Genomic DNA, 263,192 nt, shown 5'->3' with positions numbered 1-263,192 from the left:
CAAACTTTCAGTGGGGTATATATCTCAGACAGAGGCAGCTAATTAGTTTCCAGGCTGATACAATAGTCCGTGGACTGAGTGATTCATGCTGCGTGAAGATAAGTGCCTGAAAAGTCTACATTGACTGTAATAATCAGTTTGTACTTGGCAGCTAACTTGTCAAAGTTAAGTGTGACGAACCCTCCCTACCTTTCATGTTTCATAATTACGAACAGTGGGACTCTTCTGAGTGCTGGAAGAGATGTGTGTGTGCCCCATATAAGCGATTACAGGAAGTTGCATGCTGTCTACTAAGCAGATTAGAGACTGTTGGCCATGTCCTGAAGTTTTTTAAACATCTTACTCAGTTCTTAATCGGCAGTGCTCTCTGTGAAACATTTCCACTTAGTCACTGACTATTCAGCACGAATGATTGATCAGAAACATTCCTGTAATATAAATCAGTCTTATCATGTTTAAACACAAATACAAGTTCTGCCAGCCAGGATGTTATGCATACTGGGAGGTGGAGGGATACAAACAGCTGGAAGCATTCCCTGTTTACTGAATCCATATTGCCACAGTGCTTCTTTGCACAGATGGAGAATTGCTGTGCAGAAGGAACAGTTCACAGAGTTTCAAATTGTTTGGCCTTAAGAGCACATGATTTGCCTTTCATCTTATGCCTTGGTTTTAGTCCCCTGTTTGAGCTAAAAATAAAAAGACAGAAATGTTAAGTATGCTGGCATTTTATTTATTCCACTAGTTTCATTGCCAGCTTATAGTAGAGAATGCCTTCCCACCAAATACTTGTTCCATATTTCAGAGACCTCTTTTGTGCCACTGAGAGTTGTATTTTCTGACTGTGATAGCACCATAAAAGTACACTGAACTGGCTGAAGCTGACTCATGGTTGGGGCAGATGATGCCTACAGCTCAGCTGATTCTGGATAGCATCACAAGTTATTTAAGGCTTTCAAATGACTTGTTTATTCTCCCTTAATATTTAATTTTATACCAGGCAGGCCTTGGGTATTTTTGTAACTATTTCATTTGTTCCCTCTTGTCCTTTTAGTGGAGGTAAACCAAATACAAATGGTGTATTTTTTGTGTGTGATTTTTAAGTTTTTGTAGGGAAAGGACAGGACTGAAGTGAAAACAAAGGTTGTCATGCTTGTTATATGGGCATCTTCATTTCAGTCAGACTCTTAGGAGCATGACTTGACTTTCAAGTGCAAACAGGAACTTGATTCACCTGTGGGAAAAGGTCCAGACTTGCTTGTGATACTTTACCTGCAACAGAAGATTTGTCCTTTGCTCTGATTCACTTGTTGCAGTAAAATCAAATAATACAGCACTGATAAATCCATATACCTGAGCTTGTTGTACCACTTTACTCTCTTTTTCTTACTGGACTTACTACCATAAAAACACTGTGGTGTTTCTGGAAATATTTTTTTTTTTTCCTGGAATACAGAAAAATGAGAAAATTTAACAGATTTCTATTTTTTTTTTCACTAGGTCTTCTGTATTTTGTCTTTTTGCAGAAATTACTGAATTGCCTGCTACAAGAAATGCTCAGTTATGAGATCATTGCCTTTTTTCTGGCACTCAAAAATAGTTATCTGTTACAGTTTGCTGTACTCTGAAATTTGATTTAGTCTTTTGATCTCTAGAGGAGTAAGTATGATGGATAGACTGGTGCAAAGAAGCAAAATAGCTCTTAGGCAGCTATTTAGGCATAACTTATGTCTAAAAGGAAATCTCAGGATGGTTCTATTAAGTGATCTGCTGTGTGACAGAGAAGGTCTCATCCACCACTACACAATATGCACTTAATTTCATGTAGGAGCCTACCAACTGGCTTCTCACAGCATGTGGTATTTAAAATGTAATATTCCAAGCTTACATCCAGTGATAGACTGTAGCCACATTGGCACAGAACACTTTCCTTGCTGAGGATGGAATGTGAATTCCTGCATCTGACTCCTTATATTTGTCATGCCACACTGTCAGCACCTTTCTTTCCAGTACTGGTAATTAAAAGACAAAATTTTCTGATTTTACATTCCTTGGAGTGAGGTGGATTGATTATTGTGTGAATGGAACCTAAATCTTAACCCTTAACATGCTTATAGAAGCATATATATGTATATGTGTATGTATACCATTTATAAAGATCTTCTGCTGTCATCCTCTTCCAGGAAGCAACCAGCTTTTCTTCTGCATTAGATTTATATTTTTTTTAAACTGCTTCAGAGTAGTAACTGTTTTTATTATCTGGTTTAACTATTGATTCAGAACATTTAAATAGCTCATCTAAATGAAGTAGCTGTTTAATGATTACTTAAAACTTTATAGGTTAATCTCATGCGCTAAAGTCAGGACAAAATTTGTTGTCCTTTTAAGTTCTCTAGCAGTGTTGTTGCAACATTCTCCAAGAAGAGTGATAGGTCTTACATCAGCATTTTGCCCAGGGAGGTTGTGAATGCTCCATCCCTGGCAGTGTTGAAGACCAGGTTGGATGAAGCCTTGGGTGATATGGTTTAGTGTGAGGCGTCCTTTCCCATGGCAGGGGGGTTGGAGCTTGATGATCTTAAGGTCTTTTCCAACCCTAACTATTCTATGATTTTATAATTCTATTTAAGTTCCTGTGTTTCATAGGCCACTGGTTTTCTGTAAGTAAGATTTTTAATACTAGATTTTGGATAGGTAATTGCTGTAACTGATGCTGCTGTATGGTCCTTGGATGCCACCACTACTCATGATTTTTCTAGAGAAAACTTGAAGCTTAGTAAGCACGTGAGTTCATGAGAAACTGAAACTGTTCTACTCAGTGTTTGTATCCTTATGGCTTCCTTCCTTTTTAAATGAGCTATAGTAACATTTCATTATGATATCAACATATATCACAGAACTAAACAGTTCTTCTCTTCTCCCATGGGGTGTTTTGGGCAGTAGCACACAAACTGCTGTATTTATGGTTGATGCATCCTATTTCTGACAGCATGATGGTTGATGCTGTACTGCTGGCATAACATGGCAGTCCTGTGCTTATGCCATTTTCCTCATGTTAGCCCCCTGGTTTGAGTTATCTCTGTGAGGAAGCATCACTTGATGATTGCCAAAGCATTTTTTTTCACAACTCTTTTTCTACTCCTAGTGCCCTATGTCCCCACTCCAGGTCGGCCTCCACACAAACCCTCATTCCAGGCTGCTCAAGCACTTTGCCAGCTGCTCAGCTACTGTGGTCTTTTTGGCTACTGGTGCTGCTGGCCATATCTCGTGCCTCCTTGATGTCTCCTTTCATGCTGCCCATCTCCTGTTCAGTCTCTGACTTTGGACAAGGCTTTCAGAGTGCTGGACAGAAGCATCTGGAACTAAAGCTGCTATCTGAGTAGATCTGAGGGCAGAGAAGGAAGAAAGGCATCCCTTGAAAAGCAAAACCAAAAAAATGGCTATTTAGTAGTTCAAGATACATTCCTCTGTAAAAAGTATTCCTCAGACAACCAAAACTATTAATGTCTCGTCTCTTCCTGCATTTCTGGAAATCCACTAAAGGGTCCAAACAATGTGGGGCACACATACATGCACCTGTTTCTATTGACAGGATGAAAAACTTTCATGTTTCCGTATTAAACTGGGCTGAAAAAATTGAGACAATAATGTAGGAGTATAATTTGGCCATACAAAGTAGAAATGTTGCATATATACTACCTTTTAGCAGACTGCCACAAGCTTGAAATTATGATTCAGACATGCAAACTGGGTAACCAAAAAGAAAAACCTGGCCACCTGATGTCTGTGGACTGCTGTTGTTTCACCATCCTTTCAAAGTTATTTTCTTGAAAACACTTCTGCAGGCTGGCTGGCTTTTTCCCTGGAAAATAGCTTCTGAATAAATAATAGGGCTTGGTGGAAACTCCATGGAAATTGGGGGCTGTCAGTTCTGTTTCCAGCTGTTGTTCTCATCCACATCTCTATTGTAACTACTGGATATATTAAAGTGGAAATACAGCAGTTTCCTCCCTGACAGCCTTCCAAGTCTTTCCCTTCCTATTTCTACTGTGCAGAAGATTTTGTTTAGGTCATTTACAAGTCTGCAAACTACCCAGAAGGGTTGACTATCAGAAGTTACCAGTTTGGTTGTAATAGTTTGGTAAACCGTTTAGTCTGGAGTGCTTTGGCCTCATAGACTGAATTAAATTCCAATACTGAAAAGGGAAATAAGTTGAAACAAACATGGTTTTGGTTTGCAAGATATCCTGAGCAGCTTTTCTGGGGAATGTTTGGCTCATTTTTTATTTAGCTCCAAGATATAGAATTCCCTGTGAGGTTTAGTATCTCAGCCAGAGTATATTTTTACTATAATAGCAGTTTGAAGAACAAAATTGGAAAATGTAGAGTCTATAGAACAATTATATTCCATATGACAAAACTGTATTTTTTTTTCGCCTAATACCTTAAATAACTATTTTGTCTTTATTTTGTTTTAAGTTTCTATTTTAACCATACAGAACTAGTTCCTTATTTTTTAAGTTACTCACTCGTATAGACAGAGAAATAAACCAGCACCCTCAAAGTCCTGGCAGAGACTTCTGAAGATAGAAACTGTACAATAGGTGTGGTGTGCTTTTCCTCTGGATAATAATTCTTCAATGCAGGGCAGCATTGCTTCGTGTGGGATTGTCTCATTTTAACACTGTTAAGTGAGTGGTTATGCTATTTTTTTTTTTTTCCACTGAATGTTGCCAAAATAGTTTTAAAATTTGGATTTTGTTAAAACAGTTCAGAATTCTTCACACACATATAATTAGGAAAAAAAAGAGGTAGCAACTTTTAAAAGATAATTAAAAATACATGAATTTAGTATACGGAGACACTAATCCTCTACTGGAGAGTAGGGAAAAGGCATGGCTGGCACTAGGCTGTCCTCACATCTTTTGTTTTCTTGGGCAGGAAGAAAGGAAAAATGTTTCTCCCATAGCTTTCTGAAAATTGAAAGACTGCCAACAGACCTAAAACTCTAGTATTCTTCTTCATCACTGCACTAAATTGAGTCCAGTAGTGGAGAGATGTACATCAGTACTGCGATAGCATCAACTGAGTTTACTGCTTTTGCAGTTTTTCTCATTTGTAGCATCTATATAGGAAAACCCAGAAAACAACCAACCCAACATTTTTGTCCCCAGCTTAGTCTGAAATAGTTTTGGTGAGCTAGAAGTTGCTGGAGCTGCCTGCCTCCCAGCTCAGAGCTGTACCTGACCACAGGGCTGTAAGGCTCTGCTGCCTCCAGTCTTATCCAGCCCACATCTGCCAGGCGTCCTCAGAAACTCTGGCTTTGGCAAAAGCCTGCCAGGCCAAAACTGTTCCAGAGCATTTCACATACAACAATGCAGATTCATTCATTTATTTATTTATTTATTTGTTTGTTTGTTTGTTTGTTTTACTAAACTTGGTTTCAGAAGTAATTTTCTAATCAGGTTTAGCTTAAATTCCTTTGCTTTTCTATGGCACCAAACACAGAGATAGGAAATGCTATCTTTTGATGTGACCTAATTTTACCTTAAATAACAATTTTAATAGAGCTTGTAAGCATAGTTTTGCTTTTCTGTCCCTTCATAAAAATTGGGATGCAGTTACCAGCTCACTGGAGCTTGCCAGTATCGTTTCCCTGGTATCAGTAGGAGGAACTCTCACCCTGGACACATGGCTCTGAAGTGAGACTTCTGGGGAAGTGGCAGTGTCTGCCACTTGCTATTGATCGTTGCTGTAGGCACAGAAATAGATTAAGTGGCTGAGTGTTATCATTCTTACATTTTTTAGTTTACAAAGCCAAAGCCTTGTTGAGGCCTCTTCTGCTACAGAGCAATAATATGTTCCCTCTTCCTGCAGATTTGTTTCCAAATACATTTCCTGCTGCCTACCAGCACATCAGCTGATTTTGCAGCCTTTGCCTCTGTGGGGGGATTAGATAGATATCTCTCCTCTGCTCATTTTTGTAAAATCTGTGGGCACTTAATTTTCTGAAGAGATTTCTCTCTGCTGAGTTTTTGTTACAATATATGTCAGAAAATGAAACAATTTAAATATGCAGAATTTGGTTGGAAAATGGAGGGAGGAGAATTAATACCTACAAGTATTCAAAGGGCAGTTGTGTCGACAATGGAGAGGAATTTTCTAGGAGTATCCAAGAGCTTATACTAGAATCAAGAATAACTAAAATAGAGCAAAAGTGTGTATTTGGACAAGTAGGAGGAAAAAATTCTCAGATTTACTGCTTTGTAGAAGAGACTCCAGAAACGCAATCCTTCTGCCTCATCATTTACAGAGCCCTCTGGAATACAATGGATGGAAGCATGCAGTAGAAGGATGGATGGAAAATGGATGGAAAAGATGACCCAAGAGTTATGACTGAAATTCTCTAGGAAAAGGCAAATTTGCTATTGGTCATTTATAGGACAGGAGTCTGCAGACAGAAAATAAGACTAAAAGGAAGGCGTCATCCATGCCCTGAGGGAATTACAGCCTAGAGCCCTGATCCTGCAGCTTTTTCTGTAGAGGTGGGCCCTGGAAGCACAGCCCAACGGAAATCTAGAGCCTGGAGCTCTGCAGAGCTACATATCTGGCTGCAGAATAAGGCGTGTGTGATGAAAGCTAGCTTCAGCTTGCATCTACTTAGTGAGCATATAGGTAGTAGTACAGCCCTGGGTGTTCCGATGGTTTATCTGGAGCTCTGGGAGACTTAACTGCTGATGGAAAACATCCATCAGCTTCAACTGACCCATTCAGTGCCTTTGTCCTGTTCTAAAAAAGCGGGAGAGATATTACGTTGCAGGTTTAAGTAATGGTGAAAGATAGAGTCATGTCACAGTTTTGAAGAGTGCTTAGCAGCCCAGGATTTGTTACACAGGTTGCTAGTGCATGTTCAGACATCCTTATATGCTACCAGAATGGACTTGTCTGCCTGCCTAACCTGATCTGTTAATAGAGAAGAAACTGCCCTTCCCCTTATTTTTCTTGAATAACTTGCCTGAAAAAGGTTGGCTCCTGAAAATGTTTGTGGCTTGGCCTTCTAGTCCCTTTCTAGGAAAATAAGAAGCTTTCTCAAACTGAATGATTGCAGGACAGTGCAAAAAAAGCCCCAGACATATGTTTTCTGCCTTGTAAAGGGAGTTTCTCACATATAGAAAGACTTAAGTTCAACCTCATAACTTATTCAGGGAACCTAGTTAAAGCTATATGAAGTCTGTGCTGTTGAGATGCAGATGTGAGATCAGTAGTGATCTCAGTTGTGCTTTATAAGACAGTCTTAAATGAATTGTGGTATGGGTAACCAGTCAATTTTTTTTTACTGGGGGATCAGAAATGCACACAGTGTTGGAGAGGCAGCCTATCTATTATCTATTTTTGAGACATTTAATGGTGTAGTCTAAGGCTTTCTTAAGACCTGTGCTCACAGCTGTACTCCTTCAATACTAAATCCACCTTAGAACGTCTGCATTCAGAAGGGCAGATTTTCTTATTTTTAGCTGGCAGTGTGACATCAGGTTTTGGAAGATTTGTCTGCATCATATGATGCTACCAGATTGGCTAGATTTTGGAGAAATTGCCTGTTTTAATTTTCTTACTAATAATGGATATTGGACTGTTTTAGTTATTTTCCATTCCATGGATCATTATTCAGGAACGATGGGAAGCACTAGAGCCTCCTTTTTGCTTCTACTTTGCTGTTCATCACTCTGCTTATTCTTTCATTTATGCATGTCCTTTCTCCCATTTTCTTAATTTCATTTATACTTGCCCTTTCCATTTCCATACCTTCTCATCTCTTTCTCATTTACTTCCTTTTCTATTTTTTCTACATAGGTTCCTCCACCATCTGTTCAGTTCAATACATTCTCCCAGCCCGAGTAGCAAAATACTTTGAAAATCCTGAAGGAGTTTTACAGGATGGAAGCAGTAGGAAATGAGGAAGCTCTTACTCATGAAATAGTGTGGCACTGTTGGCAAGAGGGGGAAAAACACAGTGAAGACAGCTTGTGCATGCTTAAAATCTGTCGTGAACTGGGACCATTCCTCTTCTGCTTCTCCCCAGTTTTTGCCTCACTGAACTGAGGACTTTGGCCTTTATCCCTAATATTAATAAATAGAAAAAACATAAACACCCATAAACCTATCCTAGACCAAGAAGGACATATCTAATATGCTTATTTTTGAAGGACTTCAAGAAGTAACCTTTGAACTGAAGTTTACACCAGTAAACAAAACAAGAATTAGGGTTTTGAGAATGGACTGTGAGAGCAAATATTTTTGCTCGCGATATTTTTTACTTTCCAGAAATAACTGGTTAGTTATGTGAGCTGTAGATATGCAGCCATTCTAAATTAAGATGATTTTCATTTAAAAATGTACGGTTTATCCCTCTTCTAAATCTTTAATAAATATTTTAAATAAGATTTATAACAGTTTTCTGTTGGACATGTACAGCTCTCTTCCACCACAGAACTGTTTCATATTTCATTGCCAGCTACCCTGAGTATGCCTGTGTTTCAGTAACTGCTGTAACTAGTGTTAAATGAAAAATAATCTGAGCTGGCTTCCAGATGAAATTAGCTTGGTTACTGATAGCTTTATAGAAATTGCCAAATGAAACATAGTATGATTTGCAGTATATGCCTAGGAAGGCTCTGTGGTTAACTGAAGTTGAGTTCTGTGGTGTCATGGTTACGCTCTTTGTAATATCTGAAGCAGATGGGGAAGAGGTAGTTTATGTGCATCTGCATATTAGCCGAAAACACTGCAGAAGCTGAGTCAAGACATACCTGGGATTTCTTCATGCCAAGTTATATCCACAGTTTAAAATATCACGGTTACTGTTAAAAGTGCTTCCTAAAATCAAGTTGTTGCAGATCACATCTGTGAAATTGTGCAGAGCTTATGTAGGACAGACAGATTTAGGTTACATATAAGGAAGTTCTTCTCTGCTAGGGTGGTAAGGCACTGGAATGGGTTGCCCAGGGGGGTTGTGGATGCTCCACCCCTGCCAGTGTTTGAGGCCAGGGTGGGAGGGGGCTTCGAGCAACCTGGTGTAGTGGAAGGTGTCCCTGCTCGTGGCAGGGGGTTGGAACTGAAAGATCTTAAGGTCCCTTCCAACCCAAACCATTCTGTGATCTGTTTTCATATTTATAATATGAAATAAAGTGTCAGACATGATATTTTTTTATAACCCAGCTCTTCTATTGTTTAGACACTAATACCTGCCAGCTTGTATTAACAGAGGAAGTTCAACTTTGTTCTGAATGCCCTTCTTCCACTCAAACAGTAATGATTGCATGAAATGGCAAAACAAAAGACCTATATACCTCACACTAATCACTGACGAGTTCATGTTTGTGCAGCCATAATATCACATTTAATGGGTCCATATGTCAGTGAAAGGGATTCATAATGTGAAAACAGAACAAAGATACTATAATTCTTTACTCAGCACTGCTTTGTGCTCTAACAACTGACCTGATGGGGCACTGAAAGAATTTCTTTCACACATTTGTCCCCCATTGTGTTCTGCAGGGGCCTTCATGGCATGAGAAGTGTCTGACACAATTCCTGCTTTGTGCAGTCTCTAACACCATGAGGAGTCCGAAGTAGCTGAAATACTGAGTCTGTTACAGAGAAAGAGGCTCTTTATTCATAGACTCTAAACCCATAAGGGATCCTTGAGATCATCTAGTTTATCTCTTGCATAACATAAGCCTTGCATAGATGCCTGTTTGAATAAAGCATATCTTCCAGAGAGCTTTTCACCCTTCACTTGAAAGCCTCAACTGATGAGGAAGCCACCACAGCCTTTGCGTGTTCTTTTAATGTTTGCAATTTACAGTGTCAAGCCTGTTGCTAGTTTACAGCCTAGACTGCACTTCTGTTTCCAATCTGCTCGTTTCCTCTGGACTGTGACCAAGTCACGTTTTTTACTTTTTCTTGTACAGTAGATAGAACAAAATACAGACTAAAATAACAGGGTATGTTTAGAGAAAATGTTAGTAAAAATATTAACGTTTAATGTCTGGGTAGTTTTATTAGAACATATATTACTAAAGCCCTAAGACCAATTTTCAAGAATTACCATGGAATGTTAGTGAAAGCTATTTAGCTGTGTATATGTTAGAGATGCAGGTAGACCCCAAGTGTATTTTCTAACAGGCTGGTATGCATCTGATTCAGAGACCTCACTGCCTTTGTAAAAGAATGACTATTAGTTCACTTATTTCCCATCAGTCCAGTACAATGGGAACAGGTCAATATCACGTGGAGGTACTAGTGTAGCTCTGAAAGTGGTAGAGCTGGGTTGGCATTCAACTAGTCCCAAACATAGGATACTGGCCCCTGAAGTTGCTTATCACTGTCTATCCTTGTGCTTGGGACGGGTGTGTTCAATTGGTCCCATACTGCTAGGAAGCTGCAATCACTCTTCATTAATTTGCTGATACTAAGTTCCCATGTGATGCCATTAAAAATCTGTTTCTGAAGAAATGAGGATTTTATGAGATGGATTTGTATCATGGCATGGAGGTGAAATAAATACAGAAGAAGTAGGTTTGGAGATGGCCTAACTAGCCAGTATCCTGCACTAAATCTTTTGAATAATAACAGACCCAATAAAAACGCCATTCATTTCAAGCAACAAACATAGAATTAGCAACCATGGTCCCAAGTAACATAAAAAATTATGATTCTTTACAAAAGATGGGAGAACTGTTTAGAAATATTTATATCCTTTCCACCCCTTAATTATATGCAGCTGTTACAGCAAATTGTTAACACACACAACTTTGCTGTAGTATTTTTTGAAGTGTAATTCCTGTGAACCAGAATATGGATTTGCATAGCACTAAAAACTTTTCATTACCATGGGATCCTTGAAACAGAAATTACTTAGCTCAAGCTGGCAGCTACATTTAGGAGGAAATGAGTTTAATTTTAAATTGAAAAATACAACATTAATAATTGTTATTACATGTCTCAAAAATCTCATGAATTTATCTGTGTTCTCTCCCCTCTTCTACCTAATGCTGGTGAACTTTCTAGGTTAATGATACTTGCAGGCATGAATTCTTCTCCCAAGGCAGCTGCTTTTCAATCTCAGACTGGTCACTGCAACTATGTGGAAACATGCCTTAATATATGAGGTAAAGAGAAGCAGAGGAGAGATGCCCAGGACCTTGTTTTTTTAGGACTGCTGTCCTGGAGGACTTGAATACCGTAAGGTTCAGCCAGTTACTCAGGAGTTATTCTTGACACAAGCCAGAGTAAGTTAAAAACAAATGAAACTACTTATTTACACAGATGAAAACAGGTAACATGAAATGCAAAGCATGCAAAAATACACAAAGGGAAAAAAAAGCAAAAAAAAAAAACAACCCCAAACCAACACTCCTCTCTGCCAGGAACTCTGGTAAACACTGAAGGTCCTTTCTCCCTGGATGAGTCAATTCTCAACCTGGCAGGTGCTTTGTACTGTTCTTGCCTCTACAGCTTGAGGTTGCTTTTGCAGAAGAGTCACTGCTCCTAGGGGCCACTAGGCCTCTTTCTAGCCCACTTCTGAGGAGGAGAAGGGAAATCATTGAGAGTCCAGTCTCTCTTCCTGATCCTACATCAGCTAGTTTTTAGTAATACAAGCAAGGAAGAATTTACACCCTTCTGCCAGTAAACTCATGTTTAGAGTTTCCTGCTTAGGTGAGTTTAGGATTGGATCTCTATCAGTAGTCACGGACATGGCTTTGTTTTGCAAAGAAGCCGTGCCAATTACTAGCAGTTCTCAGGAAGCTGAAAGTTCACATCTTTTCAGTTAAATCATAACCTCACCCATGTGCAGAAGTTGCACCACTTCACGCTGATGTGATGAATCTGTGAAGTGGCACCAGGAACTGATGGCTTCAAAGTTTTGGAGCTGAAGTGTGAAGAGTCCTGTAAATGCTTTCCTTTATGATATGCTGTGTTTTTATGGAATCAAAACAGACCCATGCACTGATACAATAAAGCATAAAAGGTTGGAATTTGCTATTCCAACTATTTTGATAATATACCTGTTTCCTGGGTTTTTAGATCTCTTAGGACAAGAGAGAATGGTTATGGGTATATAAAGAGTAGGGAGTACTTGATTTTACTTACAAACTGAAACACAGATCCTTTTACAGAATCCACGTGATGGATTATTATATCACTTGAATCTTGTCCCAGCAGTTGTATTTTGAATTGCAGAGGTTACTGAGCCAAGTGGGCTTTACTTTGTGTGTCACTCTGTTATTTTATATTGTACTGAAATGGCAGTATTCCCTTGCTTCTCAACAAGCCACTAAATAAAATCTGTGTTTACTTTCTGAAGCTGCCAAGTTAGGCAGAGTTATAAATAGAAAAATAATTCTGACAGAGGAAGCGGGGTGAAGTTTTATTGGAAAGGTTATCTTCCCAGTGGGTTTTTATAGCGTACTTAGACTCATGTTTTGCACTCAGTCCTTTAGTTACATTCCAGGCTGTTGCTTTGAAACCGGTTTTTGGTTTCTGCACTAAAAAAGAAGTAATACAGCGGTTGTTGTGTGCCATCTAGTGTTTCTCATATGAAGCCGGCTTTCTGAGGAGGATCGCATAAGTTCCCACAGAACGGATGTCCCACGTCCTGTGCTTGCAGGACCATTGTGGTCTTGCCTCCTGTGCAAAACGCTTGCAAAGTGTGAAGCTGTGAAGCCTCTGTGTTCTCCCTTTGCTGCTGGCACCAGGTTTGGGAAAGAGCAGGAAGAAATGGAAGTGTGGGAAGGGAGAGCGCTAAAGTAACTCTTTCACATTATGGATAGGTAGCATGGTTTAAATATCACCTGTGGGTTGCACTACAATATAACAGTGATCACATCAATGCTGTGACAGTCTTGGAACTTGAAGAACAGAAATTTGGCTTAAAGCAAATGAACTGAATACCCCTGTGCTGCAGCTGGCTAGAGTGTAAACCTGAATATAGATTCAGTATAGCTCAGATCCTGTTTCGGTACTGCACGGGCCTCATGTACCAGGGACCCTGGAGGATGTACCATCCTCACAGTGAGGAGAGTGGCCTACATACTTCGTCTTTATAAACTGTTCTGATTTAGTGTGTCTCACTTCCAGTACTTCTGTTTTTACTGATCCAAAAATAACTAAACTGAATACCTTGAGATGGGTGTCACAGTTAGTAAGAGACTAATTTTAAATGGTGTAAACAAAAGATGGCTGGAGAGCTGTGAAACTTGCAGGGATTGCAGTAACACCGAAGAGGTTTGAACATTGCCAAGGTTGTAATAGAAGTATCTGAAAGTTCAGAAAATTGAATCCACATGGTCCAGTCTCAGACAGCTAAGCCTCAGAGATCAACATTTAGCTCTGGCATTGCTTATGTGACTTTTGTGGATGACCACAGGGCAAACATTTGAAACCATATGTTGTTCTGTACATTAATGAGGAAGAGAAGTATTGAGAAACGAACATTAAACGGAACTGAGAATATTTGAATGAGAGAAAGAAAACACTGTGTGTGTGTAAGCAGACCTGAGCAGCAAGTCTAAGTTCAAGCTGAATTTTGACAGGCTGTATTTTTGTCAGGCTCCTTTGTTCCAGTTTAGGTAAATACAAATTATTTTGGAGAGATAATTCTTTCCAAAGGAAGGTCAGCATAAGAAAATGTAGATAAGCAATGTAGAAAGAAAGACTGAATTGGTAAACTCATTTTCTGGGTGTTCTGTGGTTGTAGGTAAAGTTCAGATGAAAATGCTTATTAGTAGAATACTTACTGTTATTAAAGGAGATGTGGTTCAAGAACAGCAATTGGTGGAATCACTAAGAACTAATTGAACTGCTTGACATTAAGAGGGTATGATAACCATATTTTTGGGATCCTTCAGAAATCCAGGGCAATCCACTGTGTGCATGCTGTGAATCCATAAGACTTGATACAGCAGTAACTGAAAATAATTGCAGTGACTACCACATGTGATAATGTTTCAGATTTAATAGCTATGATCGTGGGCAGCACACAGCCCAAATCAGGCAATTTTATGCCTTCACAACTATGATATCTTTTAATTCAGTTGCTTTTGGCCTCTACAACCTCTGCTGGGCCAGTTTGTAGTACTGTAGTACCTTTTATCTCCCTGTACTTCTTTCAGTAGCTAAAGCAGAAAGTTCAACAGGCTCTGCAAAAAGTGATTAAAAAAAAATCAATTCACTTGGCCTAGTCCAAGAGATATCTCTTGTAGAAAAAAAATAAATATCTGCCTACTTTTGCTAACCACTTGTGCATTCTTTGGATTTAAATCAAAATTCTATTGGAAATTCAGGATTCTTTTTCTCTCAAACGCCATAGCTTCTCTAAATCATGTACTATGTCTCTGGTTTTTCCAATTTGTTTGTCATTGACCAGAATAGCTAGCCAAATATTCATATGTAAGCCCTGGTCCCCTTTGTTGCTTTCATGATCCACTGGGTGAGTCGCTGCTTAGTAATATCTCCCCTCGAATTCAAACCTGGAGGAAAACCTGGAGAGGAGTCATTTCTTTCTAAGAGGACTCCAGATGAATAGATGATCACCATATAAGTCTGTGCAAAGGGTAGGAGTCTTTCTTGTCACATCCTGTGGATTTTGGTAGAGAAGAGGAAGTAAAAGACAGCAGAGAATACCAGCAAAATCTGTACTAAAGGTAGTGTGTGAAGCACATACATAGCTAAAAATTGACAGTTACCCAAAGGCTGTCTTCAATATCAAAGGGAATTTGTGAACTGTGTCTGTAGATTTGCCCAAACTATAACACTATGTATTATTCTTCTTTTTCTTTTGGTGTGTGTGTGTGTGTATGGCATGCACAATACAACTAACAGCTGATAGGGCTTGGCACATCCTGTGCTGCACAGAGCAGCATAAAATGATAAAGCACTTGGTTTCCTAAATGAAAGATGAGATAAAGCTTGGGTCTGTAACTCAGGAAACACATCAGCATTTTCATCACATGCAGCCTGGAATGCTGGCTATAAACAATAGGCTGACAACACAAGGGGAGGAAAGGAGAGAATTACTTAGTCTAAACAATTTATCTAAGAAAAGTTTAACGAGCTACTTGTGTGTTTCAGTACAAACACAGGGTTTTAGCTCAAATGAGCACGTTCTTTAAAGCAGCATTTAGAGGATTGCTAGCAGTGGTGGAAAAGAGAATGCCAAGAAGGTTTTGTAGAGGAGTTGTGCTGTCACTTTGAAGAGAGGGGCTGCATCATCCTGGGACAGGAAGGAAGGGTAAATGTCTGTGAGGTTATTTACCTTTTCTTCTAACCTCCCACATTGCTCAGTCTCAGCTACCCTTTGTTTTCTATTTTGTTCTGTCTGGCTCTGAAGATGCTTCCATAGAAGAGAATGTAGGGTGTTAAAATGAAGAACATATCCAAAGAAAAGATTACTAAACCTCTTAGGACGAGCTATCATGGCCAGTCACATTTGTGTGAGAAGTAAGTTTCTGTCTTGAACAAACATACATAGAAGAAACCAGATGATAAAGATTATCTGAGCTCTATAATGTGAGGCAGAACAAAGGCTGTCCAGAGTCTTATTTATTTCTTTTTATTATTTTAAAGCTTAGCAGCCCCTGTCTTGGAGCAGGACTCCATCACAGTGCTGCTATGACAGGCCCTGCCCCAAAGTCTGCAGAAGCAGTGGTGGGATACAGCAAAGGGGTATACAACTGACCAGCAAGTAGAGCCCATCAGCCGAGATGAGACCTGGTGCCCTTTGCCCATTAAGTAGGATTCATTCTGGTGAGAGGCAACAAGCCTGGAGTAGACAGATAATCTAGGAAGTGATAGTAAAGATGAATTGGGGCTTGTAGGTGAATAGTTCAAGTATTTCTCACAGCTTCCTGCTCTTCCATCTTTGTTCACATTGAGCCTTCTCAGTGAGGACCAGAAGGCAGAAGTCCACAGTAAACACAATATAATTACTATGGCAACCGCGCAGGCGTATCAGGAAGATTCTGACAAACCTCCTTATTATAAAAGATGGGTCAGTAATGCTCCTGTCCATCTGATTCAGTAGGAACTTCCTCCTCCAGGTAGTGGAGAGTGGAAGAAGACACTTATTCCCCAGTGCAAAGTGAGGGCATCCACATGCCCAAACCAAGATCAGGTACAGCTCTTTGCTTTGAAAGCATTTTGGGATATATAAATGGAGCTGTCTTGAATCCAGTTCTCTCTTCCTTGGAAGGCCAGTCTCACTTCTGAGAGGAAGCTGAAGAAAAATCAGAACTATGACAATATTTGAATAGCTAGCAACCTTCCCATGTTTTCAAACAGCTTTTAAAACAATGCTTTTGATGCACATATTGCTAGGTAACACTGAGGCTGATTTCAAGGTAATTAAATTATCTGTTCCTTACTCTCAGGATCTCACTAACAAGGGCTAAGGGACCCTGAGAACCAGAGATCATGACAGAAAATTGAATAGCAATTCTGGAAATTTCTGGAGCTGTGTGCATATCTATATAGTCACTAAATACCAACTATTTGTTTTAAGGAAGTGGGGTCTGGAATGGAAACAATGGGTCTGAAGTCCTCACTTAATTGCCAGAAAGTTAGTGATTTCATGCCAATTCACAAGACCAAGCCAGGTGGTTTGACAAATATCAGGAAGCTGTAAGGAAGCTGAAGAAGTAAAGAGCTTTCCATGCAGCCTGCCTTTCATGGACCCCAGCAAAGCTGCCCTACACCTCCATGGGGAGCAGCCTCTTGCCCGTAGGAAAACTGAGTGTGGATGTCCCCGGTCCCACCTAGAAATGTCCTGCAGACTCTGCTGGCTTCTGGGGGAACACAAGTTGTACATATGCCCTTAATGACTTCCTGGAGGATTCAAGCTTTTTCTTTAAGTATGCTTAGGGAAGACAGGAGGGAAAAAAATTAGTTCTTTGGAGATGAAGTAATGGCAAGTATCTTGGGGGTGGAAAAGGGAGGCCAACATTTAGACCTCAGCAGCCTTGCCAGTGGAATAATGTGGGATGTGAATAAAGATCCTCTCGATGCATAACACTATTTTATGACACCTTGAAAGGTGGAAACTGTCTTGGCAGCACAAGAATTCTCATATCAACAACGTTGAATGTTTCAACAGAAAAACCTTGATGAAGTGAAAGCCAAGAGCACAAACAATGCTGAGGCTTATTTTTCCCTGATTTTAGAAGTAGCATGAGTTGGTAAAAAGAGACATTTTGTTCCAAAACTTTTCTGTCTCTAAATATCTTCAGAAACATTTTCTAGCTTGTAAGGAGAATTCATATTTTCGGACAACAGCTTTGCCAGGGAAACAAACCAAGAAAGTATAGAATTGTGTTCTAATTTGGAAGGTTGCAATTGTTCTGCCAGATGGCAGGACTTTTTACTGTGCCACAAGATAGGCTAAACAGCAAATACAAGAACAGCATAATATGGCTTACAAATTAGTGTTATGGAAATCTATCAGCTCAAAACTGCTTAAAAGTTTTAATAGAAGCATGATTAAAATCTCAAGAAATAACTAATGACCTGATTGAGATTTTAGTGTGTGCTGGATGTATAATTCTGACCAGTTGACATTAAAAATGGAAGTGCTTTTAGTGTATGTGGTGTACAGAAATATTTCATTAAGATTCTTCTCTTTATAAAAACCCCAAAGAACGCTTCTGCCTTCTTCTGCCTCTCCATCAGCCTTCCCCAGACCCCATTCCCACCACACACTCCTGTGTAGGAATTTGTAGCGCAATGTCACAACTACTCTGTTACTCTGCTGCAGTGTGAGCGTTTTCTATGAAAAAATAATTAAAGCCACATATTGTCAGTGTGGTCTAATGGAGGTTGTGATTGTTCTCAGTTGAGCTTAATGAGTTAGATGGCAAACAATACTTTTCGCTAAATGTAAAGGGAGGAAAGCAATAGAAAGACTTAAAAATTTAAGATAAAACAGAGAAGAAACAAGTAAAATGCGTCCACTTCACAAAGATCAGCATCATGAGTGAAGTTGTTTTTCCCACCAGATCATTAAGCTGAATATATTTTTAGGGATGATACAGCTCCAAGGACTTTTACATGGTATTGAGCCGCATAAAATTCTGATCACCTGCTATCATTATTTAGGCAGTGAAAAACCTTTTGAGTGTTTAGTCTTTGTAGGGGGAATTCAAACTGCTGAAATTAGGTGTAAAGGCTTCTGCAATAACTGCAGAGAGAATACCCCTAAAGACCTGTGTTAGGGTATGTGAATGAATTGCCTTTTCCACTGTTTAAACAGGGAGCTTAGTATCTTATGTAGGTTGATGTAAGGCTACTGCATGTGGGACAAAGTGCTCAAAGACTAGCCAACATCAAAGACTATGTCTATGGGTGTTTCCTATCGTGAAAAGGTGCCTGACATTTGGCTCCATTTGGAGTTGGTTGTCCTGATAATGCGGAACTAAGTTTGTGTTGTTTTTTGGGTGTTTTTTTGTGAGGGTAGGTGGCCAACTGCTGAGGATGTGATGGCATTTGCTCACCCTGGAGCTGCTCAGGACACTGCTCAGAAGTGGAGCATTTGCTAAGAAACATCTTCCACTTTCCAGGCTAGTGCTTTTACAATAGGCCTGTAGGACACCATGAGTGAGGCAGTGCTCAACCTTGCTCCTATGTATGCAGAGCCACAATGGAAAGCACAAGACACAAGGTGGGGAAGGAGCAAAAGAAAGGCTTTGGGTAGGCCATTTACTGTATGTTGAGCCCAGTGACTCTTGGGGGGAGTCAGAAGTGGTTTCTGGATCTGAACATAATGTGGCCCAAAGAAGTTGTTCTCCAGGTGTGTTTTGAGTGGAAGGAACTTCTGGGCCAGGCAGTTCCAGCAAGAAACACCAGGGCTGTGGTGCTCTTTCTCATGGCTGAGCCCTGTTATGCAGGTTTGGGGCAGGTCTCATAGATGCTGGAGGCGCTTGTTTGCCCCATGTACTCCAAAGCAGAAGTGGGCCTCATTTACATGACACAGCTGTGAAGAATATATTTTCGGACCAAATCAAAGAGTCTCTGATCTTGATGTAGACATCTGGGGCCAAGGGGTTGCAAAATGGCCCTTTTCTCTTCCATGTGGAAGGGAAGCAAGAACTGAAGGTGCTGAAGAAACAGTGCATTTTTAAAAAAATGAAAACACAGCTGATAGCAGTTCCTTTGTAATTGTGTTTTAAGTGGCTTTAAGATGGTCTTTCTAGTCATCTAAGATCTTATTGCCATAGTGTCTGAATATCTAATGTGAATTTGTTGCAATGGTTGTATATTTGTGGTTGAGTTTATTATTTAATGGCTCATTTTGAAAGGCCTTAAACTGTCATTAAGATGAGACGTGTGAATAATGGCAGAAGGATTTATCTAGTAACTTTGTGTGGTAGAAAAGGCTGAGAAAAATAACTGTAATGATTTGTTTTCTGTGTGCTAACTTTAACAGAGAAAAGTTGGAATGATTTGGGAGAGAGGACAAAGGAAATGACAGTTAAAGCCGGTTTTCAACAGATTAAATTTACATTGACTGTTTTAGAGATTCTTGTAATTTGTATTATGAGGAAAAGGCAACTGTTTCTGTGGCAGACTACTCCTACAACTCCATGGTCTCTGCTCCAGTCTGCCTGCCTGTGGATAATTAATTATATGTGAATATTTGAACAGGAAGACACTGTGTATGGCTAAACCAGGTCAAAGAAGATTTATGCAGCTCTCCTATATAACACGCAGGAAAGGCCTGCGAAAAGAAATCTTTTCTTTCTTTTCCTGCTTTTAAGTGGCTGAAATGCCTGTCTTTCTTGCCACTGGTTTGTTCAGAATATTTATGGATATGTTTACTTACTAATGAAATTTCTTATCCATAAGAACTACTTCAATTCTTCAAACCACTTACAGTAACTATATCAACTTGCTGGATCTGTTGCTTACTTAGAGACCACGAGTTCTAGGGAAAGATGTGTGGGTGTTAGCAGGCAGTGGGCAGGGACGAGTATTTATTTGATTTGCTTAAGGCAATGCTTTGTCCAAAAAGTTCTGGGCTTGAAAGATGGATACCGCAGCTCTCTGTGTACTCCCGAGCCTCTCCAGGACCTTTTTCTGTAGTATCTGTAGTGGTGTGTCAGATTCTGTGACATGGGACACTCGTGACTCATGGAGCCACAAGGCTTAGGCAGCTCTGTGTCACCAGCAGGGATCCTTGTGTGGGGCCTTCTTGATCGCACAAATCCATAGCCATCACATGTAGCACACGTGGTCATGTGGCTAGGGAGGGAATATAAGATTATCCTGAATGAACTGTGAAAAACATGTCTAAATGTAACGTTTCTGATTTGCTCTGGCAGAACAAGTGAGTGTGCTGTGAAACTGAGGATGTCATGAGTGCTGGCCCGCAACCTACTGTGTATGTGATGCAGTGCAATCATACAGACCTTCGTACCTGTGAATTAATGCTGCCATTTTCAGAATGTTCCAGGGAATTTGAATAACTAGCCCCAAAGCACTCATGGGAGAGTTTTCTATGCTTTTCACCCCAGAATGAACAGAAAATTTTCTTATTTTCTATGCTCTCATTATACACAGAAGTAAACCTTTTTAGAGCTGGTAAGTGTGGTGATGAACTTTCCTTCCAGAGAAATCATAAACTACAAATGAGTTCAACTACAAATGGGGCATTAGATAACTGAAACATATAAACAGTACACAGGCATATGTTGAGTGAAAAATGAACTTCATAGCTCAAATAATTTTCACAGCAATGAGCATAAGGGCTAGAGCTTCAGTGGGGAAGAAAACATCATGGAAACATGCAGAGGGGTAAAAGCCACAGAGGAAAAATAAATTATGGTGTAGGAAGAAAAGCTGATGGAGAGCTTTCCAAGCAGAGGGGTGGCTGAAAGGAGATTTGGAGCCGTGACAGAAGAACATAATTCCTCTTTGACTCTTGTTCTGCTCAGAAAGACATGCAGTGATATATTATTTCTAAATGAGGAGGTTTACATCATAGGTATACTCTATTTTTCAGCAGAAAATAAAAAAAAAAATCCATGTAAGATTCCAGTTTGGCTCAACTCATTTAGGTCAAAGAGATAAAAAGTATTTATCAAGACTTTAATACTTTCATCTTTACAGTGTGCCCTTGCTGAGGTTTATCAATGCCAAGAGCATGTTATAATTCTTGAAGAAGGGAGGCAAGAGAGCCCTAATAAATAAGTTACAGGAAAATTTATGCTTCCAGCCACCTGCTACCCAGTCAACTGTGTTAATGCCTGGCAAAATCGAAGTCCCTGTGAGATTTCCTATCTCCTGAATATTAGTTTCCCCTGTAGTAGGTAGATACCTCTCTAATAGGTTTCTGGCCACCTGCAGACCTGTCCAGCTGGGTAAATTGCATTGCATTGTAATGAACCTGCTTAAGCAACAAGGAGGAAAGCTGCTTCAAAATTATTTCTGTAATGGGAAAAAAACTCCTTAATTAAAATATTGTGCTCTTAAGTATCAACTATAACAGTTAGAAAACTGAAACCACTTAATAGTAGCTTGCCTTTTTGTCCTGTCTAATCTTAAATGGTAATGAATGTAGCTAATACCTATTTCAGGTCATATTAGCAGGCCATACTAAGCTGTGTGATCTGTGTAGTGAGGCATATGGGGACATTGCAGATATTATCTGGACATGCTGTTTGGGTATGTTATTAAAATATGTTTTCTAGACAGTTTGCTAAGCAACTGGAACCTAATGTATTCATAGTTAATAAATTCTAATGGATATATAAATGTGCAAAGGAGGCAAGGTCAGTAAGAAGATAGATGGGTCCCATAAATAGCACACTCCAGAGACTTTTGTCTGTGAGATGAAAAATTTCACCCTCCTTTCCTTTTCACCCCTCCTCCTCCAAAAGTATTCCTTATGGGAAAAGTAGCAGAGAGATCCAATGGATATGTGACTCATGGAAACATCAAGAAAGAATGGAAAGGATAATAACCTAGTTTTTCACATTGCCATGTGACTTGGCACAGAAAATGAAGTGGGAAACCCTGATAGAAAAGAAGACTTTTCCATCATCACAAAGGTGGCAGGCAGGGGTCTCTAACCACAACAGCTGAGAAGGTGTTCTCCTTTATGGAAAATCCCTGCCCTCAAGGAGAGGAGGTGAATAGCTCTGCCTCACAAGCAATCTCTTGCTCACAAGCAACTGGGTAAATCTTGACTGATAAGTATAACCTAGAAGGATATATTCCTGCTTTGTATTTTCCTGTTACCATTTTATTATTGCAGATCTCTGTTTTAATCTGTGTGTTACAAAATGAAATGGTCCTTACCTTTTATCCATATTTTGTATAGTAACAAACTGATTTGTTACTACCAGGTAGACACTGCGTAGTGTAGTTGACATCATTACAGCTGCTGGATTTCTCACAGAGTACCACACACTGTAGGCATGGTTACAGGTCCCTCCAGAGTTTGCAAGGTAGCGTCCATTTGTTTGCAAATGTTTGCTGTAAATTGGTAGGTTTGACTGCCTGAACTGGAGAGGAGGGGAGTTTTCCAGGATCTGGATCTGGACATAACTTCATTTGCAGTGGGGCTGGGATGCTCACCTGCTCCGGTGGGTCTCCTAGAAGTCAAGATTCTGGAGTGACTCTGGGTGGCAGAGATGCCCTGTGAGATAGAAAGTTATATAGCTGTTTTGCTGTTTTTTTCATAATGGTAAGAAAGTGAGAAGAAAGTGAGAACTATGAGTTGTTGGAACCCTCCTGACCCTTTCATATGGCAAAATTACCTTATGGCCATGGTAAATACCTGCCTTTTCTGTGTATTATGTCACTGCATTGGAGCTTTTGCTTTTGCTTTTGGCTCTGGTTGAGTAAATATTGTGATTCTGTTTAGGCTTGCTGTCCTGGCTTCTCTTGAGTTTTTAAATGAACTTCCGTGTTGAGGCATTGCTCACTGGGCACATGCTCCCAAATGCCAGAATGAAACATTCAGCACTTAGTGACAGCAACTACAAACAAGATACATGCCAATTCTGGCTTTGAAAGTTAAAATATAACAGCTTTTACTACCATTTCTGAGTCTCTGCTCCTTTTGTGATCTACAGCTACGTGAAACATGGTTAATTAACCTGCCATCACCTTCTCTTCTGTGAATCTGTAGTCACACAATCTACTTGGTATGCTGAAGTTTTTCAGTGATGTATGTTCCTCGCTGTGCTGACATTTTATTTAACCTCTTCATAATCTACTAAGTTAATTCAGTTTTACGTGTTTTTATCTTGTATGCTGATATTTCTAGTTCTCCTGGTCTTTCGATTAATTTTGAAGCAGAAAACCCACATTACTGAAGGTGACCTGGTTGGTCATTCTTTCAATTTGATTATTAACCATGGTTTGGACTTGGCCATGCTTTTGTGGAAGGTAAAGCTTCTCTGTCTTTGCAGAATATATCTTACAATGTGAGCTCACTAACTAACAATATTTTCTGATTTTTTTTGTCTATTATCCTAAGTTTTCAACAAAAAGGAAAACTACAAAAGGAAAACATTTTCATTTAATAAAGAATCTAGGAAAAAATAAGCTTTTAAATGTCCTCCAGTTTGAGGCATCCTTAGAATAGTGAAATTAATACGTAAAATTCAGCTAAAATGGAGAAAGATAGCTACCACTGCAATGCAGTGAAATAGAATTAAGGAGCCTGAGTGATTCTTCTTTGTAAAGGTCAACACCATTGACTGAATTTTTGTGAACCTAATAAATTCGAAGATATGCTATAAATAGGACCATCTCAAGGGCAATACTTAAGTCACTCAATTGAAAAATGGGACAAAATAAATAGTAAAATGATAATGAGAAATGGCAAATCAAGTTAAAATGGTATGTTTAGACCTGACTTTCGTGATAATACAATTTTAAAATGTTACAAAATCAATTCTTATTTATAACGCGTTCTGGAAAGAGATAACAGACTTTGGATACAAAACAGGTTCCTACAGAGGTTTTCAATAACGCCAACACTATTTGTATTTAAAGGCTGTCACAAAAATGAAAATCTCTATTTACATATTTGATTTGAATTTTAACCTGTAAGTTCAATCTTTTAGGAGAAAAAGAACCACTGATTTACTGTGCTATGTTCACTTCAGAACTTCCATTTGATCTCAATTTTCACTGATAAAAGTACAATTTATTAGTAAGGGGGATAATTACTCACAGGCTTGTAATAAATTTTGTCAAACTATGTTTTTTTTTAAATCAAGAGTTCATGGAATTCCAATAGTTAATGCCCTGTAGGAGATCAGAGCAGTCCATTCCAGCTTTAAACTTTATTCATAGCTTTATAGCAAATACCCGCCAGTTGTACATTTGTGTATGATTTTTATTTTTATAGAATAGATCAGACTTCATACTGGTCTTTTCTCCTGGAGAAAAATATCTGTAGTCAATGCTCAGTGTCCAAAAATGTTCTGTTCCTAGCTCTGTCCTGACTGTAAAAGCTCCCGTTGTGTGCTTTATCTTGGCTGTAAAAATTTCACTGTCCCAAGAGCATGTCATGGTTCAGAGATCATTTTGTCTTTGATGTAGTTGGGTCTTGATCAAGTAATTCTATTATCAGGAGATGAGCAGGAGATGGAGAAGGGATCTGAGCTGGTGACTGGTCTCTGTATCTTTGCATCTCTGTAAGTGAGACAGCTGCAGCCTGGCCTTCTGCTTCCCTTTGAGGATGCATTAACTTCTCCAACCAGCCAGGCACACACTACCCTGCAGCAAAACAAAGGCTTTGAGCTAGTGAGATGTAGAGTGAAAATTCAAACAAATGGAGGCAGCCCTAGGTCTGTAGATGAATATTTTCCAAGTTGTCTCTAATAACAACAGTTTACGTAATGTTCAGTCACTTTCCTGAGCTAATGCTCACTGAACAGAGTGAAGAACAGCACCCGAATCATCTCTGTAAGCTTAACTGTCACATTAAACTACATCAGAAATGTGAAAAATGAAAATGTGAAAAATGATAATGTTAAAAATGTAAAAAATGGGAACTGGTGGATATTCTCTCATATACTCTCTTTTTTGGTTTTGAGGTATCTTCCATTCCACTGTTCCTCAGATAGATATATTATACTTCCAAATTAATGCATTTTTGAAGACAGCTTCAGCCTTCTCTCACTTGTATTTTGTCTGCTGGGAGCACATACAACAGATCAAGGTAAAGCAGCAACAGGAAAGCATCTGAGCATAGATGCACAATAACCAGAGGCACTCACACAGAGCAAGTGGTAAGGTCATGGAGAAGTCACAAGGAGGGCAGAACTTTAAAGAAAAAGGGACCAAAACAGGATATGTGCACATAAATAATGCTGATAACATCTTCATCTTGTGTTCAAGGCACTCTGCCCCCTAACAAACAGAAGCAGTGTGACTTGATGGGTAGGAACTAAAGGATGGAAGAGCAGCAGGTAATGCAGCACAGTGGTCCTGGTCCTCTGTAGCAGAAGTCAGTGTGGTGATGAATAGCTGCTCACCCAGATCAAAAGGATGCAGGACCCCAGCAGATGTGTAAGGTGTAGCAAAGTGCCTCGGAACACTCTGAGGAACAGCTGGAGCAACTGTAGGTGTTGAAGGGGCAGAGGACCAGGATGAACACCTGGCAAACAGCAAGCCAGGTGAAGAGGCATCCCTATAGCAAATCATACCAGTTAAACTGGCCCTTTTTCATCATGCTGGAAACTTTTAGTTAAGAAAATATCTTTGACCTAATGCTGTGAGTGAATTGTATTTTCTTTCTGCGTACAGAAGGTCATAAGAGGTGAACCAACAGCCCTTTGGGATCTTAAACTCTGTAAAATGAAGTCAAAGCTGACTAGGACAGCAAAACAAGTGGAATTGATTGTTACAAGTTAATGCTGGTAGGCATGGTAGGCAGCTCAGCTCCAAACAGGCGGTCATTCACTCCCCAGCAGCAGCATGGGGAGAGCATCAGAAGGACAAAAGCAAGAGCACTTCTGCACTGCTACATCAGTACAACAGACCCCAGAGAACTCCAGATCCCAGTGGAGTTTGGCTGTTATATAGATCTTGCATAACAAAAAAAAAAAAAAACCCTAAGAAATGGGCCTTTTCACTTTTGTAAACCACCAGGAAAACTTGTGTATTTCTTTGAACATCTTTATGGCAGTTTGCAATGAAACACTTTGAAGGAGAAAATAAATACTCAGACCACTAGCTTTCAGCATGTATCAAGGAATCTAAGAGCCAGAGTTGTGCTCTATAATTATGGTATCCAAGATAGATGACCCTAAATAGTTTTTGTATAGATTTCTAAAAGATCAATATTGTTGCTTCTTTTTTAAGCCTGTCCTATGACATAGACAGATACATTGCTAGAAAATTTGTGTATTTGGCTGCTACAGATATGACAGAATTTCTGACAGGTTCTCTGAAGATATGGAAAGAAACAATTAGAGCTTTCATTATATTCTCTGACATTCAGGAGCTTAAGATGTTACTTATAAATGTACCATGCTTTTCTTATGAGAGTGATCTATGTTCTGGAGGAAAAGTAATCCTTTAAGCCTTAAGTCTTTCGATACCAAAACTTGCAACAAATAATTGGTACTGGTAACGGCAAATGATTTCTTTTCTCTCTCACAAATCCCAGGAATAATAGAAGTCAAGGTCATCATGGCTATGATGAAGACCCATTCTCATTTCTAAGTCCTGCTATTACTCACATGATTTCTTGGGTTCTGAATTTTAATAACAAACTAAAATGCAGCTTGAATCTCACTGTTCTTTTTTCCTCATAAGGGGAATACAGAAGACCAGAAAACAATGTCAGGAAACCCTTGCATTTATTTTTAGACCTATTCGTTAGTGGTTTTCCCTCCTCCCCTGCAGGCAAACTCCTGTTGAAGTGGACGACTAAGGATTGCCAGACCTGTCTGTTTCTTGTTCTGTTTTGCTTTTGGCTGAACTGAAGGCCTAGAGAAGTTCAACAGTTCAGCGAGGCAAACAGCAGCCACCTCCCCAAAAGGGTTATGCACTGCCCATATAAAACTGTGATCGTGATTAAAACAGAAAAGCGGTAGCTGGGAAGAATCTAAATGCACATTTCTTCCTGTCACTGTGCATTTTTTGCACTTACCAGCCAGCAGTTTCCTGCATGCTGTAAATCCATCTGTGTGCCCTGAAGCCAAAAGTGGCAGTCCTGCTTTTCTCTCTCTGCTTGTAGCCCTGCTGCCTCTCTTGGGCAGGCATTAATTGCTCTGCAAGAAAATCTACCATACCAAAAAAAGCACAAAGAACTGAAAGAACAGTTGTGGTCTGGCTGACCATGTGGTTACACAAGTAGTAATGTCAATGCCAGCACTGGGGTCAGAACATGCACCTAGGGATGCTGGGACAGCAGGATAACTCTTGGTGGTCACATAGTTTTCAGGTGGTTTAGACCATTTGTGAAAGCACATCCTGAAATAATCAGGTAAGAAGACTTAGGATTTGGTGATCTGAATTTCTGGGGAAGTGGGTAGTGAGAGAGTATAGCCCCACAGGAATTGTAATAGATGGTAGTAGATGCCAATGAAAGGATCAAAGAGCAGAGATGCGAGTGACAAAATCAGGTGATGATACTTGTAACAGAGATCAGTTAGAATAGTGATGTGTTAAGCAGTGTTGGTGGGTAAGGGAAGTCCAATTGATGTCATTTACCTGGACTTATCAAAAGTATTTGACACTGTCCCACACGACATCCTTGTCACTAAATTGGAGAGATACAAATTGAACAGATGGACCACTTGGTGAACACGGAATTGTCTGGATGGTCACACTCAAAAATTTATGATCAAATGGCTTAAATGGAGACCAGTGATGAGTGATGTCCCTCAGGGATCAGTGTTGGGACCAGCACAATTTAACATCTTTGTTGGTGACACGGACAGTGGGATTGATGTACCCTCAGCAAGCTTGCCGATGGCACCAAGCTATGTGGTCTGGTTGACAGTCTGGAGGGTAGATATGCCATACAAAGGGATCTTGAGAGGTGGGCCCATGTGAATCTCATGAAGTTCAACAAGGTCAAGTGCAAAGTCCTGCACCCGTGTCAAGGCAATCCCAAGTACATATACAGGCTGGGCAGAAAACGGATTGGGGGCAGTCCTGAGAAGGACTTGGAGGTGCTGGTTGACAGTAAGTTCAACATCATCTGGCAATGTGTGCTTGAAGACCAGAAAGCCAGCCTTATACTGGGCTACATCAAAAAGAACATGGCCAGCAGGTAGAGGGAGGTGATTCTCCCCCTCTACTGTGCTCTCATGAGACCACATCTGCAATATTGTGCTCAGCTCTGGGTCTCCCAACACAAGAGGGATATGAGCTTGCTCACATGAGTCAACAGAAGATACATGAAGATGATCAGAGGGCTGGAGCACCTCTCCTGTGAAGACAGTCTGAGAAAGTTGGGCTTGTTCAGCCTGGAGAAGGCTCCAGGGAGACCTTACAGCAGCCTTCCAGTACCTAAAGGAGGCCTACAAGGAATCTAGAGAGCGAGTTTTTACAAGGGCATGTAGTGATAGGATAAGGGAGAATGACTAAACTGAAAGAGGGTAGGTTTAGATCAGATATGAGGAAGAAATATTTCACTATGGGAGTGGTGTGGCGCTAGAACAAGTTGCCAAGGAAGCTGTGGATGCCCCATCCCTGGCAGTACTCAAGGACAGGTTGGACAGGGCTTTGAGTCTAGTGGAAGGTGTACCTGCCCATGGGAGGGGGTTGGAACTGTGTAATCTTTAACATCTCTTCCAACCCAAAACATTCTATGATTCTATGATATGTATCTGGAAGAGAACTTTAGAGAACTAATGGGTAAGGGTGAAGTAAAAATAATCGAAGTTATATTTAATGAAGGAAGCAGGAAAGCAGGTTAACACTGTTTGCTCTATGAGGAAATTAGAAGAAAGACAAATGAGAGTAAATAAAGAAGGTAAAAAAATAGCTAATGAAGGAAAAATGAAAATCACGAATTTGTTTCCTTTGTCTAATGGTGTTATAAAAAGAAATAAGAAAAATGCAATTGTGACATTAGGGAAGTTTCATATTTATTGATGATACATCAGTCTCAATTCCGGCAGTATTTGATCATCTGAATAGTTATCAGTAAGTAAATCTTCTGTCAAAATTAATCAGCTTTAAGAAAGCAGGATTTAAAAAGCTGCTCTGTAAAGGCCCATCTGTAATGGAGGTAAAGTTTGCTTTCTCTGGCTATATAGCACCATATTTCTGCCAATATGTCCTGGAAAGGCATCTGGCTTATTCTTGCTCGCAGAAAAGGACACAACAGTGCATTGTATTGTATGGTGAAACTACTGACTTGAGCATCTGTTGCAGCTAGGGAGGAATTTATTGATATATTAATATCAATGCCATATGGCATATTGAGAGTTCCTTGCTCTTTAAAATTCCTGGTGTTTATACGGAGCTGGTCAAATGTAACCAGAAAGTTCCTCCAGTTGTGCAAGTGTTATCATCTTACATATGCATGTGCTGATGCTGATGTCATGGAGGGAGGCAGTGCCAGAACTGGGAACAGAAAGAATAGCTCTCTTGGTTTCCTGGCTATGGAGTTTTGTATTAACCAACTACCTTTCTTGGGGAAAAAAATGACACAGAGATAACTGGGAGTGTCAAATAGCAAAATCAGTGGACTTTAATAAATTTTAAACTAATAGCATGAGAAGCCAGTGTGAGAAATATTGGGGGGAGTGAGTGCCCAGCCGCCTGCACAGAATTTCAGAGGGGGATAAAATTCTTCTCTTCAGACACACAAATATAGCTCACGTGGCTACAGACACTCTTCCATAGCTCATCCCTGTGCTCCCAATAGCTCCTCACACCCTGAAGTCTCATCTCCAAATACCAACTGAAGAAATTGTCTTACTCATCAGAGGAGATCATGAGTTACAAGTAGTGTCTTGCAATATGCTTGACTACAGATAGTGTAGTACAGTTGATGCATGTACATTATTATTCAGTATAAATCCTTGGAATATGAATCTTTTTTTTTTTCCAAAGGCTCAGTAGCTGTACTTATCTCCTAAGCACAAGAAGGCTCTGCAGCTCTTAATTCCAGCAACACAGGCTGCCAGTTCTGCCTGCCAGCTGGGGAGAAAAGCTGGAGCATGGCAGTCTTTACAAGGACTTTTTCCTGTTTTATTCTACAAGTTTTTTGGAGGTGGCCTGTTGTCTTTTCCACATTCTTTTTGGCAGCTGGCCCCAGTGCTGAAGCCTCTCTTAGGGCAAGTCTGATGTCTTCAGAGTTGATCTGTGGTGCTTCTAGGCAAACAACATACATGTACCTGAAATATGGTCATCCACATTGATCTGTTTGCCTGCTAAGAACCATTGTGCAGGAGGTGAGACAATAATTAGCATAAAACTCATGAGGCACTTTCCGTGAGCTCTGTGTATATATTTACCTGGTGGTTTCCTGTCAGTGTGCTATCTCATATCTCTTAGGGAGGACAGAGACCAGTGCAATGTACTGTTAGCCCTCAATAGAGTTATATAGAATTTATAGTTTCCATGTTTAAAAACACAATTAAAGATCCAGCTTGGTCTGTCTATGGTCTGTCTAGAACCACTATGATTGCCGCAGAATATAGAATCATAGAGTGGTTTAAATTGGAAAAGGATTTTAAGATCATCTCTTCTTATTAATATATAATTAATATTAATTAAGGTAGGTCAGCAAAGAACCAGGAAGGCTTTAATGGTGTTTAGGTGACTCTGAAGAAGCAGAATATTTGCAAAGAGAAATTTATTATTGTCTTTCCTGCTAAAGAGGCTTATCAGGTGTGAACACATCTTCTCACACAGGAAAACAAGTTAGCAGCAACCGTATACACACGTGCATATATATATGCATATGTACATGTAAGTGTGAAACTTATCAGTGATCTTAGAAGAAAAATCTACAGTGTAATTTCCTGTTTAGAAGTAAGAAAACTAGGGCTATCAGTCAGGTATGGTATCTATACACACAAATACTTTCAATTAAAACAAATCAAACATTATCAAACCAGAAAAAAGCTTTTGGTAATTTCAGACAAAAATTGTAGGAAACGTTAAAGCATATTAGTAATGTGAGTTGGGCTGTGTAGAATTACATTAGCATGTTGGCACATTAATGATGACACCAAGCTGTGTGGTTCGGTTGATACACTGGAGGGAAGGAATGCCATCCAGAGGGACCTTGATACCTGTGAGGTGGGCTGATGCCAACCTCATGAAGTTTAACCATGACAAGTGCAAGTTCCTACACCTGGGTCAGAGCAATCCCAGGCACAGCTACAGGCTGGGCAGAGAAGAGATTCAGAGCAGCCCTGCGGAGAAGGACTTTGGGGTGCTGGTCGATGAGAAAATGAACATGAGCCGGCAGTGTGCGCCTGCAGCCCAGAAAGCCAACCGTATCCTGGGCTGCATCAAAAGGAGCATGACCAGCAGGTCGAAGGAGGTGATCCTGCCCCTCTACTCTGCTCTCGTGAGACCTCACTTGGAGTATTGTGTGCAGTTCTGGTGTCTTCAACATAAAAAGGACATGGAACTGTTGGAACAAGTCCAGAGAAGGGCCACGAGAATGATCAGGGGACTGGAGCACCTCCCATATGAGACAGGCTGAGAAATTTGGGGCTGTTCAGCCTGGAGAAGAGAAGGCTGCGTGGAGACCTCATAGCAGCCTTTCAGTATCTGAAGGGGGCCTATAGGGGTGCTGGGGAGGGACTCTTCATTAGGGACTGTAAAACTTAAACAGGGGAAGTTTAGATTGGATATGAGAAGGAAATTCTTTCCTGTAAGGGTGGTGAGGCACTGGAATAGGTTGCCCAGGGAGGTTGTGAATGCTCCATCCCTGGCAGTGTTCGATGCCAGGTTGGATGAGGCCTTGGGTGATATGCTTTAGCGCAAGGTGTCTCTGCTTATGGCAGGGGGGTTGGAACTTGATGATCTTAAGGTCCTTTCCAATCCTAGCTATTCTATGGTTCTATGATTTTCTATAAGTTCAGCTGAGATCTTAAATTTGTATCTCCTTGATTTTAACCCTACAGGAGCATTTCCTACTTCTTATAGCTCACAACTGAATTTACTTTGCTAGGTTACATAACTCAACCTTTTCTGTGTTCAGAAAAAGTTAGTGAGAGAGAGCTGACATCTTGTGGATATGACAGTTGTCTCTGTGTTCAGTTCTATGGATGGAAGTGCATGATGCTGCTCATGATAAAGATTTTTTGATTTTTGATGCATATCAGCTGTAAAGAGCATGCTATTCTTGCATATTTGTCACAGAACTGAACTAGTTTGTCTTCACTAATCATTCTTTTGCTGTTACAGCTCTGTATAATATTTTTATACTGTAGAGTGTGCCACCAGATTGCGAGAGGTTTTGTCTCTTGTCCTCTGATGCTGATGCTATTAGCATTTCTCAGAGAAAGGATGCTAGGCTAGATAGAAACACAGGAACTGCCAGGTCAGATGAGTCTATAAACTAAAAAATATGGTAGGAATGTCATTAGTGAGCATAACTCTCACAACTGCACCCATAACACTGTGTGACAAAAGTTAGGCTTGAATGCAGTTTCTGTTCGCCATGATACAGTTTTTCATCTGCAATAATAATTTCTTCTTTCTTTTTTCAAATGTGGAGCATGATGAACATAGAACATTGTTCACTGCAATATAGATTTGCCACTTAGAGAAAGGGAGGTAACTTCTAGCTCTGCACCCTTATGAAGCATGACTTCGCTCATGCTCCACTCAGTACTGCTAAATTAATCCTATGAGCACTCACCAAATCTCTGCCTTTCCCATATCTGTTTCCATGCTCCAGCTGGTTCTCATAAAGGCGCAGCAGACCTATGAAATCATCTTCTTATTGAGTCTGGCCTCCATGCACACTTCTTGCATGCTCCTATTAATGCATTTATTTGCCTTCAGAGGTTAAATGAGGCACAAGTAGCACATACAGCTTTTGGAGATTAGTTTCTATATTTTGTCTCTGTCTAGACCAGGGTTTAAATGTTTGAGCTCTCACTGAATCAACTTAGTATTACTGGTATTAAAAGAAGTCAAACAGGACTTCTAATGTCACTGTACTGATTTGATTGGTTTAAAAAATCAAGAGGCTTTTTTTTTAACTAGTACTTTTTTTGTGCTCTTCTGAGTCTTCAGGAGAAAAAGCTTCAGCTTTCCCAGGGTTTCTTCTCTGTGGAAATTGCTGAAAGTGTCCCCATGCAGTGTCCTTAGTCCGACAGCTGAGATCCTGGGAGAAATGCCAAATGTACGAGCCATGGTAAAGTCGTGAATTGAAAATGCTGCTAACTAGGCCAATCTAATTAATACCTTCTAAACACAAGAATTTACAAAATTAAGTATGTAATTAGAAGCAAAAGCAGTCCTTTGAAATCCTGGCCTTGAGAGGGCATGGATGTTATGTGGTATAACTAGAAAACAGGATTGGGATCATTAATAATATTCCTAAAAGAAAAGGCCAGGCAATGAATGGAAAGGACCAGGCACAGTAGTCTTTGGTGTCTGTGGGTAGAAGTGCCTAATGATCAGGACTCCTTGTTCACTGGGTTGTGCAGATGGAGTGTGGGAGCCAGTATGAGGCAGCGGTTTTCTTGTGTATTGTACCTCACTTTTACTATTTAAGCTATGAACCTTCAGCCTGAAAAATGTATGTCCCAGTTCATAAGAATCCTGTTGGCTTTATCATCTGGAAGCACAGTAGGTATTGCTGGCAGAAAGCTGTCGCATCCTTTATAGCTTCAGTATGATTCAGAGCCCTGGGAGAGGTGGTTAGGGGCTCTGGAGCTCAGATTGTCTTTTTGTCAATTCTCCAGGATACAGGGGAGGACTCTGAAAAGGCTAGGAGGATTGGCCAGGTTAATAAATGGTTAGAAGGGTGATGCCACAGTCAGGGGTTTGAGTGTCTTGAACATGGGGCTCAAGTTAGTAGGCCAGGTCTACTGAGGGCTGGTGGAGCTGGCCTGACAAAAGGGGATAAGCAGTTTTGGTAGGAGGCTTGCCAGACTGGTCAAGGATGCTTTAAACTAGATGTGTTGGGGGAGGGAAGCATCATTCCGTCCCAACACTCCCAGTCAGTTGCCAGCACCTATAATAAATGCTTGGAGCAATGTAGAGATATTCCAGCTGCTCCAGCCAATGAGTCAGCTTCATTTGGAGCTCGGCTCAGATGCCTCTATACACACTCCCGTAGCATGGGGAACAAACAAGAGGAATTAGAGATGTGTGCATGTCTACTGGGGTATGATATAACAGGCATCACAGAAACATGGTGGGATGGCTCCTATGACTGGAGTGTTGGAATGAAAGGCTACAGACTATTTAAAAAAGGCAAGCCTGGCAGGCAGGGAGGGGGAGTTGCCCTTTATGTTAGGGATAGGCTGGAGAGTATGGTACTCCATCTGGGGACAGGTGAGCAGTCAACAGAGAGTTTGTGGGTCAGGGTTAAAGGGAGAACAGCGATGGGGGACATTATTGTGGGGATCTGTTACAGACCACCTGATCAAGAGGAATCTGCGGATGAAGCACTCTATAGACAGATAGGAACAGCTTCGCACTTAGAGGCCCTTGTTCTCATGGGGGACTTCAACCGCCCTGACATCTGTTGGAGGGACGGTACGGCCTGGCACAAGCAGTCCAGGAGGTTCATCAGTTGTGTGGAAGACAATTCCCTTCTGCAAGTAATAGAGGAGTCGACAAAGAGAGGTGCTGTGCTTGACCTCGTGCTCACCAACAGGGAAGGGCTCGTTGGAAATGTGACACTCCAGGTCAGCCTTGGTTGCAGCGATCACGAGATGGTTGAATTTGAGATCCTCAGGACAGTGAGAAGAGCGTGCAGCAGGTTCACTGCCCTGGACTTCAAGAGAGCAGAATTTGGCCTCTTCAGGAACCTGCTTAGTAAGGTTCCATGGGATATAGCCCTAGAGGGCAGGGGGGCCCAAGACTGATGGTTGATATTCAAGGATTGCCTACTACAAGCTCAGGAGTGTTTCATCCTAACTAGAAGGAAGTGCAGCAGGAGGACCAGGAGACCTCCTTGGATGGATAAGGAGCTGCTGAGGGAAATTCAAAGGAAAAAAGAGGCTTGTAAAAGGTAGAAGCAAGGACAGGTGGCCTGGGAAGAGTACAGGGATGTTTGGGAAGCTAAGGACCAGGTTAGGAAAGCTCAGGCCCAGTTGGAATTAAACTTGGCTAGGGATGTTAAGGATAACAGGAAGGGATTCTATAGATGCGTAGCAAATGAAAGACAGACTAGGGACAGCATAGGCCCCCTCTGGAAGCTATCAGGAGAACTGACTACCCTGGATTTGGAGAAGGCTGAGGTTCTTAATGACTTCTTTGCCTCAGTCTTCACTGGCAAAGGATCTGACCACACCACGCAAATCTTGGATGGCAGATGCAGGAACTGTGAGAATGAAGACCCTAGGCCCACTGTAGGAGAGGATTTGGTTCAAGACCATCTTAAGAACATGAACATACACAAGTCCATGGGACCTAATGAAATCCATCTGTGGGTCCTGAAGGAGCTGGTGAATGAAGTAGCTAATCCACTGTCCATCATATATGAAAAACTGTGACAGTCAGGTGAGGTTCCCGACAACTGGAAAAAGGGTAATATAGCCCCCATTTTCAAGAAGGGGAAAATGGATGACCCGGGGAATTAGAGACCAGTCAGTCTCACCTCTGTACCTGACAAAATCTTGGAGCAGATTCTCCTGGAAGGCATGCTAAGGCATATGAAAAACAACAAGGTGCTTGGTGACAGCCAGCATGGCTTCACTAAGGGGAAATCCTGCCTGACCAATTTGATAGCCTTCTATGATGGGGGTTCAAAACCGATGGACAGGGGTAGAGCCATTGATGTCATCTGCCTGGACTTGGACAAAGCATTCAACACTGTCCCACATTACATCCTTGTCTCTAAATTGGAGAGACATCAGTTTGATGGATGGACCACTCGGTGGATAAAGAACTGGCTGGATGGCCAGAGTTGTGGTCAATGGCTCAATGTCCAGCTGGAGACCAGTAACGAATGTTGTCCCTCAGGGATCAGTGTTGGGATCAGTCTTGTTCAACATCTTTGTCAGTGAAACGGATAGTGGAATTGAGTGCGCCTTCAGCAAGTTTGCCGATGACACCAAGCTGTGTGGTTCAGTTGATACGCTGGAAGGAAGGAATGCCATCCAGAGGGACCTTGATACTTGTGAGGTGGGCTGATGCCAACCTCATGAAGTTTAACCATGACAAGTGCAAGGTCCTACACCTGGGTCAGAGCAATCCCAGGCACAGCTACAGGCTGGGCAGAGAAGAGATTCAGAGCAGCCCTGCGGAGAAGGACTTCGGGGTGTTGGTTGATGAGAAAATGAACATGAGCCGTCAGTGTGCGCTTGTAGCCCAGAAAGCCAACCGTATCCTGGGCTGCATCAAAAGGAGTGTGACCAGCAGGTCGAAGGAGGTGATCTTGCCCCTCTACTCTGCTCTCGTGAGACCTCACTTGGAGTATTGTGTACAGTTCTGGTGTCTTCAACATAAAAAGAACATGGAACTGTTGGAACAAGTCCAGAGAAGGGCCACGAGAATGATCAGGGGACTGGAGCACCTCCCATATGAAGATAGGCTGAGAAATTTGGGGCTGTTCAGCCTGGAGAAGAGAAGGCTGCGTGGAGACCTCATAGCAGCCTTCCAGTATCTGAAGGGGGCCTATAGGGGTGCTGGGAATGGACTCTTCATTAGGGACTGTAGTGATAGGACAAGGGGTAACAGGTTCAAACGTAAACAGGGGAAGTTTAGATTGGATATAAGGAAGAAATTCTTTCCTGTTAGGGTGGTGAGGCACTGGAATAGGTTGCCCAGGGAAGTTGTGAATGCTCCATCCCTGGCAGTGTTCAAGGCCAGGTTGGACAGAGCCTTAGGTGAGATGGTTTAGTGTGAGGTGTCCCTGCCCATGGCAGGGGGCTGGAACTTGATGATCTTAAGGTCCTTTCCAACCCTAACTATTCTATGATTCTATGATTCCATGATTTAATGGAGGAAGAGATTTCTTCTTGGGCTACAAAGGCTCAGGTTATGAGTGTTTAAGTGGAAGTGAATTGGGTCGAGATTTTCCTTTTGAGGGAAAAAAACTGTTGGTAGGATAATTCAGAGTGGAAACCACTGGTGCAAAGAATTTTCTTTTTAACATCTTTCAGCACATAGCTTGCACTTGTGTTTAGTTTCCTTGAACTGAGATGGTAATAAACTATGCACACAAAAGACTTGTCTTTGGCTATTTCTGCTTCAGTATCCTCAGTTTCTAGGATGCATGGAAAATACAAAAGGAATCAAATGACGGTGGGCTTTTTCTCCTCTCTGAGTTCTTGTTTTTTCCTCAGTCCAAGACCTCCTACCTGCCTGGTCTAATGCATTGCCATTAACTTTCCCCATGCAGTTGCTTGGCAACACAAGGTAAAGATCTAAACAAAAGGACAAAGAAAAATTATTTAATCCACAAGACAGCCTGAACAGCTTTGGAGGTAGTTGCTTGGTAATAGTCTTTCTGTGGTTTGGCTCGCACTACAAAATTTTGCTCACAGAACAGTGTGATACCCCCTGTTATCACCGGTACACTGAAAAGATCCCTTGTTGCAGACACACATATGGCTACAGAAAAGAGTGTTTCCTGGCTGGCTTGGCTCTTGCTGTCTGGGGAGGAGGTGTAAATAGATCAACAGAAAAATGCAGCTTGGTGGCATATGTTACCCCATCCTGGGGGCTCTGGCAGCAGAGCCTTCAGCTACTCTGTGCAGAGTCGCACCCTGAGCATGTGTCTGCTCTGACCCTTCGTGTCCCCTCTCCTCTCATCTCTGGCCAGGAGACATTGGGACAAATTCATTCATGTCTCCCTGCTGTCCCCAATGCAGGTGACACGTCTCATTATGTGCCACAGTGGCAACTGGCTCTTCCACTAAGTGCTGGAATGAGATGCAGGTCCTTGCAAGGCACGTAATGTATGCGCTACTGGTGCCAAAGTGGAGCCTATCTCTTGTAAAATGGGTTTGATACATCGATAAATGGAGCTAGCTGACAAAAATTCCTTAACAATGAAGTATCGTTTCAAAGCCAATATTTTTTTAGAGTGCTGAAGGTACAAGGAGCCCTAATGACTAACAGAGGATCGTTATGTATGCAGGTGAAAAAGAAAGATGACAAGGATTTTAAATCAATCTATCACATTATGCATTTACCTGCCATCAGTGAGTTTCTCACCCCTTTCATTTTCCACTGCCAAATACCACAGATTCAGGCTGGTAAGCAGAGCATTTGGGGGCAGAATTTACATTAAAAATGAACCTTTTACATAAATTATGACCTCTTTTGTTTCCCTGCTGACTGATGCACTTTAGCTGTCACATGCCCATTGTAGAGGGACTATTCTTTCCCTGATGTGTGCATGTAATTCTCATTAACATCAAGGCGAGTTACAAGTACTCATTTAGGAAAGACAGAACCCGAAGTGCCTCTAAATGCTTATGACAGGGTTGCCCAGATTGCCAGGTCCTACAAGCCACAGTCTAAAATTTTCTTCTGGCTGAGAGCCTCTCTCTCTGCAGTGTTTCCCTCAGCCACCCTGTGAGTCCCACTGCCCTAAATCCTATGTCCCCCCAGACCCTACGGCAGCATCCCTCTGTCTCCCCTCTATCTCCCTCCAGGCAAGCCAAACCCCTCCCTGCTCTCCCAGACCTCTCCAAACTTCTCCAAACAGCCTGTGAGATCACACCTTGCAGCTGCCAGCACACTGTCTCTGCTGTAGATCCCTGCTGATGGCTGCTTGGTCCACCAGTGGCTTTGGCTTCGGCAATGGCAGCACCTCCAGCACCTGCAGTGCCAGATGCTGCCTCCCTCCGGGTGCTGCACAGAACAGGCACGGTTTGCATTCTGCTGGCTCCTTACATGTCTCATGTAGCTTCTCAAGCTGGAGAGAGGCAGACATGGGTGAATCATCCCTCCTACAGTCAGCAGGCCTCCATAAGCAGGCGGGCTTCCTTACCAGACTTGGCTTTACCCATCCTGTGTTTTGACCTGCTGTTCTACCCCTGGCTCTGGCACATCCAGAGTAAGAAAATGAGAGTGGTCTGGGTTGCTGTCAAGCTGCATGTGAATCACAGAGCTGCTTGGCCACCCTGTGTTGTGGTCCCAAAGTGTTGGGACTGCAAAGTGATGGCACCACTGTGGGAGGTTAGCTCTGAAAGAGAGGAGGATATTTTCACTTTGCAAAGTGTTTTCATGTGCAGCTAGCACAATCTCTGTGTTAGGCACAGGCAGGGAACCTGGGTGTTGGCAGCTTCTCTCATTCCCAGTCCTCTTGTGGCCTTAGTAATGCCACAGAAGGCGTGGGACAAAACCTGAGTCTCCTGTAGACATGGCTGGATTGGTAGGCAGGGAAGGAGTGGAAAAACTGCATAGTTATTCAAAGAGCAAGGGAAAAACAACTGATGAAATTTTGATGGGACTCATGTTTAGTGTCTGTAACTTATTCCTTGGTCTTGGTGGATGAAACATCACAGACACTTCTTAGATGTCCATTTGATTAGGGCTAGCACTTTCTCTTTTGTGATACCTTCCCATATCAGTGTAAAATGAAAAATAGCCAACTAATAGTGTAACTAATCTTAAACAAGGTTAGGACATAAAAATACTTTTCAATCATTTATCCTTAAGAGCAGTCAGACCCTATTCCAGCCTTTCAAGAGGCTGAAGACTAATCACAACAATAAAGTAACTCACACAGTAACAAGATGTCTACAACATGATGTAGAGGAGGGAGCTGCCTCACTGAGGAAAACAAAATTGCCTGATAGTGGCAGAGGTGTTTATTAAAGCTAAAAGTCATGAAAGAGAGAAGTATGGCAAAAACACAGACATAGTTCATTGCTTCAGCTTTAGAAAGATGCCTCTGCTGGCTCTATGCAGAAGGGAGCAGCGAGCTAACACCTCTGGGCCACCTGGTTGAACAGTGAAATCAGGGTGTTTCCTAGCAGCATGGAGTTGTTATTCACTTGAGGCTTAGGTGAGTTTACAAAGTGATTTTTAATCTCCAGGATTTGCTCAGTATGAAGCCTTGTGGATCTATCAGCTTTTGAGAATCCTAAATTAGAACAACAGAACAAAATATGCCTGTGGCTATTTTATAATTTTCCACAAAGATGAAGCTGGGCACACGCAACTTGGAGTTAGATATTTGCCTCCTGCCAGGTACCTGAATGCATTTAGTTTCATAATATGCTGGAGTCACATGCATTCAACAAGCCTAACAATGCACTTTATGGTATGGTGTGCTCCTCAATTATGCAGTTCTTTTCAGTAAGAAATGTCTTCTCCACCACCCTTCTGCCTCCGTTTCCCCCCCTTAATAACTCCTTATTGGGTGCTTCTGCTGGCAAAAAGTCTTCTTTTAACAGCGGAATGAGTAGGCAAACTGAGAGTGGCAAAATGCTCTCTTCAGAGAGTGAAACTGGCAAGTGCCTACAGGTCATAACGGTACTATGTGGCACGACTTTCAGGCTGGCTAACATGTGCACTACTTAGTATTCGCTTTCATGTGGGAAAGAGATGTAGTCTCAGTATTTCACATGTTATCTAAGGGGAAACAGTCATCATACTGGTAGAGACTGGTATCTGTGCTAAGACTAGTCTGTTTTCCAGTAGTTCTAAAATATAATGAATCATATGCTCTGTGCTTTCTCCCTGCCAGCAGTATTCTCTCTAAAAGTTCAAATATCTTCCAGCAGTTGTTTCCTGTGCCTGAAGAAGGGAGAAAAAGATGAGCAGTAACATTTAGATGTGAGAGAGGATTAAGGCTGTGGGAGTGGTGAGTGATGTGTATGTTGACATTTCAGCTCTAATTACCTAAGAAGCCTTGAGTCAGTGGTGGCATGTAGCTACATGACTGTTGGAGCACACCAGGGATTCATCTTTTCTTAAGGTTACATCCAAGAATTGTGAGCTGAATTGCCATCTGGAGGTGCCTGTCTCTACTCACAGATGTAAACTGGATGGCTGGCTTAGACCTTACTTTTGGATGACTTAGAGAGGATGAAGCTGGATCACATTGCTGTGACTCAGCACTTGATCTTTCTTTGGTGTTTTGCAGGAGGATGTTAACTCACTCAAGTTCCCTACTTCCAAGCTTGTTTCCTTCCTTCCTTCCACCCTTGTCCTCTCCTCTTCCCCTTCATATGCCTGAGCAACTCTTTGGCAAGAAACAGCAAATGGCCAAAGTTTTTGTTTCGAGAATCATGTTAAAGTTTAAAATTTGTTGCATGCAGTGGAAAAAGATGAGGCCTCAATTTTGTGTTGCTTTGTTTTCACTTTGGTGAAAGAATGATAGCTTGTGTCTATACTTATCTGCATGATTCAGAGTCCTTTCCACCATAAGATCAATTGAACTGTGATCTTAGATCATACTCAGTTCCTCTCTACTACTAGAAGGTTTACCACCTGCAGGCTACTGACACAAGTTTTAATAACAGAAGTTTTGTAACTTCCTTGTTACAGTCCTGCCCCCATGAAATCTGCTTCTCTGAAAGCTTTTGTATATAAGTAGTTAGGCTTTTCAAAGATGAGTAAAATGAAGCTGCAAAATACTGCCCACCTTCAATACGTTCATTGTTTTGACTTCACACTCTCTGACTGGGAAATATTTGTGTTCTCTCTAATTCATAATGAGGTCACTCCACCTTATATAAATTTGTCCAGTACAATTTTGGAGTGATAACTTGGCTCTTGCTTGCAGTACAGATGATGCCTTTCCAAACTAATTTTGGTACTCTGTGCTAAGCTCTATGCATGGCTAGACCATCACACTCAGTATGGGATCAGAGTGTGAACACAACTGCCTGCCTCAGGCAATTTAAACATGTAAATGGTGCACCACTTTAGTCTTAAATAGTACCTTTGATGTTACATTCCTTTTATAAAATAGGTTTTCTGTATTTTAGGACTGCCTTTATTTGCACTCACAGGCAGTGGGAGAATCACTGCAGCAGTTCAGTGGAAGCAGGCAATGGTAATGTCTGGAGCAAGAAGGAAAGAGAGCTATATCCAACTGAATCCAGACAGGTGGACTTTTGCCAGGCTAGAATTTAATTAAAACACTGGGATTAAAGCCACTTTTCTAGTAGCACACTCTTTAATTAAGCGCTGAAGGCAGTAATATGACTAAGGTGTGTATCTTCTTGTTATGCCTTCAGTGCAAAATCTTTAGAAAAGAGACAGCTGAACCTATACATTGAATAGTTAGAAAAACTGGACAATTTAATACAGCCAAATGATCTGTTTCACTGAAAAGGCAACAGCGTTGGTGACAAATGGTTATATTTCACAAGCTAAAGAAAACAATAGAAACCTTTGTCTGTACAGAGATGAAGACATATGTTAAGAAACTGCAGTCACACTCTACTTAATGAACTACTTCTCTTTTATTTAATTATTCTGTCCATGTAGAATCTAGGGTTACATATTAAATACATAGTATATTAAATACTCTTCAGCAACTCTTTCAATAGACCCGAATTTGTATTCAAGCAGGTTTCAAAACAAGATTTAAATAAGTTCTCGCAATGCCAAACCCCTGCTTCAGGGGATAATTTCATCTTGATTGGCTGAAAATACATGTTTTTAATCAGTCCACAGGCATAGTTTGTTTTAAAGGTCTAAAAATATCTGTGATCTTTGTAATATTAATTCTCAGAGTTGGACTTGTGTTGCTTTTCAATGTTTGAAATACGATGAAGTTTTTACAATCAGATGATAATGATGGATTGAAAGGTGGAACTTGAGCTTCCAGCAGCTGCACCAGAGTTCAGTTACTCTAGAGATGAGATGGAATTTAAAAAGACAATTGCTGTCACTACCAGTGACCATCAAATACATTTTACAGTCATATAATTTTGTTGTATGTGGAACATTGAGATAATGCCAAATCTCACAGATGGATTTTAAAGTATTACTTGTTTATGCTGCTGCACATGATGGCCACCAGGTTCTTGGGTCAAAAATATTGGACAGAGCCTATGTGCCTGTTAATCAGTTGCCTCTGTTTTCATTCTTCCTAGTAAAACTAAGAGCGGAAGAATTAGCAAAAAGCAAAAAGCTGAAGAGCTGCTGAATGATCACAACATGTTTGCCAATAGCAAACAAGCCAGCAAGTTCTTGAGACTTTGGCTTACACCAAATAGTAATTTAGAGCAGACATTGAGCTTTGGAACTGATCTGGGTGAGAGGAGAAAAGGAGACTTGTCTTCTAATATTTATTTTCTATTGAGAGAAATAAGCTCCCACAGACAGTAATTCAGAAGAACTAAACTGGACGTTTAATGAATTCGGTGAGTTAGGTGCCTAAAGTGAGCCAGTGTCTGCATGCTATTATGCACCAAAAGTGCAGGGATCAGAAGTTATTTCAACTGCTTGAGGAATGAGGAGCTACTAAGTTTAGGAAATGATGTAAAAAGTGGCTTTATAAATTTGTTAGCAACAGTAGTTGTTTGAAACTTGTCATTTGGGGGTTTCTTACATTCTAAATATACGTTATGAACTTACAGGTCCTGGGTTTCATATGATAACACCAGCTACTATACTGCATTTAATGTAAAAAATAGTTTCAGTGCTAGGAGCTATATCTAAGCCGTAATGATAAAAGCTAAAATTGTGTTCTGTGCAAAAGATGATAATGATTATTTCATGTTTGAAAATCTGTGTGAATTAATAATGTCCAGTTTTCTCTGCTTCTGCAATTGGTTAACATTAATTTTGCATTTTTTCAAGGTTTTCTACAATTTTTTGCTATGGCACTTATTACTTGTCTACTAATAGTTGTCTAAGACATTGGCATTGTTTTTCAGCTGACAACAGTGAACCATGGCCCTAAACATGGAAGAGATGAAAATCAAAACATCTGAAACATGGAGATTCTCAAATATATTGAAGGGTGACATGAAGTTAATATGGATGCCTCTGTCTCTTTGGTGAAGCAAACACTAAAAAATCAGAACAAACTTCACCAAGATGGTGATTTACAAGGCATATACTGGGACCTGTGTTGTTTGCCCACATAGATGCAAAAGAAGGAAGAAAAGAACATGAGCCATCAGCGTGTGCTTGCAGCCCAGACAGCCAACTGTATCCTGGGCTGCATCAAAAGGAGTGTGACCAGCAGGTCGAAGGAGGTGATCCTGCCCCTTTATTCTGCTCTCGTGAGACCCCACTTGGAGTATTGTGTGCAGTTCTGGTGTCTTCAACATAAAAAGGACATGGAACTGTTGGAACAAGTCCAGAGGATGATCAGGGGACTGGGGCACCTCCTGTATGAAGACAGGTTGAGAAAGTTGGGGCTGTTCAGCCTGAAGAAGAGAAGGCTGCGTGGAGACCTCATAGCAGCCTTCCAGTATCTGAAGGGGGCCTATAGGGATGCTGGGGATGGACTCTTCATTAGGGACTGTAGTGACAGGACAAGGGGTAATGGGTTAAAACCTAAACAGGGGAAGTTTAGATTAGATATAAGGAAGAAATTCTTTCCTGTTAGGGTGGTGAGGCACTGGAATGGGTTGCCCAATGAAGTTGTGAATGCTCCATCCCTGGCAGTGTTCAAGGCCAGGTTGGACGAGGCCTTGGGTGATATGGTTTAGAGCGAGGTGTCCCTGCCCACGGCAGGGGGATTGGAACTTGATGATCTTAAGGTCCTTTCCAACCCTAACTATTCTATGATTCTACGATTCTATGATTATATGTCATAACTCTTGTTAAAATGAATATTCAGATAAGATATAACGAGTTTTCCTAATAAAAGGTAATCAGAAAAGATCTTGATGTTCACTGCAAAGCACAATGGTGTCAATAACAGTATCTGCAATAATGCTTACTAACACTTCTGATAATGTCTTCCAGGTCACTTCAAGGCTCTGTCAGGTTTCATTAATACACTCCCTAGGACTCCTGTATCAAAAGCAGACAGTGATTTTTGGGTCATCCTTCCTGCTGCCTGTCATGAATGTGTGTTTCTTGCTAAGAAAAATAGTTAACAAACCACCTAAAATAATGATTTGAAATGCATGGGAAGTTATGAAATATGGCTATAAGTTGCAGAAGTTTGAGACTTCTGAGAAAGAACAGAGACCTGCACTGCTGAATTATAAGCTTTTTATTCATGGAGTCACAAGGAGTACCATGGAATAAAACTGTAAATAGATCAAAGCTCTAAGAAAAAAAAACCCAAACCCCAGTTTTGTGTGAAGTTATTCCTGTAGATTAGACTGAAACCAAATCACAAGATAAAGAAATGAGAAAATGAATGGATGACTGTGAAGTCGACAATGATCAGTCCAAACTGCAGCACTGCAGGAATACAGTATAATTAGCTTGTAGCAGCCAGAGCAAAACCAATTTAAGAAGCAAATTTAAAGAACCTATAAAAATCCAGGTTTAATTCTTAGCTCTAGACTGAATAAAGTCACATCTGGACCCAAGTCTGACTAAGTGTAAGGGTAGGATAAGGCTTCTTCAAGGCATATCACAATTCTATAGGTAGCAGCAGACAACCCAGTAATAAAGGAGCCAGTGCTCTTCCTACCTTCACACTACATATCTGCCTCCATTACTGAAACAGAACCAGTGGGTTTGAGAGTCCTACTGTAGTCTAAATGGTTAAGTTTTGCTTCTGCTACCCGGTTAGCAGGTGGACCAATACTTTCAGATGTCAAAACTAACTATGAAAAAAAATCAGTAAAAGCAGTTCAGATCTATGTCCTTGGAAAAACCAAACAAAACTACCACTAGCTTTTCATAATTAGAAATAAATAGGGAATTCTATTCATTTAATTTTACCCATCTAAAATCTTTAAATATGAACTATTAATTGAAACTATTCTATAGACAAATGAAATGGGTACCATAAGAGGAAAATTCTCCCCATTCTCAGGTAGGTGTTTGAAACAGTGCATATAACTTGCACTTTGGAAATGATGTACAACTTAGGCAGTGGCAGGTAAGCTGAATGGTAGCCTTGAGGGCTAACTGACCACATCTGTAGTAGCATTCCATACTTTTGATGTATTGATCATAAAAAACAACACAAGCTTTGGAAAATATGGAAAACAGAGTTGTCAATAAGGGCACTTGACAAAGACACTGAGTTCAGAACCACCTGCACTCATGCCAGTCACATTACAGCTCCAGACTATGAAGTAAGAATGTACATTTTCTGTATCTTTTCATGTTGTTTTGCACTAGAGGACCACACTTTGCAATCCAGTTTGTTATACACAGGTTTGTATATCACAATATAAACATTAAATATGAATTCCTTTAGTTCAAAGAATATTATATGCGTAAAGTAGTAGGGGAAAATATTTGCTGAATATTAAAGACTTTCTTTAGCCTGAACAATCTGAGCTAGGAAGAGAGCTAGAAGAGAAACATGAGAGAGAGCAGCCTGAAAATACTTCTGCCTGTAAAGATGCTCTTTGCATTTCTAAGTGCATTACACTGTGACAAGGAATCCCCAAACCTGACTAAAACCTTCAGATGTTTAATAATCACACAGACCTTTACGTTTAGGCAAACCCTCTATTCTAGCACTTCTAGTGCTTCTTCACCTTCTGTTGTAGAACTGTGGTTGCATCTCAGGAGATATGTGTATAGATGTGCTTACTATATTTAGTATACACACAATATGTTGTTGGTTAAAATGTATATATTGTTAATCATCAACAGCTCCAAAGAAAGCTAGTAAAAAGGCTGAAAGCTCTGTCACCATTGGTGTCTAATTAAGTGCCTTTAGCAAGTATGTACCAATATGAAACCACAAAGGTCAGACTTGTGCTGAGCTGTGCATTATATCTGAAGCCCAAAAGAAATGGCAATCTGTATTAAGGTTCACAACCTGTGTGAAACAAGACTTGATTAAAATAATACAAGGTGTTCGCTCTGGGGTGGTTCTTTATATGAAAAGAACAAAACTCACCACATGTAACTGTGCAGTGAAAAAAGAACTGAAATCTTCTCATGTGCATTTAAAGTAGTGCTTGCTTAACATTGTAATAAAACACATGGTTCAGTTATAATGTGGGGTCAAGTAATGCAAGGAGCAAGAAGAACAGCATTAAATTAAAGAAAATGGGAGATCTGACTGACTATCAATTTAACACTATTAGTCATGATGAGAAGTGAAATAAGTTCATGACCCCATCTACTCTGATTCTACTCTTTGCTCCTTTGTGTCCTTCATCAGAAGGCACTTCCTCAAGGAGATTCATAAATCCATAGTTTTCTCCAATGAACTGGCACACACTTATTGTAGCTGTTCTATCTACCATACTTTTATAAACAGACAAGGAAAACCTGCTACTCTGAGATAAGTTTCTACATCCTCTGCTTGTGACTGACAAATGTTTGGTATTTTTCTCTTAAACTGGTTGGTGACATCCTCACAGCATTTCTTAAGTCTGTCTGTATAATGTGCACATTTACATTATTGTATGCAGTGCATAGCAAAGAAGAACCAAATATAACGCATATAACCTATTTATTACCTATAGTAATAAGCTGGTACCAGTTTATTTCAGCTTGGAGAGTAACATGATCTTTTCCAAAAAAGCAGCTACCACTTAACTTTTCATAAGCAAGAGTACTAACAGCATCTTCGGTAAGACCCTTCTGCTATAGGGAAATCCATCTTTTGCAATAATAGCTATTAAGAGCCATAAACTAATTGTAGATAATGGCCTACCATTCAGCGGCAGTAATTCAGCCACTTTTTCAAGATATATGGATTTAAGTTGACCATTTTAAGACCTCGGTGTGCATGAAAAAAGGGAATAGATTGTGAAAAGACTTGTTGAAAGTATCTAGGATGATCCTTTGTTAGTCACCTACAGATTATGTCACTGAAATAAGAGTCTGGATTTAAAGTGAACTTTCAATGACCTTGTGTTGCAGACAAGATAGTGATGCAAAACAACCAGCAGGCCATGAGTAGCTGAGCAGGCCAAGAGTAGCATCAGCTGAGTGAAAGGAGGTTCTGTGCTTCCCAAGCTGATAGTGGGAACTGGAGTGCCCTGCATCATGAAAGACAGAGAATCTGAAGAAATGTGGCTTATTTGTCAGGCCTTACATGATGAAGAAGAAAGGCCAGAGAAATGCCTTCCTTCCAGAAAAGGAAGATAATATGGCCTACAGCAAGAAAAAATACATTCGAATATGTGGGTAATGGGTACAGAGTGGTATTGCTTCTTGCATGTAACTGTTCAGAGTTGGTGTTTAGGGTCAGAGATCTTTCACATGAAGTGGTAACAACCAACTTCTCTTTGCCTCAGTCTCAGAACCGTATGATAGTTGTGGGCTGGGAATCAGTCAAAATGAGCTGTAGGTGGGACTGAACTGTAGTTCATTCCTTCCTTTTGACTGCCATCTTCTGAGGACTGATTAAAAGAGAAACTAGTAGAACATATATAATAAGGAGGTCCTTTCTAATCTACTTAACACTAAGTATTTTCCTGCTTTTTTTTCTGTTTTGTGAACCATGCTTCAGGTAAACTAATACCTTTACAGTCCGCCTACTTTGATAATCCTGTGCTCCCATCGCTTCATGGAGTTGTTAAGAGTTTCCAGATGTTGAAGGATAGCTTTCAGAAGGCTCCAGTGGCTGTCTCCTTACAGCTTCCCAGACATATCGATTATCATCTTCACCCAGTTTGCCTTTCCTCTTTACTCCTCAATCATCACAGTAAAAAATAAAAAGAAAATTATCATTATTTTTTATTACATATTAAATGGATTTTTTTTTCAGTCACATAGATAGAAAGTGGGCACAGCTATGCCTTCATTTTAGGTTTTTTATTTTTTTCCTTGCTGATATAACTATGGGAAACAGAGTCACATTAGAAAGTTAAAAGCAGAGAAAGGTAAGACACTGAAGTCTACTTAGTAGTCTCAAAAGGCAAAATAGGATTGGGATCATTAATAATATTCCTAAAAACAAAGGTAAGACAATGAATAGAAATGGTATGCTAACAGTTATGAAGCTGGTAAATAAATATTTAATAGGAAGATTGGTATGAATATTTAATTAATGAATTCATGTAAAGGTATCAGGCCTGATATAGAAAACATTGACACTCCCTGAAAGGTAGATTAATTATTAAAGGCATAGTGTCTGGGTCCCTGACATGGAGAACACTGCCTTGGCAGGGATGTGGAAGAGAAGGGGTGTAACAAGGTGTGCTTTTCTGTCTTCTGACATGGGATATGTGTGGCATGGGGTGGGGCTTCTTCATGCTAAGCATGCCTTAGTAAAGCATAGAGAGATTTTTATAATAGTATTTGAGCAGTGAGAGAAGCATAAACTGAAAATATAGAAAATATATTTACTATAGAAAATATATTAACAGTATATTATATATGCTGTTATATATATAGAAAAATATATTAACAGTAAGAAATCATAAAAACCAGTATGTCAGCCCAGGCAATTTACTTCTGAACAAACAGCATAAACCAACATGCTACAGAACACAGGGAATAAAGGTGTTCAAGATGAAAATGATGCATGAAGAATATTAATCTTATAGTGTGAAATGTTGACAGGGTCTCCAAAGACACATCCATACCTGTTGCCTCCTTGAGTGTAGAAATTCACCATTTAGGTTCAGCTAACAGATGGGTTGGTACCCCCACTCCCTTCTTCCAAGCCTGAGGATTTAAAAGTGCATGGCAACTGTCAGAGATACTTCTGTAATGCAGACATTTATTGAGAATTGTGAAGGTTGGCCATTTCCCCCCCCCCTGATTTTTCTGATAATTCTCTTTGCAGCTCATGTCATGTGAAATACTTGTTTCCTCAGGCAAGCTCTTTGTCCTCAAGCGTCTCATTGTTAAATCCCTCAGTCTTTGTCATGGCAACACCTGCCAAATCTTCTGCTTACCTTGCCCCTTTGAGAGCACCACCTGACCTCTCTCTGGTACCAAAGCTGCCCCAGTAAGACTGCAATTCCTGTTTCAATTGGATCTCACCCATTATTGAAACAACTGTAATAAAACAAATGCACGGTGCACAGTGATGCTGTACAATGACAGGGACATGAATCAAATCTTTGAGAGATGAATAAAGACAATGTAAATTGAAATAGGACAATATGATTACTGAAGGTGGAATTAGGTTTGGACACATGATAAGACTCCATTCACCTGTGAAAAATGCCAGAAGACTTTTTAATGAGATTTTCAGTTATAAATGTTGAGAAAACATCAGTCCTGAGATGATAAGATTAGAATTTGATTGTGTGTAGTTATGAGAGTAGAAGTGTGTATAGAGAGCTGACCTACTGTGGAAAAGCAATTAGGGTCTACAGGGGGACTAATCAGCAAATAAAACTGCTATACAAAGTATCCTAGAGCAAAAAAAATTAGACACAGTCTATTATAATTTAACAAACACTTGTAGATAAAATTGTGGTTATGGGTGACTTGAGGCATAAAATGGTATAAAAGAAGAAATTAAAGCTCTAATAAATTAATGTTGCTTGAGCCAATGTGCTGTTAGGTATAATGCATTACAAAGGACAGGACAATTAAGGAATGAGAAGGGAATTATTCCTGGGATCTAACATCAAGGTGTCATGATCTGAAAATCAAAACCAACTTTGACATTTGACGTTGGCAAAACAGGTTAGGAGAATTGACTTAGAAATGGGCTAATTGTACATAAGAAAACACCTATGGGGGCAAGTTTAGTACTATATTATTATATACCTGTTAAGTCTTTGTATGCCTCATAAAAGGTAGTTTATGAGGTCTGAGGAGGCTTCATCTCTACTGGGACTGTCAGGTTCATCCCAGCAGGCAATGGCACCATGAGCCAGCAGCAATACAGCCTCAGTGTACATTTCCTTGCCTTTTGGCAGGATGTAAAATTACACAGCAAAATCCAGATGTGAAGGAGAGGCAGGGGCAGCACAGCTGACATATGGTTGGGTAAGGTCCATTGGCACCATGTAAATGGCAGCAGTGCCTACCTGTGTCTACCTGCCCCTGCCTCTCCTTCACATCTGCATTTTGCTGTGTAATTGTACATCCTGCCAAAAGGCAAGGAAATGTACACTGAGGCTGTATTGCTCCTGGCTCAGGGCTGGTATGTTTGACTGGTGAAATAATAATAGGGTTTGCTTGTCATTATCTGCCAAAGACCCTTTTTACAGACTGCGGCCTTAGTGCACACCAGAGCTATGCACTACTGGCACTGGTTCTCTGTCTCTGACTCATCTGTTATTTCTGTCTACTCTTTTTCTTTTACAAGAAAGGTTTACAAGTTATGTTCTGAAATATAATTCAGATCCCAGAGCACCAGTTTTGTCTTTATGCAGCCTATGTAGCGTGGAAAACTGAGTTTAGTGCTAAGTAGTTGTTAGCTTCTAGGCTAATTAATTTCCCCTAAATGAAAGAAGGAGAATTTTCTCAACTTAAAATGCTTGTCTCTCCTTTCTGAACTTTGTACTCAATGGATTCACTTTACAGATCTCTTTTTGCACTAATTAATTCCATTGATATTTATTTTCCCTCAAAGAGCCCTGTGGTTGGTTATCACAGAAGCAGAATGCAATACAGTACGCTTCTAAAGAATTTAGATTTAGTGATTATATGGACATCAACCTTCATAACTGTCTTTTGAAAGTAATTCTTACCCTGACCACAAAGCAAAGTTTTGCTCAGGTGCCTTCCCGTAGTTCTATTTCATATTTTAAACATGTAACCACAATATATCTCTATCGAGGAGACAAGATTTGACACTTTCTCTTCAAGTGAGAAATATCAAGTATGTGGTAAAAGTGTTTTATCCTCTGGGGTACTAAAGTTCCTGAAACAATTTGTCCATGAGTACTCATCTGAATGACATACTTACAGTATGTGCATTGTTCATGTGTGCAATGTAAAGACAGGATTTGACAAACTTGAATATGCAGAGTGCTCAGTATTAGAAAGAGACAACTAGGTAAGTATTGCATAAACCAAGAAATGTGCAATCTAAAGCTTCTGATTTGGATGCAAGTCAGAAGACTTTCTTGAAGGTCTCCCTACATGTTCATTATGTTCCACAGCTGAGTTCAGCATCCAATTGAATGATGAATTAGGCCCAATCAGCTGCCTTTGGCAACATTTGCTCACATCAGCAGCTTGTGCTCTGCCCTGGGAGATTTGGCCATGGTTGGGTAAGTCCTGATGATTTCAGTGGAAATTTGCAGGGAGCTTATCTGTTCAAACCTTACTACTGGAGCAGACAGAGACTTAGTGGAGCAACTTGTCAAAACTGGACATTACTTCATGGTAAATCTCACTGTAACAGCAAGCCACAAGGGGCTTCTATGACTGACATAGGATGTGCGGCTTGGGCTTCCCATGGCAGTGAAGCGAATTACAACTTAAAACAGCAATGGCAGATTTGTCCTCTTAAATCCCTGCTGTTTGGCTAAAAGTTAGGCATGTAGTGGGAGTATCTCCAGCAGTGAGACAGAATTGTGCAGGGTGAATTCCTCCATCCTAAACCATTAGCCTTAACTTCCATCCTAACCTTAATGGTCTCACCGAGGTGTCTGCTTGTTGGAATTTCCTACTGACAAATGTAACCATGACTGAAACATTGTGCTTGTTGGAAGACGCTAAATAGAAGCAGTCATTTAAAAAAAACAGTCCATTCTAGTATAATAAAATACACCAGGTATGGGATATTTTATGAAAATGTTTAATTCAACTGTTTCTTTGGAATGTAGTAGTCATAGTTTGGAAATTTAAGTTACAGTTCAGTTCTACGTGTTTTTTTTATGCTATTCAGTGTCTGACAATACAAATGTCATTTAAAATTAAGGCTTCGCTGTTCATTTTGAAACAACAATTTACAAGTGTCATATTGTCATAGAAAATAAAAATTTCTGTAAAAAAAATTTGCACAAAGTTTTATGATGGTACAAACCATGAAGCAATAATATACCAGTAAAATGAAATCATTTTACTACAGAAGATTTTTATAGTTTTTCAATAAAGAAAAAAATATGTTATTTTACACTTTAAAAATTATGAAACAATCTAAAACAATATAAACTGAACATTTTGTAACACTGCCTTTACAAATTAATAACTTTATAAACATATAATTTTTTTAAATATATTTATCAGTGCAAGATACTTTTCAATGTAAAGTTGCAGTATCATTTTTCCTTTATTGAAGGCCAACTTTTATTCTATTACGTTCAGAAAAATCAGATCTTCAGTGCTAGATCCTCATTATCATGGTAAGGTCTGAAGACCACAAAGGAGATATGTTTCTTTTTATGTTCACTATTCTCAGTATGTTGAAAGAAGAAAAAACCCCACCAACTACCAGTTTTCTGTTCAAATAAATCAAGACCAAGAACTGGTCCAGAATTGATTGAAATCTGTGGGAATAGTTCAAAACATTTTGGGCTTGGCTCCCCAGTGGGATTTTCTCTTCAAGGCAATAGATGCTTGTAACTCAGTTAAGTTAGTGGGCTAGAAGTTTTTTCAGCTAAGGAGAACAGACCCTAACACCTGAATCAGATAGTGGTGGTGTGCTGAAAATAGGTTTGAAAATTCCTTTATTTCTTTGGGTTAATTAACTAGCTGTTGCAATGCCATTATGGTCAAATTGCAGTATTAGATACAAATGAATGTTTCTGCCAAAGTGAGTTTGTCCCTTGGATCATTTCATGGACTTTTAGGCAAAACTTTCAGGCCTTAGGTGCTCTTCTGACCTTCTGGAGGGCCCAAGGTGTAGAGCCTAGGGAAGTAGTTTTTCCAGTTTAGGCATCTAAGGTTTGATGACCTGAAGTGAGTGGTTTAATTTTCACTATAGTCCTTGCCTTTGCCTTTAGGACTCTTTTGAAGTTGCTGCTGCGCACTGTTTTTTCTACTGGGTCTTCCTTTAAAATATCTTCAACTTCAAAACTCATATTTTTGCATCCAGTCTCTCTCCTTTTTCTTCAATTTCCAGGTTACTGGTGGATTTTCAACAGATTTTTCGTTTTGTAGTTCATATTGGTGAAATTATATGCTTCAAAACTTTTAATTAATAAACAGAGATGGATCCTTTTGCTTCATGTAATTGAAGGCTGAATTAGCCCTTCTTTAGTCCTAATCTTGGACAGAATACTTCATTGCTCTACCACGAAAGCAATTTTGGAAAAGACTAACTCAGAAAGTCAAAAATCACTTCCCTGATGCTACTGGCGGAGTTCAGTTAGGAAAAGCATGAGTCCAGTGCTTTGCAGGACATTCCTTTCCCCATTTTTGCACTGTTTTTTTTTCTGCTGGCTGATAGATATCCAGGGGAAGGTTAAAGCTGCCTTGTTCCACTGCTTCCTCAGTTATGGCTGTACTGTGTGCTGTGCTGTTTTCACTGCAGAAAACCACGGGGCTCCCTTGCACCTGCAGGAGGGGAGGATTCCCTCTGGCCCATCACCTCCTGATACACACCCCCATGGGAAACATATTGTTGTTTCTTTTTACCTTGCTGGACCAGCTGCATAGGCTGCTGAATATTATTTGTCCAATAATATTTGTCCAAAATATAAAAAAATGGCCACATAATTGTCAAACATTTTCCCAACAGGTTACATTACTCAGCTCACTGAATCTGTCACTATCTGCACTTCTGGTCAGACAAAACCTTCCTGGTATGAAATGCCAATTGGATATAACAGGATGGTAAGAACATACCCTACATACACTGTGGGATTTTATTCTGCCCTCAGTACCCATGTGTAAGCCCAATTAGCATTGATTAGCATGAAAATACATGCTTACTGAGAGAACAGAACTTTGGGTTTAGGTAGGGGCAGGAGGAGGAAAGTTTCTCATTGTAAAGGCAATCTTTTCAGTAAGGGAGTCGTTTTCCCCAGTGTAATTAACAGGCAAGCTGTTCAGGATAAAAGACATGTTTCATGACTTCAGGAAAAAAGATACTGTCACTTTATGCTGTTAAGAAGAAACCCAAAGTTCGACTTTGGAGGGTAAAGTTAAGAATTTTCCCTTATTTTTTAACACAAGCTCTAATAAAATCCTTTGCCATTACCATCATGTTAAAGCTGCAGTTTTCTTTCCTTGGCAATGGCAAATGCTTATGCAATCTACTCAGAGAGAGAAGAAGAGAGAGAAAGAGAAGAGACAGGTAGAGAGATTTTACATTTGAAAATACATTCTATATGAAAGAACAATAAAAGGGGATATTGCAGCTTTATGCAAAAGGGTCAAGAGACATGAAGTTGAAATACAGAAAGCAGAACAATTGAGCCAGGTTGTCAAATCTGGTTTGCCCTTGCTTTGCTGACGCTACTTTCTTACACTAGAATATACTTCTTTTTTTAGTTGGTGAGCCATCAGAATACGACTAAAGACAAGGGCACAACTGCAGAGAAGCACAGCTGTAGTTAATGTTAACACAATGAGAAGCAGTACAAACAAAAAGGCACTTGAGAGGACATACACTAGCCAGTGCCAAGGACTTTTTTGTTTAGTTTTTAGGCAGTACACTTGGTTACCAGTTGTGTCTGATGATGGCACATACTTTTTTATGGAGTTCACAAGCACAAAATTTAGTACAACACTGAAAAACATCAATAAAATTTGACTGTATTGCTTCATAAACAGAGCTGACACACTATATCAGTACTGATGCAGCAGTACGTTCAAAAACATCCTAACCCTTCTTTGCCTATGCACAACACGAGCAATTATACACAGATACAGGTGCAGGAGTTCACTAAATTGCTGTTACTCCAATATTTTCTGGGCACTGAGCTACAGACAGCATGTCCATCCAAAGGACCCCACTGAATACATTTTGTGACAGCATCTTGGATTTTGCACAGTAAAACCAAAATTAGCCATTAACGGAAAACAAAAGAGAGGGAGAGAAAGAAAGACAAAATGAACTATAAGTCAATCATACTTGGTCTCAACACCAGCATTTGATTATTTCAAATAAAACCAACAGAAAAAGCAGACTGTACATGATTCAGATTGTTAACACAGATTGTTGTCCATGTTTATCGGTTACACACTCATTGAAGCTCCTGAGAAAAGCTTGGCTCAGTGTCATCAATGCACTTTTCAGCCTGTACAGTAAAAGATCATCAGTTCCCCAGCATGACCGAGTTATGTCCTTCCATCCCAATTCTCTGAAACTTCTCCAGTTGCTTTATACCTTCATGCTTCCGAGTATGAATTCTGTGTGTTTAGTTTATCTTTTTTCAGTTTTACACCATCAACCAGTTCAAAATTGTAATTCTCCAGTGCAGACAAGTTCCTCTCTGACATCCCATTGTGCCAACAGGCACAGTACAGGACAACTCCACAGATGGCTCCTAAAAGCACCCCAAGTGCACTCATGGCTATGATGGTGATCAGGATTGGATCTAGGGTCTTCAGAACATTGCCTGGTTTCCTGGAGATGTTATCATCGTAGTCTTCGCCTGTGTGGTATGGAGGTGTAATCCCTGAAACGGAGTAAAGAATTGCAAAATTTTCAGAATCGATTCCAGTTAGAACTTTGTTTGATGAGTTGGAAATTTGGAGAAAGGACATTAAGTTTTTGACATAAATTGCTACGTAATCTGAAAGCCTCGCTTCTTGGGGGCAGTCACAAATAGCTCAACAATGTAATTCGGCCCAATTAGTTGCTGATTTTTTTCAGACTGTTCTCCAAAACGTGAATCTGCTGCATGATAGTACGGGTGTGATTCTACCCTAAATTAAGTGGGAGTCATGGGAATGAATAACCAGACCTTTTAATTATATTTTGCAGCTTGCGGTATTTAGCTCAAAAATGTTAATTAAAACACATTCAGCTCAGTTTGAATCTTCATAGCCTTAGACATAGGTTGGGAATCTGCAGACATTTTGTACATATCTCCACTTCCCTGACTTCAGGGAAATGGAAATAGTGACCTTGAAATGGAAATAGTGACAGAACTAACACAGAAAAGCACTCTGCCCCTTGTGTAAGATATCCACTGGGTATTGTATTGTTTTCCCTCAGCCCTTTCAGCTTATGAAAAACTTCCAATAAGCTTACAAACCCTGCCAGTTTTTGCAGGAAAAGCCAAAGAATCTTTTTGGGCAAACCCTGCTTTCACTGAAATCAATGATAGTAATGCTGTTGACTGTAACAGAAAAAAAAAATTAAGCTCATCACTTTAAAAATGCAAGTATATTTTATTGTTGGGACAATGTAACAATTATGATCCATTTAATGATCCATTTATGGCTATCATCAGTGAAAATGAAAATTCTGTGGTAGGGTGGTCATAAAATGACTTTTTCAGCCAGGTCTGTCAAGTAATTAGCCTGAAGAGTTTTGAACCTAATTACATAGGCACTGCACGAATCATGAATTGTAAGGTAAAATAATAGCTGTTTCTTCAGCTGTGGATAAGCCTTCTATATAACAAAATATTAAGGAGTTCTAAGTGTGAATGCTTATATACCTATACAAAGTAACAAATTATGTATACCAAATTTGGCGATAGGTATGAATAATACAAAGTCCATAAAATTATATGACATAGAAGAATGAAACTACTACATCCTTCAAATAAATGTAAGCTTCCTTAGTATCTGATCTAGATAAATAAAACCCCCTTAATATAATACACAGGAAACTAATCTATAAATAGATTAATAGAATACACAAATTCATATGAAAATACGCTTTAAAAATTCATTCAGTTTTAACAATAACACAATTTTTACCTATTTGATTACTTTCTAGGTCATCTTCTTCATCTATTTCATTCTCCACATCGGTTGATTCTAATGAAGCAAAGAGAATTGACACTGATTATTAGGGTTACAAACATTGATTGACTATCATGCTGGCAATAATGGTATAGCAGATTTTCCTGTGTCAGAGCATCATTATGTCAGCTTGACAGAACTGTTCATTATGATGGACTCTGAAAATTAAAGGAGAAAAAAGAAAGATATAAAACTCCTCTCTGCCCAGTCTTGACACAGTTTTAGTTAGCAGGGATTTTTCATGACTGGGAAAGAAGAATCAGTGTGATGAATTAGCATCTCTTTCATGTATTTCCAATTCTGGAGCCCAGTTCCGTAACACTTCATCAGCATAGGCATAGTTAATCACAAGAATAGTTTCACTGTATACAGTGAGACCACTTGTGTTTGGGCTTCAGATCAAGCTTCTGGCTTCAGCTCACACAGGCCAAAATCTTCGTGCAGCACTTGGTGCGAACAACCAAAACATGTGGAAATAAGAAAGAAGTTATTTCCCTCTCTCATTTTAGAGTCAGGTAAACACAATTACTGAGGTCCCACCACCCTTCTTGGCACTGAGGACATTGCAGGATGTCCTTCCTCTCTTTCCTGGCAGCTCTCACTCTGGTGGCATATGATGAACCACAGAGGATGGAATGTGCGATAAAAAAGATATTGTAGTTTTCTCACCCTGAAGTGAAATTACAATGTAGCTGAAGTCTGTCATGTTACCCTCAAAAGGGTATTAGCTACAAAAGGTGAGGAACACCCTCTATTACCTCTCTCAGTTGTGTTGACAACTTGCATGGCATAAGTTTATCTTCCTAATGCTGAGGGCTCTCAGTTCTATTCCCTCTCCTACATAAAAGTCATTGCTTCATCTCCATCATGAAGGATAGGGTTCAGTTGCTTTTGTTTATCTGGGGTTGCTGCTGCCAAATTATGTGCAGTATGCAATGTACCTATGATCAGCAGTGACTGGAATAACTCAAGACTGGCCAGAAATAAAAGGACTCAAATAGCATCCGAGGAATAGCCTGGCTCAGATGTAGAAAAGGCCATGTTCTAATGTTAGTTTGGGTCCCACATGTCTGGGGAGCTAGTAAACACAGCAAATGAGTCATAGCAAACTCAGAATTGCAGGACATCAGAGGACAGTGTAGGGACCTTTTCACCCTATCTGTGTATCCTGTAAGGGTTTGATATGGTCCATTAAAATAGAATTCAAGTAAGCTTGGTACTAAGTATTCTAAAAAAGGCAAAGAATTGAAATTGGATTCTGAACATTAGTTAAATCAGGGAAGAGCATTAGGAAAAGCAGAGAAATTTAAAGAAGAGAGCAATATAAAATACAGGGAGAGATGTAAGAACATGAATGTGCTGTAACCCATGTCAGTAGGATGCTCGTTCTGATCCAAAATACTGTAGTTGGTGGCTTGCTAAGATGATACCAGTGGCACTTACTGTGAATAAAGTTATGGGTCACATCAGGGTGTTTTCAGTGCAAAACCTCTTATATACCCAATAATCATCTATCACTTTCTCACAGATAAAACCAGCAACCAAAACAAAATAAAAAATGTTTTGGATGAGATATTCTTGCTATCCATACTTACTTCGGCAGTCCTCTTGTGCTACGTGATTGTCAATTTTAATATCATCCACAGCAATTCCTCCAGTTCCTTTTCCAATTTCTCCCTCAATAACCACCTGGCAAAATAAGACAATGTTCACATTTTCATGTTAACACACAATTGCAGCATTCAGGAAATCTTAATTAGTTGCTAACACACATCTTCACTTGTCATGATGCCACATCTACATGTACCTTGATTGTGACCTGCCAATCTGCACTGCGTGCCTTTATGAATTTATATATGCAAATGTGAATTTATATAACGTCAGGCTTTATTAAAGAATTTTACATCAGGAGAAAAACTGTGGCAAGAATGCAGTTTTGTGAGAGATGAGAAATAATTTCTAAAGTATTTACTTGGTCTTCAATAACAAATTGCTTGTATCACTGTCAGCTGAGACCATGAAATATGACACTATTATTACTGTCACAAGAACAGTATCTCATCTGTAGGTATAATACTGTCTCCATAAATCCTTCACTGACATCTTCCTTTACAGTGTGCAAAACATGGCCAGCAAGGCCCTACTGGCCTCAGTCTGGTAGCTCAGTGAGGAGCAGCCAAGCTTACCTGGTAGTGTTTCACAGACTTGTGAAGAAGAACGCGTCCTTCCTTCCAGAAGTTTGCCTGATGCCCACTCAGAGTCCACAGCACCTGGTCGTATTCATCTGGCTTTTGATACCGCAGCTTGATCTTCAGGGTGCCAACATGTGCACCGGACATGTGGTACCAGAAAGTCATGCAGTGGGCAGAGTTCTGTGAGTAAATCACGGGACTGAGCAGTCGAGCGACTTTGCCTTTCTGGCTTTCGTCAGCTTGCGAGTAAATGAAATTGCCATCTCCTACTGTGACAGAAGGACTGTGTTAGGAACAGCCACTGGTTTTCATTTAGTTTGCCTAAGAAGCCCCAACCACCCCCAATCATTTTGCTTTCTTTCCATGCTGATGGGTCAAGCCTCAAAACCAAGAATTGGAGTATGCTGGTTTGGAAGGTCAGGAAAGCCGATGTGCTATAAGGAGAGGGCCAAAAAAGAAAAAAATGATCAAGGGATAGAACACCTCTCCTGTGAGGAAAGGCTGACAGAGTTGGGGTTGCTTCAGCCTGGAGAAGGGAAGACCTTATTGCAATCCTTCAGAACTTAAGGAAGTCTCATAAGAAAAGTGGGGACAAACTTTTTAGCAGGGCCTGTAGCAACAGAACAAGGGGCAATGGTTTTAAACTAGAAGAGGGGAGATTGAAGAAATTTATTACAATGAGGGTGCTGAAGCACTGCAACAGGATGCCCAGGGAGGTGGTGGATACCCCATCCCTGGAAACATTCAAGGTCAGGTTTAAAGGGGCTCTGAGTAACCTGATCTATTTGAAGATGTCTCTGCTCACTGCAGGGGGGTTGGACTAGATGACCTTTAGTTTAAAAGTCCCTTCCAATACAAACCATTTTATGATTCTATGATTTTATTATTTCTTCTGGCAGTCTCCATTGCTGTTCACTGGGATGATTTGTGCAGAGAGTGAACTGTAACATGTTCACTATGTGGCACACACAAAGCATCTGCTTTTGCTCAGGGAAGAAGGCAAAAGCATATTTGATGCAACAGCATATGCTCCATTAGTCAGCATGCACCTCCTAAAGACAGCCAACCCTAGTTCAGAAGGCTAGACAGAACTCCCCGGGGCCTACTGTATACTAATTTTGCAAAGAGCTATTTTTAATCGCTGTTTAAAGTAATCTGTGTTTGAGAAGGTGAGATTAGAATGGGAAAAACACTGGAGGATAAAATAGCTTTGGACTCTCATTGTCAGTGATCAGGAACTGAGTTCTAAACAGTGTTTTTATATAGAGTCACGAATGATGGCATGGTTATTCCCTTGATTTTTGTAATAATATATTAGGGTCTGTTTATTTATGAGCCATTTCTTGAAAGAGTGAGATTATGGCTCATATTTCCTGAAGAGTATAATGGATTTATACAGGTTGAAATCTGAACACCTAATACACAACTTGGAAAATGACTTGCTTCATCATGCAGGAACAGAAGCACATGGGAGTGTGATTAGTTTGGTAACAGAAAATTTCTAGGTAAAGTAAGGTACTGACTACAGGGAAGTGCTTCTGATTTTCACCAGCCAGGCATCCATTCCAGTCAGCTTTTGAACAGCTTCTTTGCAGACAATTATGGTGGAAAAATATGAAGTTCATCCCAGTATGTGTAAGAATAGATTGCATGTGGAATGCACTCACACAAAAGGATGGAGACAGCATTTACTGGCATTGGTATAAAGTTATTTTGAAAGCAGGAAGGAGAATAAGAAATTCAGTTCCTCAACTGGTGAAATAAGTGTACATATATCTGCTTATACCAATGCTTAAATAACAGTACAAAGAGGCAAAAGAAGATATTTTGGAAGGTGTATTTTCACCACTGATCTTTGCTTATACAGGGTATTCTTGAATTGAGTCTTGCTGGATTGCAATGCACCAATGAAGAAGGGAAGATGAGCACTTCTACTCTGCAAAGCATAACAAGGACAGGGTAGTAAGGTGAACCAAGAACAAAGAGGAGTGGGTTAAACACAGGAACTGGAAAGAATGAACCTAATAAATGAGAAAGACAAATATTTCTTCTAACATGACACAAGGACTTTTTCTTTTGTTTTGATTTTTCTGTGGGCTGTCAGAGGTATAACAGAGGTATCCTGGCCAATATGCATGTAGAAGTATCTGTTCTTTGATAAAAATTTGATAGGGGAAAATGATGTTAAACTGCCAAAAAAATAGGCTTGCTTTGTTTTTTTTTTTTTTCTTTCCCTTTTTCTATCTTACTGAAGTAATATCTTGTCCAGATTCCTCAGCAGGAGTGCTTGTGCTTGAGTGAGTGTGCTTGGGCAGGAGTGTGTTGTTTCCAGCTTTATGACTATGCAGAGCGCAGAGCAACGCCTGCAAATACCCTCAGAGAATGGTGATAGGGAAATCCAAAGGGAGTTAAAAATGAAGATAATCACAGCACTAGGATGGCTGTCTCAGTTGGAAGACCTAACTCTGGTCAGATTTAATCATAACATGTATAATTTGAAGTGACATACAGCGTATCCTGCTGCCTTAAAGCAATTGCTGTTGAAGATCAGTTCTGTGGCACTTCTTCAGCTTTATACATGTACAGCTGAGAGAAAGATGTGCCTGGGAGTTGCTCATTGCTCTTCTCTCAATATATAGGGTAGCCTTGCTGCATAGCAATGACATTGAGGGGCTTGTCTGAGACATCAGTGCCATTCAAACTGCTCATGGTCTGCATTCACACTCACCTCCATTCATTCTGTACCTGCTGGCAGATGAATGGCAAACCTGGCAGGTGAACGTGCCATTAGAGTTGAAGGAAAATTTTGGGAAATATTGAAAGTTAGTGCAGTAAGGAGAAAAAGAGGCTGCCTGTAAGATTTACTGAAGCTATAGCTAATGGAACAAGTAAGTCTCCTGCACTAGCAGGGCCCAGTGGAAACAACAAAAAGTCATTTGAAGAATATAATTTCTTCATCTCTTGATTGAAGACAGGTTCAGCCTTTCTCTAATCCTTCATGGCAAAGTGCAGATAGCTCTCATTTCCAGAATATTATTGCAGTGCTGGGTCAGGAACTCTGTCTTCATTTCTTAATTAGGGCTTTACTTATGCATGCCTTTTAGATTTTGTCAGTCTCTGGCTAACACAGCTTTTAACCTCCTTTCAATGTCAGATCCTACTGAGCCATTTCACTTTACATCAATTTTTCCACCATTACAGCCTTCACTTCAACTAACTGCATTTAGTTAATTTGATGCCATTTATTTGTACAATGCCATTTATAGTCAAAGTATTATAAGTGTTTTTTTTTTTTTCCCTGAAACTACTGTACTTGTCTTAAGATTCAATTGAAAGTGTCTCAGAATTTAAGAAGTCCAATTTTGTCTAATTTCCTTGTCATTCTCATTAAGCAAAAGGATCGCAGAAGTGGGATGGGAGATTCAGCTCAACACATTTGATTAATCTGCACATATGCAAGTGAGAACACTAAAGCAAGAAGCTGTGCAGGTCACATAATGCCCTTCCTTCTCCACTAGCCAGCAGTGTATTTATTGCCTAATTATGCAGAGCCATGAGTTAGATACCACAAAACCAACCAATCAATTTCCCAGGGTGATATTTCTGGAAAAACTGTAAGTGAAGGGGTAGCAGGCTATAGTCCTGCAAGCTATAACTCCTGCTGGAGAGGAGGAGGGCATGGAAATTTGTCCATCTGGGAAGTTTCACTTACAGTACCTTTCTGTGGTGGGCAGTCCCTGTAACCACAAACAGGAATAATGTGAGGTCTGTTCATGACTGTATCACTTGGCAAGTGATGTTGGCAGAATATTGGTCATTCAGATTTTTTTCTGCCCCAGACTGATAGTTATCCAAAGGCAAGGGAATATCTTCAATTCCTGATAATAAACAATCTCTATTTCACAACAGAAAGAACAATTATGGTCAGTTGTGACTACATATAACAGATGAGGTTGCCTAGAGAATCATCCTCATGACTCTACATGTCTTAGGTATAATTCAAACGCCTGTGGTTTTGGAGGGCATGTTGGTATTAAACAGAACAACTTCTTCCCATGTAAACCAGCTAAATCATAAACTCATGATTACCTGTGTGGTCTTGAATTGGCCCAGTTTTGCTGGTCAGGATTGCCCACTTTAAATCCACCTGGTTGTCATGCTCCCAGTGGCACAGTGTCTTTTGGGATCCCCAGCCAAAGGCACAGTTGAAGTTGTATAGTGGCAGCTCTACAAGGAAAGAGGTAAAGGAGGGATGAAATGCAGTTATTAATTTCATAATTCAGATTTTGTACTTCAAAACTAAACACATGCATTTGACCATTAACAGAACCGTTCCTCTTTGAAACTGAGAAGCCACAGTAAGACTAGCTGTGCTGGGAAACAGATGAAGAATGACTATTTCTAGTAAATTATATGCTTGTTTCTTGTTTCTTTATGACCCATATTTGGGGATTTTTTTGTGGCTAGATTAGTTCTTCTGATTTGGCCACATTAGCTGATAACTGTACTATAACATAAATGACTCAAAAAGAAAGCTCTGGCTTTCTTATCACATGAATTTTCTTATCACATTAATTTTCTGAATTGTTAGTATTTATTTGTACCATAACAATACAACGTTTTGCAGCAACTCAATATAAGATCTGGACAATAATAAGAAAGGGAAGAAACACTAATGGAACGTCCTTGGCAGGAAACGATTTCTGGTTAAATATATATAGTATGTGGCTTCAGCAAGGAACTTCAGCGTCGTCTTAGGCAGTTAAGTAAGCCCACAAGATGGCAGCATTGAAATGAACAAATTGAGACAGAAAAGGGACAAATGTGGCTGATTGCCAAATGAACTCAAAATAAGCTTCAAAACAATCTCCACGTAAAACAAGGGAAGTCTGGTATTATGGTCAGAATGAGATCATATCTTGTTTTCAGCTTCTCTTAAATTCTGCCCAAAGGTTTAATACATAGTAGCTTATTTTCTTCAGTAGAACTTGGAATTTGAATGGAAAGATTATACAAAGATATCACATAAATCCCTTGCATTTCTTGTTTTCAGAAGCAGTTTGAAATCTTTTGGGCTTTTGGTTCCTACCCTGTTGGCATGAACTTTTACCTCACCTTGATCAAGGACAATTCCCAGTAGAGCAATACCCTTACCACAGCAATGTGACCAAATCCTTAAGTCTTTTCTCAGGCATTAATCATGCCTTATTAAAGGAATAACTTAGGTTTACTTTAATGAGATACTTTGTGCAAGTATGGGCTAAGAACAAAGGACTTTGTGCTCCCAACAGTATCAGCTCTGAGGGAAGAATTGTGTTTCTTGCCCATTACTAAAATAAAAAAAAACAAAACAAACCACACACACAAAAAGCCAGGAAAGATAATGCAACCTTAGAATGTGTTTTGTTTATTGTTTAAAAAATACAGAGAAATATGGGAATGTGTTGGGACCTGTGGCTTTGAGGTGGAGCTCTTACGGTCTGAAGAGGCAAAGACCTCCTCTATATAGTGAGCTCTGCAAGGAAAACTGGAAAGGCTTTTGAACTCACAACCCAGATTTTAATGAAAGTAAACTAGAATGATCATTTTATCAACACAGACAAAAGCTCAAGTGAGGAGGTTGAGACAGAATGGGCATAAAAAGAGTTCATCTATCCTTTTCTCCTTGCCTATTGTGTCCTTGTTTGGTGAGTTCTTGCTCCTGGACACTGTTTTAGCTCAACTCACTGGATTTGTGCATTGCATCTGCTATGACCTCTCCCCTCTGGCCCCTACAAAATGTCTTTCTGTCATCAGAGAGGTCTGAGCATACAGCAGCTCCTACCCTTCTCCTCTGCCTGTTAGTATCTCGGCTATGCTGTGGCATTTCTCCTCACTAAGCCCTCATTCTTTGCTCCTTCCTTTCATCTGTCCCATCCTGCTTGCCTCCCCCCCTCCCTCCTGCTGGCCTCCAGAGGGGTCTGCTCCACATTGTCACGAATATGGCATGCTAGCTGGAAACAAATGAATTAAACAGATAATGTCTGGAAAGGGGATTCAATATGGAGAAAACATGTTTCCTGGAGGACCTGGCCCTCTCTAGGAAAGGAGCAGATCATGGTGAATAATCTCTCTTTGGCCTCAGAACGCTGAAGAGGCAGAACTTGGCCTGTGCACACGTGAGTGCAGAAAAGCAATCCATTATGTTTCTTTCTTCAGTATATTTTTCTTTTCAAGACAATGGGGCCATGATCAAAGGCAGCTTGCCCGAAAGGGGACATCTGAAAATCAAGGGGATCTTTTAAAGAACCAGAGTGACATTGAAAAGAGTTAAAGGTTTTTAAGTTTGTGAAAAATAGCCTTTCATTGTCAAAGAGGCCTAGGAGAGCTATATTGCATGGCTTTGACATCAGAGCCATGAAACAGAACTTTAGAAAAGGTCTTAGAAAGCATAAAACAAAATTAATCTTATTAATCCCAAAGGATTATATCATGCAAAGCTAGTGATAACCTTTGTGGTATTCAAACCACAAGAAAGGAGAACAGTGGTAGACAGATCACATCAATCTGAAGATATCACACAGCATAAATGAGCACATAGCACAAAGAGATTGAAAGGACTGGTATTGTTCAACTCTGAATAAAAATAAATAGCAGAAGACACAGCAGAAGTATGTAAATGGGTGAAGAATCCAGAGAAGGAGGATTATACTATTCTGTTTTCTCCATTTCATAGAACTGTGAGACATCCAGTGAAGTTCAATGTGGATCAACAGAAAAAAAAATCTCATATGATGTGAGTGATACTTCCTTTCCTCAAGTGCTGCTAAGACTGAACACAATTCAAAGAGAACTGGACACTGAAATGGATAAGGAAAAAATCCAGAATTAAATTGCTAATTCTGAAATGGAGGGAATGACAAAAGTCATTCCAGCTCTGAACATTGGGATTAGAAGGATGGTTTTAAAACAGAGATAAATTTCACAGCACCATCTAATAAGGAATTTCTTACACTTCCATCTGAAATATATCTAGTCCAGGAAATCAGCAAAGAGCCTAGGTCTGGTATGCTTTGTCCATGCCAGTGTTCTTTGGCTTTGGACTCAGAGATAGCATGCTGTAGCATAAAAGTGAACTTCTTTTCCATGCAGAAGTTAATGAGAATCCCCTGAAACTGAGCAGAATTTGAGCACTCACCTGCTCTCAGTTAGCTATTTCTTGCTTGGTTTCTATTGTTTTCTTAAAAGTGATTGCATCAACATATTTCTTAAACAATCACAGCCATGGGATTGAAGGTCGAAGGCAAGGAGTTTCAGAGTGCTATTATTTTATGGGCTCCTTAAACATGCCATCTCTTATTGTCTATTCTTATGTCTCCTCCAATGCTTCACCCAGGGACCCATAAAAAGAAAAAATAGGCCCGCTAGCTAATTAATAACAGACACCTGTAGCATCAGGGTAGGTTCATTAGTTGTCTGGACAATGGATCTGCTCCAGCAAAAGACAAAGAGTTCAAAATTTCTATTAAAAATCCCAGGGGGCTGATACAGTAGCTCACAGTAAGCTACAAGCAATCTGTCCTCTTCTTTGTCCTTGAACTATAGCTTGGCAGCCCTGGTGGAAGGAAGAAAAGTAGGGAGACTAGCATTTGGTGGGCTCTCTCTGCAGCGGTCGCTCATTACCCTGCTAGGATAGTTCCCCTGCCCGTAGGTGATGGATCTCTGTATTTGTGTGTATTGAGAGATGAAGAAAACCAGCCATTATGTAATCAAATAGCAGCAGTTCAGATGAGAATTTGAGACAGAGGTGTGATGAAAACCCATATGCCTTTTCTAAATGTAGGGTACGTGATACTGAATTAAAACAGATTTATCCTCTCAAACAATAACCAACAGCTGTATTTCTTGACCACATCTTGCTCACATCTGGAACCATTACTGCACATGAACAAGAAAGTAATTTGAAAATCTAGTTGAGTGAGTTTCTTCCAAGTCCATTAATCTTTCGTGGCCCACAGACTTTGACATATTTTTATAACTCCTCCAACATGAGGCAAGAAGGAGCATGATAGCATTAAAGATGCTATGAAAATTCTCTATAGGATGCTCTTGCCAAAGGGTAAATCAACATTAAAATGGGAAATTACAAACATAATTTGGACCACTTCAAAGTAGTATATTGGGTCTGATACATATTTGCATTTCACCTTCCTATGTGACTTACGCTGGCAGCACAGAATTGCCTTAAATGATAGTAAGTGATAACTGCTTTAATATCCCTTTATTGATGCAAAGTTGTCCTGCCATAAATAAGAATCATACTTATACCTTTAAATGATTTCTTAGCATACATTTTAACCTCAGGATGTCTTAGCTATATTTTTCTGCAATAGCTATTACATGTGTGAAAAACAAGATACTTTTCGAACAGTCTGCTTTACAAAAGGACTGAGCTTACATGCTGAGAGCACATAATGTAAATGAACAGCTTACTCTGTATGTAAACAGCTAAGAGTCAAGCATTACAAATAGTCCTTTGGAATTGAAAAAGATGCATTCATAAAGATTAGATGTTGGTGAGTCTTAGGATTGAGGCCTGAAAGTTATTTACCATGACAGATTTGTTAAAGGCATCTTTTTAGCTGTGAGGAGGAAAGTAGATCCTATCTTGAAAAAAACCCAAAACCTCTAAACATTTTTAACAGTTTGAAATCATGATTCTTTTTTATTTTCTTACAATTCAGTCCCTTGAAATGAACTGTAAAAGTCTCCTTGACGGAAAGCTTGCTTATACATCAAGGCTTTCCAGCTATTTGCTTTTAACTGTTTCTATAGCGTACGAAAGCTGGTTGGAATAGGATAATCTCAGGCTTTGACACACACAAGCATGTTAGTCTGGGATAACAAGATTAGGGGTGTTTGCAGGCTTAAATGCAGGAAGAAAGGCAGTGATACATGGTGTTAGTAACTCTTGTAGAAGTACCTGTGCAGGTGCTTTACTGAAAGGGCTGGTAAATCTCTGTCCCCAGTCACTGTGGGACAAGCTGTTGTGGCCAGCACTGGCATGCTGTAGTTTGTGCAGTGCTCCCTGCTGAAGCCTACAATTGTCAAGTGATCTGGAATAGCTCTTTAGCTTGGAGTTTGTCATTTACCTTGAGGTGTACTAGCATCTTAAGATAAACCAGCCCTTAGAAGGAATTAAGGATGAAGCTGAAGGCTTAGTGCTTGGCATATTAAATTTGTACTTTATTCAGCTTGAGAATAGCTGAAAGAGCTGGAGTGCACTTACCCTCAGAAAGCTGAGGGCCAGGGGTGCCCTGATCAGCTGTGTAACTTCAAGACCAGTTTAAACTATGCTATCCATGGTTGCCATAGCAGACCCTTGCTCCCAGCTGCATGCCCCCTTGCTCTGATGTGCTTCATCATGCCAGCCAGGTCCAGCCATGCCCCTTTAGCAGAAGGAAATGCTTACACCACTTTCATGCTGGGAGGGGTTTCCCATGTTGAGGGCAATTTCTGTCTTGTCCCTTTTTGGGAGTATTCTGGCTGGTTTTCATTGAGGGATTATGAAGCAGCTGGAAACCTTTATGTCTTAAACTGGGGATTCTGGAAACCTTATTCCTATTTATTAGCATCTGACTGATCTCTATCTATGATCTTTGTAATGTGCTGCCATGTGGGAACCTGGAGTCTGGGATGTGAACTTGTTCCTTATTCCCTTGAAGGAAACAGTTCCTACCAACACAATGCAGGGAAGTAACATTGGCATGCTCTGAAGGGAACCTTGAAGACTCCTTTAGTAGAGAAAAAAACTTGGCTCGTCACAGGCAAAGGTGGTGCAGGAGGGAAGTAAGGAGAGAAAATGAGGATATCTTAATCTCTGGCAGAAACAGTTGATCTGTTACTGGAGAGTCCCACCCATGCCAAGGGGATTAAACAAAACCTTCAAATGCAACTGGCACTAGAGAGGAGGGATGAAAACTGCATTGCACGGAGGCACTTTATGAATGTGCAACTTGTTTAAATGCACAAAGATAGTACAAAAAGCCTGTGAAAAGTCCTTCATTGAAGCAAATAGAAAGCTAAAAGATCATTTCAGACATAAACCTAAAATGTTTTACTCTAAAACTACTGCACAGAACCCTTTCTTCCTTTGCATCTACCACACCTTTCCAAACTGTGGCCCACCGGCAGCCCTCCAGCCCTTCAGCAATGTTGGCTATGGAAGAGCAATGTGGAGGAGAGGTGTCCCACAAGGGTGGGCCAGTCTGCCGTTGCGTTTCTCACTGCACCAGTACTGCATGATCTCCCTCTGCTCATAAAGCAGGGCAGAGCTAGATATAGTGTGTGCTGACTAAGCCAACTGGACGACCCTGGAGACAAATTTTGAGGGAAGTAAAAGCATTCACCTCTGCAATACCAGAACGCAGAAGCTGAGAACAGCCCTTGAGATAAGTCAGATCTATCTCTTAATCAAGTCAACGCCATCAGTGTCCTTTAGGAAACTTTTGCATTATTAGTGCCTTTTTTTTCACTTGAAGTGAGAGTGGATTGTGTCATATGGTTGAGGAAACAATGATAAACACTTAGCCACCCTGTTAATAAATCACTTGCAAGACTCTGCCTGCCTGTGCTTTAATGGAGGAAATGGGAGTAACTGAAAACTGACCTCCTTATTGCTCCACAATTACGAATGCAAAGCATTTTAAACTGGTGCTCACAGTTTTTGGAGTTTGGGTTTTCTGCCCAAATCTATCCTTTCCCCCAGTTACAGTAAATTGCACAGGATATTAAAAAAGTGGTATGAAATCTGTGGAAGCAGCAAACTAAGGATTTTAAAAGCTGTTAGTTATTGTATTGATTAAATAAAAAGCACTTGCTGCCAGTGCCAACTTCTTTTTCCCCTTTCAAGTTCATGGTAGCAGTTTATGTAACCCCATTTTGAGGAAACTTGCTAGAAAACAATATTGTAAAACTGGCAGCTCCCTGGTGAAGGAAACTGGTAAACTTTACTTGCCTCAGTTTTGTAAAACCAGGAACATTAATAGTGAGGGGGCCTGTGTGGCTCTGTTTTTGTTTTCCTGGCGTTTGCAAACATACTTTGTGTCACTGACAAGCCACATTTAAACATGGCATGTTAAGAGCTGTGTGATTAAGTTAGTTTAATTTTGTCAGCATTTGGCATTTGCTGATGCAGAAGGAAATCTTGTTCTCTGCTGTTTCTACATGTGGATGAAAGGAATAAAATATTTACTGTACAGAGCTGAGAGACCAGATGCTTCTTTACTTCAGAGACTTCTATGGAATGGGAAGTCAGGAAGTGCTGCAATTCATTATTTTTTCTCTGGCATGAAATTTGGGTATGGAATTTATTATGTTTTTAATAAGAAAATATATTTTTTTACCTGGTTGTAATGTATTGTCTATTACTGTTGGCTTTTCTGTATTCAGCAATGTAGTACCACCTGGAAAAGAAATTATGTGTATCATGATACATGTGACACAACAAGGACACAGCAGTCATTGGGAATATCCTATATATAAATCTGAAATATTACTGTCTGTGTTAGACATGCAGGTAACTGAGTGTGTGAGCTTAAGCATGAAAATATGACATTAAAGATCTGGTTTCCTTTACAAAAAAAGAAAACAAGAACTCATCATTAATAAAGCTGTATATCTTTGGTGTCCTTGCAAACACCAACTAATCAATCCTCGTCATGTCCCAGTGGCCATCCTTGTTTTATAGACACTGATTTGCTCCAGATCACATGGGAAGTCAGCTACTGACCTCCATAGCAATCCTAACAGTCACCAGTTTGTGCATTCACCCTTGACATGTTGTTTCTTGTATCAGAGACATGAGGTCCTCTAGCTCCTGCTATGTTGGGTCCTCCCTGTGTTGTTTCATAGCTCCGTTGTGAGACCAGCTCACAAGAGAGAAGCTTGGGAATTGCCCAACTTTAGGCTATAGTCGAAGGCAGGTTTCACTTCTGTCTCAAAAACCAGGAGGAATTGAGGACTTCTGCTTTGTCTTCTTCAGGCAAATGAGCAGGAGGTGAGTGGGGTCATAAACCTCTCCTAAGCTCACTAACTGATATTTTAAAAATACTTGACTTTTTAAAGCAAGCCTCATATTGATAAAGGAAACAAAAAGTAAATTAGCACAATTATAACCACACAGCGGGGTGCTGATTACCAGTCAATGGCTTTTCTTTTCTACAGGAAGCAAATGCTTAAAGCATTATAGAAAGGATGACTATGATGGCTTCCAATGAAAATGAATGCCCAAGCTATATCAGCCTTATGTTGGTGAGAATGATCTGATGGGAAATGCTATAAGCTTCACAAATAGAGTAGCTCTGTATGGGGTCCAAATAGAGCAGGAAGGAATCCGGCCTACAGCACAATTACAGTTAATTGCAAGGGAGTCTTCACTGTGATACTCACATATGTGCAAGTGCTAGCAGGGAAGCGACTCTTAACTGTCTAACCCATGAGAATGAGTCTGCCACACTTGCACCAGGAGAGGATTAAAGAGGGTAAGGTACTGATAAAATCCTCTCTGCACTGCCCTGCTATACTTAATGGGCCCCGAGATTTACATACTTCCCTTCCAAGCATTTTGGAGGAATAAAAGAATATTTACATAGAAATTATTGGTAAAATCACTTCTGTGCATTTTAGTGTTACAAGTAACATCATAAGCAATGCAGTGTTTCGGCAGTGTCTGGAACAACTGAGCATGCACTGCTCAGGGTTTCTAAATGGTACAGTAATAAATTATATGAACATGTGTGCACATTTGTAGAAAGGCAATGTAGTAATTTTCAATTTTAGTACTAAAATAGGTTCAGTTCCCCAGAAGAACTGGTGCTCAGAAAGGCAGGTGGTTGTTCCATTGTCTTAGAGATTATAAACTAAGCACAACCTAAGCACAACCTGCAAAATTGCCAGGAGTTTCATCTGCTTCAAGCTTTCCCTAAGAGGCATGTTGGATGCAGTCATGAGCTTCTTGAAGTGCAGAGACTACGACTGAACAGGCAAGGTGCTTATATAGATCTGTCTCCTTCCCCTGACACAGCCTCCATCTATGTGAAATACTTCTCTACTTGGCTTTGCAAGCCAGCCCTCTCAGTGCAGGGCTTTGCAAGAAGCCCCAGTGTTTCCTGACCTGGCTCTTGCCTTTCAGAAAAATAAATAAATTACAATGCTTAGTAACACTGAAAGCTTTCTGAGCTGCCTTAACACAATACTGACTATTTTATCAGACTCCCTGCATGGATGTTTTCAAAAAGAATAAGACTCACGTGGAACACTGATTTGAAAAGCAGTGACAGTGACCTTGCCGTGCCTTTTCCACTCAAGAACTGTTTTTCAGTTTATAAATTGCAATATGAATTTACAGAAGACATTGGCAAAGCCCAGAAAGGGTTTGATACTGAAACAGCACTTTCATTTACATCTGCTGTTGGATGGTCTACTTGGCACATTCCGAAAAGCCTCTTACCTAAAGTTTCCCAATGTCCTCTTGGGCAGCTATTGCCAAATTTTAATGCTATTTTATATCATGGATATAAGAAGCAATAAACATTTATTAGATAAGCATACTAAGGTGCAGTGATGAAATAACTTGTGTCACTGTGTCCAAAAATAAGCTCAATTACTGTAGATGTACAGATCTGCTACAGGAAGATCTCATCAAACACGCCCAGAGCTTTGTGGAGCAAGTGACCTCCAAGAAGAGATCAAAAATTTAGTGCTGCAGTGTCAGGTCTCTCAGAAGGACAGCGATTCTGTGCAAAAGTGGAAAAATACGAACACTAGCAAGCTTCCTCTGCTCCAGATGCAGACTATGCTATGTCTCTCTCTCCTTTCTGCTACTGATGGCAGCTTGGAGAACATCACTCTCTCTGTTGGCTGCAATGCAGTGTTAGTGGGGAAGCTCATGGAAATACATCTGGCAGTCTATGTGTGAGTATGTTTTGATGAAATAATTCTTTTTCATTTTTTTTTTTTTTCTGTCTGGGAAAGGTTTGGGGCTGAGATTTGAGCCCTATACTAAATTTTAGGTTTGGAAGCATATACATATCTTGAACCTAAACAATATTTCATTTTGAGTTATTTAGTCTCAGACTCAGAAATCTAAAAAGGTTTGTCCAGCTTTTTTCTTAATAAGAGAAAGTTTGATTAGGACATTTGATTAGAAACAATTCCTGCTTTAAAAATTGCCCTCTCTTCCAGCTAGGCACTATTATTTGCTTCAAAAAATTACATAGCTGAGAAAACAATCAAAAGTATTGTCATATGTAAAAGGCAGATGCCTATGTTTTGACAGCGCTGACAATACGAACTGCATACCAATGTCCATTTATGTTGAGTGATTAAATCAGTGCAAACATTTAACTGGTAACTGGTGATGGATATGAGCTACAGTGAAGCTGCAATGAAATGAGGATGGTTTCTGCACCTGTCAGTTGGTAGTCATCACCTGTGCCACTGTGACAGTTTGCCTGGTCATCATCACATTCATCCATGGGTTTGCCTTCAGATACGGTAGGGACAGCTGTAGGAGCTGAAAAAAATCGAGTCATTCAGTTAAAACATATGCTAGAGAATCACCACGCAAGTGGCAAGAAAATTCTGATAAGCACCATGTGCTGTCTTCACACGTATCTCAGGAGTGAAGCAACTTTACTTTGCTGGTTAGTTAGTATTTCTTTGCAATGGGATATGTCTGTTCTGCCTCCTTGCACTCAGGCACTCTGCAATGTCTGAGCTCAAGGGCTGAGCAGAGTTGGGCAGCAAAAGCCCCTGATGGCCTGTCCATTGGCTGGTGAGTATTTGTTGTTCCTACCAACAAAAGAACCAACAACAAGTGAAAGCCTGGCAAGGCAGAACATGAGTTTTTGGAGGTGTGGTGAGGTAGAAAACCCATCATTTTGTTCCAGACCAAAATCTCTGTGATTAGGCCTGTACAGAGAAGCCAGGGGGGTGTGTGCCTAATGTGGCAATTTTCCATCATTCACCACATTGCTGAAGACCTCTCTGCAATGCATATGTGAGAGAGGAAATGTCTGAGCAGAGTCCCTGTAACAGTGGCAGGAAGGCAGTGTGATGTAGAATCACTTTGTGCTCAATAAGGAGATCTGGAAGGAGTGTCCTTTGTTTTCATTGAAGTTATAAATAAGACATCAGTGATATCAGTCATCCCTCCCGGCCACCTTCCTGCTTCTCACTGATGATGACTTTCCGGTAGCTGCTGTATAACCAATAAAAGCCTGACCTTTGTTATTAGAGTTAAAAGCTTGAGAAAATATATCTATACCTCAGTATCTGAAAAATATACCACATCTGGAAAGTCTGAATAAACATACTTGGTGTTATGTTTAGGTTTATGTTTCATGCTGCACGTATAGTTCCTTGGCTTATTATAACCACTCTGGGATTGTGATCCAGGCTTTTGTCTATCCTAATCTACTGTTGTTTTCATTAACAATCTTTTCCTCTCATTATAAGCTATGAAATAATGCATCCCTTTCTCAGATTCTTCTTTGTCCTTTACCAAGGCCCCCAGGGCCTGCTGGCCACATAAAATCACATGCAATGACTTTTTGGCCTGAAAATGTCAGGAGGGACTGTAGTTTCTTTAGTAGCTATATTCTGGAATGAAACATGGCTCTTTAGGACCTGGACCTATGCTTTACAGGTGCAATCTATCCCTAGTTACCGAAACAGTCTGTACGTATTATGAATTATGCAGAGACCATTTGTTCCCCACATTGCTTTGAAAACCCCTCTGGGACCTTCTTCTAGCTTTCCACATCCAGTTAAGTTTCTTATTTTGATCTTCATGCCCCTGCATAGCCTGAAGCTTGCCTACATCTCTGCCATCATTTCATATAAGCCCCATGGGATGCTTCAAGCACACAAAACTTCCCCTTGCTCATTAGTGCTGGAGAGCTGATTTCTGCTCCTGTCTGTGCCTACTTCCATGCTTTTCTCATCTCAACTCCTTTCTTGCTCAATAAATCTCAAGTGACCTATCTTCATTCAACCCCCTCCTTAAGATACAGTTATACAGCAAAGTTTTCTTATTATGGTTCTCCCACAGGTAAATGGTAATTGACCGCACCTGTCTATGGGTGACCTACAGGTGAGCAGCTCTAAAAGTATACCATAGGAGAAAGACAACTGCAGGAAGATGTGTCCCACTGAAAATCTGTACGTGCTGTTGCAGTGTGCCTAAAAGCAAAGATGTTTTCCCTGGTCAGTCTCCTTTTTGGTTCCTCCATCTCATTGAGCAGCATGTTTTTGTAAGGTGGTCGATGGACTCACTTGTAATATCTAGGTGGCTACAGAAACTCTGTGGACGAAGGACTTTTTCGGCAGGTTGTGATTTTACATAAGGCAGGTGATGGGTTTTCTTTTTTCTGAGCAAGTAGCATAACAGGCTGCAGGAACTAAATATTCCCACAGGAAATGAGGGCTTCCTGCAGGAGTTAAGAAGTATTTCCAACCTCTCCACTTTCTGGGCCAAGTAAAAAGCATAATTATCCAATCTGGCCTTCACTAAAAAATCAACACAGAACTCATCAATCCTCATAGCAAATGCCTCCCACTTTGCCGCCTTGAGAGAGAAACGGTGAGAAAGAAATGGAGGCAGAGCAATCAGTTCCATTCATCTTGGGAGCCTGTTCAACTACTTCTATGCAAGCTATCATATGAAACCCTGCATAACATGGTTTGTTGTTCTGTGTATTGTTAAGCTGTGTGGTTTATAAGCCATGCCACTATACCATCATCCACCAGATAAAATTGTGAAACTCAGTGTTATGTGTAGTTATCTATGAAGTTAAATAATTATTGTTTATAGAACAAGAATTAAAACTTGACTTCATGTCACAGTCCAAAGATAAATGTCTAAACTTTGCTTTTCCTGATCTTTCATCTCCTACACTGTTGCAAAAGTAACTCTCTGTAAGGAATAAGGAGGTCCCCATTACACCCCTAAAGGAACAGCACAGACACTTGACCAGCCAAGTAATCATTGTTCACCATAGTGTCTGGTATGATTTTCACAACCTTTGAAGGAGCAACGGACATGATTGCTATATTTAGTGCAAAGCTCTGCAGTCTCAGAAAACATCTCTTCCAGGGTTTATCATGGTAACATAAAATTTAACTTCCTGTCTTTATTCTTTCCTAATAGCTCTATGCTTCTTGAAAGTATAATCATAAAGCTGCTTAAGGGAACAGAAAACCATGTGGAGAATATCACTGTGATTCAAGCAAGGAATGGGAGAAAGAATAACATTTGTGCCTTGGCATATTCAAATGTCTGAAGAGAAGAAACTGATTAGGCCAAGAAACTGCACTAATGGCAGTCACAGAAGTGAAAGTCCGATATGCTGAGTGTGCAGACACCGCACTGTTCAGCAGTAGTCCAAGTAGAGAACATATTTATGAAAATAATGTGTGCATTCATCTCTAGCAGAGCAATTACCTTCGAGTTCACAGCCCAGCAGCTCCATTCGCAGCCCCAGTCCTCCGTGTGTGGCTCTCTCAGGGTAGACGCGGATGAATCTTGTTGTTACAGGTTCAAAAGTCCGCAGTTCAGGCGTGTCATAGTTAGTGTTGCCTTCAAAAGTCTACAAAGCACAAGAAATGCTACTTGTTAGGAAAAAAAAAATAGAAAAAGCTGCTTTCAACAATCGTCTTTTTTCCTTCATTCTCTAGTCTTTGAATTAGGTGAGCAGTAGGCTAGATTCTAACCGCTTAATAAGTGTCAGGCATTCCTGTCCTAAATGAGAATGGAAAATACATAGTTAGAGCTTCTCAGAAAAGTAACGTATTTCATTTTTCATAAACTCAGTAGCAACCAATCCATCAGGGTCATAACAAGAGCTGACTGTTTAATGAGACATGTTTTTAAATGACACTCTGATCTGGGGTTTAACTAGGTGACATTTTCAACACTTCTCAGGGAAAAAAAAAAGGCTGAGGTGAAGATCCTGTCGCTTTTTAAGTGGTTACAATAATAATCCAGCTATTTAAGAGAAAATTTCAATCTGATTTCCCCCAGTGAAGAGTTTCACAAGTTGTAGTTATTTCAAAAGGCATAAATTAAACTCCAAGAGTTCTTCCAGTGAGCCTGCTATTGAATAAGAATAAAAAGAAAGAAAGAAAGAAGAAAGCTGCCTCCTGACAAAACTGCAGTATAATCCAACAGGCAAGGCAGGGTCAGCAAATGTGTATTTCAGAGAAAAATCTCTTCTCTGAGTTGCACTCTGGGTTTTTTATCTATGATGCAGCTCTCAATGGCATTTGTTTGATACCTTAGGCTTCTCCTGTCAGTGATCTTTTTGCATATGGAGCAAGTTATAGTTTGTACTTATAGCAACACCTCAGGTGCCTCCATGGAGACTATCGGTCCTTAGAATGAATTAACTGTACAAAGAAACAGTCCTTGCCATGAAGAATGTATAACCCCAGACAGGCAAAAGGAGTTATTTTTGCCTTATTTTATGGTAAAAAATGACTTGGATTAAGTACAACATACGGAAATGTATATAACAGAGAAGTAAAAGTAAAGTATTTTCATTTTTCCTATAAATTAGTTAAAATGGCAAAGCATGAAAAAAATCTGTCTTTGAACTACAGTTCAAATTCAAGATCAGAAGTGCTATTATAACTAATATAACTAATAATATTATTCCAACTCATAGCTGTGAAGCATAAAGCCTTATTCAGGAAGAAACCACTAGATCCTCTTTGTTTTGAAGAAGAAAACCCAAGATGCAATTAACTCCTCCTGTTGATTTGGGGCAGAGGAAACAGAGGCCAAGGCACAAAACCAGCATAGGTAAACCTGATTGCTGGTTGTATTTTCAAAGCAGTCCTAAAAGCCTGGCTTAGTTTTACTGTACACCTCTGTATTATGGACCAATGGTCCACAGGCCTTTCTGGCTGTTGGTTACATTGCCAGTCTCAAAAGCCAATGATGATGGGAGATTATAAACAGCTAAATTAAAAAAATAATTTCAACATTAATACTTCTGCTCCTACTTTCTAGAGGAGATTGTACTCCCAAGGTGTCTTCAAGGGACACTGGTTGACCTGGTGTTCTGCCAGTGCTTGACAGACATATGTCAAGAATTCACACGGAGATGGCCTGTCAGATCTAATTAACATGGAGTTACATATTGTTATATTTGAATAGCAATATAGTGCAAATGATCAGAAAAGCTACCTAACATATGAGAAAGAATGAATGCTACTTCATGTGTAAAAAGTAGACAGACATCTATCTGAGGAATCCTTGCTTCTTTTCTAATAGTAGTCTTAATAGCAACATATAATAATGAAAACTGTTTTATAAAAGACATCAGTACTGGAGTAGTGACACATAGACATTAGAATTCAATAGGCAGCTAGAATTATTTTGAATCATTGTCCTCTGTAGTGCAGAGCTGCTTGTGATTCAATTTTGACTGTTCATTTAAAACACATACTGATATTTTTCATGGGGGAGAAGAGAGGAGTATACAGTAAAACTTCCCGTTGCGAGTGTCTTTTATATAGGCTATGTCACAAATTGCTTTACTTCACTACAAAGATACGTTCTAATAAATAATAGCTAAACAACAGAGAAGCAAAACAGGTGAGAGGAAAAAAAAATCTTCCTAACATCTTTTAAAATGAAAATAAACATTGCATAAAGATCTAACAAGGTTGTTCCAAATGGCATGATATTCAGAAGTTTCTTTTACCAGAAATTATGAGACAAAATGTAAAGAAACTCAGAAAAAGTGGAAGGAGGAAAGAAGTATGAAAGAAAAAGATGACATTATGGAGTAAGCTTGAGTAAGTCTATAGACAAAAAATACTAATTGGATCTTGAAATGAAAATGGGGTTCTGTATGTATGTTTGAGGGTTTGTAATGTTCACTCCTTTGAGTGCTAAAGGGGGAAACATTCTGCGCATTCAAAACCAGCAGAAATCAGGTCAGTCAAAGAGGAAGGAGTTACGGTAGTCCTAGTGAAAGGAGCTGCAGGCATGGATGACAAGATCGCTGTTGAGAAACATGGTAATGTTTCAGCCTTTGGACATATTCTGTTGTTATTTTAGCTTGTCGCTGCTCTTTCTTGCTTAAAATGCAGTTGTTTTTTTATTGAAAGTCAAGATTTCAAGCAAGTGAAATGATGTGTTTCATTTCATATAACAGGGCTGTTTCTAATCCACATTCCTGCTGTGACTCATTACAGCATGCTGTCCCATACAGCTCCACTTACTTAAAAATACTACATTCCAGTATTAACATTTTAAATCCCTCAGACTCTCAAATTGTGGGTTTTATCTGATACTCTTTAAAGAAAACTTGTGCTTTGGAAGAAAGTTTATCAAATGTCTTGAATTTTTGGGCAGGATTATAATTTTGCCACAAGAGATTTGAATTCCAACCCTCCCCGGTCTTGAAAGTTCCTTTCCGGTACTGATGAAAGCCGAGGATGGGGTTGGTGCACTAGTTAGCACACTAGTTTTCTTGTCAAACTGCTAACTCCTGACAACGATGGCAAGCGCTTGTATTAGATAACAGAAAGCCATGCAGCAGACGGCGCACTGCTTTGAAAGCATATGGCATTATTTTTTTCCCTCGTTGAGCCACAGTGTAGAAGTACATGTCAAAACAACATCTATTTTAGAAAGAAAATGGTTAGATCCCATTGTTGATTTACACTCTCTTCACACTTTATGATGAAGTCAAAACTCATGGTAACAAGAGAAAGGAGCTGACTGCAAGGGCTGAATTCGTTTAGTTTTAATCCCCAAAACAAATGATGAAAAGTGAGAAAATGCAGACATATTCAGTGAGATTAAAACAAAAGAGAATGAAGTCCAATATTTACTAAATGTGCCTGGAAAAGCTGCATCCATGGGCCCACTCAGCTTTTCCTTTCAGGAAAGACAGGTCTGTCCAATGGATGAGTCTATATAGCAAAACAGCTTTTACATCTAATTTTCAGGCTTACGCAGATGAGATACAGAGCAACTCTCGATTCTCATCTGCCAAGCACCACACCAATTTGCCTTTTGAAGGCACAATGTGGTATATGATTCCTTGATCATCCCAGTATTGCAGCAGCAGTTGTTGAAGAGGACTGTGTGCCCACTGGTTTCCTCAAGCAATAGGGTAGGAAGACTGAAAAAGGATTGTGCCCTTTGAGGCAACAATGCACTTTGTGCGAATGACAACAAAATGTGATGGGAGACCTGATGAATGGGATTTAGGGTAAATAAGATAAACTCTTGGTGCAACTTATGTCCTGAAAAGCATACATTTGAAACCAAACCAAAATAGGTACATTCCCAGAAACTTTTCTGGGCCACACTAATTTTCTTCTCCTTTGAATCTAACTCAGCAAGCCTTCCTCTGTAAATGTCATGAAGTTTCTACCTGAACCTAAGAACCAGCTACCCTTTATACCCAAGCAACCTTGAAGATGTTTCACTTGTGACAGTACAATTGTACTTTTCACTTGGGATGGAATAAAAAATCAAAAACTCCAGTACTTTTTGCAGGACTTGGATCAGACCATTACAGAGAGCCTGTGAAGCTCTCAAAGTAGTCTATAGGCAGTTCAGAAATCCAACACATACCCCACAGAGTTAAATAACACTGTTCTCATTCTACTGCACAGACAAAAAAGAAGCAGAAGAAAAGTAATTCAGTGTTTCAAATAAGTTTGCTGACTGTCAGTGGAAAAACTTCAGAGGAAACTATTTTTCTGGCAGTGTTACTTATTACCATCACATGGTATATTTCAAGTAACCTAGGGGCCACAGAGTCACACCACCCATGTCAGACCTAAAGTTTGAGCTAGCTGTGAATAAACAAAAACTTTGCCTCAGAGAGAGGCAAATATCCTAAGGCTAGCTCCTGCCCTCTGGCATGGGACTGCTCCCACAGCATCCCTTCAGGGTTGCTGCCTTAGGAGACCTTGTGCTTGGCTTCATCCCAGCTGTCTGCCTTTTCTAAGGTCAGAGATAGATGTGTACAAATTTAATGAAAACTTTTTTCTTTTTTCTTTTAAATCCAACTTTTTTTTTTTTAGTGTGGAGCTTTTCTCCTTACCTTTATCTTTTTCTTGCTGGAATCCATGATCATTTTCCAATCTGACCCATTGTTGCTGTAGCCAATTTTGAATTTTTTCATGAATACTTTGTTTTCTCGGTGCTTGCCTCCTTGGACAATTATTCCCCTCACTTTCTTTTCTTCTCCAAGGTCTATCTGAAGCCATTCGTTTGTATATGGATGAGTAGTTGGTGGCAGCGCCCAACCTGAACGGCTTGTTATGAGGCGAGCATTTTCTGGGATCCAGTTTCGATCAACTTGAGTAGATGCAGTAATCTGAGAGTCAGGAATGAGCCCAGACACCATACCCAGCATCCCAGAGCAAGGATAATCTACAGAAAAACAAGCAAAAAACTAGTTAATTTGAACAAGCACCAAAACAGAAACAGGACACATCAGTCAATTTATCTATCATGAGCAATTACTTATTTCTTTCTTACATCCAAAATAATCTTTCTGGATTTGTGTATAATTTTCATTTGTTCAAACTTGCACATCCTAGTTTTGGCAGGAAGTACCAAAATACCACAAGTATTTCTGGCTTGGTGGGAACCAAAAGGATCAGAAAATCGTATTCTATTCTTGTTTTCTATTCTTCTTGTTAAGGCAAAGAGTGCAGGGTCACGTCTGAATTTGTGAATATTCCCATAGAGAAAACTTCCCAAATCAGCCAAAACCTGGTTGCAGAATCCTTAATTTTGGTGACACTGGAAATGGAAATCTTTTATACATTCTGTAACTTATAATTTATTGCTGTACTTGAAATTTTCATGTCGTGTTTCTTTGGTCTTTCAGGCTTTTTCAAATGACACAGAAACTAAATAGTTGCTTCTTTTGTGGTCCCAGATAAATGTAAGTTCAAAGTTTCTGCTAACAAGAAATAGAGATTTCCAATATACAATGCAACAGCAGTTCTGCTGATATTACCTTCATCTAATCTGAAAAGATTTCATAGAATGACTTGGTATTCTATAACATAGTAATCAGTGATATTGTTTTCCTGCTTTATGGAAACCAGTCATAAGAAACATTTTCAAGACTAAAGAAACACTTTAACTGAAAAACAAAAAGGATAATCTCTAGAACTATTTTAAATCAGTGCCAATGAACTGTATTAAGTGCTGTAAATTGATGGTCTGTATTTTTTAGAAAAATCAACTTTGTAAATCTATTAAATCATTAATATTTTCTTTAAATATAAGTTGTATTTTTACATATAAAAATGCTTTTATTTTGTAGAAGTCATAGAAATACTAAAACTAGGTGGAAAAAAGACTTCAGAAAACATTAATGCTTGTGACTGGTTTGTTTTTTGGTTTTTGGTTTTGTTTTTTTTTTTTTTTTTTTAATCCAAGATAGTATTTTGATGATAACGCTTGAATAGACTTCAGAACTAAGTGTTTGTACCTTGCGATGCAAGCTATGTATGTTTGTTTCTTGGGAAACCTGCTGAGAACTATCTATAAATAGCAGGCATGAGAAAGAGACACTGGAGGTTTAGGAAGGAAAAACAAGATAGGAATTTGCAAAGTGTCCCTGTATTTCAGGTATTCTGCATAAATCTATAAAATAATTAAACTGAACACGTAAAAGGCAATGCCAGAACAACATTCAGATAACCCTGTATGTTTGGGTTGTAGTGTTTTATTGTGTTTGGTTTGTTGTTTTTTTTTTTCCATTTATCCACTCACACCACAGTGGAAATAGTGAAAATGCATTTCACTCATAAAAATAAAACAGCAGAGGCAAAATAAGTTCCCTTGGTTTTAAAATCCTTACCAAGACATACCTGTTATCTTGCAGCCATAAACTTCAAATCTTAGTGATACTCCATTTTCCCAAGACACAGGTCTAATTCTCACAAACCGTGTTAAAACTGGTTTGGCAAAAGGTCTGTAAACAACATCAGTGGGATTGCTATTCCCTTGAAACACCTTTGTGTGGAAAGAAAAAGTATATATTTGTTAGTCTTTCTCTTAAATAGTGTTTATAATTCTGTGTTTTACAGATAGTTATGATTCAAGGTCTAACCACGGTTATCTAGGGAAGGGAGGTTTGAGACGAAAGACTTGTGTAGGGAATTATTTCATTAAACTCTAAGCCAATTTTTGGAGACAGATAAACTTTCCTTGGAGAGTTAAAAAAGAAGATTCAACATGTTCAATAATATTAAAAAATACTTGCCAGCTGCAGAGTCCCATAACACACCATAACACTGCAGAGCAGATCAGGAGAGGTCAGGACCATTTTAAGAGCAAGAGCTCAATTGAGTGCAACAAGGGTCTGTCCACTCCCAGTCTATTTTGAAGTGTTCCTGATGTCCAGATCTATATGCAGGAATGACATATGATGGTCTTTCTCACCCAAGGACTGCCATGTCCTGGAAGAATCCCTCAACGTCCCATTAGGCAGATTTATTCCTCGTACATTTATAAAATGATGCAAAAAGCTTCAGAACCTCTGGGTCAGACCATAAATATCCCATACAGAGTTAGGATAAAAACACACATTATTTTGTTATCCTTAGACTTAAAAGAGTTTTGCGGAGCGTATTGTGCAAAGCTTGCTTTGTTAACCTGCTGTTTTAAAATAATTTTTAAGAAGGATAAACATACTCAGTTTTTCTTGCATACTGAGATGGAAGTCTATTTAAAATGTACATGTCAGGCTCTAAGATTTTGTCTGTGTCTCCTGAGGCTAGCAGTCAAATTATATGAACAATGAGACTTCCACAAGAAGGGACAGGATTGTGTTGTGCTTTCACGTTGAGGATCCTGCAGACACGCTCTTTCCTAGCAAAGCTGAAACCTTGCAATGTTCTAGCCCAAAGAAGGTGATTCAGCTTCCTGTTTCTTCCTCACGTAGAGAGGAGCAATTTCCTGTTTTCCATAGATATAAACCTCTCTCCTTTTATGGGAGATACATACACTGTCCACTTTCCTGTTTGTTACTTGCAGTAACTGCACTCATGGAGCAGAGACCAGCAGCGCACAGCTGTCAACTCATCAGTCTCAGTTATATCTCAAGTAATTTAACATAGGAGTTTCATAGTTAGCAAAAGATTTTAAATGGAGCTACTTTTCAGCAACTTTTATTTTCTCTGGGAGAACCTACTGTAGTTTTGTCAAGGTCTGACTGATAGAGAAAATCAGTCTTTTCTCAAAAGTACATAGCTTCTCATATGCAATTAGTGAGCTCTTCTGTCCCAGTTCTCATGTGAGGCTGCCTTGAAGGGATTTGCAGCTGCCTGCTTTTGCTGTTTCTTCAGTAGCCAAGACTACTTAACTTTTCATTTGTTTAAAAATATCAGAGGAAGAATGGTGCATAGTTTTTCTTGACCTGATTAACAGTAAAATATAGCCATTTTAGAAACCTGATTCTTTTATAAACCCTTTGAACAAATAACACAGGTTTAGTAAGTGTTCTCACTAAGGACATCATGTACAAGACAAACTCATGTAAACTACACTCTTGAAGAGTTTACAAATAGAAGCTGGTATTGAAGATCAAGAAAGGTCTGATTCTGAAAGAGGCATTTGTTCAGATCATGGAAACCAGAGCTAGGAGACCCTGTGTTTCAGGAGACTGGCCACATTTGCTTCTCTTGTGACTTTAGGCAAGCCAGTTATTGTACCTCTATACATCATTATACAGTACCCACACTGTAGCATTTGACCATCTAAAGTTCCTTCTCTGTAAAAACAGGATAATACCTGTCAAAGAGAAGCTGTCAGGATTCATTTTTTGTTGTTTTACCAAGTGTTTCAAAGAAGAAAGATGTATATGTTAAACACTGCTATCATTTTGCTTAGATAAATACAGCAGACTTGGTGTAGCACTTACAGATGAATCAGGGACAAATATCAGTAACCAAATATTTAGAGCTAGATATGGTTACATTGATAGAGTTTAATATTGTACAGATCTTCTCGGTCTTCACAGAAGGGTCAAAAAAAGCTATTTTGAAGGGAGGTACCACAAAATCTTTCCAGTTGCATCAGCCGCTGGCAGCCTCTAGGGATGCTGCTCTGGGGCACATCCTGAGCGAGGTGGGAAGGGAAGCACAGCCTCACTGGGACTATTCATGTGAGAGTTGGAGCAGAACTGACTTCTCAGTAATGAGCTCTATGCTCATGGTAGCACATAATGAAGATTTTTCTTAGGAGTGCCTAAAGCTGTTTCATTGGGAGGTCACAGAGAGCAAATCTGCTGATAAATGGAAAGGTGCTAAAAATCTATAAGGATGGAAAGATGTGCCTAATTATCTGTCTGCATGACCCCCATCACTGAGGAGCTTGGAAGTCTAACGAACTACTAATCACTTGCTAGCCCTCCTGCAAGACAGCATGGCTATGCACAGGGATCTGAGGCACTGACACACTGCATATCCACAGCTTCATTGCAGATAAGGGAGCTACATATCTTTAAAAAAGTTCCCCACAGTGTTTTTCTTAAGGTCACATACAAAGTCTCTGGCAAACTAGGAAGCAGCAGCACACTCCAGGGAAAAGAGTCGAACCACTCACATTATTTTGGGTACAACAGACAGGACAGCACCTTGCACCATTTTCAGTTGCTTTGTGCTTTGGATAAACAATTTTTGTAGTTCATTACTACTGAGACAATAGCTATGTTTTGGATTTGGGATATTATTAACCCTGAGCAATCTGATGAAAACTGTGATACCTTAATCCTGTTTATTTTTTTAAACAATTGATAGTAATTAACAGTTCTTGGCCAAAGAGAGGTACGGGAGAAAAGACTTACGACAGGCTTGTTTCCCTCCTTCAGTGTAATCCAGTCCTCTCCATTGGAGCTGACATCTACGCGGTATGTTTTCAGATAATATTCTTTCTTTGTTTCTTTTGAGATGGCTCCTTGAGTCCCAATTCCAGAAACAAAGCGGAGAAGGCCTAGATCTACCTGTGGTAACAAATGAATTGAGACAGAAGGACAATCAGTTCAGAGCATAACAGCACTGCAGAAGTGACACCCACTCTGCCCCCTCCCCCCTCCCCCATGTTTTACAAATATAATAAGGATTTCATATAAAGGAAATTGCAACATATTGTTGATAATAATATAGCCATAATGTCCTTTTTTGGTAAATAGTGTCAACACAAGAGATGGGAACATTTGCCTAATTACCCAGAAGTGTTATTCACATGCCAGAGAATTAAATTTCCTCTGTGGAGGAGGAACAAGAGACCCCATCAGTGCAATGGAAAACACCAGGCTGTAGAGAAGTTAATAGAGATGCTCCTCAAGGATCAGTCTCGTGTACAATCTTACTTCATACTTTAACTACCTTGAATAGATGCTAATGAAATTTGCTAAGGACACAAAGCTGCAAGGCATTATCAATACAGGGGAGACTCATGCAGTGAGAACTGAACGACCGTAAGGACTGCAGTATTAGAAATGGGATGAAATTTAATAGTTCAATATCAAAGTTGTGCACTTAGGGAATGATAACTAGAATTCTTCTAAAACCCAGGAGATCATCATTTGCAAACAGAAGAGAAGAAAAGAAACCTCTGGTGTATTAGTGAGTCACAAGATACTTATGAATCACTGTGTGATTTTGCTGGGGAAAAAGCAAATGAGTTTCTTGTACTGTATGATGTATTTGAAGAAAACAGAAAGAAGCATTAGCAGAGGTGCAATAATTTTGCTCTGTCAAATGACATTAGAACATTAGAAAATAATGACATTTTGAAATTGCAGGAGAAATGAATGCTATAGTGTGCACATGAATGCGTGTTAGAGGCCCTCTCTCTTCTTCACTCATTCTTTCTCCTTCTCTCGTGAAGTTACATTGCAGCCAAATGGACAAGTGATCTAGGTTAAGTTTCCCTTCCCCCACTTGTTTATTTGTTTGTCAACCAAATCTGTTTACTTATCTAGTTCATCATGTGGTATGACAGAAGATGTATTGACATTGCTGGGAGGATGGTGTGGGGTGCAGGAGTGCAGCTACTCAAAGTCAGTTCTGCTGGCAAACAAAACCTTTGTCCCAGTATACAACTCCAGCTGCCAAATGGATGAAACTAAGCACAAAACTTTCTCACAGCCAGGTTGGTGACACAGCTTTGAAATGCCTTACAGCCTTTCTTTAACCATAATAACAAACCAATGAAAAGCAAAGTCATCGTTCTTTTTCTCTGCAGCTAGAATCTTCTCTTTGTTTCCTAAAGCAACCCACTTAATTTCAATATAAAATGAGACTACTCATATGATATTAATTGGAATAATTTATTCCCCTAAACTTCAGTTGTCCAGACCTTAGTAGGATAATAATAGGTTAATTAACTCTTCCCAAGTGAATGGCCCATGAATGTCTTAGGCTTTTTATTATTTCCCAAGTTCCAGGACGCAGAATATATGACCCTTCTGTCCCACAGGCATCCTTTTTCCTGGATGTGTGTCATATATCCAAAGGCGCTGGAGCAGTTAAATCAACATGCTCTCTCAAAAGGTTGAAGGAAGTGCTTGAGGACAGACTGGTTGCTCTTTCAATGCCCATGTCATATGTGAGGCATTTTGAAGTCTTCCAGCACAAGAATAGGAGCCTTGTGTGTGACAGATAGAACAATCTCTCAGGGCAAAGCCCCTGCCCCCGTTTTTAAGGCTGGTAAATTCTATATGTAACATTTTAGCCCTTGTCTTTAGGGGTGAAATGCTGAAACATATTTTTCTGTCATGACACAAAAGTTCAGTCTTAAAAAAAAAAAAAAAAAAAAAGAATCCCAGCACCACCTTACAAAAACAATCAAGTGATTTAAAGTAACTGGAGAGTCTCAGATGTTAGATTGTTGCAATCTGAAAGTTAATGGGGGAATGTGGGCATCACTGCACTGAGCAATCTCAGCTTAACTTGAAATGCTCTCCAAACTGTACTCTGCTGATTGTAAAGTGTGCTGCACTGAGTTATGTCCAATACCACATTCACTTCCAGGCTGAAGTGCACTTGAAAATCTGGAAGTCTGAGGGAGTGCAGAGCTAAGTTATTTAAATGATCTGCTTCTCTTACAATTTGAAACAGCTCTTCAGTTTTGAAATGATTAGGGTCCCAACCCTGTACTGTTCCAGCTGATTTGAAATGATTCTAGTAGGGGCTTTTTAATATACAGTAAGTACTTCATTGTGAATAAAGTCAAGAAATGGCCTATTACAAGAGTTCTAGGTATTTGAAGGCAAGCTAAAATTTAACATTGGGCATTTAGGGGAAGGTTTGATTAGTTGATGCCTGAACTAACAATTACAGCTACCAGTCACTGTTAAAGCAACTCAGGCTTGTTTCATCAAAGAATTTCAGTTCCCCAGATTATGCTTGGTCCCAAATGCTGGTATTCAATGTACCTCTCTAACTCCCAGGGCACTGAATATCCCACAGCATCTATCCCACTGCCTAGGTCTAAGTCCTAGACACTCAATGAATATAGCCTGAAATCTGGCAGAATTTAAAAGGCAGGCAGGAATTCTCCTGCCAGAAGTTAGCAGCTCAGCTCACCGGGAGAGAAAGACTCTGAGAAGACCTCTAATTTATTGCCTCTAGATAGGGAAGGGGAAACCTCATTAGTGCTCATGGCTCCAATAACTGTGTAATATGGTACAGGAATAGGAAGGCATCTCTTGTTAGTGAGAACATCCCTTCCTATAGATGCGCTCTATCCAGATCAGCAAATCTAGTGGGCTTCTTAAAAACTGGAACTATAGTCCTCTCCTGGAGCACCTGGAGGTTGATGGGTTGAGTGTTTAGCTATGTGCAACAGTTTTAAACCTCTTGGAAAAGCAAGCTGCAGCTCCAGGCCTGCCACATACCAGGGGGTGTTTGCTCACAAGCTGATAGAAGAAAAAAGAATAACCTTTCTCCATTAGTGTTTTGTGGAAAAGGAGAAGTGCAAATAAGAAAGGTGGGGCTAAGCAGAAGAGAAGCAGAAGGATTGGAGTTTTTAGTACTAACTCTGTGTCAATGCAGGGGTTCAGGAAAGAGGCAGAGCTTAAGGCATTTTCTTCCCTTTGACAGTTCTTTGCTGTAGCCTCCAGAAAGGAACCGCTTCTCTCCAGGTGCGTGCAAACAGAATTGCAACACTGAGCACCCCTCTGTGGTGCCTAAGTATGTTTGTAAATCAAGCTCTCTAAATGTACCAGGCTTCTCCTCCAAGTAAGGTGAGAGAAATAAATTATGCAGAGAACTCCCCTCAGAAACTGCATGACATTTTAATGAGCTATTGAGCTCAATTTCATTAACCACTTTGTGATGTATTTTGTTTTCTTTCCAATGATTTTTAAAACTTTACTTTCTGTAAAATGCAAAATTGTGTGTAAAATGCACATTCTAAATGTTGCAGAGTTGAAGTTCAACCATATGAACTGCTATTAACAGTTGGCACTTAAGGGTACCAAAATGTAGCTGTGGTAAGACACAGTTCTGAACAACTTTAGGCGGAGGAATTATTGCAGAGGGTAGTATCTCTAGTACAGCTGTGTTACCAAACAGATAGGAGTTCTTAGGCTTTTTGGAGGCTTATGCTTATAGAGTACACTGTGTGATTTCCAATCTACTTTTATGTCATCTCCACAGAGGTCTCGAAGTGTTAACATGACCAGAAGTAACCTATTTTTCTCAGATTCTGTCTCCTCCAGCTGAGGTAGCAATACAAATCTTTAACAATTATTTTTCTTGTGGCCTTTTTGTTTCAAGAACTTGTGTTTCACATTAAAATGAACTGTGAAGAGAGGTGGTGATGAAATACAGTACTTTTGAAGATGAACATCAAATGCATTTCCCTGCAATTATTTGACATTTAACTTTCTGCACATATGATAAACAAACATCTGGTATTTATTTTAGAGGATGCAAGCAATTTTAGAAGTTATTGCATGCTGTATGGCTGTGATCCGAGATAGGCAGCTGTCTCCAAACCTGGAATCTTGACATTTCATTTCCATGACCAGAGTTTCAGCTTTGACTAACTGCAGTATGTTGCTAATTGGGTTTTTTTCAAAATTTGTTCACTTTCATTCAGATAAAAAAGCATATCTCTCTTGGAAAATGATGCCTTAGGGCCTTATGCAAAGCCACAGCCTTTGATAATTGCCAGTGCAGCAACGTGACTGCCTTCATTAGCAAGTACAAGACTGGGAGTGGACTTGCCTGTAGGAATGGGCCCCTAACTTACAAGAAATACAGAACATCTAAAGTGTGTGTGGTTTGTTTTTTTTTTTACAGGAGAGAAATGTTCATGTAAAAAAAGCCCTAGCTGTTCCTCCTTCTAAAATCAACTTTTTTTCCTGCCAGAGCATATTGCAAGACACTAGCTCTTTCTACATATGAATTACTTCCTCACTATTTATTCTGCAATATCTTTCAGCATCCAGGAAAAATATTTTTATTGCTGTCTTACTGTTTCCAAAGACAGTGGGTGGGTGACGCATTTTTAAGGCATACATGTAGAAGGGGTGGCATGCACATACTCATTTTATTAGACACCAGTTAAAGAGAAGGAAAACCAATAACAGTTAGCTCTGTACAATGAATGATGTAGCAAGTCTTAGTGAACTGCTGGATAAAGAACACACAACATACAAGACTTGAAATTAATACTGCTGCTTCCTTTCATCATGCATAACCATGTCATAGTATGGAAGACCATATTTTCAGAATGAAAGTCTGCCTCGTAAAATAAAATACAGTCATCGAGGGAGCTGTAGCAAGGGAGCAGTTTTACCAGCTTTTAACACTCCTACTGTAGGTCTGTCTGTTTAACAGCCTGAGAAAATAAAGGACAAAGTGCTGGAGTTTGATTAACAACAGGAAGCTTTTTGTTGTGGGCATCTCTTGTGGCTTGAAAAGCTGTATAATCCATCACTTGACACAACATACCAAAGTAAATATTTTCAGAGAACTCTGTCATTTCCCTAGATAGCAGACAGTGCTCTGAGTCAGATTAACTGTTGTGATGCTTCACTGTTCTGTCAAATATTTAATTAAGCAATAGTTCATCTTTTTTATTAGTTGTTGCTGTTGATTTGACCAATCATGCTCTCCTATGATGTATATACAATTACCAGTCAATTCCTTTATTTACTGAGCTTTAAGTAAAGAAGATTATAATGCTAAGCAGAAATGGCACAAGCTTTAGTAGAAATTCTGAAAACAGTCTAATTAATTTGGCTGGAAAATTACTTTCAAAAGTCTTTGTCCTTGAAATGAGTTACAAAAGCACAAGTCCTTGCTTAATGACAGGGTGTAAATATTCATCCTGCGTTTAGTGACAGTAGTTAAGGCTGTAAAGTGTTCTAGATCTTTGTGCAAAATTCTCAGTGATACTGTGGCAGCTCCGTAAAAAGAAAAAAGAGGAGACATTGATGTTAGTAAGATCTCTCCTGAATCACTGAAGTCTTTCTTATTGACCTTGACAGCAACATCCTGAAAGCCCCAGAAGAGAAAGCAGCTAATCACATGCTCAACTTCTAGTTTGTGCCTAACAACTGCCCTTAGTCAGTATGCTTTGCTATGCTATGCTATTTGCTATGCTGTGCGCTTGCAGCCCAGAAAGCCAACCGTATCCTGGGCTGCATCAAAAGAAGCGTGACCAGCAGGTCGAAGGAGGTGATCCTGCCCCTCTACTCTGCTCTCATGAGACCTCACCTGGAGTATTGTGTGCGCTTCTGGTGTCCTCAACATAAAAAGGACATGGAACTGTTGGAGCAAGTCCAGAGGAGGGCCATGAGGATGGTCAGGGAACTGGAGCACCTTCTGTATGAAGATAGGCTGAGAAAATTGAGGCTGTTCAGCCTGGAGAAGAGAAGGCTGCATGGAGACCTCATAGCAGCCTTCCAGTATCTGAAGGGGGCCTATAGGGATACTGGGGAGGGACTCTTCTTCTTTAGGGACTGTAGTGATAGGACAAGAGGTAACAGGTTAAAACTTAAACAGAGGAAATTTAGATTGGATATCAGGAAGGAATTCATTACTATTAGGATGGTGAGGCACTGTAATGGGTTGCCCAGGGAGGTTGTGAATGCTCCATCCCTGGCAGTGTTCAAGGCCAGGTTGGACGAAGCCTTGGGTGGCATGGTTTAGTGTGAGGTGTCCCTGCCCATGGCAGGGGGGTTGGAACTCGATGATCTTAAGGTCCTTCCCAACCCTAACTATTCTATGGTTCTATGATTCTAATCAATCCTTATGTGACTTGGCAAAAATGGGGAAGCACGAAAGAGAAGATGAGCAAACATTCATGCTAAAGAAATATCAATGCTTGGCAGCAAAAAGGAAATAAACTTTCTTTAGCAACTGAAATATTCCTCACAATCTTCACCTTCTGCCCAAATGCTTCTCTGCAGCAGAAAAAAATTCAAGTATAAAGATTCCTCCAACTGACAACAAAGAATAGACTTAAAGGATGTCATCACATTAAGATACTGGTGCTGGGATCGCAGTACTGAGTACAGTAATGTTTTTAGAGGAAGATCAGCCAGTTTCTACAAGAGAAAATTTAAGATAATGATGAAAAAGTATGACTGATGAACATAAGAGAGCCTTAGTCAACATTATGGGGCTGTTCAATAAGGAAAAGATGCAGAAAGTGTAAGAGAAATGAAATCCAGAAAGAAAAAGGAAAAAAAGACAATGAAGAAATGAAAGAAAAGACCTCTGTGTCTCTGACAGAGGAAAGATAATGCTTGTGTGGGCTGTGTTGCATCTGGATTCATGGCACATTCTCCCACTCTTATGTTAATTTTTTTTTTGCATAAATCAGAAGTAACTAATTAAAAAAGAAATATTTAATTCTGACATGTTCTTTGAACTGGTGTTCCATCTGGTTCTGTTTGAATAGTAAAATCTGCTGTAGTTGTAAAAATTGGCAAGCAGCACTCTGGTAAAGAGAAACAAAAGAGACTCAGTATAGCAGGTTAATACACTAGCATTTCAACTTGAGACATTTCCAGAATTCAGCAAACCAAATAGCTCTAGTATGGAAACTATAAAGATCAAATGTGAAAGAGAAATGCTGCGACTGGGCCCAGAGAGGTGCTGCCACTGGTACACATTAGGTTTGTGTGATATTTTTAGTGTGAGTCTTTGAAGGAGTTGGGTTTAAATGCAAGGGCAATGCAGTGCTCCCCTGAAATGGGCTCACTACTGTATGAAATGCATCCAGTGCACATGCAGTGATAGGGAATGATCCTTCTGCTATTCGTTTGCAAGCTCCACCTTATGCATTCATGTGGTGCTCTGATGTAACATGATCGCTGTTCAGAAGACTCAGAAAATACCTTTTTCTTAATTTTTTTTTTTGCTTGAAAACTACTTAAAACCTGAACACCAAGATACAATAAACTCTGATAACAAAAGGAGGAAAATGTAATCGTATTGGATTTCTATAGACTCTGGGATCTAAGTAATCAGCATCTTATGTCATTCAAACCCTCTCTGTAGCAATGAACAGAAAGGCTGATTAACTCTCAGTGCTTTAGAGAAAAGAATGTTTTACATCTTGCAGGAGCATATCTTGCTGTGAAATATTACTTCTTTAAAATGAAAACCTTTGCTCTGCACTACATTAACTTGCAAATGGATAACCTAAGACATGTACAATGACTTGGTCAAAAAAAAGGAGGAATGTGAATGGCCCCTTTCTCCAGCTAAGATACTTAGGAACCCTTGCTGAGCAAGAAATGAGTCAGGAACGTAATACTTTTAATTAACGTTTTCTGAATACTTATTTGTAATTTACATTTAATTTTAAACCTGAACTTAATCCTCTGATCTGGAATGAAGACAACTATTTAGTGCAATTTGAATGTAACTTTCCCAGTTTGTGTTAGAAACTATAGAAAAGGGAAACTCTATAGCAATACTTGCAGAACCACTCTATTCTGAGAGAAGGACATAATTGTAGGACTCTTTTCCCCCGAAGTTTACTGAGCAGTTAATGCACAAATGGGAATCCAAAGCTTCTCTATCACGCTGCTTCACACGTGAATAACTGGGCTTTGGGTGGAAAACAGTGAATTTTGTCTATAAAGTTCTATAGGACTTTTTTTTTTTTTTTTTTTTCCAGCTGCTGTTCTGTTAAAATCAGAGGGCACAGGCAGAAGGACTTCATTTATAATGCTTTTGGTATTTTGAATATAAGTACAATATTACACATGTGTAAACATACAGAAATAACCTCTTCTTCCTGTTTCACAGCGTACCTATGCTAGTTGTGTAGGAAGCTAACGGTGAGATGGTATGCTATGCAGAATTAAACCTCTGCTGTCTCAGACAGCACACCTTGATGGTGTACATAGATTTGACTGTGCAGTGACTGTGTCAGGGTGAGTTCCACTGAAATCACTGGAACTTGTTACACTTAGATATTTTTAAAGTTCAGGCTTTCGGTTTTCTATGAAAAAGTAGCAACAAAATGAGGAAAAAGTGTCAGTGTTTAAGATTTTAAACTTTTAAAGCCTAATTTCACTGGCAATAGGAATAGGTGTATAGCCTGTGTCACGTAGACATACATGTATTTTCTTGTGATTGGCTTTCTCATCTTGGAAAATCGGCACAGTCTCTTTAAATCAGTCATTCATCCACAGGAGTCTGCATTCATTTATTTTCTGTTAAATGGAACTGTCAGTTTTGTTGCACCAGAATTCGATTTTCTATTTCATACACATTGTGTATGATGATTTTAATTTACTACTGGGTCACCAAGCAAGTCACTGCTTTTTTAAAATATGAGTTTCTGCTGCCTTCTAGAAAAGCGTCAGGTAGCTGCAGTGGTGAGGGTTCTGTAAATGTGCGGTGAAAAATGAGGGACAAAGACTATGCTTTCAAAGATCGTTTTGCTTTTTCTTTGCTACATCCCTCATAGCTCCCTGAACGCACACGTATAGATGAAATACTTCTGAGTCTGTGATTTGGGAGACCTTTTATCTGCTGTGCGCGATGCTCTTGTCCTGTGCTGGAGGACAAAGTGAGACAGCAGAAGGGATGGTGGAGGCTGCCAAGTCCCAAGACAACTTTCCCCTGCTATTAAAGCAAATGAGGGAGACTGCCTTTCCCCATCTCTGTCATTCTGCTCAAAGTCCAACCATGGGGAATTCGTTTCCAGGGTTTCTTTGGTCAGCTAATGATGCCTGGTTTGTGTAACCGCACTTTGCCTCCCTAAAACCTACCTCCAGTTATGTAAAGAGCAAAGCTATTGATTTGTAAGTGTTGTGGCTTTTAAAAATAATCATAGAACGTATTTTCTTAGTTAAGCTTGTCATGAAAGGGGGGAACACTCCTGTGGACAGTTGATTTTTAGGGCCCAATAAGAGCACTTTAAAATTGCATTATGTCACCTCTTCAGCTCGTAGCTTGAATTTAAAAGGATTTGCAATGGAGGAGCTGGCTCAGTCTCTGTTAAGGCTGAAAGCCACCTTAGTCTACAGTACTATGATCTATAACCTAAATATGTCCAGTTAAAATACGCCCTGGTGTTATATATGATAGGACAAATTGATCTTTTTGACAGCTTCAGAGGATCAACACATGAAATTAGTTTGGCCCAAAGTGTTCAACAGAGGAGACTGCAACAAAGAGAAGGACCAGACTACATAGGTACAGGTGGTTGGTGGAAGTTACGTATAAACAGTGCTTCTCTGACGTGAAGCCAGTTATTCCTGAAAACAGAGGAACCAAACCTCAGCTTAATGTTTGGTCAACTGTATTTTCTCTCCTAGTAGGTGTTGTTTATTAGACAGCTATGGCATTTATTCTGCCTTTTTAAAGCACTTTTGAAAACCTTGAATGAAAACATTAGAGATAAAGCAAAACAGGAAGCATTTACTTGTTGAAAAAAAAAATATATTTTTTTTTCATGTGGGAAGAAGACAAGTTGTTTTCTGAAGGGCAGGTATTTACCACTTGGAAGAAATCTCACTTATCCTTCCACTTTACCTATTTTGCTACGGCAGTGAAAATGTCACCTAAGGGGCAGAACAGAATAAAACTTGGATAGAAAATCTGGATGACACAAGGACAGGGGAGGCAAATAATAGCTCAGCTATCTGCAGCATGGATGCTGGGGTGGGGAAGGGCCCACTGGATGCATGAACTCCTCAGTTTCGTATTACTGTGTAGGTGTGGAAAGAGTGAATAAAAATGCACAATCACCTCTGCAAAGCATTTAGCAGTACACCTATCGTCTCCAACTCAGGGTCAGCCCGGTGAGAACCGAGACCTTTAGCTCAGTAACAACTGTGCTTATTATAACCTGTCTCAGTTGTGCGTTCCTAACCAAGGCTGTGTTTTTAGCCACTACCCTTAGTCACTTAACTTCTAGCCTTGAGCTCTACCTCACCCGCAGTTTGACACTGGCCTAGTCTTGTAGATTAATTTATTTCTGCTGGACTCAGAAAAATCTCCTCCTGAGACACCATTCTTCACATCTGCAGAAATTCCTGGCTGTGCTGAAGCAGATGTGTTGCAGTTCCTGGTAGCTGGATGGGCAAACCTGCCTCATCCCTCATGGGGTCCACAGGCCATCTGGGAGAGAGTTCCCCTGCCAAGCAGAATGGCACAAACAACTGCTTTTTTGGCTTGATGGCAGTTTAAAAAGCAGAAAACTCTAACAAACGTTTTGAGTCAAGCCAAACGTGAACCTGGTGAAAGGAAAGAAAAACCAGAGGGAGAGGAGTAATTTGTACAGAGTTTTTTTAAGTGGCTTTAATTTCTATGAAAGTAGAAGAAAAAGATTATTTGATTAATAAAAAGCCCCAACAATCGTGATTTTGAGTTTAAAGCCATATTTAAAAGTTTTAATTTCTTTCCCTTCTGGAACCAGCTAGTAAAAATGAGATAAATTTACAAAATTATTTTAGTAGTTGCTGAATCAACATTTTTACTGGACACATTTTTAATTCACTATCTCAGCTTTAAAGGGCCATCTGTCTTGCAGCCGTTGAGGGGATGTAGGCCTGGACTGGAAAGTGGATGCATAGGTAATTACAGAGTTATATACAAACTACTCAGATCTCTGCATAATGGATCCCCTGAAAGAGCTGAAACTATTATAATGATTAGGCTGGTAGTGGAGGCTCTGAGGAGCTCTGCTTCTGCTGCTCCTCCATATGTTGCGTGCAGGATTGCTCGGAGCCACACAGGACTCCCGTCTGTATTAGGGCTGATGCTGAAACATGTCAGAGGGAGGTAGAGAGGATTTTCTTCTAAACTCCATTTTGCACCTGAACTTCTGCAGCAATAAGGCTGCCAATGGTTTTGCACATTTCTCTGAGCATCCCTCCAGCCTCCCCAGGGTGATAAATCTACAGCTGGGAACTTTCTGGTACTAAAATAGCTCTTAAAGCACTTTGAATAATCAAAAAGACCTTCATAGGTTGCAGGGCCCTTTTATTTTTCCCTCTCCCTCTTGTCTAATTTCAGTACTTGCCTTTGTGAAACTCTACCATTTATTCCCATGTCACAGTAAATAAAGGTACGAATCTATCCTGCTGGGTCAATTAACCCCAGTTCTGCACTGTGTCACAGTCTGTACTGGCTGTGATTTCCAGAAAGGAGTATTCTTTTGTCATTCTTTGCCCATGTGCAAAGCATGTTAAGACCGTAAGATAACTGTAACATTTTTCTACACAAAGCTAACTCTGCTTGTTGTAATTTCTGGAGTGCAGTTATGAACTGTAAAATGACATGAGCCAAATACATGACTTGTATTCTAAAGTGGTAGAGAAGACAAAGGACTGACAGTTTTTGTGCTTTCATGTCACTGTGCTCCCTAATGATGGGCAAGCCTTGCGACAAAGTCTCTGAAATTCAGGTCTCAGGCAGTCCTTCAAAGGCTAGGAGAACTGGGAGGATGAGGTTTACCAGGTTCCATGTTATTCCATGCAATAATATGATGCACTTCACTGCCATATCAAATTCCAAAAGAAACAGAAATAATAAGAATAAAAATAACAGGCATTGTTGACGTTCACTTCCTTGAGCATTCATGTGAAATATTTAGATAAGCTTGCTCAGTAAAGTCAACCTAGACAGCTGCCTGATGTAAGAATAAACCTGTTAATGAAACAAATGTGCTGTGCAGCAGCATGTATAAATACTGACTGTATTTTTAAGCAAATACCTGATAAGGAAATAAGCTATGACACAGATGAAAGTTAGAGACAGCAAACGATGAACTGCAATTATTTTCAGAAGTGCTACAGGAATAAATCTGTACTAATCTATATACCAGTTCACATCAACAAGGCATGCTCCTGGGTTTCGCTTACAAAGGAGAGAATAATGAAGAATGTACCTTACTGCAAATGTAAAAGAACGAAGATAAATGTGGAAAGAAAATTCCACCTCAGAGGTCCCCCTCATTCTGATGAAGTAGTGTATACATAGAAGTGTTTTAAATCAATGGAAGTATATTTTCCTTGCATGGGAGAGTTAGTGTTAAATAAACAACTGATATTTCAATCAGTGGAGGCGAGGGGGGTCTCCCAGGCTGCTTTTTGAGGAGGCCTATTCTTACCTCTCTGGCCTTTCTCCAGATCCCTAAATGCTGCAAGATGCAGAGGGGGAATTCTGTACCAGATCAACTGATATTCCTAGGGCCAACTCATCTAGAAGTCTAAGGAATTACTCTGCAAGAGTTATAGGTGCCGAAGGGATGTCTGGGGGACAAGATGGAGATGGGCAGGCAGAGGATAAAGGGAGCAGACCAAACCTGCTCCTTGTGCCAACGTCTGACTTCATTTGTTTACATGTGATACCAGATCTGTGCCCTGCTGAAAAACCCAGCAGTATGCATTGGGACTGGATTAACCATTTATGTCATATTAGGCAGAACACACACTAAGGAGTTCATCCTAGCGTATGGCCTTACATCAGCTGCAGAATGACAGATAATACCCAATCCAGAGTACTATGTCTATTTATGTTAACCCCCTGTTAACCTTTCTGGAACAAATTTGAACTGGCAGAGTGTGTTTATACATAAGTACTGCTTTTTTGTTTTATGGCTGCAAAGTTTTGATCTGATACTAGGATTCTTAAAGTTGGATTTATGGTTTTGTCCAACTCCAGCCATAATACGGACTGAGGAGCTTGTGTTATTAGCAAACATGCTTTGCTTTCTGGGCAAGCTGAAGGTCTCGTTCAGTGTTACAGGATGAGAGAAAAATTGTGCCACCCAGAAACTGTCATCCAGCTTGGTGGGAGTGTAAAGGTTTGTGTTATATGCATTGGAAGAAACATTTTGATAGAAAACATACAGATTCTGCAGTAAAAGTACCCAGAAGGTGTTGCTCCTTGTGGGTTTGAAAACCCACACTATTATGAGGATTGATGATGGCACGGGTTCCCAGTGACCCTGGTAATAGGCAATCAGTCTCCCTTCAAAACCACACACACGTGGGTCACAAGTGTCTGTAGCTGACAGCACCTATCCAGCCAGGCACTCCTCCTGAGCTCCCCCTGGCTCCTGCGGTGCCCTGGAGGGCTGCTGGCCATGACCCAGTGGCGCATCCCAAGTTGCAAGGCTTGTCATACACAGTAGCCCATGGCTCAGTGGCTTCAGAAATAGGATGCAAAAAAAGTTCCCTAAATATAAAGATTTCACGTTACTTTTTTTTTCAGATAACTGTAAACGTAACTGCTGTTCTTAAATGCAAACTTTAAATCTACTCTGTAAAAATACAATTACTGCTGCCATGGCAGAAATCAGTCATCCCTTTTGAAGGAATGCCTTGAAAATGCAATCATAAAATCCCTGCACATTATGGATTTCATTAACATTGTACTCCCCTAGGATTCCCAATTGCACAATAACAGGAGTTCTTTAAATTTTAAATACCACAGACAAGAACAGTTTCACTAAAACCAGATGTGAAACCCTTGAACAGGCCTTCTTACTGGTTCTAAGTACTGAAACTGGCTGGTAACTGATACCTATTAACATGTTTGTTGTTCAGATTACAGAAATGGAAACACTATACTATTTTTCCTGTGAAAGGATATGTTAATGAGGGACAATGACTTACATTGCAATGGCAGTTCCCTGCTGTTGATTAAATTAAAGGGCTGGTTTTATTTTTTATTTTAAATTATGCTATTTCACACTGAAGGGCAGTCGAGTGTGTGAAACACGAGTGTAATAAACAAGTAGGTTGAGAAGCTAATAACATCCCATATGACAATATACTAACTTCATGCTTATTTTGGCAACCCTTGCCTCATGCATATCTTTATTCCATTCATATTAGAAAATCCACAAACCTTATTAATGGGTTTTTAAAGAAGAAATTCAATCTGGAGTGACTCTGTTATCCTCTGTTTGAGGATAAAAATAAAATGGAGAAAGAACTGTGCAGACTTACGGTGTGACTGTGCTATGGATATTTTGAATATAAGCTTTAACATTTCAACGACTAAGGAGAGGAACGGAAAGACAGCTTTCACTTAGCAGAGCCAGGTGAAAGCAGGCATCCTTTCAGATGAAGTCAGGAGTTAGTACCCTGTCAAACAGAAAGGAGCAACCTTGTTTTGCCACCAAAGAATGGGTTTCATGTCCACAGATGGAACTCATGTAAATCCATTATTAACAACAACAAGCCAACACTATTTTCCTAAGTATTTTTAGTGAAATAGACCAAAAAACACCAACACCTCTAAGGAGACAATCATATTGCACGCCCTCTAGGCGTCATTTATCGATACTGATCTCCCTTTGCTGATATGTAACTGAGGTTTTCTGTTTCTTTTGTCTTAGCAAAAACATTAACCTTGAAGGCAAGGGTAAAAGGAAAGGAGAACTATAATATTTCTCCTGTTCAAAAAATTGGTACACAAAGGAAATTAACATTTGGAGCTGAATTTTTAAGCTGTTTTTCCCATGTATGATTGTACATATCTCATATATATGCCCTAGTTGCATATGCATATTAGCAGTTTGAAGGCAGACATCGCTACTTAACAAGCTGCAGTGTGTGTGCAGGTTTGGAAACCTGCAATTGTGAAGAAATTAATGAATACTGATACACGCAAAATCTCTGTCTCTGAGACAAGGGCATGTAGGCAGAAATTTTCACTTCAGAAGTTCCAAGTTCAGCATTGCTGTACCCTCCAGCCTATTTTTTGATGTTGAATGTGTTCTAGAGTTCTTGAGTTCTTGCACTGTGCAGCAAAAATCCATTTATGCTGTACTGCACAAAAGCAAATACTTCACGTAAATAGTTAATTTACAACAGCATACAGAACAAAACAGAGCAAAGTGACCCCAGTCCTTCCTATACAAAAACCTTCCTCCTATAAAATACTATAATTATTTTTTTTCTTACAGGTTATTTAAGAGTGTTTTATCAGTTACCTATCCTTGGCTGTTTGTCTGTAAGCTCTCATGGAGATGAACATCTGTTCCTGGGGATAATTGTACAGAGGAAATATGGGATTTCAATATTTCATCTAAATACAAGCTTTCAACGTGCTTACTGCCAACGGCATCAAGACTTTGTAGAAGATGGGTGCCTGGTGGTCTGAAAAGGTTAGCACCCTTCTCAAAGATCACCAAGTAAAGTTAACAGGAAAGCTTTTAGAACACATTTGGAAGTTTTACTTAGTAATGTCAGTATCGAATTAAGCCATAATAAATAAGAATTAATATCCTCCTGACACAAATGGAACCAAAGATGAGATAAACTGTTGTACCCTCTGAAAAGACAAGGTGGTATACTCAATCTCTGAAATAGCTTGGCTGCTTCTGTTACAGAGGCTGAGCAGTAGAAATGATTAACAGCTCTTCTGTTAATACCTATTCAGTGCAATGAATCTTCAGGCAAGACTTTGCAGGCTCAGTCATGCAAACAAGACCTAGCTCTGCAGAGAAGGTTGTTACAGCCTAGTTGTTTTGCCATAAAATCTGCCTTGGGGGTGCCAGTCCCTCCATATGGGCCATGGGCAATGGAGGAGATGCCTTGGGGCTAGACTGCTCAGGGAAACAGTTCATGCTTCCTTTTCAAAGCCAGGGGCTGGGTGAAATAAGTGAGAGCTGTGGCATGAGAGTATAGCATATGAACAACCACCAGCTTCTTGGCTGATGTGGTATCTGGAAGCAGCATAAAGCTGCTAAAAATTATGCTCAGTGTTTTTTTCAGCCCCTGAGCACCCTGGTTTATGGCAGAAGGCTAAGGAGACTGAGAAACTCACAGGTAGGAGGCCCGAAGTACCCTGAGCTGTGTTAAGCATAAACCCCAGAGCAGCTTGGATTCTCTTGTGTGTTTGTTATTAAAAAAAGTTACTGGTTAAAAAAAGTCCTTTGAAACTTTTTCTCAGAGAGATCTAGTTCTAAGTGAAAGGCTTAAGCTATATATATATGTACATAGTCATCATAAATTAATAAAGTTAATAAGCACAGAAAAAATGAATGAGGTTTGAGTAGCTCTCTTGTTTTGATTATCGAGTCATAATGCATAAATGACAGCAGAAAAGAAGGAAATAAAGAAAAAGTGGCGGGTGGCCCTCTGACCAGATGAAACATGTGGAATTTGATTCTGATGCATTCCACCCTTTTTCCATGGATTGCAAATGGCAATGATTAATAACAAGCTTTATACCTACATAAGGCTGCAGAGATTTTTACATTTATTCCGAAGTAAATAAAAGGATCAATAGAATGTTTTCTTGCCACTCTGAAGTCTGATTAGCAATTACCAAGTTGCCAAGAGCTCAGGATGTGTAGGGACCCCTAAGCAGGACACCTGAGAGTCCCATTGTGTGCCAAGGATCAGAAATGAAAGATTTCCCCTCTTTTTTGCCTTTGCTAAATACTACTCAACATGTTTTTAAGTTTTCTTGCCGACAGCAAACCTCACAGGAAACACCAATGTGAATGTTTGTAAGGACGGCTAATAAGGCATTGTTTTTACATGTCAGTTAGTAATTTCCTATAGAAAACAACAGAAGCAGGAGGAATGTTTCAAGCACATGAACAAGTTTTCAATATCAGGAATATTGATCTAATATGCTCAAGTGTTTCTCTTAGCTTTTGCCAACAGAAATAGAATCTAGGTTACAACTAAGAATGTAAGTCAAGCTATAACTGAGACAAATCAATGCTTTTTTCCACCTAATGATATTAATACTTGCTTGATGGTATATGTTATTTGTATATAGTAATTCATATGAATAAACTTAACCTGGTCATGTGCCAGTAAGCCATGGACCTAATAACAAATAGCAAACAATAAGCCCAAGTAGATTGACTGAACTTAAGGAGTCTCTTTGTGGCAACAAATGTTTGCATGATTTCTCCTGTATTAACAGAGCAAAGTTGAGGCAGCCAATGTTGCTAATGAATGTTGTGCTTCAGGATGTGGAAGAATAGGCACAAGACAGAAACCATTGAACTCTTTTGATGTGTAACATATTCTAGAAGGGACATAGGTCTTCTGAGGTGAAATCTGAGCGCATGAAAGCACCGTGCTGTATTAATGCTTAACTGTAATCAGCTAGAGACATAGCACATGCTCAGTTTACTGGGACATTCCACTTTAAGTGCATGTTAAACTAATATTGACTTTTCCACTAAACCAAAATCTCTGTTATTTGTGCCCAGAAGACTGAAAAAACAAAAGACGTGGGAAGCAGAAGAATTAATCTTCCTGACCTTTTCTTTTTTTCATACCTTTGAGAGTTAGTCTTTTTTTGTGTGTCTAATAGGGAATGTGAGCTATTCACTTGCAGTGATTCTCAGATTATGTGGAAGTCCTTTACTTTGTTATTTTTGTCTTTTCTTTTGCATTCCCCACAGAGTATTATTAATACTATTTAAAAAAAGTTATCTGTTTACCTGTATCCATTCTCTGATAGAATCTTCCCCTGGAGTCCATCCATTCTCAGGGTAATTTAGCCGGGACCTTTCTGAAGACCAGATAGCGCTATACTGGGAGGAGACAGTGATTTGATCAGAGTGAATTTCTCCCGACTCCATTCCTAGTGGTTCCATGCACTGGAAATCTGATGAAAAATAAATTACCATTATTATTATGGTCAGCTTTTTGATTTAGGCTTTGAATAATGAGAACATTTTCTTGCTTTGAATATTAATATCTAAAGAATTTATTTTTATGTGACTCTGAATTCTTTAGCAACTTTGAGTGAGGCAATATGGGCTTATGGTGTCATTCTTAATACTGTCATTCAAGTTGCCATGGTAATTCCTGCAATAATAATGCTATACAAATATTTTTAGCCCAGCATTGTAGCCATTTCAATATAGGACTATAGAATTCTCATTTTTAGGGTGGCAGAGGCACTTCTGTGGGTTCATAATACAAAACAATGTATGTTCAACTCATAATTATGCACAAAGGCAGGAAAGACAAACCAGGAGACTGTATAAAATAATTTAATTTTAAAACTATTTACACCTGTAGAAAAAATACAAAATCTTTTAAAAATATTATAAAAATTTTAGCAATTCTCTTTGGATCCTGGACACTGGAAAGAAACAGATCAGTAAAATTTGAATCCAGGCCAGAAGATGAATGACATAAGGGAATTAACAAGTCTTCTGTAATGCTAATTGTCTCCATCCAATCTTTTTGTTGATACAAAAATTATGCAGACAATTCAGAATCAATTGACATCCTAGTCACTATAGTCAATTCAAAGGCTGGTAGGGCATGGAGACTAAATTCTTCTTTAAGTCTTCAAAAAGAAAGGCTTCAACCTTGCACTGGCCTGAAGAGCAGAGGCCAGTGGCTTTAGATGGACTCTGACACTCAGCTGTTCATGAACCCTCCTGTCAGAAGTTTACCAACCCCACTGCAAAGGCAGGAGAAAATAACAAGTGCCTACACTTCTTTTTAGTGACTTCATAATATATGAATGTAATCCATTCCTTCATTAGCAGTTCAAGGTAAAATACCAGTGTGTGAAGTGGGGTACACACTCCTTTTTATCACATCTTTTCTGAAGGTGATGCATCTCTAACAGAGGGATGAGTGCTGAGCTGAAGGTTTCAAAATCTCTGAGCTGGAAAAATGAGCTTTTAATAAGGAAAATGCTGAATTTTCAATGAAAATTAAAATATTCTGAAAAATTTTTTTAAATATTTTATGTGGGATCCAAAAACTTCTATTCAGAAACACTATCAGGGTACTTTATATGAATAGTAGTTAGGGTGCCCCATAACTGAATTATTAAACTTGCTGTCAAACTGCATTTCCTATGTTGTACCACCCTTTCCCACATTTCTGTGCTGCTTCAATGTATTATGGGCCTTGGGTAAAGTACTGAAGCTGAATTATGTAAGGGCAAGACTCAAAATAAATTAACTTCTGCTTGGGATCAGGAGAGCTATAAGCTACTACAAAGAATGCAAGACATGGTAACTGGGAGCCATATTAAAATATCTTAAAAGTAGGTGTCTAGTTTTATTCTAGACATGTGTAGTTTCATTGTAGTCCACTGAGAGGGACAAGTACCTCCTGGGGACACCTCACATCTCTGTGACAAGTAGGCTGAGTTGTCCTTTGGAGGTGATCCTCTCTGTATTGACAACACAAAGAGCAAATGTGGCTGAAATTGGAAGGAATCATTCCTCTGTATAAGTCTGTGTCATAGAAATTGTTTCCTCTTGTCATCCAAAAGGGTTTTCACGCACACTAACTTCTCATGTTCTGTTGTACAGTGTTTAAGAGCTGAAGGCATCCCAGCATAGCAGATGTTAATTCTAGCTCCAGTGTGGTGTTCCTTCTACAGCTCAGAAAGGATGACTGTGGCGGACCAAGTGGTCTGTACTAGGAAGGGTAGGAGCATCCACTATATAGGGAGAAGCCAAACTAGCTGGAGGTATAGTCTGAGGGAGATGGAGGATGGAGGATGCTTCACATCAGCAGAGGCAGGGTATTTCCTGTTCCCTCTTCCTGGCTATGTGTGTATGGGAAAGCTATTAAGGAGGCAGAGGTGCAGAGTAATAGTGATGATAATTTCAGTTTACTGATTTTTCTTTTGTTCCTTCTTTGACTAAACAAGTACATCCAATCCGGGTGGATCTGCTCAAAACTCAGTAAGTTGGAGAAAAGAGCTAGAGTCTGATTTAAAGCGTGTACTTTATCATCAAGCAAAGCAAGGAAATATGCAAGGACATGGTTTAACACAGCCCATTATTTTCCTGCGTCTCCCTCACTTCATTTCATTCTCTGTCCAAAAGGTAAGCATGAAAATAGGGCAACTGGGAAAAAAAAAATATGAGACAGAACAAAGCTTAGATAGCTTATGAAATGGTTTAACAAGAGCACATATATTAAAAGGGTTCTGTTTATTCAAGAAATCAATCATCAAAGCTTATTCTATGTAATAAAAGAAGGCTTTGGACAGTGCGCTCATTGTTCATGTTTCATTGTTTTAATGTGAGTGTTCAATTGCTCTGCATTCCTGTGTTTCCTTGGTCAGCACAGTTTGTCACAATAATTATCCTGACTTCCTGGCAATACTGTGGTATAAAATTGAGGAATTCTGCTTCTTGCACTGCTTTTCAAAGGGCTGCTGTTCTTAAAAAGAAAAAAAAAAAAAGAAAAAAGAAAAAACAGAAGCAAATCTTCCCCACCATCATTTATTTAAGGTCTCTTTAAAGTTTTATGCAACACCTGGAGTGCAAGAAGACATAGCAAAGAATATTTTCCAAGAAACTCTGTGGGATAGATAAATACTGACCTTCTGATACACTGCTCTGTGACACGCTGTAGTTTGCTGAAAATCCTTCTTTTGCTATTGCACTGTCAGTGTAAAATACCATTGAAAGAATCCCTGTTGAAGACCGGACACGTCCTGGGTTGTTTTGCCCACAATAACGCCCTATGTGCGGGCCAACTGCAAAAAGACAGGATATAATAGTAAACTACCAGTTCTGGTACAACAATAGATGCTACTGCAATAACCTCCTAAAGAGAGCCCCTCAGCAGGAAATAGTGAACCTCTGCAACAGTTCAAAATCACAATTTCATCGATAACTTAGCAGTGAACAACAAATTGCTTAGCCTATCATAGTAATTGCTTACCCTACCCTTCTAAAATGTTCCAGATAGCACTTCGTAAACCTCTGAAAATATAAAGAACTAGGATTTCAAAAAGGATCCTTTAAAGTATACAGAAAGGGCAACGATGCACAAAATTACATTTTCCAAAGTGTGATTGAAGCACCTATTTATGACAAGGACATCTGAATGGCCTGATTTTCCCACCGTTTTACAACATGCTCTGGGAATAGGATTTCAAACAGCACTTTTCAGGTTTTTATGCTCAGTACTGCAGATAATCTGTTAATTTTATAGTGAATTTAGAAAAACACTTTTGCACTCATATTGAGGATATAACTAATAACTCGTTATCCCCTCCTATTTAGGCTTTCAGCACACCCATATAGATCTTTTGCCCATATGTTCAATATTAAAGAATACTGTAAATAATTCAAGAGAAAAATCTTAATCCTTTCAAAAGATCAAGGATTGCTTAAGTATATCTCCATGTTACAGCACACACGCGTATATACACACATGCATGATCTCTCTCAGTGCTAATAATGCAAGAATCAGTTCCTGATATTTTTCTGGATTTCCTGTGCAGTGAGATAATCTTTTTCCTTAATCAAGCTACTCAGTTCACTAGTGACATATGTGGCCTTCAAGCACTTGAGCATTCCCTACAGATAGGTCCCTAGGCTGTTGAACAGTGGTACATCTGTGCTTGCAAACAATATAAAAGATAACGATAAAACTCATCCATGGAGTCAATCATGAAAATAACCGTAAGATATCATTCTAATGCTTACACCATTGGCTTTCCAGGCTTAAATTAACACCTTGTCTTTTCTCTAGGAAGTCCATTTCTCTTTCATTTTAAAATGTAAATAATTTATATTTCTTAAATATTCTCCATTCAAATAAAATCCTCAGCTAGCATAATTTTGTAGTAATTTACTGACATTTTTCAGCAACTAAAACAGTTCCAGCTTGGAATAACTTTATTATGTAAGCTACACATTTCTGTAAAGCCCTAGAGCTGCCAGAAAGAAGGAACTCAGATGTTATAGCTCTTGCTGACAGTATGTGCTTTTCTATCCCTATTCTGGCCATAGTTAAGTCTTCACTTGCCTTGGCAATCCCATGGCATTTAGAATACCTGACAGTTCAGCCCTTTTTCACGAGGCTTGGTCAGTGCACTATTGACAGAATGAAACACACCACAGAGGATATGACTTGACTTCTTCCTTGTCTTAGAAGTCATTAAAGTTTTACAGTTTTGTCATTTAGAGTAAGTTGTTTTAGACTGTTGCCAATAGTGGCTTCTTAGAAACACAAAATACTGCCCCTACTCCAATTGCTGCATTTTTCTTTTTTCTTTTGCCCTTTCTGTGTGCAAACAACTCTGATCTTGCTTATTCCTGCGATAGCTTTCAATATTATAGCTTCCAAAGTTTCTCTGAACTGCAAGAAAATAAGGAGGATAAGGCCACCATATTATGGCATCCTGAGCCTCCCTCCTCCCATTTCCTGTAGGGAAGCCTCTTTGAAATGAAACAGTAGAGAACTTTGTTTAAAGCAGATAGGCTTTAAGATCCACCATGAATCACTGGTTTATAATTTTTAAGACATATTTATTGATTCTGCATTTCAGTCTGCAGATTGGCCCTGCTATCACAGTACTATTCCCTTTGCTAGCTATTAATACAAAAGCAAAAATCTTCTAGAATATGACACAAAGTGCTATTGAATTTTTTTTGCACATGTAAACCTTAGCCTACTGAGCTAATACAATATTGATCTGAGCAGAAACAAATGAAATAGAGATTCTTATTCTTCTTACACACAGTTCTTTTTTCCATTCAAGTCTTGAAAACAGTTGAATGCCAATAAATTATCAAATGTTTTGGGTATCACCACATCAAATAAACGCTATGTGGGGAACACCATCTGAGCAATCATTTTGGGGATTAGACAGCTGTCCTGTTAGGTAGATTATGCCACTGCTTTATTTTATTTTTTTTTTTAATACATTTTCTACAGTCCCAAATGGGAATTTTAGGGCACATGGTGCTGAAAAGTCATTGGGCCAGAAAGCTCTTTGCAGACTCTATCTGTAGCCTCTACCTGTAGGCCATCATCTTTGTCAGGAAAAGTCAGGAAGGCTTACTTGAAATGACAGTCCCTTGGAGATGTCCTCACCCAAGGGTGCTTCTAAGTTACCCTTAGAACAATGACATTTTGGCTAGCCAGCTACTTCATTTGACTGGCCATGCTGTAGATGTTTCTGGGACGTTGGCTCCTCTTTCCACTAGCATAATATGATATAGTTGAAAACTGAGTAATTTTCAGGTTGAAAGATAGAGGCACAACAAAGAAACCTGTTTTGAAAGGTTTTCCCAAAATGAAGAATCTAGTTCCAGAACTTGAATGAACCCTTCGTTATTTTTAACATGTATGTTTGATGGTTTACAGAACTGAGTTTGGAACATATAGAATATGGCTGGTGGTTTAAGATTAAACAGAAACCTTATCCTTACTAACGCCTTTCTACTGTACAAAGATTATACATACCAGGAAATTTTGAGACTCATTGAAATACACATTTGCTTATCTAGCTGCTATCTTAGCTTTTAGAATTCAGTGAAAAAGACCCAAACCAACAAAATACAAGAAAGAAAAATGGCAATCAGACTTCTAAAAAGGAATGTTACGTTAACTAGCCATTTTACTGATTTTTAAAGCTGGCCTTTAAAAGTATGCTGGTGTGCTGTGGACAGCATTTTCACAGCAGTATGACTGTTATTGACAAAACATTTGAACACAATTTAGAAAGCTAAAGAGAAAGCTGAAAAATGAATCCCATCATCACAGTCCAGTAGTCACCTACACTGAGACTGTGTGCACTCTTGTATCTTAATAGCTTCTCACAAGAGTGCAAAAAGCAGCCACAATGGAGGAGAAACGCACTTAGACTGATAGCAACCTTCATTTGCACTGATGTTAATGGCTGAAGTAAAGTGTTCTGTTGTGCTCTGTAATTCAGTGGAAGCTCTTGTGGTATTGACTGAAGCAGCAATGCTTAGCCTGTGGTTCTCAAACCATATGTGAACCTCTTTAAATTACTTTTGAGCCCTAGTAGACAGTCTATAGAGCTTCAAAGAGAGTTGCATGATGAATATGTGCAATTCATCACTTAAGCTAGACCTCATTTTGAGTGGGTTATTTTTCTTCAAAGTCATTAATGGACTGCTCTCAGCTGAGACTGGCTGAGGTATATTTGTGCCTTAGGTAAATATATTTTTGGTGTTTAGTTTACTCATGCAAAATCACATATTTCTGTTCTGTGATCTACCTCACTCTTGTGCTCTAACTCCACTCGTTATGTCCACCAAACCATAGTCCCTTTTCTGTATCATATTTGTAGCGTGCACCTGTAGCTTCCAAATATTTTCCAAAAGGGTTTGTTTCACTTACTGAGGCTGAAGAGCACTCCTGACATACAGTGATGCAGAAACAAAATTCCAGGTTTGAGGCATTCCTAAATGCCTACCATTCCCCTCCTGAACCAGCAAAACACTTAAACCAGTGTTTAACTTCAGACGTGAATGTGTCCTTGGTGAATTCCTTTTAAAGTCAATCTAACTGCTCACATGCTTTAAAGATAAGAGCATGTTTTGCAGAATCAAGACGCAAGTACTCAGCACTTGCCAGAGTCAATCCACTAAAAGGACAACCAGGTAGGCTGAGGACTTCACTACTGTGACAGAACATTTCAGGATTAACATCTTTGTGAATGACTGCTACAGTTGCTGTCAAATTGTCTAACAGAAAATTGTTTTAAATCAGAAAAATGGCAATTACATAAAAGCAAAATGTAAATGGAAACATACTGATTTTGACATATCCTTTTAAACACTGTTGTGGAAATCTGTTTAAGAGAACATTCTGCTCTTTTTTATTTTTTTCCTTTTTTTTTGGGAAAGGAAGGAAAAAAACCCACAAATGTAGAAACCAGCTAATTCATTTCCTGCCTATCTATTCACTGTAGCTGATCAAATCCTACAGTGAAAACATTTTCCACTTATGTTGGGTTTCAAGTGCTCTAACTTAGGTATCTAAAGTTTATGTTTGAGTTAGTGATTCACAGCTCCCAGCACAGTCAATGAGATAAGAACCTCCAGAACACCATTAACTGCACCTTAAATATCTGAGACAGATCAGAGTGGGGTGCTGTTCTCTGCTGAGAACGGAGGGACTGACAATGCCTAGCTCAACCATTGATGCCTGGTTTGCAGAGCTGGGTGAGAGCAACATGTTCAGAGGGCTGTCCAACTAATTCTGCCCTGGTTGCAGCCACAACTATTTTCCATCAAACTGTTTTCTGTGTCCTATTAAAATACTGCCATCATCCTAGCAAATCACAGCTGTATTGCTGTGGAGCAGGGCATTTGAACTGAATGATATACATTTTATCCAAACATTTAAAAACTCATTCTACCTCATGTTTGTATCTGTGTAGTGCAATGGTGGCTTTAACCTCTAGCACAACTGGGCATATGAATAGCAATGCAGTATAACAAAGCAAAATAGCTTCCTACATCACTAAACAGAGCAGGCCAAGGATCACCCTCTGGACTTGCAGCCAGTAGCCAGGGCTGTTCTTGGGACCAAATAATGGTGTGACACATCTCACTCCCAAAGAACTCTTCCATCTGAATATGCCTGTGTCCAAAGTGCCTGTTGGGAATGACCCCTGGCTTTTGCTGTCCTCCAAACTGTCCTTAGGAATTGCTTGAGAAAGTGAAAACTGATACAGGCTAAAACAATGCACGAGAGTATGCCAGCAATTAAGTACATACAACCCTGCCTTGTTTTATTTGGTAGTGTGGGTATAGCTTCAGAATATTTTTTTATGGACCAATGGGAAATGGACAAACTGCTGAAAGACACCGTGGGTGAGCCTCCTTTCATCAAAGGTAACCATACTGTCTAATATTTTCAGAAATTTACTACTTCTATGTGGATGCAAATCAGATTTATTTTGCCTTCTTTTCACCTTCCCCCTCTGCCCTCCCCTGATTATCTAGATACTCTCTGATATCTAGACATTTTTAATTCCTGTCTTCAGTTTATGTCTGGGTCATATCAGTGGTTTCCTGTGTCAGCTTCGCTCTTCAGCTGAAATAGCTCTCCATGTCAGACAGAAGAATTCCCACTCATTCTGTGATGCAGTTATAGAGGAGCAATCACATTCTTTCTGCTTATGTAGTGTTAAGTTAAACAAGAGAGCCTGGCTGCTGGTTAAGGATTGTCCTACATGAAATGATGCAGCAAACATTTCCCAACAACTGCCACAACCTCCAACAGTTAGTAACTAAGGGAACATTTATTTCTAGTCTACAAAGTCAGTTGAATATTTACAAACATGTAAACACTCTTACTGGATGTCAGCATCATTTTGGGTTTAGACAGTTTGTGAGGGAATTGGAAGGCTGGTAATGCCTGTTGTTAACTGCTCTCCAGTATGGCTCAGTCACTATCCTGAACCAGGAAATTACAGCTTTGAAATCCTCTGACACTAAAAAGAATGTACGTCTTTTTGGTAATATTACCCCTAAATTGATTGATTGGATCATCTTTTCACATATCAGATTAAATGGAAGCTCTACAGGAATTCAGCTTGGACAGATTTAGCCTATATACAAATAAACCTATTATTAGATGCTCCAGACATCATTATTGCAATGTTACAATACTGTTTTCCTAACTGAGGCATTAAATACAAAATAGTATTTCAGCTACTGTTATGGCTCTTTCTTCATTGTTTATTGGAATGGATTGAAAAGAGCTGTGATAAACCCATTGAACATAAACCAAAAAGAAAACCAAATATAAGCTAAAAAGCACATACCTATTTACTGCAGCATCAGTAAAAGCTTTAATTAAAATTATATTGGGGATTTATGTAGGAAAACAGGCAAGTTTAACTGTGGTAATAAAATATGTTCCTTAAGTTATATATTTTCATTAAAATGAAATATTAATGTAGGATTACCAATTTGTAGAAACTGCCACTGCTGCTCATAAAAGCAAATATCTATTAATATGGGTTATCATACCAGTGGAAAACTGAAATAGTTGTAATTAGTGCCCAACACAAACAACATAAATCTTCAGTTGTTGAAATTTGCTACCAGTTACAAAATTAAGAAGAAAAAGTCAGCTTCAAGATGCTTCTCTTTATCAGCTTATGCCATAAAGAGAAATGAGTGAAAAAGGCATCACAAAAAATCAGGTATACATCGACTCATAGAATCATAGTGGTTAGGGTTGGAAAGGACCTTAGGATGATCTAGTTCTAAGCCCCCTGCCATGGGCAGGGATGCCTCACACTAGACCATGTCACCCAAGGCTCTGTCCAACCAGGCCTTGAATACTGCCAAGGATGGAACATTCGCCACTTCTCTGGGCAACCTGTTCCAGTGCCTTACCACTCCCACAGTAAAGAGCTTCTTCCTTATATCTAACCTGAACTTCCCCTGTTTAAGTTTAAACCCATTCCGCCTTGCCCTATCACTACAGTCCCTGACGAAGTCTCCCCCTGGCATCCTTGTAGGCCCCCTTTAGATGCTGAATACATAGTTGTTTGCACAATTTGTATTGTTCACACTAAAGGTTAGGCATTAAGCTGGAATAGTCCCTTTTACATTGGAGCCGCAGCCTATGGAGCTGAGGTTCTTGGAGAACTGGTACGTGGCTGGCTGACCTAGAGGGGACATGGACCTTGTGGACCCATTGCTGGGAAAAACATGGCTAGAGAAACCATGCAGCTATTTTGCTCACCAGTCTCAGTGTAAAACAGGGATATGAGATCGGGCAGAGGGTGAAATGGGGGCTCACTGGCGCTATTGTTTTAGCTGATATCCAGCTATGTACTTAGTGTATTTGCACAGGGTCAAGTGTGTTCGACAGCTAAGTGGAAAATTACTGATGTGGCAGAGAAGTAAGCTCCAGAAGGGTACCCAACACACCCACCCTCACACATGTGCCCAGCTAACCAAAGATTATACATTAATCTATTTAAGATAAAACCTTTGCATTTGTTTATACTGCTGGAAGACAGAGCACGATGAGGGAGGAACCCTGCAGTGCCCAATCACTGAAAACGCCAGAACGAATAACTCAGTGGCTGTTTACTGACCTGTGTAATTATTTAGTTACTATGATTTCAATTGTACGGACACCACATTTTCTCTGGCAATGAAATTCTCTGCTTTGACAGCTGGTCTGTAACCCGGACCCTCCACAGCTTGGAGGGTTAGTACCTGAAGTCCAGTTGTCGCAAGTTGGAAATTTCTGGACAACACTCATGTATTAGCTGTGAAAGTTTGGGGACACATTCTGAGGCTTCATATTTAATTTATTTTAGTGTAGAAAGTCCATTACATATTCCCTCTAAAAACAAAGGTTTCCCTCAAGCTAACTGTTCAAAATTTAACATATTTCACTAAAAAAAAAAATTGCTCACACTGTGATATGCTTTACTGAATGAATTTACAGAACATTTTCCCCATTTCTCTTTAATTCAACTCGTTTCACATAAATCAAGCAAGGACCTCTCTACAGTGACATTCAAAAAAATGAGCACATGCCTCCTGCAGCCCATGCAGCATAATGGTTATGCATATCACAGTCCATTTTTCTCTTACCATCAGGGAATCCATCCCAGATTTCCAATCGGTCATAGCGACAGAACGCTCCCCCTGGAGTATTTGAATCAGGTTCTAGCTCAAAGCTTTCAAATTCCAGTACAATCTCTGACATCTTTGGTGCAAAGATAATATAAGTGCATTCAAGGCTATTGGGATATTTTTCAGGGAATCCAGGGGACTTTATCACTCCACTTGATGAAGTAAAGTTTCTGGAACATTCAGGTCCTGTAAGAGAAAAAACAAAATCACCTGGGTTAACACTATGCTACTAAGCAAAGTAGTTAACTGGAGAACAAATTAGGTCGTACTCTCTCTCCAGCAGCAAAGGTGGCTTTTCAAGGAAACACCTCATTTTAATCGCTGCATTAATCATTCAGCCAGGTTGTTCCTATTATTGATAGTCAGATTTTAAAGCCCAATTCATGTATATTGTCTGATCTCCAATTTTCAATTTGTATGGAACAATATGAAAGCTTGTGCCAGCTCTAGAAAAAATTATGACAAATACAAAGTCATGTGGGAACAATGAAAGTGTAAGCTGCAGAAATCTCGACAGAGCCCTAGAGAAATAATTACAGCCCCTTCAAACTCAAATCTTTAAATCTTATAGCTGACAGCCTTTTATTGGTGAAATAGAATTTTTTACAAAAGCAGGTGAGTGAATTCAGTAGAGGGAGTAGTGGTTTCAGATTCCTGGAGCACTGACTCAGTAACTCTGCCAGATGTGACCTATGCCTCCTTGACAAACTAAATGTGGAAGGTAATTCGTACATGTACCAAGGGTGAGTGACTCATTCTGAGTGGTGTTGACACAGGTGCACCACTAAAATGTTGCTGTTAGTGCAGGCATGATAAACTGTGTAATCACACAGGCAGTGTTGCTAGAAGTCACCTAATGTCAATGTTGACATACCAGCTTTCCCTGATGTCCCCACCATTGCATAATGGGATGCTCCAAACAGTGCTTTTGGAGGAGCAGGAAAGCGGCAGTAAAGATGTAAGGGTATAAAAGGTCAGATCGCTGGATTTGCTTTTGAGAATACAGGGGACGAGAACTGGAGTCCTTCTCTTGTTGACAGATTGCATATCTCTTCTGTTTAAGTCCCTCAGGAATCCTCTTTGTGGATCGCACATCTGCAGGTGTGCTCAGAAGTCAGCTGCAGGCACTGTCCACACATCCTCCCACAAGGTCAGCTCAGGTATCCCCTCTGACTTTTGACACTCCAAATTTAATGGATTTAAGTGATTTACAGGATTTGGGGCATTGGTGTATAGCAGCTGAACTGGGGAGTTTGACTAGGATGATTCAGATCATCATAAGTCATTCAGATCATCATCATTCAGATCATCCACAAGTCCACAGGATCTGATGAAATCCATCTGTGGGTCCTGAAGGAGCTGGCAAACGAAGTTGCTAAGCCACTGTCCATCATATTTGAAAAATCATGGCAGTCAGGTGAAGTTCCCGACAACTGGAAAAAGGATAATATAACCCCCATTTTCAAGAAGGGGAAAATGGATGACCCAGGGAATTACAGACCAGTCAGTCTCACCTCTGTGCCTGACAAAATCTTGGAGCAGATTCTCCTGGAAGGCATGCTAAGGCACATGAAAAACAACAAAGTGTTTGGTGACAGCCAGCATGGCTTCACTAAGGGGAAATCCTGCCTGACCAATTTGGTGGCCTTTTATGATGGGGCTACGGAACTGATGGACAGGGGTAGAGCAGTTAATGTCATTTACCTGGATTTGTGCAAAGTGTTCGGCACTGTCCCGCATGACATCCTTGTCTCTAAATTGGAGAGATGTCAACTTGATAGGTGGACCACTCGGTGGATAAAGAACTGGCTGGATGGCCACAAGCAAAGACTTGTGGTCAATGGCTCTGTGGCCAGCTGGAGACCAGTAACGAGTGGTGTCCCTCAGGGATCAGTGTTGGGACCGGTCTTGTTCAACATCTTTGTCGCTGACATGGACAGTGGGATTGAGTGCGCCCTCATCAAGTTTGCCGATGATACCAAGCTGTGTGGTTTGGTTGATGTGCTGAAAGGAAGGAAAGCCATCCAGAGGGACCTTGACACGCTTGTGAGGTGGGCTGATGCCAACCTCATGGAGTTTAACCATGACAAGTGCAAGGTCCTACACCTGGGTCGGAGCAATCCCAGGCACAGCTACAGGCTGGGCAGAGAAGAGATTCAGAACAGCCCTGCAGAGAAGGACTTGAGGGTGTTGGTCGATGAGAAAATGAACATGAGCCGGCAGCGTGTGCTCGCAGCCCAGAAAGCCAACCGTATCCTGGGCTGCATCAAAAGGAGCATGACCAGCAGGTCAAAGGAGGTGATCCTGCACCGCTGCTCTGTTCTTGTGAGACCTCACTTGGAGTATTGTGTACAGTTCTGGTGTCCTCAACATAAAAAGAACATGAAACTCTTGGAACAAGTCCAGAGAAGGGCCACGAGAATGATCAGGGGACTGGAGCACCTCCCATATGAAGATAGGCTGAGAAAGTTGGGGCTGTTCAGGCTGGAGAAGAGAAGGCTGCATGGGGACCTCATAGCAGCTTTCCAGTATCTGAAGGGGGGCTATAGGGATGCTGGGGAAGGACTCTTCATTAGGGACTATACTGATAGGACAAGGGGTAACAGGTTCAAACTTAAACAGGGGAAGTTTAGATTGGATATAAGGAAGGATGTAAGGGTGGTGAGGCACTGTAATGGGTTGCTCAGGGAGGCTGTGAATGCTCCATCCCTGGCAGTGTTCAAGGCCAGGTTGAACAGAGCCTTGGATGGCATGGTTTAGTGTGAGGTGTCCCTGCCCATGGCAGGGGGGTTGGAACTAGATGATCTTAAGGTCCTTTCCAACCCTAACTAGTCTATGATTCTATGATTCAGATGAAGGTCTTTGGACATAAAGTAAAGGAAGGACATAGTCAACGTAGTTTGGTTGCAACAGGCAGGTGTGTGCTGTAGGATGAGTGAGTATGAGGTTCCAGTTTGGATGAGGATGTGCAGAGTCCTTAGAGACCGCAGTCAGGAGCCTTAGAGGATTTCCAATGCTTAACACAGATCGTTGAAGAATAACAGTCTGGCTTGTTGCATATATGAATACTCATTTCACCATAGAAGATGCTTTCCTTGTGAATGTGCCAAACATATTCCCCCCCACAGATTTGGCCACCTCCCAGCTAGATTCAGCATGCAAGAGAGAGGTCTGAATGAATTTACACAGTTTAGGTATTTTTGCCCTTCTCAAGCCACTGACAGGAAATGCTTGAGCTATCACATCAATATTCCAAACACTTCATGGCATATTTTGGAAGATGTGGATATTAATGCTCATGTAACCTGACCCATTCCAATTTGGGAAATTACATTTTGCCTATAATTAAATCACCCCCTTACACATTAGTGAGATATTTCTCTTCTCTCCCTGTCATTCCCTTGTCTCCTTGTCATGTATGGGAGGGTGGTACTCTGGTTGTTTCTCCTCACTCCCACCAGTAGCTGCTGTTCCAGGATAAAATAGCTTTGCTATGCCATTCATAGCATAAAGTGCTCTGTACTCCTTTTGGAATCCAATAAAAGATGCAATATAAAATGTAAGCCAGGATCATTATTGCTTTATTAAATACAGCCAGATCCTGGCTCTGTGAGTGCATGATCACTAGGCTCCTTATACTCACACATGGTATCTCAATACCAGCTTGCCTTATTTTAAACATGTTCATGTCAATCTGGTGCAAGAAACAAAAACTGTTTTCAGAAAAGCTGCCTCACTAAAATGCTCTCTATCAGTTTTGACCCTTTACTGACACTGTGAAGAAGTTCCAGGTATTAAATCAGCACTCAGGCTATGAGGAACAACATGGGACAATCATCACAGAAAACTGGTAGAAAAGCTTCTAGCAGAGACCCGAGAGAATAGATACTTCTGAGGTGAAGAAACTACATGTTTGCATGTGTATGAAATAAAGGAGGAGATAAGAGCTGAAGGAAAGAGAGAGAGGAGGTGATAGAGCAAAGAAAGAGATGACATTGGGGATAATTTAATTTGCCCTCTGAGGTGTCACTAAGCCAGAAAATAATTTGCTTTCTTGGTTGACACTGTCTTTTCTTTCAGTTTACACCCTAAATTTAGTTGACTAAAGTTCATAACGTTGAATGTGAACCATATAGAACCACATCCTAAGATAGGCTGGCTGCCGAAGCCAAAATGGTGAACATTTCAGATAGGCTAAACTTTGGGCAATATAGGTTTCATGGTTTAGTCTGGAACTCAACTTCTTCAGTGTCTTTCTGGCTAAGGAGCTGGATAAGAAGTAAAGACAACTCCTACTCTTATAGCCCATACTTCACTTATTACAGATACTACATATGCTAGTCTCTCCTTACCATTTCTATTGCATGTGATTTTTTAAGCATCAGATTTTGAATTCAGCTTAGGACATATATGGCATAATGCAGGTCTGTTTTTAAACAAAAGCAGAAGCAAAAACAAAAACCAAAACAAAACCCCTAAGGATGCTTCTCACAGAAATAACGGGTGAAAATACACTGTGTGCTGGAATGCAGCTCAGCACCATAGTACCTTAGGATCATTTTAGTACTTCTTGTACCTGGAAAATGATGAGCAAGGTTGTGAATATGCTAAAATGAAGCATATTGGTCTGGTGTGAGCAACTGAGGTTCATCTGCGTAACAGGGTGAGCTGGTCAGCTTTATTTGGTACAGATATTAAAATGTAGATTTGGAATAACATATATGCATTAGCTCAGAAGTTAAAAAGGGCTCTTCCCACTGTAACTACTCTCCTTTGTGTACACACAGCATTTTCACACAATACCTGATGATAACTTTCCTGCATTAATATACAGTTTATGTGGAATGAACTAGAGTTAAAGCTGCTCTGGGAGCCATAATTTTGAGTTTCCTTGCTTCTGTGTGTATAAAATCATATTCATAATGGTATCTTAACATGGTTAATGTGTATCATTGAGAGTTGCAAATGACCACATGATGAAATAAACACAACATTCCTGTCAGAGCTCTGAGTTGAAGCTCTACACTATTAGGAAGCAAATAAAAACTTTTTTTTTTTCCTTGAGAATGTGCTGTTGCTAAAATATATTGTTTCATGGGTCATTCTTTCAATTCTTGTGTTTCAACCTTGTTCGTCATGAAAGATGGTACTTGTATATACAGGCACTGAGAAACTTCAGGAGACAATTTCAAGAGTTTAGCCTCCTAAAGACACCAAAATAAATAAAGATATCTTTTCAGGAAAGCTTGGTGTCATTTGGATGCCGAGTTCTTTCAAAATATGTGACCCTGAAGGTCACCAAAAGAATTTCTGGGAGCCAAGAGTGGATTTACAGACAGGGAAGATGGTGAACAAGAGGTCTGCGGCCCCAATTAGCACTCTGCAGAGCAGCAATAGCATGTAATAGAAAAAGAGACTTCACTACTGTGCTTCCTCATTAACAATATAGCTTCCACCAAGCCTGTGTGCTGAACACAGCTGAAATTTGGCTCTGGTTTAGGTGCACAAAAGGGACTTGAATTGGTTCTGAAAATGGGGCACTGTGTGGAAGTGGCATACATTGGAAACTGGGGATTTTGAGCTGCTAAGCATTGTTGAAGTCAATATTATTATTTTTTTTAATAAAGTTCAGCTTACTGTCTTTTATGTATTATGAGTTTTGGTCCAAACATAGAATGTATGAATTCTTTATCTCCATTCAACTATAGGGAAATGATCTTACTGCCTTTCTAGCTACTGAGTCAGAGTTATCAAAGAGGGACTGCTATAGATCTGGTTAATCCTGGACTGCTTCTCTGGGCTTTCTATGTGCCCCAGACAGCTGGCTGTGTTCACTGGTACTGAACTCCTGGCACAAGCTTCCAGCAGGTCATGTCTGTGAACAGTGCGAGCCCCTTCCCTCCTTTACCTCCCAAACATGATTTGTGAAAGCAACAGTAACATCATCTGCTGCCCATGTGTACTTTGGTCCTTTCTAAGCCCACAGCCATCTCTTGGGAATGCAGAGACTAACCAAAATAAGAGAGGGACTCAGAAGGTTACAGTGCTGTTAGGGCAGTAACATTGTAAATCATACAGTAATTATCACATACACATAAAACAAAACAAAAAAAAAAAAAGGAAAAAAGAAAAAAAAAGAAGAAAATTAATGGTTTTAAGATGGTTGAAACTAACAGCTGATGAAGACCATCATGTTACACGCAGAGGAGTCAATCTTCAGATGGAGTTCATCCATTGGATTCATAATAATTTGCACCCATTGAATATATGCCCAGCCTTGGAATGATAAGGTAATACAATTTTTGCCTTTAAGCATTTTTGTGCATTCCCAGCATTCCAAAGAACTACGGTGATCTTTCTTATGCAAGCAAAAATCACAGGTTACGAGCTATATAACAATGAATTCTCACCTCTTTTGAAAACTTCATAACGGATGGAAAATCCTGCTCCATGTGTCTCATAGTCGGAAACAAATTTAATAAAAAGATATGGGCCTGAAGACACCAAAGGAGGGGGAGCAATTTTTCCACAGTACTTTCCCCATAAGCGTCCTTCAGCATTATCTCCATCAATCACTTCAACATAATCATACCTGGTAGATAAATGGAAGGAAGAAACTTTTAACTTCCAGGAAAGAAGGAGACCTAATTAATTTAGAAACCATAACACAACATAGATAATCAAGAAAAATGTTAGCTTACTTGGAAAATGCATTATGCTGAAAGATGTAAGCAAAATGAAATAATTAAAATGGACTACATTATGTCTGTAGACATCATCTGGCAACATGGAACTATTAGGAAGAATAGTGTCCATTATGCTTGCAGACAATGTCAGCTAAAGTAACCAATTAGCAAAAAAAAAAAGAGAGGAAATCTCATGAGCACAATTCTGTATTACTAAATTGTGTTCCTTTGTCTGTGTAGTGTTGTTATCAATACATAATGCATAGCATTCTTTTCAAACTGTGAAGTTCTGTTATGAATTCAAAAATGTCTTTTTGGCTGGAGCTCTTTATGAACAATACTTTGATTTCCATATGCTGTCCTCCAAACATATGTTCACAGAATAATAAATAAATCCCTAAACATTAGATTTAGTTCAAAACTCCACCATATTTCAGAGCAGCGGTAGAAAAATCTGTTATTTTCCTTGTTAACTGGACAAATAGTTTAGAGTAAGTCACAAAATCCACATGCCTGTCACAGCACTTAGCTTTTCTCAGACAAAACTTGTTGCATTACAAATCATCTTTGCTTAGGTATTTGAATGAAGAAGTGCATGTTATAATACTCGTACAGCATGTGATTACTGAAAAGGCTGGGCTAAATTCTCCCCTAGGTAGTTGCTTCGTTCCTAAGGACTTCATAAGGAAAACCATGTAATATTGCAGTAATGATTGGTAGTGAAAGTTTGTCTGGGAGCAACATTCACATTAAGCTTCCTCAGCCCTGTCACAAACATGTAGGGCCTGCTCTGATGGGTTTGGTTTAAGAGGGCTGAGGTGAGCCCAGCAGCTTGGTGTACTGAGCCAGCTGGGAGAATAGACATCAGAATGAAGTCATGTAGAGGCAGAAGCTGCATTTCGTTTCAGATAATTTCACTCAGTTCCAGACAGGAGGGAGAAGGAAACACAACCTGTAGAATCAGTTTAATCTTCTAAAAAGTGGTGGCTTTTGCACTCTGGGTTGTGCTCTGGGCCTCTTTGGACTGCAGTGAAAGACTTTTCTCTGCCCCTGTGTCTTTGTGTCTCAGCCGTGTAGCAATTTTATTTAACAAGTTGCTGTTAGCCAGACAATCTCATTTACTTTTCATTATCCTTCTATGACTGACATTAAAATGCTGCCATTAATTTGTTTAGACCTTTAATCTACTGTTATGCTCACTGAAATGTTCTGAGAATATTAATATACGAGGAAGAGCTAAAAATGACAGGACAATAAAGTGTGTCTGACATTTTTAAAGAGATCAAAGGAAAAAAATGTCTTCATGATGACCAATGTCATTTTTAACAACTCTGCTCCAAACCATTCAGGGCACATTACTTATGTTTACATGAAATCCCGTGAGACAACTGCAAAGATGATATCACTAGTTAAAGTAGATGGCTTAAGGCTCCTTAAATTAAAAATGACATTACCTCATCAGTTAAAATTGTGTGCCAGCTTTGGTGTATATCAAGTAGAAAATAAAGCTGACACTGATGGAACTGTAAGCATTAACATATGTGAAATATTGTGTTAACTGTATTTCCTCTTATGCATTTGATTTTTCTAGTAGCAATTGCTCAGCTAGTTAGCTTCACTGTCCCATTCCAGATTGGTGGAAATATAAAGCAGAAATGTGCATTTCTGAGATATCTTACAGATATTTTTAAGTAGCCTTCATTTAAAAAACCTAGACCTTTTTCTGTAGTTTCTTTATGATATATGTAAAACAGGATTTGATATTTAGGAAAAGAGCTGTGAAAAGACCTCAGAATTAGGGTTTGCTTTTTTCTTTGCTTCAGAAATATCCTTAAGAATACTGGTTTTAGGTTCCCTGCAAAACCTATTGGAAGTACTCAGGGATGCAGGCTGCTAGTCTTTACACTTTAGAAAAAAATGTATGTTGAGTAGTTTTAACAAGACAACCTTTCTCCAAGTAATTAACTGCCCATTAAAGAGGAAGAGTAACCACATAAAACCACAGTGTCTGAGTGACAGCCTTTGCTCTTCTACCCATGACGACATTATTTCACTAGCGTTGCAGGCACCATTAATTGCTCAAGCCTCTACAGTAGATACATTTTAAAATGAATATGAAGAAGACACATATTTCTGAAATATTAAATTATATGAAAAATTGTAACTAAAAATGAAAAGCAAATTTTTACATGCTCATATGCTTCATGTATAGAGAAGAAAAAATACCCCAAAAGATTTAAATTTGCTATTTTTATCCTGGTATACCTTAAAAATAAACAATCTTCTGTAGTCTTACTAAGCATTCTGTATACATCCAAACCCACAAATTAACCTGCAAGTACCAATTTTGCTATTATACCAAGTAAATTCAGCAAAACCTATTCAAATTAAATTCTATCATTCTCCTAGGTTTCCTTCTTCATAGCAATAGCCTGCCCAAACCTTTCCATTGTCTCTTATAGTGACAGATTTGTAATTTATGGGTCTCTTTCTGTCTGCTATGCAGTTGCAAATGACACAATTTTGTTACTAAAAGGCTGTCTTTTAATAGATTTTGCAAGCTATAGGTCATGCAGCCCTGTGGAAGATTGAAGTATTTTCCAATATTTTAAGTTTGTTTTAAAACATTACTGACAGACAGAAAAGTTTAGGTGTGCGACAACAAGTATGAAGTACAGTTTGTAAAGGGGAAGCTTTAGAGATCAGGCCTACAACTTTCACATTCTAAGGATCATGTCTTCACTTGGCAGCTAACAAATGGATTTGGATTCTCCCACACTGGTGGCAACGTCTGATATATGGGCTGCAGAAAATGAGTATCTGCATAATTTTTTTTTTTTAGGGAAGTGACATTACTTTGAATTTTAATAGTTCATACTTGGAAACCAATGTCCTGTTTTCATTTTTGCACTTTTCAAAATCCTATCAGAGACCACTGTGTATCACAAACAACAGTTCTTGTAAATAGGAGAAAGTACAGTCACAACTTGAAAACGTAGTTGCTGCCAAGGAAGATTAGGAAGCAGCTTGCATCTCCCTCTGGACTTGGTAGCAGTTCTCCATAAGTTTGTCAGGAGAAGATGCTGTGCCAGGGATGCAGTTGGCACATTGACATCCCTGTGAGGAGACTGAATGTGTCACCTCTGCAGCGCCCAGACAGTCTTGGCATACAGCCCAGAGTACTGAGTTTGCAAATTTGTATTTCCCACTTGGCAATTCTTCACTCAGTTACTGCTGTCAATGGTGTGGCAAGTATTTCTGGTAATGTTATAGTCCTTTAGGGTTTATGGCACAGAGATGTAAATATAAACATGGTGCTAACCACTGAGTGTAGTTTAAGGTGAAAGACTAGAGCACGTGTTCTTGTGTGAAAATAGGAGATGCCTGCCCAAAAGAAGGGTTAACCAGCAAATATGTTCATGGAGCCACTACACCACGATGCATAAAGCATTCCCTTTTTGCTTGTCTGGATCTTCCCAGATATCCCATTTTTTTGCTTTCTGAGTGTGCTGCTCTCAGATGGGAGCCTGCTGAAATGCACTGCAGAGTTCACACTCTCCCTGCTCCTTCCAATTGATGCCTGAACATGCCAGTGCTAGATGGTCCTAATTTTATGGTTCAGTAAAATAATGTCTGGGACAGACTCCTATTGGAAAAATGAGGGAATCTAGAATTCCTCTGCAAATTCTTGAATGAATTGCAAAAAGCTTGCTCTTTTTTTTTTTGGAGAGTATAAGCTATAGATTTGAAGAAAAGGCCAAGTAATACATATAAAATGAGTTCTGGACAATGAAAAACATAAACAGCTGCAGAATGCAGGTTTTGGCGAGCTTTCTATTTCCAGTTTCTAGTAGGTGATAACAGTGCTTACACCTGGTTTCAGTTCTGAATATGCTGGCAACCCCTGAAATGCACCATAGCATGTTGTACTGCAGAAAGTGGAGTGAAAATGCTGGGAAGCCCTGCCTGCTGCTGAAGCCAGCAACTTTGCCAAGCCACGCTCTGCTTCTACTCATTTTCCTACTAATAGGGCAGTGAGATCTTACGCCTTTTGCCTAAAAGAATTCTTTCTGAAGATGTATGCAGAACTGAGCTGAAATTGAAATGTCTGCCATTTAACCTTTTAAAACAATCAGTGAAGCGTACAGAACTATAATCTACATCTGAATATGCCATATTTTTCAGAAGCCTAGTATGGTATGCGTTTATAGGGTGGGTATGAGGTTATTCACCTGTTGGAATGAAAGGATTTTCAAGCTCTCTATTTCTTTTATCACTTTGATTCCACTTTCACCAAGCACCTAAATCTCTCCCTGACACAAATTACCCACCCTGGGCAGACTGTTTTTCGTTATGGGAATTTGCTTCTTAGTATGTATCTTTCTTTTGCTTTTATTTTTAATTTTTTGTTTTTATTATTATTCCTTACAAGGTTCTATTTTAGCTGAACAGAAAACATTGCAAGAGGAAATCTAAATAAAGGGTCTCAAGTTGTTCTGCACCATGGAGTTGTGCCCCGTTAGTGGCTGAGGGTTAGAGGTGGGGGATTTACTGCAGTGCTTGTGGCACAAGGCAGTCTGTATCCCTGAGCTAAAAGCTATGAACTGCAGGCACTCAAGGGACACCAACTTTAATCCCAGTTTATGAACAACAAGAAAAAGAAGTACATCCTGTTAAAAACAAAAAATTAAGCACAGCCCCAAATGGGCTGTTTTTCTGCCTGTAACCTCAGCATCTGCTGGGTTATTCTCCATTCAAGCCTCTGTGAAACCTGAGAGCTCTCTGGGGCCTCCTGTGCCCTACCTTGGGAAGGTGACATCTCTAAGTGTGACCTGTCTAATAGGCATTGGAGGGGCAGCCCCTTCCTGTGAAGACACATCAGCCTTCCCAGGCAGCTAGGACTATTACTGCAGGTATCCACGTGGAGGGGGTATATAACTCCTCATGCATGGGCCTCAAAACACACCTTGATGGAGATGAAAGCAGCATGGATGATTAAGGGTGACTGCTGTGTCTGCAGGTAATCCCTGAGCACTGGAAGGCATGGGAACTGTGTGTGGTTTTTCTTTTTTATTCCCTTTCCAGTGTGATGCATTCCTGCCTGGCTGCTTGCTCCTACTGCACAGCGCATTCTTCTCAATGGAGAAGTCTTTTTGACTTTTCAGCCCAACAGATCATTTCTTTGAGTGTGGACTCTCACACAGGTGAATTAGCGTCAGCCAAGCAGTGCAAACTGCATGAGAAAGCAGGAGGTGGGCATGAGTGCCCATGGCAGGAGGCTTTTAAACTGGTTTTGCTTGTACTGGATTCATGGTACAGATGAAGTCCCCTAAGGCAGACAACATATAATCTGAATCCCACAGTTCTCCAGAGTGCTGGATATTTAAATATGTAATTTGCAATTGATTAACAATTTGTAATTTACTGAAATCCCTGTCAGTCTGGGGGGCCTTTGTTCCCATTGGTCTTTTGTGAGCTAATGTTTTTATGGTTTTCACTCAGGGCCAAAATTCACTGAAGTTACTAATACAAAGGTCCTGTCAAACTAAGAGATTTCTGGGAATAAGGCCATTGGGATTTGGCCACTGTTCAGCAATTTGCTAATGCCACTAACTGACAGTGGGTGTCCATTAAGAATGAACTAGTGAGGGTCTATTTTAGTGCCAGACAATGCCGTAGTGAAAAAGAGAAAAGATGTAACAAAGACATGATGAAGATCTACAGTTATCCACTGTAACAGTTTGATTGTGACTAATGTTAGCTACAGTTTTGTTATTAAACTGTTTTCTGGAACCACTTAATGTGTTGGGATTTGTCCTTTCATTTTAAAATTAAACTTTTAATTCTCTGCTGAACAGAAGAATCTGAAATACAATGTCTTAACCGATAAAAGTTCAAAACCCAGAAGCAATAAAAATATTCACTACTATTTCAAAATCTGATTATCCTTCATCTTATCACATGCTTCTGGTTGTTTGACTCATGCCTTTGGAATACCTGGGACTGACAGAACTGAAGATCTGATCTAAATGAGCAAGATTATATCTGCACTTTTATCTATACAGCTCCACTGAGAACAGTAGACAGATCTTTAGCTGCTGCAAATGAAATTAGCCTCTTTATGTCATGGATCTAAGCCAGTTTACACTGATATATGGCTAAAGAGGGTGCAAGTGGTGACAGAATATTCTGACTTATATTTACTTTGTTCTATTCTATTTGCACCAAATAAAACTTGGAAAATTCTTCATCAGAAATGTGAAGGCCAGGATTCATTTTGGGAAAGAATGTAACAATGTCATGCAGAAAAAGGAGAAGAATCAGAGGCTGCGGATCAGGCTTTGTTATTTTAGTATTGCAATGTCCTAGGAGAAGTAAAAGCAAAAATCATCTGCTAAGGTCTTCAGCATATCTATCTGCATAAAGCATTTTACAAATGAAAAGGTCTGATCTTGAAGTTAGGTCAAATTCCACTGATTTCTCTGCTTACCATATACTGCAATAAATTATGTTATAATGTTCCTGGTACATAAAAATTAAAACCTCTTCTGGGAAGAAACATTCAATTTAAACCTCTTATTTGAGGAATAAGAGTTCATAACTTTCTGGCATAGAAAAATGCTATCCTTTAATGAAAAAAGGTTTCTGTCTGTCAAATAAGACAATTTACAAATCCGTGACTTCCACTTTAAGGGGGGGAAAAAGAAAGACTTAGCAGTTTAAAGACTTCAGAGATGAAGGAGCTTTCCAGTGTCAAACTGGTGAAGTTTAGTATTTATAGGAAATTCACATGCCTCTAATTACTCTAAACTCAGTTCCCAAGTAAAATATACCATCTGGAATATATTAGGGTAGTTTACAACTTGTTCACCTTCCTGTTTCACTGCAAAATCTTTCCTCTTGTTAACGTTCCAGTGTTCTCCACAAAATAAAATGTAGTCTAATTTTTATTAGTTGTTTCATAGTTACTTTATTTATATTAAACCAGCTATGGGATTAATAAACTGGGGGAGGGGGGAAGTTAAAGTAATTTTCTTATTACTCACTATCTACATGTCAAGCTTTGTATTATTTCATATGGATATTTCAGGTGTGAGGATTATGCTTTGGCTTAGTTTGATATTTAGACACTAATTTGACATGGTTAGATTTAGAAAGAAATCCTAGGTGATAGGGAAAAAAGATGGCACAAACAGTCTTGTTGCATAAGAGTAGGCTCCTGTAAGCCCAAAACCTCAATTACACAGTTTTGTTTTTGTTTTTATGACCTTGCAAGAGACATCCATCAATCAGAAAACTCCTCGTTAGTTGAGCAACTTCATCCAAGTACGCCAATCTGTTTATAAATGAAGCTTTGAAACATTCCTCTAAGGTAAAGTTGTCATTCTCATTTTACATATGTGGAGACGGAAGAGAGAGAATGAATGCCAACAGTCTCCCAGAAATTTTGCAAACAGCAAGGAACAAAGCCTGGGTAGCCTGATACTATGTTCTAAATATAAAAGCCCAGTCTAGCTACTCCTGAAATAGGGAAAGATTCCTAACGGCTTCTGTGGTCTTGAATAAAGCTTCTTAACCAAGACTTGAAGCCTGGAAGTTTTCTTAAGCCACAGAATGATGGGAAGAAGAACCTGCAAAGTCTCACAAATACATTTCTGTGATTTCTGTAGAACTAAACTACTTGCATACAGAGACTCATGCATATATGTACAGTCACACTGCTGCAAGGAGTCAAACACTATCTGCATGCCTGTATATCCATTACACAGTGTTTTCATGAGCACAACTAGATTAATGGTTTGTGGTTCAATTAGTGCTGTTAGCATGTACCGCTGAATTCACTAAAAAGTCTGCTTAATTGGTAAGTTACAGAAGCTTCAAGTTTGCTTCCTCAAATGCCTAAAGAACAAAGAGAGAGTTGTAACAAATGAAGATCAGAATTGCTTGTGATTTTATTTTCTTTCCATGAAAGTAGAAAAGGAACGCTTACAAGTGATGGCAACCTTAGAGTACTCCTTTTAGGAATTTTGGACTGCTGATTAATTTGTAATTATCCTGTTGGGAACTATGCGTTGTATTAATCATAACCTTGGGAACTTGACTTTTGAAAGTATTCAGTAGATGTTAGCTTTTTGCAGAAACTGTAAAAGTTCAGAACATAAAATAAGGTCCACGTTTTTGAAACTCTAATATTTGTCCCTTGTGGGCTGTCTACGACCTCTGAGCAACACCCATAATTAATGAAACTAAAAGAGGCTAAAGAGAGAGGAAATTGCAGACATACGTATTAGCTTTAGAATACAAGTTACAGCAATTTTCTTCCATGGCAACCATGTCCTGAAGCTCTGTAAATGAAGTAAAATGATGGGTATTTTCATTTATTTCCAGTTAGGAACTATATTAAAAGAGTATCAAGGATGCAGCGTTATGCACTTGGAACTCAATATTTCTCAATGTTGTTCCTTTTGTTGTTATTTCTGCACCACATTCCCTTTGGGCAGACTGCCATCCAAGTGAAAAATCCACTATGGGATTAGTGTCTTCACATACCTAGTCTGTATTGATATAAATGATTGCTATGCGTCTTCCTTGCCTGAAAGTGTGACACATGTAAATGAGTGAATTGATTTTTGCTGAGACTGCATCTATAACCTGTATATAACAACTGGGCACAGGTACAAACAAGAGGAGTTATGGAAAAAATAAGACTTTGTTGTTGAAACATTTGATGTGCCAACGTTTAGGTTATGTACATGTATTACAGCTTTTCCTGTTGTTTTTGAGAGGGGAGAAGACTCTCTTAAACTCTCACCAAGGACAAAATTAGTTTGAATTACATAAAGGAGATCAAAACTTCCGAGTTTTTTCTGGATTGAAAACAGAGTCCTAAAGTATGTGAAATGTGCAACATTATTAGCTAAATATTCTCATAATGCTGAGAAGACCTTTGGCAGTCCATTGTAACACTTAAAGATGAAAATCATCTCTCCTTACTTCTTTCATATAAAAACTTGGAAAGACAAAGTGCCTAGCCATAGCATCTAGAAATGCTCTCTGCCACAGGAGGCACACCAAGCTGAATAAGAAGCATTTGTAGTTCAGAGATCAACTCACTTACAATGTTAGCATGTTTCCTGGCTGGCTGTTATCTCAGCACAAAATCATTTGGTTGTGTACATTGCAACTTTAACAAACAACCCTTAAGCAACATGAGTAATATGCATAGTCGGCAACATTAAAGAAACCCTGGTTTTGTGAAATCTAAACAGTATTTCATAAGAGAAGTGCAAGGAACATTTACTTGTGGATGGTACTTTCAAATTTCAGCCTTCTGATCTTAGTGTGGTTGAAGAGCTGCCTGAAAAAAGGTCCCATGGTTCTTCTGTTTTGCAACAGGGACATGTGTATGCACGTGTGTGTGCGTGTTTGTGTGTATATTTTTATACTCTTTGTACAACAAAAAGACATGAATCATTTTAGCTGTCTCTTTCCAAAGTTAATTCTCAAACAGAGGAGCAGCCTGGGAAACTTTCAGCCTGGAAAATGTGCATTTCAAAACAACTAAAGCAAATGAGAACAGAGAAGCAGAGTGGAAACCTCTATGCAAATTTTACTGTAGCAATTGCTACCAATCCTTTTCTATTAACTTGTTGTCCAATTTCAATACAGACATTATGAATAAAACGCCCACTGATAACTCAGTGTGTTATAGGTGTTAGTTGAGTTTTGTATACATCAGTGTGTCAATCCAGCATGTTAGTACAGACCTCTCCAGGAGTTTCTGCTCTTGAAATCTACATTAGGGAATTCAATATCATCGTCAGCATCATTTTCTTATAAAGCCCATGAATACTTAACATTTATTGTTAACAGATTACTATTTCTCTTAAACTCACTTTCATACAGAGTTATGGTACATTATTTTTGTAATAGAGCTCACAGTTAAAATGTACCAATTTGAAACATCAGTAAATAAAAGTTTGTCCCATTGAGCAATTCTATTACCATTTTGTGTGTATCCTTGAACTAAAAAGTATATGTAACTTCAATGAATGTATTTATATTATGATAAAATATACCATAGATATCTAAAGCTGCTAAGCCTGAAGTTGGTTCATTTGTATCCTATATCACAGTGAATGTCACAGTTTTTATGAGTTTTGTGACCTTATGATTAACATGGGTCTTGAGAAATAACTGTGTTTAGAATAGAGGAAAACAGTGGCCAATAAACATTCCCAGTAGCTGAAAAACAGGAACAGCTTGTTAGCTGAGGTCAGCCATATGACCCAGTGCCTAGTGAAACTGCATTGTTATAGCTGGAGTGTGGGGCAAACCAGCTATACAAAAAATGCACCCCAGTGATCCACCTCTCATAAAAATGTCTTTCTTAGAAAGAGAGGCATGTGATAATGACTTACAGGAAAGACAATGTGCACAGCAGATCAGTATCATCCCTGGTAAAAATTTACAATTCAGTGGAGTTGCATCAGAGGTGCATCAGCCTACATTAAAATGGAAAACTTAAGTTTAAAACCTGCCAGAATTCACAAGTGTTTGCTAAAGAATTCTGCACAGTTTTATTCTGGTACTAAATCCTTACTTGTGAAAGCAAGCAGGGTAATGAACATACACACAACACAAACACATACACAGCTCTTGGGCTTCAATAATTGGGACCATAATGCATACATGTGCACCAGCTTAAATCCCCAGCAGGAGCTCCACAAATGGCAAGGAAGCATTCATTTGATGGGACCCAGTTTGTCTTCTTTCTGCTTCCTTTTCTTCCTCATCAGTGCAGCTAGTTGAGAGATACTCTTAAATCTGCTGAGCATTTGTACCTATACTCAGTGAAGGCTAAATCTTGTTTGGAAACCACATGGCTGTGAGATGACCCCTGCCTTTGGAATCAGGGCAGTGCAAAACCTAAGTCAGAACTAACACACTCACACAGAAATTGATGCTTTTGAGGTCAGCAGTAATGCTCTCCTAGAACCACTTTTTCCCACCCTTTTCCCAGCTGCTTCAACAGCTGTGATCCAGAAAAACACAGTCTTCAGGAAAGAGCTATTACTGGGTCCGAGAAAGCATGGGATAATGATGTTGATTTGTCTTCTGCATTTCATGGGTCAGGCTTCTGTCCTTGCTTTCTACTCAGGGAAATGGACAGTGTGACATGGAGCTATAATAATGTATTAGCTGAGATATTAAGGGGACATGTAGTAACTCAATGCATTGCAAGCATAAATGGTGCTGCAATTTCTTTCCCTTTGTTACCCATAAAAGAGTGGTGCTCTAAGTCTTCATTAATCAGTTACAATAAATAAGCCTTGAAAGGCAATAAACTATTAGACGGCTGACAAGAACACCTCCTTTGCCATTAAATGGGTAAAATCCTAATTTGAAGGCTTTTGTTGCATTTACACTTTTAATCAGGTATCTATTAATGCTTTTACTTTTGTTTGTCTACTTAGTAGTGATAAGCATACAAGAACAATCTGTATAAGACTCTGTGGTATTAAGCATTGATTCTCTTCTCTCCTTCACTCATAGCAAACAGCACACTAACCCAGACAGACAAGCTGTGAAATATATTTGGACCGGATTCTCTTGTACGTGCAGAGAATCTGAGTGAGATAACACCATGCTTTCCTTTGCAGTTTAATAATGCAAAAGACAGGCTTTCACACACTAGGGAGAATAAGGTTTGTTTGCCTTATGCATTCTTAAAGGTATAAATTGCCCAAAACAGTAGTAGGAAGTCTGGGAAGGAAATGAGATAATGCCCCATCCCTTTCCTTACTTCAAGCCCCTTGAGCTGGCTCACAGAGATGTCTGGCTTGCACAGAAGGAGCCAGGAACTCCTTTTGGCAGCATGGCCTCCACCCTGATGTTGCAAACCCTCAGTGTGCTGTGCAGGGTGACGCAGCTCCTGGGGTGTGCACTGCAGGTCGCACAGTGCGCTCCTGCAGCCATCCTCCCTTGCCAGCAGTACATCAGACACTGTCACCTTCTAGCATGTTAATGAAAGGGGAACCTGCAGTTTTGCTATCTTAGTGCTAAGGTATCCAAATAACCAACATCCTACCCAGCTTTGAGCAAGATGATGCATGCATCATCCTCACGCCTTAGTCTGAATGAAACAGCTGGTACCTGGCAGGAGGAGAATCTGTAGTTGGGGAAATCTCAGTTTTTGCCACAAGTGCTTGTTTTTCTTAAACTGAAATATTATTTTCATATATTAAAATACATATCATTCCTGTCTGAATAGCTCACGTGTTTCATGCAGTTCAGCATAGGTGTCAGTGCATAGTCCCCTTTAAAATTTTACAATGTAATGTGACCTCATTTTGTTACATTGTAAACATTTCCAAGATGCAGGATCCTGGCTTTTATTACAGGGGTGAAATGGTAATAATCCCCCCTTTTTCCTGAAACATGCAGAAAAACCCTTTAACAAATTTAAAGGAACACATTCCTCATTAGTTTTAACCTGGATTTCGTCTCATGGGCACTGTAAAGCCAGGCTTTCTTTCTCTCTCTGAACAAAGGGATGTTAACAGACTAACAGACTATTGGAGAGGCAAAATACTGCCTGACTCATAGTACCAACACATGTTGAGATGAACAGATTTCTGAAACAGCTCCAGTGCACTGAATTTTCATGTATTTGACATGTAACATCCCATATTTCAGCTTTTCCTCAATTACTGCACATTTCTTCTCAAGCAGATACCGTGGAGTGTCCCCTGCCCTTGCATGATAGTCGCATGTCTACTGTAGGGACCACAGCAGTCAACTTTGAGAAATATTTCAAACCTTTATCCCTTTTCCCTGTGAAAATTCCACATGGGAATTCACAAAAATCAGAACTAGTAGAGAGACAAGAGAAACTGATAAAGGATTTCTCTCTTTTTTTGCTATAGGGATAAAAATCATGGAAAAGCCTTTCATGCCAGGAACAAAAGTATGCATCAGCTGGAAAGAACCTGAGTAAGGTTTCTATGCAGCATTATGCTCTGGAAAAATCACAGTATTGCTCATTAACGGTGCTGCTCAGAACAGTGATAAACCCCACCAAAAATTGCTATTCTTGCATTTGGAGATGTAATTGCAACACAGGGACACATATCTGAACTATTTTTATTTAACTGGCTGAGGTACTAATAATGTCATAGACTCTGCTCAGTGTTGAATGGTCCCACTGGGCACAATAAAATCTATGCCACCACAGCTTTGCCACTAACTGGGAAAGCATTTGGCACTATTCTGGATGCTGCAGTCACATCTTCAACTGCAGCACATATGCAGATGTCTAGCAAATGTGAGCCTAGATGGCCCTTGGTATGACGTTGCTTAGGTCGTTAAGGGAGATGATGGGAGAAAGTGGGCAGAGACTGAACTGGAAGACAGAAAGTACAGGCTCTGTTCCTGTGCCATTGTTATTAAATGAAGTCAAGTGTCACTTAACTTCCCCATGTCTCAGTTTCCCCATCTGGAAAATCAGATATTGATATTTCCCTGAAATAATTTAAAGGCACTGGGTGAACTGAGATGACTACAGTACCAGTGACACCCTCTTGTGATTTTGTAGATAGACATACTGAGTTGACAGCTCTCTATTCTTGCTCCCTTTTTCATAGAATCAGAGAATAGTTAGGGTTGGAAAGGACCTTAAGATCATGTAGCTCCAACCCCTCTGCCATGGGCAGGGACATCTCCCACTAAACCATGTCACCCAAGGCTCGATCCAATCTTAGCATATGTTTTAATTTTTTTACCTTTGCAAATGGACAATGAACAAGAAGGACAAAGAGACTTAAAATACTGTGTATGTTTTCTGCACCTCCATTTCAAAATGTTCATAGTGAAATATGGCATTTTGCTACTTTTGCCTCTACATCAAACCTGGTTCTCCTAAGCCCATTATAAGAAGCTATAACATTTCTTTGTAACCCAGAAATACTCACTGATGTAGTCATGTCTACATGTGCAGAGATTTACATGATTAATACTCAAAAGTATTAATAAGCCTTCTACATAAATCCCTAGGTGTGGAAAGAGGTAACCATGTATCCCTAAGCTCCTTAAGATGGGTACTTACAAGAAGCCTGAAGAAAAAGGGATTAGAGGGAGAGTATGTTTTTAAGCAGAAAATTATTATCTGATGTCTGAGAGACTGAGAATTACTCTGGATTACCCTCTGCTGAACACCTGCTGCTGTGGACAACTGGTTATCTGAGGGACATGCTCTGGTGTGTCACAGTAGGATGCCCAGCAGGTAATCCACACTTGTTTCACTCTTGACTAAACACACTGGGTAAATGGATTCAAAGGATTTCTTCCTTGAGCAGAAGTTTTTTCCTGTACCTGAGCTCAGGTGTGAGAGGTTGGCCACCTTTCCCCAGAGTTTTTAAATAATTGATTATGGTGATTATACTTCATTCAGTAAAACAGAAGAGGAAATGAGAGATGTACTAGCTCCTTCATAACCCTGGCAGTATTTTCTATTTGAATCTCAGCTGATTATGCTTTTTTGCCCTTTGATAATCAGCATACAATCTAGTAATTGGACTGTGGGGTGGAGTCTTTTCACATGAAGTTATTGCAAAAACATCTCGTTGCATAAAAGCTTTAGCTAAATGGTATACAGGATAGATTACATACACACCATGAAGTTGTCAAAACATTGTGATTTGATTAACGAGGCTGTTAATTTTCAGAGTTTTCTCCCATACAGATCTTGAGCCTCTTCAGTCACATCAAGGCTTGTGAGGTTAACGATATTCCCTGCCAGTCTTAGCATGAGTCTGTCACTTTATAAATGACTCTCCCTCTGTTTGCCATGTAGGAATTTCTTTAGATACCTGGTGCAACATGAGAGGAAGCAAGCACATTAGCAAGCACTTCACTAAGGCAAGTCGTTCTGAATGTGAAATGCCTTTCCTCCAGTATGACCAGTGCTTTTTACAGCCGGAATTTAAGCTTGCTCCCCCCCAACACATGCTTTGTCTCCTGATGCTTTTAATCCTTAAAGATACAAGTCCCGCACCCTTCAATTGTGCAGTCCTGGCCCATCTAACTTAAGACAACATTGTGAGAAGGAAATCAGGGACTTGCTACAAGGTGAAAATGGTCTCATATGAATCCTAAAAATAGCCCATCCTGTTTTCCTTAATCTGTAATATTTGCGTTATTCTGTGAAAGAATCACAAAGGCAGTAACATAAGGAAGGAAGACAGAATAGTGTTGAGATCTTTTCTCTCATTTCAGCCCACCCTTCATATACAGACACATGCAAATGCATGATGAGGAGGCATGGTGAAAACTGCTTTTAAGTGTGATCATTAATCATGTGTATGTTGATGATCTCCTATTTGTATTTCTTTCATTTTAGGCACATAAGTATTGGCTGATTGGTGTTTTATTAAATCAGTATTATCCACTACTCATATGATTTAGAAATATGAATTACTGAGTAAGCTTGAGAAGTTTAATATTCAGCTGGTCTCATATTTAGGCCATATGCTTCACCTTACAAAATCTGAGTTAAAATCGACAGCATCAAGGACTGATATGTACATGACATATTTTAAGAATTAGATTGTACAGCCCTGCTTTTGAGGATGTTAGTTAGACTTCTTGTGCATAAGGATTTAGCAGCATAGAAGTTGAGATTGACCTTGGGAGAAAGGTTTTACTGTTCTGCAGTATGATATCAGGTTGGGACAGTATCTATCTTTCTGCAATAAAGCCAACATAAGCAACAAGAACAAATCTCTTCTTATATGGCTATAATGATTTCAACTATTGAAACTCAATTGTTGGAAACTCAAACATTTTAGCATATGTATGTGAATTAGAAGTGTGCAGTTCTTAAAGCTGAATCACTTAACAGAATTACAGCTAAGCCTTCTTGTATTCCCTAAACGCTTATCAGCTTCACCTAAGGCAAATTTCTGGTTTTATTTTTTTTAATTTTATTTTAATTATTATTTTTGTTTTTATTATTATTATTTTTTGTTTTGTTTTGTTTTTCTTTATTTTTTTTTTAATCTAATTAGTTTTATTGCAGTTAATACTGGTTAAGAACCTGCTACAAATCCTCCAGCTTCTACATGATTCAAATAAATTTGAATATTACATTGTTTTACAAAAACATGTTTCCAAATGTTGTCCATAGTAATGCTGGAAAGCAGAAATAGAATTTCTATGCACAAGTTGCACCAGCCTGTCAAAAACAGCACAAAGGGAGAGAAGAAAACAGACTACATGATATGTTTTGCTATTGCTCAAAACAAGAGGTCATCTCACCTAATAACTTAAATAAGATCCTGTTCCTTGACATTTTTAAAGCCTTTTGATCTCTTTCTTCTGATTCCTTGGGCTGTGGCTCTGTAGAGTGCAGTAGATGGAAAGCTATGGATTAAATTTTGTGATGCCTATGCTCCCCTTTACTTTGCCAAAACTCCTGCTAGTGGGCACAATTAATGTTTGCTTTTATGAAGCACCACTCTACTGGAGATGGTGGAGAACAACGTTTACTAAGCCTTTTTAGGCACAGACCAATCCATAAACTGCCAAGTTCAACTTTCTGTTATTATCAAGGCAATAATTCTTTGGCCTTCTGTTAAAATGATTTGCCAATTTTGCTGGCACAAATTAGGGACTGAGATTTAACCTCCTGTAATCTGATTTTGAAAATTAATTTAACACACACTGCACCCCAAAATAACATAGAGGTAATGCATTTGTTTTGTAATTTGCTGCACTTGGATATAATGCTAGGAAATGACAAATTTTATCTTTCCAGAGGAAAGACAGAAAGAAAGATACCTTATTATCCTTGATTCAGTGCAGGCGGATAAGCCTGAACAATCTGAAGATAAAAACCTTAGCAGAATATGCAGAACCTGAGCCACACATCTAGCTTATGCATTTTCTCACTGAATGCCATGTTAACACATTCATTAACTTTGACAGTGGAAAAGATCGGTTAAAACTTAGAAATATTAATCTATTACAAGAAATTTGTGAAAATAAATATGAAACAAGCATCAGAAATCACAGAGATTGGAGGAGACATTTTTTGCTCTTGTAACCCAATTAGTTTTGGAAGAATTATATGAGCCATCACTACAGCCCCTTAAATTTCCAGTGGGTCAGATTTAGCGTAGGAGACTGCAAACTGCTTTGTGGCAAACTACTCAAAGTATTTGCATTCAATTTACATTTAGAATAAGTAACACAAGCTGAGAGGAGGCTGGAAAAGTCCTTTCAGAGAGCCCTATTTTATCTGCATATAGGCATTAACTCCTGTCGTGTCTATGAGATTCGGAGGCTCATCTGATTTGGCAGAGACCTCTAGCAGAGTCAGTGCCCCTCCTCACGTTCAAGGAGAAATACTTATTAATTATTCTGTGATTCTCCAAACCAGCTCTGATAGAAAAGTGTCACTTCTAGTCTTGACTGTCTCCCTTGACAGCCTGCTACTTTGCTTAAGTGATCTCACAGTTACAACATTTTTCATAATATTTAACCTAAATGTTCCTTGCTGCAGATTAATCCCACTCCTTCTCTCATCAAGTACAATAGCTTCGTGGCTTTAGACAGTATTTCCAACATCAAACAGGGATAGAAGCGTGGGCTCGTTCTTAGAGTACGTGTTGTCAAACTGACCTTTGACTCTCACACTTTAAATACATCTCATGGCATCCTGTGCAAAAGAAAACAGACACCACTTGTTTCCTAAAGATTTTACAACTGGCTTGGGCTAATTAATCAGTCTCCAGCACACACGTCTCTATGCTTACCTGTCTGGAGGAAGTGCAGGTCACAGGAGCAAAGTGACTTTTCTCAGATCTATCATTCACCAGGTACTTCATTAATTACTGAGCAGACAAAGGGAAATCTGTGTGTGGCTGCTTCTTCCTTTCTGCTACTGTGCACCAATTCCATTACCCATTTGGCTATTTCATTACATGCAAAAGTAGATTTTGGTTCCACGGCCCATTTCGATTCCTGGTGTAGTTTAGCCAAAGCCAGTGAAATTCCAGGAGGAACAATTTGGCCTACTCTGTTTAAGTATTTAACCATCTGCACAAAAACCACAAAAGAGACGCCCAAACCAAAACCACTCATTTACATAATAAGGATGTGAACCTACTATAGCCATGTGAAACTATCATTTTTCACATGTGCTTGTGAATCTTTTCCCAGGCTTTTGCAGAGGGAGGGGCAATCTGAGGGTTGGGATGTATGAAGTGAAAAGAAATGTGTGGGTGGGAAAAACAAGGATTTTAATTTTTTTTCCCCCTTTATGCAGCAATTACTTGTGTATTTTAAAGAAATGTTAAAAATACCCAGAGGTTATAGATTGATGGCTTTTCTTAATGTTTATACAAATATAAATACACAGCTAAAATAAATACAGAAATAAATGGAATACACCCACCTCTACAATTACAAAATCACTTTCCCATGAGGAAGTTTCATCGTATTGCCATCTGTTAGAACTTGGATTGTGCTATGAACCATTATAGCTTATACCCCTTAATTATTTTTTATCATGTATAATGCAGTTGTGGATGTTCCACATCTTTGTACAGCTACCTATGTTCTTGGCCTAGTTCTGTGTTGTGGAAATGAATTCCCAGGGTTAATTAAGTGCAATAGGGTAAGCCATGGTCCTGATCCCACGGCCTCTGCATAAGTTAAATTCTCAGAGATAATAGAACTCTTTCCAGGCTGAGAGGAAAAGAAGAGGGAAAAACGTGACCATAATGGCCTTCCATGAGGCTGAACCAGAGCTCCAAGGGAGCTGCACAGCACCCATCTTGTACACAGGACCATGGCAGAAACCTCACAAAAAAAAATTAACCTGAAAAACCTACCCTCGGCAATTGCACTTTCTGCCCTGGCATTTGTGAAGCTGCAGACTTTGGTAGTGGAGGGGATTTCAGTATGCAGGTTCTGCTGGTAGAGCTAAATGTTCTCAGGAGCACAAAAGTTGTAATCGATTGAAGAATCTCAACTCTTAAAGAGCAATTTGAAATTTGCTATTTGAAAATGTGTTCAAGTCTTTCTCCCATAGCTCCATGCTTGCAGGACCTGCATGGTGCCCTGTCCTGCTGCTCCAGCTTTGCCAAAGTTGAAAACTGACACGGCTCTATTAATTTAAGTGGATGCAATTTTACCTGCTGAGGCCTAGCCCAAGGCAAGTCCTTATTAGTGCCCCTATAAACATGTAGCAGTAGGTATATTTAATAGATGCTTTTATACCTTGCAGCTGAGATGTGTACTTCCTCCAGTGAAGAATGTGGAATTCGTACTGTGGTGGTTTGACAAAACTTGAATCAGACCAGAAACTGCAAACTTCCGTATGCATCCTATGAGCAACCACACATCCTGCTTCCAAAGTTTGCACATCAGATTCCTAAGAGCAAAGGGAATTTATACTCCCAGGTAGTATTCTTAAAACAAATAGCAGTTGTGATATTATCAGCTAATGAAAATAAAAATTTTGTGATTTTTCATTTGAAAACATGGATTTTGTTTTTTTTTTTTAACAGCATTATTTCATGTCTTGGAACTAAGACATATTTTACAGCTGTGCCCATTTTTGCATACTGTATGGCTGCTTTGTACTTTTGGTCAGAAAAGAGGCTAATTATGGCAGACATGAAAATATCATGAATGTTTTCATGGTTCAGCAGAAAGCTTCGGATTCTCAAATCCAGAGGGTCAATATAGCAAAGAAGACAGACTTTGTTTGAATTACAAGGCCAGCCTGCCAGAAAAGTGATAGATTTCTTACACATCATTTCTTACTGGATGTTAGATATCCTTTAATAAACTCACAATAAAATACAGCAGATGTTTGAAAAGCACATAATTTGAAATTGATCATATGCATATATCACAAATCAGCATTGTATAAATATATGTTGCCCAGTAATCATACTCCTTTTGTGAATCAGAGATTCGACTATTCAATCAATTGTTCAAATTTTAACACTGTTCTTCTACAGTGTCATGGTTTTGGCTGTGATATCGTTAGTTTTCTTTGTAGCAGCTGATACAGTGCTGTGTTTTGCATTTAGGATGAAAATAATGTTGACAACACACTGATGTTTTAGCTGTTGCTGAGCAGTGTTTGCACTAAGTCAAGGACTTTTCAAAGATGAAAAGTCACACCACCCCACCAGCACAAGAAGTTGGGAGGGAACACAACCAGGCTAACCTCAAATGGCCAAAGGGATATTATATACTATATGGCATCATGCTCATCATATAAACTAGGGAGAAAGCCAGCCAGGGGCAGTTGCTCAGAAACTGGCTGGTCATTGGTCAGTTGATTGTGAGCAATTGCATTGTGCATCACTTGTTTTGCATATTCCAATTCTATCATTATTATTGCTATTATTATTATTATTATTTTCCCTTTTCTTTATGTTCTACTAAACTACCTTTATCTCAGGCCATGAATTTTACTTTTTTTCCCCAACTCTCTTTCCCATCCCAGTTGAGGTAGGGGTAGAGTGAGAGAGTGGCTTTGTGGTGTTCAGCTACCTTCTGGGTTAAACCATGACATACGGTAAATATAACTTTGAGTTACTAATACCTCCCACCTGCAGTGATGTTTAGAATACAAATAAAAAAGCTGATCTGTGTCTTCTCCATATGCAAGCATGTTTTGCACCCACCAAATGAACTGACCAGGCAAGATTAGTGGCATTTACATTATTCTAATTTCACCTGCTATTCATTACTTAGCATGGGATCCATTCAGGTATATGGATAAGGTGTGATAAGAAAAAGGAAAGGTATTCTGCTTTGTTGCCAGGTAAGGAGGAAAGTCAGTGCTGGGTTTGGGCTTCATGTCTGAATCAGAAGAACAATAGGAGGCTCAAAGACCCAGCAACAAGAGCGGAGAGTCAGGCTGAAAGGGATTGAAATGAGCTTCCTTGTGCTGCTTGGAAGCTGAAAAAGGAAAGGAGGGTTTCTTCAGAAGATTTTGAAAAGAAGAATAGATGCATCGTGATCACTTCCCTATTATTCACCCACTTTGACATAATCTTTGTCTCCTTGGTTTGTTCCTGTCTGCTTTCACATGAACTGAGCAGTGTTGGAAATATACAGACATTTCCACACAAAAGAACACAAATATATCATTTGAATGTGAAAGAGGCGCTAAACAGTGCTCTCATTTAAATGATGCCTAAAGCCAAGAGACACAGGGCCTAAGATATATGAGAACAAGACACAAAACCATCTCCAAGATGTTTAAAGCACATTTGCTTCACTACTCCATGCTGAGATTATATTCAGTATTTTTCCCTAGGCCTGGAGCTGCTGAGGCAGACAGAACGTGGATGACCTTTGGAGTGGAATTTTTGTAAAATAAATAAACTGGATGGCAGAGTGTAAAAGTTACAAACCTCTTTAGAATGCCGTATGTGAAAACCTTGTAAACTGTCCATAAATATCACCTGCTGGTTGGGACTTGTGGAAGCTGCTGCAGAATTCTCTGCTAACATCTTTCCCTCCGAAACATTAAAACATCTGGTAATGACAATTTATTTTATAGCTTTCATGTTGTCATGTGTCTGTAATTATAAAACATGTTATTACCAGCTTCAGCCTGGAAGCAACACCATCCCACGGCCTGGGATCAGAGGCACTAACATTCTGACTGAAATGCTAAAGGCCTTCTGACCGAAGGCTAAAGCACCCATGGTGACGCCAGCACAACGTTTGTCTTCCTGTCTTTGGAGTCGAATTTACTGACATTATAAGCAGACATTTTACTAAGTATTGCCAAACTCAGCTTTTAGTTCTTCTTCCAGAATCTAACTTCCTGATGAGGAAGTTAGCATTTGATCTAATTATTACTGAAACAAATGGTTTTTTTCCACTAGCAATGCAGAGCTGGGCCAAGTCAGCTGTGCAGCAGTGGTTTTACAACTTGGTAGCTTGTTTGGGACTATCTCTGCTATAACTAGTTTTCTGAAATAACAGTCATTTACTTCTTTAAGAGTTAATTTCTGAGATAAATTCTGAAATAGATTCACTTTTCAGTTACAGAGCTGTAAAATACATTTTAAGAGCTTATTCCTTTTTACACATAAAACTTCAAAACTACAAAAATTGTGCTATTTTATTTTAATGAATTAGGTTTAAATATTCATTCCTTGGCTGACTTTTATCCTGAGAGTGATTTTTTATGGCTGGTATTTAAATCCTTTAAAGTAGGGGCTTATAACAGCATTTCCAAGATGTCTTAGACTACTGTGCAGCAGCCCTGGCTAGTACTGCTCTAGTTAGCATTCCTTTTAATCTACTGTTTAAATACACTGCTGAAGAAATACTTTAGATTTTAGTGGACAAAATAGTTATGGAGCTTAAATGACTTGCTATGAGAAATAGAATTAAGAACAGTACATATGGTTTAATAGCTTTATCATTATGAACAGGCACAAAGGCTGACATTTGAAAGTCATTATCCTCTTGCACAAGCTGGTACAATTAGACTTTTAATCAAGAATTTCTACTTCTTTTGTTACTTCCTGCCTTTCCGAGTTCCTGTGATATACAGTTCCCATTTTGGCCTCATCCTGTTTTGCCCTGCTTCTTGTATGTTAAGGAGTCTAGCTCTACTGTAGGCTAGCATTTTTCAAATGCAGCAGCACACAATAAACAGGAAAGATTCCCTTAGAGACATTGTTGTTTTTAGCTGATCAAAAGGCAACTCTGGCATCCGCTTGTTGCTCAATGAAAATATTATTTAAGGAAAAAGAGAAACAACTCTATATCAGCATTGTGTCCTTAGCTTGGCTAATGCCTCAGCAAAAGAAAATGCTGGCATCATTACTGCTTAGCCTATTGCTGCTGAAGTCCATCCTATTTTAGTTACATAATGTACAGGCACAGATCAGATTGTAAGTAAAAATGCAGTGTCCTCTATTTCCCATGAATTTTAAACTACAGAACTACATGTTATACTTTAGCAAAACAACAGAAACTTAAGGACACTACCCTGACAATCTGCCAGGAGTCTATGAACTGCATCCGATTTGCATGTTTCAAGTCTGTGGGAGTTTTGCAGCAACAGGAACTTCAGGATTTGGGCTTCATAACTTGGTCTAAGACACAGTCATTGCTTTGACCTTGATTAAGAAAAAGTTTTTAACTTGGACCAAAATGGAAGTATGAGAACAGTCTTCTGAACAGAAGCATTTCACAGTGCCTCATCCTCCATGTGGTGTGGTCTGCAGTGATTACACATCCTAGCGTGCAATGCTCCATCTTAACAGAAACAGTCTTGTTCACGTGTTGAAGCAGGAATATTTGGGCCTTATTTCAGTCTCGTTACTAAGCATGTGCCTAATTGTAAGCACCTGTTGGCTACATTAAGTTAAGCAGGGTTCAAGCATATGTTAAACAGGGCTGAGTGTGTACTGAGAAAAGAATGATGAAGCTCAACTGAATGAATTGCATTTGCTGAATTAGGCAGTCTATGTTGTGTGCATTTATACTCTGGTATTTTCTTTTCCATTCCCTTCCAAGTTAAGGATGTTACTCATATCCTTATGTCCTATCAAGTATCTTCTTTGCTACAGATCTCTAACTGCTGACCCGTGTGCTCCTGCAGTGCATGTGCTCTGCAGGGGTGACTTTGAATGACACAAACCAGCAATCACAGGTCCACCAGGCTGCCCCACTGAGATCCAAAAAGGCTTTGAGCCAAGCCACAGAAACTGCAGGTAACACTGCCCAAACAAATGCAATTTTACACTGTAAATACATTAACATGTGGTATATTTTAGACAACAGTTTCCATTCTTGAAGAAAATGCTTACTTCTGTATGAACAGAACATCAAGGTCTTTTGCTCATTTTCTGCTTTCATTTTTACTTGTAAACCAATTATACAGCTTGTTGCATTAAGCCTGTGACATGGCAAACAATTTCTAAACAGTTGCAAGATTTTTTACCTCATTGACTTGGTCAATACTGTACTAACCCTGGCAATCAGCTCTGTGTCCACCATAACAAAAATGAGCTTCTGCAGCTATCTAAATGTTCCAGCTTTCCTGTCCACTTTGGGCAGCCATTTCTGAGGACTTTGGGTGGAATTTATTTCACCTTACAGTAGATGTGCAAAACCCAGGGAGATACTTGCAGCTAGTTACCCCTTGGTAGCCTGGGGAGAGAGATAAAGGTACCTTGAAAGAATGATTTATCCTGGTGATCAGCTTAGGGTGGCATATATTTTTGCTGGAGTTATCTCCCTCACCATAAGCCACAGGAGAAGCCCACGTATCCAGTTTAGAGGAGACATCCAGCTTTTGGAGCATGAATAAGACGAAATTAGGTGCTCTTTCTGTACTTTCTCACTATTTTTCTCACAAATATTTCTAAATGACTCTTGTTTATCACTCCTGCTTATGCCTTGCTTTACCAGCTACATGGCAACTCTGCAGCAAATACATTATTTCCTACACACTTGCCAACACTGCTTTTTGCTACATGCTCCCTCCACATGGTAATTAACATTGTGCAGCACTTCTTCTGCCAGAAAGAAGTCTCTTTGGTGGATCACTCTTCCTCAGCTGTTTAAAAGAGCATTATCAAGCTCAGTTTTGAATTGCCAGATGAAGAGAGGAAATTGCAAAGGAAAAGTTAGTTTTAGGTTTTTAGAAAATTTTAGACACTACCAGTGATCTTCTAAAATTTCAATTTGGAATGTACTTATAAGGGTGGATGAGAAAGGTGTAATGTTGGGGGAAAAGATGTAGTTTAGCTTGTAAGTTTGACTTCTGGCTCTAACTTTCATGTGTGCGTCACATAGTTACTAGACACCTGTGCCTGAGACTTGAAATTGGCTGGTTGTAGCACGCACGTGGTGTAAAATGGCACAGTAGGACTTTGATCTAATGCTGTGACCTAATCTTGCAGGAAGGACAACTCTGGCCCTGACACTCTAGGTCTGGGTGAGCTAGCAATTTTTGTAGAGGAACATGCAGCAAATTCGAAGAGTTCAAAAGTGAGGGTAGCTGCTTTTGTGGACGGAGCCAACAAAGGCAGAAGCTTGGCAAATACAACCAATTCCTGCCTCTCTTATCTCTGACATGCTGCCACAGCTTTACAAACACTTTTCAAAGAAAATGTTGCAGTCAGGCCAAAGTAGCAGTGTGTGATTCCACTGGTTTTGGCTCACCAGGATGCTGAAGTGATTGTGCACGTAAGCACAGAGGATGCTGGGAGCTCCTGGAGAAGCACGTGCTTTGTGTGCATTGAAGGAAGCTGAAGCCCAGGAGCTAGCCCACAAAGCATGTGCTCCTGCTGTCTGTAGCCTGCAAAAAGGCAATGAAGCACTCCCAGATGACTGAGGTACAGATGTGGGAGCTCTGGTTCATGATAGAGGACTCCAGAACCAGTCTTTCAGATAGCAGATACAGAGATGTTTAAAGTCTGATTTACTGCAAATTGGCTGTTTGTTGTTTGGCTGTTGCGTGTGATCAAAATGGGTCATCCCTGCCAAGGGAGGCAAATGCAATTCTGTCAAACAGCATCTAAGTGCTTCCTTTGCTAAGTGGAAACAATTGCTTCTCCTCACTTCACAGACTCCTCTTTAAGTTCCTTGGGTGGCACGGACACAGTTCACAGATAAAGCATGCCAGTACCACTAATGTTAAAGAAGTAACTGGAAGGAAATGTAGGAATGTTTGTTTCTTTTATTTTTTTTTCCCCACAGTAAAATTTCAACTTCTGCTACAAAGAAATACGCAGTAATGTTACCATCTGTGTCACTTTATTCAGGCCCAATCCACATTACAGTGTTCCCATGCTGAAAAATTGCATCATTATTGGCAATTACCAACATAGCTCCATTATTAGCAATGGGATGTCTACAGCCAGTTCGCATCGTCTGTGCTGCTTTTATTTATTTTGGAGAAATGATGAATATAAAATGTCTCCGCTGGACTCTGACATGGTGTGTACAAAGGCTGTTGCAATCGAGGGGGTGGACAGGGAGGAGGTGACAGAGGGAACTGCACAGTCACTGAAAGTTACTTTCATCAGTGTTTTCTTTGGCAAAAGCTGCTCATAAAATGCTGGGGGAAAGGTGGGAGGGAAGTGAAGGGAAGGGGGAAAGAGGGAGACAAAAAAAAAGCAAAGATGAAAATTGTTTTTCTTACTCTTGTTGGTTCTGAAACTTTTTTGACAGATAATTCCTAACTATTTGAAAGAGATGGGCATTTTTCTGCAGATAACTGTCTCTCATGCCTTAAAACCTTCTAGAGAGTTAGGCTGGAATAACCTCTAACTGCTTCTTTAAAAAACCCTAAAAACCAGCAGACTAGGAAAATGGTCTATTTAACACCTGGGAAAAGTAGATACACTGCAAGAAATACTAACCTCTGTTCAAAACCAGATAATTCAAGAGCATATTTTTACAGTTTTATTTAGACAGCAATTCAGTTTTCTGGTTACTGGATCAAGATGCTCAATGGCTGTATCAAATGCAGGCAGAGGTAAGAGTGAAGTTCCTGGCTCAATGACTAGGGTATAAGATCTGCTCTAACGTCTGAGCACACAGTTGTGACTGCTTCTCTTCAGAATTCACCAAGAATGCACATTAAAAGAGGCTGCAGGGCAAAAAACTACAGCTGCCTGACAGACAGGCAGCAGCCTCATTTTACACAACTCTTGTCTGTACTCCACTGAAATAAAAACAACAGGCTGATTCATAGCCTCCAAATTATCCATGCAAGAAAAGGGGATCTTCCTCCCTATAATGAGAGTATAGCAGCCTTCTTCCCCAACGCTGTGCTGGGGAAATGGTCTGCAATCTGTCCCCTCACTGCATCTTTTATCCAGACCATACACACTAAAACAGGCTTTAACAACTCATTTATTAAAAGCTTGCACTTTACATGGTCCTTTAACAGAAAGCCTATTTTTGATCCTTTCCTCCAGATCTCAGTCTTGGGCCCAGATACTCTCGGAAGGTTTGCCATGCTGGCTGTGGCCATGACCGCATGCTCTTGCCATGGACTTGAGGGGTTACACAGTGGTGCCTCCTAGGTACAGGGTGGAAATTGTCAAGACACCCTCAGTGCAAGTGAGCTTTGGGCAAAATTTACATCCACCTGGACCAAACCTGCCTATTTTGGTCTGAAGTCCTGCCTGCTTTGTGCCCTGATACTGAGATAGCTCAACTTCATGCTCTTTCTTTAAAAGGTCTTTTCTGTGTTCTGCTGAGATGGGAGACCGTGACCCAGTGGGGCCTTGCAGCCACCATGCAGGGACATGCTTGGGGCCCTATCCTTCAGCCCTCCTTCTACAGTGGGTCGACCCTACATGATATTTGCATCTATCTTACAATTGAAACACAGAAGGCAACCTTCTTTTCAATAGAAGCATGAAATCTAAAATTTCTAAATGAATAAGGAGAGCTGATGAGAAATGAGTATTTACTTGAGCAGAAAGGGTGGGATAGGCTGTGAAATAAAAGTTCTGAAACACCTTAACTGTTTCTTCTGTGGTTTTATGGAAACATTTGGTTTTCCATGGATTGCTTCATTTTAGCTTTTGTATTATATAAAATACAATTCCTTTGAGCAGCAAGTTGGATGAGGTGATTTCCTGAGGTCCCTTCCAATTCAAACGATCCCATGGTAGAATGAAGCAAATTTAATACAGCTCAGTAAAACTTTGTTTTCATATAGGAGTCAAAGAAAAACAATCAAATTAAAAAGACATTTCAACATTTTATCAGCAAAAATTAAATGAAATTCATGCCAAAAATTGAATTGAATGCTGCCACTTTGCTTTCAGAAGAAAAGAACTGGACGGGTTTGAATTTAAGCAATTGGCCTCAGAGCTAAGACTATGGATTTTTCCTGGTTTATATACATGTTTGCAATAAAACTTCCTAATATGATTTAAACTAGTTTTTCCTGTGGAAAAAATTACATTTTCCACAAAATTCTTCAACTAGTGCAAACTGTGCTGCATTTTTGAGTGCAGTTCCCACACAAGCAAAACCCACCTAAGGAACACTATCTGTGGTGCTGAGACTGAACCTATCTGGAAAATTTTTGTAGTACTTTTCTGGTAGAAACTATATAAGACTGTACTTTACTAAAATAGCATTTTCTCTCCAGGTTCCTTAGTGGTAATAGAGCAAAAAAAGATGCTCCTTGGACACAATAAATAAGCATGTGCATGCGTATATGCGCAGATGTGTGAGATTTCTGCAGCACAGAAACATACAATTGAGGTTGCAGCAGTGACATTTCCATTATGATCCCATTTTCAAGTGCTAGGAACTTTCTGAGCTGTATTATTTTGTCACAGAGGTTTGCATTTGGCCCCTAGCCCATAGGTGATTTTTTTTTTTTGAGGCTTCACAAAAATCTATTAATCCATTTTTGAGTTATGAGAGGGTAAAGAAATGCTTTTCCTGCCTCTTAGATTCTTGTAGCCCTGTTATGGAATTGATTTTTACACAGAACTCTCTGCAGAGTTTAATAGCAATCAGCAGCCTGATGTGTCTTAATGACTTCCTTTGTGCGTTCAAAAAACAGCTTCAACTTGACAAGTTGAAACCTTCCAAGGGGGCAGTGCTCACTGAGTAATAGCTCCCAGGTCAGTCTGGGATTATTATTTTAAAGTAATAACAGAATAAAGACATTAAGTTTTCCATGAGTTTATAAAAATGTTTTCAAAATTAGTTTTGTCCTCAGAACAGCCCCTGAGTTTAGAGCTACACGGCCACTTCTCAGCTTGTGCACATTAAATTAGACCCACTGCAGTTACTGTAACTGCAGCAGGGAAGGATCTAAATGGTAAAGGAAATACAAAGCAGTCAATCACAACTTCACTGACTTCACTAGAAACATGTAGACATAAAAATGGTATAGTTATGTAGAGGATGGGACACTTAGTGCCAATGTTAGCTGTTTTGCACAGTAATTCTCTGTGGCATTTGAAAGCAAACAATCTCCCAAAAACATAAGCCTGCACAACACAAAAAATAACGTGGCATAAGAAAGATTTTTCCTGTGTCAGTCCACCTCATTTATCTCCAACATGCCTGCCAGTGGATAGCAGTGGGATATTGTAAGGATCCTGACTGCAGCCAACATGATCTTTGTCCCAAACATGACAACAAATTGCAGATCAGGGTCTTCCTGAGCCAAAAGTCCACATGTCCTTGTGCTTAATGACTTTCAATCAATTTTCATCTCATTGGTGTAAGTTTGTTTTAAAGCCAAGAAAACATGTAGCTTCCATAACAATAGGACTCCTAGTGCAATTTTATTTGTACTCAGAGAAAAGGATGGTAAAACTCAGAAGGATTTTTTTTTCTGGGATGAATTTTGCTTTCTGAAAGTTTTGATCATGCAGTAAGGTGCGAAGAAACATAGCCAAGCAGTGAAATCAATATAAAGCAATACTTCCATTTCCTTTTGATTCTATTTTCAATTCTATTTTTCTTCTATAAGTCTATCACTTAAGTATGAGTTTCAAGGCTGTGACTGAGAACAGAAACAGCAATGGGAAGTTGGGACTTTAGCAAGAATCCAGCTTTGCCAGATCTCATGATTTTTATCATGAGCATCATGAAATTTGGTTGCATGTTCTAAAGTGTCAGCTGCTGATATCATAGTATTGCTAAACTTCTCATCTGAGGCAAAGGAGTTTTCTATTATTATAACAGAGGGAATTCCCAAAGACATACCGTATAGAAAACAGGAATGAAATCAACAGTAATTTTGATACACATGGATTTTTATAAAATTTCACAATTTTCTGAGGCCTGACTTATGATGTCCAAAACTTGGAGTGGACAACACTCAGAAAACTGCTTTGTTGTACTCAGGAGAATGTGAGCTTTCCTATCATGTATAGAGTGAAGACAGGGAAAGACATTGCATCAGGTGGAACAAGTGGTCCACAAAACAGCCTGCAATGTTCTGAAAGGCCATTAAGAATCAAGGTGGACGACCTAGCACAGTACTTCTTGCATTATGTGTACTCTAACAATAAAAAAAAAATCTTTTCTATTTTTTTTTTATTTTTTATTTCATCATTATTCTAGCAGTTCAAAGGCATTTGGGATCTCATGGGCCTCTGCTCCTCTACAAGCACTGTGTGCACCAAAAAGAAAGTAATGTCCAAACCAAGAAAATTTCTATGGGATACACTGGCTCTTCAAAAAAAGGGTTTTCTGGAGCCTAAAATAATTTCTTCCAGTCCAAGAGAGACTGGGGAGAAATTTTACCATTGATTAGAAGAAAGCCAGAATTTCACCCTGTGTGTAAGGGTGGAGAATGCTCCCCCCATAGCAAACAGGGCAGAACCAAGATCTTTGTGTCATCTGCTTCTACCCAGTAACAGCTTTATAGAAGTAAGTTAAGAATGAATAACTTAACAGCTGCTGAAGGCGTCTCTGAAGTGCTGTTTTCCCCCACTGCACATGAGAAGACAGCCATTAGCATTGCTGCTGCTAGGTTCACTACTCCTTAGGGGATGCTATGCTTGCAGAATGGCCTGGTTTTGTACTGGCAATATGCACACATTTGAAATTGCTTGCATTTGGATGCTATTTGGTGCTCAGTTTTGAGTTAGTGCTGTGTCTGTTATAGATTCTTCTCATCACGGATAATGCGTCTCTTGTGAGCATGAGTCCTATTTTTTATTTTTGTTTGGATAACGCTTCTCTCTGAATGTCAAAAGATTGCCACATGCATTTTTACACAGCAGTATATTGTTAAAAAAATTAACAGCTAGAAGATGAATAAATACAAAACAATAGGAAATAACTATTACACTGCACTGCATTTCCACCCAGCAGTCTCTAAGGACTTCACAAACACTGGTAAGTGCATCCTCAGATATTTGCAAACCAAAGAAATATTATCCTTTCTAAGGAAACTGAGGCACAAGGATGATGATGGCCTGGCCCAAGATCAAGCAGCATGAGAGAGTTAGCACTGTACACAGCAATTCTGTGTACTTCTTAACAGCTGTTAGTGGAAGGAAAGGTTTGTACACATGGCAGAAGGACACTGGTCTTTATTCCACCCACTTTTAAGAAGCTCCTACCCATTCTGTGTAAGTATTGAAGTCTGCTCTTGCTGAATGGCAAAACTTTGACTGACTTCACCCTGAGTTAATGACATTGCAGCTACAATATGGGCCTTTCTTCTGAGAATTTCTAGGGAACTGTAGAAATGTAGAGTCAACTCCTCACTCAACTGGTATAAATCCCTAGTGCTTCACTATAGTAGAATGAGCTCTGGACAAATTAAGAATATGGCCCATGAAAAACAGCTTCTTTTTTCAGGTATTTAAATAAAAATTACCTGATAACTTGCAGATGAGAAAGAGCAGAAGCTGGGATGTGGCAAGGAAGAATATATTTTCCTTTCTATGCTGAGCATATGGGGACATGCAAAAGTTATCCAGTGATCAGATGTTTATTTTCAGAGCACTCAGAGTTTGATTTCAGAGCATCAGCTGAGCTTTGGTTACACCTATAAGAAGGTTTTTACTTTGTAATGTTGGAGTTGGGGGAAGGAATAACTAAGAAAAGGAATAAACGTTTTTTGGAATATCATGGAGTGACAGTGTGCATAGAGGCAAGTTCTATGTAGTAAGCAGGGTGCTTGAAGGTCACCCCACAGTAATTTATGCAGCTGCCTAGTGGGGCAAGTTCAAAAAAAGCTTCCTGGAAAGCAGGCAGAGGAACTGCTTAGCTTTGACACTTTGCCTAAGCTCTTGTTCAAAGAGTAAAAGCTGAGAGAAAATGGATGTGTCAGTAAGTCCCACAGTATGCACATATATATATGTAGGTGTGTCTATGTTGCAGTTTGCAGCTTGCAATCAGGAAAGCAATCTAAGTAATTTCTGCTAAGAACTTTAGCTAACATGGTATCCAAAAACCTCTCCTATCATTTCTGACTAGTCATTTAACACAGAAGTACGTGTATGCATTGCTCTAACAGTCACTTTGTCTATACCAGTTTAGAAAACATTACACAAAAGGCAGTACAGTCCCTGCTACAAACTGCTGGCACTAGTGAGGTTTATTTCTGCAAAAGTACTGACATAAGACATATTTGTACCAGAACACATGTATCCCCCAGTGCACACTGAATTGTTTTAACTATACACAAACAAAACCTTAACTTAAATCATCAAGTTGGTACAAAAATCAGTGTACGAATCAGTACCAGTAGGCTTCAGAAAACAAAGATTCAAGTCTCGAGTACAACAGGTATGGTTAATTAAAAATGGTAAAAATCTGCAAAATAAAAATGTAATAGCCAGTAGAAGAAGCCTAATTGCCGAGGAAAAGTGAAACTGGCTCTTGGAAGTAAGTTTTAAATTTAGTTTGGGAGGGACCTATTTATGTGTGAAAGGCTGAAGAGCACTGGTTTCTTGAATAATGACGTGCTATGATGGGAAAAATGAGAAGCAATATGGGCACTATTAGCTGCAGTGTTCAAAAGTAATAAGAAGCTTGAAAATGGTGTCAGAGAAACGAGATAAAGAAGACTATTATGTTGTTTGAAGGTCATCATCTCGTATAGCAGTGGAGGATAAATGAAAATGGAAACCAGTAAGGAACATAACACGATATGTTTATGGTACTGGATGTTTGAGCTATGACCAGGTGCAACACTACTGGCACCAGTGGAGCTGTCTTCACTGGTTCACAGCTCAGTGTGGTCCTGTATCTATTTTATATACCTATATTATATAGCATATATGCTATTGAAACACAGCAGAAAATTTTTGAAATGCATTAGTGTGTGTACCTGGTCTAACTGTTTGCCATCTGAAATACAAGGAGATGAACCTAAATTGTCTGCTGTAAATGCATGTAAATAAGTTCTGGATTTAAGCCCAGATATGAATATACAAATAGATATAGTTTATAGAATTGTGACACAAAGTCTCAGGGATTTTGTGGGAATGTCAAAAAATGCTCAGCTATCAGAATATTTGCCTGCCATGTTAATACACCTTATGCCTCTATCTACAAAACAGATTATGGAGATGGCTGTGAAATAGAGAAAAAAAGAGCTTTTAAGAGCTACCTTTGCATATTTTTCCAGACTTAACTAAAGCCATTCAAATGGAGCAACAGCCTAGGATTTCCTCTAAGAAGGGTTTTTAGCATAAGGGATGTAAGCTTCTCATTTTGCATCTAGCAAAGTGGAGTGATAGTTATGGAAATAGGCAGCATAGCGTATGTTTCTGCATGGTGATCAAGCTAAAGCTTTTCTAAATTGCTGATCTGCTTCCCTTTTACAGATGAATACATTGGGGAAAGTCGGTGGAAGTTGTCTGGCTTAATGACAGATTGGCACAAGATCCTACAGCAAGACAAACTTTGATTCTCACCCATGTACTTACCAACTCAACCCAAAGCTTCACTATTGTGAGCTAAGATTTTGGAGAATGAACGATAACTTATTTACGGTGATTTATGAATTGAGGGGACAAAAAAGAATGAAGCTGATTTTTCTACTCTATTATAAATTACTCTTCAAGCATCTGAAATACATTGTTATAAAAAGTACTTATTAATTTGTGTAGTGCCATAAATGTACATCCTACCTACTAGCCCTGCACAAGTGAGTCTGTTGCTTTAATTGACTTCAGTGGGACTGTTTATGTGAATGATAAAAACTTTGGCTGTGAGGGCACATTTCTCAAAGTCTGCGGCAGAATAATCAACATGGGTGTGAACAGAGCTCTCTATCATTTGTTAGGTTACCAACTTCCAATTTCAAAAGTGTTGTGAAAAAGAAAAAATAAAAGAAAAAGAAAAAAAGAAAAAAAAAAAGAAAAAGAGAAAGAAAAAGAGAAGGAAAAGAAAAAGGAAAAGGAAAAGAAAAAGGAAAAGGAAAAGGAAAAGGAAAAGAAAAAAGAAAGAAAAAGAAAAAAGAAAAAGGACAAGAAAAAGAAAAAGAGAAAAAGAAAAAGAAAAAAGAAAAAGGACTACCTGTATCTTCTTTTTCAACATGAAAAGCAGTAGGGCATGGCCCCAGCACAGGTCTGAGAATCAATGGCAGTGAGTACCCCAATCCACAATGGGGTGCTCCAACTCTTTCCCACCTCACAGGTCTGATGGGCTGTGTCTTTCATGGGCGCATGGAGCAGCCCACAGTGCAAACATGCAACGGAGCCCAAGCTGCTGGAAATGTAAGGAAGGCATTAAACCAGGCTCTCCTTCAGAGGGAGGCTTGGCCTGTCTCTGTTTAGGGGAAGCATGGGGCATGTGGCCACTGCAGCTCTACATCAGCATGGAAGGCAGCAGATAACTGCCCAGTTTCTTCTGTACAACAGCTGGTTATTGTGCTTCGGGGATGTGCATAGTTTCTTCTGGAAGAAATCATCACGTCAAATGGGTGTCTCTTCCACATATGGAGATATTTTCTCAATGGTCCTTTTGAGCCATTTAAATTCTTCATTTTATAGCATTACGTAAAATACTTGTAATGCTATTAACATGCAAGATAAGTCTAAATATGCACAATACTTTCCTGTTCCAATGAATTATTATAAAGCTCAGGCAGTTCAGAACCAGCTTTGCATATCAGAGTTTCACAGTACCTTACATGTGAGAAACAACCAGTAATTTATTTTTTTGAGGTTATGTTTCTAAAAACCTTTGATACTGCCCATGAAAATCAATTTCCTCCATGGAAGTTTAGGCCTTGAGTAGGGGGTTGCTCTCACATTTTTGTGAATTCCTACAGAAAGGCAAATGACCTATGCTCCCAAGAAGTTGGCAGGTGACTTATTAAACGTCTCTCAAATCTCCTTCAGGAAGTTCATTAAAACTCTATTTGGAAATAGCCAGGTGCTTGCTTCCCACAGTGCAAAAAGGAAATCTGTCACCCTGTTTAAAAAATTGTTTGGTTACTTGGGATAAAGAAATAATCATTATACCAAGCTGTGTGGTTTTGTGGTGGAAAACTATGGCTTGGTGAGAAAAGTGCCAAGGTCAATGCAATGAAAGACCCACAGTGAACTCAGACCTGCTTTCAGAAGTCAGTGGTGGATGGAGGCCAGCAGAACAGTCTTTTCTGTGGTTCACTTGAAAACATTTTCTAAGATTCTGGATAAACATAACACTCTAGCTTGAGAGTTTTTAGCTTGAAAAAAATATCATTAGAAAATATTTTTATATGTTTTATGAGGACCACTGAGGCTGACAAAATTACCTTATTTGATGCTAAATGCTGACCTAAATACTATGGCCAAGTCAACTAACAGGAAAATAGTAGGGCTAAGCCTTTTTCAATTCTTTATTCTGCCAAACCACTGCCTCTTGCAATCAGGATTGATTACAAACACCCAATTAAGAGGCATTTGGAACATGATCTGAACACTAATCCTGTCTCTTTTTTCTCTTTATACCTAATTATCAGCCTTAAGATGGGTATTAGTGCTTTACTGGGTAGATTTACTTTAGGAACTTCTAAATAAACTAAGAAACCTATACTATCTACATAAATGTGTCTATATATGCATGGTCTTAAAGATGTGCATGTAACATTTATGCCTGTATCCAAATAGTTTTGTGTGATATGTAAGTCTAGACACATACATGTGAGACCATGTATATCATGGTTTTAGACATAATTTCATTCTTTGGAAATACTACAAAAGGAAATAATTGAGTTGGGTTTACATCAGCATGTATAAAACCCTCTATATTCTAATTATCAAATTATGATCCAATGTTATAGCTTGCAATAAGATATAATTAAAAAACTAATTTTCAGCAACACAGGTTTTTTTTGTTTAATCACATTAGCACAGGAGGGGTGTGTGTGGAAAGGACAGCACTGTGGGGTTGACTGAAAACATATTGAGAGTTTCATGTGGCTAATGCCAACCCGCATGGGTTTCACTTTAGAAAGGACTCAGCCCTCTGCTCTGAATTTCTCTCTCTCTGTCCACAGAAAGATTGAAGGATAGGCTTATGAGAATCCATATTTGACCCTCAATTTTTTTCCCATCTGAAGGGCATCTGGTTGTAACACATCAAGACAGAATTCAGCCCACAGTTAACTGTCTGGATTAACAGAAACACATGCATATGATTGTTATTGTAATTTTAATGCGCTACTGTACAGAGATCCAAGTCAAGACTCTACTTTGCCAGGGAACGTGCCATATGCAGAGGGCAATGAATGGCCATGAATGCTGGCCAGAACAGACTCCCTAGCTGTGATCAGGCAGTTTGGTCATGGTTTCCCTAACACCTCTTCCTGAGAAAACTCAAACCGCTACTCTAAAAGAAAGAACTGTTAAAACAGTTTGACAATAGAGACTTTTGCGAGTTAAGTGCTTGGATGAACAACAAAAGAATCAGTTTATTACACCGTGTAATCAGAAAAACAATATAATTTCTAAATTATTTCAAATCTTTAATCTCTAAAACACAATAAAATAACAGCATTATCTTTAGATACTTGCACCTGATACTTGTGCGTGAATACATGCTGAATCCTGTAGCAAAGAATACACATTTGTATATACTTTTATGATCCAGAATGTTTAAGTTAAGGAAAAAGTTGTGGATTTTCTGTTTTGTTTGAGTGTGTGTGTATGTGTGTGTGTGTAGGAGAGGTAACATGCTCCATGTCTACTGCAACAAGTGTTTTCTACTTCCCTGATCCTACCCAGGTCCTTGGCTGATTCCCTTCCTTGACAAGGTTTACTGTAGCCTTCCAGAAGATATCAAATAGCAGTGGTCACCATCAGGGCTGCCTGGAATCTAGCAGCATACTCTCTGAGGAAGCCTTTTGTTGCTTCATGTAAATCAGAGAAATGCCCTTGAAGTGCACCCAGAAACATGAGATATCACATGGTCCCCAAATCCACTGCAATGACTCGTCCTCTAAACTATACCAAAAACATTTGTTTCTTGTGGATGATGATCCCTTCATCCCTTTAGTACTCCCAAATAGTCATTAATCACAAACAGCTTCTGAGGGACAGATTTTTGAGAGAGACAGTGGGGTGGAGGTGCCTCTCCTTCAGCCCAGGTACAGCCTTACCAGCAGGTTGGTGCTGGACCCCACGTACCACTCATGGCTGTGTCAAGCCAGGCTTCATGCTTTTGCCAGGCTCCTGAAGTGAAGTACGCAGTGGGTTGGCTCAAGGTGTGTGGGCTGGGCAATCGAGTTAATTAAATGAGAGCAAACAGCTGCCCTCAGCAGTGAACAGTAGACATTCCCACCTCTCCTGGGTACCTCATCCCCAGGCAACCCACTAAAAGCCCAATGCTGATGCTTAGAGGAGCAAGGCCTGGCCATTAAAACCACATTTGAAAGCTGAGAGGCCTTGGCTTCTTTGGACTTCTCTGTTCAGCTACAGGCAAATATGGTCTCACAGGCCTGCTCCTTTGAATCTGCTCCTTTGCTAGCTCTGCTGCTTACCCCATGTTGTCAGCTGCAGGCATCTCACTACCTATTGAGCTCAACAGTGGTGGAGGCACTGGGAACTGGGAAGCTCTCACTGACATTTACCATCAAAATGACTGATACAGTCATAAACCAGACCTACAGGGCCTGTGCTGCACCATTCCTCACAGCCTTCAAGTATAACAGGAGGCAACTGTGGAAGCAGAGCAAAATCCCCATTGCTTCCAACAACATTGGGGCTGGACCCTCCATTGCATCTGAGGTGCTCTTGGTGCAGTTTGTGGGAGCAGTTCAGGACTGGTAAGCCTGAACCCAGGCTCTAGCTGCACCTCTGGCCACTCAGAAAGCATCTACCACGTGTGCAGCCTTTGACAGGACCCTTCTGACAGGCAAGGCTTGACATACAGCCCAGTAATGTCCTTTCCAGGCAGCTCTCCTTTAGACAGGAAGAAAGTACACTTGCACCCTTACCTCCATTGGCTCAAACCAAAGGGCTCAAACTGCCCCTGAGCAAGAGAAAATCACACAAGGTCTACACAAAGCAGCCTTCACCGCATGGAAGAATAGGAAACAGGATTCAGACAAAAGCAAATGAAACCTTAACCTTTGCAGAAACTAAAGAAAGGCTGTGCCATGACTTGCCTTGCTTCTGTTTATTTTACCAGCCTCAGTTTGTTATACCTACAGATTTATAACATAAACCCATTGATATTATTTAGAAATAAAATGGATGGATGACTTTCTAACATCATTAGGGTCTATATTCCATGGGGCTACAGTTTCATTCTGTAGGTCTGGACAGGTACGATTTCTTCCTTACTTCTAGGATGTAAAGATCTGTTTTCTTCTGTATAAACAATCATAGGTATTTTTTGATCTGTATTCTACAACTGACTGCAATTTCTATACAGCTCTAATCTCATCATTGTAACTAATCCCTAGTAAATGCAATATAAAGAATAATTATCTATTATATTTCTCCTTCTACAACTTGAATGTTTCCAAAATGGGTGTTTTTTCCATTCCAGGTGATTTGACAGCATTGTTGTATACACTCTACAATTGTTAAGCAAAGATGATATTTACTCTCTAGATAGAATCATAGAATAGTTAGGATTGGAAAGGACCTTAAGATCATCAAGTTCCAACCCCCCTGCCATGGGCAGGGACACCTCACACTAAACCATGTCACCCAAGGCTTTGTCCAACCTGGCCTTGAACATTGCCAGGGATGGAGCATTCACAGCCTCCCTGGGCAACCCATTCCAGTGCCTCACCACCCTAACAGGAAAGAATTTCTTCTGTATATCCAATCTAAACTTCCCCAGTTTAAGTTTTAACCCATTACCCCTTGTCCTATCACTAGTCCCTAATGAAAAGTCCCTCCCCAGCATCCCTGTATCTATAAATGATGGACAATAAACCAATTGTGCTGTGTAGTGTATCTGTGAAAACCCTGTAAAACAATACAGTCAAGTCTCGAAACAAAGTCAATAATTTGTCAGTAAGGAAATCAGTATTGGTCTTCCTCTACTCAGCCCTCCACCTTTCTTAAGTCCTTTTCTTGTGAAGCTTCACATTCATTTTCTTAATGTTTTTAACCTAGTGTCTGTGAAATTTTTATTGCTCCCTAGATAATGACATCTGATCTGAATGTAACTACACACCTCTTTGCTCAGCAACATTTGTCACAAACCATTATAAATTATCATGCTGATAGTGTGCATTGCTGGGAAACCGGAAAAGTTCCATAAATTCAAAGTACTGTATCAGTGACATTCGTGTTTATTATCTTGGTATAAAGTTTTACTAGATTCAAGATGGCTACATTTACACATTAGGATACTTCAGCAACATTAGACTCATACAGCTTGCGCTAAATGATGAAAAGCATTTACCACATGCACCAAACACTGGAGCATTTTAACTAATATGTAGCCATATGTTTTGTCTCTTTTATTCATTTTAACCATGTTCCTGACTCAAAAAATGCATGGCTATTACTGGGGCTTGCTTGAGAAAAGACAAAATGGCAAGCAGGAATTATTTTTCTCTTAAAGTACAAACATTATTTCAGTTTCTTGGCCTTCTTAAGAGGAGGTAGAGAACTCATTAAAGTTAAAAAGAGACTGTATTTTTTCATTATGTATGTCCTTGATAACAATCTGTGGTTGACATGACTGTATACTTCCTGTCGAGACCCAGTATTTCCATTATGCTGGTTCAGTATTTCTGACTAGATTGTTTTTTATGAGCTGAACCTAGCTTGTGTGAACATATTTTTAATTATTTGCGTATCTTTATTCTTCAAAACTGTGTAAGTTGAGACCTTTGGAATAGCTCCAGAGAAACAGGAATTTTTACCATGTTTGCTTGAAATTTAAAACAACTCAAATGGTTCTGATTGTCAGAAAATCATACATATATGAATTTTATTAGCAGTCATTTGAGAAATACTTATTCATTAAAGCATAGCATAATAAGTAGGTAAATCAAGGGCATATTTTTTAAATTAATTCCAAACCCTAACATACAAAGAGACTAACTGGGAACAGCTTCAGTGCAGCTAATGCTTAAATTTGCTGCTTTTGATTCTCCTCTGAGAATCAACCTTTCACCAGTTTTACATTTCAATACCCCTACCCCTCTACAGAATAACATTTTTTAAGTTAGATAAGGCTACTTGATTTTCTTGCTGGCACTACGGAACAAGAAGGTAACCTTTCCAAAGTCACATAGTTTCCCTCCCTGGGCTCAGGGGATACTTGTTATTAATGTTGTTTTCAACGCTGACTAAGGTCCAAGATGCAATGAACAACATTATAAAGAAGATTTTGGGAGTTATGCCAGCAAGCTAATCTTCTCCAGTCTACTCTAATTGTATGGGGCATTTTTTGTTCCCAGACATGAATTCCCCTATCTCTCTTTTTCTATCTGCATTTCATATTTAAGTGCTTATTAATTTCCAGTGCTAAACCTTTCAATAAACCAGAGTGTAACCTAAATTGCACATTTCTAGATTTCAGACTGAGTAGCTAATAACTAAGTGTATTAGGAAATCTGACCGTACTTAGCTGCAAAACAACAAAAAAAAAAATTGTGATATGTTTTACTGCATTAATCTCCTGTTGTATCCAATATTTGACACAGGGAATGTGAATTTTGTAAGTAGACACTGAAATTTCAAACCACAGAGATGGCTGACAAATTCCTGTTGCTGAAATAATTTTCTATTATTCTGGTCCTAAGATTTTTGGCACAAAACCAATTCCTCCCAAGTTAAAAAGAGCAATATTCAATATAAGTGAAGTAGCAACTGAGTAATTAAGCATAATCTAGAAGATCAGTATTTCAGTATAGACCAAATAACAGTGAAGTCATCACCACTGCACACTGCAAAGACAGTGCAAACAACCCTGTTTAGAGACTGCCTTCTATCCACTACCATCTCATTACTGCACTGGGTCCCCTTTCAGAGGAAGAAATAATGCAGGGGGAACAGTGGAGAATGAATATTGAGAAGGGAGCAACGGAGGGAGGGAGTCAATCCTTTCCCTGGACCCAGTTCAGCTCAGTCTAGCACTCTTCAGCACAACACTATGCCACAAAGATTACTTGTTTCTCAAATAATTGTATGTTCTACACCATTTCACTGCTGTCAAAGACCACGTTGGTTTTACAGCGTTGGAAAAACACGTATTCTAGCAAGGAACAAAAAGGACTTGACACTGAAATATGCTTGATTCAATTTCCTAATCTCTATATAAGAGACAAGGAGAGGCAGGCAAACATTTTAAAGCATTAGGACTGTCCCACAGAATGAAAGCAAAACCTGTATCGAGAAGACACAAGGAAGTGAATCACTGCCTAAGCATGACAAATTAAAAATTAAAGAACGGGAAGTCAGCGTGTGAACATATGGTGTGAATATGAGCTGTGGCTCCAAAACCACAGTAAAACCTCATTTTAATGAAGAGTCAGTTTAGTTTTATGAGCATAGGGCTTTCCTGCATTATCACTCAACTGTGATACTGAAATGCTGATATATAGAAGAGATTATAAAAACAAACCAAACAGCTAAGCACTATACTGCATCATTAAAGAATTTCATTTTTAAGGGAAATCAATAACTGTGTTCTAAGTAATCAATTTATTAGACAATAGGAACAGAGATGTGCCTAGTAAAAATGAAGTGCTTGAGTACAGTTGCCATCTTTCTCTAAGGCCAACACTCTAACCTCATGGTTTGTTACAACCACTCCTGGTGATGCTGAGCATCATTTTACAAGACCAAATCCTGTAAAATCCCAAATACTCCAATGAAATGCCAAACACCAATGGCTATTGAGTTTAATCTTTCTGACATGCAGAGAAAACCCTGACTGGTAGAATTAGTGAACAATAACTCTCTCTTGCAGTTGTCAGAAGGGGGTGAGAAATCCATGATACTCAAGAAATTTTTAAATAATGAATCACTAAAATATTTTCTTCATGAAGCCAGTGGCTAAATTTAGAGGGCATGTTGAAGAGGGCAATGACCTGACCATGTGTTGTTGCCTTGTGCAAGCTATGCTATGCGGTTTACAGATTTGGGGAAAAGGGGAGAACAGCTTCTGGGAGGCTCTGACTCCCCTTCTGACTCCTGGTCAAAGGGAATAGAAGCAGAGAGGAGCAAAGGGAGCCTCAGTTATCCCCTTCCTCCTCTCAGAGCACTGCTGTAGAGTAGAAGGGGGGAAAAGTGCTACTGGCTATAAATCAGCAGCAAAGTAAGAAAGGGGGAAATATGACTATTAGTCCTGCAGTCTACTGCCCCTTAATGAGTGAGAGTAAATGCCGGACTGACTCTGCATTAAGAAGATTTGGCAATTTATAAATTGCCTGGTTTTGCTATAGGTTATTTGTAGCAGTGGAGATTCAAAATGAGAGGGAACTATTTTTAAAAAAAATCTGGAGACTTACTCAAAAGAGCAAGGAGGCCAGCAAACACAGAATGAATAGCACCCCCATAACGTGCGTCACCGCCATCATCCACCCGCATGCCCATCAGGCAGACAGGATTCAAATATAATTTATAAAGCTCAAAAAGTTGCAAAGATCTCGTCAACGCCCCCCCCCCTCCAGGCCAAACCCCCTTCCGCGCCCCGCAGGATGCTTCGCTGAGCGCCTCCTGCGTCTCCCCCCAGCAACAGCCGCCAGCAGCCCCTGGGCAGCGGAGGGGACCGGCCCCGGACGCGGCGCGGAGCCCCGCGGAGCCCCGAGCGGCGGCGGCAGCATTGGGCCGGCAGGTGGCGCCGTGGCGCTCCGCAGCGCGGCGCCCGCACTTACTTGCAGTCGCGGTCCTCCAGATCGAAGTGGGGATTGAAGTTGATCATGATCCTCTGGTAGGGCTCCGGGGCCTGGATCAGCCACTCGCATTTTTGGCTGGGGTGGTAGGACTGGGGGTAACCGGGAGACGTGAGGTACCCGGGGTTGACAATTTTGATCGTGTCTCCGCACTTATCTGCCGGGGAAAGTAAACAGATTGGCTTTTCTCAGTTCCCTCCAGCAATCACCTGGTTTCAGCCTGCAGCAGGGAGCCAGCCAACCGCTGTGGCAGTGCTGGGGGATGCTGCAGCCTTCTTCAAGCAAACTTTTGCTGCATCCTTCTGCTTTTAACACAAAGGCGTCCTTGCTACCTATTACCACCAGGAAGAGGCCTGCCTCTCGGTGCCCATCGTGTCCAGCAGCTGGACAGACAGCAAGTAGCAGAAGATACCCCATTTCTAAACAGCATTCTTTCAAAAAGCCTCCTGCCCCAAGCTAACAGTGCCCCTTACAGTGTTAAAACCTTGCATTCTCACAACAGCATTAGGGTTGGCTCAGAAGGGTATCTAAGACACAATTGTCTCTAGAAAGTATAATCTTCTGAAATATGACGTTTTAAGGAAAGCTGGGAGGAGAACTAAAAGGATGCTACTTGACCCCCTGCCCAGCTATGAGATAAGCCTGGTCTGTGTCACTGACCACTGGGATTGCCTTGGTGGATACAATCTCATTCACGGCAGACCCTCCCTTTGTTTTATCAGTCCATAAATCTAAGCAGGTTGAAACTATCTGTGCTCTTCAAACCCAGGGTAGCAGAGAACAAAGTGGGTTTAGTGAAGCAGAAATCGTCCACTGTGTTTTTCTTCAAGGAAGTTTGTTCATGCTTGGAGATTTGCATCAAAGTAATGGAGCAGAACAACATCCTTTTCTCTTCCTTCCCTCCCCCCAACAACAACAAAGATCTATTTTTAATAGCTAAATAGTTGCAAAAGTTTCCAGAATCACCAAGTGGGACTGTGAAATGTGGTATGCTGCATCTTGCTCCTTTGGCTGGCATTGTCAGAACTGCATTTTAAGGTTTACAGGAAAAATTAAAAGGGACAGGAAATCCAGCCTACACGGTCACTCTCTTTACTGTCCAGTGCAGGTTTGTGTTACCACTTTTTTACTACTATGGATTTCTTTCTATAGACCTTCTGGGAGAAAAAACTTTCTCCAGACACTGATCGTTTAATTTTGAGCAATAAAATATAACAGTAAACTGCAGACAAGAAGAAATGTCCACACTAAAAAGAAAGGCTGTATATCACTACACCCCTATAGTAGTATACACAGGCTGCAGTGCTGTATCTAATAACATCCCCTGTGAAAGCAAAATGGCATGCTTTGCTCTCAGCATGAATTTATAAGTGTACAGGGTTTTATTGTAGGAAAAACAGGTCAAATGGAAATGAATGAGGAAATGCATATAAAAAATGCATAAAGCTACACTCTTCATAGAAATTATTTGCCATAAATTAGGAGGGAAGGGGATGATATATACTCAGCTGTACGGTCAAAACCCAAATATTGCTAAGCATGTTGCTGGGAAAGGCTATCTTATTACTTATTTCTGCCTTGCCTTAGCAAAAAGGGCTGTTTTTCTCTGACCAGAACAAAAGGTGTTGCAACTCAAAGCCCAAAAGCTGTCAGTGGTGATCTTGCTAATCTGTTGTCTGGGGCTCTCAGGGAATCTTGTCTTTTCCTCCCTGTGTAAGCACACTCGGAAAGTGATCCCGTATCATTAAGCCCACTCCAGCCCTGCAAACAACATGGCAGAGTCTGGCTTCTGTTAAATGCCTGAAATAAAGCAGTGCTGCTTCCAGTCACTTGATAGAGTCACTTCAGAGGACGTTGAGGTGGACTCACTACCACCAGCACTCCTTAATCTGTGACTTCTGGGAAAGTGACAGTGTAATAAGATAATACGGTCTGCTAGACTCCCTGGCTCTGTACAATCTCTCTCACACTTGATTAAGAAGAGCAGTTTCTAATGACTTTGGACCATTAGTTCTAAATAGGGCTAATGAATTAATTTAGCGGACACTAATACTGCACGCAGGTGAAGGTGGCATTAGTAGGTCTGGTAGGTTTCAGAGGAGGTTAATGGCCTTGGTGACTCCAGCAGGGCCACACATTAACTGCTAACAGTGAAGGCTTCTGCCCAGCAACCCACCCTATGCCCTTTCTTTTACTGGGGAGAAATGATCAACAAGAGCAGCGGGTGGCCTGCTCCCACCCCTCAGAGGGTGCAGGACTAGGGGCAGTCCTGGTTTATGTGGGAGCCACATGTGGGGCTTGGGGATGAGCAAAGTTCACCTCTCAGAGCATCCCCAAGCTGGGCTTGGCACATTCCTCTAGCGCCTTCGCTCCTGCGCCACAGCACTGGAGGAGGCAGCTCATCCTGATTAAATTAAGCTGCCTCCTCAAAAGATATTGGGAAAGAGATTAACTTCCATCATAAAACATGCAATTTTAATACTCTCTCTTCCACGACACTCCACTTGCGGTCTCTTATTAAAACAATATACCAGAGTAAGTGGAGGGTGCTCTCTTCTTTTAATTACTTTGATTGAAAACCCAGTCAGGCAAAAGTAAATATTTGATAATTACTTAATAATAATTGCTCAGGATTTGTCAAGGAAGGAAAACTCACATGATCTGTTTCATGTGTGAGAGCTAAACATCAAGCAGTCCCACAGTTAGACCATCTTTAAAATGCATCATGCAGTGAAATATGCATGGTGCCCTGGCATTGTTCAGGGAAGGAGGAGCGTGCTGCTTTTAATTAGTTGTGTTTTCAAGGACTGCCTGATAGTAAACTAGCTACATCAGTCATTTGCTAAGGGATTACTTCTCTTGGAAGGGAGTCTTGAGCCTTCACATGGAAGCTCAGCTTCTCTCTTGGCACTGTACAAGTTGCATGTAAACTGCAGACTTAGGGAAGGGGTAGTGTAGAGAGCTCTCCATTTAAAGACTACCCACAGGTACACGCACAGTTTATAGAAGGCACAATAATCTGAAATTTTAAGCTTTGGAAAAAAAGAAAGGGCGGTGGGGGGAGCCTTCCCTTTAAAGTGCTCCTTATCTTTCAAATATCGAAGGCGAGACTTATTTAATTGCCTATGGGAGGAAACATTATTAAGATAATTGGCTGTCCTGATGTAGTGAGAGAGAGCAGCCTGCTTTATGCCACTACCGAAAAGAACAGAAAATAAAGTCGGAAGGGGCTCCCGAACAGGCGACCCTGGGGTGAGGGCCACGCTGTTGCCACCCCCGGTGGAAAGTTCTCCCCCGCCGGGCCCTGGCCGGTGCCGGTGCCGTGCCAGCCCCCTCCGTATCCGCTGCCCGACCCCAAAGGCAGCCCCGAGCCCAGCCTTGTAGCTGCCTGCCCCAGCTGAGATCAGACGTCCCTGTGACACTCACCGCTTCGCAGAGCCCTGGCGAGGGTGAAGGTGAGGGCTGCACAGTGCAGGAGAAGTCCCCAATCCATTTTCCCTTCCGACAGCAGGGGAAGGAGGCAGAAAAATTAAAAAAAAAAAAAGAAAAAAAAAAAGAAAAAAGAAAAAGAAGGCCTTCCAGGCACAACTCTTCCTAGGTCTTAAATCCTCCGGCCGGAGTCAGAAGGCACGGCCCGCAAGGGCAGTCCCGGGGGCAGGGCAGGCTGGCTTCTTTCTGCGCCTCAAGTCGCCCGCATCCTGTCATTTAGCTCCGGCTCCCTCTCCCTTTCCCCACACTTGTTTCTTCTCCAGGCGCCGCTGCCCCTGCCATTCCCAGCGAGACTAGAAAGCCAAATGAAAACGAGGCGAAAAACAAAAAACACCCAACGAAAACCAACAAACACACAAACAAGACAGACAAAAATCCTCGCGGCTGCTGGCACCTCGGGAGCGCTCTGCCGGGGCGGGCTTCGGGAGACGGGGCGGGGGTGCTCTGCGAGAGGAGATAAGGAAGGGAAGCGGCCGTGAGCGTGGACCAGCCGGCCGCTGGAGTTTGGCAAACTGCGTCGCCCCCCGCCTGCCCCGCTCTCCCGCGGGGACGGCAGCCCCGGGGCGGCGGTGACTGGCACTGCCCGGCACCCCGCACTCACCTGCCCCGGCGAGAGGCGAGCGAGCGCGCTGCCGCCGCAGGGACTCTCGGCCGGACGGGGAAGGGGGAAGCGCCCAGGCGGCTCCTGCTCGCAGCCTGAAGAAGAGGAGCGCAACTCAGCGGCAATAAGAGAGGCCGAGGAGCCGCCGTCTCCCAAGCCCCAGTCCCCTCCCCCTCCACGCCCTCCTCCTTCTCCTCCTCCTCCTCAGCCCCCCAAGACATCGGCAGCGCGGAAGAACCAACAAACAAACACGGCGATCCCCAGCCCTGACACCCAGCCGAGGCAGGGATGGCTCGAGGGCACTCGGAGGGGGAAACGGGTGGGGAGAGGCAGCGTTCCCCGCCACGGCAGGTAGAGCCGATCCGGGCGGAGGCACCCACCTGCGCCTCGCAGCGTCCGCGCAGCCCGGGCGGGCCCGGCACGGTCGCCCCCATCGTCCCGGCTCCGCAGGCTGAACCGCACACATGCACCATGCCCGCATCCCGGCTTGCTCGCCCCGCGGTGCCCCGCAGGCACCCCACCCCGTCCCCTCCCGGCTCTTTCGCAACCACTCTCTTTTTGTTTAGTGGGAATATGCAGCCAAACCCCACGCGTGTCCCTCGGAGTCCCAGCTGTCCCCCAGTGGGACACCACCATCCCCTGTGATCCTAGGGGCTGCTGGCTGTGCTGGTGTGGGCTGTGAGGATGCCCCGTGGAGACACCCCCAGGTGGCAGGTCACCTGGACCCACTGCTCTTGTTCCCTTTGCATTTCTGCATCTCTGGGGCACCTTCCTGAACCCTCTCCTTCCAGACCCTCTTCCTACCACCCTTCTTACCCACTCTGTCATTCCTGCCTCTCTCAGCTTCCCTTGTGGCTTTGCCACCCAATCTGTCTGCCTCTCATGAAGCCTCTTGAGGGGTTGAGGAGCTGCTGGGGTTCCTCTGGGCCAGCTCTGCTGTCCGTGGAGCCTATGTGGCATGAAATCCCTACTGGGAGTGTGTCCTCTGAACAGTTCCCCTACCCCCTTTTTCCCGGCACCAGGGGACAGGCACAAAGCAGGGACACAGTGAACTCTGAATCCTGCTTTTCGGCTGAAGTGTGATGCTCGCCTGCTATGGGGCCTGTCATTTCCTTGCCCCATTGTCCTGTCATACCAACTATCCTTGTATCCAGAAGTGATTACCTAGATGAACCCAACCACTTCTTTTATGTGGAGGGCTTTGAGCTTCCTTTGTGTGGAGAAAATCCAGTCACTGGGGTAGGAGTTAGAGGAAGAGCTCAAAGGCTGAAAGCTGAAACACTGTGTTAAATGGTCCCCAAAGATGGGTCTGAGCTAGGAAAATGACCTGCAGCCAACAGTGGATGTCAGCCACTCTCATCTCCCAAAGCAGAGTTTGAAAACAATTTGTTACTGGTGCATAACGAGGCAAACACTGTTAACTCTTTATCAGGAAAAAGGCCTGTTGGAGCACATACTCCACAAGGAATTTCTCTGAAGGATGCAGAGGGAAAAGAGTTTGGCTTTGCTGGGGGCAGGGTCATCCTCCAAGTGTAGCCACGTCAGTAAATCCCTGTCCACTCTGAAGATATAACCGTGTTTGAATTAGTTTTCAAACATACTTGTAAGTCTGTAGCCACACAGATTAACTACAAATGTCTTACATCTGTGTTCAGAAATCATGCACAGATTCAGCCTCCTTCATCCCTTTGTCTCTAGCCCAGGTTCTGAGCCCTCCACACTCTCTCCCTCACTGCCCTTTTGAAGCCCCGACATTAAGGTCAGCTGAAGTCTGGAGATTAAGTCCATAGGAAATCTGTCTGCTGGTTTCATACTGCACACTGTCTCATCACTTTCTGAGTTTTTGCCAGACATTCCCCTTCCATGATTGCAGTTCTGTAACATCACGCACTAAAGTGCAGTTTGTTAAACTCCCTGTATGCTTCATTCTTTCCTTCCTTAGCTTCTGCCTCTGCCCTTGCTCTTGTCCCTGCTCCTGCCCCTGCCTGTGTCTGCAGGCAGGCTGGAAACCAGGCAGACTGGAACTAGTCAGACTTGAGTTATTGGGTTCAGTCTCATTTCCCCATCTTTAGGCAGTCTCTGGATCATCATATCCAATACTTACGCGTTTCCTTGATTGATTGAGATGTATATTTTATGGCTAGCACATTAAGCCCACTTTATTTTTTTCTTTTATAGAAGTTCCCAGAACATGGGGGAAGGGAAGTGTTATCAGTGCTTTCTGATTATTAAAACTCTCATGCTGCTGGACAGTCCTTGAGATAAATTGGTTCTGTCCTGAAGCACTTCATAGTCTGCAACTGACTGAGAGACAACATGGGTTTTAAAATAAAATACATCTGTTTTTGGAAACAGACATTACCTGCTGGTGGTAGCTTACTGGGGGGCTGCAGAAGTGCATACACGTTTGTTTAAAGACCTCAGTCTCAGAAGGCAAGAGTATTTCTGTAAGTGAAAAGTAGTAAGTAAATAACCAGAAAGCATGTATACTGGAAGTTACACTTGGTGCATTACAGTGATGGCTGCTCTGGGATTAGTCAGGTAATTTCTGTGAATCTGTAGAGAGAAAATACTGATTTCCGGTTGTATGCCGTAAACTAACAACCAACCAACCAAACTGTGGTAGTTTTTTCCATTTGTTTTCCTGTCAGGTTAAGAAGTCACTTTCTGAGGATGCAGGAACATCTGCAGATGCATGTAGCTAGTGTATTTTAAAGAAATTCCATTCTTTGAAAAAGAAACACTTAAATGCAGACAGAACATGTACATTACTCAAGATGGTACAATGTGATAAATTGTAAGACTAACGATGAAGGTTGCTTTTATCACCTCAGCCTTCTCTGTAACCACTAATCCATACACCGAGGTTTATTTCAACATGCTCACATCTCAAATATCAGTGCTTCTTCTTGCACAGAGAGATGTGTACCAGGCTGCGAGGACAGCTGAGCAGGAATGGCCTCTGCTGTGGCTAGCATGGGTCATGAAAGAGGATTTTTGTCCTGCCTCAGCACTCTGTGGACATGTTAGATTTCACATTGGGACTTTTTTTTGAGTCTGGTACATTAAGGTGCTTCCCTACCATAATGTGAATGGCATTAGTCCAGTTTTTCTACCCATCTTTTTCTCTATAGTTCACAGATATGAGTGCAGGTTTCTTCCACATATGAATTGGCCATAAATGCTAAGTGAAGACATTCTATTCTTGGTTTACATATATATTTATCTGAAAACGGTTAATCTGTAATAATCTTGAATATAAACTGGCATTAAATGGAAGATTCAGAAGTCTTTCTTTATAATCCACTTCTCACATTTTAGTCATGGTATTTTAGGTCCTGATCCTGCAACTGCTCAGCTCTCCATTTTCACATCAGTAATGGGATTTTATGGGAAGGATGAGTTAGTGTTACAAAGACTGAATCTGCATACAGTGTATTCAAAAGTTAATGGAGTGGCTAGCTTTGGGGTTTGGGTTCAGGCCCATCTTTGCTTCATAATTTGACTTGGTGCTTATAATGCTTTTTTGAAGGTTGTCTGCACTTCTGCTATAAACCTGTTTCTCAAGAACTTTATAATTCAGCCATAAAAAATATTTGCCTTGGGCTAAATCATGCAATATAAAACTTGAAATTCCAAAGGAAAAACACTTTTTCCATTTTAACAATAGCACAACAGAGCAACTTTGATGTTTACTCTTTTATGCACTCATATAGCACAGTAATGCATTTAATTAAAAACTAAGTTTGGCAAATGATTAATCCATGGCTGAAGAATCTTTATTTGGTATTATTTTGAAAAAGAAACAACAAATTAAACCCATCCATAATATTAAATTCCAGAAAATGGAGACCTCCTACCAATTTTTAGTGGAGAATAGAAATATATTTGCTTTATGACTAGTACCTACTAATATCTTCATATGTAGTCTGGTGCTCACTTATAACCTTATCTACTGTTCTCCTATTCTTTCACTTATCTTCCCCAATAATCTCTCCAAAATTAGGCTTCTGTGTCATCTCCCCTCCTGTTGCTTTGGCCATATGAATCACTGCTTGGCTTCCTGTTGCTTACTGTACTGAACTGAAGCTATTTACCCTTATCTTTAAGATCAGACATACATTTTCCCTTGTCTATATCCCTCCTCTCTAAACCCTTTTATCTCCTACATCTTTTATCCTCCTACTCAGTCTCTCACACCCAATGCTTTTTTACCCTGTCCTCTCACATTACACCTCTATTCCACACACAGCCACATGCATCTAAATGTTCCTTCCTCTTTCACTGCACATCTTACCCTTCTCTGAAGAACCATTGCAAATATATGTGTCTTCACAAGCCATGCTGTTTGATCTATGCATTATTTAAATTTACATATGGCCATGTATGGCAAAATACACTCAGATCATTCTGTACTCTGTTGGTTAGAGATCAGATTAATCTGTGTTTACAACGTCTCCACATTGACTACATTGTTAGGGTTAGAGTGACTTAACAAATATCTTACCAAACGCCTTGGAATCACAACTGTGCCATCTCACAAATGCCTTATCAATGTTCATCATCCTGTCTAAACACATTCCACTCCAACAAATTAGCACAGCCCAAGGCTTTATTAGCTGATTATCTGATTAACAGAAGTCAAATATTTTCCTCTGTGTCAAAGGCAAATCATCGCACTTATCATTCTACTCCCATTTCCAATTTGACAACAAGCTCATCAGGGCTCTCCTGGGCCTAAATCCTCTTCTGCTTCCATTGTTACAGCTGCCAAAATCTAAGCATGCTCATCATGTTCTTCAAGATTTTCCCACTCCTTGTCTTTTCTTCAGTAATATTTGTATATTCTGAGTGTAATCTGCTTTTTACCTGAAATAGGAAGTATGGGATATATACAGCGCATGATTTATGGTAATGTCCTTCATTATAATGCCCCTTGATAATAAACCCCTTTATTAATTCAAGGAGTTCTGAAGTAGCTTTTTCTGTGATGAACAAAGTAATATAAGGAAATCCACCCATCCATGGCTAAAAATCCAATCACATTTCCATTGATGGCAATGACAAAATGTCTTTGACTTCAAAGGAGTAAACCAGGCCCTGTATGATGATAATGGACCCTTAGATTATAAACTTGTTTTTATCAGCTTCAGTTGTTTCCATTTGGTTGCACAATGGGTATTTCAATGTCTGTGTTTACACTAAGATAACTGCCACAAAAAAAAACAAAATAGGAGTTCTTTGCAAAGTAAGGCTTTGCCAGACTGAAGATATATAATCATTTAGAAGTAGGTGAAAACGGTGTTAGAAGTATCTTTGTATTTCTTGTTTTGCTCTATTTTTGGCTGGAAAAATAGTGTCCTGTTCATGTAATCTATTCATCTGTAAAGGGCCATATGATTATATCATATTATTGAAATTTATATGCACTACTTTATACATGTTACATCTGATGGAATAATACTAGGAAGGGTGTGATGTTATTAGGGAAATGGAAGCTGTCACAGCAATGCTGCATGGTTGTCATGCACCCCCTTTAGCTACAATGCAGCAATCACTGTAAACAAGCAGTTGTACTGCATTCATTACAGATCAGATTATCTTTCTCAGCCATCTCTCATCTTCTTCAAGAGATATTCTCTATCATAATTTTCTTTGTCACTTATTACAGCTGATGTTAAATGGCTTTTCAGCTAAACGCTTGTTTGGGCTATTTATTAACTAGAGAACATTTACATTGGCATACTTTGATGTTATACATGAAATGGAGAACCCATTTGTAGACTCTAGTGGATTAACTAGACATTCAGGGAATCGTATTCAAAGGGATTAACTCTTAGGCAATGGATTACCTCCAGTTGATCAGCTTCATTGGAGAAGATGGAAGCAAACTGTAAGACACAGATCTTTATTCAGGTGATTACACGCCATGGTAGGAGATTATTAAATAAATTATATATTAGCTTATGTGTCTGCTGTTGTCTTGTACTTTAGGAACATGGATTGAGATCTGGGAGGAGCTCTTAGGCTCTCCATAGGTAAATTTTGTTTCATACTGAGGATTGAAAGTGGAAAGGAAGAAATGTAACTGGTCTGATAACGCGTTCATTTTCAGAATATTGCTTCCTTTCAGTATTTTCTGCTTATTGTTATGTCTGTAGAAAAATTGCTCTGAAATTTTATTTCGTAAAATTGCTTTGAAAAAAAAAACCCAACAGAGTCATACTTCGTTGTTACTTTATCAGGAAGATGCAGTTAAAAAACATTTTGGCTATGGAATATGGGTGGGCAATTTAAAAAAAAATATGGATTTTTAGGGTGCTGTAGAGGAATGTCAAAGAATTCCTCTATCATCCCTATCCTTACCTCTTTCATCCCTGTCAATAAGGGTGATAGAAAATTGGACTGGCAGATTCCCTGGTATATAACCAGACAAAGAAAAAGAAAGTAAATGAGAGCCTGAACAAGGGCTGACTGACTGAACAGGAAACTATGTTTTCAAAGGCCCCACCTTTTTTTTTAAATTTGTGATGCTTGTCTTTTTTCCCCCTCTTGTCTTTTCTACTGCATTTTTACCTGTACTGGGACCATTTAGTTGCCAATAAAGTCAACTGAATAACTCCTGTTTTGAGGAATGTCGAATTTATAATTCTTACCTACTTTGTGGGGAAAAAAAAAACCCCAATGTTTTGTAAAGAAGCTTCTAAACAATAACCAAAGTAGTTCTCAATGTTTCACAATCTTCTCGATCTTATTCCGTGAAAAGTGTAACAGAATCATTGTGTTAGATTTCTTGTAATCTCTCAGGTATGCTTTTACATTTCTTAGAGACCTTTCTGGAATCTAATTTTCATTGCGGGTTCACATTTTGTATAATTCAGACAGGTTGTTCTGGGGAGAAACACAGTTGCCCAGGTTGTCATAGCACAAGTGTTGTGTTAACTGTTGTGTGAAGTGTTAACTTCACTTTTTGTGAAATTGTCACCAGGCCCTTGGCTTCTTGCAACCAAATAACCAGAAATGTTATTAGTTTAATGAAGAAGCTCTCCAACAGGCTGTTTCCAAATCTGTAAGTTATCTGTCTAGCAAGTATGTTGCTGTTGTGTGCAGTATTTTATTCACAAAGGCCATCTGGACAGCCTTGACAAAGGATTCATATCATTTGCCAGAGAACATCTTGTTTGCTGAGAAAATAAATTAAATTCAATGTTTTTCTAAATCTATCCAGAGACATTGCTTTTTTGTTCTCAACTGCTCCATTGGCTCTACTGTGTTGAAGCTTCTTTGTCACCATTGCAGAATTTATAAACACGATATTGTCTCCTTTTTCATCCCTGTAGTTATAATCTTATGTGTACCTTTGTTCTTTAATATTATTTCACATTCTGATTAGAACAGTCCTTGATTTATTCTGTTAAGATTTTGAATTTTATATTGAATTCAGTTAAGTGTTTGAATGGAAACTCTCTGACATTTATATGTTATGTTGTTTTTGAGATTTCCTTCATGGCTTGTTCATCATGCCATAGCATATCATAAAACCTTCAATTATTTTCTCCTCCTTTGGGGCAAATTCTTCCATCACAAAGATCTTAATGAGTAATAAACAGACAAAAACCATGTGCCACATATAGACTGGAAAAAGGTCAAGCTCACTTTAATGGCTTTGCAACTGCCTGTAATGAATCCAAAAGGTGCTTGAGTTTTATTGACTGGAATGAAGATGATTTCAGCTAGGTAGAAAATACCATGCTGTGACCAATGGCCAAGAACCCCACCTCAAATTAATCCTGCAAGATGCTGAGCAGTCTTACAAAAGACTGAGTAACCTCAGCGTGGAATAGGATCTGATGCTTTTTCAGTTCCTTAGTAAAACACCGAGCATCTTGCTGGAAAGCTGTGTATCCTTCAAGCAGAAAGTTCACATGTTAATATAAATCCAAATGTTCTTTCACCCAATTACCCATAATTAGAAAAGAACTGCTAGACCTTTGTGATACAGTATCTAGATAAAATGTTAGCAAATTAATGAAACTGACTTTTTGACATGCGCAGTATCACTCCCTGAATATAATTAAAATATCATTTTTGAGAATGATGGGAACTTACCCGATTTATTGAAAATGCCTCTTTTATATTTCCTGCCTTGATTTTTGTCTTACAATATAATTAATTTCATTACATGCATATATGATCCTAGAGCAATCAGTATAAATGTAATACATTTTGCATTCATCAGCATATTCAAGATCTCTTCAAGTCTTCATGCAAGTAATGTATAGACAGCATTCTGGAGACTTTAAGGTGAATTAAAATTTAAAAACAAAGTGTGTGAATGGTTCTTAATTATGTCAATGTGGTACTTGGAGAAAAAAATACAAAGTTTGTGGTGAAACAGTGTTGACAAACAAATTTTGCTTTTAAATATTAGCCTTTTTATGTGTAAAGAAGACCAGAGATGAGCTCTGGTCCTTCAATGGCTCACATTATTGCAGATGAAATGTGAGCGTTTTATACACTGACGAATTTAAAAAAAATAGCTTAAAAGTTTATTATCTCTAGACATGATGGCAAGACTGCTTGTAAATGCTAAAACCCAGCAGAAGGGCAGTAGCAGGTATTTAAAGGAGAGTGGGGATATTTGATGTAGTGCTTCCCTTGGTGGCGTGTTGCTGGGGAAGTTAAGCTTGCTACTATTGTCTGCTGCTGCATTCTGGAAGCACTCTGTGGTGTTGCCAAGTGAAGCACACTCAGGTCTTTTAGCCAGGATATTAACCTATTGACCTACTGTCCAGAATAAGAATGCTGCCAGCCATAATCAGCTCTTGTTGAAGGGTAAGGTATTACAAACATTGGAAAGAAATTCCTTGGCAACTGATCAGAAGATTTACCTGAGAAATACTTTTCCTGGGAGACTCTGCTGCCTGCCTATGCCCTATGGAAAATCTTGTCTTCATAAAATTCAACTTAATATATATGAGAACAGATTAGGATAATTTTGTTCTGTTGTCAACCTATTTTTGAGTCCAAATAAAAGCATATTTTTCTAAAGGATAGAACAGGAAAGAGTGTTGCTTTGTAACTTACAGTCATTCCGATCCCTACTTATATCAACTTGAAGTAGCTTCATATTTTATTGGATTAAACAGGCCATAGCCAGACCGATAAAATAATGAGGGTGGGGTGTATATTTGAGCACTACTGATAATTGGCTGTTGCTCAGCTCCCCAGTCCCTCTGCTGATATATACAGATCAGACCCTGCAGATACTGTAGGCAAGATTTCTTGGAGGGTCTTGGAGGGTCTTGAGCATGAGGACATGCAAAGGGTTCATCATCCCTCTTCTCTCCAAATGCCTGTTATTCAGCTACTAGGTGATAGCCCAGCTTCTCTGTGTTGCCAGGCCAGGGTGCATATTGCTTCGAACTACTCTGGTTAGCAGAAGGTCTAGGAGGTGTTTCATCATTCAGCAGTGTGAATTGCTCTTTGGCAATGGGGACTGGGTCCAGTGTCTGCTGCAGTTTCAAATACCCCGCTTGAGGGAGGAGGGTGCCTTTGAGAGGGACAGAAGGCCACCACAGTCTGCTCCCTCACCACATCCAGGAGTGGATCTTATGTTTGCCATAAGAGGGGCATGCATATGTTTCTACTACACAGTAGAAGCCCAGCTGTGTGACGGTGAGTTCTGGGAAAACACTGAAGGCAGTAGGAGAGGACCCTTCTCATGCTGTATCTCCTGCCTTCCTCTTCCAGGTCCTGAATGTGTCCAGTGTGTTGCTTATTATGCCACTGGATCACCCTCAGGTTCCCTATGCTTGTGCTAAGGTATAGAGAGATCCTTCTAAGCTTACCTGGGCCAACTATGAATGAGTTAAACACTGGAGTGTGGATAGGTATCAGAAAACCATCTTTTAGACATTGCCTTTAGGATACTTTTTTGGTTTTGAACATATGTTGTGCTACCAGTATGGCCTGTGGATGGTGCAATTTCCTGATGTTTATTTTGGGGCATCTGTCTGGCCCTCCCTTCCTGGGCTTTCTTTTTGCATGCTGGAAGGAGGGTTACACACTCTGTGAGGCCCAGGCTGGCTCCACAGTTTTTCTCAGACATTTGTTGACATGGTGTTAACAACACTTGTCGTCAGGACTGGGTCCATAGGCCAGGCTGCTAATGAGGAAACTGCCTTACAGCCTCAAGAGTGGGATTTTAATACGTGTGATGTGGAGAGTATACACATGCCCTGGAGTGTTGTATGAATATTTTGGGTTGCATATGAGACTATGAGGTCTTCTGGGTTAATGTTGGAGGATGGTGACAGATGGAGATAGCTAAATATCATATGGCCTCATCCATACTGCTCCTTGGTGGAAGTAACCCCAGGATGAACCCAAGCTTTGTCTTGAAGATAAGTAAGGGGAATAGTCCAAACCATTACAAAGCAAAATGCAGAGAAGGCGGACATCAGGAACCAAATGCTCAAGCTTGCACACTCACCTTTTTTAATTTCACAGGGTATGGATATGCACCATGAATCTTCACTGGGGCTTCTGACTTCCCTTGGTAAAAGCCATGGTTCTATTGCTTTAATAAATTAGTGCTATTAGTATCAGGCTAGAATCGTGTTTTTTAAATATTTTAATTAAAAAGCCTTACTAGCTTCCCTACAACCCATCTCTGCATGCCAACACAAGGTGTCTGAATTTCAAAGCTGGCATGGTTTGAGTCACATCCTGGTGAGCCATGGTCACTATCGCTGGTGTACACCATGTTCTGGTTGTTGTTTTGTAAAGACATTAATGAGTTTCCCAGATCAAAGCCGGCTCTTTCTCAGCATAGTTTAACATATATAAACAAAATCTGTTGCGGTAACTGTGAAATCATTTGCATTCATAATTATAGTGGTTTTTCTCATAAATTGCAATCATATCCAAGAAAACATATAAAAATAGAAATACACTACTTATGCTTTATTGTTCAAAATGGGCTTCTGTTTTATCAAGTTGCAATGATAAAAAATGCATTTACTCAAAACAAGAAACCTGGAATATCATACCATGGCAAGGTGGTGACAGATCAAAATCAAGAATAGTGCAGTTATCTCTTAAAAAGGAGACAGAACCTTTGAAATCGCTATCACTATAGTGTTAAAAGCCTCCAAATAAAAACAACACCATGCCGTATAGACATGAAATGACATTACTCTAGCTGAGGGCCTCAACTGAACCAAAACATTTGAATTTTTTATAAGGTTTTACATTTTTGATGAAAATATCTTAGTAAGAAACTGTTAGTAGATTCAAAAAGTATGTCTGTCAGATAGATATCCAGGTCTGTAGTGTTGTGAAAGCTCTTGGAAGTGACAGTGAATGTGCAGTTGATCAAAAGTCTCAGCTGATTTAAAATGTTCAGTGAAATCTAATTAAGCAAAGTAGAGACCAAGGAATCAAAATGTCTCCATTTTCAATCCAAGCACCTGCATATCTTTAGGAATTTAAATTATTATTGGTGGGAAATAATGAAATAATTTCCCTTCCAACAATTGTAAATTATACCTAAATCCCATTTACTTAGAATATTTGAGACAGAGAGATTGCATCCAGATAACAAGGTCTAAACTGGTCACCTTGAGCAACAGAGGAAAGAATTTGATGCCTGGTCTGCTATAAAAAGCATATTCTGCCATTGTTAGTACCATAAAGTTGTAGCTTTGTAGATCCTCAGTATCTTACACCATTTGGGCAGTTTCACTACTGATGGAGAATAACATTATCATACATGGATATGGATAGCAAAATTTTTCTAAAAGAAAAGATTTTTCAGTATTCTGCATTAAATCCATAGTAGTATAACTTATGACTGTGGTATTCTACTTAAGCTGTCCCCTGTAGGGGCTGATTTGGCTGCAATAAGAAATGACAGGGTTTTCCCATTTTAGGACTACACATAAAGGCCTTCTAAAATTCCAAAAGATTTTTTTAAATGTCCTAAGTATTTCTCTCTGTAGGTCCTGGTTTTAGCTGGAACTAGAAAAAGAAGTGCTGAAATGTGATAAAAAAGGCTACTCTTTTGAGCTTTCCAAACCACTTTTGCTAACCCAGGAGGTAACCCAGCTGGGTTAAACCACGACAGTTCGTCAGAAAAATACTGAATCCTGGGAGGCTTATCTGAACACACATTTTGAGGAGCAATAGGTCATGGATGGAATCTTTAAAATAAGAATCCAAAGTTCAAGGCTGCTTGGATCAAGTTCTTCATGTCAGTTTAGTGTAATTTCATGGGGATGCCATAATTCTAGTGTAATATTACTGATGATATTAAAAAGCTCATGAATGCAGATGCAATTGCTATCAGATTCCCAAACCAGTTCTCTATGATAAGCGTGCTGATAATCCAAAGCTAGGGAAAAGTGAAGGGTCATTTACTGTGCCAAGCTTAACACATTTGGGCTCTGCTGGAGTAGTCAGGGAAGCCAATTTTGAAGCTGAGAGCTGTTTGTTTTAAAAGCATTGCTACTGCCTCCTATTTGTTTAATTCTAGAGCTCTAACGTGATATTGTCAGAAACTGCTTTGAGACTTCATTTGGCAGGAGATGTTTTCTCAAGAAGATAGGACCCAGGTCATTTAACACTAATTCAGTGTAGGAACCAGACTCAACAGGGAGGAAACCATCCCTTTGGTGGGAAGGGAGACAGAATTTTTGCCAGAGAAGCTCTCTAGTATGTGCTTAGTGGCTCCCATTGCCAGCCAGGCAAGCAGCTGGTTTCAGCACGCACTATTGTTTCCAGTTGGTCCTCATCTGTAGCCCCATATAGAGCACATCACAATAATTAAGTCTAGAATTCACAAAGGCATGGATTGGAGGTGGCACTGTCCACAGCCAAGAAGAAATGTGATAGATGTCTAACTGAAGCAGATATGCTTCATGTCTAACTGAAGCAGATATGCTTCACAGGTGGCTTTCAAAGCCACCTGTGATTTCAAATAGCAATAGGTATTCAAACGCACTCCAGGTCAAAATCCTCCCAAATGGGAAGTGGGAAAGAAGTAAGATCATGCTTATTTTCCTTTACACAATAGCACCTTCTCCATCTTGTCCAAATTAAGCTTCTGTTGGCTTGCCCTTATCTAAGTATTAATCTCTGCCAGGCACAGGCAAAGCAAAGATGCCGTACCATCTGGGTTTGATGAAAATGAGGCATAGAGCTGCGTGTCATCTGCATCTTGATAGCACGACAGCCCAAATTGTGTTATTATCTCTCTCAGCATCACATAGAGGAGGGGCGCTAAAATATAGCCTGGCAGAACCTGTGTGAAAGTGTTCTTTGGGCAGATTAGCAATTGATCAAAATCACTGTCATCTCCTGGGGCCCAAACCTGTTTTAGTTGAAGCCTAAAGCAGTTCTGCGTTTGAGTTCAGAGGGAACTGGAGTTGGCATTTGGAGAGGAAAGAACAAAATTACTCAAGTGAATGATAGCATAAAAGCTATGCTGTTTATCACATCCAAGGACCATGGGTATCAAAGCCTGCTGATGGATTTAAGAAACAGACATACAAGATTTTGACCACTGCTAAGGAGAAACCAACAATCAGCGACTGAATAATATCTGTCCTATTCTCTTAGCTCAAATCAACTTGAAAAAAAGGTATGAAGTATAGATTAAGGTTCCAGACATGTTTATATATCCTTATCTTCCTTCTTGAATACTCTTAGAAAGGAGATTGTGGAGCAATGTGGTAACAACAGAATTGTAACTGCTGAGGCATGCATCTTTTTAAGAGGACCAACGGATATATAGTTTTGCAAAGGTGCTGTCTTTAGTTCTCATGAAAAATACAGGTTGCAAAATGAAGTCTTCCTCAAACTTCAAAATTGCTGCTTCTTAAAATGACTGACATTACCAGAAAAGAGGTCACATTTATCCCTTCCAGTCCAAGATGTGTGGTCACAGGTGGAGACACTTCTTGTCTTAGAGATCACTAAAGGTGAAGAGGTCATTTGTCCATCTCTTTTCCTCCAGGTTACTACTTGCAATGAAGTAGGTTGGCTTGGCTTCCCCTGTAGGGTCACCTTTATCCTTCTGAATAGAGACCCAGCATTCACTACCCTTAGGGGTATGCACAGCCTAAAGACCTTATATATTTCACCTATAGCGACACTCCAAAGGTATATAAAAGGGTGAAGACAGATACAGGATGAAGGTGAAGGGAAGATATAGGTGCTTGTAACAAAATTCCCTCAGTTCTTACTTTTTCATTAACTGCAGCATGCAAGATGTGCAAATGTCCTGATGGAGTGAATATGCATGTACTACAGATTGTGCTTTTTACATCAGATTGCATGTATGTCATTTGAATGGGATAAAAGATTCTCTTCTGAGCAACCTGGATTACAGCCTCACACGGGTTGGAAGAAAATCTTTATGGTGTTTTAATCCTAGCAATTTTCTGGAAATTTGTGAGGGGAAAGAAATAGTCAGATTAAAAACTTAAACTCTTATAGTAGTTAAGAAAGACCAGTATTCTAACATGATTAACATTAATAAGTAGCAATTTTAAAAGCAGCAAAAGTAGCTAAGCCATGGTGGAACTGTATTTTAGGAATTTTAGGATAATAATTTGAGTATTAAGCTGTGAGAAATTGGCCTGTACCAGAAGAGAGCAGCAGGTTTGACAACTAATGCAGAATGTGAAGACAAAATGCTCTACAAAAATCATGATTTGACATAATGAAAAGTATGAGCTGAAGTATTTATGTTAGAAATGGCTGGTTTTGAAAACAAGAAAATTTCTGAAGATCCTTGAAAGATAAAGCATTAGAAGAATGAAAGAGAAAAGGAAACTTTAACTCATGCTAATATCTCTTTTTAATTCAAACATAATTTTCCAAAAAGCACTACTTCCTTGGAGTAGTAATGGTATTTATAAAAGAATATGCACATTAACTTTTATAGTGTCATCATGACCTGTAAGTATTCAAATGTGGCACATGAAGACAATGTCATAATTTTGTAATTGTAGAAAGCCAAATCATTTAATAGTTTATGGGCAGTAAAAAGCATTATGGTTTGCATAGGAGGGAGGGGGAAGTTCTTATTGTTATCTTCTGTGCATTGTCATTCTTGGATTTTATATAAATATTTTCAAACATATTATTGGATTTAATAAGTACCTAGGGTCATACGAAATAACACTGAGAAATGAAATTTCTTTTTTCACAGAAATCTTCCATTTGTGTGCTGGTGCAAACTTTATAATGTGAATGTGTTTCTTATGATTTTAGGTTAAGCTGTGTAGGCTCTATTCAATATACTTACATTAAGATTTTGATGACACAAAATTTCAGAGTTCATTTTGCCTAAAGCGTTCTTTCTCTATTGAGATTTCAGTGAAGAACAGTGAAATGTGACCAGAATAATCAAGTAATGACCAATACTCTAAGTTATAAGAAAGATAAAAAGGATTAAAGTGGCACTTTGAAATATAGCTCTGAATGTGGAACATATTGGGGAAAACATTTTCAAAGAGATAAAAGTTTATAAACTACCTACATGTTAGCAAAGTGCTGTTAAAAGAGGTGGCTGAAAGGTGAGCTGGCCTTTAAGTAAAGGAAATCAGCAGAGAAAAACAAGAAGTCAAGAAGTCTTTCATAATTTATAAAACTGCATATGATCCATGCATACTTACAGCTTCTATAAATTAAGCATGTAGTTCTATAACATCAATGGAGTAATGCATCATACAAATTAGAAGCATTTTCTAGCCAAAAAACATTTTAAGGAAGATAACAGATCTCCTATTCTTTTCCTCTCACTAGAATGAAATAGATACGTCTGACTGGAATCTGCAAATAGCGAACAACAACACTTAATCCAGGGGTAAAATCAATTCCTCCAAATTGTCATACGAGGGTGGTGAGGCACTGGAACAGGTTACCCAAAGAAGCGGTAAATGCTCTATCCCTGACAGTGTTCAAGGCCAGTTGGACAGAGTCTTGGGGGACATGACCTAGTGGGAGGCGTCCCTGCCCATGTCAGGGGATGATCTTGAGGTCCTTTCCAACCCTAACTATTCACAGAATCACAGAATCCCAAGGGTTGGAAGGGACCTCAAAAGATCATCTAGTCCAACCCCCCTGCAAGAGCAGGGTAACCTAGAGTACATCACACAGGAACTTGTCCAGGTGGGCCTTGAATGTCTCCAACATAGGAGACTCCACAACCCCCCTGGGCAACCTGTTCCAGTGCTCTGTCACTCTCACAGTAAAGAAGTTTTTCCTGATGTTCACATGGAACCTCCTATGCTCCAGTTTACACCCATTGCCTCTTGTCCTACCACTGGACATCACTGAAAAAAACCTAGCTCCATCATCCTGACACTCACCCTTTATATATTTGTAAACATTGATGAGGTCACCCCTCAGTCTCCTTTGTATGATTCTATGATTCTATGGTTGTTTCTGAAAGATTTAGATGTCTTACTAATGGGACTAGCCTGCATGTGTTCTCCATGCACTAGTCAGCCAGATGTAGGGGCTATAAAAGGAATATTTGAAATCAACTGTTCATGCAATTGCATATTTAGCATGCATATAGACATAATTATTTCTATTAACTTCTATTTGTGAATAATTTTCTTGTTTTTAAATTGGCCAGAACTGACAAATGGGAGAAACTGTTAGGGATGAAGAAATCTGGCATTTCTGCCCTTGCTCTCCTAAGGCACCATGTTTTGTAGGTGGGCATGCTGAAAGCATAGGTAGCACATTGGCAATACTGACTTCCACACAACCCAACTTTCCCAACAAATGTGCTTGGCAGGTTGCTAGAAACAGTTCATATAAAAGGCTATTGATCAGTGGCCTACTCAGAAATTGAAGACCTGAACTTCAGGCACGTGGAAAAGAAAAGCTTTCAATACCTTAACCAGTCCTAAGGTTAGAGGTCAGGAATCAGGCTGAGAAGCACGGCTTTAGCTTTGTGGCCACTATGTCCTACTCAGGAAAAAGAGGTAAGAGGTAAGAGCTGAAAATTTTTGCTGCTTGGACATCCAACATCACCAGGAAGTAGACATCTCTGTGGTGGTGTTCTGCAGGTGTTAGTGCTGAAGTCTTCATTAGGATTTTGATGACACAATATCAGAAGATCACCAAAGCGTTCAGTGTTTCTAATGTACTCAAGGCATAATGAACAGTTAGTTCTTCATTCCAGCCTCAAAAATACTTAAAGCTCCTGTCTTTTACAGACAAAAAACAGTGTACCCGTTAAGATGTCTCTGCCAGCAGCTGCTGGGATCTCCTCTCTTTTTTTTTTCTGGCTATTATTTAACTTTTAAAAATCAAATTGCTTTAGCTGTGTTTACTCACTTGCCCGGATCACCCTCTACATACACAAAGAAAGTACATCATGGGAGAAACATTCACAAAACAGTGAAAATAAGGTCTAAACTCCTGTGAATTCTGTTTAATCCTGGTCATGCCTGTTTTCTCTTCCATATCACTTTACTGGCAATCAAATGGTTTTAAGTTAATTTTCAAGAACTTAAACTGACAGAAAATAAAAAAAACAAATTAAGCACACTCATATATGGAAAAAAAAAAAACAGGTCATTTGCTTATCTATTACTTTTTGGCACTACAATTTTGGATTTTAGTGATCAATGAATTGTTCATAGATGAGCTACATAGCAAAAATTATTTGAGAAATTGTTTTGAACAATGGACACATTCAAGGAAGTTGTTACCTGTTCATATAGAATGCATAGGCATAAAAGAAAAGGCAAAATTAGTCAAATAAACTATGTATTGCAAATCACTATCCCGGCTCTTCAGATATCTTATCCCTTTACTGTAGCTCCTGCTTTCACCATATGGAGAAATAAAATGCATTTCTAATTTGTTTTCTAATAAGTACTAATTAGTTCAGGCCTTTGAAATCCATAAGGAAATAAAGTGTGTCCTTGTAGCCTTTCAAATAAAGCTCTAAAGCTGCAGCTGGTACGGTCCCACATTGCTGTTCCTTCCAGCCTTCAAGAAGAAATTGAAATCATCCTTCATTTAGATTTTAATATGAGATTAAGTTAAAATCAAAATGACTAAAAATAGAAGCAGTCATTTAGACAGTGTGCAATGTATGGAAGGGGGTGGTCTGAAGGAAAACATACAGAAAACATTAAAATGGAAAGAAGCAAATTATTTTAAACTGTTTTTGTCAGATGATACTGTTAGCAGAAATAGTTTCCTGGGAAAAGCCTGTTTTGCTCTGGAAGTGTCTGCTCCTTCTGCAGAGCCCCTTTAGAGCAGTGGTGTGTGCGGCATACGGAGCATCTCCCAGGAGCCATGGCCAGAAGAACCCGTGCATTCATTGAACTGGTCTCCCTCACCCCACTGAAGGATTTTGTCATGTATCCTTCACCATTTGTCCACCTAAATTTCACTATAAAAATGGACTCTTTCATTAAGCTGTGGACACCTTTATAAGTAATAATAGTGTGATTGGATACTTTGGCTGTTCCTCTTCTTCCACTACAAGGCTGCTTTCTGGGATATGCATTTTCAGGGACTCATCATGTCGCACTGATGATCCCTGCAAGTGTACTCATGGTGTGTGAAAAAAAAACAAAAAGGAAATATTTTATCACCTCCAGTATTTCCTTTGTGTCCTTCATCCTGCTTTTTGGGTTCTCCACCCGTTTTTTTTTGCCTACTCTTGACTCTGTATCATCTTCTACTGCCTGTTCTGATTCATGTAATCTCTCAGCCAGTCCCTGAAAAGCAAAGTTTCTTTTGCTTCTCACTTCATGTATTTCCTAAAAATGTCCTTTCTGACTCAGGGAAATGTAACTGTTCATTAGTCCATTACACAGAAACTGCACAGAGAAAGACAATTTTGCTTGTAAAAGATTTCAATATATTTTTTCCACCTGTAATTTTGAAAAAGGAAAAAAAAATCAAAATCAGATTTTTCAAAGAAAGGAAAGAAAAGGTGTTTGGTGATGGGCCCTGCTACTGCAGGGCTGTGCTGAAGCTCTCCATGCCCCAGAGTGGCTACATAGAAGCTTTGCAGCTGCAATAGCAAGAAACCAAGGAGACTGCTGAGATTTGGTGTGCAGGTAGGTCTGTAAGACTTGGTCAAGCCTCTGCCACAGTGTTTTCCAAAACAAACCACTTCTGCCAGGCCTTTTATTTTGTTATGAGACAGCGAGTTCTTAGGCAAAACTGTTTCCCAACAGTTTTGTGACCTAAGAAAGTGTGACTGTACCTGAGGGCACTTGGGAAAGCAGTCGCCATGGTGCAGAGCAGTGCTGCAGGTGGCAGCTCAGCTAGTTGCTCATGTAATGGCTGCATGGGGAGTGAGCTGTTCTCCTCATCCCTCTCCGTTGGTGAGCTGGGCTCTGCAGGCCACAGGGAGCTCTGCTTCACTCAGCTGAGCATTAAACATGTGCTAAACAGAAGCACATGAGTCATCCTGCTGACATGAACTTGAGCTGATGAACAGCAAGCAGTGAAAAAGAAACAACAAATACTTTTGCTCATTCCTGAAGCCCTTTGGTTGTGCAGGGATCCTGTTATCTGTATGAATAATACCATCTCCACCAATGTTTGTCTGAATGCTTGAGGAAAAATGGGAAAAATGGGAAAAGGGCAGGCTACTGGTACCACAGAATCATAGCCCTTTTACAGATAAGGTCAATGACAAATATTTTTATTGCTTGGTCATCTCTTGCGAGGACCATCAGTAACATTTTATGGCATGCTCAATGAGCTAATATTTCTTTGATTTTGATGGCCAAACTGGACAAACGCAAATTTCTACATTCACCTTGACATTATAAGTGCACCCACAGCTGGTGTTTTTTGGCACCACAGCTAAACTAAAATTTTCCAGGCACGGCCTCAAGAGCACTGGGGAGACTGCCATCAAGACAACCATTGTCTGTCAGTCTGAATGTCCTTGGGAAAAAGATCAACCCTAGGTCTTCTAATTCATGACCTTAATTATCACCATGTTTTTATTTGTTATGAAAGTAATTGCCACCATGTTTGAAAAGAAGGGTGTCTGTTAAGAGCCTGATTTCAAAGGAAGCTTAGATGGATTAATATCTATTTCCAGTTAACTGATAGAGTTTTGCAGGAAATACGAAATGGATATTAGAAAGAAAAGTCTGTAGGCACAGAGGGAACTCTGTAAAAAAACAAGTCCCTGAGGAATGCAGGCTGCTCTTGAGTTAGGTGGCAAGTAGGGGGAGAGAATTCAGAATAGCATTTACTGTAAAGGCTGTTCAAGCCCCATTGTATATGCCTACTTCATTTGCTGTGTCTAGCCTGTGGGGACGTGCTAAATTTCACTTTGCAGACACCCTTGTTTTCTCTTTCTGAGAACAACAATTTTTAGAAAGAACACTGGATGTCATATCCATTTTTGGTACATGGGATCTCAAAGGAGATAGACTGTTATGTGAATTCCTAAAAACTGGTTGGTATCCAAGCTCATGTTCTTTGCTTGTTTGTTATTTTTACTGGTACCTATTTGGCTGCTTCTCCCTTGCGTGTTACTTTTTCTGCTCATTTCCATAAATAAAATGTTCTTTCTCTGCCATGTTGCTGTTCCCCCTGATTATTTCCCGCTGTGGCCTTGGTGTAATAGTGTTTCTTCTTTTACTTAAAACAGCATGCAATTGCATTTTGAGTTAAGTTAATGGGGGATGGAAAGGATGTAGCCAAGCCTCTGTGGGACTCCCTGAGTCTCACCGCAGTACCTCTACAAAACCTTTCTATGGGTCTGGCTCAGATTTTCTGCTGATTTCTGTTGGTTTTGTTTATTACCTATCTAAGTAGGATATTTTGTATGTCACTTGCTATTTAATGGAATACTCTACAGTAAGTTGGATTTCTAGTATTAGCTTCCAGGGAACCAGTAAGAGTCCAGATATTGTTACTGCTATTTGGGCTGTATTGGTTCTTTGCCATCATTAAAAGAATAAAGTATTACATCTGCTACCCTTGCATTACAAAGCAGCTACATAAAGCTCTATGTGAGCTTTATTATCTGTTGGACTTCCCATAATGTCTACCATACAATACAGTGCACCTATTTAGCAAAAAGGTTCCTTCTGCAATTGAACTTTCTCTTAGAAATAGAAAAGGATTTTCAGGCTGTGAATCTGCAGGTAATAATTTTAATAGCCGCTAATGTGAATTAATAATTCTAATAGCCTCATTTCTGATGCATTATCAGAATACTGGAGAGTGGGTTGCCATGGCTGCTATATTTCGTCACTCACAGCTGTGTAAACTCTTTTAGGCCAGTGTTTTTCTTTCTTCTTTTTTTTTTTTTACTAAACAGCTTCTGTGTGACTTCTCACTGGGGTTGCTCTTAGAGTCCTCATTCAGTATGAACTAACACAGATCCTAGGAAAGTACTTTTTCCCCCTCTGGGAGACTAAGCCATATTATTAGCAGCTTAGAAAAAATGCACCATCCAGGGAAACTCTCAATGTAAAACCAGTTGTCATCAAGCTGGTATATTTATCACTAGGAATGCCTGGTCTGCTTAATACTTATCAAGAAATTCAATAGCCCAGTGAAATAACCAGTGAGACAGACGAATATGTTCTCTGTTTTCCAGGAAGCAGCAAACTCCAAAAAGCACAGCTCATTTCTTGATTTGCGAAACTGTTATATGCGGATAGGATTTACATGGGTATAAATTTCAAATTCTAAATTCTTTGTCTAATAGTAAGACAAATCTTTATATGAGTAACCTCATTCCTGCTTAGCAAAGCAGTTGAGAACATGGAACTTAAGTTCTTGCTTAAAGTAAAACCCTAATTGCTGTTTGTATTAGTTGCTCATCTAAGGTAAAAAAGTAACGCCTCAGGAGGCACTGCAGTCAGGGCTTCTTATCTCAGACATTTTACTTATCAAGACAAAATATTTTTTGTGCCATTTGTGTGCAACTCATTGGTAGCACTGATTTAGGGAGCATCTTAACCATGTTGGCTAACATCACTAGTCCATTCACATTTATAAATCTTTTGAAAGCAGTGTTGCAAACCTTCATGCCAGGGAGACCCTATCAGATTTGTACAATAGTTATACTTCAATATACTTCAATATTCTACATTCAATATACTTCAATAATCTAACCTATTAGAGGGTGGAGATTTGCATCTGGTAATGGGACAAACTTTCAGCTCCTCATCTAAAGAATATTCAGATCTCTGCAGTCAGTAAAGCATCTCTAAATCTCACAGCAACAGACTTTACAGAGATAACAGTGGTATTTCCCAGAAGTTCAAGAATGGCCTTTCTCACAGAATTTCAGCACTGCTATTTCTGGCTTCTGATTCAAGAAATGAAAGTGAGGGACATTTTGAAAAATAAAACTCAATGTCTTAAAAATACCCTTTTGTTTCTGTTTTGGTGCTACAAACAGATATGGGGAGAGGAAGGAATTCACCTATAACTCCTGTGCTTTCTGTACACCCAAACCTTTATCTCATGGTTTCTACTGAACACTTTTCAGACAAATCCTGTTCTACTGTGCTGGGAAGGGCTGCAATACCTGCAGATCAGAGGATGTGATGCATCCTTAGAAACCTCTCTGCAGCATTACTCTGTTGGAGCAGTGGGAAGACCTTTCTCTGCAGCTCAGAGCTCAGGGAGGCAGAGTGTGCTGCCCTTCAGTGGATACTGCAATTTGCTTCCCAGCCTTTCTGCCCTCATTTGCAGCATATTCACCTTCACATAATGCCTCATTTGCTTTCACAGTTGTCAAGAGCCACCTCAGTTTTTGTAATGACAGTTAATGTACATTTTGTACCCTTAAAACCCTAAAAGGATGACCATGGCAAAGCAGGAATTAAAAATCTTTGATGGGTGAGCCTCTCTTCACAGAAAGCATTTTGTCTCTTTAAATTATGACAGTTAGACAAAATTACATCTCTTTAAATGTCCCAGAGTATGTATGCCCTTCATTAATGATGAATCATACCAGCTACTTAAGGCAGGTAGCACAGCACTAAAAAGGATCATCACATGACACATCTAACAAACAGTATCTCCAATTACTTGGGTATATACAAGACTATTTTAGGTAATGTAGTTATTTTATACACAAATACACACACACACACATACATACAGTTAATTTGAAATAGAAACTAATAAAAACATTATTTATTTTTTAACTATGGAAAAATACTTTTTTTTTTTTTCTTGAATCATTCGGCTTCTCAAAAAAGAATTGATACCTGAATCCCTTGAGATTGCTAAAAAAGTATCTTTCTATAGCAAATACAGATACTCACATACTGTCCCTCAAGAAATAAGTATATAATCGGATTAGAAGATGTTTCAGATTTGGACAACTCTAATTAAATTACTTCTAACTTTTACTGGCGTCTGTGGATCAATCTCTTCTTGACCTTCACAGTCCATCAATATAAGAAAAAGCAAAGCAAAAAAAAAAAAAAAAGTTCTATCTTCAAAAAATACTTTTTCTTATTAAAAAAAAAAAAAAAAAGCTTGTAGTTGGCTGAATTTGCTTGCCACCTGGCCTCATCATGCATTAATATTGGCTTAAAATCCCCACACCTATATTTTACATTAACTTTCTTCCATGGCATGAACACTGTGTAAAAAATTTCTCCTGCACTCTGGTTTTCTTTTGCATGCATCATTTACCGTCTTTTGAGGTAAGGAATTTAAATGTATGCTGATACCTTTATCATCTGACAGTGTAAAGATAAAAGTTCTGTCCAATGTGATGAACAAAAGATTTTTCCCTTTAAATACATAAAGTAGAAGATGTTTTCTTTATATCCCTTAGAATATTAAATGCCTCGCATTATTTTGCATAACATTTAGGAATCCTTTTACTTGAGAAGCCCAGAGTATATGTCTTTGAGGTCCTATTCTCATCCTTCGCATTTACATAGTGTAACTGCAATCTGATCATGCATCTCCTCACTTGCCACAATAATTGTTAAAAAAACAAAAATGTTTTCAGTCAGCAGTGTACAACCACTATATCAAATTCAATCTTGAAGTAAGCACAAGCTACCTCAACTAGAGTCATGACATTCTGTGTGTCTCAAGACTGATCTTTTCCCACTAATTTTTGTGTATTTTAATGAGTGCATCTGGAAGAAAAATGCTGTCTAATGTTTTTATCCCATATGTAGAAATGATTCATCATGAAGCTTCACACTGTCACTGTTGGGGATAGAGCACTGACCTTGGATGACCCTGGTTCAGAAGGATAACCCAACTTCAAAAGTTGAGAAGTGTTCATCATGTCACATTTAGGAATGTGCAAAATATTCTTTTGGACTGATAAAAAAGAACCCTAAAGCTTCTGCAAAGTTTTGGAACTTCACTGAAAGCAAAAGCTACTTTTTTTCTGGTAGAAAAAACAAAAAATATGTTTCTAAATTTTTTTATTTTTTTTTTTTACTGCTCTGAAGGAAGATGCTTGCCTGTGAGAATGAGACTCTTCACCAAAGTGCAAAGTCAGACCATTACACAATTTTATTTTGATTCACATTTATAATTTGTTGGAGAAAAAAAATCTTTAGTTGCATAGTACTATCTTTGGAAAAAAACCCAAACATAAACCTTCACGAAATGAAAAATGGCAAATAAGTCAAACTTGAGTCTTGTCTTTTGCAACAGAGACTTCACAAAGACATAAAACTTGGAAAAATAAAAGATAAATGAATCATTCCTTCACTTCCATTACTTGTACTTCTATTCTGCTTTGCTAAATGCTACACTAAGCTGTCTCTTCTGCAGATATTTTTTCTTCCTTTCTATTCTCTTATTTCTTATCAAGCAATTGAAAACACTCTTACTTCTTGCCCTGAGGGGATTCAACCATTTAACGTAAAATTACCAAGGGATTCTCCAGATGGAATATATGAGACATTTCCTAAAATACTAAGTGAATGCTTTCTAAGCATGGTGAGCTGAGAAAATAGTCAGTTCCTGATCAGTTCCAAAACTCATTCAGCTACAATATGTTGGATGTTGAGTACATGAAGCCTTCCTAACCCCTTACTCCTTAATTCTCTCTCTTCCTTTTTCACTTAAATTATCGCCATCACTGCATAACCTAACTACACACACCTTGTCTTTATGCTGTCTGTACCACAACAAATGAGTGCAATTTCTCATGAGCTTTCTGTTCTTCCTAATTTGAATCTAAGCAGGATTAACTCAAAGGGAGTTTCTCTGCAATGACTATAATAACTGTTGAATTAACACCCATGTAGATGGGCCATTAGGTACAGCCCAACATTGCCATCCGTATGACTTGGAGTTCTCCTACATGCTGTGCTTTGGGCAGCCCTGCTAACAAGACTCACAGCAGACTAGGAATGTCACCAAATATCTCTTCCTTTGTTTCAGAGACCCAATTTGTAAAGTATTCTTCATAAAATAACAGTAAACAGAGATGTGGGAGTAGTGGGAAAGCCTGCTATAAAACTTCCATTAGTAAATGAAAGTGGCTCTAACAATCATGTGAAAAGTTCAAGGAGGCAATCTTGTTAAACAGCCATTTTGCATAGAGGAATTTATACTGCTGTAGACCTTTCCAAATTACTTTGATGTTTTCCAGAACAATTTATGAATGCTGAGCTTTGGAAGAAGAACTATCAATCCACCACAAAATAAAGTTGGCTAGGAATGGGCATTTGGTCACAGCTCAGATGCTTCATATTAATTTATAACGTTCTTTTATACAAGTCAATAGGGATTTCTCTTTGCTGAAGAGCTCCACAATCTTCTTTGATTCTATTTTATATTGGAAGTTGTTTTAAAACATCCTGCAATCACATTAAATGCTCCAGAAACACAGTATTCCTAACACAGATAATAAACTAGTCTTAAATGAATATTGCCAAAGCCAACGGCCTCACCACAATTAAACCAGAACGTTTTCATTTATATTGCCCTCTGAACTCTTCAAATCCATCCTTGTCTTGAGGTGACCAGACTTCTGAGGTTAACATTCATACTCAGAATTCTGAATTTCTGGAACTATGCATCCTTAAAAACTACAGACAACGACAAAGGGGTGCGAAGTTTTAATCTCTCTTCAGTCACTCATCTCCCATGCATCTAAATTTAAGAGCCAGTCCTCAAAAGCATGCAATTAAACCAGCCAAACGCAAGTAATGAAACATCAGACCAAATGCCAAGACACAGGTCCCTTTAAAGGTACTATGCACACAACACCCACTTACTGGACATGTGTACAGGGTAAGGGCAACCAGCTTTTGTGGTAGTTCTAGGCATCTTCATTATGCTGTTAAACATCTGTATCAATGGAATCACGCTTCCTTACTGCTGGGTCTCTGGCCCCCTCCTCTTCCTGTACTTCCAAGGTCTCTGCTCCCTGTTTGGTTTTTTTTGTTTGTTTGTTTGGGTTTTTTTTGGGTTTTTTTTTTTTTTTGTGTTTTTTTTTTTTTTTTTTGGGGTGGGGGGTTGGGCGTGGCTCTGCTGCAGCCTTGTAATTGCTTTCTGCTATATATATATCCTTATCCTAAAGCCACCGGTAATTGGTTCTGTCCAACCATGGTGTTTCAAAACATATACATATGCAACATATTATTTTCATTTATTTATAGGTGTTTATCTCATTATTACAAAGTTAAGGGGTTTGAATTTGATTCTCTTCAGGTTACAACCATCTCTTCCTTTACAGGCACATATCCAGGTAACTGTGGTCTTATGATTCAGTTGGCTAAACAATATACTCCCTGATCTGTGTTGGCTTGTTATTGCTGTGTGTCTGCTGACTGGACAATGTATTTTGAATGCCTCAACAGACACTGGCTTTTTAATAATTATTTGCAAGTAACTTTACTGTAATATGCAAATGTTTTTGATAAACACTTAAATATTATGATTGCAGTATGCAGAACAATAAACCAGAGGTAGGATAGAAGACACTGAAAATAAAACATAGCAGGATCACAGCCTGTATTTTTAATAATACCGTAAGTGGATGAAATAATATATGTACTAGTTTAGATGCTGTGAAACTGTAAATTGTATATTTCCATTAAAAAATCACCATCCATTGTCTGAAGTTGTGATGCCCAAGTTGTGACATTTTGCTGATTTGTTCAATCTTATTTTACTTTTGCTTGAATTCTGTTATTGAATAAATCACTGTAGACATAGGTATAAGACTTTTTTTTTTGTAATTTCTTCCAGCTATTGGCCCTACGGTTGCAGTAGTTTTAATCCAGCATAAAGCTGTGTGTTAATTTCAATTACTGTAATGGCAGAATCATATATGTTATTATGGTCTTGAATCCATCTGACTGAGTGCACTATGCACTAATCATCTTTGGATAAAGTTTGGTTTTCAATTTCAAAGTGTGATCTAACTGACAAGATATCGCATGACAAAGTACATCAAGTGTGTGTTTTTTCCAGACCAAAACAGATAGATAACTTCTGCACTGAGTGATTCTTCATGGTGAAGGATATTTGCTGCTGTTTTCCTGAAGCAGGAGAACAACTGTTGGATATCTCTAAAGCTTCTTGATTAGCTCCTTGAAAACAAAAGAATCTATTATATTGGTACATGCTTGCATATTATACAGATTTGTAGTGTTTGATTATCAGTACATCTCCACAGTTAGGGAATTTATGGCCTCTACCTTTTCTTAATATTTTCTGAAGACAAAGATGAGGCCATTAACTTATACATAATTATTTTAAAATATTCACAATTTAACAGTACATCAATGGTCCTCTTTCCTAGTTACAATGCTGTAAAGCTGCATGTAAGGGTGTGCAACCTTTTGAAATAAAACTTTCCAAAGCAGATGTTTCTGCATTGTCACTTCTTTTAAGGCTTGTAACAAGCTTTGCATACTAGGACGTCACACAGGCCAGGTAACAATCCGGATGGATTCCTCCACTGGTTTTACAACATTTGAGACTAATGAAGAACTGGATGCTAGAAAGAACACGGGTCTCCTTCGTTATGTTCTGAAATGTGTACATTTCCATTTCCTCATAGGAATGCTTTCATCATGTCATTGCCTATCAAAGATAAATGAAAATACATTAGATATGAATCTGAGATCTACACTATTTAATATCCCACTCGCTACCCCTACACTTCTCAATAAAGTACTTAGTTCTCTCTTTCCTTCTACTAACATATTTTTTAATCCATTGTCTGCATGGTTTTTGCCCGAGATATGCTCCAGCTAACAATTTAAAAATTGGTGTTCAAAGGAATATTCAAGTTGATTTGTGCAGTATGCAGCTCTTTAAATTTAAAGACACCTTTCATTTTCCATGGTGGCTTCACATATGTAGGCTTCTCTCCATAGATTTCACATCCCTTCAAGAATAACAGTCAATCATTTAATTCCTCTCTGTATTCCTTTCCTGTTTCTCTTGCCATCCTGTGCTTTTCTTTGCCATATCTTTTAGGACAAGGCTAACATTTTCACCTTGGTTGCTGAACACATGGTTGTTTCTGTGACAGTCTTACTCATGATCCTTTTTACTTGTGATTTATTTTTTGACCCTTTAGGCACTGATTAGAGAAGGTTATTACTTGAATAGGTCCCTTCCCCCTACTCCCCTTTTTAGCTTGGTAGGTTGTTAACTTTCACATCCTTCTTATGAATTTTCTTAAGCTCTTCAAATAATATCTATATAATTCTCCAATTTCACAGTTTTTGGGTTTACTGGGCTTAGTCATCTTCCCATCCTGGTTTAGCCATTCATATACAGCTAACTTTGAAACACTCTTTATAAATATTCCCCAGTGTTCTCAGTCACTAACCTGGCTACAGTCCCCAGTAATTTCTTTTCTTGTGTTTATCCCTTGGCAATTTTAATTTGCTCTTTGTTCTGCAGTGTGAAACAACTTACCAACAGTTTACCAGCACCTTAAATGAACTGTCAGACCTGTCAAGTTCCCACCTGTCAAGTTCCCTTCCCTAATGCACATTTACTTTTTCGATTACTTTGCATTTTTGAGGAAGTAAAGCCCAGACAAACTTTGCTGGGGCTCTTGATGAATTTAAATTCAATCTTTATTGTTTAGCCCTGGATATTCTATTACTACTAGCCAATTTGTATATTTTTCCTGTTTAAGGTCCTTTTTTGGTTATTCTAACATGATAGGTGCCCAATTCTTTTCCAATAGTGATTTGTTAATTTGTCCTTGATTTTTAAATTAATTCTGTGATCTCTACTTTTACCATTTCTTGTGCTTGTTTTAATGTTATTAATTTGCATCCTCTTCTTAATGAAGAGAGTGTATTATATTCTTGTGGACTCTCGTTAAGTCATTTGGGCTATACCAGACATCTCCATTCAAGTTAAATTATTCCCCTCTTGTACATCTGGTGCAATACCTATTTTTATGCTTATTTTTTAAAGCTGGTATTTTAAAAAATATTTTCAAACTATCGTATTTCCTGGTAACACAGCATGTGCTCAGGTTTTGACTTGATTTCTCTTCTTATCTTCCAGTGCAACTTGGAAAGTAGCTTGGGCTTCACTTAATTTTGGGGTTACATCTTGCTTCCTCTCGTGCAAACTGGTTACTTTGTTTTTCAATATTATGTTCCTTTTTCTAGAAACGTCAGCATTTCTGTTGCTTGTAATCCTTTTGTGTTACATTACCTGGGTTCATTTTCATTTACCTTCTGTTTTGACTCCCATAGTTCATCTTCTGGGCTTTGGTTCTGATTTTCTTTAATCTCCTTTTGTTTCATCTTCAGCTTCTTCTACTTTTTTCTTTTTTTTGGTCATTATCTTTTGTCTAACTTTTTTTTTTCTTTTGGCTTCTTTGGCTTTATTTTTAGTGTCTTCTACCTTACCTCTGGTTTATTCTCCTGTATACTGAAAACCCAAATACCTCATCTTTTGAAATTATTGGATTCTTGTAACTGAATTTTTTATTTTATATTAACACTTAGACATCAAGAATTCATTCTGCATTTTCCAGTGATCCATGGAAAAATCCTTTCTCCATGGATTTGGATTCCACTGTGAGATCTGTGATTCTAGTTAAGAATTCATTTTGCTGTGTCCTAAAGTTGACAAGACAAAGGTTATTATCCTTTCAATCCATTGCTCAATTTTTATTGTTACGGGTCTGGTTATTACTTCTTGGCTAACTGATTCCTGATTACATAGGCTGTTTGAATACTTGAAACTGTTATTGCTAAATGGTAAAAGTGAAAAAGCGCATGTTTCAGTTAGGTACTTAGGTTGTTGTGGCTGAATTGCAGCTAGATCATGAGAACATGGTAGAGGATGTTTCCTTACTTATGACAGATTTTCAGTCACATTCATTTTCCTAGATTGCCTACATCCTCCTTCAATTGCTGCATGCATAATCAACAGCCACTCTTCAAAAGGAGTTAACCAGATCAGTCATGCACAATCAGGTACCAAAACACAGTTATGTTTATGGCAGTAAGTACCAAAGTACTAAGTACTATTGTGCTACCACCACAGCACTAAGACAGCAGTTCAGGGTATGGGATCTGAGCATATGTTCTGCACACTTGATTCTGAAGCACAGGATAAAGGCAACAGGTTAATAAAGATAGATAAAGATGCTTTACCTATGCTGTCCATTATGGGCAGCTTCATTGGTCTGCTACACATCTGTATCAATGGCCATCCATGTACCTGTCCATTGGGTCTCTGGTCCTCTTCTTATCCTGGATGTGCAAGGTCTTTGCTTGACAGCTTTGTGGATGCTTTCTGTTACTCACACACTTATCCTAGAGCTATTGGTAATCTACTCTGCCCAACCATGGTGTTTCAAAGCACATATGTATATGCATATGTAATACTTCCTTGACTTGTCATTGATACCTATCTGATTCTGGGAATGTTATTATTACAGATTTAGATTTGGTTCTTTTCAGGTTGTAACACCCAGAAAAGTAAGTACAGAATATTTTCACTAAAAATTAACAGTGTGAAACTGTGACAGATGGGCATTAATCTGTCATCAATTACATTGGACAGAGAACAGAACAAAGTTGGGAAGCTGTAAGAAAACAAGAACCCTATATTTTTTTAAAGGAAAAATGAACTGGACATAAATTGAAACCTCTAACAAGAATAAGTATGTGTGAATCTGTGATTTTTTTTTTATTATTATTTTTTTTTTTTGTAACCCAGGAACCTGGGAAGACGGAAGTGAAATGTGGACACCAGCTCTGACGAAAAGGCATTATTATCATGCAGTTTCAGCGGGACTCTCGATGACACAGGGACAAAAATTCAGGATCACAAATTGCTTATATAACTGTGAGATCATTGGCAGCATTTTCATAAAGCCTCTATGTAAGTGATTTTGAGGGACAAGCTAATGGAGGCAGACAAATATCATATGAAGTATGACTGCGTTCACCAAAGGAATGTGGAGGGATAGTTAAGAAATAGCATCTCTACCAGTAGCTTGTAGTGCTGGGGTGTCTTTGGGGCAAAAAGATCAAACATAATTTAAGAAGCCGGGCTGAAAGAAAGTCTCTGTTCCTGTGGATTTTGCCTCACTGATTTAATGTTTGCAGTGTGGGAGTTAGTTAACTGTAACTACAGATTGCTTTATTTTACTTCCCTTTTACTCTTTCATTCATAGTAAGTATTGTATTTCTGCAGTGTTTGAGGTTTGGGAATTTGTAATAGAATTGTTTCAAATGCATAAAAAATACCTCTCTACCTATCTGTTTTGAATGATGTCATATTTCTTACACTTGCCTAGCATTTGTTGCTCAGAGAAATGCAGGCTGAGATCCACCCAGCCTAGGACAGTTTGGTACGAGGTCTGAGAGCTGACAGATGAATTTAGTAATATGGCTCCTGATCTCAGAGGAGAGCTGAGTTTACAAGGTTATAAAGGGACAAATTGTATTTTGTCACACATGCCAAACCTACGATTCATCCTTGCAATTGCCTGGATAACTGTTGCACTGATTTATCCCATGTGTTTGTTTTTTCTCATATAAAATCAAGATTATCTTTACATTTAACTGATAATTGTTTATACACTCGCTGGAAAACTCTGCCATTTTTACAGACAGAAGGAACTCCAGTATAATTATCAGTTCACATAAAACATAAACAGATGCCCCATAGCAACACATTCTATTTCTGAGAATGTGGATTTTGTAAAAATATCCAGTGACAGTGCTGTGAGTAAGCAAGACTCGCATGACTAGCATTCCAGATGCCCTCATGATATGGGCACACGATCCAATTTTCAGCAATGCTGAAGTTTCTACTGATTTTACAGGGACAGTTGGGTACTCTGGACTTCTACAAACTCAGCCTATTTCTTTTGTGGGTCAAAATGTTACATCAACAGAAAACTGTAAAAACTCTTACAGATGAGGCTTTTACTGCTGAGCTAGGATTGGGTACCACTTTAGATGTAGCAGTCGGAGCAGTGCTGTGCTTCGGCTGGTTGCAGAGAAGTGAGGCAGAGCATATTACCTCAGGCAGGGAACAACGTTAATGTAATTATACAGCTTTTGGAACCAAAGCTAGTATTTCCAATCAAAATCAGAGCTATGTTATACCAGATTGGACAGTACTAGCTCAAGGATGTCTTTTTGAAAGAAGATAATCTCCTCTGATGGATATTGGGCTAGATGTGTTCCTCTTCTGTGCAACACCTGATGCTATGCAATGATGCTACTGATGCTGAGGCAGATCTCACTGCAAGTGTCAGGCACAGGACAAAAGTCTCTCTTTTGGAACTATAATGGCTAATAAATAGGTTTATTTTTTAAAAGAAATAGGGTTTAGATTGAAACTAGCTTCATTAGATGATTCTGAAAGCTAAGACTGGAGGCACATTGCTAGGCCTTAGGAAGAGCTAACTTCTGCATTGTCACTTTGTCAATAAAGGTACCCAATTACTTGCCAAAATCCTCATCAGAGACAGAGAAGAGGACCAAACAGAAAACCCTTGATGGGTAGATTACCTTTCTGAAAATGCTGGCTCTGGTCTGCTTCCATCATAGCGTATTCTCCTTCAACTTGTTCCACTGGAAAAAAAACAACAATAAACCAAAACATCTCTCATGAGCAAAATAGCAAGGCAGAGTCATTTAGCATGAGTAGCACAGATAATTGCAGAGTTCTTAGGTTCAAAAATATTCCTTTAACTAGAACTATCAAACTCATTTTCTTGTGGGCTTTGTACCATCATATCCAAATTATTGAGCTATTTCTGGGAAATGCTTTTCAGTTACTGTCTGAGATATTTTGTGCTACTCTTCCACAGCATCAAGAGATATTTGCCAGGTCAAGCAACACATACGTTTTCCTGTCAAACAAACAGATATGCCCATCTGCTCACGCTTTAAAGGTACACTCTGTCTGATCTTTACCTGACTAATACTTGAGGCCTTGGAAACATTCTGGATATGAGGGGTTAAATAAGTGAACTGTTATTTCACTGGGAACTCACAGCCAGACAGTCTGAACAGGCTTTCTGCTTCAGGTCACTACTATTCTGCTTATGCCTTTATGGATAGAGTGCATCTCCATCTGTCCTTGCCAGGGCAGAATTAGCAGTATATTTTGCCCTACTTTCTAAGCTACATAGAATTGATGTGTTTTTCTGTGTACTCTTTATCCACAGTATACCTTTTCAGTGATAGGTGGGATCTTGACATTGTAACTGAATAGTGCACAGTGCATAGGATTTTTTTTTACAGACTCCATGTACAGACAATGCCCATACCTCCAGTAATTTTATCTCCCTTATAAGGGAGAGTGAAAATGTAGTAACACAAAAGCAATTTACATTTATGTAACATCCTTCAATTACGGAACTGTACAATTGTAGCACAAGTCTGCTCGAAGTTACATTTACACTGTCCCTGCCCAAAAGACCACATCTACTATACTTGCCATTCCTGGCAGGTGTCTTCTCCTTCAGGAAGTCCAGTTATACAACATATTATCCCCAAGACATCTATTGCATTTCCCTGGTTTGTATATCATAAGAAGTACTCGCATGCAGCTGTAGTCTCCTTTTCATTTTTTCCTGAAGCTTGTTACTGTGTTACACCTCAGTTTTCTTTGCTTTAGGCTGTACATCCCCTCTTCTGTCAATCTTTCTTGATACATCATACTTTCTGCACTTCTGATTGTTTTTGTTGCTCTCCTCAGGGCTTTCCACAATTAGTTGACAGTCCTTTTTGGAGTGTAGTAGCCAAAACTAGAATATATACTTCTAAGTCCCTGTTGTTGCTGAAGTGACAGATTACTTTATGTATCCTATACACTACATTCCTTCTTATGCATTTATATCCTGATAAACACATGCAGTTTGTATAGATGAATCTACAGGATGTAATACAGAGTGTTCACTAAATCATGCCACAGCTTTGTGATGCATAACACCATTGCTAGTTTTGTTTTAAACTTCTGTTGTTAAACTTCTTGCCCAGTTGTTATACAGTGAATCGATACCAGCAGCATCCCAGGAATTTTGCTTCCTATTGCCTGAAGCTAGCCTCAAATCACACTACAAATGCTAAGCCTGATCATTATTAATTCTGAGCAACCTTCAGTCATACAACTAGTTCTCCTAGAGTTAGTGGGATTCTTCACACAAGGAGAATGACTACCCATGAAGCTAGCCAAAGGATTAACCTATTTAATGTTGAACAAATATTGACCTGAGGAACTGAGGAAAACTGAGGAAGAACAGATGCTAAAATAACGGCGGGGGGGAGGGGGGGGAAGCAAATAATGCAGCATGTTGCATATATTGTGCTTATATCTCAATCCTGTGATTGAAAATCAAGGATTTAACACACAGTGTCTGACTGAGGCTTTCCAAGATCTTGATAACGGCTGTATTCCTGTCGGCTGTTTATGCAGTTTGGGTCTCTAAGACAACACAGAGGTCCCTGCCCTAACTGGAAGTTTGGTGGTTATTGTAAAGACATTAGGAGAGAGAAGACATTAATTATCCGTGTTTATAATTGAAATGCAGTTTTTAAGCACTGCAGCATCTTGTCATTAAAAATATAGATGCTGAATGATTAGAGTCTGGATTCCCACAGAACTCGTCAGCATATTCCATGGTAGGTACTCCCTTTGGAATCAATTAAAAACATCTACAAATCCATTTCTTCTTATCCTCATTTAAAAGGAATACACAAACAGCATATTAGGAAAAAATGCTTTAGCATCAATTACATCAAATTAGGTAAAGATTCTCTACTAAATTGCTAAGCTTGACATCATATGAACATATTTAACTGCAACCTTGACTTGATATATTCAGAATATCCACTATGTGCCATGAAAACAATTTTAATGGGTTTGCTGGTAAGCTTTTCAGTGTTTTAGGAATGAAAAAATAGACTTAATACTGTAATCACTCTTCCAGATCTACTCTTTATGCTGTATTTAGAGAAGACTACGGGCAAAATGTCTGAGCCTGAAAGTGCTTGAGCATTTCAGCCTCTTCATTTCTGTGACTAACGAACTCAAAGGTTATTTGTTTGCCTCAGTGTGTACAGGCTCGTATCTGTACAGACCAGGGTCATCAGGGCTGTTCTGGGCCTCATCTACTTTAGCTGAGTTGTGATCAGTCCTTGAGTACTAGCAATGAGTGAAATAATAGCAGTGCTCCACTAGTTTTTGCTTTGGAGACCAAAAAATTATTTTTCTCTTGCAAGTGGCAATTTCTTCAATTGGCTGTAAAACCGGAATAAAAGCTATATTTGGAAAATTAAGGAGGTGAGCAATGCCCTGTCAGGAATTAACCTCTGCTCAGGTAACTGTGCATCAAGCAAGCAGCCTCAGCATAACCAGGGTGGGCTGAGGGCGCAGGGCAGATGTTACCCTGTTGGTTCTTTGTTCTGTGATATTGTCATTCAGGAATTGTGTTTGTTGACAGTTGGAGCAGCCTCCCTCACTGGCTTTAATTTTATTTTAATTTTTTATTTTTATTTTTAATTCAAAGAGGGAGCCTCAAGTCCTCCACACGACTGGCCCAGGAGCCGGCAGCTCAGCTGACGCGAGCAGCTGACTCACAGGGGGTGGAGCCAGGAGGGGCGGCGGCAGATTTAAACCGGGCATCAACCATTGCCAGTCAATTGCTGAGGTGAGTAACTCGAGAGAGGACGTCTTCAACACCCGACCAGGAGGAAGTTCAGCGTCCAGGAGCCTCAACTCAGAGCGGAGAGAACCTCCGACGGAGCCTCAAGTCCTCGATAGGGCTTGCCCACGATCCGGCAGCTCAGCTGACGCGATCAGCTGACTCACAGGGGGCGGAGCCAGGAGGAGCGGCAGCAGCCCTGGCCAGTTAAAAACCTGCCCCAGGGAGCCCGAGCGGTCCGGAGTGCGATGAGCAGGACGGGTTGTGGCAGCCTGAGCGCGCAGGTGAGTGCTCGTTGTATGAGCAGGGCCCGCTCTGGGAGCTCCGCTTTGGCTGCCCCGGCGGTGGCAGCGTCGGCACCAGACAGAGCCGATGCGAGACGGGGCTGCAGCTCAGACCTCGGAGTGTAGAGAGTGCCTGCACTGGTCTGGTGAGGAGAGGATGCACAACGGGCAGGCCTGCACCCAGTGCTCCCTGGTGGAGGTCCTGCTGCAGCAGGGGCTGAGCTGCAGGGTGCTGTCAATAGGCTGCAAGGTGTCGGGGAATTTGAGAGGAAGCAGGACGTCTTGCTCCAGGCTCAAACTGTGTAGAAGCCTCAAGCGTCCAGTGTAGCTCACAGAGGAAAGAAGAAGGCCATTAACCTGGGAAGCTGGGAAATAGTAACAACAACAAAAAAAAAAAGTAGGAAGAGGGCAATTAAAAGCAAGGGGCTTCCTCCTAAATCTATTGTCCCCACCCAGAGCTGCTTTGCTGTTCTGCAGGGGGGGCTGATGAGGAAACACTTGCACCCTGAACAACTGGCTGATGCACTGGCAAAGAAGATCACTACTGGTGCTGCCAGAAAAAAAGCAGCAGGTCATAATAGTAGGGGTCTCTACTTTGAAAGGCACAGAGGCACCCATCTGTCAGCCTGACCCAGTCTCAAGGGAGGTGTGTTGCCTACCAGGGGCATCAGGGATGTTGCAGAGAGGCTGCCTGCTCTAGTAAGTCCTGCTGACTTTTATCCACTTCTAGTGATCCATGTGGCTGCTAGTGATATAGATAGCAGTAGCCTGGAGAACATAAGGAAGGTCTACAGAGCCCTGGGAGAGGTGGTTAGGGGCTCTGGAGCTCAGATAGTCTTTCTGTCAATTCTCCAGAATAAAGGGGAGGACCTTAAAAAGGCCAGGGGGATTGGCCAGGTTAATAAATGGTTAGAAGGGTGATGCCATAGTCAGGGGTTTGGGCATCTAGACCATGGGACTCAATTTAGTGGGCCAGGTCTACTGGGGCTGGTGGAGCTGGTCTGTGGTTTGGGGAGGAGGCTTGCCAGACTGGTCAAGAATGCTTTAAACTTGATGTGTTGGGGGAGGGGGCAGCCCAACACTCCCAGTCAGTTGCCAGCATGTATAATAAATGCTTGGAGCAATGTAGATATTCCAGCTGCTCCAGCCAATGAGCCAGCTTCATTTGGAGCTCAGCTCAGATGCCCCTATACAAACGCCTGTAGCATGGGGAGCAAACAAGAGGAATTGGAGATGTGTGCACATCTACTGGGCTATGATATAACAGGCATCACAGAAACATGGTGGGATGGCTCCTATGACTGAAGTGTTGGAATGGAAGGTTACAGACTCTAGAAAAGGCAGGCCTGGCAGTTGGGAAGGGGGAGTTGCCCTTTATGTTAGGGGTAGGCTGGAGAGTATGGAACTCTGTTTGGGGACAGGTGAGCAGTCAACAGAGAGTTTGTGGGTTAAGGTTAAAGAGAGAACAGCGACGGGAGACATTATTGTGGAGATCTGTTACAGACCTCCTAACCAAGAAGAATCTGTGGATGAAGCACTCTATAGACAGATAGGAACAGCCTCACATTCGCAGGCCCATGCTCTCATGGGGGACTTCAACCACCCTGATATCTGTTGGAGGGATGCTATGACCCAGCACAAGCAGTCCAGGAGGTTCCTTGATTGTGTGGGAAACAGCTTCCTTCTGCAAGTAATAGAGGAGCTGACAAGCAGAGGTGTCATGCTGGGCCTCGTGTTCACCAACAGGGAAGGACTGGTTGGAAATGTGATGCTCCAGGACATCCTTGGTTGCAGCGATCATGAGATGGTCACGTTAGAGATCCTCAGGACAGTGAGAAGAGCGTGCAGCAAGCTAATTGCCCTGGACTTAAAGAGAGCAGACTTCGGCCTCTTCAGGAACCTGCTTAGTAAGGATCCATGTGATATAGCCCTAGAGGGCAGGGGGGCCCAAGACTGCTGGTTGATATTCAAGGATCATGTACTACAAGCTCAGGAGTGTTGCGTCCCAACTAGAAGGAAGTGCAGCAGGAGGGCCAGGAGACCTCCTTGGAGGGATAAGGAGCTGCTGAGGAAACTTTGAAGGGAAAAAGAGGCTTGTAAAAGGTGGAAGCAAGGACAGGCGGCTTGGGAAGAATACAGGGATGCTGTCCAGGAAGCTAGGGACCAGGTTAATAAGCTAAGGCCCTAGGTAAGCTAGAATTAAACTTGGCTAGGGATGTTGAAGATAACAGGAAGGGGTTCTTTAGGTACATTGTAAATAAAAGACAGAATAGGGACAACATGGACCCCCTCTGGTAGCTATCGGGAGAGCTGGCTACCCTGGATTTGGAGGAGGCTGAGGTTCTTAATGACTTCTTTGCCTCAGTCTTCACTGGCAAATGCTCTGACCGCACCACCCAAGTCTTGGAAGGCAGACGCAGGGACTGTGAGAATGAAGACCTCGGGCCCGCTGTAGGAGAGGATCTGGTTCAAGACCATCTTAAGAACCTGAACGTACACAAGTCCATGGGTCCTAATGAAACCCATTTGCGGGTCCTGAAGGAGCTGGCAAATGAAGTTGCTAAGCCACTGGCCATATTTAATAATCATGGCAATCAGTTGAGGTTCCGAGCGACTGGAAAAAGGGTAATATAGCCCCCATTTTCAAGAAGGGGAAAATGGATGACCCAGCGAACTACAGACCAGTCAGTCTCACCTCTGTGCCTGGCAAAATCTTGGAGCAGATTCTCCTGGAAGGCATGCTAAGGCACATGAAAAACAACAAGGTGCTTGGTGGCAGTCAGCATGGCTTCACTAAGGGGAAATCCTGCCTGACTGATTTGGTGGCCTTCTATGATGGGGCTATGGAACGGATGGATGGGTAGAACAGTTAATGTCATCTACCTGAACTTGTGCAAAGCGTTTGACACTGTCCCGCATGACATCCTTGTCTCTAAATTTGAGAGATGTCAACTTGATAGGTGGACCACTCAGTGGGTAAAGAACTTGGTGGATGGCCGTATGCAAAGACGTGTAGTCAATGGCTCTGTGGCCATCTGGAGACCAGTAACGAGTGGTGTCCCTCAGGGATCCTTTTTGGGACCAGTCTTGTTCAACATTTTTGTTGGTGACATGGACAGTGGGATTGAGTGCACCCTTAGCAAGTTGGCCGATGACACCAAGCTGTCCAGTTTGGTTGATACGATGGAGGGAAGGAATGCCATCCAGAGGGACCTTGACACGCTTGTAAGGTGGGCTGATGCCAACCTCATGAAGTTTAACCATGACAAGTGCAAGGTCCTACACCTGGGTTGGAGAAATCCCAGGCCCAGCTACAGGTCGGGCAGAGAAGAGATTCAGAGCAGCCCGGCAGAGAAGGACTTGGGGGTGTTGGTTGATGAGAAAATGAACATGAGCCAGCAGTGTGCGCTTGCAGCCCAGAAAGCCAACCATATCCTGGGCTGCATCAAAAGGAGTGTGACCAGCAGGTCGAAGGAGGCGATGCTGCCCCTCTACTCTGCTCTCGTGAGACCTCACTTGGAGTATTGTGTGCAGTTCTGGTGTCCTCAACAGGACATGGAACTGTTGGAACAAGTCCAGAGGAGGGCCACAAGGGTGATCAGGGAACTGGAACACCTCCCATATGAAAACAGGCTGAGAAAGTTGGGGCTGTTCAGCCTGGAGAAGTCTGCGTGGGGACCTCATAGCAGCCTTCCAGTATCTGAAGGGGGGGTTATAGGGATGCTGGGGATGGATTATTCATTAGGGACTGTAGTGATAGGACAATGGCTAACAGGTTCAAGCTTAAATGGGAAGTTTACATTGGACATAAGGAAGAAGTTCTTTACTGTGAGGGTGTTGAGGCACTGGCACAGGTTGCCCAGGGAAGCTGTAAATGCTCCATCCCTGGAGGTTTTCAAGGCCAGGTTAGACAGAGCCTTGGGTGGCATGGTTTAGTGTGAGGTGTCCCCGCCCATGGCAGGGTGTTGTAACTAGATGATCCTAAGGTCCTAACTATTCTCTGATTCTATAATGGCTCTGAGTTCAGGATGGTGCCCTCAAAGTATATTTGATTTCTATAGAACTTCCCTGCCTTTATGGATTTGAAATCCAGGCTGTCAGAGAAGTCTGCTCCTAAAGGAACAAAATTTATCTTTGTTAGCTAATTAGGCTATGGAACATAGAATTGAGTAGATCATTACCATAAATAATTTATATTAATGAGGAATGGATATTACAGCAAAAAAAGGTAAATTGAGAATAATATTGTAACAGAATTATATACTGAAAGCAGGATTGAAGCTCCAGGGTATTTGTGTCATCAGTATAATGCATCTGAATAATTGCTAATCTCACATACACCTGTGAAACAGTAAAAAAAATTATAACAAAATGCTTTTTAAAAACAAAATATAAGCTAGGCCTGATAAATTCCATCCATTTAGTAAATTGAGACTTATGATTAATATCAGACTTTAGTATATTTTAGTACTAGGAAAAAGTCCTTCAGTACAAAACCTCCAAGGAAGGCTTATTCCTAGAAAAAAAACTAACTGCCCCAATTATCTTGTATTCAAAGTTCTCTTGGAATAGATGTGCTTTCCCCTTGCCTCCCGTTTTCCTTTCCTCATGGGTCTGCTGAAGACTTTCTTTGCTGTCTACATCTAGGATTAAGAAAATTACCTGGGAAGCAGTGACGCAGAAGACTCTCTCATGGGGAAAAGTGCTAGAAGAATCTCTAAAGAGTTTTGAGACTTAAATATATTTGCCATAACGTATCAGCCAGTTTTGTCAAGATCTGAACAACTGATCCCAGCTCTAGACCTATGGGAATCCTTTCAGTATGTCATTTTTGCCTGCAGCCCCAGGCAAATCACTGATGATCAGAGGTATCGCTTTCACAGCTTCCGCATTTGTGCACGCTGAGATTTCTGCTTGACCAGTAGGTCTCACAACTCTTGTGGATGTATAAACACAGAAAGTAGAGACTTATGGCAAATGTAATTAACTGTCTATTAAAAAGAAGAAACTGTTGGCTCTACTCAGAGCTGCGATATAAGGCTTCCATATCTGGCAAAGTACAGAAACTGGTGTGATAAGACATTTCACAGAGCTACCACTGACCAGAGCCCTGAGTGAGGAGTCAGGAGATCAAGGCCCTTGGTCAAATTTTGTCATTGATCCTGGGCAAGTCATCTCACCTTCATATGCTTCAGTCCTTAATCTATAACATGAAGAATACTGAATACTTTATAACTGGTTTGGAATTGAGTGGTTAAATGTAACTGGCTGTTAGAATCAGGAGACAAGAAGATCTATGAAGTCATCCAATGTATATAAATATCATGCAATCCAAGAAATAGTCTTTGTGATTAAAATAGAGACTAATCATTGTTTATTTTTTCCCATCCTGTGATGATCATTCAGATATTAACTATCAGATACACAGCTGACTATATAGGCAATCTTTTTTTTTCAGAATAATTCCCTTTTTCATGTTACTTTCCAAGACTAATATTTATTATTGTTTGCTTTGCTACTGAACGTAGAGAAAAAAGGCAATCATATTCAATTCTGTACACAGATCCAATAAAAATTGTGTGCACAACAGGGGAATCGGAGTATTGTAACTGTCTTGATTGTAGTTTTTGATGCAGATATTAAAACTCATAAAATAGCATAAGCAGACTGTACTTCCCATTGAGGTATTTCTCATGGCAAGATTAACCTGTCTAAAAAGAGATGCCCTTTTGTGATACCATCTGAGGTGTCCAGGATAGCTCTAAGGGTCAGCAGATACAAATCATGCTTCCCAGACACTAACACCCTTTGGGAGCAACAGCTGGTAACTGGGCAGTATAAACTGCTTGAACATTTGAACTTTAAACCAAGACATTTTTAACTTTGAAAGTATTTCTAGGAAGGAAAACAAGTACAATTCGCATGTAGCACCTCAAGTGAGAAAGTTGCTTCTAATCCTTCAATGATTCTTTTCATATGTTTCTTCTGTAAGACAGAAACACACAGCAATTAACTATCCCTGAAATATTGACCCAAATCAAGATTTCACAAAATGTGTTGTTAACAGCACATACTGGTGGTGTGTTTCCATTGCATCAATTGTTTTAATGATAAATAACCCTCACAAAATTGAATGGTTTGTTGACAGACAAAAGCACAATCTAACAACAGACTATTTAGACTTGCAAATGACGGAACACTTAATTATTCCAAAATAACATTTCCCTGTTAGACTGTGATCATTAAATCCATCATCCTTCAGTTTATATGCATGAAACATTTATCATGTCTTCTACAAACAGGAGTCAGTCATCTAAATATAGATTTTTGGACCATCCATTTCATCATGGCATTTCATCGAAAGCCCAGGATTTCATTTATTTTCAGTTACAGAGATAAAGTGTTTGTAAACGATGTGATAAGACCATAAAGAAAAGTGAAGTGAAATTTAGCTCCATACAAAGATGATAAATACAATACCTACTTTGAACACTGGGATTATTGTGAGAGAAAAATGAGATATTGGAAGTCAGCAGCTATGTTTAAGATAAGAACTTTTTTCTCCTGTGAATTTTTCATTAAAATCAGGGGCCAGTAAAGAATTATCTGAATGATTGTATTTTTTAAAATGGCTATTACAGACATCAAACTAAGGAAACACAGAGAACAACTGGAATTAAAAGGAAGACTATTCTGTGATACTCTACCTCTTGTGCTGTGTAATTACTAAACGGCTGATTTTCAGTTGCTGAAAAAAGCCTGGAAACATTTCTATTGCATTAAAATGTGCTATGGTGAGAAACGTGTGATTTTCAAAAGCTTATTCAAGACAACCAAACCAGAATCCTCTTCTTCAAACAATATCTAATCTGTGTGTTTCTGTGTGTTTCTAGCAGAAGGCTGAGCTTTCAGTTCAATACCTTATTTGGGCAGTCTGCTTATGCACATTTGGGACATTCATAAAAGCATTTAATTTGTACCTCTTGGCATTTTGGCTTCACCTATGCATGAGTTCACTTCGGCAGGATTTATTTCTTCCATTGTCCCCACCTGTTCCTCTTTTTTTTCTATTTGGCAGAGTTGCAGCTTCTCTCCAAATCACTGCACCCAAGCCTATTTGTGTGACTGTTTTTACTTTTGTATTGCAATCTAAATCATAACTATCATAATGAGAATGTGCTTGTATAATACCTATGGGACTTATTTTGCACAGACTGCAGAGTGGAGAGCATTCTTATTTTATTTGCCAAGGTAACAAAATTGTTTCTTTTCTGTGCTTTTTCTTACTGCAGCTATTTAGCAGATGAACTTTTTTTCCCATTTTTACATGCTGGTTGTTGTTTCTTTGGGGTTCTTTTGGGTTGTGGTGGTTTTTTGGTTTGTTTTTGATTTTTTTTTGTTTTTTTTTTTTTTATGAACAGGATCTAAAGAAGAGAACTAAATAAATAATGGATGTACAGAATGTTCTTGGCTTCTGTATACGCCTACAGGTGTCCTTTCATCATATTCATTTGGCTGGCAAAGTGGGAAAGTGCTTGCAACCTGAAGGTTAGCTTACATAACAAAAATTCAAACTGTGGCACAGAAAAGGAAGAAAACATTATGTTTTGTATATATTGTATATCATCTCTTTAGATGACCTTTTTTTTTGTGTATGTGGGGGGAGAGGGCATCTAGAAATTGAACACATATATCTATCATACCAAAGCTCTATTAGGAGAATGTTAGGGTTACAGAATGGTTGATTCTGAAGAGTTCCCTGGACGCCAGACTGTCCAACCCTCTTTAAGAAAGACAAGGATTTAAAAGTGAGGAAATGCTAGATTTCAAGTAGCCTATGTAACCTTAATTTGTTTTTCCCCTGAGAATGCATTTAAACAGAGCTTTGATTACATGTGTTAAACTTCCTATTTTTTCCATTTGGCCCTCCTATTATTTAATGTACTAGATTCAAAGAACTCACAGAAAATAAATTAGACGTTGATGTTTTTTTAAGCTCATAAAATTCCATTTGTGATGTCTCTATGCCTTTTGGTTTTAATAGACACTACTCAAACCTTTATCACTGACAGAATACTTACACTTCCTCCTGTGTGTTTATATCACGATAAGGGGGTGAAAGACCATTGAGATATTTCAGCCTCTAGTTTTTGTTTTCAGTGTAGATCTCTGTCTTAATCCCTCACACTGAGGTTTTTGAGAGGACAATGTTAATTCAAGGACTTCCTCACTTTTGAATCCTTCAGAAGTTAATGACCCTTCTATATGTCTATTGCTCATCCTTTTTCCTATGCGGTTCCTTAAACTTATTTGCGACGCACCCTGTGAGCAATATCCAATCCACCCAGAGGGTTCAGCAAAGTAGTTAGCTGCTGTAGTCACACAGACACATCAAGGCAGCCTTCAGATGTCTTTGGGCATGTCATCTTTAAGACAATAGGCATGTGATATCTAATGGATTCACTGTGAGATGAAGTCTTGAGAACAGACTCAAGCACACTGATCCATGATGGAGGTGCTCTCTGATCCTTGTTGCAAGTACTTCTGTACTTATTGCTGTCACTAAAATCATCTATTTTGTCCTTGAGAGGGGCTGAAACTCTAATACTAATGATAGGGTCTATCACACTATCATTCCTGATTTATGCAATGTGTATGAATAACATTGTGAGCAGCCTTGAATTATATATTTTTATATGTGTGTATATAAGTATATGCGTATGTGTGTGTGGGTATTCTGCACAAAGCAGGCAAATATATGCTGTGCCCAAGATGTCGTTGTATGAAAAGACAGCATGCTTACTGCAAATAGAGTATTTGGAGAATTTATATTTTAACAGAACATCAGAGTGTGACAATTTAGTTTTTTAGGAGATTAGAGCTGGATCAGATTTCCACAGGAGTGACAGAAGATAAGTCTTGACATCAAAGTGATTTCTTTATGGAGTTTCAAACTTTAGCGCCAAAGCTTAGACATGCTAGAGTCTCTCAACATGATGGTTGCAAGAGTTCTTAACATGACTAAAAGAATGTATTTTTACTAACACTGTTCTTGGAATTATCTCAGCCATTTTAATGAAAACTTTTCAAACCCAATTCAGTTAGAGGCAGACACCCACCATGGAAAATTTAAACTGTAACAGTCAAATTTTGCCAAACCGTATAAGTAATTGAAAGTAAGTTCTTATAAATGAGTATTAGCCAATCTTAGCTGAAGGCATTATTTCTCCTATTATGTGTACACGTACATGAATAAGTAATACGTTTGCTCCTGCCATGCATGTACATACACATTATATATGCTTATGCATAACAGGGAATTAGTGTAAGAGTTTTTAATGCAGCTGGCAATCAGAAAAACATGGCTTTATGTAACGGTAGATTGTACTCTTTAGGCAGAATCCTGAGGTTAAACACTAATTTCCAAAGCCTCCAAATTTTTCACATAAATTTAGAGTTCATGAAAAGTGTCAGCCTGATGTTTTTTAAGAAGAAAGTCCTTTGTTTGGATATGGCACAGGGCAGCACAGAGAGCGACAGCCTAAGCTTTCTATGTGGCTCTATTAGGTGTCTCATCCCTGACCTGGAATGGGCTAACCATTCTCATTCAATACTTTGCTTCTTTGATAAGTGCCAAAGGAGTATCAATTACTGCCAGTTGTGTGTTGCTTTTTGTGACATGGACTCTTGTCTGTTAAGAATTGGACTGAAGCCACAAAACCAACTCACTGAGCCTGTTGGAAAGTCATCTTGATGGGAATGGCTTTCCATCATTTCCACAATTGTTGGATTTGAAATGTACCTGGATTTAATGTACTTCATTACTTGAGCCATACAGCTTCCCAACTTTCATCTGTGTTTTGGGAGGAGATGTAAGGGCACAAACTCTCTCTGTTGGTAAAACAGAATGGTAATTACAATCTTTCAGTACAGCCAAGATGCCTGGTAAATCTCTGCTTTTCCAGTCAGGACCTTGTTGCAAGAAAAGTCATGAAATATTATTCAGATAAAATTGTTCTAGTCAGGCAGTGTATGCACATTCTTAATACTCCCTGCAACAGTCTACTTTAATGGGATACTGCAGTGAGAAACAGGCTGTGATAGTGCTAGTGTAACAGTATCTTAGCAGCAAATAAACACAGTGTGAGAAACTCTTCCTTTTAAAAACAATGCAAAGGAAAGACATTCAATCCCTTGGGCAATTTCTTTTCAAAGCATTTACATTCTACCATACCAGAGATTCTCAGTGCATCACATGGGGGATATGGACAAATGCCATCTATTAGTTAATTAGTTTTGCACATGCATTTCACAGACAACTTTTCAAACACTTTACCCTTATTATCACTGCTTTTTGGTCTCTGTGCATGTAAATTATCCTAAAAATGCAGAATTGCATTTATAAGTTACAGCTTTATCTAAGTAAGAATGCCATACTGATTTAAATCCAGACATTTTCTAACTGGATATAGTTATGCTTTTGCAAAAAGCTACCATGGGTATCCTAGAGCCTACAATCCGTGTCTTTCCAAACACAGACTTTCTGCAGCCATTCCTCTGCCTCTCTACATTCTTCCCTATGACCCATATTTCAGACCTGCCCTTCTCAGCTTTCTCACATGCATATATAGCAGCACTGGGATTTCACAAGCTCTCCCTTCTAACTCTTTGCCTCAGGACCAAGAGGAACAGGAACAGTGATAGGTAATTCAGAAAGGAGTGGCTCATGCTAACAAAGAAAATTCTCTCTGCCAACACATGGACTCCACCCTGATGTACTGCTGTAGATGGGGAGACTGTGCCGGGGAAGTATTACTGCTTGCTTACCCTGTTCCTGTGCACTTTCACAGGCAATAACTATAGGACAATCAGGATGCTGTGCTAGAGAGCTTTTCATTTTGACTCTGCTCAGCTGGTTTTGCTATTCTTACTGTACTGATGATGCCGGCAGCAAATGTTGAGACCCTTTGTAAACACAAGCCCAGTTTGTGATTAATGCATTGCACACCATGAGAGGCCAAAATTTGGGCCCACTAATTAGTGAGGGCCTCAAATCGCAGGGCTCAAATCTGGTTCCAAACTCCTCTGGAGTTTCAAGTTATTCAGGTCTATGGTTTTGGCTCTGGCTCATCTGCCCTAAAAACAAAGTGAAGTTGACAAATGTCTCTCTTAGGCAGCTGCCCTGAAGGACTGAATATCATTACAAAAAAAGACATTAAAATACAAGAGGCCTTATTAATTTGTGTAGGGTCTAGTTTCCAGTAATGCTGTAAGAAGCCTGCCAGCATTTTGGTAAAAAGGGCCTGCAGCACAAATCTTGTTAACCAGACTGAATGAGGAACAAAACAGACCCATTTTGCACTCTCACCAAAGTCAATGGCAGAACTCCCACTGGCTGTGGTAGTGCATGATCCAGCCTTTGCAGTACGGAATATGAGCACTTCCCATTATTTATCTGGTGAATTAGCTACCAAGGACTTTTCATTCAAGAAAGTAACCCTGTTTTAGCACACCATTTATGCACCGTGTTTAAAAGTTTAATATGATTTCAAACACAAATAGATTTAAAGGTGCTATTTTTCCTGAACATGAACCTCAATGAACAGTATTAAAAAGTATAATGAATTTAAAGCATAGTAGAACTCAGGACATGGTCGTCTTCATAAAAGCCTAACCATATATTCCAAAATGAAAATTACAGAATACTTTCTATTAAGCACCAGGACTTCATAAGGACAGTGGGAAGCAAGTTTTACTTCTCTCTCAAAAGACAGTATCTACCTTGCATGTAGTGCTTACTAATAGCTGGATTCACTAAGATACTTAGGAACCAAAATCTTTCTACCCCAGTGAACCTGTGTGTAATAGGAGCACCCATGCAGAGGGTGAGAGAAATGTATCTGGTGTGCTCTAAGTTTGTGACCTAGCTTACTGTTAGAAAGATGATAAAGCAACATTACTGTTGATTTCATTGCTGATCAAGGACTTCAGGTAAGCGCCAATTCACTGCTGTCATGAGAGTGCACCATGGGCTATGGACAGAGCTGGAGCAAATTCATTTTTTTCCAGTCTTCTCATAGATCATGCTGATTCCAAAACATTCATAATTTATACTTAAATTTTTGCATTAATTAATTATCAAAAGAACATCCCATGCTGAATTTGGAGTTATTTTCATTTTTAAAATGTAATTTATGTTATGTTGATGATTAATTTTTATTTATTTTACCTTTTTCAGTTCAGTGGTGTTCTAAAAGCTTTTAATTCTCTCCTGTCTTCCACTGCCAACACAGCTCAGTATAACACAGACTTCTTACCAAACATTGCTACACATGCCAATATTCTGTCTAATTTTGACTAAACATTTAATTATGTTAAGCTATTTTAATACCTTGGGCCCACATTCTCAAAGGTATTTAAGCACAGAACTCCTGTAAGGATTTTGGCTTTGCTGCTTTCTAAAAATGTTAGAATTCCCATACGTGCTAACATTGCAATGGTAAATGAACAGCTAATACTGCTGCTGTATTTACACAAACTATTATAAATTACATTCTTTTAATGTACAGTATGATTATTAATCATCCCATTCAGTTCTGTGCTATATGCAACTAAATAAGGAACACAGTGGACCCTTTGTAATTACTTACCCTAACTTAAGTTTTAAAGCCAAACACATTGTGACCTCATGCTGATTTTGGGTTTATTAAACAGACTCCTCTATTATATGAAAAAAAAAAGAGAAGAAAATGTTTCTGTTAGATTTTTGACATTTATTAACCCCTCTGAAATCTTTCTCATACAGTAGTCAATAAAATGAGCAGTATGTACATATGGGCATAGCAATTAACGCGTATGTCAGAGTAACAAATGAACTCTTTCTGTCAACACAAAAAAAGGCTTGGAGAAGGGTAAATCAAGATTATTCTCTACTCATGTGGAATCTAAATAATTAAAAAATAAGCTGCTGTCCTTAAGTGCTACAAATTATTAAAAATACTGAAATATTCAGGTTTATCATCTTGATTGTTTGTGCACTAAATTATTACCACCCCAAGTCCTCAAACTGATGACCCAGCTCTCCCTTTCCACTGCCTGCGACCCAAATCTGTTGCACTGCCTAATTTTCACTTGCATAATTAACACTGGCACTAAATTTAGAGTTGTCACAGCTTGAAAGGACAATTTATGATCTATGCATTCCTATATTAGCACTGATGGAAATAGTGCTTGGGGAAATACTAATCTAAATTTGAACATTAGTTTAGGATCTTGTTTTTCTCTATCCTGCCTAGTGTATTTACTAGCAGGTGATGTGCCTGTACAGATAACAGACTTCAGATAACAGACTTTTAGCCACAGGAACTCTAAAACATTGGTTTTCATACAAAAAAATCATGCTTTGACTTGGTTAGTCAGAGGTATTTACAGCATTGCCTGCCAGGGAAATGCAGAAGGTCACACTGTCCTAGAAAGAAAGGCTGAGGAATTTGGTGTAACACTTTCTGGAGGGGTACCATGCAGTTTCATAAGCAGTTTTAACAGTTAAAGCAGAGAAACGTGTACCTGCCCTGCTCCTGGGCTAGCTGAGATGGAAGCAAGAGAGTGCAATCTCTCTGCTTAACACTGCAAGCTCCCAGCTGCAGGAGGTGAGAGACGCTGCTTCTGTGTTCCTCCCACGCTGCCTGCCTGAACACTGCTCTTGTGTAGTCTGGCCCATAAAACCCATTTCTTGAGAATCTAGCCCTGCATCTTGAACTGTCTTGAGAGAATCAAACCTCCTGAGGTTCAACATCTAATAAATTCTGTCCTTAGACAGGGAAGTGAATAGCCATTTCATCTGTTCTGTAGCTGCCCAGTGAATGTATGCAGAAGAGAGCGAGGAGGAAGGGACAATCACAAGAGGTAAATGATACAGAGAGAAGAGCATTCATGCTCTTAAAATAGTGGAGATAATGAGGACCTGGAAGATGTCTGTAGGCCTAAGAAGAAAGGTGCATGCAAATAGTAGGTAAGATTTGAATGGGTGAGAGTCCTGGAAAACAAGTCATACAAATGCCTTGAAAAAAAGGTAAAGAGTGCATGGGGAGCAGAATGTGATGGAGAGGTAAAATCCTGAAAGCAGATTTAGAGAGTGATATTTCCAAGGAACCAATAGGAGAGGCAGTGAGTGGAAGGCTAAAAGTGAGGTGGATTGAGAAAGGCTCTCTTCTAATGAAGAGAGAAGCTGCTAAGGGAGGTACAAAGAGGTTCCAGAGAAATTCAGGGAGGGGCTTGGATTATAACCTGGGGGCCTGCTGTGAGGCACAGAAAACACAAATCTATGGTTTTTCTCTTTTTTTTTTGTTGTTGCTGTTGTTGTTTCCTCTGACACAAGACTAGTTTCATAAGACATAACTAAGGATTTCAGTACCTTTCCATGAAAGGCATGCCAAAATTTGTAAGAAAAAGCTTTCAGGAAGCGTACAAAGTGTTCTGTTTTCCTGCCATTCATTCAATTGTGCTCCCAGGAAGCATTTTTTCTATTAGATTAAAAGCTACTTTTTCAGTCTTGTCAAAAAGTTACAAGGGCATCTAAGGTGTTAGTCTGTTTAGTTTCTAATGAACAGTAGTTGTCATAGACTACATACTGGCTGTGGCTGGCAAGTCCACTCAAAATAAATAAGAAAAGAGAGGTGTCTCAGATATCAGCAAAGTGTATTCAACTTACTCTTCCAAAGAGTGATGTTTTGAGGTCTATGTGGAGAACATTAGCACAGCTTTTCACACAGAGGTTGCTTGGACTGCAACACCCAAATAGATAAAAATAGTCTTCATTAATACAAATTCAGAGAAGTAATAAAAGTCCATTTCCCATTACAGTAAGAAATACCGCAAATAGTCTCCTATCACTGAACTACTCCTTTTTAACTAATTTTTTGGTCATTACTTATTATGCATAGAAAGCATGTTCATGCTAAAAAAAAACCATTATCATCTGCTTCAGTGGCCTGTGGTCAAATGTATTTAAAACAACAGCCACTCTCTTTTCTGCCCTGAAAGGTAACCTTAGGCATTAACTATTTCAGACAATTTTGCCTTAAGAAAAAGCAACGTTGATTTAGTAGTTTTGGGTAAAGCTTTTAAAGCCTCCCATTTGGAGGATGCCACTGTTTCTCATCTTACTGTGCCTGAGATAATACAACCTCATACTCCTTTGGTTTTCTCAATCTGACAAAATGTTTTTGATATTTCTTAGGACTTTTTGATTCTGCATCTCAATCATGTAGCTGAATAGCTAGAAGTTTGAAAGATTCCAACTATTACTCACCATGACTAATTTTAAAAAAAAACAACGCTTTATGCCACATAAGAATAACTCCTTATCTGCAGTTTGCAGGGGGGAAAAAAAAGTACAGGGACATAAACATAGTGATCTATTAAATGATGGATAAAGAATGCACTACTTTATGGCTAATTATAAAAATAATGAGCAAATCGTTAAAGAAACTTTGTTTTTGAATTCTAATGAAGGAGACAAATTATTTCCTCCAGTTTTCTCTTATCACAATACACACAGAAAGAGGGACAAGTTCTGAGGACAAAGGAAAAAATCACATAAGTGTATGGTTTTTCAAGGATTTCTCCACGAACTTATCCAGGAGTTGCTAGAAATATTGGATTTGTGTATGGAAAACCACCAAGCAGGGGACATATAAATCATGCAGAAGGAGGGGAAGGCTCTTCTGAAAATGGCATGAAGGCAAATAGTGAACTGCATATGAAGTGTAAAAAAAACAAAAACACTAGGCCAAAATTTTGGCTGATATTCTCTTTCGGCAAAAAGCACAGGTAAAGCTACCTTAGAGTATTATTTGAAATTTGTGGTTATATTTTGCACTGCTTTTTTCTTTTATTGTTTCACTGGAAATGAATTTCTGCTTGGAAAGATGTCTGCATGGGTCCAACTCAGTTTATTTTATAATTTCCTTTATAGTAGTGACTATACTTCTTCTAAGTGTATAGATGGAAAAGGCAGACAGACAGTAGAAGTCCATACAAACAGTATTTGGAAGCCTGGTGATCCTCACCCAAATGGATATCTTATTGTGCATTAGTCCTACAACAATATTTTCACACTGTCTTCAGATACTGACTGGAGATGTAGTGGCTCAAGCTGGATACACGCAGGACTGAAATAACACTGACTGGAAAGGGCAGATTATTTGGATAAGAAGCCTCAAAGGACTATGTGCCTCAGGTCATTAAATGACTGAGTTTCTTTTACACATTAGTCCCAAGTACTTTCAATGTTCAGTGGAAGGGAAAATGCTCCACTCTTCTATCTCTTCCTGCTACAGGTGGGAATCAGTGACTTCTTCCCAGCTTAAAATTTGGCTGTGGCTCTGCATGTAATCAGTATCTCCATGGGTTGTCGGTGAAATTTCTTGTATCTGGGACAGCACATTAAAACACTTCAGAGACTAGTTTATTCGCTTTATTGCTGTCAGAGGCTGCTAAGATCACATGGCTGAGCCTCAGCACTGCTCAGTGTTTACCTGTCTTGGCCTGATCCCTGAAGGTGCTGACAACTCTGGTCACTGTTTTCTCAGAAACTGTCTTCCTGTCCATAGCCCATAACATCCATGGGGATCCTGTAGCACTGCAGATGTTATCCAAGGAACACCTGGAAAGTTACCATACAGGGTTTTGTTAATACATGTGCTGCCTGGTTTAGATAGTCACAACTGATCTTGTAGTATAGCTTTCTTCCTTGACTGGGCAGTCTACGAGCTGTGGAGAATCAATCACCACAGCCATTTGCACATGTGATCTGAAATTTGGCCTCTGTGAACACTGAGCAAAACTTGGTCCCTAAAACAATTATGGAAAGTGAAAGAATACAGCACACCTAAAGGGAACCCATTTTTTTTTTTTGTTTTGGCAGTGTTACCTCCAGCCTCAATGCGTTCTGCATAAAAGAGATCCAAGAAGTGAGGTTTTTCCCCTACAGCACAGGCAACCAGGTGGTATTGCCAAGGCTCAGCATCAGTTGTGAAAGTGGCTGGCAGTGAACACCAGTCTGATGGGGATAAGGGGCAGATGATTTCAGCCAGTGTAACTGTGTCATGCTAACGTGGTTGCCAGAGAACTGAGAGCTTTGTTAAATCTGTTGCTCATATGGCAAAATATGCTGCTAAAAGACCCCAGCAATATTTAGAGTAGGAAGTTTATTTTTTCGCAAATTGCTTTTGTTTTCTTATTCCATTATTCTTATATTTTTTCTTCTGTTTCCTTTCAACCTGATTGTTTTTCAAATCCTAAACAAAAGAATAAGACAAATTATTCTGCAGCAGTATGTGAGTTGGCATAAAGTAACAGAAGGAGCCATTATGATATGTCAGACAACTACTTATTTAGGGACTTCTGAAACTATTGATAATTGACTTAGAATAAAACAGCTTCTCTGGAACTGATAGAGTCTATTGTTTAAGTGCTTACCATACTTTCTTCAAGTCATTTAAAACAATGTTATTGACCCTAGTTAAACTGTTACAGACACTAAAGAATAGTGAAAGTGTGTGGTGCAATGATGGTATTTAATAGTTTTACTAAACTGACTACATAAATACACATTGGAAAACACAGGTGGGGTAGGGGAGTTAGTCACAAATCTAAACCCCAGTGACAAACACCATCAGTAACAGAGGCAGCTGGAGCCTGGGAGAAACAGATTATAATATGCAAGGCACTCGGCTGTGTCAGCCTGACAGCCTCTGTCTGCTCCACAGGACTCCTGTGAAGGTTGCCATGGGCTCAGATCCTTGTGTCCCTGATGCATATTCAATACCAGACCCCATCTCACTCTCCAGAACAGGGTAAGTTGTGCAGACGTACAAGACTGACACATGAACACAAGCAGCCACATAAGCTGGAGCAGGGAACTAGATGCCTACTGATATCCAGGGACCCAGGGGACTGAGTCTCCTGAGCCCTTGGGAAGCATGGAAATCCTGAGACAGCATTTGTAAATCTAAATCTTAAAATCTGGGCACCTTGTCAAACTGTGCTGAACAGTCTGATCACTGGTTGCTGTTCATGGAGACAGATGTGGGCTTGCTTTAATACAGCTACAACATGGCTGTTGCACTAAGGAGCTCAGAGGCTCCTTATTTCTAGTTCTATGGTTAGGACACCCTTCTGGGAGGTGAGAAATAGAAGTCTCCATCTGAGAAAGGCATTGAACAGAGCCTCCCACAGCCTATGCTCCAGTCTCTAAGAATTCAGATGCAAAAGGTAGTATCCCCAGTGGGAACTGCCTGTGCTTTGTATTAGAGAGAAAGAGAGGATCACTTCCTAGTGAGAATCTGTTTCTTTGCCTCCTTGGTGAGGGGAATGCAGATAAGAACTGGATGATATCCTTTTCCAGGTTTTCTCAGGCAGGATGAAGTACACAAGCCCAGCAGGTCCTGGCAAGCATCTGATCTATGTGATTTATATCCATGTGTTCCTGCAACTTGTCTGTACATTTGCAAGAAGTGCAGTGTTGTCTGGATGGGCCATTCTTGTTATGCATGTGCTACCCTCTTGATCTCCATACATGCTGTGGACGCAGCCAGGATTTCCATACTGCTCTGTTCCTGCTCTGACCCTGTTGCTGGACATTGGGAAATCTTGTTTCTAATCTGATTTTGTACACTGTTGTCAAATTCCACTTGCACAAAATTTCCATCTGGAAAGAAAGGATATATGTGGGTTTGATCAGCTCCTGTATTTGCCAAAAGGTAGATAAAAAACCCTCAAAAATACTAACATTTTTGATGAATGGTAACATTTTCTTTGCAAAACCTTTGTGATTGTTGAAACAGTGAAATACATTAGAAAGATAACTTAGCTGCACACTGTGGCAGTTTAGAGATCCAGTGCTAATATGAGCATCTTCTTACCTGAAGTATGAACATGTTCATGGAGATGCATGTGTTTGTTGAAGATACTGTCAGCTACCGCTAAGGAAAACTGAGACCCATCTATCTTTTTCAAATTCATAGCATGACATTGGGAATAGACATAAAGAAATTATGAGGTCCAAACATACACTTACTGTGCTTATACTAATTTGACTCACTTTGCTGGTTTCAGTGGCATTACTCTAGTTCTATACTGACAGAGGAAAAGAGTTTACGTTACTTAGTTTTCTACATACACAAAACAAAATAAATGCCAGTTTCAAGCTTTGGATGCCCTTGACTGTGTTTAAAGAACATTAAATAAAACTGACTAGCTTCAGCAATTATCTCCAGATCATGATACCTAGGTTGAAGCATAAATATAACAAAAATTTAATTACTCCCACCAACACAATCAGTAACTTTGTTGCTTGCTAAAAGTGAAATAGCTCTCCTCTGCACGACAGTGTCAATGTTATGGGTTAAGCTTTGGATTCTTGATGTAATGAAAGCAATACTTGTGGAAGGTGCCATTTATCAGCTCAAGACAATAAAGGCCATGACTAAATTCATAGGCTATCTGAAACAGAGAAAACAGTACTGTTACTATGAGCATCTTAGCAGCACTGTACAGGTATATTGTGCTCACACTCTCCAGATATTTTACCTACATTGAAGCAAATATACATCTGTATCTTAAAATGGGATGTAAAACAAAGGAAAGGGGTATTAAGAGCATGAAGCTTGAAGACAGTGCATTTTTTTACTGTATTTTCCCATGAGAAAATACGTGGAAAGGGATCAGAAAAATGATTCCACTGGAAAAACAGATTGCATCCCTATTTTTGGGTAACAATCTGAGCAACACAGCTAAAATCTTGCAGAAATGGATTTATCTGACAGAGGTATATATATTATAGCAAGTACCAATCACTGACCATGAAGCATAGCCAACAGTCTTCAAAGCTACTCCAGGATTTCCTTAGGATGACAATACTTCCACCTCTGTTAAGGGATCCTCAAACGCGTAAAGCAATGGGTTATGACAGCATTGTATTACATTATCCATCTGTATTACATTTCTATCACAAAGGTCATAAGCCATCAGTACACATTCCTTTGGACCTATTGGTTGCAGACTAAGCTCCAGAATGAATCTGTTTTGTGGGCGTCTTTCCAGAAACATCTTTGAATGGTGGAAAGGGGCTCCTCATCAGGGACTGTAGTAATAGGACAAGGGTTAATGGGTTCAAACTTAAACAGGGAAGTTCAGGTTAGATATAAAGAAAATGCTCTTGACTATGAAGGTGGTGAAGCACTAGAACACTGAAGAAGTGATAAATGCTCCATCCCTGCCAGTGTTCAAGGCCAGGTTGGATAGGACCTTGAACGACCTGGTCTAGTGTGAAACATGCCTGCTCATGGCAGTGGGCTTGGAACTAGATGATTTTAAGGTCCTTTCCAACACAAACCATGCTATGATTCTATGATTCTATGAAACTGGCCTTTTGTTGTAGGAGGAAGAAAGCTATGTTCAGCTCTTAGGGCATGGTCCTGCCAGCTCTCATTACAGGTTGTTATAATGCGCTTTGCTTTTCTGAGATGCTCTTTGAAACTCTTACTACTCTTGTAGTTATCCAGGAATGTCAACATGTTCTCATGTTGAAATTCAAAAGCTATGTAAGTGATGTTTCAAATAAAGAAGTAAGAATTAAATAGAAGGAAGACAGTGAGAGAAAAAAGGAAAGATTTATAACAAAATTAAAAAGAATATTTTTTTATGCCTTCTTTTTTGTTTATTTATTTTTTTCTTTCTTTGTGTTTTGCATTTTCTTGGTAGGAAAAGAAAGAAAACTTAGCATAGAATTACTGAATAGTATTGAAAGATCTATGAACCTCTAGTAACATACTAGACACATTTTAGTCCATTTTAAGCTATGAATGATTTGATATGTAGTGGAATAATGAACATTCCTTATGGAATCAGCCTCAGATTAGCCAGAATTAAATAGTAAATAAAATATTTAATGGAAGAACACTGCATAAGGTTTATCGATAGCATAACTTTCTCTCTGTCTTGTCTTCTTTGTCATTAAATACAACCTTCACCTACTATTTTCAGTTAAATCTTAATGACAAGTATCGGGGTTTACTGTTTCTTTTCAGGACAAATTTATGTAAATGTATTTAAATGTGTATGCAAATTAAACTCAACCCTCAGTCTGTCAGAGTTGCAAATGTTGTATTTTGCAGCACAAAAGGCTAAGCACCTCTGGCCAGAGAGTGAATTTTTATAGATGTATATTGGGGGGATACTAGTATTATCTTAAGTGGTGGCACCCTAATGTTGCTCATGACTATTTCTTAGTATTAATTAGGGAGGGACAAATCAGTCTGGAAAACCCACAAGCATAAATTGAAGTAGAAATTTTAACCTCCAGCTTCTGTAATTGCCCTCATAAGAATACTTTTTTATTTCACCTCCCACAATTGACTTGCACACCACTCAATATATTTCTCTTGATATTTGACCCCTCTGTTGAAGGGCCTTAGCCAAAAAGGCAGTCAGCTCAAGGCTGGCTGCTGCTGTCCAATGTCACATGCACTAAGAGATCTAGGGCAAAAAATACAGGTTTGGTGTTATTATGCAGACTTTGCAACATCTGTTACTCTCACACAGAGAGTTTGGTGGGACAAAAATAAGAAGCTCAATGGGGTTTGTTGGAAGGAGTGTACAGTTCAGGTTAAAAGCCTCAAATAAAGGTAGGACAGGCCTGGAAGAACTTACGTAAGTCAGCCAAAATGCTTATTGAATTTAGAATTCCACTAATAGACGTAGCTATTTGCAATGTCAAAGGCAAAGATGTGACAAAAGGACATAGATTAGTGCTTAAAGGTGGAGTAGAGAATCTCTGTGAGACAAGGGCAACCTCTCTTGAGAGAGATGTATGACAGAAGGAAGTAAGTAGTAGAACAACCAGACAAAAAAATGGAACACTCTCAGGTAATCATATGGTTCCTGCAAAATAAGATTGCTCAACCTTTTGAAGTTTTTACCCTTAAAAATGATCTGAATAATAGCCATAATAATCTGAAATGAAAACAAATTCTCTCTTAGTAGGTGCTAATTAAAAAAACATTTATTATTTGCTGCCTGGTAAATATTGCCAGAGATATAGGGTATCTATTAAACAGAGAATCCATTATATCCGTTAGTTATATTAATTCTGCAATTTTATCACATGTGAGCTATCAGGATATAAATTATACAGAAAGATATAAAACCCTGATTATTTAAGTAGGCTTACATGAATGGGAAAATCAGGAAAGAGTAAGGTCCTACTCTCTTAGAGCTAACAATCATGTGATATTAGAAGTGGCTTGACCCTTAAGTTCTAGCTTAGAGATTTGAGTTTTGTTAGTGAGATTTTAAGGCCACCTACTGTTAATTAGAACCATAGAATGGTTTGGGTTGGAAGGGGCTTCAGAGATCATCTAATTCCAACCCCCCTGCCATGGGGGTCCATTTCCATAGTTAATTTCCATAAATGTATTAAAGCCTTGTTTAAAGGTGCTCCATTCATACTTGAAGACATAAAGAATAAACTTGTCGTTTGTGTGTTCTCTGCTCAGAGAAAAATGCTAAAGGATCTCCTTTTTCTTGGAGAAATTATATATATTCAATCTTCACATGTGAGAGAGCAAGAGTTCTCCTCTCTCCTAAATTTCTGAGTAATCTGGAAGTTTTTAAAAAGGTAACTAAAGGAAATGTTTTAAAAAGAAATAATTTAAAAATAAAGGGGAAAGCTAGAGTAAAGGAAAGCACAAGTATATGACTAAATTCTGGAATGTATCAAAAACAAAACCTGTAAATTATTGCTAGAAAGGACCATAATCCTTGACAATTTAAAATCAAAATCAGAAAAAAAGGTGCTAAAAAATTTGGAGAAACTAATCTTTAGTGACAGAGATGCTGCTTCTTATTCAAACCTATCACAAAACAAAGCTAGTCTAGCTCCAAGATATGGTTAAGAAATAATAGGAATGTTTGTGTGATACGGAGCACTTTCAGAAAGGCTGACTGAATCGTTCCCATATCACAGTCATTGTTTAAATGGAATGCGCCCAAGGAAATGTTTTAGACTGATGCATCAGTGAAAAAGTTTTAAAATAAGTTAATATGTTTAAGATTAACAAATCACTAGAACTTAACAGCATTGCCTTTAGAATTCTAAAAAACGTAGACATAAAATTGTTGAACTGCTAATTGACACTTGTGATTACTGTTTACGTCTGTCTTATTGCAGAGGAATGCAGATGGGAAACATGGCATCAAAACTTTGAAGGAAAACTCCACTTATGATTCTGGGAAATATGAATCAGTAAATCTGATTTCCACAAAAAGCTAAAAATTAAATAAAACCTTAATAATGAATAAATTTAGCAAAGCAGTGAGGAATATGACATATTTGGGAACAGGCTTTTGATGAAAGCCATAGTTTTATTATAGTTGAGAAAAGAACAAATGAACACGTGGATATGGCTGATCCAAAGGATACAATGTGTGCGGATTTTCAAAAAGCATTTGACAAAATCTCCTTTAAAGAAATTAAGCACTCGTGAGGTAACAGAGGAATTTTTCTTATGGATTAATGGGTGATCAAAGAAGGTTAGAAATGAATAACATGTTTATACAAAGAAGAAATGGTGGAGGGTTAGGTACCCAAACATTTGCAAAATCTTCTTATGATCAGTACTGGGACATATGTAAGTTCAGCATAGTCTGCATCTGAAAATGAGGATGAATGTGTTGTCAGTCATTGTTAAGTCTCTACGACATACAGACATTCTTAGCATAGTCTGTTTTGAAGTTGACTCTGAAAGCTACAAAAGGATCTCACAGTCATGAAAAACTAGAGAAAAACTTATTATGTCAATATAAAACTCAATTACAGTGAAAGGAAAGTATGCAAAAGAAAAGGAAGTTTTGCTCCAGGTACACAGTGATATTTTTATGAGATATAATAATTGGAGGTAGTTCTCTGAATGCATCAACCTAAAACTCAACAGTGTTGAAAAAGGTAAAAGGAGACTGAGCAAAACAAGTTTTATGGAAAAAAGTTTCTCTCGTAAGTTGACCAATTTACATAACTTTTTAAAAATGAGTAAAGGTACCAACAACACTTCAAGGTAACCTACCCAATAGCTGGAAAAGTATACTGCTTATTTAAAGAAAGAAGGTGGAGTGGAACAGCTCCTGATCAGTAGTTAATCAGTAGTTTCCACATAATGATGGAAATGTTTGTATTGAACTTAGGTATGCCCTTGCTTTTGGAAAATTTCTGCCTAACTCAGTCATTCTTTGGCTTGAAGGTGTTTACTTTCTAACGTGCACAAGGTTTTTTATCTGTGTTCCACAGTGTTTCTCCAAATTCTGGTTGAAGACAGCATATGAGAGTGTCTAGTCTGTGACTCCCATATCTGGAGTGGAATGCCTGTAAACCCTCCTCGCTGCCTGATAGCTGACACAAAGCAAAGCTCTGGCCCTTGGGCAGTCAAGATTTTCACCTCTACGTATCCTTTCTGCTGGTACTCCACCTAGAAATATATTTGTTCTAAAGACAACTGACAATACAATTATAATTTTAAATCCCCTTTTTTTCTGTAGTAAGTGATATTCCATCAGGGCCCTAAGGGCGCACACAGACCTTAGCGTCTTCTCCCCTGGCCTTACTTCAGCCCATCCCAGGGCCATCAGGCTCTGCCCCAGATGGGATGCTGTCTCCAGCCTTGCTACAAACGTGCCCTGCCTGGCCTTCTGCCCTGGGGAGCTCCCATGGGACTATGTACTGCCCAGCCTTGTCCATTTCCATCCCTAGAGAAGCTGTCCTTCTTGCGAACTGGGCTGGTGAGATGGGCTTCAGTTGACAGCTTCTTTTCTGCCTGCCCCAGGGAGACTGTGCAGCTTGTGTCCTTTGTTTGGGAGGGGTACAACTCCCTGACACATTTACTTTCTCAACCATATATACAAAACAGAGTCAGAGAAAATATGGTTAATGTTACTACTCTGAGAAAAAAAAAATCACAGTCTGCAGCTGAAGTCCCACCAGAAGTTCCACAGCAGTAGTGAGCTGTGCACATCTGGACCTGAAACTTTTTTGGATGAAGGCAAAAAAGCAGCACAAAAAAGGCAAAAAAGAAGGGTTTTGTTCATAGGAGAGAGAGTTGAGCACCTCAGATTTCTTATTCTGCTATGTAGAAATGCTGTGCCTTGTTGAACAGTATCTTTGTCTTTACCCCCAAAGTGGCTATTTTCTGTTAAAAAGGACATTGTGATTTCTGTGTAGGAGTGTATGTTCCACAAAAATCCATAAACATTTCATCTTGCTAGCAGGTCCTGAATAATTCCACCTCAATCATAATTAAAATGAGGAAAAGTAACTGGCACTACTGTTCCAGTTTTCTATTTGTATAATACAAAAAAAGTCAAAAAGTTGCCCTCACATGTCAGGATTTAAGCTGTCTTTCTTTACGGGAAATACATATATTCTTAAACCTTTTCTGCCTATTTCACTATAAGAAAATCAAATGGTAGAAAAGCACTATGAAAAAGAATTGTATAAGGGAACTCATGTTTTGTAAAGAAATTTCTTGTTTGATGAATAGAGAGGTCATCTAAGAGAATATTTTGAATTCCAGAGTAAGAATCCAGCTGCAGGTAACAGAAGAGTAAGATGCAAATACTAAGATAAGTAATTTCTACTAATATCTGAATGGCACCCTGAAATTCAGAGGCACGTATTCTGATTCTGGATTTGGTTTCTAAACGTTATTTCTTTAAAATAAAAGACAACTTGGCAATGTGGCTTACACTGTATTGTAGTCTATTTAATAAATAAACAGAAATCACTGATTGAAGATATTTAGTTAATTAGTGGAAAAGAGCTTTGACGAATGCCAAGAAATAATTTCATAGCCGAGGCATAGTTCTATCTGTGTTTTGAATAATTCAGAGAAAATACTCCTCCGAAATGCCAAATATTTTATTCCTGGATAAAGCTGACTGCATTATTGTCTACTTTATAAGTCAGTTATAGATTATGTCAACTTTTTAATTCCCACAAGGAAATGACATATTTTCATCCTGTTAAAGATTAACATTTGCTTTAACCCTGTACTTTACAAAAATAAATTTTAAACGTTGCATATTCTGATAGCACTACAGCTTTAAATTTGCTGATTAATATCCATGGGGATATGCAACTCAGGCTGTAAGGCAGTTAAAATAAAAAAGTGTTTGTTGAGATTTGGTTGTAGCTCAAAGAATAGCAGGTGGTCACTGTTTACCCTGCTAAAGGAAGCCGTTCGGTTAGAGAAAGCTCATTTTGGACCTGAAAGCTGTACTCCATGCCTGAGTGATTCTGCTCCTAATAAAGCAGCCGAGAGTTTCATTCACATTGTTTCATTTGAATGAGAATTAGCTACTGTCGATGACATGCCCAGGAGCTGCTATTTTAAAATGATTCTCCAGGCATGCTTATTGATGACTCTCAGTCTAAGAATTTGGGAATAATCTTTTAATGGGTCTACACTTTCCATGTTTGACTTTGCCAGTGAGAGGGAAAGTCAAGCAAATGAAGCAAAGAAAGAAGCAGGCAGTGTGGGGAGGCAGCATTCTCTGTTCATGTCAGCCACCCTTACTTCCTGGTGAGCACCATGGAAGTGGTGAGCATATATATATTTTCATTACAAAAAGGAAATGTATCTGCTCAGTGTGATTCCAGTGAAACTAGACTCCATGGTCAGAGAGCACAATGTCAATGCAATTACAATGCATGCTACTGTGATCACTACCAGAACTTGGACAAAATGTTGAAGCAAGTTGAGGTGTAAATGCTATTATTTTTGTAGGTAACAGATAACCAAATGTGCACTTGAAAAAACTGTCCTGAAAAAGCTGGTAGTATCTGTCTGGTAGATCTCTGCAGAGCAGAATTTCACACTACATCTCTGAGGCCTTGTGCAACAACAGGGTCTGGGATGTTTCCTCTCATGGGTGCAGTATGACAAAGCTCCTCAGAAAAAGCAATTCATGTGCTCTAAGTATTAGGGCCACACTTCTCTAACCAGTCCACAGCAAAATGAAAACTATTAATGTCTAATTTCAAGTTCTCATAGGCTACCAATGAAAGCTAGAAATTCTGCATGCCTTATGAAGCCACCTTTTACATTTGGACTATTCAAATTTTTATCTTCTGTATTTTTTTTTCTTGTAGAGAGTGCCATTTAAAATATGAAATTAAGAATGGAAAGAGCCCCCTATAATGTTTTGATTTTTGTAGTTGGTCAGCTAGTAATAGTTTCTTAAGTTATTTACTGTCAGGAAATGAGAAAATGGCAAGAGCATTTAGTTGGGTGCATTCTAAGTACCTCTGATATACAGATTATGCATATTATTATGCAGATTCTACCCATACAAAGTTAAATAAATAGGGGCTTTAAAATTCAACTTTCCTAGCAGGCTTGATATAGTTTAGTCAATATATTTAATCCAGTGGAATATATATATATATATATATTTCAATTAACACATATATCTATGACTACAAGTAAATATACTGAAGTACTTTGAAAGAGACTTGCATTTGGAGATAGAAATTATTACCAAAACATGATCCAAAATAATGACTAAACCAAAGAAACTTTCGCTTATTACACTGTCAAACCTGAAACCCTTCCATTGACTTCCAATGAAATTCTTTATAAATGTTAAGTTTGTCTGATAACTCAGACACTTTCTTGAGTTCGTATGTTTTAGAGCTACCAGAGCGACACACTCCATTTCTCACTCCCTGATCTGCTGACTCATTCATTTCCTCTTACCAGTGAAGATAAGAGGAAGACTGCTGGGTTAGAGCTTTTACTGTTCTTGTCCTGTGCATCTGGCATTCCTTCCTTTAAAGATTAGACTATTTCCAGCTGGGGAGCTTTTAAAATAACAAATTAAAATCTCTTTTTGCTTGATAAAGCATTTGATTACTGAAACATCAGAATGAGGTATAACCTCTAAAGGTATTGTAAAAAGTAATTTTTTCTCCCTTTTAATACTTCTTTTTTATTCATCCTTGAAAGAAATGAAAATCATTTGTTTCCAGAATACATACACTGCCAAATTCTCTGATCTTCTCTGCTGCTCCCCTTCTGAATATTTTTGCTTTTGCAATTAGGAGTTGAGACACTTTCGTCTCTCATGGGTCTTTGTGATAACTTAAACATACACCAGCAATAGAGCTTTCAGCAGTGTATACATTCACAGAGTTTTTAACCTTCTTTGCAGATTAGCAACTGACAAAAAAAATAAATAAATCATAACTCAAAAAAAAAATGCCACCAACTGTGAAAAATATTGAAAGGCTCTTTAAAATGGTTGGAAGAATTTGGGATCTTTTGCAATATTTTTCAGATGGGTGGCTTACAGCAGAATTTGTTGGGTGGCCAGCTCTGCTGGTACGTGAGTGACATGTAGGAAGAAAAGAGTAAGGTGCCAAAGGTACAGGAGGTGAGGCATGACTTGACAGGTGGCTAGGGACTCATTCAATCTCTGTGAAAGGGGGGACACAGGAGGAAGGGGATATGAGTTGAGAAGTTTTCTGTTTCATTGCTTCACTAGAGCGCAGTGCTTTCCAGCAGTCGATGGTGTGAGTTAGCTGTTTCTTGGAGTCTGAAGAATCTTTGAGTTGTCTGAGTTAAGATTAGGTTTGGACACTGGTGTATTTTTCCTTTCTGGCTGGTAATCAGAAATTTGGTCATGGCTCTATTGTCAGTATTGAAGTCCTCTTTTGATGGCTTATTGTAAAACACAGATGAGAGTCCTATTTGAACCCTGAGGAATATAATTTCTCCTTCCATGGGTACTCTATTGATGGATTTAGTCCTCAAGTAGACTCCAAAATATCCCCCTCCATTACTTTGTCCTTGGAGATCACATTGATTGGGATCATCCAGAGCAGTTTCAGAGGCCTAGAAAGCAGCAGAGCCCTCACTGGAGGATTTTCAAACAAAAGCTAACTGATGGCAGCAGAAATGTGGTATAAACTCTTAATATCACCACAGTATTAGATGCATAGAAGCATTCTTGCCCACAGGATTTAAGAAATCCCCCAGGTGCTTTAGGCTGCAACTAGGAGGAAAATCCTACCTGATCTTACTCCATGAATGACAGATACTTGTGAGAAAAATCAGACTGCTTTCGGATGCATGTAGAGCGAGTGCAGTATCTTTCCAGCAGAAATGCTACAATATTTCTGCTTCATTTTTGTCCCTTTCATGCTCTGTGTAGTAGTGAAGAGGTTAGTGATATGGGCCATGACGTGGAGGCTAAAAACATGGGTTTCACAGCCTTCCAGTATCTGAAGTGGGCCTATAGGGGTGCTGGGGAGGGACCCTTCATTAGGGACTGTAGTGATAGGACAAGGGGTAACGGGTTCAAACTTAAACAGGGGAAGTTTACATTGGACATAAGGAAGAAATTCTTTCCTGTTAGGGTGGTGAGGCACTGGAATAGGCTGCTGAGAGAGGTTGTGAATGCTCCATCCCTGGCAGTGTTCAAGACCAGGTTGGACGAAGCCTTGGGTGACATGGTTTAGTGCGAGGTGTCCCTGCCCATGGCAGGGGGGTTGGAACTTGATGATCTTAAGGTCCTTTCCAACCCTAACTAGTCTATGATTCTATGATTCTGTTAAAATCTAACAGGAGGCCCTAGGTCCCATGTAAATAAAATAGATACTTAGAGTCCAGGCCAGCAGCTTTGCTTAAAACAGCAGTGATATGGCTTGTGTTAAAAAGACGGTGGTGGGTGGATTGGCCAGCTTTGGTTTTTGTTAGCTCTTTCATTTTTTATGAAGCTTACTGACAAGGTCACAGTGAGATAAAAAATTACAAGTTTTATCTCTGTATAGACTCACATGTACAGAATTATAGCTTCCTGTCAGGGCACACTGTGAAGACTGACTTTGCTTAGCTAGCAGATGACTTCTGTACTGATGGATGAAATCAGATCATTTATTCATATCCATTTGGCTATTCATGGGTTACTGTTAAAATACCTATAAACCTAAGCTGTGTGTAGCAGCCTTCTCTTATTCTTCACCCAGAACAAGTCCTCCTGAGTCATGTCAAACAGTAGGTTTCTCTCCTATGAGCACTACTTTTTTGAAAGAGTGTATCTTGCTCTGTTTTTCTTGCTTAGCTTGAAAGCAAGCTGTTGAATGTGCTGGTATGAACACCTGGTTAGGCTACCTTCAGTTGAGCAGGCATGCTCCAGAAGCCATGGTTAAATCCTTGTTCAGGGTTCTGGCTGGTATTGCCACATGGATATATGAAAGTTAATTGAGGCTTGTGTTGGACGGCATTTGCTTTATTGGCATCTTCACAATTACACATATCTTCCCCTAAGAGAATGGCCAGGTGATGTGTGGCTTGGAGAAAGGGAAGGTGGTTCCTCCTCATCAGACCTATGAGCATGTTTGGACACAACATGATGGAGAAAGTGCAGGATGAACTTATCAAAGAAAAGGAGCTTGTGGCATGGTGCTGAGAGAAGCCAGCCAGGCTTTGGAGATGATGAAAATAACTTTCCTAAGACCCAAAGGGTACAGTGAAAAGTCTATTGCTATTCCATAGTAAAGGAGTTCCCTGGAAGCAAGGATATAGCAGATGAGGAAAGAGGTTGTATACAAAAGACAATACTAGCCATCTGGTTTTGGTTACTTTGTTTTCCCTATTTGAAAAGTTGTATTACAATTTCCCCGGCCTCCCTGAAAAATTGGTTGCTTTGTCTTTAGTCTTTCGGGATTTCCCTATAGAGCAACGGTCTACACTGTAGCAAATTTGGCATATTGTCACTGTGTCCAAACCAAATAATAAAAATAAAATAAAATAAAATAAAAAACAAAACAAAAAAACCCTGAGATTATTATGTATCTTTGTGTTGGATTGCAGGTGTTTGTCAGGCATTTGTTTTCTGGTTAACCAGTGAATAGTCTGATTTGACTCTCAGTTATTCCATTATTGTCTTATGAGTAGATGGAACAGCTTTCTTACCTTGGTATGTGGACAAGAAGGTGCAATATTTATGCATAGGTGCAAACACACTCTACGGCGATTTATATAAACTCTGCTTCTTATAATTTGCAATAATTTTGTTTGTACAAAGAAAAGGATTCCAGCTGATCACTGAAGGAACGTTGAGATTATTATATTTTGGGTACCCTGTGATCTATGTTGATTGCTTATTGATTTTTGGGTGGAGTTCAGAGTGTTGGTTTGGATTTACAGTATACTGACTGGCTTAATTTGTCCCTTGAGAAACTACTTCTTTCTTTGTGCTATACTGATACAGCAGATATTTGTGCAGACCCACACTTTATCTTCTGAGCTGCATTAAAAAAGGAGACTGCTAGTGGAAGATTATGATTCGTGAGGGGCTCTATCTTCAGAACTTACTCGTCTTCTCTGAGAAGGCCTCTGAGGAAACATGAGTTTTAAGGTGCCAATGCAAAACCTGCCATTTTGGGGGTACTTTTCAGAAAGAACTTATTCATTGACCAACAGGGTTGCACTTCAGTTTTGTGTGTTGGAAGGATTAACCTGTTTGCATTCAAATCTGTGGTTCCAGTAAGTCTGAGTATTTCAAACCTGAAGCTCAGCTGAGGCTCAGCAAACAGCATATAAAAATAAAACAGCCTCATTTGCTTAGTTTTTGAGATAAAAAGAGGCTCAAGGTTGTAAGAGAAGATAGTGGAAATTAGGAGATACTCATTGTTTAAATAATGTATTAGGAGTCCAGGACACAAATTGCAAATAAATATCAGAAGGTAGGAATGACAAAAAAGGTGAAGACTGCATACAAAGATATATAGATTATCAGGGCTTAGAAGGTAACACCTTTCTATTTGATTTCTCCATTTCCTCTCCGAGATGGTAGCTGAAACATGATTTATTATATATTCATTTTGTGGTTTTGCCATTTTCATTGAACATATAATTAATCCTTTGCATATGCAAAAACAAGATTAAAAAAAGAGGAAACTTGAGAAATAATTGTACAGAAAATAATGTTCAGAAGAGAAACATAGCGTGAGAAATAAACTGCTAGGTCTTGATAGAAGGCGTAATATTTAAACGAAAATAATAGTTAAAAATATTTAAAGCATTGTAGAAGTTCTGCTTTAACGATAGACTATTTTACAAGATAAGCTTTCTGGGTCAGATTGTGGCTTCTTCTATTCTGCTGTATGGAAAAGACTGTGAAAAGCAGCCTAGCTGGGCAGTTGCAGATTCTTTTGGCATATGGGTGCATCGCGACATCCAAGGGATTGCAGTGGATGATGTGCTACAGATACATTAGGAAGAGGAAGTGAGGCCAGCTGTGTAATTCTTCCTCAGGACATCTGAGGTCTCAGACCAAATCAGAGCCCCTGGGGGTATACTCATCTGTTCTCAGAATCATATTGTGTCCCTGTTGTACCCAGCTTTCCAGAGACATATATACAGCAGGATCCTTCATGCTCCTCTCCCAGTGAACCCATGTGTTGTTTTGGCCAGACTCAGAAATCATGTCCTTTATAATGCATTGTTATGAGCCAAAAACATTTAGCTGTTTTCTCATAATTGGTCTGCCTAAGCAAAAGAAAGATTTAGCCTGAAAATACACAGCAGATTTCCAGCTGCTTTTTGCTGCAGCAATGCAACCATTGGGAAGAGACAGTCCCTAATAAAGAGCAGGTAATCATGTCATCCATGCATGCATTCCCAGGCACTCTAAGCTTAGCTTTTCAAGGCAGATCTGTGGCTTGTTGCAAAAGGAGTTCTGTGTCTCACAAGTGGGAGTGCAATAAAGGCTCTCAAAAAAGAAGAAGTAATCTGAAATGAAAGTCTTACTGACCCTTTAACTATCAGTGGCATTGCCACACAGCTTGCTATAAATGAAGACTGACAAATTGTCTTAGCAGGATACAGGCTTTCAATTTGCTGTGGTCTCACATCTTAGCAATTCCAAGCTACAGGGATGACACATGCAATTCACATCTGTTATAGATGGACCTGTCCAAGGCAGGTGTGGGTTCAGCTGGAGAAAGGGAAGACATGGGGGCTCCTCAGTTTACCACTCACTGGCAATAGGAGTCCTGCACATTCCTCCTCTTGCTCTGGGGACAGGCCAGGAAAAGGTTTGGGAAGCTGAGAGCATTGTGATGTTATAATTAGCACAAGTTATTTTGCCAGACATTCAAATTCTAGAAAGTGAGCTCCTCCAGGTCCACTTGGAAAAGTTTGCACACTCTTTTCTGTTTTTCTCTTATATTCAAGAGGGAAAGCAGGTCTGAAAGCTGCCAGTACTTCTTTATTGGAATCAGCTGTTTCAGCTGCGGCTGAGCCCAGTCATATAAACAAAGAGAGAGAAAGAAAAGTGTTTTGTGAAGGCAAGACCAAAAATAGCAAATACCTTGTTTGAAATATTCTCTCCTTTTCTCTCTCTGCACCCTTCAATTGATTTAACTTAATTACAATCAATTTGATCTTGCAAACTTTTTGTGTTGGTTGTTTTTTTAATGCAGACGTGTAAAAAAGTAAGGGATGCTTTGCAGTATTGGTCTTTGGTTTACTGAGCTTTGTTTGCCAAGATAAGCCTCAAGAGAGACAGCACCTCATTTTCACAAATATCCCTGGAGACAGCAGGTGCTTTCTGAAATGTCCACATTTGCATCTGGTGAGTTCAAATAGCCAAATTAGTCAAAGCAGAACATACCCACTAAATCAAATATCTAAGATCCTTTCCAGTTATGTCCCAGACTAGCAAATGTCATGGAAATGGGTGGCTTTCCAATTGCAATTCCATTTGAAAGCACTGGCTGTGAATTAAAATCTGTTCAAGTTGAAGGAAAGATTCCCACAAATTACGCCTTATCTGTTTCACTGCAATATGGGATATTTTCCTCAGTGTTTATGGTATACTTGGAGGTGGTTAATCAGAAATCTCCAAGATTAAGGGGCCAAGATTGAGATTTCTGAATTAGTTTACCAGACATTTACATCCTTTCCTGGAAGGATGATAGCAATCTGCCCAAAGATGGGAATGTAAACAGGCAGTTAATGAATGTGGCTTGCACTGATACTCTCTCTGTTCAGAATGCAGAAAATAAAGGTGGATTTGTTGGAAGAGATTGTAGTGCAAACAAACTCAGATTCATATCACTAAATCCTATCCTCAGAGCAAACATGCAGCCACACTACTCACCCCAGACTTCCATAAAAACTAGAGATCTTAACCAGTTACCCACTGGTATGGACAACCTGGGTAACAGTCACTATAAAAGTTTGTATTTAGCTGAAAAGTCTTCTTTACAGTCACTGATAGTAATGGTGAGCATCATGGTTAACAGCTCCTTTATGTACTGAGTTAAGGCCAAAGCTCTACAGACTGGCTGGCAACATCCGTCAAGCAGCACAAGCTTTCTGAAAGCCATGATGCTTCTTATTACAAAATGTAGGCAGTTGTAAAAAAAAAAAAAAAAAAAGGTAATGTCTCTACCTGTCAGGAAAATGGCCAATAAATTATAAAAATCTTGGCACACATCTCTACTGACTGTGGATATATTTTATTATTCTACCTCCCTGCTAATCGTTATTTTTAATTATTGATCTTTCCCCATGTGAAATTTGTGTCTGCAGTAGATGAACTCTTTGGTTGCCAGCAATACAAGTACCTCTGGCCTGTCTGCCACACATGGATAGGCCATTGCATGAAAACCCTCATCAATCGATTTCTGTAGGTACTGGGTGAGATGAGCAATAAACCTTCTGAATCACAAGAAAAGCACTTTGTCTAGAATAAAACCAGGCAATGAATACTTGGGTGGGGCTTTAAGACATAGGTGCCACACACAAGTACGAAAAGGCTTTAAATGCTCATACAAGAGCAAAGAGTGGTGGGTAGGATTTAGCTCAAATGCAGAATAGCACTAGTTCAGCTAGCTGGGCTTTGCATGTTTTAGTTGTGAGTGCATGAGAAGACAACCCTCTTCACCTGCTGATGAAAAAGCAATTCTTCAAACTTGGAAGTAAGGCAGCCAGGAGCTGCTATTTTCCCTGCCTGCCCTAGAGAAGGTGTGGTCTCACCAGTGATGTGGCACACTTGAGATATCAAGAGGCTGTAATCAGAGTAAGACATTTTGTTTATTAAAGGTAGGACTACTAAATTTTTCTTCATAGCACAGTGTAAAGTGTTGTTTGTTGCTTGTTTTTTTTTTTACCCTTCAATTTTACCCACTAATTGGCTGCAGAGCATCCTCCTGGGCCCCTCTGTCTACCTTACTATGCTTTACCATGTCAGCTGAATGAGCTCAGCTAATGAAAGTCCAGAGACCCAGTATTCCTCTCTGAGCCTTGCCATTACCTCTGGTGGAGCCCCATTAGATCTTTCTGGAAAATATAGGTTGTGATGTTGGGATTCTATAAGCTCTTGCTGGACACTTCCTATTTGGCTAAAGGTTAGAGGTTAGCAAGTGGCTGTAATCACCAACATGCTTTGAACTGCCAACCCTGAAAGGTAAGAATTGTAGCAAGAAGATATTTTCCTGTCTTCTTTCAGCAGCCTGTGAGTGAAGTTCTCAATCTCCCAACCATTTCCAGTTTGTCATATTCACAAATATTTCTACTTGAGAGACTTAATGCTGGGACTTCTTTTCTGGCACAGTAACTGGAGTTCTGGATAGACACCATGAGGCTCCAGACATTCTCTGTGTGGAATGCGCACTGCTTTGTGAATGATGCTCTTGCATGGGAGGAAAAGAAGGGGGAATTTCCGGGTGGTAATGGATCCTTAAAAGAGGTGATGTAGGCAGGCTGATTGTACCAGTGTCATACAGGTGATTTGGTGCATAGGGCCAAAGATAATTCCTATTATACATTCCATGTCCTTAGCCAGTTTGGCAAAAGGACATCTTTGCAAAGATATGCCCTGCAATGGTTAAACTGGTGCTACCAGAGCTCTTGCAGAGTTGAAAAAGGGATGTTGCTAATTCAGGAACTGGGGACAGGCCAGGCATCCTCACAAACATTACAGCTTGGCCAGAGTACTTCCTGTGCCTCAGCCTCCAACTTATCTCTCAAGCAAACATGACCCAGCACTGTCAGATTACAAACGCTTATCTGCAGTGACTGGTGAATGCCATGTTTTTACTCTCCTAAAAGTGTTATTTTGGGCTTTGGTAGGGGAAGGGTCAGCAGGACATGGTCGTTCAGTCGCTGGCCTGTATTTGCTCTCTCCAGTGCTTATGGTAGTAAATAAGAAGACTTGTTCTCATCTTCATGACTCCTCTAGGAACCCTGGTGGGTACTGATATGATAAACAACTGGGCTCTGGATAGCTGAACCTCTGTTTTGGAGTTTAGAAGCCTGGGGAAGTCAGGGAGAGTTTGAGAGGAGAAGGAGTGCACAAAGCATGACTGGTTCCTGGCATACACGTTGAAAACTTTTGAGTCTGAAGGGACTTGGGTGTCTGCCTAAGCCAGATAACAAGTCTGGGAGAAGGGAAGAGTTTTGTATGCAGGTTTGGCCAACAGCCTCTATGTGAGGAAGAGACCAGGCAAGAAAAAAATAAGAAGCAAAAAGAAGGTAGAGGAACATTTTCTCACATCCAGCCACAATTATGTAAGTGGCACCAGCTGTGTGTTGGCAGGAATGAGTATCTAATGGTTACGCAGGATGAGGATGTTAACAAGGCTCCTGGCTAGCCAACCGCCCTGGTTCCTGAGGATTCCTACACACTGTTTTCCCACCGTTATCCGAGTCAGGTGTAGAATCTGCAGCAATATGTAACTTGAGGTGATATCTTCACAGACTGTACTGGCTTCCTGTTTAAAAGTGGTTGTGGCACCTTTAGCATTGGAATGATGATTAGTATTCTTTATCCACTTCTGAACTCCTCAAAGTCCTTGCCTAAGGGCTTTTAGCATCTACATGGAGTGCAATAGCTTGGCAAACTCCATGTTTTAAGGTCTGCTAGGCCTTTGCCTTTGTCCTAAGCACTGAGTTTGAAAATCTCTATGAGGAACCTTGAAGGGATAGATGGGGGAACCACAGTGACCACAGAGTTAAAGGCATAGGTGGGATCCCAGAATTTCCATCACTCTGGAGGTGGAAAATGTGCTTCTGTGCCAGACTATAAAGTGGGCAATGACAGTTACTCTCTAAGACAACAGTGTTAGAAACTAGAAGGTGTTCAGACAGCCCTGTCCTGAAAGGGTGCAAAGTGGTGGGGGAATTATCAAGGGAATTATTAGCTGAATTAGAAGGGGACCATGCATAAGTGTAATATAAAATACATTTGAAAGTGGCAAATTTATTCTTGATCCAGCCAGGAGTAAGTTTGTAGTATTTATTCATACCATTTTTTGTTTTGGATCACTTCCCTTTAAATGGGCCATAAGCAACCTTCCTAGTCAAAGACCTGAAAAAAACATCACTGTAACAGTCATGGTCACCAGGAGCATGGGCCAACACTTAACTAGAGTTTGTCAAAAACAGAGGTAGGGATTTCTCAGTGGAAAGCTGTGAGTGACAGCAATCCTCTAGCAGAAGGAGGCCTGGCCAGGAAACTAAATCTAAGCTTCTAGCCTGTTACTGGGTTTTGTACTTCAAATATTTTCACATAATTAAGCTGATAATTTCAATGTTTAAACTAGACTACTTCACCTTGCAAAACAACATATTAAAGATAAGTAAAATGCTTGGCAGCAATACTGAAACATGTTATCCCAGAGCACTTGTCATTGCCCTGTACCACAAGGACCCTCTCCCTGTTTTTGTGGGTTCAGTGGTTGATGGGGACCTGCCATGAAGTAGATCAAAGAATGAATCTAGTTTGGTACAGTTGAGTAGACGTCTAGGTGTGGTTTTTTTCCCCTTTGCTCAGTTCAGTCTGCAGCCCCGTAACCAGTGGGGTGGTACAATTGAGTGAAGGGCTGGAGAAATGATCCAGTCTCATTTAGCATTAGGGAGCCCCCGGGGAGAGCTAGCTATGCTGATTCAGCTGAGGTCTATTAACTGAGTCATAAACAGTCCTGTGGACAGACATATACCCCTCTACAATTTAGACTCCTTTCCTGCTATTTACCACTCTTTACAGGTTTAATTTTGTCAACACTAAGGGGCTTTGACTTCCAAGTGAGATCAGACTTGAGGAAGGTGTTTCAAAGGCAAGGGGTCTTCAATGTGAAACAAACCGGTACAAAATTATGCAGACTTCTGTTTCCAGGCAATGGATCTTATTATCATTTCTCTTAGATTAAAGAGACCTTTAATACCGAAGACATTCCCTGCACACAGGCTCTAAACCAATCAGGGTGTAATGTTTAAAGGTGCTAATGGCCTGCCATTAAAGGTCACTGATGTATATACTTGCAGACCCTAATTAAAGGGACTATGTAGGTTGAGATAGTCTCTTTTGTCTACCAATTAAAGCTCAGCTTCCTTTGTATTGCAAAGTGGCACAAGGGGAGAGCTGATATTCAGATCTCACCTTTGAAGGCCACAAATTTCCAGCAGCTTTTAGGTGAGGGGCTTTTACAAGGGGACAGGAAGTTCTTGTCGAGGTCTTCGGTTTAGTGTGAAACTTTAGAAGAGATAAATGTCAGGCAGTTGCTTTTTGGGCAAAGCAGTGAGGTCTGTGGTCTCTGCGAGTCGCAGGCTGCCATTTGTTACCTCTGTTACCAATCCACTCCTTCTAACAGATACTGGGTGGTGAATACTTTATAAAAAAAACCTAATCACATCACAAAAACATCTAACACAAACTGACCGGTTTTTAATGCCCAAAAAAGATTTCTGATTTACAAAGTGCACCATTGTTTAGGAAGTTACTATTGATCTACAAAGCAAGGGCAGTATTAACAGTACTGGAGAAAAAAAAAAAAAGGCAAAAATAAAGCACAGAACATTTCAGACTGTCTTTAGGTGCAGCACAGGTTTTAGATGTAGCTTTAAAATTTCCAGCTACTGTGGAGCTGAGGGTCCTCATTTTAAAGGTGGATTGCAGAGGGGCTGCTTCCCAACTCTTGAATGCTTAGTGCAAAAAATGAGGTGCTTACAACTGTATACAAAACTTACCCAGACGGATTAAGCCTTAGAGCCTTACAAGGAAAGGTTTTCTCACATGATTCATGAAACTTCTCACTTTTGCTGGACTTGGAGTGGAGCTGTGCAAAATGATCCTTTAAATAATATGTTGAGTGACTAATCAACGAAAGGTGGCTGAGCACTGGAGATAAAATAATTCAATATGTTAGCAATCAAAAGAGAGTAGAAAAAGAAAAGCAAACTGGGAAGTATACAGTCCATGTGCCTTACCAGAAAGTTGAGATTACGATCATCTGTTGTCAGAAGAACACTTTTTTAGAAAATCTGTTTGATATCCTAATTTGATTGACTCTACATAAATATTCTGATGATTTTCTTTTAAAGATTTTAATGTTGTTCACTTGTCACATAATTTATTTAAAAATACCATAAAAAAGTAAAAAAAACAATATTAAACACATCAAGAAATCCAGGTTCCAATCCTCTCCTATGAGTTTGCAGAATAAGAAAAACAGGGACAGAATAAGAGAATAAGACGTAAACGCAATCGCCCAACCGAGGAAAACCTTCAAAGAAGTTTTCAGGGCAGAGCACACCAGTAAATATCTTCAAGTGAGGCATTCCAGCTCTGATGTTGCTAATCTGCTTAAAGCTTCTGAATGAAGATAAACTCAGGCCTGATTTGCACATTTTAAGTGTGTTCCCCCCCAACCTTGCTTATATGTGATTTTTATGTTGAAATGATTTTAAAAGCAAACCCACTGTGATGACGCCCTAACTTTTTGTTGCTAGAGTTATTATTTATCAACTTGTTGCTGTTGTAATATTAACTTGTTATATTAACTTGTTTTTATAGTTGTCTTAGACTGGTATTACCTACCTTCATGCTGATACAAAGAAGAGAGCCTTGTCCAAAGAACAGCCAAGACTGTAAGAGTTTGCTGCTATTGAATTGATGATTTCCACTCTCCTCTTCCCCAGCTCCTAGCCCTAAGGCACTACTTTCTCTTTTACACTTGCCCTGCCGTTTTCTGAATGTGCCCCTGGGCTGCTTTAACTAACTAAGCCAAGAGAAATCTAACCCTCTCCCTTCCTTTTCTTCACCTTCCTTAAATTAATTTTCTGCCTGAGTAGAGAGTTAAATGATCACAGGGAAGGGAAAAGGGCTGTCCAAATATATTCCATAGCTAACCCTAAAGAGGAGGTAGTGTTTCACATCTGGAAAAAGTGGGTTAGAGTGAGACCTCCCATTTTTGGTAGTAGTGAATTCTACCTCATAATACAAGACTATCTAGAAATTATTTTAGTGCTAAGACATGCATGCCACTAACTTCTGGTAAAGTAATGCAAAATATATGAACTGTGATTGTACTTATCTAATATCTCTCAGCATTTTGAACTATTCAGTATTCTCTTTCCCTCCCTCTTCCCTGCTTGGTGACCACTGGCTGAATAATCCCTTCCATGTGAACCTCACACAGTGGTCACCCTGTTTGCTGGGAGCAAAACCTTAAGTTGGACACAAGAGGAATTTGAAACTGTTGTTCTTAAGGACTGATCTGATGGCAGTCAATGCCATCCTCATGGCATCAGGCAGATCCTGGCAAAGACCAGCCCTCAGCAGACCGCCGCAGGGTTCTTGAATTGCCAGATGAAAATTTGGTTTGTGGTTAGTATATGATTTATAAATTGACATAAAAACCACACATCATAAAAGAAAATTAAATTGAACTGAACATTTCCTAAGCAGAAAATATGTGGAGTTAGAAAGCTGGTGGAGCAATGGCAGTTGCAGGAAGGGGGAAGCCATTCTCCTGGTGAAGATTTCTTTGGCATTTCCTCTCACTTCTCCCTTCATAGAGGTGGAGGAGCTAACAGCTGCTTGACAAGAATCGCTAAAAGGGTGGGGGAAAGTGTTCCACTTTCCTCTGATGTTCTCATCTGTAGGAAATGATGGACCCTAATTATGCAGATTTCCTTAGTGAATTATCTCTCTCCACTTTCTCTTACAGGAAATAATAGAGGGTAACAGTGTTCATTAAGTATGTTGGGCTTCTGTCCTTGGAGACTAAATTCTCCCCAGTGCTGCTTGTGTGGTATATGCAGTGCAAGCTCTTCACATTAGCGTACTTCAGTCCTTCATAATTCACTCTGGACAACCACAGGAGAAAAGTGTAATTTAGTGCATGGAAGTGCATGCATATTATTACAGGAAAACCCTATCTGCCCATGGGGAAAAGAAAAAACATTAGAAAACTGCACACATGACATAGCCTTTTGGACTGAGGTGAAGTTGCCTAAGCTCAAGGGCCTTCAGTCTCCACCATTTCTCCCCAGAACAGCTATGTGTGTGTGTGTCCGTATGTGTGTACAATTGCCCTATGTACAATGGTTCCCCTTACATTGTGCCAGGTGGTTTCCTGTCCTTTGTCCAGGAGGGCAGAACCATGGGAACACTTTCCCTTCCAGGACAAACAGCTTTCACCCACTGCCCTGGCTTATCTTTTGCTCTGGTACCTCAATGCTTCCCACCCTTTGCACTCCTACAAATGTAAGCAGGAAAAAGAGACAGGAATGCTCTGGAAGGAGAATTCTCAGCAATGTAAGAGATCATAGTGCAAAGGGACAGCAGTGAGAACCACTGGTGTTGGAGATCTTGGTAAACCTTGCTGCTAGGGGGCCTGAGGGGAGTTGGACTGCCTTCCCTCCCCTCACACATCTCCCTGTCCTCTTCCTTCAGGCCTGTGAAACTGTTTTTCTTACTGCCCTGACTGCTAAAAATTGCCAGTTAGCAGTGGCTGTTTTCTGACATTGATCCACACACGAGAGGCAGAAGAGGCATTACCAAGGTCTGGGTGCAGAGGCACCCAGATGATGCTGATCCATAGTAAGTCACTGAACATCAGTACCTGAAGTGCTTGGTCTCTAAAAGTAGAACTCTGGAGTACACTGTTATATAGCCTCCCACTTTTCTGTATTTTAACCTAAGAGAAGTGACAATGGTGACATTTGTGGTCACATTCAAGGTTGAGGCTGTGGCATGTTCAGGGGATGGGAGCAGTAGACTGAGAGCTCAGTCTTGCATGAAACCCCAAGTTTCTATTACACATCAGGGATTTAAAGCCTTGGCATGTTTTTGATCTCATAAATACTGGTGTAGCATACTTACTATATCTAGAAAGAACGTCTGGAATTTGGATTGTTTTATGTAGTGTTTAATATAGTTGAGGTAGATGGGAAGCACTGTGGGACACCATAATTTTCCACATGGAATATTGTTCCAGGATGCTTCTGAAACACTGGCTTCATCACCATCATGCTATACTTCTTGAATAGAAGACGTTAAATAGAAACAGGTGATCACCCTGTGAGGGCAGGATTGGATGGTACTTTGCATTTTGACATGACATCCAAAGAAGTGTGTCCTGGTTTAGTGCTGCAAAGACTGTTAGAGTACAAGTGTTTGTTATTCAAGTGAGGCTGGCATTAATCATCAAAGTCAGTGTTATCCATTCCACGTTAAGGGACAGCGTAGTAAACAGATGTGCCAGTGCATACGCATAATACTTATGTGAAAATACAAACCATTTGTATTTTCTTAGAGCAAGACTCTGGTATTGGCATTCTCCCCTTACTTTAGACAGATATTATTTCTAGGTTAAAAGACATCTGCAAACTGTTTTTGTGGTGGTGGGGAAGGAAACATTTTATAGGCGTTACATGACTGTATGGTATGAATATTCAGGCTACATTTTATTAAAGTACATAACTCGTCTGACATAACTGGGTTATTTCTTCCTCTAAATTTAGCATACAGCAACACTTATTTGCTTAATAAGGAGCAATATTTACTTTCAGGATCCCATGATATTTACTTTGGGACCCAAATCAGTTTCTGATTACTTTAGTGGAGATTGGGTCAAATTCTCCCTTATTTTTGCGAAAAGGAGATGAGACCTCTCTCAACGTTTTTCCTTTCCAAACAGAGAACATGTATCAAAAGCAGATGTCCAAAAAGTGCTGAAGAAAGACTAAATGAGGAGGAGGTAACCTGGAGAGTAGATACTTTTGTAATCGCTACATAGAGTTCCTAGCCAGGTTTCCATACTGAGCTTATTATGAGAGAGTTCCCAGAAGACAGAAACCAATTAACTCTTTATTCTGGCAGTGATCATTCTAGGTGTTCTTTAATGGGCATTATTCTTGTTAAATTATGAATGATCCTTATAGTAAGACAAATGCCATTATCAGAGTTATTTATTCATGGTCTGTGATCCCTAGCATCCCCACACTAGTTTTTGTCAAAGTTTAGTATTGATCATTTGCTTTAATCAGATGCATCAAGGGACACTCAAAGAATCAGGAACTGTAGGTTTAAATATCAGCATTTCTCTCTGGGTCTTTGCCAGGTCTAAGTGAGTACTGAGGCCATGTCAAGCATTAGGTAACAAGGGCAGTAAGTGGGAGCTTACTCTCCTTACATTAGGATAAGTGTCCTTGTGTCCCCCAAACTCTAACTTGACTGATGATTAATCACTCTGCACTGACATGGCCATTATTCTGTTTCTCCACTTGATTCTGAAATTCCCCTGGGGCTCTGCAGGGATGATGCCCTGAAGAACTGCTGGGAGGGCAGAAGGGTCTTGCTCACCCTAATGGTATTGACTGCTGTTCCCTCTGTCTCGCCAGGTAAAATCTTCTAAGATGCAAGTAAATATTCTCTGCTCCATGGTACCTATGAAGCTCAAGCCAAGTCTAAAATCAGCATTATGTTTGACGACGCAATTTAAAATGATGCAATGCGTATTACTTTTTATACTGCTTACTGAGCAGACAGGAGAAAAGCATCTCTTATGGCTCAGTGAATGCTTGCTTCTGCATCGATCTGTATGTGGCAAATAATGCCTTATTTTCCTCTTTATTCCTTTACACAAAGATTCAGCTTTGCCAGATACTAAATCCAGGTACATTAAGAATTTTTCCCTCCTTTTTCTTTCTTCATTGGTGTATACTGTGTCCCTGAAGCACTCTGGTTAGCAGACACTTAACTTTAGGCATGAGAAAGTTAAAGGGCTACGTGTAAGTTAGTCACCATAGATGTTTTCTTAATTCAATCAGGAGAAATGGTCATCTCTAGGTGGCAATTTAAGAAGTAGCAGACAGACTTGAACACTAAGACTATTTTTATACTACTAAACTGAGCCAAGGTATCGCACAGTCCTGCACACCAGTGCATGACCATCCATATGGTCAAACTGCCAGCACTGTCAGTGGCATCCCAGTGCTTTCCCAGGCAGTGCCCAGACACAGTTCAGGGCTCAGCATGGGCCTGACACGTCCTCAGTAACCGTATTAAATGTGGTTAGTCTGTTCTGGAGCACAAGAGAGTTTAATCATGGGTATGAAAAGGTTAGCCCAGAGTTGGAGAATATGTCCAGTTCCGTGTTATTTTCTAATACAGTGTGAACTTTTAGAGGCCTGTAGCCAATATTAGCTGAATGCTATGGTAAGTGTAATTTTCAGTGTTTTGGAGGACACTGTGGCACACCTGTGGTGTAGTGGGAGAACAAGGCAATCCATTTTGGAGCAGTATAAAGCAATACTAAAGCTCTGCAATGTGCCCTTAGGATGTAGATTTGCTATACTGGAACAGATCGATATATTAAGGTCCAATCCTTGTATTTTTTAGCACTGAGTGGAAAGCCAGCCTTTGAGGATATTTCTGTTTTCAGCCACCAGAACACAGATCTAGAGCGATTTCTCTGAGGTCTAAGGAGTTACCCTGTGTTAAAACTGCTAGAGGTTCAGAGTTTGATCCTTACAACAGCAAACGTCTTTCAGACACAGAAAATCTCAATGAAAAACTTCAAATTCAGCTCCAAAGGGTCTGATTTGTGAAAAAGGACAATTCTGTGTTTTCCACATGGTCGACTTGACTTGTTCAAAATATGAAAGAAAAAAACAGGCTTGATCCTACTTAGGTTTATTACCAGGATAATTATCCTTGCACAAAATATTTGTACAAATCATCTATAACATAGTACTTCTGTAAATATCTTCTACTGTCGCTATTACAGATTTCAACATATTTCAAAATCATAGTTTACCACAGCTCATTATATTTTGGCACAACCTGACCTCCTTATCTTTCTGCTGGAAAAGATAGTAAGAGACAGAGTGTACATATCCCTTTCAAAATGAGATACACAGTTCCCTCTTTCCCTCCCCACTAACACACTTCTTTTGAATTCCAAAGTCCCATCGTTTTGCGCAGACCCATCTGCTTCTATTTTGAGGCAACTATTCTTCTGGCTCTGGAGTGCTGGGTAGCACTCCTGTTAAAGTCTGTCACTGTCTCTGGTTAATCAGCTGGAGAAGCTGCTGCTGCTATCTCTGCAGCACTCAGTGCCCATGACAGCCTGGGGAACAAGAGGGTTGGAAGAGAACCTGTTTCTCCCACATGCTAGTGGAGAACAGATCACTCTGGCGCCAGCCTTTTTTTTTCTTTCCCTGCTTCTGTATGTTTTATGCTGTAGCAATAAATAGTCTTGATAGAGATGAACAGGAATTCAAGCTACGGCCAGCAAAATGGGTCATATATTAATTTTAAATAATTTAAATTAGAAATATCGAAGGTAAACCTAAGACCTACCAAAGAAGTGGCAGAGGCATTTAGGAGGCTGGCTGCGTAGTTAATCAGTTATGTCATTTTGACACATATTTTTAAAATAATGGTGTGTATCCTTTGCGTGCATGCATGTAAAAATTCTACCAAAACAAAAGTCTAAAGTTTTGATCTGGATAAAACATTTCATTCTCCAGCTTTTCTAGTGAAAGAAAAACACATTTGGGCAAGGAGGTCAAGCTTTACCAGGAGTCACAAGAGGCAGATCCAAGCGTGGAAGGCATAGTTCAGACCAGTCTGCTGCTGCCCCCAGCTCTCTGTCAGTCTGCCCCCATGGATGGCTGTTCCTTTTCAGAGATGGCTGCATATCTGTGGTACAGCAGAGCCTGTGACTGGGAGGAAGGCCCTCTCTTGTTCTAGTTTGCTTAACACCACCACACTGTTGAGACCTGATTCACAAGGAGAGCAGCTGCCTGTGCACTTGAGGTGGGATGGGCTGGTGAAGGCAGAAACCTCAGTCAGAGTTCTTCATTTTTTTCATAGATACAGAACGCCCTACCTAGATTCCACTTGGGTTTCAGGTGGGTATCTGGTTGATCTGAAACTTCACTCTGTGGTGCACATCTGTGACTTTTAGTGTCTCCATCCTGAACATGGATGTACGTGATCCATATGGGTCCATTCCAACTTGAGATATCCTATGATTCTATGTCACTCATAGACATCTAATCCACTTAAAACCAAAGTTTACAATTCTAAAGCAAGTACACACAGTGGAAAATGTCACCCATATTTTTCAGCTGTGCCTCAGATTAGAAGCTCTGTCTTCATAAAAAAAGGATTTTTCTCATTTTCAGTGGTCATTTTTATTGATTTTTTTTTTTCTGGATGGGTAGTAAAGTTGTTCTGTTTTATTTATTTTTTTTATTTTTTTTTTCTTTCTGAGCTTTGTCAGGGCTTAGAATACTTTTCTTGTATAGTGAAGATAACATTTGATGAATCAAATTTTTGACAACATTTTCTTGCTTGTCAGAAAAGGCATTCAGACTGCTGATTTTATAAGACCAAATCTGTGCATTCTACAGCAGCAGCTGAACTTTCCTTTGTAACCTACGTATAATGTCTCTGCCTTCCTTCCTGCATTCTAATCTCTGGGCATATAAAGTTATGAAATGTCATACATGCCATTTACACCTTTATTCTAAATGAGGTGCAGAAAGCAGCCTTATCACACTAGTGTCATTTTCCTTTCAGAGCTTGAAATGTAAAGGGCTAATTGCCAGCTTTTACTTATTTATGATTACAGCGCCAAATCTATGTCTCCTTTTTCTGAGGTTCTAAAATCATGGTTTGGACCACTAATGTTATTATTGCTACTACTGTTACTTATAGTTCTTCTAATGGTGTACATATGTACATGATACTTTTCAACTAAAATTAAGACTTTCTTCTATTTATGAATATTTAGGTAGTGCTAAGTGAAATAATGGCAATAATGATTTAAAGACACACATAACTCCCACCACACAGAAAGAGTGCTGACTGTGAAGTTTGGTCAAAGCATGATTAAAGGAAAATTGTCAAGATACAAAGGGATTTATGCATGCATTTATTACTTGCACTAGTGGGAGTTCCACCAATAAATCCCTTGGGATTAATGTGAGCCTACATTCTCCAGTGCTAGTGGGAACAGACCTTATCTTCAGCAATCTTTTTATTTTCACACTTTAATGTTCCCATTCTATAGTGCAGCTCCCTATAATTTTTCTAAAAGATTTTTTATCAGTCTTGATCAAGTGTGCTAGCTGATAAATGGTTGAGAGGTGCATGCTATAAGGAAAGATGCAATGAGTCATGCTGTTTCCTAGGAACCAGAGAGCAAATAGCTTTCAGCAACTATTTCAGCCTTCACAACTACCCTCCACTCCAGTACTCTCTCGATGTAATATACACTTCCACATTGCCTGTATGTTAACCTGCCCAGGAAAATTTGAGAAACAACTCTAATGAAACAAAGTTTAAGTGGAGTTCTCCAGTACCTGCTCAGAGGTATGAGACTGATGTTAAAAGAAGGCAAGAAGATGATAGCAAAATAAAGTATGTAGGGGAACTATTTCCTCAGCAGTTCAGACCAGTCAGAATGTGGGCTTCTGCCAAAAGCAGTGGGTCAGCTCTTGCCCTGTGCCTCTGACCAAACATTCTCTTCCTCTGGTGCAGTGTTAGCTGTCATATTATGAACCATATGAACAAGCTGATTTGCCTTAAAAACACCCAGAGAAAAAAAAGGAGATCAGTGTTCTGTGTTGTGAGGCTATGCAATTGCTACTGCCAGCACAAGAGACGTATCATGAACAGAAGGCAGGAAGTGTGGGGGAAAGACTGGAAAGACTGCTTTAGGCTACAGTGCGGTCTAAGACTGCTCACTGAGAAACTACATCCTCAGCTAGAGTGGTTTATTTTGAAGTAACACATTTTTAATTTTACTAAATAGACAAGCTGAGCCTAGAGGGGACCTTGGGTAACATCACAGACAGTTGAGAGTAGCATTGCTGCAAGGCTGTTCCAGGGACCTCCTTTGTGCTCGATGTGGTGTGGAGGTATTGCACATAATGTAGGATATAATACAGAGTATTGCAGATGGACTCTAGCAGATCTAACACTTAGTGAAGATGATAAAGTCTGCTGGGTGACACTCAGTCATTGCTCTGAGATATGAACAGGGAGAGGTCCCTAGGCAAGGGGTATACAAAAACTTCTTAGACGTGAGTCTGGAACAGCGATTGAACCTCTTTGAAAAGTGACTTCCAAAGCAGTTGTCTTCTCCAGTGGTCTGTCCACATAAAAGGAGTCTTCCTCGTAGGACTCCAGTGAGATGAATTAGGATTTTTCCTACCTGCATTTAGTAGGTAGGAAAACTAAGAAAAATAACATAAATAATTTGTCTAGAAAAATGGAGTAAACCTTCGTAAGTATTAATGTTACTGGACCCAAGAGGCTGACCCTCATTTCTGTGCCCTGATGATCTTGCCACGTCTCCCTAGATCTTGTAGCAATAGTTTCTATGGCAATGACCTACAAGAAAAATATTTGCATATGCCTTTACTGATCTTGCATTTCCTTCAAATACTATTAGAATAAATTAGTAATAAAGGATAAACATTGGAGTGTCCTGTATGGAAATTAAGAAAGAGAGCACCAAATCCCTTCTCCTTTTCCAGCTGCAATAATCCTGAGAGCCCTTGTGCCAGCTCCAAAGCTGCAGTGAGTCTGACTCCCAGGAGCCATAGCATGGGTGCACTGACACATCTTGAGGCACCCTCCTCTCACTTAATGAAGCTAGTATAAGGAGCATGATACTTCTGACATCTGCCTGTGACCCATTGGTTCCCCGAGCTACTCAGATGTAAGTGCCCTGCTCAGACAGAATGTCTCCTGTAACTGTTACGTAGGTGACCCTTCTTATAGGTGTCCACAGTGATATGGTCTAAATTTTGTGCCATGTTCTTCAAAGGTGAAATAATGAAAATAAAGTCATTAAATGGACCTATGATAGAGGTTGGACTGAACTTTCTTTGTATAAGATCAGTTAAAATGCATATTTCTTTCCCTGGTGCAGTGTTGTCATATCATCAACTATATGAACAGTGTTCTATTATCCTATAAAGGTAGGAACGTGTTTTGCACTGTCATCACAAAAGAGATTTTTTTCTATGTTTAACCTAAGAACTCGTTCTAATAGACTATCCAGATTTTTGTGGAGGGATGAGAAGGGAGTCTTCAGTAGCTTTTTGATACTACAGATGACATAACTAAGAAACAGCAATATGGAATCTGATCTCGGGTTTGCAGGATGTTAGTAAGCCTGATCTTGAAAGGTCTGGAAGGATGATCTATTCATCTTCCCTGAGGATGTTTTGTTTCTCATGGAACCAATCTCTTTCTGTTTGCTCCGACTTTGAGGTTGTAATCTCCTGTTTGTGATACCATCAGAATTCCCATGGCAACAGATTGTGATGTCACAAACAGAGATTTATGATGCCATAGGATGCAGAAGCAGGAAGAAGGGCTCTGTTGTGAGACAGTCTTGTCTACAAACTCTTTTTGTAGCAATTGCCCAAATGGGAGGAAACCCATCTCACAGAAGTTACATTTTAACCATCTAAGTGACTGATTATCAAAGTGTGACTCTGCATGGATTCTCAACAGCAGGTTTTGTGCTTTAAAGCTCATTCATAAATCCTGACTGAATACACTAAAATCATTGCAGGTGATTTCACAACTGTCATTAACTAAGCAAGGAGAATGTGTCAGCATGGATAACAACTGTATCAAGTGTATCTGTAAAATGAAAGAAGAGACCCTGGGAGCCACTGAAGGCTGCTTAAGGGACATTCTAAACGGTGGCCATGCCTAAGGTGGCACCATCCCTTTCACAGCCTCATGGCAAGCAGGGAAGTACAGAGTCTGCACTTTTTCAGAGTAAGCATTAGTTCTAAATGAATACCTGCTTGACTCTGTCTCAGCTGGGTTGCCTCATTTTGGGCAATACTCACTGCCTATTGCAGACACATTCATGACTCTAAGGCAGAGCTCTGAAGGATTTTCTCCTGCAATGGGTGAGCTGTAGAGATTTAGGGCTTGTGAGCAGTCAGCCACATGCTGTGGTGTAGAGCTTGGATAAGAAATTCACCCTTTCTTCTTAATCTCTCCCACCCTTTTTCTGAACAGAGATTTGTCTGTCCAGCTGGCTCACAGAGTGGAAGAATGACTTTGAAGTGATGGGGAGACGGAAAGGTTCTGTTTGCCTATGTCATTTTGGGAACCGTGTGTGGGGTTTTCTCTCTGTGACCCTCTACTGGTATATACAATCTTCCCTAACTTGTCCTGATTTGTCCTTGCCTCAGAGTGACCAGAATAGTGTTTTGAATCTAATTTGCACAGTGATTGGCAGGCATTTGATCTGGCATTTTACTGAGATGCAACCAAATGTGACTTGTGGAAGAAATTCCTCGTCAGTGGCACTTTTAGTGGGATTTTAGTCCAAATTCTGGACCTCAGAATCCCCTGTGGTTTAGCTTAAGGATAAACTCAAACCAGAAGCACATTTTCCAGACTATAATCAGGTGCCATAAAGAATATATGCATTTCTATAAGAATATCTATCTGAAATGCAAAATTATCTTTGTCTTGGGTATGAGGTTTCTACCAGGTCTGTATAACTGAAACCTCCTTTGATTTAAAAAATATGAAAGTACATTTTTTTCCATTTTTTTTTTTTTAAGAATAAAGTCTTTCATGAAGATCACATTGAAAACTATGAGTTGGCATCAAGTCGTCCATTGTTGGAAGCTCCGCTGATTTTTCCCATGGTTACAAATCACCAAGGAACATGAAAAGATTAGTCTTGTACTCATACAAGTCACACAAACAAGTTTGTTTTTTTTTCTGCAGCAGACATAGACTACAGTTTTACATGAGTCAGTGATATCACTAAAAGGTCCCAGCATCCTTCTTCATCTAGTGTTTATCACTGTCATTCTACTGCTCTTTCTGTAATGCTGGCAAAACTGTTCATGTGAACTCTCTTATGGACTTGATCAGACAAATCATATAATTATTGAAGCTTTTAGGTTGGAAAAGACCTTTAAGATCAACCATTAGCTTAGTCCTACAAAGTCCACTACTAAAACATGTCCCTAAGCACCACATCTACACATCTTTTAAATAAATAGTGACATAAGGGCAGAAACAGGCAGCTTACAGTGGTAGGTGTAAGATCACTTTTGTTGACACGAATTCTCACTGACAGTGACTTAAAATGCGTATGAAATGACAAGTATATTTGCATAGCTGTGTTTTGGCTTAAATTCTCCTCTTACTGTTGCTTGTACAAATTGTATCTCTATGATATCAAAATTTACCTGGATTGTTTTACAGGCCTGTCCCAAAATTCTAACCCTGTAACCAGCTAAGTCTTGGTATCAGTATCAGATCTTCTCTCCATACCAACTCCAGTTTAGACATAATCCTAATATCCATCATTTGACCTAGTATCAGCCTTTGACCTTCATATATATAGGATAAATGCTGGGTAGCAGAGTATTCAGAAGGTTTGATGGCTACTGCTAGACTTTTAAGATAGCTCTGGTTATGATACTTGATTTATTACTTCTTGTTGGAATTGCATAGACATTCTGATTATGAACAAGCACTAAACAGCTGTGGCACTAAAAGAGATGGACAGACACAGCAGGCAGAGACAATACATGGAGCTTGATGCAATTCCTTAAAACTGTTATTGATATATGTTTTAGTGTCATTCGCTTTAAGAAGGTCATTCGCAACAACACTATTTTAAAAATGTGCAGAATTAAGTAACAATCAAACTGATTTGGAGTTCCTTATTTGTTGAAAAATGAGTTGTCACGCTATTTTAAATTCATCACAAGTGCAGCCAGTAAGCAGACCTCCCTCCCCCCCCGAATATATTAGTTTGTACTCAAATTTCCAAAGTTCATGGGTTTTTACTTATTTAAAACTTGTCCAACTCTTATGAGTTGGACTACTGCATCCTCAGACACAGGAAAAACATACACAAGTTTTAAAAATTATTATTCTCTAAACATTTTGAATGCCAAATGGTAGATGAATAATGAAACAAAGAAAGTGTGTTTCTTGAAGATGGCTCACGTTAGGCTTACACCCACACTTTCCTTAAATAACTCATATAGTGAAACTCTAGCTATTTACTTTGTATCTCTCAGCCCACACTAATGGTTCTTCAGGCCCCGAAGGTCCTGCCATTTGAGGATGTGGAAAGACTACAAATATGATCAGATCACAATGAATAGGTGTTTCATGATCTCCATTTCAGAGATGTTGGTCCTGAGGCACAGAAGCTTAAGTGACATTCCCCAAAACAAAGAAGCCAGTAAGAGAGATAAGCCCAGAGTTCCTGACCTCTCTGTCCTGCTCACTAACCACAAAATGGCATGTCTTCTGCATACTTCAGAGCTTTTTCCATTGCTGCTGGGGAACTGACAGTTCAGAGCTGTCTCTGTACTTGGCTCTTTCAGGAAAATTCACTGTGTAGCAAGAGTAATCTAACGAAGGTTTTAAGGTGAGCAGTGAAAGGGCCAAAATGGAATTTCCACCACTTCAGCCTTAGAAAATGCAAGAGGTATGTTCCTTCTGGGGTGTCCCTGACAGACACTTGTCACAGCATCAGGTCTATTTCCCTTTGGCGACAGCCAAAGGCATGTATATGGGAGATGCAGAGGTCTGTTAAGGCTGAAGGACCTGGGCACTATTACTACTTTTCTTGCTGAACGTAGGTACGAGCTAGACAGTGTATGCTCTAGTGCTAAAGAAGTGCTAAAGCTGAGTACATTTTGACAAGCCACAAAAGATATGATCCCTTGAGAACCAGTTCATAAAACTTAGGGCAACCTTAAAAAACGCTCTTTTTTTTTTTGTTTGTTAGTTTTTTGTAAACAAAGACAAAAAATTAGGGGCTCAAAAGAAACTCCCTTATGCCTCTCTCCTGATTGAAAAAGGAAATCCATTGTCTATGAAAGATGTGACAATGCTTATCTATATTCTAAACACTTTCCACATATGGTACCATATTTTTTCTGTTCCTTTGAATTCAGTTCAGGTCTAAGAGCAAAGATGCACTTCTTGGCTTTCCCAAAGTTTGTTTCCTTAGTAAGGTGTGACAGTTCTGCAGGGCTTTTTGACTTGGGTTTTCCCTGCGTGGTGCTAGAGAACTTGTCTTGGCTCCTTGGTGATTACAACAGGTTGAGGAAAGAGTTGAATTCACTTTCAAATAAATCCTTTCTTGTTTCATTGCTCTTTGTAACACTGTTTAGTTCTTTGCTAGCATATATTGAAATAAATGTAGCAAGTGACACCTCCTAAGTAGGGAGAAGTGGGAGAAACCTCTTGGGATGATGAAGTACTCTCTCCATCCCGTTTAACACAGGCAGTCAGATTGTGTAATCCTTTCTATAAAATGAAAACCTTTTAAAAACTCCTTTTATGGTCTTCCTAAAAAGATGATCCAGAATTTGATAACTCTAATGGTCCTTTTTTTTTTCTTTTTTTTTTTTTTTTCCTGCAGTTGCTGTTAACTTGGAACAGTTTGAAAATGCTTGAGCTAATTTTAAATCAGGAGTATTTAAAACAATCTCGCAGGGCAGTGATGCCCACCATGGCTTGGTTTACTTGTCAGCAAATAGACATTTAGCTGTGTCTATATCAACAAGAAGCATGGTTTTGTATGACCAAATCTGTAGAATGACACTTGGTGTTGAGTAGTTCACATTCATATTGCAAACACTTAAGGAGATTTTTTCTATTCTGCTTGGTTGAGTCTGATTGTGTGAATTGAGCTCCCATTAGTGGCTGGAGTTCACTGGATGAACTTTTATCACATATTACGCACTAATTTAATCTGAAAGGAATCCATCTAAGCCCTCTAAAATCTTTCTGCAAGGTAAAGAAATCAGATCAGGAGATTTGCTTCAAAATTGGTATGAATCAAAACTTATTCGTACTGATGTAAACACATGTGCTTTCTTAGTCTAAGCAAGCCACATGCATCTGTGTGTGGATATAGACAAACCTTGCCATGCTCTGAATGGGCCAGGTGTGACCCAGCTGTGGTATGGGGGTGTTGTGGTCTGGCTATAATATTATAAGGAGAGCTTAAGTCTGTCTCTATGCTCTCACTTAGTCCTGTTCTTGCTCTTTTAAAATGAAGTCTATTTTCCATGCCAAACTGGGAGTAATTTTCCTGGCACTGATTTTAATAAATCTTTTTGGAACAGGGATAAACAGAAATGGACATGCAACTTCAGATAAGGCTAGTGTTTCAAGCTTGTCATTTAGATTCTGCAAATGCTGGTAGACATCACTACATCAGTTACAGGCAGTTCCCATTTCAAGGCTATTTCAGCAATTGTAAAAAGATAGAAATTTAGCCATCAGCTTCAAATAAGATAGGCAGACACCTCAGACCCAGAATAAGAGAATTACAGCATTCTGGAAGACAACTCACCAGCCTACTCTGAGCTGCACCCAGATAATGTTGTATATACAGTTAGAACTGATCCATGGTTAAGATGATACCATAGTCAGGACATATTTTCTATGAACTATAACTTCATTAATCTGAGAAAAGTTACAGAGGGAAATCTGGGAAAAACACATGGATCTGCTGTCATGTTGCTTATAAGTTATTACTGGCACAGGTCTTTGAACATTTTTTTCCCCAGCTGCTCAGATCTCAACACTCTTGGAGTTTGAAATGGGCAACTTACAGGCCAGTAAGGACTCTGATGGGGCAAATACACTGATAGAAATGAAATTTCCTGGGTTATATGTTTCAGTCATATTTGTGAAGTTGTGGCAGTCCTGTGAAGCTCCCACTGACTGGAAAAGGGGAAACATAAGGCTCATTTAAAAAAAAAGAAAAAAAGAAAGACCTGGGGAACTATAGGTGAGTCAGTCTCACCTTGGTCCCTGGAGATATTATGGAGCAGATCATCCTTGAAACTGTGTTAAGGCACGTGGAAAATAAGGAGGTGATTGGTAACAGCTAACATGGCTTCAAGAAGGTCAAGTCATGCCTGAAAAATTAGGGGGCCCTCTATGACAGGGTTACAGCATTGACGGATAAGGAAAGAGTGACTAATGTCATCTACGTGGACTTGTTCAAAGTGTTTGACACAGCCCCACACAATATTATTGTCTCTAAACTGGAGACAGATGGATCTGGTGGGTAAAGAATCGGATGGATGGTTGCACCCAAAGACTTGAGACCAGTGCTGAGTGGTTTTCCTCAGGAATCTGTGCTGGGACTGCTGTTGTTTATCATCTTGGTCAGCAACATTGACAGCAGGTTTGATGCACCCTCAGCAAGTATGCTGACAACACCACACTGACAACACCAATGTGTGTCTGACATGCTGGAGGGAAGGCACAAATATAGTCTGGGAAGAGAATGGATTGAGGGTTGAGGGTAGCCCTAACGAGAAAGACTTGAGGGTGTTGGTCAGTGATGAAAAGCTCAGTATGAACCAGCAATGTGTGTTTGCAGCTCAGAAAGCCAACTGTATCCTGGGCTGCATCAAAAGGACCATGGCCAGAAGATTGAGGAAGGTGAATCTCCCCCTCTACTCTGCTCTCATGAGACCCCGCTTGCAGTACTGTGTTCAGCTCTGGGGCCAGCATAAGAAGAGCATCAACCTGTTGGAGTGAGTCCAGAGGAGGGTCATGAGGATGATCAGGGGGCTGAAGCACCTCTCCTATGAAGACAGGCTGAGAGAGTTGGGCTTGTTCAGCCATGGGGAGACCTTAGAGCACTTTTAGGTGCCTAAATGGGGCCTACAAGAAATCGGAAGTGGGACATTTTACAAGGGTAGGTAGTGACAGGACAAGGAGGAATGGCTTCAAAGTGAAAGAAAGTAGACAGGTTTGAAGTTAGGAAGAAATTGTTTACTGTGAGGGTGGTGAGACACTGGCACAGGTTGCCCAGAGAAGTTGTAGATGCTGCATCCCTGGAAGTGTTCAAAACCAGGCTGGACGGGGCTTTGAGCAACCTGGTCTAGTGGAAGGTGTCCCTGCCTATGGCAGGAGAGTTGGAACTAGATCCCTTAAGGTCCCTTCCAACCCAAAACATTCTGCGATTGTGTGATTCTGTTGTCTAATAGACAGTTTATCATTGTATACATAACCCATTACTTTACATTTGTGCATCACAGACAGAAAACTTAACTATCAGTAGGAAAGAATATGCCTAGTTGCAAAATAAAAGAACAAAAAATGATGGAAAAACTTCTATTTTTGACAGCTATACATGTTAAATACATAAAAGACTTAGAAATAAGAAGACAGCACACTCCCAAACACTTCAAAGTTGCTGTCGTTGGGCACTTCATGTCAGAAATATAATTCTGACTGACATTTGTGGGAGTAGCATTCACAGGAAGGATTGTACTGAACAGTAGCTTTGATTTGGCATATCTATATTGTACCAGAAAGCATACTATAGATATTCCCAAGCCAGATTCTCATCTGATTTCAGGATAATGTTGTTTTTGATAATCAGCCATGCTGAGTGGCAGAGTTACCTTGTTAGTGTCCTGTGCTATGTAAATGTAGTTCCTCTGCTTCCAGTACTTGAGCTAGGATGTTAGTGTCAGGGTGCTTTTGCTTACAGTGTGTTTGGGCAAGAGCCAAAGGTGTAGTATTGCACTGGAAGGTGTGGACATCTCCTCAGCTGGTGATGCTGCGAATAATGAGAGGTTTATCAGCACTACTTTCTCCATGTTTTATCTTCCCATTTCTTCTTTCAACATAAAGAGAACCTTTGGTCTCTAGGTGGTTTTACCTAATTTGGACCTAACTCAAACACTTCTGGTTCAAAAGTTTACCTTCCGTGTGACTGGTTTCATGTTCTACCAGAAGGCTCAAAAAGAATAATTTCCAATAA

General features: G+C 39.7%; 1 protein-coding gene across 4 annotated transcripts; it reads right to left on the bottom strand.

The window, feature by feature from the left end:
• Positions 1–52,842: 52,842 nt before the first annotated feature.
• On the bottom strand, positions 52,843–169,747 carry NRP1 (neuropilin 1). 4 transcript variants are annotated; one of them, XM_061350219.1, is made up of 18 exons: positions 169,589–169,747; positions 168,925–169,431; positions 165,481–165,655; positions 122,409–122,590; positions 115,957–116,184; positions 107,940–108,095; positions 105,070–105,236; positions 87,002–87,157; positions 84,024–84,168; positions 82,235–82,566; positions 77,605–77,749; positions 74,569–74,673; positions 71,504–71,563; positions 64,209–64,346; positions 60,114–60,388; positions 59,523–59,616; positions 57,883–57,942; positions 52,843–56,627 (listed from the first exon to the last, which is right to left on the bottom strand). In XM_061350219.1, exons 2-18 carry the CDS (start codon positions 168,989–168,991, stop codon positions 56,338–56,340), a joined length of 2,775 nt encoding a protein of 924 aa, XP_061206203.1. In that variant the 5' UTR covers positions 168,992–169,431; positions 169,589–169,747; the 3' UTR covers positions 52,843–56,337. The 4 variants fall into 4 exon arrangements, with proteins under 4 accessions (XP_061206203.1, XP_061206213.1, XP_061206222.1 ...); XM_061350229.1 differs by having other exon boundaries at positions 60,114–60,385; XM_061350238.1 differs by having other exon boundaries at positions 74,590–74,673.
• Positions 169,748–263,192: the final 93,445 nt, after the last annotated feature.

The sequence above is a fragment of the Neopsephotus bourkii genome, unplaced genomic scaffold, assembly GCF_033783945.1.
Source record: "Neopsephotus bourkii isolate Nb327-2 ecotype Australia unplaced genomic scaffold, CSIRO-AGI_Nbou_v1 NB_53, whole genome shotgun sequence".
Lineage (NCBI taxonomy): Eukaryota > Metazoa > Chordata > Aves > Psittaciformes > Psittacidae > Neopsephotus > Neopsephotus bourkii.
The sequence above is the reverse complement of the archived record's forward strand: the minus strand, read 5'-3'. Positions and strand labels throughout refer to the sequence as shown.

Coding starts and splice junctions, on each gene's coding strand:
- NRP1 (XM_061350219.1), bottom strand. CDS start 168,991: ATGGATTGGGGACTTCTCCTGCACTGTGCAGCCCTCACCTTCACCCTC. Junction 108,096..115,956: donor CTGGGATGGATTCCCTGATG/GTAAGAGAAAAA, acceptor GTCTTTTTGCAG/TTGGCCCGCACATAGGGCGT. Junction 57,943..59,522: donor AGCACAAGAGGACTGCCGAA/GTAAGTATGGAT, acceptor TTGCTTCATTAG/AATCAACCGATGTGGAGAAT.